Source organism: Mastigoproctus giganteus, chromosome 12 (assembly GCF_048544385.1).
Source record: "Mastigoproctus giganteus isolate SK-2022 chromosome 12, ASM4854438v1, whole genome shotgun sequence".
NCBI lineage: Eukaryota > Metazoa > Arthropoda > Arachnida > Uropygi > Thelyphonidae > Mastigoproctus > Mastigoproctus giganteus.
Genome location: NC_143586.1, coordinates 8,087,129 through 8,330,921, shown reverse-complemented (window position 1 = coordinate 8,330,921; position 243,793 = coordinate 8,087,129). Strand labels below are relative to the sequence as shown.

The following is a 243,793-nucleotide window of genomic DNA, read 5'->3' as shown; positions in this document are numbered from 1 at the left end:
TCCAGCGTAAGATCGCTGCTGCTGGAATTTTTCCTTCGCCACATGTACTCTGCGAGGTAGGAATCGAACTGATCATTGACTTTGCTAAAAGACAGTTGCCGTTTAATGGCACTCCATGTTCCCTCGATTTTGTTTGTGTTTGCACCTGTTTCCGGGTCGGTGAAATGAATTGAGTGGTTAACAGTCAGATGTTTAAACCCTTCGTCTCCCAGACAATCATACGACTTCCAACAGTCCGATACTATGGTGGTACCGGGCCGAATGGAAGTCTTAATGATGGAAGTCTCCAAGAAAAAAACCAACAAAAAAAACAAACCTGTGACAAAGGAGATTACACAGCAGCAACTGACACCCGCACAAATGAAATACAGACTAAAAATGACCACCAGAGCCTGGAAATGGCGCAATAGTAATCAGCCATTCACATTGTGATTGGCTGATTAGTATTGATTGATTGGCTGATTACAGTTCTTCCTGTAATTTTTTTTTTTTTTTTTAAATTGCCATTCTTTTTCTTTATTAATTTTTATTATTTTTTTACTTTTTTTTTCTGGGGGCTACCGCCCCCAGACCCCCGTCTATGTGGGGGCTCCAGCCCCCACACCCCCGGAATTATTCAGCTGACATACCTCGCAACCACGTGACATCAAAACACCACAAAGTAACGGCCACCACGGCCATTATGTGACGAACAATAAAAATACACGAACAATAATAATATGTGACGAATAATAAAAATACACGAGGACGGTTTCATATCGTCGCGTGTTTCCAGTGCCGTTAGTTACGTGTCACGGAGAACAATACCAATAAACAAAAGACATACCTCGCAACCACGTGATATCAAAACACCACAAGTAACAAGTGCGGCTATTGATTGCGGCCATTCTTTTTCTTTATTAATTTTTAATAATTTTTTTTCTGGGGGCTACCGCCCCCAGACCCCCGTCTATGTGAGGGGTGGGAACAATAAACAATACCAATAATCAAAAGAAGTACCTCGCAACACGTGTAATCAAAACACGTATTTCCTCGTGTTACGTGGCACGGGTGGCACGCAGTGCGTGTTCTACCGTGCCGGCTGCATCCGTCTCTTAAGGAGATCACGTGACGATAGGCGGAGTCAACACCCGTCAATCACGGCTGTATCGCTAGCAGTCTGGAAGGGGCACCCGTTTCTGAATCTCTGCCAAAATTTGTACTGCACTACAGATCTAGTACAGTCCAAATTACAGATGAATAGCGTTTTGAAAATATCGATAAATTATATCGAGTATTTTCGAAACAAGGGAGTGATATTATTGAAACAACCGGCTGATTTACATGGTGGGGGTGAAAGTTCTTCTGGAATAGCCTCTATTCCTACTTAGCCGGTAGTGGGGGTGCTGAGATCGTTTTCGTGCTTCTGTGGGAGTCGATTATTTGTTCATATGTAATCTGTGTTCCTGACATCCCATCTCTCCTATTAGTCGATAAGAACTGTTTACATATACGTCTATCTCATAAAGAGGGGCATGCCACGATATTATTTGGCTTTGTGTTTTTCTGTTACACCATATACTTGTTCATTTTGATTAGTTATGGATGCTGAAAAATTTCTCTCTGTGGAGGAGTTGAAAGTTATTGCTATAAATTCTTTTCAGAAATACTTTTCCACAAATCCAGAGTGTTGTGGCATCGCTCCTGGGAGAGTCAATTTGATTGGGGAACATACCGATTATAACGATGGATTTGTACTTCCAATGGTAACTTTTTAATAAGATATGATTGTATTGCTCATTAGCTAATAAAACTGATTCAACACCAAGGCATTGATTTTTAGTCCTGTTGTAATTTTTTTCAGCATATTTATTTTCCCTTTAGTTTGTCATTTATTACAGCATAGTCCTGTGTATTATATTTTCTTACAACACTCATTTTTCGTTCAGTTTGCTATATACTGAACATAGCCTGCAACTACGGTAAGTTGTCAGAATCTTTCATGCATTGCCAGCACAGAATATTCAACACTTGTGAAAATACGATATATTAATCTTATTTCACAATTTGTACTTTTATAGTTCTTTAAACTTCCATTTTCAGGGCCCTTGGGACAAGGGGCTTTGCATGGAATTTCAGGAAATACACACACAAATGGACAGTCGACAACAGGAAAGAATAAGACACGTCACGTCACGTCAGCTCGATTATAATTATCTCGATTGAGATAAATGTGCTGCATGTTCATTAGCCTAGTGTGAAACTAGTCAAAGAGCATGCCACAGGCATTTTGATTGTTGGGTCACAATATTGGCAGATGAAAGTACTGCATAGCACGAGCAGACGTTTTTGAAGGAGAGAGTGAGTGAGAGAGAGAACTTTTCGAAAATATAAATCCATATTGCAATTTTTTTAAAATTATAATCAGATGTGTAATGTACTTTTATAAAAAAAAAAAAAAAAAAAAAATGGTGTACTGAATAACTTTAAAACGTCTCGAATAATATAATTGCATGGCTAGTGGCGCTTGAACTACGCCAGAATGCAATGAAATGAGGTTCTGGTTGATAGATTTACTTTTGAAAGTGTTTTGGTTATTACATACATTCAGAATGTCAGAAGCAGTGGAAACTGGTATATAGTGTTTGCCTAAGTTGGATAAACTTTTCACAAAAAAAAAAAAAAAAAGTGTATATACACAATATGTTGATTGAAAGACACTAGGATGTATTTTGCTTATTTTAGATTTAGGTATTTATCATCCGGACGTTTTTTGTTTTTATTTGGCTGAAATTTTTTAATTTGATGTTAAAATTGGACCAAGTGTTCACGGTTTGTTGTCTGCCAGGGGAAAAAGTTGATTGTAATTCATAAAGGGGGATGAAAGGGTGACATGGGTAATCCCCAGGGCCTGATATCTGTTGAGTATGGGCTTGGCACACCCAGGGTCCTGAGCTGGATATAATCATTCTTCTCTTTCTTGGTGATTCCCTTCTAGTTTTGACTCTCTCACTCTCTCTCAGGGCAACTCAAGGAATTTTTTTTAGGCTGGTGCAGCATAAGCCTTCGGCTTCCTTGCACCATATAGCTAATAATAATAATAAAAAATATATTTTAAGGGTGATATTGTTGTACACGTCACTAATGACATTAAGAGTAGGAGATCTGCAAACCTACTTAACAAGTACAGGTTGATGTTGAAAAAAAGTTGCGAGGTAGGGTTAAATTTGAAAGTGTGTAATTCTTCCCAGACACGATAGGAGGGAGTATATGATAAGAGCCATGTCAATCAATTCGGCCCTGGAGAGATTGTGCAAGGCTCATTGGGTAGAATTTTTCTCAGCATGGTCTGTGCTTGTTAACAGGAGAGATTGTTTCTACAGGGATAGAATAGAAAGGGTGCAAGAATATTTGCTTCTGCTATCGAGGCAGTGTTAGGTGGGTTAGAAAACTGCTGGCTTGGGAGGATTCACAGATTAACAGTGGGCCATAGGCAGAGGTGAAAGTGATTCTTGCACTGCTTCTATTGGAAGTAAGTTAAATTTTGAGCCCCCCCCCCCCCATATCTCCTAGTGTATGTAAGATCTGAAAAAAAACTTATGTACCAAATTATAATATTGTATCTTTAAAGAAGTATTTTAAATAAAACATCTGCCCATGTTGGTAAAACTTTGTCTTATTGAACCATACTAGTAAGTAAAGTGCTGTGATCCAGTACTCTTAATTTACTAAAACTTTGTAGGCTACAAAGTGCTCTGTAGAATTTCAAGTCCTCAATGGAACTCTTCTTCATGTCAAATGGGGGTGAGGGGAAGCCTAAAATTAAGAAAAAATATAATTGTTGATATACAAAGTTATTTAACTGTTTAAAGCTTGAAGGCCTATATCTTAATTAAATTACTTTATAAAAATAAAGGTACATTTTGATTTCTATCTAATTAACGTATTGAACAGAGCTGACTTGATGAATCATAATCACATAGAGCAGCATACTATGGAGAATGTCATTTTTTTAATATAATTTTCAGTTTTTGCAATACTGAATAATAAAGTACTAAGACTGAGCCATTAAAATAATAAGGCTGTTTATCTTTTTAAATACATACGAAACCAAAGAATTGTTTGAAATATGGTAATACTTCACGGCTACAACCCCTGGCTTGTAGCCGTGAAGGGTATTGTGTACGACATGTGCCTTTTGTATGCAATAAAGAGATCTTCTAATCTATTTGGCTTACCTAATGGTTCTTAGTAAAACAGCATAGTGCAAATGCCTCCATCCACACCAAAAGGACATAAGAAGTGAGTGAACATCCTTGGGAATCCAAAGGGGTTGAGCTAGCCAGAGATTAAGGCAGTAGGTTATTGCTTTAAGCTGAATTGAACTGTGGTTCCCAAGTATACATCTTGGCCCGAGAAAGCACCTTTTGATATCTTGACCAGGTCATCATCACAGCATCGACACTTAAGAGCCATCTCTAATACTTTGCTGTATACTGCTGGAATTACAATATGCAATCTAACCGAAATCTTGGCCAGATCATCCAACATGGGCCGAATTTTGAATCCTGTTGGGAAAATCATTATAATGTTTGCCCTAGGACTAACAAACCTTTCAGCATTCCAGTCTTAAAACTCCTTCATTACCTTAGCTTGATGGCAGACCTTGATGCACTTTCAGGAAAATACTCCACCAGCAGTCTGTCAGAAACTGCATGCTGCACATTGAACATATCTGACTACCTGCTGATCTTTACTGATGGTTCAAAATCTGCAGTTCTCTAAAGGATGAGCAGCAGCTTTTTCAAGCAGTACTATATCCCCTCAGATCTCTCTGCAGTGAAGAATTTATACTGCAGAGATTTGTGCGATAGAACTGATGAATCATGTTAAAATCATCAGTATTCTGGGTGGGTGTATCTTATATTGTAGCTCTGTGAGTGCCTTACAGGTTGTGATAGGTACATATTATAATACTAATCCAGGTTTGAAAAATGGTGTGCTGTCTTCTGAAATCATAGTTGAAAATTGGTTTTTGTTGAATTTGTACTCATATTGGAATCAAAGGAAATGAGTTGGCAAATGAGGCAGGCTAAATCAGTGAAGTATTTGAGTGAGTACAGTTCTTAAATCCTGTATGCCAAATAAAGACCTATCATCCATCATATTTGTCTTGGACGTTGGTATATCTATATATGATATGAAATCATTCTTGCCAGACTATTGGCACAGTCACCTGACTTGCTGCCTTTTACTGAAGGCCATTGAGCCCCCTTTATTTTTATTTTTTTCAAAAGTCTTTAACTGTTTAGAAAATGAGTTCATCATCTATGTTTGTCAATAACTGCTGTCTTTTATTACTTTTCAACACCTGACTTAGTCACTTATGCCCAGGTTTTAACTAATGATGATTGTACTTGATCATTTTACTTTTTATAGAGAATCAACTTATACTACTTTGTTTAATCTGTTTTTTTTTTTTTTTTTTAATGTACTTGATTCTATATACCTTTTTTAGGATTTCAGTCCTTAATACATCAACATTTTCTTTAATTTGGCACACACAAATTCCTTGTCTTATATGTGCACTGGCCTTCAGAGTTATGCCATTAACATCAAAATAAATTAAGACAAACCAAATTTCACCTTTAAAACCAATCATTAAATTTGAAATTTGATGGTTTTAATGGTGATTTTTGATTATTGCAGATTTTTCATTACCATCAAAATGAAATTTAAGAGATATAAGAGTATTTGAAAGGAGAGGAGGAGGAGGTAAACAGAAGAGGAGAAAAAGCAGTATGTACTGGAACTTAAGAACAGGTTTGAGCTTCTACAGACTGCTCAGGACTAAGATATCGACGAGAAATATTACAACTTTCTGAAAGTGATAAAAGCCCAAGAAACCTATAGGGAAAAAGAAATCTAAAGAAGAAAAAATTAGTCAAGAAACACTTGTTATGATGAACCGAAGGTGACAAATGAAGAGCAAGATAAACACTGACAAGGAGAAATTGGGTATACTGAGTTATGGAAAGCCATTAGAAAGAGACTCAGAGAGGATATAAGAAGATTTAACACAAGAAAAGTAGAGCAAGCATTAAGGGAAAACAAGGACTTAAATCAGCAGCCATGAACAGTAAGCTGGCGTCTCCGTAGCCAGGTGGGAAGGAGCAGCAGTGCGTAGCACACGCTTCTTGATTAGACCGGGGTTCGAGCCCGTCACCACCAAATACGGAGGATGCGGAAAGGTTAGGGAATGACCACCGCATATTCCGGAGCAATATGGCCTTTAGTTGCTAATGCTCCTAAAAACCAAATAACAAACAAAAAAACATGAACAGTAAATACAGAAAGACAAATGATACTGAAACAGAATAGCAATGGTGTACTTATAAATAGCAGAGAAGGCATAATTCAAATAGCAGAAGACTACTATAGAGAATTATACAAGGAGCAAGGGAATGATGCCAGCAGTGGGGAAGATGGATCACAAATTAGCAACACATAACGACATACCGAATATTCTTCCTGATGAGGAAGAACATGCGTTGAAGAAAATGAAGAGAATCAGAAAGCCCAGGAGGAAGATGAAGTTACTGTAGAGTTGTTAAAATTGGGAGGAAGAGACATAACACAAAAACTGACAAGGCTCTTCACAAAATGTGTATTAGAAAAGGTGTGACACCTAAGCACTGGAATAATGCAATCATAGTTTTGCTGCATAAGAAAGGAGATAAATCAGAAATTGGAAATTATAGACCAATTAGCTTGTTATCCCGCATCTAGAGGGAGGGAGTATATAATGAGAGCCCTGTCGATCAATTCGGCCCTGGAAAGATTGTGCAAGGCTCAAGGGGTAGAATTTTTGCCAGCCTGGTCTGTACTTGTTAACAGGAGAGACTGTTTCTACAGGGATGGGATACACTTAAATAGAAAGGGTACAAGAATGTTTGCTGATGCTATCGAGGCAGTGTTAGGTGGGTCGGAAAACTGCTAGATTGGGGGATACAAGGACTAATAGATTAACAGTAGCCGCTGGCAGAGGTTAAAGTGATTCTTGCACTGCTTCTATTGGAATGAGCAGCAGCCTGGAAAATGAGATGCAGGATATTTCAGAGACTGCTGGGAATCATTGGGGTACAAGTAAACACATGGGTTGTGTTAGGGTAGCTAAGAAAAAGAACAGGTGCATGTATACTTGCGTGTACACCAATGCTAGGAGTTTAGTAAATAAATTTGATGAATTTGAGGTATTGCTCAAAACATCAAAGGCAGATATTGTGGGGATTTCAGAGACGTGGTGTCACACAAATATAAGGAATGCAGAACTGGAATTTGGGGAGTACAATGTCTATAGGAAGGGAGGAGGGGTTATGCTATTAGTTAAGAAATACATAAAATCCAAGGAAGTGAAGCCAGTCGACATTGCTGGATAGTGCAGTGTCGAGTCACTTTGGTGTGACGTTAGCATTGGGAGATCAAAATTGAGAGTAGGAGTGTGCTATAGGCCTAATGACTCTGATGAGTATAATAAGATACTGTACAGGGAAATAGAGTGGGCCAGTAAATCAGAGAGTCTTATAATAGGGGATTTTAATTTCCCAGATATTGACTGGAATTTGGGGGCTGGTCACTCACACACTAGCAAGGCTTTTGTGGATTTATTGGATGATTGTTTTCTACATCAGCATGTTCGGGAGGCAACTAGAGGGAGTAATACTCTTGATTTGATTATCAGTAGTGATTCTTCATGCATTAAGAATCTGCAGGTAAATGAACCACTAGGTGGCAGTGATCAGAGTGTGCTGAAGAGGGATCTACTCAAAGAGGTAACTACCATTAGGGGTAAAGGGAAGGGTTATTGCTTTCGAAAAGGTGATTACGATGGACTGAGACAGTATTTAAATTCTATACAGTGGGACCAACTGATGATGTTACCAACAGCAAATTCAAAATGGGAAGCATTCAAAGAACTTATCTTGGAAGCTACTAGGCTTTACATACCAACTAAGAAATATTGTTCAAGGTTTAGGCCTAAGTGGATATCAGATGAACTAATGAGACATATGGCAGAGAAGAAAAATGCATGGGATACATACAAATTAACACGTGACACAGAAGCCTATGATAGATACAAGTTGATCTGTAACCAAGTTACAAAGGAGGTTAGGCAGGCGAAAGCAGATTACGAGAAATCTTTGGCAAGGGATGCAAAGAAAAACAGCAAAGAGTTCTTTACTTATGTAAACTCTAGAAGGAAGGGGATGAATCAGATTGGTCCACGTGATATCATTGGGTCAACTGTTGATGATCCTGCTCAGGTAGCTAACAAACTAAATGAATATTTTGCATCGACATTCACACATGAGGAGTTATTCAGCGAGGAGAATGCCAGAGGTGTATTCAACTCTGGCAGTAAGCTAGAGAATCTTGTAATAACTGAGAGTAAAGTGGAGGAGAAATTGTTGAAGATAAATACAAGAAAGGCACCTGGGGTGGATGGGATCTATCCAGTTATATATTAAAGGAGGCAGCAAAGGAAGTAAGCAAACCCTTAGCCATAATTATGTGAGCTTCCCTGGACTCAGGGGAAGTACCCATGGACTGGAGATGTGCAAATGTGACCCCAATTCACAAAGGAGGATCAAAGGGCGACACAAGTAATTATAGACCTGTTAGTTTAACTTCTGTTCACGGAAAATTAATGGAGGCACTGGTTAAAGAAGCACAGCAGGATCATCTAGACAAGACTTCAGTTATAGCTCGGACACAGCATGGTTTTGTTAAGGGGAAGTCTTGCCTGACCAATTTGATTGGATACTATGATGCAGTCGCAAAAGAACTGGATCCAGGGAATAACTTTGATATTATATACTTGGATCTTAGAAAGGCTTTTGATACTGTTGCACATGGAAGACTGCTGCACAAATTGGAGCAGTGTGGCATTGGAGGCAAATTGCTGCTATGGATAAACGTGTGGTTGAGCGGGAAAAGACAGAGAGTGGTAATCAATGGACACTGCTCATCGTGGACTAATGTTATTAGTGGAGTCCCTCAGGGTTCAGTATTGGGTCCATTATTGTTTTCTGTATTTATAAATGATATTGATGATGGTATATCAAGCTTAATGTCCAAGTTTGTAGACGATACGAAGGTTGGCAGGGTTGTCAAGGACACTACTGACACTATGCTACTGCAACAGGATCTGGAAAGGTTGAGCAGATTCGCTGAGAGGTGGCAAATGAAGATTAACATTGACAAATGTAAAGTACTACATATGGGAAACAGCAACCCCAGAGCAACGTATCAACTCTGTGGTACTACACTGACAGTGGTAGAGAATGAAAGGGACCTGGGGGTGGTTGTGCAGGCAGATATGAAGTTTTCTGAGCAGTGCAGACGGGCTGCAAGAGTAGCTCATGGTGTATTGTCGATGATATATAGGAATTTTTCTAGCAGGGATAAGGAGGTGATTATTCCCTTGTATAAGGCAATGGTCAGGCCACACCTAGAGTACTGTATACAGGTCTGGAGGCCTCATTTCAAGAAGGATAGAGATGCTGGAACGAGTACAGAGAAGGGCAACAAGATTAGTGAATGGAACAAAGGGGTGCTCTTACGAAGAAAGGCTTAAGTTTTGCAAATTACAGTGTCTGGAGGCTAGGCACCAGCGAGGTTATCTGATAGAGTTGTATAAAGCCTTGAATGGTTTGAGCATGCTCAATGCTGATGGGATTCTTCCTCTTGCTCAGAATAATCACCTGAGTGGGCATAAATTCAAATTGAGAAAAGACAGATGTAGGATAGACGTGAGGAAATTTGCCTTTAGCCAGCGAGTGGTTGGTTGGTGGAACAGACTTCCATCCCTTGTCTTGGAAGTTGATAGCCTAAATAAGTTTAAGGCTCAGCTGGATAGGTATTTCGAACGAACAGAGGGGTGAAGTGGAAGTGGTTATTTTTTATTTATTTATTTATTTTCTTTTTTTTTGGCTGATGCTGCATAAGCTTGCTTTCTTGCATCAAATGCCTCTATTAATGCTAATGCTAATCTGAACAAGTGGAAGAATCTCTTCAGAATTCAGTGTGCTCAACCCATTTAAGGCCTTATACACCTCAATCAGATCACCGTGCAGGTGCCTAATCTCCAGCCATTGCAATTTGCAGAACTTAAGCCTCTCTTGGTAAGAGGATCCCTTCATTCCCCTCACCAATCTTGTTGCCCTTCTCTGTACACACTCAAGCAAATCTACATCCTTCTTAAAATGAGGCCTCCAGACCTGTACGCAGTACTCTAGGCGTGGCCTGACCATTGCCTTATACAGAGAGACAATCACCTCCTTTTCCCTACTAGCAAAATTCCTGTATATCATTGACAACACCCCAAATACAGACTTGCCCTGGCAGCCTGTCTGTATTGCTCAGAAAACTTCATATTTGAATGCACAATTACTCCCAGGTCTTTTTCATTTTCTACCACCTTAAGTGTAGTACCACACAGTTGGTACGTTTCTCTGGGGTTACTTCTACCCATATGCAGTACTTTGCATTTGTCAAGGTAAAACTTCAGTTGCCACTTCTCAGCCCATCTGCCCAAATTTTCTCGATCCTGTTGCAGTAGCACACTGCCATTACTGTCATTAACAACCCTGCCAATCTTTGTATCATCTGCAAACTTCGACACTCGGCCTGATATACCTTTATCAATATCATTGATAAATATACAAAACAACAGTGGACCCAACATCGAACCTGGTGGGACTCCACTAATAATATTAATCCACGAAGAGCAGCACCCATCGATTACCACCCTCTGTCTTCTCCCACTCAACCATCCTTTTATCCATTGTAGCAACTTTCCCTTAATACCATTCTGCTCCAATTTGTACAATCGTCTTCCATGCGCAACAGTGTCAAAAGCTTTCCTGAAATCCAAGTATATGATATCAAAATTAATTTTTGCATCCAGTTCCTTTGTAACCACATCATAATATCCTTTCAAATTTGTCAGACAAGACTTTCCCTTAACAAACCCATGCTGTGTCTGAATTATTGCTGCAGTCTTAATCTGCAATGCATCTTTAACCAGTGACTCCAATATTTTACCCAGAGCAAAAGTTAAACTAACTGGTCTGTAATTACTCCTGTCACCCTTCAATCCCCCTTTGTGAATTGGGGATACATTTGGACATCTCCAGTCCATGGGAACCTCCCCTGAGTCCAAGGATGCTCTCATAATTATGGCTAAGGGTTTGCTTACTTCCTTTGCCGCCTCCTTTAATATAACTGGATAGATCCCATCCACCCCAGGTGCCTTTCTTATGTTTAACTTCAACAATTTCAACTCCACTTTGCTCTCAGTCATAATGGAACAAGTAAATACCCGGGTTGTGTTAGGTTAACTAAGAGTAAGTATACTTGCATGTACACTAATGCTAGGAGTATAGTAAATATATTTATTTACTATACTCCTAGCATTAATAAATATGAAGTAAATAAATATAATGAATTTGAGTAGCTGGTGAAGACATCAAAGTTGATTATTGTTGGGATATCAGAGATGTGTCACAGAGATAAAGAAATATAGAATTGGAATTTGAGGAGTACAATGTGTACAGACAGGATAGAAAAGGAGGAGAGGTCATGCTGTGTTAGTTAAGAAACAGAAAATCCAAGGGAGCACATCCAATTGATACGATTGGACAGTGAATCCATTTGGTGTGACGTAAGCACTGTTGTGAAATCAAAGTTGAAAGTAGGGTGCATTATAGACCTAATGACTCTGATGAGTGCAACGAACAACTCTGCAGAGATATAGAGTGGGCCAGTAAATCAGATTGTCTTATAATTGGGGATTTTACCTTCCCAGATATAGACTGGAATTTGTGGGTTGGTCACTTGGACATTTTCTACAGCAACATGTTCGAAAGGCAATCAGATGTAGTAATACTGATCTGATTATCAGCAGTGATTATTCAGCATTAAGAATCTGCAGATAAAGGAACCACTAGTGGCAGTGATCACAGTGGACTGATGTGGGATTTACTCAAAGATGTATTTACCATCAGGGAAGGGTTTTTGCTTTCGTAAAGATGACTACAGTGGTCTCAGACAGTTTTTAATTTTATGTAGAGGGACCAACTGATGATGTTACCAATAGCATATTCTAAATGGGAAGCATTGAAGGAATTTATCTTGAAGCTCCTAGACTTTTCATATTAACTAAGAAATACTCTTCAAGGTTTAGGCCTAAATGGATGTCAGATGAATGAACGAAACTTATGGCACAGAAGAAAAATGCATAGGATGGATATAAATTATCAGTAGCAACGTTCTCCCCAGAAAATTTTGCCAACCTGGTGGCATCATGAAGTAGCCGGTTGGGGAAGTGTAATACTTCCCCACCTGGTAAGTATTTGATATCATATACTTGGATTTTAGGAAAGCTTTTCATACTGTTGCACATGGAAGACAACTGTACAAGTTGGAGCAGTATGGCATTAAGGGCAAGTTGCTACAATCTATAAAAGGATGGTTGAGCAGAGAAGACAAAGAGTGGTAATCAATGTACACTGCTCTTCGTGGACAAATGTTATTAGTGGAGTCCCCCAGCGGTCTGTGTTGGGCCCATTGTTATTTTCTGTATTTATCATTAATATATATGAAAGTATATCAGGCTTAAAATCCAAGTATGCAGATGATACAGTGGTTGGCAGGGTTGTTAATGACAGTACGGATGCTACTGCAACAGGATCTAGAAACATTGAGCAAATGTTCGCGGGTGGTTGTTTGGTGGAACAGACTTCCATCCCTTGTCGTGGAAGTTGATAGCCTAAATAAGTTTAAGGCTCAGCTGGACAGGTATTTTGAACGAACAGAGGGGTGAAGTGGAAGTGGTTTTTTTTTTTTTTTTTGGCTGATGCTGCATAAGCTTGCTTTCTTGCATCAAATGCCTCTACTAATGCTAATGCTAAATGGGCTGAGAGGTGGCAACTGAAGTTTAACATTGACAAATGCAAAGTATTGCATATGGGTAGCAGTAACATACCAAGTGTGCAGTACTACGCTTGGGGGTATTGGAGAATAAAAAGACCTGGGAGTAATTGTGCAGTCAGATATGAAGTTTTCTCACAGTGCAGACAGGCTGCAAGGGTAGCTCATGTGGTCTTGTCAGTGCTATATAGGATTTTGCAGCAGGAATAAGGAGGTGATGATCCCCTTACATAAGTCAATGGTCAGGCCACACCTTGAGTCTGCATACAGGTCTGGAGGCCTCATTTTAGAAAAGATGTAGAGCTGCTGGAACGAGCACAGAGAAGGGCAATGAGATTAGTGAGTGGAACAAAGGGTTGCTGTTACAAAGATAGGCTTAACTTCTGAAACTTGCAGTGTCTGGAGACTAGGCACCTGTCAGGTGAGCAGCTGATTGAGTTGTATAAGGCTTTGAATGGTTTGAGCAAGCTCACTGCTGATGGGATTCTTTCTCTTGCTCAGATTCTGTACCTGAGGGAGAATAAAAATTCAAATTGAGGAAAAACAGTTGTAGAATATTTGTGTGGAAATTTGCCTTTAGCCATTGAGTGGTTATTGCTGGAATGAACTTCCATCAGTCATTGTGGAAGTTGACAGCTTAAATAAATTCAAGGTTGAACTAGACAAACGTTTGGAGTGAATGGATGGGTGAAAAGGGAAAGTGTTTTTTTTTTTTTTTTGGCTGATACTAAATAAGCTTGCTTTCTTGCATCATATGCCTCTACTAATGCTAATGTTGTTTAGATTTTATGATTTTAAATTTTGCTTAATCAGTTGCTTTTTATTCAGTGTTTCCTGCCCTCCTGTGTGTATGTACACACACACAGAAACACATATATTGATTTGCCTAAAAGATCTTCTGTGTACTTCAGAAACGAATGTAAACCAGCTTTATTTGAGTAAAATAAAAACAAAACATATAATGATTGTAGCAACTTACCCATATAAATGCATACTAAAGTGCAAGCATCATACGTAGCTGTCATCAGTTTATTCTTCAAATAAAATAGGTTCACATTTGTTTCAGAACTAGACTCATAATATTTTACACTAATCAGAGGATTGGAAACAACTTTCTCATTGAGAAAAGGGTGGTTGATTAGACAATTTTAATTTTGAAATCTTGAAATCTAAATGGTATCACTTAAAATTCCAGTTTTAACATTAAATAAAAAAATTTCAGCTCAAATATGATAAAAAAAAAATAAAGGTCAAGATGATAACCTGTATTTTTATTCAAATATGAGATGGGATAAAAAAGTTTGGGAACTAACTTTGTGTCCTGAAATTGCAGCATCACTGTGGCTTATTGCAACATGTTTGGCAGTTCAGCTAGGCATACTGCGTGAATTACCTATTCATCTTGCAGTGAGTGTGCCTCATGAATAGGTGTTTTATCACATTTTAAAATGAGTGATTTTATCAAGCAGAAAGTTTTACATCAAATGTTGTTTCAAATTAGGGGAAAATGCATCAATAACCCACAAAATATTAAAAAGATTCTGTGTTTGAAATCTTTTCAATGTATCACGGAGTTTAAAGAGGGAAATACTTCCTCGAAGGTGGTTTTGATCTGAGATACGGGAACAATATTCCATAGTAGGGTGATTTGTAGTTTGCACAGAGTGAACAGCCATTTGGAAGAAATATAACACCAAGAGCGAAACAAAAAAACTCAATTTTTCAGATGCAGAGGAAGCAATATTTGTAATATTCTTATGTCAAGAGAGATTAGAAGTCAGTGTAATCCCCATTAGAGATATATGATCTTGCAAAGAAATTGGAGTGTCATTGAAGATAAGAATAGGAGCAGCAGAATCTTTTTTGCAAGTTATAAGACAGGACTGAGTTTTAGGATTGAAATCAATTAAGTTATCTTTTCCCCAACTGAAAATCAGCATTTAAGGAATTGGTAGTGGATATTCATGAAGTCGAAGCTGTTTGGCCAGAGCAAGGTTTCTCAAACTGGATGGATGGAAATACAATATGCTATCATCAGCAGAACTATGGATAGGAATTCTGGTCATTAATATACAAGAGGAAAAGACTGGGAGAAAGAACTGTACCTTGGAGAACAAAAGCATTAGTGGAGAAATTAGAAGACAGAGAGCCATTACCAGCAGAGAGCGGTCAGAGAAAACTAGGCTTTGAAATGTCAAGAGCAACTTCTTGAGTTTCACCAAATTTTTCCATTGAAATTGTCAATAGATGGGTAACATAAGGCAGAATACCACCGGTGGATCGACGCTGACGGAATGCATACTGGCGAACATTGATCAGATGGAAGATTTCTAGACAGTTTTACAGTTTTGGATTTCTCTATTATTTAGAAAGAGTAGAAGTAATTGCAATGGGAATAATTGGATGGGAAGGATTTGCCATCCTTTTTTAGGAGAAAGAACTGACTGGATATGAGCATATTTCCAAGCAGAAGGAAAAACACCTTTGGAATAAGAAAGTGAAAAAAGGCAACACAGAACGGAAGTAAGTTCAGGAGCACAGGTTTTAAAAACTATGGAGAAATACCATGAAAACCTGGAACTTTCTCAGCATCAATATTGATCAAAATCGAATAGAGTTTACTGGGAATGGTGAGAGATGGTTTACCAAGATGACCAACTTGACAGAATCAACTTGATTCTGTCAAGTTGGAATCAAAATAGGATTCTAGCAGGTCAGCTATATTTTTGTTTGAAATGCAATAGAACCATCTGGTTTTGACAGAGGTGGGAACAGAAATGGGCAAAAGTTGTGGCCAATAGCTTTGGCAAGAGACCAGAATGTTTGGCTAAGATTTGGACAAGAAGCAAGTCTGTTCTGTACTCTTAGCCTGTTCGAAACCTAGTTTGGACTGATTAATAACTGCTTTAAAATTGTTGTGAGCTTTGGTGTAGGTAGAAAATGAACCTGTAGATTTGGATACAAGCTGATTTCAATATGCAACATTCTTGTCTTGAATAGCCTTAGTACATTTATTGGAAAACCAAGGTTTAGATAAAGGATGAGAATTTAAGGTGAAATAAAGGATTCCATCCTTACAAGAATAATTTCACTGACACAATCTGAGCAAACATTGACATCAGAAGATTTGAAACAGTAGCCCAACCAAGGAAAAGAAGAAAAGAAATCTCACAGATCATCCCATTTTGCATTCTTGTAATGCCAAACAACACCAGGTTGAGAATGAACACAAGAGAAAGGCTCCATTGGAGAGGAGACCATCAGCAAGTTGTAATCTTAGTTGCCTAGAGGACCACTCACCTCGACTGCATACTTAGAAGGGTTGTTTGTGAGGAAAAGATCAAGAGTGTTGGCTGTGCGGTTAGGATTGTCTGGTATTCTGGTAGGTAACTGAACAATCTGTGTGGGGTCATTAGTAATTGCAAAAGTCTCAGCGTCTCAACCAGCTGCGTCCGTGTGACTGGAAAACAGAAGCCATCTGAAGTTGTGAACATTAAAATCAACAAGGAAAATTACCTGTCAAAAATTACTGTTAGAAAAGTTGTTCCATGTCAAAGAGTTCCATGTGATTAGTGGAGTTGGGAGAACGATAGTGGCAACAGATGAATTTGACAATGTAGTAGAGAGATTTTAAGCCAGAGAAGACCAAAATGAGGAGATTCCAAATTACTAAGGTTTCTGACAGGGAATAACAGAGTGGACTTATGCACAAGTACCACCTTTGAAGGAATCATACAGCGAACGATTCAGACAACTTAGATGAGCAGTGGTTGAATCAACCAATAACTGGGATTCTGTCAGAAAATGTGCATGGGGTTTGGCCGACTGTAAGCAGAAATGGACATGATTGATATTAGAATTGAGACCACCTTTATTTTTGAAATGAATGTGAAAGTGTTTGGGATGTTTAGATCTTTTTGCACTAAAGTCTGTTATATTATTTTGACAATTCATGGTGTATTCAGAAGTAAGAAAAGGTGGCAAGTACATGCTGTATGAAGTATTGAAATTTTTGGATATGGCATACACATGGTAAGAATATACCCAGCTCCTTGACATAACATGGCCTTGACAATGCCCCTGTATACACGCTACTCGGACTCCCTCCAGGCACTATCTGGCAGAGTAGAGGAAGCGAGATTATACACTAGCTGAACCGGAAGCCTTCTAGAAAGTTACCAATAGGTGTGGTCCGTTGGACTGTAGTGGCCAGCCTGTGAACACCGTTTTAGAGTTTTGTACCCTCGAAATGTGAGTAAGATTGTATCTCGCCATCGTGTCCATCATAACTTCAAAAGACATCAATCATACTGCATGATGGAAGAGATGGGAGAGGTTGCCGAAGCTTTGCTTTAGGGACTGAACATGGGTTTCATCACTTCGAGCCTCCGATATGCAAAGTTGTGGTATTGCACCTTTTGATGAGAGTCATCTACCACCTAGTATTGCCTGGCAACACAGAGGGGTGACATTCCTCCATATGATATGGGTTCCCACCTGGTTAGTCACCTAATGTGCTAGGTGCCATATTTCAGGACTTACACATTGGGGGTATACCCAGGGTTACTAAAGTGCCACCATCGTGAAGGTGCAAGCAGAGAATTTGGCTGTCACAGATCAACCAGACTTTCTCTGATATTAGTTCACTTGACTTGAGTGTTGCCCAAATATCAGTTCCATCAGCATTTTAGACTCCCAGGTAGCAAGCACAACTTGGCATATCTTATAGAATGTCTGCGACAGCCTCAAGGACCAATTTGAAGAACTGAAATTGAAGAAGCCAAAAGTAAATGTGGCAATTGGTGACTGATGGAATCTATCCAATTATATTAGAGGAAGCAAGAGAAGAGGTAAGCAAACTTTAGCTAAAATTATGAGAGCATTGTTGGATTCAGGAGAGTTCCTTGCAGATTGGAGATTTGCAATTTCTTCTATTTACAAAGGGAAATTAAGGAGTTAAGTGAATAATTACAGACCTGTAAGTTTTACTTCAGTTCCAGGAGAATAATGGAGTCAGTGATCAAAGAAATATTGCAGGATAATCTTGATGGGAATACATCTATACTGCAATCAGTGCATGAATTTGTTAAGGGGAGATTTTGTTTGACTAATGTGATTAATTACTCTGATCCAGTAACAGACTAACTTAAAAAACAAATTTACGGGTATGTCAAAAAATTATTTTGACATCAGTTATTTAGATTTCAATAAATCTCTTGACACCATTGCACATGAAAGACTACTGTACAAATTGGTGCATTATGGTTTTAGGGGGAAAGTGACGGCTGTGGATAAAGGGATGATTGATTTTCAGCCTATTCTTATGATATAATTTAATAAATCTCTGTGGAAATAGGAAGTATCCCACAAGTACTTTGATCAATACCCTTCATCTGAACCTTTACTAAAGACTTCCCTATCATTCCCTCACCACTCCCCAGTTAGCAATTTTCCTTATACACTAAAGATTTTTTGGCTAAGGCCTCAAACTACGGAAAGATTCACTGAATGGACATATTCAGTTGTTGTTATTTGTTTTTTAGGAGCATTAGCAACTGAGGCCATATTGCTCTGGGGATATGCGGTGGTCATTCCCTGACCTTTCCGCATCCTCCGTATTTGTGGCTACGGGCTCTAACCCCGGTCTAATCAAGAAGCGTGTGCTACGCACTGCTGCTCCTGCCCACTTGGCTACGGAGGCACCAGTGGACACGTTCAGTGAATCTTTGTAATTAGTACATAGTGAACCACTGAAGTAGGTGAAATGGCATTGTTATTGTTATATATCATATTGTGAATACCTTCACAATGAGTTGCCCCGATATTGCACTACTGAAATGTGCAACACGTCACAAGGGGACAAGACTAACATTACTTATTCTTGGCAGATACCACCACCCAGATGGTTTCAAGGCTTTATGGCCTCTCTGCGGTTGGTGAGTGTTGCAATAAGTGACAACCCAGTTTTGAAGTATAACTCCACAATATGAGAGATGCCAGGTGGTGTGCAATATTATAGACTAAGAAGATTTTTGGGCTAAATCCTCAAACTACGCGTAAGCCATAAACTACGATATTTTTGAGAATAAGCAACATTAGTCTTTTCCACTGGTGAAGCGTTGCTTATTCGATGTAGTGCAATATCAGGGCATCTCATTGTGAAGGTATTCACAATGTCAGATATAACAAAAATGATGCCATTTCATCTACTTCTGTGGTTCAATACGCACTAACATGATGCAATTGCACTAACTTGTCCATTCAGTGACTCTTTCCGTAATTTCCAGGGGCTCACATCTGGTGAGTATGGGCTTGGCACATCCAGGGTCCTGACCTGGATATCATCATTCTTCCCTTTCTTGGTGATTCCTTTCTACTCTCTCTCTCTCTCTCTCTCTCACACAGGGTAATAAGGAATTTTTTTTTTTTTTTTTGGCCGGTGCAGCATAATCCTCAGGCTTCCTTGCACCATATGGCTAATGCTAATAATAATAATAATAATTTCAATTTATGTGATGTCAATAAAATTTGAAATCACAAAACTATCAAATATTATAAATAAAATGCTCTTTGTAAAACTTATATACTCTGGAGGCATTTGAATGAACCAGCAACCTAGACCCCCCCCCCCTTCCTTCCTATCTAGGTTGCTGGTGTGGGCCCATAAGCATCTATTTAACATCCATATCTAACACCAGAACATCTAGTTGGTTAACAATATCAATATATAGGGACTCCAGTCAGGTTTCCCAAATAAAACAAAATCTCAAGGAAAAGAGATTATCTTGGACCATTTAGCCTTATGGTGGGGATGGGCAATCACACCTCCACGTGGAGTTATCATCACACCTCGTGGTGGGGATGAACTCCACGAATTATCATCCCCACCACGAGGTGGTAGGTCACTACTGTCTTAATGCTAAACAACATTATATTACATCAAACAAGCTCACTCATCTAGTTATAAGACTTAATGTTAGAATGTTATCAGATGTGTAAGTTACTGCAAGTGCATTATTTCTACACACAGTCATCTTGTTCTTGTTTATATTCCGGCACGACCACCAAGTCAGTGGAGTTTACAATAAATCATCGATACAAATGTTCATCGTATTTAGCAGTCACAGGCTTGAACCCCGGTCCACTCAAAGGGCGCATGCTATTGCACTCATGCTTCTGACAAATCAGCTATGTCAGGCTTAAAGCTATTAAGTAACTAGGAATTGGCATCATTAAGTACATCTCATATTGTGAATACTTTCACAACGAGTTACCATGATATTGCACTATCTTGAATAAGTAACGCTTCACCAATGGAGATTACCATTACTTATTAATGGCAGATACTACCACACAGACGGCACTATTTCGTGGCGTGTTGGCTCCTCATCAGTGGGTGGGCAGGTACCCTGGTGATGTAATGATGGCAACCAAGTTGCAAAGTATAACTCCACAATATGAGAGATGCCTAGTAGCGTGCAAGCGAAGATCATAGAGCACATAATGATGCCAATTCCTCGTTACTTAGTAGCTGGCTGTGTGTAGAAACAATGCACTTTCACTAACTTACATGTCAGTTAACTTCGCAACCTGAGGCTTATAGCCCTAACGTGCTCTATGATCTTAGTCACTTGCACCCTGCTAGTCATCTCTCAAATTGTGGAGTTATACTTTGCAACTAGGTTGTCATCATTGCATTACCAGGGTACCTGTGAACCCACCAATGAGGAGCCAACAAGCTCCTAAACGGTGCCGTCTGGGTGGTGGTATCCACCAAGAATAAGTTTTTTTTTTTTTTTTTTTTATGTAAACTCCAAACACGAGAGGTATTAGAATCTATAGTACTTAGTACCGTGCTTGGGTCGAAGGTTGAGAACACGAGAGAAGATATTTGTTGACATTAGACTTGAACTTCGGTACACTGTAATTTTCAGGAAAGACATACGAAGGAAGGTTGTTCCAGAAAATGGCAGTTGAATGAATAAACGAGGAGGATGAAAAGTTGGTTCTGTGAGTTTGAAGTTGTACAGTAAATGGATGTTGGCTGGTGGCGGCACGTGTTTGGACGGTTTTGAAAGAGAGAGCAGGAATTGTAGAAGCCAATTCAGAAGAACAGTGCCATGGAAGTATCTGTAGAAAAGGCATGCACCAGAAACAATACATCTATGAGACAGAGAGTGTAAAGACTCTGTTAGAGATGAGTCATTAATTAACCTAACTGCCCTCTTCTGAATGGAATCTAGAAGCCTGAGAGAGGTTTTGGAGGCTGTTATTTGTTGTTATTTGGTTTTTAGGAGCATTAGCAACTAAGGCCATATTGCTCCGGGATATGCGGTGGTCATTCCCTGATCTTTCCGCATCCTCCGTATTTGGTGGTGACGGGCTCGAACCCCGGTCTAATCAAGAAGCGTGTGCTACGCACTGCTGCTCCTTCCCACCTGGCTACGGAGGCGCCTGTTTTGGAGGCACTGCCCCAGATGGGGGAACAATATTCCATGGTAGGGTGGGTTTGTGATTTGTGCAAAGTGATCAACTGTTTGGAAGAAAAGTAACGGCGAGAGCGAAAGAGAAACCCAAATTTTTTTAGATGCAGAGGAAGCAATATTTGTAATGTGCTTGTGCCAAGAGAGATTAGAAGTCAGGGTAATCCCCAAAAGAGATATATCATTTTGCCTAGAAATTGGAGTGTCAACAAAGATAAGCATAGGAGCAGAAGAGTCGTTTTTTGCGAGATAAAGACAAGACTGAGTTTTAGAAGGATTGAAATCAACTAAGTTGTCTTTGCCCTACTGGAGAATTACCTGGAGATTGGCATATAAGGAATTGGTAGCCACAAAGGTCTCTTTACTGGAAAGCAGCTGTCGTGCATCTTCCAAGTTGTTAATATTTGTTTTTCTGCACTTGGTAACAATACCCGTCCCATGATGAGGAAAAAAAATCCCCATCATGGGAAATAATTAAATAATAATACATACAGTAACCTTTGCAAAATCCATCAATTTAAAATCCAGAATTCTTTAATATCTAGCACATTTTACAAAAAAATAGTCAACATTCTAAAATATGGAAATAGAAAGCGGTCTGATACTTTTATCAGTGTTCATGTTTGTCTTTAAGAATTATGTATGAAAAATGATAACATTTCTCTCTTTATAAAGCACTTGCAGGACTAGATTGTATTTAAAATGGTTTTGCAGCTAGCAAGTTTAAACAAAGATTGGTCTTAATTCTCACAAACAACAAACTCCTTTACAACAGGTTGTCCTGGTATTGCAATAATCAGGGCGGGCACCCCCAAACATAAACTTCATACTAACACTTCGAAACGGCACCACCTTGTAGTGGCGCCGCCTGCAATGCAGGCCCTACAGGCCCGCTTCTGCTGGCCCTGGCAATAATATCAAACAGATTTCCTTACCAAAAGATTAATTGCCCATATGTTTAAAAGACGAGAAAATATACATGCATTTTGCTATCAGGGATAAGGAGGCTATTATCCCCTTGTATAAGGCAATGGTCAGGCCATACCTTGAGTACTGCATACAGGTCTGGAGGCTTAATTTTAGGAAGGATGATATCTAAGGGACTGACTAAACCTGAAATTGGCTGCCATAGCATTCTCATCATTTAAACAAATTGCCAAGTAACCTGGTGAGGTCATCTGTTTGAAAGTAGTAAGTAGTGCCAGAGCTACTTGTTCTATGGTCAAGTTTGTTCTGTTGTGAGAATTAAGACTATTGGATTATTATCGAAGTTTAAATCCTACTGCCAGAAGCTTTATAGTTTTAGCTATAGTTTTATAACTTTAAATTTCTTTGACAAATATTATTAGTGGAGTTCCTCAGGGTTCGGTGTTGGGCCCATTGTTTCTTTTGTATATTTATCAATGATATTGATGAAGGTATATCAGGTTTAATGTCCAAGTTTACAGGTGATACAAAGGTTGGCAGGGTTGATAAAGACAGTATGCTACTCCAACTGGATCTAGATAAGTTGGGCAAATTAGCATTAGCATTAGTAGAGGCATTTGATGCAAGAAAGCAAGCTTATGCAGCATCAGCCCAAAAAAAAAAAAAAAAAAAAACCCACTTCCACTTCACCCCTCTGTTTGTTCAAAATACCTGTCCAGCTGAGCCTTAAACTTATTTAGGCTATCAACCTCCACCACAAGGGATGGCAGTCTGTTCCACCAACCAACCACCCGCTGGCTAAAGGCAAATTTCCGCACGTCTATCCTACATCTGTCTTTCCTCAATTTGAATTTATGCCCTCTCAGGTGATTTTTCTGAGCTAGAGGAAGAATCCCATCAGCATTGAGCATGCTTAAACCATTCAAGGCTTTATACACCTCTATCAGATCACCTCGCTGGTGCCTAGTCTCCAGACACTGTAATTTGCAAAACTTAAGCCTTTCTTCGTAAGAGCACCCCTTTGTTCCATTCACTAATCTTGTTGCCCTTCTCTGTACTCGTTCCAGCAGCTCTACATCCTTCTTGAAATGAGGCCTCCAGACCTGTATACAGTACTCTAGGTGTGGCCTGACCATTGCCTTATACAATGGAATAATCACCTCCTTATCCCTGCTGGAAAAATTCCTGTATATCATTGACAATACTCCATGAGCTACTCTTGCAGCCCGTCTGCACTGCTCAGAGAACTTCATATCTGCCTGCACAATCACCCCCAAGTCCCTTTCATTCTCTACCACTGTCAGTGTAGTACCACAGAGTTGATACGTTGCTCTGGGGTTGCTGTTTCCCATGTGTAGTACTTTACATTTGTCAATGTTAAACTTCATTTGCCACCTCTCAGCCCATCTGCTCAACCTTTCCAGATCCTGTTGCAGCAGCATAGTGTCAGTAGTGTCCTTGACAACCCTGCCAACCTTTGTATCATCTGCAAACTTGGACATTAAGCTTGATATACCATCATCAATATCATTTATAAATACAGAAAACAATAATGGACCCAACACTGAGCCCTGAGGGACTCCACTAATAACATTAGTCCACGATGAGCAGTGTCCATTGATTACCACTCTCTGTCTTCTCCCCCTCAACCACCCCTTTATCCATAGCAACAATTTGCCTCCAATGTCACACTGCTCCAATTTGTGTAGCAGTCTTCCATGTGCAACAGTATCAAAAGCCTTTCTAAGATCCAAGTATATAATATCAAAGTTATTCCCTGCATCCAGTTCTTTTGTGACTGCATCATAGTATCCAATCAAGTTGGTCAGGCAAGACTTCCCCTTAACAAAACCATGCTGTGTCTGAGCTATAACTGAAGTCTTGTCTAAATGATCCTGCAGTGCTTCTTTAACCAGTGCCTCCATTAATTTTCCTGGAACAGAAGTTAAGCTCACAGGTCTATAATTACTTGTGTCAGCCTTTGATCCTCCTTTGTGAATTGGGGTCACATTTGCACATTTCCAGTCTATGGGTACCTCCCCTGAGTCCAAGGAAGCTCTCATAATTATGGCTAAGGGTTTGCTTACTTCCTTTGCTGCCTCCTTTAATATAACTGGATAGATCCCATCCACTCCGGGTGCCTTTCTTGTGTTTATCTTCAACAGTTTCTCCTCCACTTTACTCCCAGTTATTTCAAGATTCTGTAGCTTACTGCTAGAGTTGAATACACCTCTGGCATTCCCCTTGCTGAATAACTCCTCATGTGTGAATGTCGATGCAAAATATTCATTTAGTTTGTTAGCTACCTGAGCGGGATCATCAACAGTTGACCCATCAATATCAAGTGGACCAATCTGATTCATCCCCTTCCTTCTAGAGTTTACATAAGTAAAGAACTCTTTGCTGTTTTTCTTCGCATCCCTTGCCAAGGATTTCTCGTAATCTGCCTTCGCCTGCCTAACCTCCTTTGTAACTTGGTTGCATATCAACTTGTATCTATCATAGGCTTCTGTGTCATGTGTTAATTTGTAAGTATCCCATGCATTTTTCTTCTCTGCCATATGCCTCATTAGTTCATCTGACATCCATTTAGGCCTAAACCTTGAACAATATTTCTTAGTTGGTATGTAAAGCCTAGTAGCTTCCAAGATAAGTTCTTTGAATGCTTCCCATTTTGAATTTGCTGTTGGTAACATCATCAGTTGGTCCCACTGTATAGAATTTAAATACTGTCTCAGTCCATCGTAGTCGCCTTTACGGAAGCAATAACCCTTCCCTTTACCCCTAATGGTAGTTACCTCTTTCAGTAAATCCCACTTCAGCACACTGTGACCACTGCCACCTAGTGGTTCATTTATCTGCAGATTCTTAATGCATGAAGAATCACTGCTGATAATCAAATCAAGAGTATTACTCCCTCTAGTTGCCTCCCGAACATGCTGATGTAGAAAACAATCATCCAATAAATCCACAAAAGCCCTGCTAGTGTGTGAGTAACCAGCCCCCAAATTCCAGTCAATATCTGGGAAATTAAAATCTCCCATTATAAGACTCTCTGATTTACTGGCCCACTCTATTTCCCTGTACAGTTCCTTATTATACTCATCAGAGTCATTAGGCCTATAGCACACTCCTACTCTCAATTTTGATCTCCCAATGCTTATGTCACACCAAACTGACTCAACACTGCACTGTCCGGCGATGTCGACTGGCTTCACTTCCTTGGTTTTTATGTGTTTCTTAACTAATAGCATAACCCCTCCCCCCTTCCTATCCTGTCTATCCTTTCTGTAGACGTTGTACTCCCCAAATTGCAGTTCTTCATCCCTTATATCTGTGTGACACCACGTCTCTGATATCCCAACAATATCTGCCTTTGATGTTTTGAGCAATACCTCAAATTCATCAAATTTATTTACTAAACTCCTAGCATTGGTGTACACGCAAGTATACCTGCACCTGTTTCTATTCTTAGCTACCCTAACACAACCCATGTGTTTACTTGTACCGCAATGGCTCCCAGCAGTCTCTGAAATACCATGCATCTTGTTTTTCAGGCTTCTGCTCATTCTAATAGAAGCAGTGCAAGAATCTCTTTCACCTCTGCCAGTGGCTACTGTCAATCTATTGGTCTTTGTCTCCCCCCAAGCTAGCAGTTTTCCGACCCACCTAACACTGCTTCGATAGCATCAGCAAATATTCTTGCACCCTTTCTATTTAAGTGTATCCCATCCCTGTAGAAGCAATCTCTCCTGTTAAATGGGCTGAGAAGTGGCAACTGAAGTTTAACATTGACAAATGCAAAGTGCTGTTTATGGGTAGCAATAACCGAAGAGAAACGTACCAACTGTGTGGTACTAGACTCAGGGACATGTAAAGTGAAAAAGACCTTGGGGTAATTGTGCAGGCAAATATGAAGTTCACTGAGCAGTGCAGACGGGCTACCAGGGCAGATCATGGAGTCTTGTCAATGATATATAGGAATTTTGCTAGCAGGGACAGGGAGGTGATTATCCTGTTATACAAGGCAATGGTCAGGCCACACCTAGAGTAGTGTGTACAGGTCTGGAGGCCTCATTTTAGGAAGGATGTAGAGTTGCTAGGACGAGTACAAAGAAGGGCAACACGATTGATGAAGGGAACAAAGGGATGCTCTTACCAAGAAAGGCTTAAGTTCTGCAAATTGCAGTGCCTAAAGAGTAGGCACCTACGAGGTGATCAGATTGAGGTGTATAAGGCCTTGAATGGCTTGAGCAAGCTGAATGCTAATGGGATTCTTCCTCTTGCTCAGATTAAGAACCTATGGGGGCACAGATTCAAACTGAGGAAAGACAGTTGTAGAATAGATGTGCGAAAATTTGCCTTTAGCCATCGGGTAGTTGATTGGTAGATGAGACTTCCATCTTTTGTTGTGGAATTAATAGCCTTAATAAATTTAAGGCTGAGCTGGACAGGCATTTGGAACGAATGGAGGGATGAAATGGGAGGGTTTTTTTTTTTTTTTAATGCTGCATAAGCTTGCTTTCTTGCATCGTATGCCTCTACTAATGCTAATGCTAATTTCTTTCTTTCAGTGCTGTCTCTCATTCAGTAAACTTTGTAACATAAAACAAACTGTACTAGAAAATTAAAGCTATGAGGCTGGTCATAAAGCACTTACACTGTGCTGCCACTTTATTGGGTACCCTACCTAGTAGTGTGTTGAGCCTCCTTTAGCCTTCAAAGCAGCCTGAATTTGTCTAGGCATGGATTGCACAAGATGCTGAAATGTTGTGCAGGAATGGAGTACCATGCAGACATGAGTGTGTCACGCAGATCCTTGAGATTCCACGGAGGTGTAGGCCTGCAGCGAACAGCCCTTTCCAGCTCATCTCAAAGATGTTCAATAGGATTGCGATCTGGGGAATGACTGAGCGGGCCACTGCATCAAAGAAAAGTCATTGTCGTGTTCCTGGAACCATTCCATAGTGATTCAGGCTTTGTTCACCTGCTCAAAGTAACCATCTGACTGAGGATAAACTGTCAACATGAACGGATGCACTTAGTCAGCAACGATGTTTATTTTTCTATGTGGCATTCAGACGTGAATCTATGGGTATCAATGGACCCAACTTGTGCCAAGAAAACATTCTCCACACCATAACACTGCCCCCACCACAGTAGTCGTCAGACATGATGGGTCCATGGATTCATGTTGTTTTCGCCAAATTCTAAGCCTTCTATCAACCAGGAACTTTGTCTTGTCAGATCAAGCAACTGTTTTTCAATCCTCGATAGTCCAGTGCTGATGTTGCTGTGCCCACAGGAGGCGCACTCACTTGTTCTTCATTGATAACAAAGGTTCGCGATGTGGCTGTCAGATGTTGTAGCCCATTCGCGACAAAGTGCATCGCGAATGGGCTACAACTTGCACAATTCTAGCCATCCTCCTCTGATCTCTCTCATGAACAACGATTTTCTTCCACAGGAGTGCCGTTGAGAGGATGTTAACTGATACTAGAAAGGTTGTTCTGCTGTATTTATATCCACAACTGTGGCCATGTGACTTTCAACGTTTTCGGACAAACCATTTATATGCACAGCAGGGGTGTACTTAATAAAGTGGCAGCACAGTGTATATGAGCTGGTGACCAGGGGTTTTTAACTTTATGGATAATGACAGGAGCTTATGGGTTGGTTATTCACACACTACCAATACTTTTGTGGATTTATTGGATGAATGTTTTCTACAACAGCATTAAAGAGCCAATAAGACACAATCTGATTATCAAGACTGATTATTCATACGTTTAGAATCTGAAGGCAAAAGAACCACTAGGTGGCAGTGATTGCAGTGTATTGATTTGGGATTTACTTAAAGATGTAAATACAATAAAGAGTAAAGGATATTATGATGTGGTCACAAAGGAACTGGATGCAAAAAATAATTTTGATATCATATACTTCGATTTTAGGAAAGCTTTTGATACTGTTGCACATGGAAGACTACTGTACAAATTGGTGCAGTATAGCAATAAGGGCAAATTGCTGCTATGGATAAAGGGATGGTTGAGTGGGAGAAGACAGAGAGTGGTAATCGACTGCTCTTCGTGGACTAATGTTATTAGTGGAGTCTCCCAGGGTTTGATGTTAGCTCCATTGTTTTCTGTATTTATCAATGATATTGATGAAGGTATATTAGGCTTAACATCCAAGTTTGCTGATGATATGAAGGTTAGCAAAGTTGTTAATGACAGTATGCTATTGCAACAGGATCTAAAAAAGTTGAGCAGATGGGCTGAGAGGTGGCAACTGAAGTTTAACATTGACATCTGTAAAGTACTGCATATGGGTAGCAGTAACTCCAGAACAATATATCAACTGGGTGGTATTACACTCAGGGTCGTAGCGAATGAAAAAGACCTGGGGGTAATTGTACAGTCAAATATGAAGTTTTCTGAGCAGTGCAGACAGTCCGCAAGAGTAGCTCATGGTGTCTTGTAAATGATATACAGGAATTTTTCTAGCAGGGATAAGGAGGTAATTATCCCCTTGTATAAGGCAATGGTGAGGCCATAACTTGAGTATTGTATACAGGTCTGGCGATCTCATTTCCGGAAGGATGTAGACCTGCTGGAACGAGTACAGAGAAGGGCAACAAGACTGATGACTGGAACAAAGGGTTGCTTTAACAAAGAAAGGCTTAAATTCTGCAAATTGCAGTGTCTGCAAACTAGGCACCTGCGATGTAATCTGATTGAGGTGTATAAGGCCTTGAATGGTTTGAGCAAGCTCAGTACTGAAGGGATTCTTAATCTTGTCCAGATTAGTTGCTTGAGGGGACATAAATTCAAATTTGGGAAAGGCAGTTGTAGAATAGATGTGTGGAAATTTGCCTTTAGCCTGCGTGTGGTTGATTGCCGGAACAAACTGCTATCTGTCATTGTAGAAGTTGACAGCTTAAATAAATTCAAGGCAGAACCAGACAAATATTTGGAGTTAATGGATGGGTGAAATGGGAAGGTTTTTTTTATTTCTTTGGTTGATGCTATATAAGCTTGCTTTCTTGCATCAAATGCTAAAGGGAAGGGCTTTTGCTTTCATAAAGGTGACTACAGAGGTCTCAGACAGTTTTTAAATTCTTTACTCTGGGACCAACTGATATGTTACCATCACCAAATTCTAAATGGGAAACATTCAAGAAATTAATCATAGAAACTACTAGGCACTTCATTCATACCGACTAAGAAATACTCTTCAATGGCCTTAATCGGGGCTGTCAAACTGGCGTCCCGTGACGTTTTTTTTTTTTTTTGCGGCCCGTGCTACTTCTTTTTAAAAATAATGACGTTTATAAAATGCATTTCTACCACTTTCCACTGCTCTCTAGTGCTTTCCATGATCGCGCAATTTCCAGAATTTTCCATTGCCTATTTAAGCGATCGTTTTGTGTGCTGACAGTTAGTTTTACTGTGACTTTGATACTGTTCGAGTTGCTTACATCATAATGCGAGTGATCTAATAATGTTTTTGCTGTTTCTATTTAATAAAGTCAGTAAGGAAACAGTTTTGTGTTGTGACTCTTATACACTTGTGACTCGAACGTGATGTCGCTTTCCAAGCCAACCAGAAAAAGAAATGTTGATGAGGGGAGACAATTCCAAGAAAGATGGGAATTGAGTTACTTTTGCACAGAGGTAAATGGTAAAATTGTGTGCATTATTTGAAATGAATCGATTAGTGTCATCAAAGAGTACAACATTAAACAACACTATGATACAATTTACAAAGAAAAATTTTCCCGCTTCGAGGGTAAATTAATAGATGAAAAACTAAAGGATATGAAGAACTCACTTCAAAGGCAACAAAATGTAATTACAAAAACTAACAAAGTCAGTGAATCGGTTGTGAAAGCCAATTATGATATCAGCTATTTATTGGCAAAACATTCCAGACCTTTCAGTGAAGGCTCTATGGTTAATGAATGCATGATAAAAGCAGCTGAAATGTGAAAGTGTTTCAAGAAATTTTGTTGTCAAGAAACAGTGGCTGAAAGGATAACTGAGATAGCAGACAACTTGCTTGAACAAAAGCAGGAAGCATTTGCAGCATTTCAGTGTTTTTCAGTTGCACTTGTTGAAAGTAATGATATTCAAGATGTGGTGTAAGTTGCACTATTTCTTCGAGCCTTCGATGACAATTTGAAAGTAACTGAAGAGTTTTTGGAAATGATTCTCATACATGGAACTACTACTGGGGAAGACATTTGTGATGCCATATGGAGCATTCTGGAGAAATACAAGCTTCCTCTCAAGAGACTTGTGGCTGTGACTACCGATGGTGCTCCAGCAATGACAGGCAAAATCAAAGGATTTGTATCAACACTAGAAGCAAAACTGAAGGACAAGTATCAGGACAAACAAAAATTGCAATCTTTCCACTGCATGGAATCAGCATTATTCATCAGCAGGTTCTGTGTTCGAAAATACTGAAAATGGACTATGTGCTCAAAACTGTGAACTTCATCCAGTCCAGAGGACTGAATCACCACCAGTTTGCACTCCTTCATAAGGACTTGGAAAGTGAATTCGAAGGGCTGCCGTACTACACAGAGGTTTGTTGGTTGTCTTGCGACAACGTACTAAAGAGGTTTTTTTACTTTTGGAAGAAATAATACTGTTCCTAGAAATGAACGGTCAGAATGTATCGCTTCTGAAGGATCAGTCCTGGGTACAAGATCTGGCCTTCTTATTAGGTATTACGGGTCATCTAAACGATCTAAACATCAAACTACAAGGGAAAAATCACTTGATAATGGACATGCACGATGCACTGGCTATTTTTCAAAAAAAGTTGATTGTGTGGCAAAATCAATTAAAAGAGGGTACTCTGACTTACTTTTCTACGTGTGAACAGTTGAAAAATCAGAGTCAAAGTTATACCTTTTCAAAATATTGTGACAGAATAGAAAGATTAAAGACAACTTTGATAGGCACTTTAAAGATTTCAAGGAGCACCAAGAAGATTTTTCTCTTTTCATGTGTCCTTTTTCTTTTAATGTTGAGAGAGCATCCATTTCCATACAAACTAATTGATTTGCAGAATGACTCAATTTTAAAAGAGAAATACCGAAAAGTTGGGATCCCAAAAATCTACTCGTATTTAGGGCAAAAATACCCAGAGATAAGAAAGTTTGCCACACAAATTCTCTGTTACTTTGGGAACACATTTATTTGAACAACTTTTTTGCATATGAAAGCTAACAAAACAGCTCACAGATCAAGGTTAACCGATGCCAATCTTTCTTCCATAATGAAGGCTGTGTCTTCTCAATCTTTGACTCCAAATCTCATGAAGCTGGTTGCAAGCAACAAATGTCTGGTAAAAAGGCCTAGATTACCTAATTTCATGTATATTCCCTCGTTGAAATAAACTTTCTTTTCATTATTTCTTATGTTGTTTATTCAGACTTTTATTTCCTTTCAATTAGTTATTAGTGTTCTCTCAGCTGCGAGTATCATCAGCAACAAGCAATAACTGAGCAATTAAATAGCATCTTTAGGCTTACCAATGGCAAGGTCTGTAGGTCATGTGCGGCCCGGCGTGAAGCACACTTTTTACAGGAAATGGCCCACTGCTCATATGAGTTTGATACCACTGGCCTAAGTCAGATGAACTGATTAGACTCATTGCAGAGAAGAAAAATGCATGGAATGCATGTAAATTATTAGGTAAGACAGATTATGAGAAATCTTTGGCAAAGGATGTAAAAAAAAAAAAAAGCAAAGACTTCTTTCTTTATATAAACACCACAAGGAAAGGGATCAATGACATTGGTCCACTTAATGTTGACGGTTCAACTATTAATGATCCTGTTCGTTTTGTTGAGAAGCTGAATAAATATTTGGCATCTACATTCACACATGAGGAACTCTTTAGGGCAGTGAATACCATATGCTTATGAAGCCCTAGCAGGTAGCCAAGTATTTTTTTTATAACTGAGAGGAAAAGTGGAAGAGAAATTTCTGAAGTTAAATGTAAGAAAGGTACTTGAGGTGGATGGGATCTATCCAGTTATATTAAGAGGCAACAAAGGAGGTAAGGAAACCTTAATTGAAGTTTAACACTGATAAATGCAAAGTACTGCATATGGGTAGAATTAACCCCAGAGTAACATACCAACTGTGTGGTGCTACACTGAGGATAATGGAAAATGAAAAAAATCTGGGGGTAATTATTATTATTATTAGCCATATGGTGCAAAGAAGCCTGAGGCTTATGCTGCAAAAAAAAAAAAAAAAAAAAAAATTTGAGTTACCCTGAGAGAGAGAGAGAGAAGCAGAAGGGAATCACCAAGAAAGAGAAGAATGATGATATTCAGCTCAGGACCCTGGGTGTGCCAAGCCCATACTCACCAGATGTGAACTCTTGGGGTTGTGCAGTCAGATATGTAGTTCTCTGAGGAAAGGAACAGGAAAAGCCTGGAGAAGCTGCCAGGACAGCTCATGGGATTTTTTCAGTGATATCAGGAATTTTTCTAGCCGGAAAAGGAGGTGATTATCCTATTGTTTATGGCAATGGTCAGGCCATATCCCAAGATATGGCCTGACCATTGCATTTTCATATTTAATTTAATTGCATTTTCATATTTAATTGCATGCATTTCTGGAGGCCTCATTTTGGTAAGGATGTGGAGCTGATGGAATGAGTATAGAGAAGGGAAAGAGATTGGTGAGCAGAAAAAAAAGAGGTGCTCTTACTAAGAGAGGCTTCGGTTCTGCAGATTGCAGCGTCTAGAGAGTAGGCACCTGTGAGATGATCTGATTGAGGTGTGGATTGAGCTGATGTGATTCTTTCTCTTGCTCAGACCACACCCATGAGGAGCACAAATTCAAATTGAGGAAGGACTTATTTAGTAAATAAATTTGATGAATTTGAGGTATTGCTCAAAACATCAAAGGCAGATATTGTTGGGATATCAGAGACGTGGTGTCACACAGATATAAGGGATGCAGAACTGGAATTTGGGGAGTACAACGTCTACAGAAAGGATAGACAGGATAGGAAGGGGGGAGGGGTTATGCTATTAGTTAAGAAACACATAAAAACCAAAGAAGTGAAGCCAGTCGACATCGCTGGACAGTGCAGTGTTGAGTCAGTTTGGTGTGACATAAGCATTGGGAGATCAAAATTGAGAGTAGGAGTGTGCTATAGGCCTAATGACTCTGATGAGTATAATAAGAAACTGTACAGGGAAATAGTGGGCCAGTAAATCAGAGAGTCTTATAATGGGAGATTTTAATTTCCCAGATATTGACTGGAATTTGGGGGCTGGTCACTCACACACTAGCAGGGCTTTTGTGGATTTATTGGATGATTGTTTTCTACATCAGCCAGCATGTTCGGGAGGCAACTAGAGGGAGTAATACTCTTGATTTGATTATCAGCAGTGATTCTTCATGCATTAAGAATCTGCAGATAAATGAACCACTAGGTGGCAGTGATCACAGTGTGCTGAAGTGGGATTTACTCAAAGAGGTAACTACCATTAGGGGTAAAGGGAATGGTTATTGCTTCCGTAAAAGCGACTACGATGGACTGAGACAGTATTTAAATTCTATTCAGTGGGACCAACTGATGATGTTACCAACAGCAAATTCAAAATGGGAAGCATTCAAAGAACTTATCTTGGAAGCTACTAGGCTTTACATACCAACTAAGAAATATTGTTCAAGGTTTAGTAGTAGTAGTAGTAGTAGTGGCATGTGATGCAAGAAAGCAAGTGTATGAGCTTATGCAGCATCAGCCAAAAAAAAAAAAAAAAAATCACACCTTTCCCTCCAAATGCCTGTCCAGTTCCTCCTTAAATTTATTTAACCTATCAACTTCCACAACGACAGATGGAAGTTTGTTCCAGCAATTAACCACCCGCTGGCTAAAAGCAAATTTCCGCACATCTAATGTACATCTGTCTTTTATTAATTTGAATTTATGCCCCCTTAGGTTCGTAATCTGAATAAGTTGAAGGATCCCATCAGAATTCAGCGTGCTCAACCCATTCAAGGCCGTATACACCTCAATCAGATCACCGCGCAGGTGCCTAGTCTCCAGCCACTGCAATTTGTAGAACATAAGCTTCTCTTGGTAAGACGATCCCTTCATTCCGCGCACCAATCTTGTTGCCCTTCTCTGTACACGCTTAGGCAAATATTCATCCTTCCTAAAATGGGGCCTCCAGACCTGTACGCAGTACTCAAAGTGTGGCCTGACCATTGCCTTATACAGTGGGACAATCACCTCCTTTTCCCTGCTAGCAAAATTCCTATATATTATTGACAAAACCCCATGACCTGACCTAGCAGCCTGTCTGCATTGCTCAGAAAACTTCATATCTGACTGCACAATTACTCCCAGGTCTTTTCCATTTTCTACCACCAAGTGTAGTACCACACAGTTGGTACGTTTCTCTGGGGTTATTTCTACCCATATGCAGTACTTTTCATTTGTCAAGGTTAAACTTCAGTTGCCACTTCTTAGCCCATCTGCCCAAATTTTCTAGATCCTGTTGCAGTAGCACATTGTCATTATTGTCATTAACAACCCTGCCAACCTTTGTATCATCTGCAAACTTCGACACTAAGCCTGATATACCTTCATCAATATCATTGATAAATATACAAAACAACAGTGGACCGAACACCGAACCCTGTGGGACTCCACTAATAACATTAGTCCACGAAGAGTAACACCCATTGATTACCACCCTCTGTCTTCTCCCACTTAACCATTCTTTTATCCATTGTAGCAACTTACCCTTAATACCATTCTGCTCCAATTTGTACAATAGTCTTTCATGCGCAACAATGTCAAAAACTTTCCTGAAATCAAAATTATTTTTTGCATCCAGTTTCTTTGTAACCACATCATTAGCATTAGCATTAGCATTAGTAGAGGCATATGATGCAAGAAAGCAAGCTTATTCAGCATCAGCCAAAAAAAAAAAAAAAAAAAAAACCCACTCCCATTTCACCCCTCCGTTCGTTCGAAATACCTGTCCAGTTGAGCTTTAAATTTGTTTAGGCTATCAACTTCAACAACAAGTGATGGAAGTCGGTTCCACCAACCAACCACCCGCTGGCCAAAGGCAAATTTCCGCACATCTATCCGACATCCGTCCTTCCGCAATTTGAATTTATGCCCTCTGAGGTGATTATTCTGAGCAAGATGAAGAATCCCATTGGCATTGAGCATGCTCAAACCATTCAAAGCCTTATACACCTCTATCAGATCACCTCGCCGGTGCCTAGTCTCCAGACTCTGTAATTTGCAAAACTTAAGCCTTTCTTCGTAAGAGCAACCCTTTGTTCCATTCACTAATCTTGTTGCCCTTCTCTGTACCCGTTCCAGCAGCTCTACATCCTTCCTGAAATGAGGCCTCCAGACCTGTATACAGTACTCAAGGTGTGGCCTGACCATTGCCTTATACAAGGGAATAATCACATCCTTATCCCTGCTAGAAAAATTCCTGTATATCATTGACAAGACACCATGAGCTACTCTTGCAGCCCGTCTGCACTGCTCAGAGAACTTCATATCTGCCTGCACAATTACCCCCAGGTCCTTTTCATTCTCCACCACTGTCAGTGTAGTACCACAGAGTTGATACGTTGCTCGGGGGTTACTGGTTCCCATATGTAGTACTTTACATTTGTCAATGTTAAACTTCATTTGCCACCTCTCAGCCCATCTGTTCAACCTTTCCAGATCCTGTTGCAGCAGCATAGCATCAGTAGTGTCCTTAACGACCCTGCCAACCTTTGTATCATCTGCAAACTTGGACATTAAACTTGATATACCATCATCAATATCATTCATAAACACCGAAAACAACAACGGACCCAACACTGAACCTTGAGGAACTCCACTAATAACATTAGTCCACGTTGAGCAGTGTCCATTGATTACCACTCTCTGTCTTCTGCCACTCAACCATCCCCTTATCCATAGCAGCAATTTGCCTCCAATACCACTCTGCTCCAATTTGTGCAGCAGTCTTCCATGTGCAACAGTATCAAAAGCCTTTCTAAGATCCAAATATATAATATCAAAGTTATTCCTTGCATCCAGTTCTTTTGTGACTACATCATAGTATCCAATCAAATTGGTCAGGCAAGACCTACCCTTAACAAAACCATGCTGCGTCTGAGCTATAACTGAATTCTTGTCTAGATGATCCTGCAGTGCTTCTTTAACCAGTGCCTCCATTAATTTACCTGGAACAGAAGTTAAACTAACAGGTCTATAATTACTTGTGTCAGCCTTTGATCCTCCTTTGTGAATTGGGGTTACATTTGCACATCTCCAGTCTATGGGTACCTCCCCTGAGTCCAAAGAAGCTCTCATAATTATGGCTAGGGGTTTGCATACTTCCTTTGCTGCCTCCTTTAATATAACTGGATAGATCCCATCCACCCCAGGTGCCTTTTTTATGTTTATCCTCAACAATCTCTCCTCCACTTTCCTCTCAGTTATTACAAAATCATCCAGCTCACTGCCCATGTTTACTTTACCTACATCATTCTCCTTCCTGAATAACTCCTCATGCGTGAATGTAGATGCAAAATACTCGTTTAGATTGTTAGCCATCTGGGCAGGATCCTCAACTGTTGAACCATCAATATCCAGTGGACCAATCTGATTCATTCCTGTCCTTCTCGAGTTCAAATATGTAAAGAACTCTTTTCTGTTTTTCTTTGCATCCTTTGCCAAGGATTTTTCGTAGTCTGCCTTTGCCTGCCTAATCTCCTTTGTGACTTGGTTACAGACCAACTTATATCTATCATAGGCTTCCATGTCACCCATTAATTTGTATGTATCCCATGCATTTTTCTTCTCTGCCACATGTCTCATTAGATCATCTGACAACCATTTAGGCCTAAACCTTGAACAATATTTCTTAGTTGGTATGTAAAGCCTGGTAGCCTCCAAGATTAGTTCCTTGAATGCTTCCCATTTTGAGTTTGCTGTTGGTAACATCATCAGTTGGTCCCACTGTATAGAATTTAAATACTGTCTCAGACCATCATAATCGCCTTTACGAAAACAAAAACCCTTCCCTTTACCTCTGATGGTAGTTACCTCCTTGAGTAAATCCCACTTCAACACACTGTGATCACTGCCACCTAGTGGTTCATTTATCTGCAGATTCTTAATGCATGAAGAATCACTACTGATAATCAGATCAAGAGTATTGCTCCCTCTTGTTGCCTCACGAACATGCTGATGTAGAAAACAATCATCCAATAAATCCACAAAAGCCTTGCTAGTGTGCGAGTGACCAACCCACAAATTCCAGTCAATATCTGGGAAATTAAAATCCCCCATTATAAGACTCTCTGATTTACTGGCACACTCTATTTCCCTGTACAATATCTTATTATACTCATCAGAATCATTAGGCCTATAGCACACTCCTACTCTCAATTTTGATTTCCCTATGCTTATGTCACACCAAACTGACTCGACACTGCCCTGTCCATCGATGTCGACTGGCTTCACTTCCTTGGACTTTATGCGTTTCTTAATTAATAGCATAACCCCTCCTCCCCTCCTGTCCTGTCTATCTTTTCTATACACATTGTATTCCCCAAATTCCAGTTCCGCATTACTTATATCTGTGTGACACCACGTCTCTGATATCCCAACAATATCTGCCTTTGATGTTTTGAGCAATACCTCAAATTCATCAAATTTATTTACCAAACTCCTAGCATTGGTGTACACACAGGTATACATGCACCTGTTTCTATTCTTAGCTACCCTAACACAACCCATGTGTTTACTTGTACCGCAATGACTACCAGCAGTCTCTGAAATATCCGGCATCTTGTTTTTCAGGCTTCTGCTCATTTCAATAGAAGCAGTGCAAGAATCACTTCCACCTCTGCCAGTGGCTACTGTTAATCTATTAGTCCTTGTATCCCCCCCAACTAGCAGTTTTCCGACCCACCTAACACTGCCTCGACAGCATCAGCAAAAATTCTTGCACCCTTTCTATTTAAGTGTATCCCATCCCTGTAGAAGCAATCTCTCCTGTTAACAAGTACAGTCCAGGCTGAAAAAAATTTTACCCCTTGAGCCTTGCACAATCCCTCCAGGGCCGAATTGATCGACAAGGCTCTCATCATATACTCCCTCCTATCGTGTCTGGGCAGAATTGCAGACACTCTCAAGTTCAACCCTAATTCACGGCTTTTTTTCAACAGTGACCTGTACTTGCTAAGTAGTTCCGCCGGTCTCCTACTCTTAATATCATTAGTGCCAACGTGTACAACTATATCACCTTTTGTGCCCTTAAAAGATGATATCCGCTCTACAACGTCATCAACCTTTGCCCCTGGCAGACATACCCTGGTCCTATTCCACCTATCCTTTTTACAAAGCAAATTCCCCGTTTAGGCCAAAATGGATGTCAGATGAACTAATGAGGCATATGGCAGAGAAGAAAAATGCATGGGATACTTACAAATTAACACATGACACAGAAGCCTATGATAGATACAAGTTGATATGCAACCAAGTTACAAAGGAGGTTAGGCAGGCGAAGGCAGATTACAAGAAATCCTTGGCAAGGGATGCAAAGAAAAACAGGAAAGAGTTCTTTACTTATGTAAACTCTAGAAGGAAGGGGATGAATCAGATTGGTCCACTTGATATCGATGGGTCAACTGTTGATGATCCCGCTCAGGTAGCTAACAAACTAAATGAATATTTTGCATCGACATTCACACATGAGGAGTTATTCAGCAAGGGGAATGCCAGAGGTGTATTCAACTCTAGCAGTAAGCTACAGAATCTTGAAATAACTGGGAGTAAAGTGGAGGAGAAACTGTTGAAGATAAACACAAGAAAGGCACCCGGGGTGGATGGGATCTATCCAGTTATATTAAAGGAGGCAGCAAAGGAAGTAAGCAAACCCTTAGCCATAATTATGAGAGCTTCCTTGGACTCAGGGGAGGTACCCATAGACTGGAAATGTGCAAATGTGACCCCAATTCACAAAGGAGGATCAAAGGCTGACACAAGTAATTATAGACCTGTGAGCTTAACTTCTGTTCCAGGAAAATTAATGGAGGCACTGGTTAAAGAAGCACTGCAGGATCATTTAGACAAGACTTCAGTTATAGCTCAGACATAGCATGGTTTTGTTAAGGGGAAGTCTTGCCTGACCAATTTGATTGGATACTATGATGCAGTCACAAAAGAACTGGATGCAGGGAATAACTTTGATATTATATACTTGGATCTTAGAAAGGCTTTTGATACTGTTGCACATGGAAGACTGCTATACAAATTGGAGCAGTGTGACATTGGAGGCAAATTGCTGCTATGGATAAAGGGGTGGTTGAGGGGGAGAAGACAGAGAGTGGTAATCAATGGACACTGCTCATCGTGGACTAATGTTATTAGTGGAGTCCCTCAGGGCTCAGTGTTGGGTCCATTATTGTTTTCTGTATTTATAAATGATATTGATGATGGTATATCAAGCTTAATGTCCAAGTTTGCAGACGATACAAAGGTTGGCAGGGTTTTCAAGGACACTTCTGACAGTATGCTGCTGCAACAGGATCTGGAAAGGTTGAGCAGATGGGCTGAGAGGTGGCAAATGAAGTTTAACATTGACAAATGTAAAGTACTACACATGGGAAACAGCAACCCCAGAGCAACGTATCAACTCTGTGGTACTACACTGACAGTGGTAGAGAATGAAAGGGACTTGGGGGTGGTTGTGCAGGCAGATATGAAGTTCTCTGAGCAGTGCAGACGGGCTGCAAGAGTAGCTCATGGAGTATTGTCAATGATATACAGGAATTTTTCCAGCAGGGATAAGGAGGTGATTATTCCCTTGTATAAGGCAATGGTCAGGCCACACCTAGAGTACTGTATACAGGTCTGGAGGCCTCATTTCAAGAAGGATTTAGAGCTGCTGGAACGAGTACAGAGAAGGGCAACAAGATTAGTGAATGGAACAAAGGGGTGCTCTTACGAAGAAAGGCTTAAGTTTTGCAAATTACAGTGTCTGGAGACTAGGCACCAGCGAGGTGATCTGATAGAGGTGTATAAAGCCTTGAATGGTTTGAGCATGCTCAATGCTGATGGGATTCTTCCTCTAGCTCAGAATAATCACCTGAGAGGGCATAAATTCAAATTGAGGAAAGACAGATGTAGGATAGACGTGCGGAAATTTGCCTTTAGCCAGCGAGTGGTTGGTTGGTGGAACAGACTTCCATCCCTTGTCGTGGAAGTTGATAGCCTAAATAAGTTTAAGGCTCAGCTGGACAGGTATTTTGAACGAACAGAGGGGTGAAGTGGAAGTGGGTTTCTTTTTTTTTTTTTTTGGCTGATGCTGCATAAGCTTGCTTTCTTGCATCAAATGCCTCTACTAATGCTAATGCTAATGCTAGGACAGTTGCAGAATAGATGTGTAGAAGTTTGCCTTTAGGCAATGGGTGGTTGGTTGTTGGAACAAAGTTCCATCTGTTGTTGTTGTTGTGGAAGTTGATAGTTTAAATCATAGGTTCCCAAACTTTTTCGGGCCACCGCCCACTTTGCAAGGCATAAATTTTGTAATGCCCCCCCATTATAACAGTTTTCCGCGTTCAAGCCGTTTGATATTTTCGACGTAAATAGCAACTAATGATACATTACTGCTTATGCCGTTAAATTATTGAAAAAGTAGTGGCCAATATGTGCTTCATCTTGAACACAGTTATTGCTATTCTGATTTTGATGAAACATAGCCCATATGTAAAGATTGTAAAGTGTATGCTCGAATAGCATTATGCACAGTTTCAAACATTGGTTTAAATATGAAAATTCGGAATACATATTAAGAGATTGCAAATGCATTAGTAAGAATTTTATTGTAATAATTAAAACACCATCAAATATATTACAAAATCGTTTATTTCAAACTTATAAAGTAAAAATACAAAGCAAAAATAACAAATTAATGTGAAGTTTCATACAATGGTTTAAATATGAAAATTCGGAATACATATTAGGAGATTGTATTACATCATTAAGAATCTTATTGTAATAATTAAAACACCATCAAATGTATTATAAAATTGTTTATTTCGAACTTACAAAGTAAAAATACAAAGAAAAAATAACAAATTAATGTGAAGGATGAGCCTGATGCATTTTTAAAAGTTTGTTAATATCGGGTTCAACTTTCGTTAAAAACAGTTGTAAATCGCCACGCTCAGTTATATGCAATCAGTTCCTTTTCTTAGATAGTAAATTCGCTACAGCACTAAACCCATGCTCAGCCAAATAAGAAGATGGAAATGCAATTAAAAATTTCTGCACTATTTCCCATAATCCAGGGTACAGTGTCGGTATTGATTTCTGAAGCCAGAACTCTTGGTATCCACTTTTGAATTTTATTTTTAGTTCTTCATTTGTTGTGAGTTCTATGAGTTCCTCTTCTAAATTTGATGATCCTGCTGTGTTTACATGTGAGAAAAGATCTAGAACCCAATTTGGTATATTCATGTTTAGAATATCCTTGAATCGCTCATTGAAATCAGCATGGAGAACCTCCAAGTGTTGGCAGTATGTAAGTAAATCTTCCTTTTTGAGAGACACTGCTGATAAATTCCCCTCGGCCTAGATTTTGCTTGAACAGAAGAAGTTTCCCCACAAAAGCAGCAATAACGTTTTTTGTTTTAATTAGATTCCATTCATCACCTTGTAATTGTAGATTGACTTCATTAAATATTTTATAGAGGTCTGTCAAATAAGCAATGTCATTTTTGGATGTAATCAGGTTGGCCTGCAATCCGTCTCTGTTTTCTAGGAATTCTAGTACTGAATCAAACAAATTGTAAAATCGATTCAGACAAATACCTTTTTAAAGCCAATGAACTTCTGTGTGAAGCAGCAAACGATTGAAATCTTCATCATTTTCACTACAAAGTTGGCTAAACAATCTGTCACTCAATGAATTGCTTGTAATCTTGTTGACTGCTCTAATAACGTAATGGAGCGACGTATGCAGGCGTTCACTTAAATTCTTCTCAACCAAATGTTGACGATGAAGAACACAATGTATAGCGAGTACATTTGGTACTGCTTGTTTCAAATGCGCAATGAAACCCTTGTGGCACCCTGTCATTGCTGGAGCACCATCAGTAGCAGCAGACAAAATATTACAAAAAGGAATGTCTTTCTCTTGAAAAAACTTATTCATGGTATTAAATATAGATTCTCCTTTTGTATCCACTTCCAAATTTTTAGCAAATAATAATTCTTGACAAACTTTTTCTTCTTTTATGAATCGTACATATGATAAGAGTAGTGCTCATTATTTGGGAGAGTTGATTCATTGAGTTGAATGGAAAATTGGCATGTCTTCAAATAATCGCACAATGATTTTTCAAAGTCTTCAGCCATTTCATTGATTCTTCTTTGCACTGAATTATTGCTCAAAGGAATTTTCCTGATGATATGACACTGGTTTATGAAGCACAGTGTTTATTACTTCTTTTACTACTGGCAAGATTAATTCCTCACCAATTGTGTGTGGTTTTCCCGCTTTTGCGATTAATAATTAAATATTATAAGAAGCTTGTAATCTGTCATTATCTTGTTTAGTGGACGACGCAAAAAGTTTTGATATAGTTGGACATTTAAAATATTTTTCTTTTAGTACTTGAAAATAGGACAAATCTTTATCCTTTTCGTCAGCATGCATTTTAGTCAAATGCTCTTGTAGCCTAGAAGGCTTCATTGCTTCATTTTAAAATACTTTTTTGGCAAATCAAGCACATAGGTAATAATTGGTTCGTAGGAGACTGAATAAAGCCGTATTTCAAATACTCAATACTGTACTGTACTGTACTGTCGACATTTCTTCTTAAATTCAGACATAATGAACTAATAAAATTTGCAACAACATTCACAAGATTTAATTTACGCTTTGTATGACTGACTCCACTTATCTATCACACTTTCGACTGATGATTGTAATGAAACTTATTCCTAAACAGAAAAAATGTACGCCTTTCAAAAACAGTTGTTGCTACTGTTTCGCTTTATTGCTTCTTATGTCAACTCACAGTAGCTCGGGTTTCAAAGGCCCTAGGCTAATTAGGATGGGTTTAGAAAAATAACAGAAAAAGGCCTAAAAAATACACACTTGATGCCACATTTTTGTCATTTGCATGAAATTCAGTAGAAGGTTTTGAAAATTGAAGTGGGAAAATCGAAGAAAACAGTTCTGGCTTCACCTATAGCGAATTTCAGCTGTGTCCATAGAGTAAAAATTATAGAATTTATTAGTTGACCTTTGAACTGGGTCCACTGGACCCCAAGGAGATAAAAATATGGTTATGGAGCCACCGACCCCTAGGCCGCCTGAACACTCCCCAATTGCTTCTGAACCCACTATTGCCCTCCCTAGAAGGCTTCAGCGCCCACTGGGGGGGCGGTACCGCCCACTTCGGGAACCTATGGTTTAAATAATAAATTGAAGGAAGAACTAAGGAAAATATTAGAGGGAATGAATAGGAGAAATGGGTAGTGTTGGGTTTTTTTTGGCTGATGCTGTATAAGCTTGCTTTCTCGCTTCATTTGCCACTGCTAAATGCTAATTCAAATCCATGCTGTGATTTTCTGTATAACTGCATTCCTTTCAAGATGATCCTTCTTTAATCAATGACATCATTATTTTACCTGGAACAGAAGTCCCGCTTATAATTCTATAATTACTCATTTTGCTCTTAGATTCCGTATGTGAATAGGAGAGACAATTGCAAATCTTCAATCCATAGGGACCTCCTCTGAATTTAAGGAGATTCCCAAAATTATTTGAGCCTTCTTGGTTTGCCAAAGGTTTCCTTACTTTTTTAAATATAATAGGATAGAATCCATCAGCCTCAGCTGACTAATTTAATCCTTACTTCAACAATTTCCTTTCCACTTTCCTCTCTATATCAGTGTATCTAACATCCATTTAGGGCAGATCTTGAACAATATTTCTTAGCTGGAGCAGTAAAGGTATGAAAGGGGTACCACAGGATTGAAAAATAATTTTTATATAATATATAAAAAAAAAACTTATAATGAATTTTAGCTAATCACAATAATTTTCTATGAAATTTTTTTTTGGCTTTGTGGGTCCAATTTCACTGGACACTGATAGTGATGGATTTTTAATGATTATTGCAAGCTGATTTTTAACTTTTGTAACTTTAAGGGTTAAAATATATATTATATAATAATTATTAAATAAATACATTTGTTTTTTTGCCTTGTTTCAAATAAAATTAGAGATTATAGTTCATCATGCTTCAAGCTATGAAAATTGAGTGATGCTATATAGGTTTGTTTACTCCATTATTTAGCTAAGTTTACTCCATTATTTAGCATAATTCTTATTCATTTATATGAATAAGAATTATGATTTAAAAAAAGTAAAAGAGATATGTGTATGTCAGATGGGGAGGAGCTTGGACGATCCCCAAAAATTTAGAGGAACTTACATGAGATGCCCTAAGCCCCCTCCAGCACACCTCTTGGATGCGTTCCAGTGCTGTGAAACAGACCTAGACTTCAGGTTTATCATGAAACGGAACATCTGACACACCCCAATCCAAAGCCAGCATAATCAAATCGGAATTATAGTTTTGAGTTGGCTTGATAAATGCTACTTGAAACAATCTTGGTTGCTAACTATTAATGTTTTTCTTAAATATACAATTTCGTGTGTGTGTGTGTGTATTCATTCTCTGTAACCTTAATATACATTTGTGTGTATGAATGCATGCAGGTATTTGGATTTGTGTCTAGGTATCCAACTAATACTTTCCAATAATAATAATAACAGTAACTGTCTAACTCCAGGCTCTACCTTTGGCAACTGTGGTGGTAGGCAAGAAAACTAATTCTGGGAAGTGTTGTGTTCTGACTCTGAGTTCTCACATAGATGATAGCAAAATTGTTGAATTCCAGCTTCCTTCGTCTGACAGACCACTGACCCCAGGGAAACCTAAATGGGCAAATTATGTGAAAGGGGTGGTAGCAAATTTCAAAGGTTTGTTATTTTTTAAGATTATTTTGTTCTTTATTATGTTTTTTGCTAATCTTTTATAATTTTTTTTTATTATTTCTTTTTATTGTGCAACGAAGATATTTTTCAGCAAAAAATGAAACAGTTATTGGCAAATACTGGGAAACTCTACTTGTCTACAAAACACTTGCTAAGAAGAGCAGTGTTTTGCATGAAGATTTTACAATAAAAATTATATGCGTTGGAGAGGGAGATGATAAATGGTTTTCATGGTGTTATATACTCTACCAAACCTGCCAAAACAGATCAACATTCTATAAAATTTAAGGATTAATATTCTCTAAGGTAAATTGCAGCAAAATTTATATGTACACTATAATTTCAAAAGTTGTTTGGTACCAGTTTTTATAAAATAAATTTATCTAGTTAATTAATCAATTAATGCCAAAATTATGGTTTTGTTATCTTAAAATATTTAGAATACAGATTTGAAAAATATGGTTATGGTAGTGTGAGAGCTGTCATTTATCTTATAATAATTTTAATTTATAGTAGAAGGTAGTGGTTAATTTTGCTATAACCTATAGGACACAGAAAACATGCTAGACATGTTTGCTGTGCCATATTTCTTCATTCCATTTCCTCCAAAGATAAATTATTATTATTATTATATTATTTCTCCCTGATTGGGGGGGTTCCACCTTGCAATATGTACTGCTACCAAGTACACAGGGTGGTTGTAATGTCTGATATTACTGTTGTTCGAGGAAATCTCTGACTATCCTACAGGTGTTCAGGATTTCAACTTTCTGGAGTTCCTTGTAAGTGTTCTCTGGGAGACCTATTGCTGCTAGGCTGCTATGTAGAGTCTTTGGTACCATACCGGTAATTGACAGGATAATCGGGATGGCGGATACTTCTTGCATATACCACATGCTAGCTCCTGATGTATTATCCTGGCTACCTGGTCGTGTCTATGAGTGTACTCAGTCTGGGCGATCACCTTGCACCCAGCGGTGATGTGTTAGATCATTTCTGAGGCCAGGTGGCATCGTCGACATGTGTCATCTGACATTCTGGGGTACTTTGCGATGTATTTTCTATAGTTTCTGGTGTTGATTACCTGGTCTTGGATGGCCAGCAGGAATCGTTCAGTCTTTGGGGAAGAGCATCCCGCTTGTGAGCCATGCATTGGAAGCAATGTTATTGATGTGATCTTGATGGAGGTCATTGTAGTGTATGCCATGGAGTGTCTTCTTTGCCCATCTTTCTAACTTTGTTTCTTGTACCGTCTGGGTGGGAGGGGGTTCCTCGCTTAGGTTGAGTGGAGTATACAACTTATCTATCTTCCTTATTTCCTGGTGGAGTGGTGCTGTGTTGTTCTCGAAGTAATCCTTCAGGTTAACTATCGCTGTTTTCTGTTGTTCTATCAGGTCTATTGGGCCTCTTCCTCCCCCTTTCCGAGCTATTGTTAGTCTCTCCACTACTGACTTCAGGTGGTGTTGGCGGCTCTTGGTCATCATTGTCCTTGTCTTTCGCATGATATCTTCTACTCGGTGTTAGTCCAATCTATGACCCCCAAGGTGTATGTTAGTACTGGAGCTGCATAGGTGTTTATGGCATTAACTGTGTTCCCTCTGTTCAATTTTGCTTTCAGCATGCTTCCGAGTCTCTGATGATATTTTTTGGTCAGGCACTTCTTTAATTCCTTGTGCTCTAACTGCTGAGCCTGCATCATCCCTAGGTATTTGTAGGTCTCTCCTTCTGTCATAGCTCCGATCTCTTTACCAGTCAGCAGCTGGTAGTTTCGGCCAACTAATTTTCCCTGGTGCAGTGTGTGGATCTTGTATTTGTCTAGACCAAATTCCATTCTGATGTCCTTGCTGAATTCTTCGGTGATGCAAAGTAGTTGCAGGAGTTGCTTCTCGGTTACCGCATAGAGCTTGATGTCATCCATATACATTAGGTGGGTGAGGGTGTACAGGTTCTTTCTTCCTTCTTTGAGGTTGTATCCATACTTGCTGCCGTTAAGCATGGTGGATAGCGGTTTGAATGCTAGACAGAACGACGGTGGGCTCAGAGCATCTTCCTGAAAGATTCCTCTTCTAATGGGGATTGGCCTGGTTGTGATGTTCTTGACCTTAAGGGCGGTACTCCATTTTGCCATTGTTGCTCCTAGGAAGTTTGTCGCTATCGGATTGACCTTGTAGATCTTCAGAGTCTCTATTAGGCAGCTATGAGGTACAGAGTCGAAGGCCTTGCGGTAATCGATGTAGGCCGTGTATAGGTTGCGGTGCTTCTTGAAGGCTTGCTCCATAACTGTGGCATCTATGGTTAATTGCTCCTTGCATTCGTTGCTCCTCTGCTCCTTTCTGCTCTTCAGCCATTATGTTCTGACTCTCTAAGTGGTCTGATATCTTCTTGGTTATGCAGCTGGTGAGGATCTTGTACATCAATGGGAGGCAGGTGATTGGCCTGTATTTCACCGGGTTTCTTGTATCTTTGTCTTTAGGTTTCAGAGATGTGACTCCTTCTGTGAGAAACTTTGGGATTGTCTCCGGGTGCCTTATCATTCGAGTGAACTGCTCTGCTAGGTGCTTGTGTGCGCAAGTGAGTTTCTTGAACCAGTGGTTGTGGATTTTATCAATTCCTGGGGTTCGCCAGTTGTGGGTGTTCCTGATTGACTGTTTTACTTCTACTCGAATCTCCCACTCTCTCATCTCTTGTATGTCATTAGTTTTCTTCCATTCTACTTCCATCCAGGGTGCTCTGCTGTCATGTCGTACTTCACTGCTCCAGATATTTCTCCAGAGCTCCTCGATCGTCTTCTTCTCGGGTGGTCCGTTTCCTGCTTTCTCATCTTCACCCAGTTTCCTGTAGAAAGCTCTTTGGTCCTCATTGAAGATTCAGTTGTTTATTTTCCTCTGAGAGCTCTCTTTGTATCGGTGTAGTCTCTTGCTGAGTGCGAGGAGGTTTTGCTTCAGTGTGTCCAACTATTCTCCTATTCTCTGATTTCTGGTCTACTGTTTGCTGTGGACCTTGTCTCTCTTGAGGATGCTGTTCACCTTTCCATTCAATTTCTTACTTCTATTACCCTGTTGGTACTGGATCAACTGACCTACCTTGTCTCTTAATTCTTCTATCTTCTGCTGAAGTCTTCTTTCCCAAGCTGGCGGTTCCTTTTCTTTTCGGTTCTTCTGCTGCTGGTCTCTCGTTTCTTTTCCATTAATCCTAGTAGCTGCTATGGCAGCACAGTATATGGCTGTGTGGATAGCCTCCAGCATTGCACCATTAGTAGTAGTAGTAGTAGTGGCATGTGATGCAAGAAAGCAAATGAATGAGCTTATGCAGCATCAGCCAAAAAAAAAAAAAAAATCACACCATTCCCTCCAAATGCCTGTCCAGTTCCTCCTTAAATTTATTCAACCTATCAACTTCCACAACGACAGATGGAAGTTTGTTCCAGCAATTAACCACCCGCTGGCTAAAGGCAAATTTCCGCACATCTATTCTGCATCTGTCTTTTCTTAATTTGAATTTATGCCCCCTTAGGTTCGTAATCTGAACAAGTGGAAGGATCCCATCAGAATTCAGCGTGCTCAACCCATTCAAGGCCTTATATACCTCAATCAGATCACCGCGCAGGTGCCTAGTCTCCAGCCACTGCAATTTGCAGAACTTAAGCCTCTCTTGGTAAGAGGATCCCTTCATTCCCCTCACCAATCTTGTTGCCCTTCTCTGTACACGCTCAAGTAAATCTACATCCTTCCTAAAATGAGGCCTCCAGACCTGTACGCAGTACTCAAGGCGTGGCCTGACCATTGCCTTATACAGAGGGATAATCACCTCCTTTTCCCTGCTAGCAAAATTCCTATATATCATTGACAAAACCCCATGACCTGCCCTGGCAGCCTGTCTACATTGCTCAGAGAACTTCATATCTGACTGCACAATTACTCCCAGGTCTTTTTCATTTTCTACCACCTTAAGTGTAGTACCACACAGTTGGTACGTTTCTCTGGGGTTACTTCTACCCATATGCAGTACTTTGCATTTGTCAAGGTTAAACTTCAGTTGCCACTTCTTAGCCCATCTGCCCAAATTATCTAGATCCTGTTGCAGTAGCACACTGCCATTACTGTCATTAACAACCCTGCCAACCTTTGTATCATCTGCAAACTTCGACATTAAGCCTAATATACCTTCATCAATATCATTGATAAATATACAAAACAACAGTGGACCTAACACCGAACCCTGTGGGACTCCACTAATAACATTAGTCCAAGAAGAGCAGCACCCATTGATTACCACCCTCTGTCTTCTCGCACTTAACCATCCTTTTATCCATTGTAGCAACTTACCCTTAATACCATTCTGCTCCAATTTGTACAATAGTCTTCCATGCGCAACAGTGTCAAAAGCTTTCCTGAAATCCAAATATATGATATCAAAATTATTTTTTGCATCCAGTTCCTTTGTAACCACATCATAATATCCTATCAAATTTGTCAGACAAGACTTTCCCTTAACAAACCCATGCTGTGTCTGAATTATTGCTGCAGTCTTGTCTAGATGATCCTGCAATGCATCTTTAACCAGCGACTCCATTATTTTACCCGGAACAGAAGTTAAACTAACTGGTCTGTAATTACTCGTGTCACCCTTCGATCCCCCTTTGTGAATTGGGGATACATTTGCACATCTCCAGTCTGTGGGAACCTCCCCTGAGTCCAAGGATGCTCTCATAATTATGGCTAAGGGTTTGCTTAGTTGCTTTGCCGCCTCCTTGTTGTCAAGGTAATGTGGCATTATTTGCCGATTGAGGTGGTCTGTTACTCTCCACAGGATTTTATTTGGCCTCTGCTTAGGTATCACGTGGGGTCCATTCCTTCGAATTCTGTTAGGGCCTTCTTTCACTCGTCTTCTATTCTGGATATCACGACTTTGTCTCTCTCTGCTTCAGCTCCTCTGGGTTGCCGTTCCACCTGTTGTTCCATGGTATGCTGTTCCTCCTCTGGTTCCATATTGACCATATTCTTTGTAGTTGATTGGTCACATCCTGCTTGATTTTTTTCAAGATGGCAGGAGCTATTAATTTCTTCGTGACAATGGTCCTCCTTTGGTCTGCTAATTGCTTTTCGGTGACCTGAATATCCAGGTATCGTTCCAGCCACTTGGTATGTAGTTGCGATCTGTACATTGTCATATCAGTCTCTAGCCTGGTTTCATATCAGTCTCTAGCCTGGTTATTTCATAGTATGCTCACATGATGTATGTATTCAATGCTCAATTTCAATTTTCAATTCATGAAGCGGAGCAATTTCAATGCTCTACTTCATGCGTTGGCGTTTTCTTCCTTCCTGGGTGGTCAGTTGTGCAGGAAACACTTCCAATTGGTGAGGCTGGATGGTCTTGCCCTTCTCTTGTTGTAGCCTTACGGGGGACAGCGCCACTTGCTCCACTGTCTTGCTAGGGAAACTATCTCCAACTTTTCAAGCCGATCCCTCTGCCTAAGCGAATGCGAGTGACTTTATCCTGCGCCACACTCAATGCAGTATGAATAATATTTCTCTACGAATCATCCATCTACGGAAGTGGACTTCTTTAGCTTCGGCTTATGTCCAGTGCTTTATTTTATTTATTGTTTTTCTTCTCGTGGAGGACACCAAATGGCGCCACTATATGCCTTAGCCATCACTCCGACCTTGGGGAAGGTAAGTCCAATGGGGTAACTTTCGCGATGGGTTTTTTTTTTTATCATCATTTTTATATTATAATTAATATCTGTCTCCCAGCGTAATAGAGCCGCGTTCACTTCCACCAAGGCAGGATTCGAACCCGGGTCCATCAAGTTGGTAGTTCAGTGTCTTAACCACTGAGCCATTGTGCCCCTTTATTATTATTATTATTATTGTTGTTGCTCTTATATTATTTCTCCCTGATTGGGGGATTCCACTCCGTGACAGGTACTGCTACCAAGTACACAGGGTGGTTGTAATGTCTGGTGTTACTGTTGGTCCAGGAAATCTCTGACTATCCTACAGGTGTTCAGGATTTCAACTTTCTGGAGTTCCTTGCTGGGAGACCTATTACTGCTAGGCTGCTATGTAGAGTCTTTAGTACCCTACCGTTGGTTGACACGATGATCGGGATGGTTGATACTTCTTGCATATGCCACATCTCCTTGATCTCATGTCGCAGGTTCGTGTACTTCCTAATTTTTTCCTCATGGGTTTTCTGGACATTGCTAGTTATTATTATTATTATTGCTCTTATATTATTTCTCCCTGATTGGGGAATTCCACTTCGTGATGGCTACTGCTACCAAGTACACAGGGTGGTTGTAATGTCTGGTGTTACTGTTGGTCCAGGAAATGTCTGACTATCCTACAGGTGTTCAGGATTGCGACTTTCTGCAGTTCCTTGTAGGTGTTCTCTGGAAGACCTATTGTTGCTAGGCTGCTATGTAGAGTCTTTGGTACCATACCGGTAGTTGACAGGATGATCGGGATGGCCGATACTTCTTGCATATGCCACATCTCCTTGACCTCGTGTACTTCCTAATTTTTTCCTCATGGGTTTTCTGAACATTGCTAGCATTGGGCACCGCTATGTCAATCAGGTTGGTAGACTTTTCCATCTTGTCCACAAGAGTTATGGCCGGTCTGTTGTGCGGGATGGTCTTATTCATTATTATGGTGCGGTCCCAGTACAGCTTGTGGGTTCAAGTCTCTAGTACTGCCTGGAGTTCGTACTTGTAGTATGGTACACTTTCTTTGGTCAGCTGGTATTTCCTTGCTAGCTTCTGATGTATTATCCTGGCTACCTGGTCTTGTCTATGAATGTACTCTGTCTAGGTGATCACCTTGCACTCCGCGGTGATGTGTTGGATCGTTTCTGAGGCCAGGTGGCATTGTCGACATGTGTCATCTGACATTCCAGGCTCCTTTGTGATGTATTTTCTGTAGTTTCTGGTGTTGATTACCTGGTCTTGGATGGCCAGCATGAATCCTTCAGTCTCGGGGAAGAGTGTCCCACTTGTGAGCCATGCATTGGAAGCAGTGTTATCGATGTGATCTTGATGGAGGTCATTGTAGTGTCTGCCATGGAGTTTCTTCTTTGCCCATCTTTCTAACTTTGTTTCTTGTACCATCTGGGTGGGAGGGGGTTTCTCGCTTAGGTTGAGTGGGGTATACCACATCTATCATCCTTATGGCCTGGTGGAGTGGAGCTATTATCATTATTATTAAATAATATCTAGTGGATTAATGTATTTATTCTCTTCTATTGTTCACATAAATAAAGAAGTCTTTGCTTCTTTACTTATGTAAAGAAGCAAAATATGGTATGAAGCAAAAGGGAAACTACTTTTCTCTCTCTCTCTCTCTCTCTCTCTCTCTCTCCACACAGTTAACAATTGCTCCTTTATTAATTCCTTAGGTTTGAGACTTTTCAGACCTGCAACCCCCAGATTCACCAACAGCAGACTACAAGTTCCAAACACTAGTAACCACATGGGGCCCACTACTTATCAAATAATGCAAATAATACAAAGGTGAAGCACTGATTTTATAAATGTTATGTTTTTTAATGCAAAATCCTATTTTCTAGTAGATATTGTTTTTATAAACAAGCAGTATACACCTTCTTATACCACTTGTTGATAAATATATATTTTTTCACAATACTTTTGCTACATCTCCAAACGAACCCTGGCACAGATCAGTGTGTGGCTTTAGGGTGTTTTGTGCAATGCTTTTGAGTAATTTGTGCCAATTGCTATTTTAGTTCAATGGGTTTCACAGTAGAACTTCTCACAAGACAATGCTTGAGGTAGCAAATTATCATACTTATGTCTTCATTTTGTTCCAGGTAATATGGCATATATAGAAAATAATAGAAGAGAACTATTGTGCCATAATCAGTGCCACCATAAGGCACCTTGACATCAGAATACAGTCAAAATTACCATTAGAAAAAAAATTAAAATTCCTTTTGTCAAGCAACAGCAACACCTATTAAATTTTGCTATTCTTATATACTGTATTTGCTTACTTCATACCTTATTTACATACACCTGCCAGCTACAAATTTGATGTTCAACATCCTTCTCTATCTGTAGAATGTACTCTTTGATTGCATCCCACACAATTTGTATGATTTGTGAATCTCCTGACGTTTGCTCTTTGTCTCCACAAGCATTGGAGACAATGAGCAAAGGCCTTTCTAATATAATGCAGTGGAATTGGTTGTTATAGTCAAGTGGGCAAGTACAAGGGTACAAAAGTGCATGTGCATATTTCAGTGACCATGGTTCATGCCCACATGACTACTAAATATTGTGACAATTTTTTCTCTCTCTGTTTTGTGAATTCCTCTGACCTTAAATGGTCATCCTGGAGCATAAAAGGAAAATTTGTTTATATTATTCAACCATTTCTACTGTTGATAAACACTATTGACAGTACAGTAATAGCATTAGCAGTGGGAAATGATGCAAGAAAGCAAGCTTATATAGCCTCATAGTATAGGGCAAGTCATCTGTTTTACAATCCTATGGATTGTCTTCATTGTTATATCAGTTTGTATTTCTGACATGCTTTAAGATTAAAATTGTTTTTGCCATGCATGACTGCACAGATTACATTTATTCCTTACATTTTGTGAGTAAACAAGTTTGGTAGCGTGTAAATCACTGTAGTTGTAAACTCCACTTTCCTATGTGGCCATCATGTTACAGAAAATTTATGTATCTATTTTATTTTATTTAGGAGCACTGCATTCATTTGATGCTGTGATTGCTACAAGTGTGCCTGTAGGAGGTGGTTTATCAAGCTCTGCTGCTCTAGAAGTAGCATTTTACACATTCTTGGAAATCCTCAATGATAATTTGTTCAATGTAAGGTAAATATTTGAATAACCAAATATAAGCACTCTATAAATAAATAAATAAATAAATACATTATTAATAATTTAATAGAAAATTTATATTTTATATTTAAATCTATATATTTATATATCTTTTTAAATTTATAAATTATAAATTTATATATCTTTTAGTTTACAAAAACTCTACATAATGTTTGTAAACTAATACCTGTTTTTTTAGCTCAATTTTTAACACTGATTTCAGAAATGGTATTTGTTTTGTTTTTTTCTATAACATACCATTTTTTCATAAATCACTTAAGTTGATTTCGTGAATTGTATTGTTAAATGTATTAAGTTAGGAGTAAATTCTACGAATTTGTAAATAAATCTTCACATATTGGCAATGCTGCTTTCAGTCATTTGTTTCTTGATCTTGAGAGCTCCATACAGCAATGTTTATTAGTGTGAGCTCACTTTATTTTTCAGGTTATTATGTCAAAATTATGCTGAAAAGTGAGTAAAATATCTTCACGCAAGTGTTTGAACAATCCAAACTTATTTTGGTATGTTTGTGGAAGTTATGTAATTCTCAAGCAAAGACAAGATATTAGATAAATTGTAAAAATGTGTATTGTGCTTATTTTGGAGTGAAACTTGGTGATCAAGATAATCAATGGGCTCCATATAAAGTTTACTGAACCTGTGTTGAAGCATTGAGATTGTGGGAAAATGGTAAAAATAAGGCTATACCATTTGCAATTCCCATGATTTAGCAGGAGCCTACAAACCATTGTGATGACTGTTACTTTGCTTATTATTATTATCATTAGGCATATGGTGCAAGGAAGCCTGAGGCTTTTGCTGCACCAGCCAAAAAAAAAAAAAAAAAAATTATAAGTTACCCTAAGAGAGAGAGAGAGAGAGAGAGAGAAGTAGAAGGGAATCACCAAGGAAGAGAATGATGATATCCAGCTCAGGACCCTGGGTGTGCCAAGCCCATACTCACCAGATGTGAGCCCCTGGGGTTAGTTAATGTAGAGGGGATACAATGCAAAGAGTAATGACATTACTCTTTGCATTGTATCCAAAGCAAAGAGTAATATCAAGCAATGAGATTCAGTTCTGCAAATTGTAGCTTCTGGAGACTAGGCACCTGCGAGTTGCCTAGGGATTTGTTTAAGGATTTGAATGGATTGAGCAGGCTCAATGCTGATCGGATTTTTCCTCCTGCTCAGACTACATACATGAAGGGGCACAAATTCAAATTGAGGAAGGATGGTTGCAGAATAGATGTGTGGAAGTTTGCCTTTAGTCAGTGGGGGGGGGGGGGGCAGTTGATTGCTGGAATAAACTTCCATCTGTTGTTGTAGAAGTTGATAGCTTAAATAAATTCAAGTAAGAACTAAGCAAACTATTGGAGGGAATGAATAGGTGAGATGGTAAGTGTCTTTTTTTTTTTTTTTTTTTAACTGATGCTGTATAAACTTGCTTTCATGCATCACTTTCTACACTAATTCTGTTATTTATGATATATTCAGTAGTAAGAAAATGGGAGAGGACATGTTGTATGAGGTAATGAAATTTTTGAATATGGTGTACATGGCAAGAATATATCAGGCTCCTTGACATAACGTGGTGTTGACGATGTTCCTGCCATACACACTACTTGAACTCCTTCCAGTCACTATCTGGCAGAGTAGAGGCAGCAAGATTATACACTAGTTGATCTGGATGCTTCCTAGAGAGTTACCAAAAGGTCCGGTCTGGTGGTATAGATGTACCTAAATATAGATGCACCTGTTTTAACTCCTAGTAACTCTAAGGTAACCCATGTATTTGTTCCATGAGGATCCCCAGCAGGGTATTGAAATCCTGATACCTTGCTTTTTTGGCTGCTGTGCGATGTAATAGAAACAGTACAAGCATATAACTTATACTTCTGCCTGTGGTTGCTCTTAAACTATTAGTTTGTTTATTCCCCAGGCTAGCAGTTTTCCAACCCGTCTAACACTGCATTGATAGTATTATTAAATATTCTTGCAGTCCTTTTATTTAAGTATATCTCATCCCTGTAAAAACAGTCTTTCCTGTTAATGAGCACAGACTACGCTGAGAAAAATTCTTTCCCATGAGCTTTGTATAATCTCTCCAGGACTAAATTGATTGACAAGGTTCTAATTATGTACTCCCTCCTATCTTATCTGGGAAGAATTGTAGACACTTCCAATTTCAGTCCTAAATTTCCAAGTCATCTAGGAAGAGATTTATTCTTTACTTGGTAGGATCCTTAGCTTGGTTTGAATATTTTTATGTTAGGACAGAGAGGGCAGGAGTGGGGAGGCATTATGCTCATGGTTAAGAATTACACAGAATCTAAGGCAGTGCACCCAGTTGATGTGAGTGGTCATTGTAACATTAAATCAGCTTGGTGTGTTATAAGCTGTGGGAAAACCTAAAGGTGAATAGGAGTATGTTATGGGTTAAATGGCTGTGATGGGTACTGTATAATTGAAATATACAAACAAATAGAGTAGGCAAACAAATCAGAATCATATAATGGGGATTTTAAGTGGGTAGGTGGCTCACCCAGTAACAGAGCTTTTCTGTATTTATTGGATGATTTCTTTCTACACCAGTATGTTAGAGTGGTAAGAAAAAAAAAATACCCTTGATGTGATTATCAGCAGTTACCCATTGTACATTAAGGATCTCCAGATAAAGGAACCACTAGGCAGCAGTAATCATAACATATTGATATGAGATTTACTTAAAGATATAGCTAACCCCCAGGGGCTCACATCTGGTGAGTATGGGCTTGGCACACCCAGGGTCTTGAGCTGGATATCATCATTCTTCTCTTTCTTGGTGAGTGATTCCTTTCTACTTCTCTCTCTCTCTCACACTCTCAGAGTAATAGGGAATTTTTTTTTTTGGCCGGTGCAGCATAAGCCTCAGGCTTCCTTGCACCATATGGCTAAGGGTAAAGCAGTAACCCTTAGCCATATGGTGCAAGGGTAAACGGAAGGGATATTACTTTTATAAAGGTGATTACAAAGACTTAGTTTTTAAATTATTTTCAGTTGGACCAGTGGATATTACCAATTGCAAACTCTGAATGGGAAGCATTCACATCAATAGTTATTCAGCTTTTCATACCAACTAAGAGGTATTGCTCAAGGCTTAGGCCTAAATGGATGTCAGATGAATTGATATGACTAGTGCAGAAAAGAAAAATGCATAGGATGATTATAAATTATCAGGGATATGGAATTCTATAGTCAGTACAAACTCATCTGCAAGCAAGTTAATAAGGGGGATAAGGGAGTTAGGCATACTAAGGCAGAGTTTGAGAAATCTTTGAATGCAAAAAAAAAAGGTAGTGAAGAATTCTTTGCTTATGTTAACATTAGAAGGAAATGGGCAAATCACATTGGTCCACAGGATATTAATCTGACAGATTTCTGACAAATGAATAAATATTTTGTATCTACATTCATGTATGAAGAAATTTTTAGTAATAAAATACCAGAATTATAATAAGTTAAAAAGGAGTTAAATGGTTTTGTGATAACTGACTAGAAAGTGGAAGAAAACTGTTGACTAAAAAAATAATTTTTATATCATATATCAGATTTCTGCAAACATTTTGATACTGTTCACATTGATATGAGCATGTGGTATTATGGGCAAGTTACTGCTGTAGTTTAAGGGATGGTTTGGCAAAGACAGTGGTTATTATTTGGCAGTGCACTTCTTGGACTAATGTTATTAGTAGGGTCCCTTGGGATTCAGGCAAAGACCCTTATTGTTTTCAATATTTATTAATAATATTTATGAAAGCATATAGAATTTTTTACATGTACAAAAAACTTTTGCTTCAGTTTAGACTATTTTTCATGTGGGATATAAAAAGTGTTACTGAAATTTGGGTAAATGACATCAGAATTATTCTTTAATGACACCATTTTCTTGTGATTCTACACAATTCCCATTGTGTCGAGCAATTCCCAATTCTCACATAATCGGGAATTGCTAGCAATATTTCCAGAGAAGCGAGAATCACTAGCAATATTCCCAAGGTGACTAATTTTAAAGCAATTTACAGTGTTCTGGCAGAGATGAATCAAAATGCCCAAGGTAAAAGCTGCCCTTGAGTATGGTTATTTATAATTAATTTTGAATTATCGAATTCATTTTTGATGTTTGACATATTGTTTTTTTTTTTCTCCCACAGTTTGGAAGAGAAAGCACTGCTTTGCCAAAAAGCCGAACACGAATTTCCAGGAATGCCATGTGGAATTATGGACCAGTTTATTGCATGTTTAGGAAAAAAGGCTCATGCACTGTTAATAGACTGCAGGTTTGCTGAATTAATATTTTCACTTAACTGTATTTCTTGCTTTATTTATGTTGTTTCCTTTGATGCTTACTTGACTATTCTAATTGTTGAAGTTGGAAAAGAGAAAAGATGAAGTGTTGTTTTTATTTTTATGTAACCCGTTATTTCTTTTACACAAAGCTATAAATTCAACATTTCACTTTTTACAGTAGTAGGCATAAGTGATGTGTAGAGGTTCTGCTGTGGGATCACTTTGTGGGACTGCTAAGTTGACCTTTTTTATTTTTTTGTTTAAAATCAACAGTATACTTGCTACTTATGTTTATGATAAAGTTGGTAATTTGCTGTTTACTTGGTTTTAAAATGCTTAAAAAACGAAACTTGTAGTTTACCTTATATCAAAAATAATTTTGATATCATATACTTGGATTTCAGGAAAGCTTTTGATACTGTTGCACATGGAAAATTGCTGTACTAATTTGAGCATTAGCATTAGTAGAGGCATTTGATGCAAGAAAGCAAGCTTATGCAGCATCAGCCAAAAAAAAAAAAAAATAAATAAATAAAAAATAACCACTTCCACTTCACCCCTCTGTTCGTTCGAAATCCTGTCCAGCTGAGCCTTGAACTTATATAGGCTATCAACTTCCACGACAAGGGATGGAAGTCTATTCCAGCAACCAACCACACGCTGGCTAAAGGCAAATTTCCTCACGTCTATCCTACATCTGTCTTTCCTCAATTTGAATTTATGCCCTCTCAGGTGATTATTCTGAGCAAGAGGAAGAATCCCATCAGCATTGAGCATGCTCAAACCATTCAAGGCTTTATACACCTCTATCAGATCACCCCGCCGGTGCCTAGTCTCCAGACACTGTAATTTGCAAAACGTAAGCCTTTCTTCGTAAGTGCACCCCTTTGTTCCATTCACTAATCTTGTTGCCCTTCTCTGTACTCGTTCCAGCATCTCTACATCCTTCTTGAAATGAGGCCTCCAGACCTGTATACAGTACTCTAGGTGCAGTCTGACCATTGCCTTATACAAGGGAATAATCACCTCCTTATCCCTGCTAGAAAAATTCCTATATATCATCGACAATACACCATGAGCTACTCTTGCAGCCCGTCTGCACTGCTCAGAAAACTTCATATCTGCCTGCACAACCACCCCCAGGTCCCTTTCATTCTCTACCACTGTCAGTGTAGTACCACAGAGTTGATACGTTGCTCTGGGGTTGCTGTTTCCCATATGTAGTACTTTACATTTGTCAATGTTAAATTCCATTTGCCACCTCTCAGCCCATCTGCTCAACCTTTCCAGATCCTGTTGCAGTAGCATAGTGTCAGTAGTGTCCTTGACAACCCTGCCAACCTTCGTATCGTCTGCAAACTTGGACATTAAGCTTGATATACCATCATCAAAATCATTTATAAATACAGAAAACAATAATGGACCCAATACTGAACCCTGAGGGACTCCACTAATAACATTAGTCCACGATGAGCAGTGTCCATTGATTACCACTCTCTGTCTTCTCCCCCTCAACCACCCCTTTATCCATAGCAGCAATTTGCCTCCAATGCCACACTGCTCCAATTTGTGCAGCAGTCTTCCATGTGCAACAGTATCAAAAGCCTTTCTAAGATCCAAGTATATAATATCAAAGTTATTCCCTGCATCCAGTTCTTTTGTGACTGCATCATAGTATCCAATCAAATTGGTCAGGCAAGACTTCCCCTTAACAAAACCATGCTGTGTCTGAGCTATAACTGAAGTCTTGTCTAGATGATCCTGCAGTGCTTCTTTAACCAGTGCCTCCATTAATTTTCCAGGAACAGAAGTTAAACTAACAGGTCTATAATTACTTGTGTCGCCCTTTGATCCTCCTTTGTGAATTGGGGTCACATTTGCACATCTCCAGTCCATGGGTACTTCCCCTGAGTCCAAGGAAGCTCTCATAATTATGGCTAAGGGTTTGCTTACTTCCTTTGCTGCCTCCTTTAATATATAACTGGATAGATCCCATCCACCCCAGGTGCCTTTCTTGTATTTATCTTCAACAATTTCTCCTCCACTTTACTCTCAGTTATTACAAGATTCAAGAGCAGTATGGCATTAGGGGCAAGTTGGTATACAAAGCTTTGCAATGTTGATTTGTGAAGCCGCTGATCCTTTAAAGATTTCTACGAACGTTCAGAGAGGGAAATGATAGTGATCTTCAACTAGAAACTTTAAATCAGCTTGGTGCAGCAGCAAAGAAATGAGAAAATTTAATGCCAAACAATCAGTTTTGGGATTTAATGTGCAAAGCTAATTTAAAACAGGAAGGAATTTTATTATGTCATTTAAGTTTTACTTCGACCTAATCATCAACATTTCCAAATATTCCTTACTGGTTGTGCTGAGTGTGATTTGTGACATTTGTGATTTGATTATTGATGGAAGTCTATAATTGTTTTACTAGCACCGATAATTTCTGTAATGCTTATATAACTTGTGCTTCTACTGGAAAAGCTGCTGTAGCTATTAATGGTACTACCGTGCACGCCACATTGAAAATTTCGATATTGAAGAATTTACCTCTGTTTTATGAAGTTGCTCAACAATATCATACTCTTTTCAAATATGTACGTGTTTTAATTATCGATGAAGTTAGTATGATTGGAGATGAACTTTTATCTCATATAGACGTTCACCTGTGATAAATTACAGGCGATGTAGATCATAATTTCGGTGAATACCTGAAATGTTTTTTTTTGGAGATTTGCGACAGTTACCCCCCATATGAGCAATGCCTATTTATCAACAAATTAAGCAATGCATCGCAGGTCCCAATCTTTGGCATGGGTTACAATATTACGAACTCAATAAATTGATGAGACAGTTGAATTCAGACTTCTCAAGATTGTTGACTAAAATCGGAAAAGGTGTTCAGTTAACTAACGACGAACAGGAACTAATCGAGTCTAGATTTGTGAGCAGACAAGAAGTGAACAATTTGTGTATTGATAGTGTTCCGTTTTTTTTGAAAAATAAATCTGTGAATGATTATAACAATTCTGTGTTAAATTCGTCTTCAGATATCGCTATGTCGATTGCTCAAGACATACACCGATGAGCCAAACCATTATTACCATCAAGTCGTTATGCAAATTTAAGCAACTGCAGGTGAACTACGGCACGTGTGTGGGTCAGGACACGGTATAAAAAATACCTGATACTGAGCTCCATTAATCAGTGTTACTCTTGTTCCATAGATGGGAAAGGCAGTGGACTTAAGCGAATTTGACAAAGACCAAATTATAATTACCAGATGACTGGGTCAGGTCAGAGCATATCCAAAATGGCATGGCTGGTGGTGTGCTCATGGTTAGCCATGTTCAGTACCTACTGAAAGTGGTCCAAGGAGGGAAAACCCACAAACTGCTGGCGAGGTGTTGGATGACCACGGCTCATCGATGTCCGAGGTGAATGAAGGCTTTCCCAGATGATACAGAAGGGCGACTGTGGTGCAACTCACCGGTAATTGGAATGCTGTTTGTTTTTGTTATTTGGTTTTTAGGAGCATTAGCAACTAAGGCCATATTGCTCCGGGGATATGCGTGGTCATTCCCTGACCTTTCCGCATCCTCCGTATTTAATGGTCACGGGCTCGAACCCCGGTCTAATCAAGAAGTGTGTGCTATGCACTGCTGCTCCTGCCCACCTGGCTACGGGGGCGCCAATTGGAGTGCTGCTGACGGGAATAATGTGTCACAACACACACACAGTACATCGAACCCTGCTGAAAATAGGGCTGCGTAGCCGCAGGCTGCTCCAAGTGCCCATACTAACTACGATTCACCAGCGACAGCGTCTACAACGGGCACGAAGTGATTGAGAAGGTCGTCAGGTCCGATGAGTAGTGTTTCCTGTTGTAGCATGTGGATGGCCGGGTACATGTGTGTTACTTACCTGGGGAAGTGATGGTGCCTGGATGCTCCGTGGGACGAAAACAAGCTGGTGGCAGCAGCTTCATGCTTTGGACGATGTTCTGCTGGGATACCCTGGGTCCAGTCATCCATTTGCCGGGCACTCTGATGTCAACCACCAATCTAAACATCATTGCTGAACAGGTACACCCTGTCATGGCAATGGTCTTCCTCTCTGGCGGTGCCATCTTTCAGCAGGATAATGTGCCATGCTACATCGCCTGGATTGTTCAAGACTGGTTCACGGAACATGAGGAAGACTTCCAGGTATTGCCCTGGCCACCAAATTCCCCAAACATCATTCCCATCGAGCATCTGTGGTTTGTGTTGGAACATAAAATCTGATCTGTGGCGTCTCAACCATGGACCTTACAGGAATTAAAAGGATCTGCTAGTTGCATGTTGGCACCAGATACCATAAGACACATTTAGAAATCTGGTAGCATCCATGCCTCACTGAGTACGAGCTGTTTTGGCTGCACATGGAGGACCAACATCATATTAGGTAGGTGATCATAATGTTTTGGCTCATCGGTGTATTTGTTGGGTGCAGAGAGGCAGAATGTAAGGCTCATGTGTGACAAAAACTTCATAAAATGGCAGTATTAGACACCAGTGGATTACCGTATGAACTTCCTTTACTTATTGGCAAACCATACCTGATAACCACTAATATTGACATGTCCGATGGTGTGGCTAACAGAGCTTTAGGTAAATTGGCATATATTGAATATGACGAATGGACTAATTGTATTAAACATCTTTGGTTGAAATTTCCAGGATCATCTGCTGTGGGTCAACTTGCTAGAATGAAGGCTCGTCGCTTTGCTATGGCTAGAGAAATCGATTTAGAAGCCATACCGATCGCAAGAAGAAGTACGAGTGTTTTGTTGAATAACAACAGAACGATCTAGGTTAAATAAAATTATTTTTCTCTAATACCGGCTATAATATTACCATCCACAAATCTCAGGGAGGTACTTTCGATTCCGTAGTTTATGAATACGAGAAATATCACTAACAACTAGTTGCATTATTTCGAGTTACTGATATCAATGATCTTTACATTATTGGTGCAAATGGAAAAAAGGAATTTTATTATGAACTGAGAAACACTACATCCACTCTTGCACTTCAAGCTGAAATGACCAGGTTGTCAAGTAATCCTCTATATACCATGAAAGATACTTCATCAATTTATATGAGTTCATACGAGTTCATCATTAGAATGGAAAGACAAGGTATTTCCAATCTAATGTTAAATTGTCAAAGTTTTCGTGCTCATAGTGACGATCTCACTGATGCAGTCACAATCTAAATTACTTCTACTTTCTGAACGTGGCTAAATAACAAATAATTAAGAAGTTAGTGGGGCCAACTGATGATGTTACCAACAGCAAACAAATGTGAATTCAAAGGAATTAATCGTGAAAGCTACTAGACTTTTCATATCTATTAAGAAATATTGTTCAAGGTTTAGGCCTAAATGGTTGTTAAATGAACTAATGAGATTTGTGGCAGAAAAGAAAAATGCATGGGATGCATATAAATTATCAGGCGACACAGAAGCCTATAGCAGATATAAGCTAGACTGTAATCAAGTCACAAAGGAGATTAGGCATGCGAAGACAGATTACGAGAAATCATTGGCAAAGGATGCTAAGAAAAACAGCAAGGATTTCTTTACTTATATAAATTCTAAAAGGAAGTGGGATGAATCAGATTGGTTCACTTGATATCAATGGTTCGACTGTTGATGATCCTGCTCAGATAGCAAACAAACTGAATGAGTATTTTGCATCTACATTCACACATGAGGAGTTATTAAGGAAGGAAAATGCCAGATGTTTATCAAATTGTAACAGGGTGCTTAAAGATTTTGTAATAACTGAGAGCAAAGTGGGGGAGAAATTGTTGAAGTTAAACATAAGAAATGCACCGGTGCATGGGATCTATCCAGTTATATTAAAGGAGACAGCAAACCCTTAACTATAATTATGAGAGCATCCTTGAACTCAGAGGAGGTCCTGATGGACTGAAGTTTTACAAATGTATCTCCAATTCACAAAGGGGGATCAAAGGGTGACACAAGTAATTACAGACCAGTTAGTTTAACTTCTGTTCCGGGTAAAATAATGGAGTCATTGGTTAAAGATGCATTGCAGGATCAGTTAGACAAGACTGCAGCAATAATTCGGACACAGCATGGATTTTTTAAGGGAAAGTCTTGTCTGGCAAATTTGATTGGGTATTATGGGGTTACAAAAGAACTGGATGCAAAAAATAATGTTGATATCATATACTTGGATTTCAGGAAAGCTTTTGACACTGTTGCGCATGGAAGACTACTATACAAATTGGAGCAGAATGGTATTACGGGTAAGTTGCTACAATGGATAAAAGGATGGTTGAGTGGGAGAAGACAGAGGGTGGTAATCAATGGGTGCTGCTCTTCGTGGATTAATGTTATTAGTGAAGTCCCACAGGATTCATTGTTGGGTCCACTGTTGTTTTGTATATTTATCAATGATATTGATGAAGGTATATCAGGCTTAGTGTCGAAGTTTGCAGATGATACAAAGGTTGGCAGGGTTGTTAATGACAGTAATGGCAGTGTGCTACTGCAACACGATCAAGAAAATTTGGGCGGATGGGCTGAGAAGTGGCAACTGAAGTTTAACATTGACAAATGCAAAGTACTGCATATGGGTAGAAATAACTCCAGAGGAATGTACCAATTGTGTTGTACTACACTTAGAGTGGTAGAAAATGAAAAAGACCTGGGAGTAATTGTGCAGTCAGATATGAAGTTTTCTGAGAAGTGGTGAAACCCATGTTTAGTCTCTAGAGCAAAGTTTCTGGCATATCCCCCTCTCCCCATACTTCTCCTTCAACCCATGCACGGTACTAACTACTATAGGTTTTGATACCTTTCGTGTTTGGGGTTTTCATAAAAAAAAAAAAAAAAAAAAAAAAAGACAGGCTGCCAGGGCAGGTCATGGGATGTTGTCAATGATATACAGGAATTTTTCTAGCAGGGAAAAGGAGATGATTATCCCTTTATATAAGGCAATGGTCAGGCCACGGCTTGAGTACTGCATACAGGTCTGGAGGCCACATTTTAGGAAGGATGTAGATTTGCTTGAGTGTGTACAGAGAAGGGCAACAAGATTGGTGAGGGGAATGAAGAGATCCTCTTACCAAGAGAGCTTAAGTTCTGCAAATTTCAGCGGCTGGAGTCTAGGCACCTGCATGGTGATCTGATTGACGTGTATAAGGTCTTGAATGGGTTGAGCATGCTGAATTCTAATTGGATTCTTCCACTTGATCAGATTATGCACCTAAGAAGGCATAAATTCAAATTGAGGAAAGACAGTTGTAGAATAAATGTGTGGAAATTTGCCTTTAGCCAGCAGGTGGTTAATTGCTGGAACAAACTTCCATCTGTCATTTTGGAAGTTGATAGCTGAAATAAATTCAAGGAAGAATTAGAGGGAATGGTTGTGTGAATTTTTTATTTTTATTTTTTGGCTGATGCTACATAATGGTATCAGCCAAGAAAGCAAGCTCATATGCTTGCTTTCTTGCATCACATGCCTCTATTACTAACTTTGATTGTGAAGATCAACCTCAGAACGAAAACAAGAAGGCTCTCGGCCCTGATAACCAAAATCACCAGGAGGGACTGGGGACTAAAGAAGAGGGCCCTCTCTCTTCTATACAAAGCCCTCTTCATCCCTATCCTTTCCTATGGTGCAGGTGCCTGGTATCAGAAAGCAAACACAGCAGTCAACAAGAAAAAGCTGGAGTCGATCCACCGATCCATACTTTTGACAACAACTAGAGCCTGCTGCACGGTGAGCACCCATGCGCTCGAGGTCCTGGCGGGTTTCCTTCCCTTGGACCTGGAGATTGTGCGCTGTGGGCTGCTACACCAACATTCGAAAGGAAGAACCACAACTTATCTAGGTTACACAACAGATCCACAAAAAAGCAAATCCTCAGAAAATAAGAGGTTAACGGAACACCTGCAATCTATCTGGCAAAATAGATGGAATCTTACCACAAAAGGGCAAGTCACCAAAAAATTTATACCCGATGTCAGCAGGGTATATCCTATTTCCCCTGGCTTGCACACCACCTTCCTTCTTACGGGACATGGCTCCTTCAGAGGAAAACTCCACGAGCTGGGAATCTCTGACAACCCGAGCTGTAACTGCGGTCAGGAGGAAACATGGGAACATCTTATCCATGACTGTGATAACTACGAGGACCTCAGATGTCAGCTATATACACGCATCAACTCCTTGCTAAAAAACCGAGAAGAAACAATATTGCAAGAAGAAGATAATTACCGGGCTTTCACCGTCTTTGCCCGCGAACTCTTTGAAAGACAAAGATCCCTGCCACATATCACTAACCTATGAAAGACTGCGAAACTCTGAACTAGTGACCACCTGAGGCAGATACAACACATGAGCGTGACGAACTGGACCTGACTTCTGGACTTGGACCACCACTGAACCAATGCAAAGACGAAGATTGCAACTTGGACTCGGACCTTGAAGATTACATCTTATGATGCCATACAGCCAAATAGTGCCCTGGCTCTGTCTAGCCTGCTTTTTACTCCTCATTCCCTAGCAAGGGGGGAGGGGACGGCCTGCTGTCTCCTCCCCCTCCTGCCACCCCTCTTTCTCCTCTGGTGGGGCATGGGCATGCCCCACTATTTCAACAGGGGTCATCTTCCCTATAGACCCCTTACTTCCAATTTCCAACCCCCCAGTCTTCCACCTCCCCTCCCATCTCTTTCTCTTTACAACAGCGCTTGCCCCACACGTACAAATTTAAAACAAAATTCATGCCCGACCCATTAGGAAATATTATTACCTCCAGCGCTTATCCCGTATAGCCCCTCTAAGTTGCGTATAATGTACCATCTGTGCCCAAAAGAAAAGAAGAATTATTATTTTAATGATTTTTTTTTTTATTATTATTTTATTTTCTATTTTTTTTTTTTTTTTTATTATTATTATTATTTTTTTTATTTTATTTTATTTTATTTATTTATTTTTTATTTATTTATTTTATTTTATTTTTTTTTTTAGGTCCTAGCCACTGAAATCTCAGGAAAATAGGTGGTAGGACCTGCCAGAGAAAACTATAAGGGAACACCTGGCTGGCCTCCACGTGGCAGAGTACGTAAACGACAGGTCCCATCTGGGGCCTGGCGGCTAACAAGCCAGAGGAACAAGGGGCACAACATATTACACAATACATGATCCACACACTTTTAAACCTCTGGCCTTGACAGCGTACTGTCCTCGATACAAAGAACATACGCGGAGATGGGGTAAATCCCTGGTGCCGTTAGACCCAAAAAATACTCTGTACTCTGTACTCTGTGAAGATCAACAAGCTGGTGGTGTAGCAGTTTATCATAAGAGAGAAAATCATACTCATGTTTGTACTTCTCATATGGAAGTGATTTATTTACAAACTGTTGGCAAATGTCTATGAGTGTTAGACCTGTCGAAGACATTTGTGCAGCTGAATACCTTCTTCCTGATGATCAAACAATATTGTCGGTAGTCATTTACATTTCACTTAGCCAAAAGATTGAACACATCGTTGAATTCATCCATTTCATTTTACTTCCTTACAAGATTGAAGGAGCTGCACTGCTATAACAATCTTCTCACAAAAAATTGCGACTGAATGCCAATGATACTTAGTGGAGATTTCAATGTTAATTTCCAGATACTCAATCGAAACCTTTTTTGACTGATTCTGAAAAAATAAATTTGGACTAATGTTAAATACTTCTAGATCTGTATCGACTACTAATCATGGCACTATAATTTATGCTGTGTTTCAAAGACATTTACACTCTTTACAATCTTAAGTGTATGTATCATATTTTAGCTATCACAAACCCATTGTAAGTAAATTACCTATTGAACATGTATAGCAACCTCAAATTCATGAAACTGTTAAAAAAAAATAATTGCTTTAAAATGTTAAACTTGTTCAGATTCTTTTCATACTAAACTCCTTTAACTTCATCCAAACCAAGGGTGTTTTCACAGAAAATAAAACATCTTTCATGCATACAGGGTACACACACACACTGGTTTTTTTTTTATGCTGCTATATAAGCTGGTGTCCTTGTATTATTTCCTACTACTAGTACTAAATACAATCAATGTGAATGTTGTGAGATTAATGATGTACAGATAACACAATCTTATCTATTTCATAGGTCACTACAGTCAAGATTAATTCCTCTGAAAGATTCAAATATTGTTATCTTAATTACGAATTCTAATGTTCATCATGAGCTGACGGGAAGTGAATATGTGACCAGAAGAAACCACTGTAAAGCAGCAGCTGACATCCTAGGAAAATGTAGTCTGAGAGATGCTACCTTAGAAGATTTACAAGGTTTGTCAATATAAGAGGCTATCAAGGTTTGTAACATAAGAGACTATACTTAAAGAGTTAGATAAGCTCCTTTTAGTAACTTATTGAAGAGGTAAGTTATTAAAAACAAGATAAATTAAAGTTTATCTTTAAGCATATCCACAAAATTTGCCACTAGAAACTCCACTGTAATTCTCTTGTCTTACTACTAAGAGATATGTTGAAATGTATTTTAATAGTTAGCTTGAAATTCCTTTAACTCTAAAGTGATAACATGGCTTCTAATGGACTGAACTGGTTTACCTCTTCTATTTCCTTTGAATTTTGAAGTGGGATTATATTCTTCCATTATTCCTAAATAATGATATAATATTTTCTGTTTTTATTTAGATTTGCTACTTCGTTGAAAGGGGTTAATGATTTATTTAGTCTAGGTTACTTAGGCAATCTTATCCATATTTTTTGTAATTGCTTAAGTGTAGTAATGGTAGTAGAAATAGCAAACAATGCAAGAAAGCAAGCGCGTATAGCATCATCCAAGAAAAAAAAAAAAAAAAACAACATACACAATTCACCCATCCATAAAAAAGAAAATAAAATATCAAATCAAACTGACCACATATTATGTGTTCAGTTTGATTTGATATCTTACTGTGAAGAGTATGATGATTGTCTACATGCAGATGGTTTGGCATGCAAGTATGAGTGTCTTATTGGTGACTTCAATCTGCCCCAGATTGATTGAAATAAGTGGAGGGAAGACTCACCACAGGGAAAATAATTTTTTAAATAAACTAAATTAGTTGATTTATAAAGCTTCTTAATGTACCGTCCGTAGCCGAGTGGTCAGGGGCGGGAGTGCAGTAGCACACGCTCTTTGAGTAGACCGGGGTTCAAGCCCCTGACTGCTAAATACGGTCGATCTGCCAACCCGCACTGGACCAGCATGGCAGATTATGGTCCATTTCCCTCAGCATGAATTGTTGAGGCTTCCATCCTGCAGTGGGTTGATAATGGCTGCGGTTAACTTTTTTTTTATGTAATCGACTTAATAATAATAATAATAGCAATAAGAGCTTAATTGACAGTACTCACCTCAATTGATCTGCTTAGTTACATGGTATTGAAGTGGAAATGAAGTTTAAAATAAGTTAAAATAAATAAACATGGAATTGTTAAAAACCTGTAATTAAAATATGCTCAAGGAAGAAGTGCACTTCCTCATCTCTGGTTGTCATATATAAAATATTAATACGAGAACAAGGTGAAGCCAATAGTCACAATGAGCGACTTTCATGAAAAACATTTTCGGTTGGCAATGATAGGAGAAAAGGAATTATGTATTTAAAGAATTCCTATGTTCCCATAATGCATTTTGAGATGTGGGAACTTTACGTGCATAAGGTTCCAGACCAGTGAAGGGTTGGTTGGAAGTTTTGTGTTTAGAACATTAAATTTAGTGTTATGGCGATACCATTCTATGACAAGTGCCTCGTGTTGGAAGATTTTGTAACTAGATCCTAATTTAATAATTGCAAGGGCTGAATTGATTAGGGGATTGTGGTTATAAGAGTGCATGTGTTCTGTAAGTTTTGTGCCAGCTTGATTAGTTCTGAAGCTATTATGGTGGTAATAAGCACGTGTATTGGAAGTTTTTGTGGTGCCATATTTTGGGGTAGTGCTCCCGATGTAGCATGTGCCAAGCTGGCACCGAACTTACACAACACGTGCACTCTCATAACCACAGAGTTGATATGATAATATGGGATTACTGCTACCTATATGTAGTGCTTTGCATTTGTCAATTTTAACCTTCAGTTTCCATTTCTCAGTCCATCTACCTAATTTTTCTAGATCTTGTTGCAGTAGCATAGTCATTAACAACCTCGCCAACCTCTTATCATCTGCAAACATGGACATTATGCCTGATATATATATATAGAAAACAATGGGCCAACATGGAACCCTGGGGCGCTCCACAAAGAGAAGTGTGTGTTAATTACCACTCTATCCTCTTCCACTCAACCATTCCTTTATCCACACTGCTTAAATTTGTACAGCAATCCCCTTTATGTGCAACTGTATCAAAAACTTTCCCGAAACCAAGTATATATCAAAATAATTTTTTGCATTCAGTTTATTTGTGACCACATTGTAGTATCCGATCAAATTGGTCAGACACTTCCCCTTAACAAACCCATGCTGTGTCTGAACTATAACTGCAGTCTTGTCTAGATGATCCTGCATTACTTCTTTAACCATTGACTCCATTATATTCCCTGGAACAGAAGTTAAACTAACAGGTCTGTAATTACTAGTGTCACCCTTTGAGAACTGGGAATACAATCACATTTCTCCAGTCTGTGGGGACTTCCCCTGAATCCAAGGGTGCACTCATAATTATAGCTAAGTGTCTGCTTACTTTAATACAACTGGATAGATACCATCCACCCCCAGCTGCCTTGCTTATGTTTAACTTCAATTTTTCTTCCACTTTCCTTTCGGTTGTTACAAAATTATTTAGCTCTCTGTTAGAGTTGTGTGTTCCATTAGGGCCACATGTGGTCTTAAAATCCCCAACTGTAGCATGCTCCAGTAAAAGCAATGCAAGAATCATTTACACTTCTGCCTGTGGCTACTGTTAATCTATTTGTTTATCTTCCCAGGCAGTTTGTTAATTAAATCCTGTTTTAACCGAAAATATAAAAAATGATAAAAAATATATAAAAAAAGTGGATAAGAAAATGGACTATTAGTTGCTTCCATCCTGTAGGTATCCGGTTTACCTCTAAACTTCTGCAAACTGTCAGTCTAAAATATCTGTGGAGGGAACTTGTTTCAGACAGCAACAACTCACTGGCTAAAAGAAATCTTCCTACAATAAACCTCTTACCCCAGCATTTTCAATTTATGACCCCTAGCTTGCACTGGAACTCCTAGTTCTGAAATCCTTTATAACAATGAAAATTTTGCCTTCAGTACCTTGCATTAAACTTCATTTGCTACTTCTCAGCCCATCTACCTATTCTTCTAGATCTGGTTGCAGTAACATTTCCAGATTACCAACTTTTAGCAAACTTAGACATTAAACCTGATATGCCCTCATGAATAATAAATATTGAAAACAACTATAGCACTGAACCTGTTGGACTCTGCTAATACCAGTAATCCAAAAAGAGCAGTGCCCATTGATGATCACTCTGTGTTTTTCCACTCAACCACTGCTTTATTCATAATAGTAACTTGCCATGGATAAAGTAATTTGTATACAGCAGTCTTTTATGTGGTACAGTATCAAAGCTTTTTTTGCATCCAGGTGATTTATTGTACCCACTCAAATTGGTCAGACAAGATCACCCCTTAACAAATCCATGCTGTGACTGCAGTATAACAAGCATTGCTCTCTAGATGGTCCCATTACTTTTTTAACTAGTGTTACCATTATAATCCCTGGAAGTGAAGCCAAGCAAGTTTGAAATTACTTACTTCACCCTTTTGTAAATAAGAGAGAGCAATTGCACATCTCAAACCTATAAGGGATCCCTCCCCTTTGAATCTAAGAATGCTATCAGGCCAAAGGCCTGCTTGCCTCAATTGCTGTTTTTCTTATAATTGGAGAGGTCCCGTCAGCAACTGAGGTAAGCAGGCCTGTGTTAGGCTCCCTGTTAGAATTTGATACATTCTTGGCATCCCATCCCTTAAAAAATCTGGAAATCCTTTCTGTAATTCTCCATGCTAGAAATTCTTTTTCTCTGTACTGTTCTCTACTCTAGAAATCCTTTCTGCTGTTTGTTTGTTTGTTATTTGGTTTTTAGGAGCATTAGCAACTAAGGCCATATTGCTCCGGGAATATGCGGTGGTCATTCCCTGACATTTCCGCATCCTCCGTATTTGGTGGTGACGGGCTCGAACCCCGGTCTAATCAAGAAGCATGTGCTACGCACTGCTGCTCCTTCCCACCTGGCTACGGAGGTGCTCCCCTCTCTGTTGTAGTGATATTGTAGTCAGAATGTTTTTTTTCACATGCTTCCACTGATTGAAGTTATTTGTTGTGATAACTAGCAAAGCATAGTTCAGTGAATATTAATCAAATAAATGCTGTCTTTGGCAAAAAAATGAACTACTTAAAAATTTTTCATTTTGGGAATCAGTTCTACATATTCCACAATTCGCACATCTTGATTAGGTTTATTTTTATTTGAGTTTAGGGTTGAATTTTAGAGACGGTTATTAAAATTAGGAAAGTAATCAGTTTAAAGAATATCACTTTATATTCCTCCATTCATACTTTGTGCCTTTTTTTTAATATATGCATTCTTTTTGTTTTATTATTTGAGCATGCTTATTTTTTCAGGAGGTAAGGAACAGATGAATGCGGAAATGTATAATCGTGCTCACCATGTCATAACAGAGATTTGGAGGACTGAGAGTGCAAGTAAAGCCCTTGAAAATGGAGATTATAAAACATTTGGTCAACTTATGGTGGAAAGTCATATATCTCTTAGGTGTGTACAGAGTATGTTGGCTCCTAAACTACTAATGTGGATATAATATATTAATTAATATTAAAAAATATATCTTATTTCCATATGCTATTAAATAGCCATTCTTTTCAAATTGCAAAGATGCCTATTTTAATTGCAATCTTATTTTGGATTAAGGTGATTTTAATGTATATGGAAACATTTTGTGTTGCATTCCTATTTCTTTTTTCTTTCTGAAGGGATGATTTTGAGGTATCCTGTCCTGAACTTGACCAACTTGTAGAGATAACTATGCAAGTTGAAGGAGTTCATGGATCTCGTATGACTGGAGGAGGATTTGGAGGATGTACTGTTACTTTAGTTGACAGCAATGCTGTGGAAAAGGTTATAAATCATATTAAGGTAAGTCAAGTATGAAATTTTCATTCAGTGTTCTTACACAAAAATATACAGGGTATCCATAAATTATTTACCATATTCCAAATGATTATCAAGTGCAAATTAGAGCTGATATATGAATAATGTTTGTCATCTGAAAGGGCTGCACAGAGCTTTACATAGTATTATGCAGATGTCACTAGCGTTGATAACAGTTGCATCTTACAACAAAATGACATTGTACATAGCATTAAAATACAACAGAACATATGTGCATTGTGGTTTTCTGAGTTTAAATCTGTAGTTACAGTGCAAAGGCACTGGAAATATGGAGGTAAGGTACCTTCAGGCAAGTCTATTAAGCAATGGGTAGAACAGTTTAAGGGAACTGGCAGCATCTAGCAGAAGGGTGCGGATTGGGCTGCAGTAAGTGTTGAGAATGTTCGTGAAAGTTTTACGCGCAACCCAAGGAAAAATCTATCCGTTGTACTAGTAGAGAACTAGAAATTCCCTGATCAACCATTCATAAGGCTCTCTGCCACCGCCTGAAACTTTATGCATACAAAATCCAGCTTGGGCAGGCATTGAAACCGGACGATCTGCTAAGTTGGAGAACTTTTGTTGTAGATATGCTTAATAGGATTGAAAATGATGACTTCTTGAACAAAGTTGTTTATAGTGAAAAGTCCACCTTCCACCTGTCTGGTAAGGTAAACCACCACAACTACAGGATCTGGGGCAGAAAAACACCTCACGTCTTTAGTGAGCATGAACAGGATTCCCAATTGAATGTATGGTGTGCTCTTTTCCATAACTGACTTGGACATGCTAGAACATTTTTTTGATTCTGCAGATGGCTGAACATTGGGCTTTGAGTTTGCAACAATTTTTCAGTGAGCATTTTCAAGGCTGATGGATTGGATGGGGAGGACCAATTCTCTGGCCCTCTCACTCACCAGATATAATTACACTGGACTTTTTTCTGGAGATTTGGTTAAAGGATCAGGTGTATTGTATTCCTGATGCAAATCTGGATTAACTTCACTGCTGCATTTGTTTCTGTGATGCCTCGCCTCAAACGCTAGAAAACAGTCCAAAATTGTAAACTGTTTGGGCATCCTATGTGCTACAAATGGTACCCACATGGAAACACGAGTTATAATAATTTGTTATGTGATCAATAACTTATGGACATCCGTATTGAATACTCAAGTCACTGAAAACATATCCGTTAAGAAAAATTTGTATCTGATCAAACATATTCATGCCTACATATCCAGATTCACAAACTGGCTTTCTACATTTTAAAGTCTCAATGCTACACCATGCAAGGGAATGATGTATATTAACTGTATTAATGTGCAGAGACTAATGGGTTGAAAGTAATTTTAAACTTAGAATAAAACTGTGGGTGTCTCGACCCATGATAAAAATTATTGATAATTATTTCCATAAAAGTATCTTAAATTTAAATGTTTACATATATATTGTTAATATTTATTAACGATATATATATATATACACTGATGAATCAAAACATTATGACCAGCAAGTTGTTATGCAAATCAAAGCAATTTGCAGGTGAACTGCGGTGCAGGCACGTGTCGGGACAGTATAAAAAATACCTGATATGAGTCAATTATACTTCTACTATTCATGTCAATTATTCTTTTACTATTCAGGAATGTAAATGAATCCTATTAATTGGAAAAAAAAAAAAAAAAAAAAAAAAAAAAGGGAAAAAAATGCAGCTTATTAGTAAGAAGTAGAGAGATTGTTATTTGTAAGAAAAAAATAAGCATGCTGATGATAGAGGCATTCATACCAGCATTCCTTGCTGCAAAAAAAAAAAAAAAAAAAAAAACACACTCAGGCAAAATTATACAATACTCAATCTTTAGTGAAGGAAAAAGTTTCAGTAAAAAGGCCTTTTCACAGCCTATGAATATTCCACTTTTCATATATTACAGCATCAGTTCTTTGGTTAACAAAGAATGAGAGAGAGAGCCCTACAAAGGTGCATGCTCAAATGTATGGACATGCAAAAACTTAAGAAAAAAATATATAATAAAGGCATGTGTGGGGGAGAGATAATTAACACCTGATATAACTATTAAAAAGCAAAAATTGAGCACTTAATACATTGAGTGAAATGCACAGAACTGCATTATTATTTATTTTTATTAGAATTTAAAATGGGTTAAAGCAATGCAAAATTCTTTCCAGTACAGAATATATTTCAAGATAAGTTCCTCTTTGGTTTCATATGCATTTAATTAGATAAGTGATCATTGTTTTAATGGCTCATTCTTATTATCCAATCATTTAGTATATAGACAACTGTAAATTATACTGTACAATAAAATGATATTCTCTTTAGCATGAGTCATCAAACCAGTTCTGTTCAGTATCTTAAATTAATCAGCACATTTATATAGACATTTAATGAGGATAAAAGTTTTTAATCTATAAATGTTTACATATATATTGTTAATATTTATTAACAATATATATATATATATATACATATATACAATATATATATATATATATATATACATATATACAATATATATATATATATATATATACATATATACAATATATATATATATATATATATATAACACTGATGAATCAAAACATTATGACCAGCAAGTCGTTATACAAATCAAAGCAATTTGCAGGTGAACTACGGTGCAGGCACGTGTCGGGACACAGTATAAAAAATACCTGATACCGAGCTCCATCAATCAGCTTTACTCTTGTTCTTCAGCGGACTTAAGTGAGTTTGACAAAGGCCAAATTGTAATGGCCAGACGACTGGGTCAAAGCATATCCAAAATGGCACAGCTGTTAGGATGCTCACGGTCACCCATGGTTAGTACCTACCGAAAGTGGTCCAAGGAGGGGGAATCCATGAACCGCCAACGAGGCATTGGACAACCTTGGCTCATCAATGCTCGAGGTGAGCAAAGGCTCTCTCGGATGGTATGGAAGAGCAACTGTGGCACAACTCTCCAGTAATTGGAATGCTGGTAATGGGAGTAATGTCACAGTACACCAAACCCTGCTGAAAATGGGGCTGTGTAGCCGCAGGCCACTGCGTGTACCCATGCTAACCAGGGTTCACCGGAGACAGTGCCTACAATGGGCACGTGAGCATTGAAACCAGACCTTGAATGATTGAAAGGTTGTCTGGTCCAATGAATCACGTTTCCTGTTGCACCATGTGGAAGGCCAGGTACGTGTGTTGCTTACCTGGGGAAAGTGATGGGTTGGATGCACCATAGGATGAAAACAAGCTGGTGGCAATGGTGTCATGCTTTAGGCAATGTTCTTCTGGGATACCCAGGGTCCAGTCATCCATGTGCCAGGCACTCTGATGTTAACCACCTACCTAAACATCATTGCTGACCAGGTACAACCTTTCATGGCAATGGTCTTCCCCCTCTTTCAGCAGGATAATGTGCCATGCCACATCGCCCGGATTGTTTGAGACTGGTTCGCAGAACATGGACTTCCAAGTACAGTAAACCCCCGCTATTCACGGGGGTTACGTTCCTGAGAAATTCCGCGAATACTGAGTTATGGCGCCCATGGTTATAAAAGGGTTCCGTTCCAAAGTATGAAATATATAACAAAAATTAGTCTAAAATTTTGTCTGTACGTATTATGTGTATTTACCTACATAATGACTATGTACATAGACAAACGTAGAGAGTAAGTACATAAAAAAAAAAAAAAGCATAAGGCATCGAAATGAAAATAAGAAACAATTTATTAAATGTAATACTGTACATATTTATTAGACATTTTAAAGAAACCTTTCAAAAACATATCAAGAACATGGGTTGCTGGGCGAAAAATAACCATATCGATTTTTAAATCTTTCAAACCAGCCTTTGCTAACTAAAAAACTTATCACGTCAGTGTTATCACCAGTTTCACTAAAGTGTTGATAAAGGTGTTTTGCCTTTTCACAAATGATAAGTGAACTTAACGGAATTTTATTTTGAGTTCGGTCTTCTATCCACAGATTTAAAGCTTTTTCCATTTTTTCTAATTTAACATCACGAGTTATAGAGCAAATTTTTGATGCAATTAGCGCGTTTTCACGGACACTACGGCGGATTTTTTCTTCCGATTTCTTGATTGATCGTACCGTTGACTCATTGATTTTATAATGTTTTGCCACTGAGGAGACACTTTCACCATTAGAAATTTTGTCTAATTGTAACTCAATTTTATTCGCTAATGCCATCACCTTCTTTGATATTTTCACAATTCCCTTTTTATTCGCGGCCATATTTTTGTAGGATTAGAAAAGAACTTGTCCACAATAAAGTCACTTTCTTTTAACTTTAACACGCTCGAAAAAGTCTGTTTACATCAACACACTGCAAAATGGTAGATTTTTCACTTTTGTAAACGTATCAATTAAAAGCAAGAGATGAAACCTTCTATGACAAGCGCATTACACATACTGAACAAGGATTAGCTTGAAACATCCGCGCTCGCGATTTTGTCACCCCCCACCCATTGAGCGCAGGACACTTCCTTTTTACACCTTTTAAGTTATTTTTATTCATTTTTAGAGAATAAAGCACAATTACAAAATGAGGAGGCACACTTGATACACATAAAGCTGTGAGCGTGTAGCAACTGGATAAACAACACCATAAAGGCAGAGACAACTCTATTAACACCTCACTAGCTCACATTTTACATTTCTGGGGGTTACTACCATAAAACAATAAAAACAATTTCCAGTTGCGTTCCTGCTAGTGGAATCTGTTATAAACTGGTAGTGAACTCTATCTAATTGCATTTGCGATAATACCGATAGCTGGAATTGTGTTGGTTTTTAAGTTATTATGGTGAAATGTGTAGAAACTGCCATTTCTTGTAAACACAAAGGCGAATCGTGCATATGCGAATTCAGTTCGTGTTATATAAGATATCGTTCCCCTAAATCGTGTAAGATTGAATTAGTGTAGTGTAAACACGTGTTATACGACGACTGACTGTACTACTCTGTGGACTGGGCAAAATGATTTTAGACACACCCATGTTTTTTTCATGGCGGAAAATGTTCACGGCGCTTTAAAATTCACATTTTTTTAGGTTTAAATCAGCGACCGCGAATACGCGAATAGCGGGGGTTTACTGTATTGTCGTGGCCTCCAAATTCCCCAGACATCAATCATCTGTGGTTTGTGTTGGAACAGCAACTCTGATCTGTGTCCCAACCACGGACCTTACAGGAGTTTAAAGGATCTGCTGGTACCAGATACCACAAAGACACATTTAGAAATCTTGTGTCCATGCCTCGCCAGGTACAAGCTGTTTTGGCAATATGTGGAGGCCCACCATCATATTAGGTACGTGGTCATGTTTTGGCTCATCAGTGTATATACACACACCAATATATTGGTTATTTCTTAATTACAAGGGCCCCATTTGGTCCTAAGAAGGGTTCCTGCAGAGGACCCAAAATGTACCCTATAAATTTTAGTAAATTTAAGAGCTTGAGGGCTTTGCACCTAATTTGTTTCAATAAAACAAAAAATCTGTTTCCTCATTTAAGGGTGGAGTGGGGGTAAATTACATTAATATATATAATAATGTGTATGTGTGTGTATATATATATATATAGAAGCAATCTGGGGGGGGGGGGAAGCAGATGAGTGAAGAAACAAATGAGAACATAAGTAGAAATGGAAGGAAAATGTATCTAAAAATTTTGAAAAAATTTATTGGCAAATGCAGCCAATAAATTTATATTCCACTGCTATGTGGAGGCCAAAAAAGTGAGAGGCATCACTAAAATGATACAATAAACCAATCACAAAAGAAAAACAGATATAGGACAAACAAAGCAAGGAACAAAAACAGACGTGATTTTGTTTCAGCAGGCTGGCATTTCAGATGACTCTATTCATTGCAGTGATTTGTTCATGACTGTTGTATCCAGAGGCCTTCTGACAAGATTGGATACAACAGCTGTCTATTTTTTGCTCCTTGCTGCATTTGTTCTGTATCTATTTTTCTTTTGTGGGTGGTTTATTGTATTATTTTAGTAATATTTCACATTTTTCTTGGCCTCAGCTTCAATTTATTACTAATTGGCCTATAACTTTGGTTGTATTTGCCCCTTACATATTTTTCAAAATTTTTAGACATTCCTCGTCTCTTCGTTCATTTTCAGCTTTCTTTTTCTTTCACATTACTCCTATATGTTATGCAACATGTTGGATATTGCTCATGCAGCCACTTATGTTAGCAGTTGTCTCACTTTATTTTTTATAATTATTAAACATTTTTAGTTTTATCTATATAAAATGTATGCTTGCTTTAATTTATATTTAGCTGTTTATCTTACTTGCAAGTGTATATAAACTGTTGGGCTCTTAATGATTTTAGTCAAGCTGTCTCCGAGCTTTTTGCTAAGGTTTATCTAATTTTATTTAACTTCTCTCAAGTGAATACTTGATATAGGTTGTAGGAAAGTGATTGCAGATTTGTGGGGAACCACCAGTGCTGCTTGACCATAAGTACTGTGTACTTGGTTATAGGTTAGCAACCAATTATTGTATATTGCATGTTAAAGAAACGTAGGTTCTTTTGTAAATACAGATTTTCAGAATAATGGCACCTTCAGGGATTCAAGATGCTGTTATTACGATTTTTCCATTATCTATAAAGTTTTATATTTAATGCACAAATAATGCTAAATAAGAAATAGAGATTAAGAATGCAATTTTATTAACTGCACATAAAAAACAAACATGCTGACGATCCGATGTTATATTCTGCAATTAATACACTCCTACATTATATCAAGTTTGTCACTAAGCTTTAATGTTCTTAATTATTCTCTTTTCTTCTCTGTATGAGGTTTATTAACTTTAGGAGCCATAGTGAATGGGTTTTAATTTAAAATAAATGCAAAACAGCACTATAATCCATGATATCACAGAATTCGCTTTCAAAATGGTAAATTTAAACAAAAACTTAATCACAAACTTGTCAGTTTCTTTTTTTCAGCACTGACAGATATCTACGCTGTATGTAAACATCTGACCTCAATGTGCCGTTATTTCAGCCGTCTAGGTTTGTAGCAACAGAATGAATGGCTAGCCAAGTCTTTTTTTTTTTTTTTAATGGTAACTCCAAGTATGAAGGGTTATTATAACTTACAACCTTCTGAATTACTGAAAGGTGCTGTAGCATCTTTTACTAATTGAGAGGGTTGAAGCAACCTTGTTCATACAAAGTGGTGGCTTAAATTAATAGAATCATTTGCCTTTCCACACTAATATTAACCTTTACAGAACAAAAGACAGTTCCATGTATTTAAGTAATTTATTTTTCATTGCAGAAGCAGTATGTTGGAAGCCCAACATTTTATATTTGCCGAGCAGAAGATGGAGCACAGTCTTGCAAATTAAATTTATAATTTTAAGGTTTTATATGCTTACATATACCTGGTTGTTTAACAGTGTTCATTTACTAAAATTTTACACTTCCAAAGGTAAAGCAATCTTCATTTGTTAAGTGTTTTCTTATGATCCAATTAATGATGCTTTCAATAAAAATTCATATGTATGTTTGTGGCTTTAAAATTGGACTGTTTTTCATATTTGTTGAATTCCTCTAAAAATTTAAACACTATTGCATTTTTTACTGTTAATGGCTCATGTAGGAAAATAGGTGGGCTTTGTTTCTTATGTCTGGGTGCCTTGTGTGGATCCAGTTTTTATCACTTTTGTTTTTAGGTAATGCTCTTTTTTTACTCTATTAGTAAAAAAAAGGATAGCATTACCTAAATTCACATGTCACAAAGGCAGTAACCTGCAAAGTATTCTTTAATTTAAAAAGAATAAGACAGAGCTTTCTATATGAAGTTCATTCAGACTAATGGTTTTAAATGAAAAACTACCCATCTGTGCGTGCATCTGCATACATATAACTAAGTGAAAATAACATCAGCCATTTCATAGGATTGAGATTTTCAGGGATCAAAAGCTGGATCAAACATGTTCCAGAAATTTTATAGTTCTGAGTAACTTATTTTCCTGGCCTTTGCAGGATGCCTAATTATTAGCAATGCTAATAATACTTCATTAAACATGAATATGTGCTAATCTGTGGCACAAAGCAGGCAGAGCTGTAATTAATTTTTATAACTTTGCTTCTATAAAAATTATCCTAATCTATGTACAATTGTCAAGTTTTACATTAAAAAAAACATTTAATTATAGGAACAAAAATCGGATTAGGTTTTACACAAAAAAAAAAAAAAATCCTATTCTATTGGCCACATTTTTCTCTAGACCTTGTTTAGATTTTTTTTTTTTGTTTTTTGTTTTCTGCCAAGTGTATTTTCTGTATTTAAAATTGTCTGAACAGGAGGAACCTTTTATCACCCCTCTTCTCTTTGGCAACAGTTACAAGCTGAATACACACAACCATAGAAATTATATACTAGTGCCTAGAAGCCACAGTTGCCTTGGTAGCTAACACGCTGACAAAAGTGTCCCCCCCCCCCCAACAACATTATCCTACTTATGGCTCAAAATTAAGCTCAAAGGCAGTAACCTGCCTTTGAGCTTAACATAAAAATTAACTCATCTTTTAATTTTCATAAATGACATCGATGAAGGGATAGAGGGCGTGATGTCTAAATTTGCAGATGTTAAAATTGGTAGAGTAGTTAATGATCACTGTCAAGCTGAGCTTCTTCAAAGAGACCTAGATAGACTTCAGGAATGGTCAGAAAAATGGCAGCTATGCTTTAATCCAACAAAGTGTAAGGTATTACACCTGGGAAACAGTAATTCCAAAATAACTTATTCACTTGGTGGAGTTCAACTCAGTGTTTCTCAATCTTTTTACTTTCGTGGCACATTTTCCAAAGAAGAAAAATTTCGCGGCACACCTACGTAGTCATAGAAGAAGAAATTTCTAAATTAAATAAATAGAACGAAAAATAATATTAACAATTTTTTTATTTATACTTATATTATATTTGTGTTATGCAAACAATTCTTACAACCAAAATAAAATATTCAGACAATGATGTTAAAATAAAAACGACGCTAGTTTTTTTTTAAGATTTTGCGGCACACCCTTTGAGAAACACTGAACTAAACCCAGTACTGGAGGAAAGGGACTTGGGTGTTACGATACGGTCAGACATGAAATTCTCTGAGCATTGTAAACAGGTTGCAAAGAAGGCCCATGGTGTCCTATCGATGATCTATCGAACTTTTGCAAGTAGAGATAGGGATGTGATAATCCCATTATATAAGGCTTATGTTAGACCACACTTGGAATACTGTGTTCAAGTATGGAGGCTGCACCTAAAGAAAGACATCAAGCTTCTTGAAAGGGTGCAAAGACGGGTAACTCACTTGGTGAGATCGGCAAAAGGGCGTCCTTACGAAGAAAGACTTCGAATATATGGGTTGCAGAGTTTGGAAACTAGACACCTTAGAGGAGATTTGATTGAGGTGTTTAAGGCTCTGAGAGGCATCAGTAAAATGAATGAGGACGAAATCTTCAAGATTATAAATGATGCTAGAACTAGGGGACATAAATTAAAGTTACAGGGAGGGGGAGGAGATGTTTAGATTGGACTGCAGGAAGTTTTATTTTAGCCAGCGAGTTATAAATTACTGGAATAAGTTGCCTTCATGGGTGGTAGAGGCCGACATTTTGGGGAAATTCAAAGGTCATCTGGATAGTACTTTCGGGTAAGGGAAGCGCATAGGATGATAGGTTTCATTTCCTTTTTTTTTTTTTTTTTTTATTAATTGTTATTATTTATTTATTTTTTTTGTTGTTTTTATCATTTTTTTTTTGGCTGGTGCAGCATAAGCCATAGGCTTTCTTGCACCATGGAGCCATTACTAATACTAACTAAAATCCTTTCTTCTGCAGAAATCAATGAAAGCCGATATGCTTTTGAACGTGAGTAAAATTCAGGTGCCCAGTCTTCATGCTTGAGACTGGGCACTTGCAAGGTGATCTGATTGACTGTTGACTTTAAATGGATCGAGCAAGCTTAATGCTGGTGGCATTCTTCCTCTGACTGACTACACACACATGAAGGGACATAAATCCAAACTGAGGAAGAATGGTTGTAGGGTAGATCTGCAAAAGTTTTCCTTCAGCCAGCAGGTAGTTAATGATTGTTGGAAGAAACTATCTATTATGGGAGTGGGTAAATTCAGGAAGAACTACGCAAATTATTGGAGATGACAGGTTATGTGGGGGATTTTTTTTTGGCTGATGCTTTATAAGCTTGCTTCCTTGCATCATATACCACTAATAAAAATAATAAGAGAAATACACAAAAAACAGAAATGTCCTTTATTTTGCAGCAACCTATCTTGCTCATGGAGTTTTAGCTATTTGAAAGAAATTATGTATTATGTGCACCAAACACCACCATAAAATCCAGACAATTTTTCTAAGGGGGGAGGGAATGAAAGATAAGAATGAATAATAAATGTGATTAATTAAGGATACATTATATTAAACACAAATATTGAAAACTTCATATAATACATATAGAGAAAACTTGATAAAGTAGTATGTATTACTGCTGCAAAATTGGTGAAGAGAGTAGTGTTATTCTCGATTATACTGAATTTAAACAAGTGATGCCTCAGACTAGCGCAACAAAGGCAAAGGGTTGAAAGTAGGAAGAGTACCATGGTTCAGGAGAACTGGCGGACAGCTGTTCTACAAGTCACAGCCTCAAAAAATATGCTACTTGTTTGATGATCGACCTGGAACATGACATGATACAGCCAATGGGATGTTCAATGTAGGGTGAGGATATTACATGGGAACTCTGCGATCTGCTGAGCATTAATATTTATGAGCTTGAAGAACAGAGTGAATGCCATCGAAGGAATTAAACTGGGAGTCAATCAAGCTGTCAGCTGCCCACCTCAATGCCAGAACTTTTAATTGTGCAACACAGAGGCAGAATATGCTGGTCTCACAGGAGGTAGTTATAGTTAGTGACTGAAATATGTTGTGTATGAGGAACAGGGCATGTCTTCCAGAGAAGTAGATGATTTAGCAGAGTGGTCTCCTTGATACCAATGGAGGAACATTATAGGCACATCCTTTCATGGCTGCAAAGTATCCACCTGTGAATTTGGCCTGATGTGATGGCTTCCTCATTCACCATTTCAACCCAATTAAGCACTGGTGGGACAGCAAAGAATGAGCTTTAGGGACTAGAGACCAGATTTTTAAACTGCTACAGCAGATCAACAACTGAATCAGCACAGACCAACACTTCTGCGGCAATCTTTCAACACCTCGCTGAGTTCATGCTGTGAAGAATCTAGGCAGTTCTGAGGGCTAAGTGGGAGCTATTCACTTAGGTAGGAGGTAGGTGTAATTAATCAAGTGGCCACTGAGAATACAGAAAGCTCAAAGCCATATAATTTGAATTTCCTTGATATCTTCATTGATTTGGACTTAACTGCTGATTTATAAATAAATTCAAGGGGTGTGTCAGGGTAGTAAACTATATATTACTTGGTCTCATCTGTGAATACAGTAATGTCAATAAAATGGGTGAATTTTAACTAGTTGGGACAACTAATGCTGATATAATAGGGCTAACAGAAATGCGGTGCCACCTGGAAATTAGTGATGTCTAGTTTCACTGTGGTATGTATAATGTATTTAGGAATGATAGAAGGGGTGATGCTTCTTATCAAAAGCAGCCCGAGTGCAAAATGAGCTTTTGCCGAGTCTGAAGTTACGTCTGCCAGCATAGAATCTGTGGTGAGTTAGCCAGAAGCAAAGGAATGAGTGAGGTGGGAATAATCTACAGACCAGAAGAATATGATGAGTCTTAAATGCAGATAGAATGGGCAAGCAAGTATGAATGCCTTATTATGGGTGACTTTAATCTGCCCCAGATTGATGGGAATATATGGGAGAGAAACTCACGATGGGGAAAAAAGTTTTTCAAATAAACTAGATTATTATTCGTACCAGCATGCTAGAGAAAGTACTAGGGGTGATAATATTCTTCACTTCATGATTACAAACGATTCAGATGACATTACAGGGTTTAAAGTACAGGAACCATTGTCAGGAAGTGATCATGCAATTCTCAGCTGGGAGATTAAGAAAAATGCTGCAATATTTAAAGGCACAGGTTTTAATTTCAGAAGAGGGGACTTCAACAGTTTAAAGCACTATATGGCAAATACATTTGAATTATGGAATACTTTTTAAAGCAAAAATCACAGAAGCCATGAATGCATACATACCTTTAGGAAAATTTTGCAGCAGTAGGAGGCCAAAATGGATGACTGCAGAGCCTGAATGGTCATCAAATAGAGCAGAAAAAGATAGCATAGGACAGTTACAGAGCAACAAAAAGTATTGAAGCCTACAACATGTATAGGTTGATCTGTAATAGTACCACAATTAAAGTTGGCAAGGACAAGGCAGCATATGAGAAAGCACTGGCTAAGGGACAAGGAATTTTTGAAAAACTATTTTCATGTATGTGAATAGGAGGAAGAAAAAAGCAAATCAACACAACTTAGTTGATTTCAATCCTTCTAAAACTCAGTCTTGTCTTATATCTCGCAAAAAGGATTCTTCTGCTCCTATGCTTATCTTTACTACCTTGACTTCTAATCTCTTGGCACAAGCACATTACACATATTGTTTCCTCTGCATCTAAAAAACTTGATTTTCTCTCGCTTTCGGCGTTACTTTTCTTCCAAACAGAAGTTCACTCTGTACAAATCGCAAATCCACCCTACCATGGAATATTGTTCCCACATCTGGAGCATTGCCCCCAAAACCTATTTCAGGCTTCTAGATTCCATTCAGAAGAAGGCAGTTAGGTTAATTAATGACTCCTCTCTAACAGTCTTTACACTCGCTGTCTCAGGTTCCAATAACCTTTCGTGTTTGGGGTTTTCATAAAAAAAAAAAAAAAAATCAGATTGGACCCTCGTGCATTGGGCATGGAAGAGTCTTAGCCAACCAAACTAATGTTGTGGATGAAATGAACCAGTACTTCACATTTGTCTTTACTTAAGAAAGATTTTTTATGCTGAGAAGAGGATGTGCTAGTGAGGCTGAGCCCTATGATATTAATGTTGTTGTAATTACAGATGATTGTTTACCAGAAAACCTTTTGAGCACAAAGGCAAGTAAGGCACCCAGAGGTGATGGCATACACCCTGTAGTTTTGTGGGAAAGCACGATTGAGTGTATTGCACCATTAAGGTTAATTATGAGGGAATCCAAACTCAGGAGAGATTCTTTTGGATTGGAGAATTGCTAATGTATTGCCAATACATAAGTGGTTCTAAGAGTGAAGTTAGTATACAGACCAGTTAGTCTGGCTTCGGTGGTAGGAAAAATCTTAGAGGCAGTGATTAAGAGTGCAATCCAGAGACATTTTGATAGATATAGCATTCTGAAGGACTCACAACATGAGGGTAATTCATGTTGTGAGTTCATGAGGGTTAAGGGTAAATCATGCTTAAGTTAGTAGGCTATTTTGACAATTACTCATGAGTTGGACTTAGGAAATAATTTTGACAGTTCATTTGGATTTTAAACAGTTTGAACATGTTGGGATTACTGGTAAGATTCTAAGATGGATTGCTGGGAGGCAGGGGGTTGTGATTAATGGATGTTCTTTAGATTGGTGTAACATCAGGAGTGGGGCCCCTCTAGGATCGGTTCTTGGACCACTGTTTCTCATTTGCATAAATGAGATCGATGAAGGGATGGAAGGCATGTCAAAATTTGCATATGATATGAAGTTGTTAATGATCAGTGACAAGCAGCACTCCTTCAGGATGACTTGAACAGACTTCAAAGATGGTCAGAAGTGGCAGCCATGTTTTGATGCTGCTAAATGCAAAGGTCTTACACTTGGGGAAAGCAATCCACAAATAAATTATATACTTGGTGGGGTTGAATTAAAAACAGTGGAGTTACAATATGGGCAGATATGAAGTTTTCTGAACAGTGTAAACAGGTAGTCAGGAAAGCCCATGGTGTCCTATCAGATTGCTATGCTGTAGAAATAGGGAGGTCATAACTCCACTGTATAAGGCAATTGGAAGACTACATTTGGAATACTGTGTTCAAGTATGGAGATCTCATCTGAAAAAAGTTAGAGCTTCTTAAAAGGGTCCAAAGATGGGCAACTTGAATGCGAGATAGGCAGAAGGATGGCTGTATAGGAAAGATTCCAATTATGTGGGCTACACAGTCTGGCAACCAGGCACCTCGGAGGTTACCTGATCAAGGTTTAAAAGGCGAGGGAGTAGTAAAATGAATGAATGTGGAATTCTCATTGTTCTAAACAACTTCAGAATTAGGGCTCAAAAATTCAAATTACAAGGCTTGAATTAAAAACAGTGGAGTTACAATATGGGCAGATATGAAGTTTGTTTGAATGAGGTTTATATTAGATTGCAGGAAGTTTTCTTTTAGCCAGTGAGTCATTAATAGCTGAACCAGTTTCCCTCACAGGTAGCTGAGACTGGATACTTACCTGTGTGAGGAGGAAAGCATGTGTTTATCTACTTGGTTAAGTTTTTTTTTTTTTTTTTTTGCCAGTGCAACAAAAGCCTGTGGTTTCCTGCACTATATGGCATGGTAAGAAAGCTGATGTTTTGTTTACAATTAACTACCTTTCAAATGGTATCTGTTTCCTAATACAAATGATGGGTAATGTGTGCGTGTTTAATTTCCAGCATTAAAATTATATTTTTAATGCTGGAAGTTAAACATGCACTAGATAGTCAATGAAGAAACATTTCAGGTGTTAATTCATTTATTAAATATTTTGGTTACAGACAGAAAAATAACCGAATAGTGCATAAACTGGAAAACGCAGCAACATCTACATAGTAGACATTTAGAAATGGAATATAACACTTCTGGTCTACAATCATGCAAGGTGATGCTGGAAAACTCAGCTGGAACAAATTATTGACCATTGATGTAAAGAATTTCTATCTCGAACAGCAGCTCAGCATTGGGTGGAATTGTAATATATAATTAAGGAAAAATTATTTATAAGTAGCTTAGAGCAGTGGTTCCCAATCCTTTAACTCATGGAATGGAAAAATTCCAGTGAAAGTTGACTGGTAAGCATGCAATTTATCACTTTTATTTAAATATAACCCAATATTTTCTCAATTTATGCATACTGTTAGGATTTAGGTCATGAATTAGTGACTGGTAACCACTGTTTAGAGCACATTAATTTCAGGCTTATTCAAATTATAAGCTAATAAGAATCATACTACTTTACACATTTCTTTATAAGTGAATCAAGGAAACAGAAATTTGAAATTAAACTCCCGTGCAGCCATGCCATGGTTTTGAAAGTGCCACAGTTATTTTTTAGTTCACACTACTCTGAAGTGCAGCTGAACATTGCTGCACCTGTGTCCCAGCCTACTAGAGGTACTTATCATGAAGCTTTCTCATATTTCTATTACTGGAATGCAAACTATGCTTTATATCTGCTAGGAACCACATGTAAAACCATGGCACAAACAATTCAAAGAAATTATTTTTCAAGAAAATATACTGATATCAGGAGTAACCCTGATAAGAGATTACATTGTCATTAAAGGATGTATGGAATTATTTTTATCCGTACAAGGATTATTTTTTGATTTTTCACTCTATAGTTTATAAAATTTATTTAATGGTTATAGTTATCAAATTTTATTTTCCAATCCACATGTAAAAACCATAATTATTATTAATGATTATAATCATTAATTACTTTTGAATGGCACCCAGCTGTGCAACAGCCTGAGGCAAGCATGTAAAATAAATATGATCATTATTGTAAATAATACTCACTCCACACATTGAAGGAAAAAAAAAAAAAAGGGGGGGGGGGGGGGGGGGGAAACAGGCTATGGCTGGGAGAACAGCAATAAATAACACTTTCTCAAATGAGAAGCTCGACACTTATTTCTAATCAACAGTAGGTAGAAAGTACACATACTGGAGTATTTGGAAACTAGTGACAAATCTGCAATATGGGAGCTGTGAGCTGCATAATATGCATGTAGTTAAGATCAAAGCTCGATAAACCCAGTCACCACCATATTAAGAAATCCAGGTTGGTGACTCATTTTACAGACAGTCTAGTAAACGTTAGGAGGGACTGCCAGTTATTTGTTTTATGATCACCAGTCTATCTTGCAAGGAATGGAATGACTTTCAACTATTGACAGCATTATTTTACGGAATGAATACTTGTTTAAGGATGTGGAAGGATAATAGCCCATTTAATAATATACAGCTCTAGTTAGGATAGCACAAAATGTTTCATTTATTTTTTTTCCTGATCAACAAGAAAGGATAAAGGCAATTTTTAAAGTTACCTGAAGGGCACTTCATAATCAGTTTTATTCAACACTGACTAAGCAGTCATTATTCCCCCCCCCCCTTTTTTTAATTGATCAGAGTAAAAAATAAAAAAATAAAGCCAAATTCATGATTTATAAGTCAGGTGTTTGCAAAATGAGATGTTAAATTATTGGGAGGGACTCAGTAAATTTAATGCCTCTCCCCCCCCCCCAAACTGTTACAACAGTTTTGAAAAAAATTTACCAAAAATTTAATAAGTTTTTAATTTTCAGTTTAATTTTAAATGAACTATTATAAAAATAATAATAATATAAATGGACAGCATAAAGTCAATCAATATCAGCTGCTTTTGGAAACTGGCACTGGCAACGTATGAATTCAATGCTAATAAGCAATGTAAACACCATTATTTTCACCTTATAACATGATTAAAGTAGTTGTATAGCTTGTGCAAAATTCCTAACAACTCTGTAGATATAATTGTCATTTCCTGGCCTTAAATCTTTGTTTAATGCTCTTTCTAACATATTCAAGAATTATTTCATATATTTGTTTGAGTACTGAGAAATTTCAAATCCCATTTTTAATTTTGCTTCTCATATTTGCTAAAATTTCTTCCCAACCAATTCTAAAATTGGCTATACCTTGCTTACAAAGTATCTTACTTCCATAAATTAACTTGTAATTACTGTTTAGCTGCAACTCATTTGTTATTCATACTGTTGGTTTCTGTGATATCTGCTATTCTGATATAATGACTAACTCTTCTACTAATTTTACTTGTTCAAGCTTCAAATGTTGATGATTGTTTCAGTAGCATAATTAGCACGTGGGCCTTGATTTCCTTGAAAGCACAGCATTCGAGTTGATCCGAGTAACATCCCAGCTAGTATCTTTCAGTTGCCTGAAAAAACAAATATATAAACAAAAAAAGTTGGATACAAGAGTAGACACCATATGGATGAAGTATCTAATTTGGTCAGCAACTTTAGTTCCATTAGAAGGGCCTTATTGTCAGTAACTGCAGATTCATCAATCTGAATAGAACATTCTCATTTTTAGTTTGTCAATTAGCTGCTCTTCAATGTTAACTGACATCTCATCGATTTGTCTTCGAATTAAATTGTTGCTCAATGGCAATGCTTTTAAAATACTCAATGGGTTTTGATGCATCAAAAAACAGTCTCAGTAACTGTATGAGCACTACCACTTTTTGCAATGATTTCTGCAATTTTATTAGACTCAATCATTCCACTGTCATTTATTTGTGTGTTCTTCTTAAACAAGGAAATGGTGTTAGTTTTAAATTTTTAGAATGTTCAATGTTTACCAACTCTATCAGGATGTTTCCTTTTTAAGTGATCTAAAAGTCTTGGTTTCATAGCCTCATTTGAGGCTATTTACTCTCATAGCCTATACACTCACAAAAGCACTGTGGATCAAAAATAAACTTCCACAATAAAACAAATCAACATTAATTGTTGCTTAGAAAGTAGAAACAATAGACTGAAACATTGCCTCATCCCATCCATGCCTCATATATTAACCAATGAACCAAAAGAATAAATAAATAAATAAACCATGCCTGCCACCAAAGTCGCAGCTGTCGGAAAGGCACAAAGACAGACCAAGGATTGAGGAGACACTGCCTCTGAAAGCACTTAGGCATTTAATGCCTATGAAAGGCAAAGGTGGTTGAATTAAATCACACCCACTATCTTCCTTTTATCAAAATTTCTCACTCCTAATATAATATACCTATAAGTTAAAAATCTCAGGGGAAAAGAAAATTCAATGGGAGAAATTAAATATTAAGGAATAAGATGTTGTTGAGTAAGGTTGAACTTTGGAGAGCCAAAAACCATTGTAATACCCATGATTTTTTTGCCCCCATTGAGAATCCCTGCTTTAGAGGGCAACTGAAAAGCTCCCATGTCACCTGGCATTTGTTCCTTTCCATACAAATTAAAAGAAACTTCTTTTGTCATGAAAGCTCTACAGTTTTTCATTACAACAAAAAGTCTGAACCAGGGATAGTTGTGCTAATCTTAGAACTGAGAGAAAAAAAAAAAAAGCACATTCCAGTATGCCTGGAAGGAACAGAGAGATTTGGCATAAAATTTAATAGTGCAGCTCTGAATAGTGAATGTTTAGAGCTGCACTATTAAGCTTAAATCAAACCTCATGTGGCTGCTATGCAGGTTTGTAATGATTAATAAGTAGTGATCACTTTCCTAATGTATTTAGTACAATTAAAATTATCCTCTAATTATTTCTACAAAGGGTACTAGGAAAGTTTTGCAATATGATGCAACAATGAATCACAGGAAGCTGCTTGTTGCTGCATGTTGAGACATGTTCATCGTGCATAGTAGCCGCCGCGCCAAGTCGATGGGCATTCGCATTGCTGCTCCTTCCCACCTGGCTACGGAGGCGCCAGTCGATGGGCTCAGTTATTCATTAGTAGTGAGAGTGTAAAGTGCTTGCGATGGCATCGTGGTCACGAAATGAGATAAGGACAGTTTTGCGGTATAATTTCGTGCGTGGTTTAACCATAGACCAGTGCTTAGAAGAAATGACTCTTGCACTAGATGATGATTGTCCACATCGTACAACGATATTCAGGTGGTATAGAGAATTCCAAAGGGGAAATTTCACTCTAGAGGATTCTGAGAGGCCGGGAAGGCCACGAACGTCAGTTACGGAGGAAAACGTTACTGCTGTGAGGAAAATGCTTGACGAAAACAGGCGAGTGACCTACCAACAGATAGAGGATACTTTGGGCCTAAATGCACCAGCAATTCGTTCGATTCTGCAAGATCATTTGCACATGAAGAAACTTTGTTCTCTCTGGGTGCTGCATCAACTGACTGAAGAGCAGATGACACGACGTGTGACTTGGTGCCGGGAGATGTTAAAAAAGTTTGATAAGGGACAATCTCGGTATGTGAACAACATCGTGACAGGTGACGAGACTTGGCTGTACTATTACGATCTGCCGACCAAGGCTCAAAACAAAGTTTGGGTCTTTGATGATGACGACACACCCGTAATTGTCAGAAAATCCCGATCTGTAAAGAAGAAAATGATAGCTGTATTTTTCAAATCGAGTGGAATTGTGGAACGTGTCGTTTTGGACACGCAGAAGACAGTCACATTTAAGTGGTATACTGAACAATGCCTGCCTAAAGTCATTGGATCTATGAAGAACCTGCGGCCAAAGTCAAGAATGGACACCTGGTACCTCCATCACGATAATGCTCCAGCTCACCGCGCCAAAGCCTGCACCGAATATTTGACCACGACAGGACTGAAACTTCTCGAGCACCCTCCCTACAGTCCAGACCTTGCTCCCTGCGACTTTGCACTGTTCCCGCATGTGAAAATGAAGCTAAAAGGGAGGCGATTTTCCAGTGATGAGGACCTTCTACGGGCTTGGGACAACGAGTGTGCTTTACTCCCTAGTGAAACTTGGCAGAACTGGTTTAAAGATTGGTTTCGGAGGATGGAGAGGTGTGTTGAATGTAGAGGAAATTACTTTGAAAAAATTAAATAAACAAAGCTGTATTGCAAAACTTTCCTAGTACCCTTTGTAGATTGTACTTATTTCTTACATTTATTTTTACATAAAGGTTCTGTAGTTTCTCATTAACAACAGAACAAATAGGTGGGGACCTGTCTGAATTCTTGGTTTAATTAAGAATACAAGTGAATTGCTTAGAAAAAGCAATGCTATCTTGCTCAGTTAAATACTAAGCTGATCCAACTCTGGATTTATGATGGAAAATCAGGTCAGTCCTTTGCAAAAAGTCTCTTTCCCAAAAAATAATAAAATTCCATTAAAATTGGATTTTTTAATTTTTATTTTTGCAATCTGTTTATTTTCATTAGTGATTTGATTGTCAGGTTGCTGTAATGTTGCAAACAAAAACACACAATAACAGCACTGTTCTGTTATGTGCAATAATTTCATAGTACATGTGTAGTACAAAATTAATTTTAAAAAAAAAGTATGTACATGGTGGCTGTTTTTGATTATATGTCTAACTAGAACAGCGGCAACCTTTGACAATGCAGTTTAAAGAAATGGTGAGAAAAATAATCAGCACTTTTCAGAGTTAACAAATTGCGAAGTACAAATGATCACTAGTGAGTGGCAGAGACTCATGTTCAAACAGTTCATAATCCAAAAGAAGTTTTAAAAGAAGACAAACTGTTGAATCCTCCAAGTAAAAACTGTTATCAAAAACTTCTGGTGAAACCAATCCTGAACAGTCTAAGCTGATCATTTTCAGCATACAGTATGTGGATGTGATATCCTCACATCCACAACTGAGGACACATTTCCACCTTCTTTTATAATTTTTTTTTTTTTTTTTTTAACCTGGGAATGTAAAAAATCCTTACTATTAATAAATTGGCTGTTCAGATAATGTGTTAATAAGTAAATTACTGTAATCAGAAATAAAATCAATTTCTAAGGTTAATAATAAAATCCACACAAAACAATTTTAAAGGATATCCCCAAGCTGGAAAACCTTGTCTTCCATAGCCCTTTTCAGGATGGATTGTCAGTCGAGCAATTTCACCTTTCTGCATGGTCATACAACCTTCATCCCAACCTGTTTAAAGAAATAAATTTTATTCTTCTTTCAAAATATTTAAAAAGAATAAATATAGATTTATTTAATACTGCAAAAATGCAAATGTCGGCAGCGTTCACGAATAACTCTGCTCTCAGTTCAAGACATTAAATGAACATATGGCCAAGTATGAGAAAATTCCTGATAGTTGAAGCAAAAATTTCTGTGCATAAATCTATTTTGATGGAATAGTGCAGCTTCAGGTATGTGATGCTTTTATTGTTTTAGTTTGTTTTAGTAATCAAGCAATTTTAGACCAACTACAATCTTGACTTGCAGAAAATGTTTACATCTGATGGTGTATCAAAGATGTTGGGCAAAGTTAATGGTGTAGCAAAACAACCAAAGCAAAATACACCGATGAGCCAAAACATAACCACCTACCTGATGTTGGTCCTCCATGTGCAGCCAAAACAATACAACACATTTAGAAATTTTAGCATAGACGCTAAAATTTCTAAATGTGTTGTATCTGGTACCAACATGTAACCAGCAGATCCTTTAACTCCTAGAAGGTTTGTGGTTGAGACGCCACAGATCGGAGTTGCTGTTCCAACACAAACCAGAGATGCTTGATGGGATTGATGTCTGCAGAATTTGGAGGCCAGGGCAATACCTGGAAGTCTTCCTCATGTTTTGCTAACCAGTCTCAAACAATCCGGACGATGTCGCATGGCCCATTGTCCTGCTGAAAGACTGCACCGCCAGAGGGGAAGGCCGTTGTCACGAAAGGGTGTACCTGGTCAGCAATGATGTTTAGGTTGGTGATTGACGTCAGAGTGCATGGCACATGGATGACGACCCAGGAAATCCCAGCAGAACGTCACCCAAAGCATGACACTGATGCCACTAGCTTGTTTTTGTCCCACGGTGCATCCAGGCACCATCACTTCCCCAGGTAAAAGGCACACACGTACCCGGCCATCCACATGGTGCAACAGGAAACATGATTCATCAGACCAGACGACCTTCTTCCAATCACTCAAGATCCACTTTCAATGCTTGCTTGCCCATTGTAGGCTGTCGCCGGTGAATGGTGGTTAACGGGCACTCAGAGTGGCCTATGGCTATGCAGCCCCACTTTCAGCAGAGTTCAATGTACTGTGTGTTGTGACACATTACCCCCATCACCAGCATTCCAATTACTGCCTAGTTGTGCCAGAGTTGCCATTCTGTTGCTACGTACCATCTGGGAGAGCCTTCACTCAACTCGAGCTTAATGAGCCGTGGTTGTCCAACAGCTCTCTGGGAGTTCATGGGTTTCCCCCTCCTAGGACCACTTTCGGTAGGTACTAACCATGGCTGACCGTGAGCATCCCACAAGCCGCGCTGTTTCGGATATGCTCTGACTCAGTCGCCTGACCATTACAATTTGCCAAACTCGCTTAAGTCCACTGCCTTTCCCATCTGAAGAACAAGAGTAACACTGATTAATGGAGCTCAGTATCAGGTGTTTTTATACTGTGTCCCGACCCGCACTGTAGTTCACCTGCAGTTGCTTCAATTTGCATAACGACTCGCTGCTCGTTTTGGCTCATCGGTACACTTAGTTTAATAACAGCGTATTGCACACTGAGGACTTGGCCATTTGTGACGGTCAAATTAATACAAGAACTCCCTGACTTATGTAATACTCGACTTTATGTAAGTTTTGCCAGCCGGTGCAAACTTAAAAAAATTGTGGAAATGTGTTTTGCATCCCGTAGGAATAAATGGAGGTGTTGTGAAAATATCGTAATGTGAACCCAATAACACTTTTTTTTTTTTTTTTTTTTTGTTGTAATTCGTTCCAAGTCCTTGGAAGTTGAAAATTTCACTATACTGTATTACTAAGCTATTTATCTCTCTAAAAGGTCATATTTATAATGGAAATTACACCACCCTTTCATCGTTATCATATGTTCCTGTTATAAAAATCAATTTTGAATGCCTTTGATTTTTTTCTAAAGCATGTTTCTGGAGGTCATGACCAAAAAACAAACAATTTGCACTTTCCAGTTTATCGGGCTTTTCTGTTAGTACATCTAATTATAAACGGGTAGTAAACTATCTTATTGCATTTGCGATAATCCTGATAAATGGAATTCTGTGGGCTTTTACGTTATTATGGAGAAATGTGTTCCCCTTCACTGAAATCTTCAATCATATAAAATGCCAATTTTCAGAAACTTCTCTTCATTCCTATTTTATAATGATAAAGTTAAAGCAACCAACGAAAAAATTGCAAATGGAGTGCCAGGAAACAAAACAAAATAGATTCAGAGATGAAGATGATTAATTAAGAAGTACGAAGCAGGGCAAACTTTGTCATCTATTGCAAGAGAATTAGGTCTTGTTGCTTCAAAATACTATTTTAAAGGACAGTGTGCGTATAAAGGAATATGTCAAAGGATCAACACACTTAAAATCAACGGTGATCACAAAACAACGTACAGGTGCTATATTGAAGATGGAACAGCTGTTATAATATTGATGGAAAATGAGATTCAGAAGAGAGTGCCCCTGAGTCAAATGACCATTCAAGCAAAAGCAACAAGTATTTATAAAGATATTAAGGATAAGTAAGGTTAATGCCAAACCCAAGTTCGTGGCAAGCAACAGGTGGTTTAATAGGTTCAACCATTGTGCTGTTTCCTAAAACATTAAAAGTATGTGAAGTTTCCAGTGCCGATTCTGCTGCAGAAAAATTGTGATGTGTTGGAAAAAAATTATTGAAGGCTGCTATTCAACGCAGCAAATTTTTAACATTAAGACTGCTCTGTATTGGAAAGAAATGTTGGATGAAACATACATTGCCAGGTTTCAAGGCTTCAAAAAATAGGGCAATGCTCTTGCAGTGGAAGATTACAGATTAATACCACTGCTTCTGTACGATTTAAGGGCATCAATACAGCCACCCTACCCATGCATCTCCGATCGAACCAGAGAGCACGGGTAACAACAGCTCTTTGAGGATTGGTTTAAATGCTGCTTCATTCCCGAGGTTGAAAAATATTGTAAAGTCAACGACGTTCCTTTTAAGATTTTGCTTCTATTAGATAATGCTGCTGGACACCCTACGCATCTAGACGATTTCAATTTGAACGTGAGAGTCATATCTCTACTGCCAAACATGACTTCACTCATCCAACCTATGGATCAGGGTGTTATTTCATAATTAAAAGTATACTAATTACGGCATTTGCACGGGCATCATCTGTGGTAGATGGTGAGAAAAATTTTACGTTAAGAGACTTTTGGAAATCTTAAAATATTTACCACGCCATCTTAAACACCTGGGCAGAAATGACTAAAAGTTGTTTAAATAGCGCATGGAAGAAAATATACCCACGGCACGTAAAAGGCTTTGAAGGGTTCAGCCTCCAACTGAAGGGTTACTTCAGTTGGAGGTTGTTGCCATAGACAAGGAGTTAATAGTGGAAGAAGAGAAGGAATTATCTAATGAAGAACTTATTGACTTGCAGGCAGCAATAGTGAAAGAAGAAAATGCTGAAGCCCAAGATGAGCCAAGACGCTTCATTACCACAGAGATGGCAACAGCATTTTGTGAAATTGCATCGGCAATGGCAAGGTTTGAGAAAACAGATCCTGACAGCGAACAATTCTTAAAAGTTAACAGAAGGGTGAGTGATATGCTTGCTTGCTACAAATAAATCTACAATGAAAAGAAAAAAGCCACTGTCCAGTCATCCATTAATATGTTCTTTCATAAAATTTTGAGCAGCTGACCCCTTCTAAATCTCCACAGCGGCATACATATCAGTTGAAGATGTTGATTCTGGCAACAATGCTCAAGAGATAAAACTTACTGATATGCCTGCCTGCCTCTTTTTTTGTAATTTTCCTGTGCATGAGATAAAAAATTGAATAAATACAACTAATTCTATTCACATGTTCGAACATTTATTTTTTTATTCAAATCAATTCAGCAAGCACAGTTGAGTGCTGCACAAACGCGAGGAAAATTCCGACTTATGTAGAATTCCACGGAATGCAACCCTTACGTTAATTGGGGAGTGGTGGTATCATGTTTTTTCAATCAACAACAAAATGATGGAAATTATCAATGCTTCTGAAAATGACTCAGATGCATTCAGACCTCTCAATGAAGTCAGGTAGTTATTCAGGCACTTTGGTCTCCAAGCAATAATCAGAAACTGAGGTGATTGAATACTTTGAGGAAGATAAATCGAATGATCCCATTTCAAAATACTGCCATAAGAAGTTGACAAACATTGAATACCAAATAGTCCTAGAAGTTTTGAATGATATTTAGAACTAGTTGCACTGCGTAAGCGTTTGCAACAGCATGCCCTGACACCACTTGGTGCACTTCATTTTGCACCTGGCAAACTGAACAAGTTAAGAAAGCAGTATCTTAGTAACAATTTTGTGGAGTGAGAAAGTTAAGGGTTTGCTTAGCAAAAGCTGGAAGAAAACATTGCAGTGGATATGAGTTCTCTGTTAACTTTTATATATAAACCCACTTTGTTTATTTAGAAGAGAGGTTTTTTTACAGATGAAGTACAAGAATGGTCAGCCTTTGATTGTTCAGCAATAGGTGAATGTGACTTCATCTACTGCCTAGAGAAAGTTAATGTTTTATGTTTAAAATACTCAGTTAAACAGTGCAATGACTAAATTTGCTATCAAGTAAAAATTAAATGCAAACGACTTAAACTTTTCTAGTATCCTGTGTGACTTGAACAAGATTTCAAGTTAATGAATTCACTCAAAAACAAATAAGAAACTACTTAGGAGAGTGTAATTTGTGTGCTGATGAGAATTAAAAGCTTTCAACTGGATGGAGGGCTCATTAGTCTCGATAAAGTTTACACGGAATGGGAAATGCCAAAGACAGGAGAGAGAAAAATAAACAAATAAAATTATTTATACACTGTACAGGCTGTAGTTATCTTTATTCACATTATAAATTGCATAACATAAGAATAAAACAATATTCATATTAATTTCCTGTTTAACTGCATAAAAAAAAGTATCTCAAATTTTCTGTGAAAACATAAAAATAAAATAATAGCTATGAGAATGACTATATTAACAAAAATTTCAGGTTTATAATTTTATATATACTCAATTTAATGCATACAAGTTTATGTTACTGGAAAAAAAAAAAAAAAAAAAAATGCACAACTTGAAATTTTTGCGCACACAGGCCATTAAAAATTAGAGGGAACATTGCTACAGTTCCATGTTTCTTTTTAAGTAACCGTGACAGAGTATGCTGGTTTCAGCCAACGTTTGCAGCTATATGTTGCCTATCAAGGGCAACAATTATACTGTTCTTCCTTGGAGGATTGAAGAAAAAATAGCACCATTGTGGATGTTTTTATAAGCAAGATGATGTGTCTTGGTTGGCAATTTTGCCTAATCTGACATTTTGGAAAATGTCAGATTAACCAAATTATTTTTAGCAATGTTAAATCCACTGTGCATGTATGAAGAGGTGGGTGTGTGGAGGCCCACACCCCAGGGAAGCCTGTGTCAGTTTCAAATGTTTGAATATAACCAAAGAAAGGAAAGTCAGATTGACACTTTTTTAGTGCAGGTTAACAATGATCCCACTAATTACAATTTTAGAGCTTTCCCCAAAAGAAATTATACAAATGAAAGTGTTTCATGCATTGCTCTAGAAATAAAAGTCAGGTGATCATGTAACGAAAAATTTTATCATTATGTATGATATTCCAATGCTCCTATCTTACCTTGCCCCAGAGAACCACCTGCAAAAAAAAAAATCTAGAATAGCAGTTCTGATCCTTATCACACTTTCAGCACTTATTTAGAATATTCCTCTGCACCTTTGTGTATCAGACTAATCCATATCCCTTATGCACCATCTATTTCTCCTTACCCCCCCTTAAAGGAGAGAAAAAAAAAAAAAAAAACTTTGCCACAAAAATGATGTTTATGTGATGACAGCTAGTCATCACATAAACATCAAATGTCGACACTTTCCATCCTAGGTACATTTGATAAACAAAAAGCTCCTGAAATGTAATGCAGTGCATAAAGCATCAGAACCAGGTTGCTAATTTCTGCAAAATGCATATGAAAGTGGCAATAAACAAAATCTGTATAGCATCTATTATTAATACACACCTCACAAATGGCTGAACTGAAGTTTGTCTTGTTGTGTACAGGTGGATGGTGTCCACCCATTTATACATGGTAATTCAACTTCCAGTGAACAGATTTTGATGAAATTTTATATTTGGGTCTTCTAGAAAGATTTGAATTTGTAGCAGTTGCTCTGATCCCTTTGAAGACTTTACAACTTATTTAGAATATTCTTGTAGATTGCTGTACCCAATTCCATGTTAATAGGTTAACTAATATCACCAGCACCTGCCAAGTGCAGATGCAATGGATGGGTTAACTTTCAACATGAAAGCAAAAACCAACCAAATAGTTGCAAAGCTGAAAAAAAAAATAATAATTAAAAAAAAAAAAAAAATATATATATATATATATATATATATATACACCACTTCAAATCACTGTAGTAAAAGCAAAGATGTCTTTGGTTTCCACTTTATCCTCTGGCAGTTCATAGTGCTGTCAGTTCTATCCTAGGCAACTGGTTGTAGTACAAGCTTTTCTTAGAGAAGTAACTGGTTCCTATTGACTCAAGGTTCCTTGAAGAATTCTTCGATGTGGTGAGGACTTCATTATTCAGTGTCTGTGCAAGGCAGTTCCTTGTGCTGCTGAGATGAAGTATAGATTGAGCCACATGCCAGCATTAGATTGTTTTCTTACTACAGTGTTTGCTTTTGGTATGGTTTGCCAAAATACTGATAACACCATACTTTGAAATGGTCTGACAATTATTTATAATTGTCAGCCTGTTGGGGACTGTTTTCCATATGTATCTGTTTTTGTGTAGTCTTAGAGGGCCTACCCAACCTGTAATTGGACAAAATAACAGGGAAAGTAGTATATTACAGTTATATAAATTCTGTACACTGACAGGAGTATTGCCAAGCTTTGGCAGGGACTCACCTAATACAATAAATAAATATATTTAGGATTGTAGAAAATATAAAGTTTTTAATCATTGATTAACACGGGAACATTTTCAAGGGTCACCACAACCACTTAATTCCTAGTATTTGATAATAATACATGCCTGAAATGTAAAGTAATGCGTAATTTTGGAAGATCAATTTCTTTGCTTATTATTTTCAAAAATTAGACTTGGAGGAAATTCATTTGGAACTAATGTTGCGGAAAAGAGATCTGTACATATTTTGAATTTTATTCTCTTATAACTAACTTATTTATCCCTTTTCAAGAGGATTCCTTGTACAATCAGATATAAAGTTTCCTGAGCAGTGCAGACAAGCTGCTAAAGTAGCTCATGGGGTTTTGTCACTGATATATAGGAATTTTGTTATCAGGGGGTAAGGAGGTGAGTATCCCCTTGTATAAGGCAATGGTCAGGCCACACCTTGAGTACTGCATACAGGTCTGGAAGCATCATTTTAGGAAAGATATTGAGCTACTACTACCGAGTGCAGAGAAGGGCAACGAGATTAGTGAGTGAAACAAAGGGTTGCTGTTACTAAGATCGGCTTAAGTTCTGCAAATTGCAGCATCTAGTGGCTATGCACCTGCGAGGTGATCTGATTGAGGTGTATAAGGCCTTGAATGGTTTGAGCAAGCTCAATGCTGGTGGGATTGTTCCTCTTGCTCAGATTCCACACCTGAGAGGGCATAAATTCAAATTGAGGAAAGACAGTTAAAGAATAGACGTATGGAATTTGCCTTTAGTCAGTGGGTGGTTGATTGCTGGAACAAACTTTCATTTGTTGTTGTGGAAGCTGACAGCTTAAATTAATTCAAGGCTAAAAGGGGCAAACATTTGGAGTGATACTTTTTTCCTTCAAAATGTGCCGCAATCTACCATCTCAAAAATTTCATTGCACAAATCGAGGTATGACTGTATATTTAAAATTCATCATGATCGACCGAAATTAAATCTGTGATCGACTGGTAGATCGCGATCGACTCGTTGGCCATCCCTGCAATATAAACTTGCTTTCTTGTATCACATGCCTCTACTAATGCTAACACATGGGAACTTGTTCCAACAATTAACCACCTGTTTGGCAGAAGGAAAAGTTATACATATCTATCCTGCAACCATCCTTCCTCAATTTGAATTTATGCTTCCCATGTATATAGTCTGAGCAAGAAGAAGAATGCCATTAGCACTGAGCTTTAAAATCTCAAAGCTTTAAATGCCTCAATCATAACTGAGCTGTTGCCTAGCCTCCAGACACTGCAATTTGCAGATCTGAAGCATATCTTAAGTGCACACTTTTTGGCCTCAAAAATCCCATTGCCCTTCTCTGCACCCATTCCAGCAGATCTACATTCTTTGTAAAACTAGGCATTCACGCCTGTATGCAGTGCTAAAGATGTAACCACTGCCTTGTACAATGGGATAATCACCTCTTTATCCCTGCTAGCAAAATTTCTTAACAAAACACCGTAAGCTGTCCTGACCGCACAGGTTTAGTACCACAGTACCCAGAGAATAGTACCACACAGCTGATACATTAATCTGGGATTACTGCTACACAAATGCAGAACCTTGCATTTATCAATGTTAAATTTTAATTGCCATTTCTCAGCCTGCCTGCCTAATTTTTCTAGCTCTTGTTACAGTAGCATAGTTTGATTACTTGTTTTTATTAGGCTTGAATTTCTGTAGACTAACTGTTGGAAAATGCATGTTAAGGAATATTGTTCCACAGAGCAGAAGTAGAAGGGATAAATGAAATAAAGTTGGTTTTCAAATCTGACAGTGAATGGACGGTGACTGAATTACAAGTATGAATTCAGAAGTGCCCATGGAAGGAAAGCAGCAGAAATTAGGGCATTAATTAATGTGGCCTAGCTGCCCTCTTTTAGATAGTCTAGAAGCTTGAGAGAGAGAGAGAGAGAGAGAGAGAGAGAGAGAGAGAGAGAGAGAGAGAGAGAGAGAGAGAGAGAGAGAGAGAGAGAGAGAGAAATGGTGAGACTTCGGTGGTACCACACAGGGAAACAATATTCCATAGTGGGATTGATTTAAGATTGTACAGAGTGGCTGTTTAGAGGCATAACTTAGTTAATTATTATTACAGTAAACCCTCAACTAATCCAGACAGAAATATAAAAAACTCTGTTCACAGTTGAGTACTTTGAAAGACACACAGGAAGGGACGGAACATACATTACATTGTCTTGCGTGTTGTTCAGTATCGTTGTTGACTCTGAGGCAGACAGATATTACTTATATCGCTTCATTTGTGTACTTCTTTTTACAAATGTACATAAGTTAACATTTTATTTTATATTATAAATTATTGGTTCTAAAGAATTAAAAAATGAAATAAAAAGAAAACATTTTACTTTAACTACCATTAATAAGATCAAAGTGATAGAACTTGAAAATGGTGTTACTGGAAAAAAAAAAAAAGCTGAAAAATTTGGTATTGGCCAAGAGGCTGTGTCAGATATTAAAAAACAAAAAGAATCTACAAAGACATTTCCTTTAAAATTCGATGTAGGGAGTGATAAAATCAGTGTATCAAATAGACAGACATTAAAAAAGCCAAAAGATTGTTTGTTATTTGGTTTTTAGGAGCGTTAGCAACAAAGGCCATATTGCTCCGGGATATGTGGTGCCCATTCCCTGACGTTTCCGCATCCTCTGTATTTGGTGGTGACGGGCTCGAACCCCGGTCTAATCAAGAAGCATGTACTACGCACTGCTGCTCCTTCCCACCTGGCTACAGAGGCACCCTTCCAGCATTGTCTATACTTGCTAACAGGAGAGATTGCTTCTACAGGGATGGGATACACTTAGCATTAGCAGAGGCATTTGATGCAAGAAAGCAAGTTTACGCAGCATCAGCCAAAAAAAATAAATAAATAAAAAATAACCACTTCCACTTCACCCCTCTGTTCGTTCGAAATACCTGTCCAGCTGAGCCTTAAACTTATTTAGGCTATCAACTTCCACGACAAGGGATGGAAGTCTATTCCACCAACCAACCACCCGCTGGCTAAAGGCAAATTTCCTCACATCTATCCTACATCTGTCTTTTCTCAATTTGAATTTATGCCCTCTCAGGTGATTATTCTGGGCAAGAGGAAGAATCCCATCAGCATTGAGCATGCTCAAACCATTCAAGGCTTTATACACCTCTATCAGATCACCTCGCCGGTGCCTATTCCCAGACACTGTAATTTGCAAAACTTAAGCCTTTCTTCGTAAGAGCACCCCTTTGTTCCATTCACTAATCTTGTTGCCCTTCTCTGTACTCGTTCCAGCATCTCTACATCCTTCTTGAAATGAGGCCTCCAGACCTGTATACAGTACTCTAGGTGTGGTCTGACCATTGCCTTATACAGTCTGTCCTCGTATAGCACGATAGTTGCGTTCCTAGAAATCCTCGTACAATGCAAAATCGTGCAATATAAACAACAGGCCCTATGGGAAAAGTAGGGTTAGGTGCCGACCACCAAAGATTGAACACACATTTGGAACCAAAACTTTACCAAACACAATAAATAATCGGGTAATTTTAATCGTTATAAAAAACGTAAGTATTTTATAACGATTAAAATACGTAAAAAAAATAATATTATATTATAACAAAGTATTTTTAGTATTTTTTAATACTAAAAAAGTATTTTTTACGGATAAAATACGTATTTTATTCGTAAAAAATTTATTATATTAAATAAAATAGTCGTAATAAAATACGTATTTTATAATACGTAAGTATAAATTATAATACGTAAGTCGTAATAAAATATTGCTAATGCTTCTATCGTAAGCAAACTTGCTTTTTGTTTGATTTTCTATCCAAAGAGATGACAGCCGTTCCATCTCTTCCAATTCTTTGTGTCTTAATCTAATGGATTTTAATTACACTTTGAGTTGTTCCCGCTATAAAAGTTGTTTTTATTTTCTCCGCATTCTTTGTAATTCTCCGCGTTGCCTCATTTAGGTCTGTAACACGTGCAATATCACATGGTCTTTCATTTCGCTCAAAGCGTTTCACAATTTCATATTTTTTCTCTATCGACAGAAGCGGACTGGCCATAAGCCTTACGGGGGAAACCACAGTGGGCCGGAGGCCGGTATGATTTTGGCCATAACCCGTAGTATGAGGCCACTATAAATTTTCCCGGGTAAGAATTTTTGACCCAGTCCGCCTCTGTTTATCGATATTGCTTCTTTTTTTTTCTCTCTGAATCTGCAGTGTCTTAGCCAGGACGCTTCCTTTTCACACCTTTTAAGTATTTTACTAATTTTTAGGGAATAAAGCGCAATTACAAAACGAGGAGGCACGTACACATAAACAAAGCTGCGCGTGTGTAGCAACTGAATAAACAACACCGTAAAGGCCGAGATACACTATTAACACCTCACATTTTACTAAAGCACATTTCTGGGGGTTACTACCATAAAACAATAAAAACAATTTCCAGTTGCGTTTCTGCTAGTGGAATCTGTTATAAACTGGTGGTAAACTCCATCTAATTGCATTTGCGATTATATCGATAGCTGGAATAGTGTTGGTTTTTAGGTTATTAAGGTGAAATGTTTCCCCTTCACTGATATAAAACACATAAATACATTTTCAGAATCTTCTTCGTTCCTATCGTGTTGCGTTCAGTTGGGGTGATTCCGCATTCGACTGCCATTTCTTGTAAACACAAAGGCGAATCGTGTATAAGCGAATTCGGTTCGTGTTATATAAGATAACGTTCCCCTATTTATAAATCATGTATGATCGAATTCGTGTAATGCAAACACGTGTTATACGAGGACGGACTGTACAAGGGAATAATCACCTCCTTATCCCTGCTAGAAAAATTCCTATATATCATTGACAATACACCATGAGCTACTCTTGCCACCCGTCTGCACTGCTCAGAAAACTTCATATCTGCCTGCACAACCACCCCCAGGTTCCTTTCATTCTCTACCACTGTCAGTGTAGTACCACAGAGTTGATACGTTGCTCTGGGGCTGCTGTTTCCCATATGTAGTACTTTACATTTGTCAATGTTAAACTTCATTTGCCACCTCTCAGCCCATCTGCTCAACCTTTCCAGATCCTGTTGCAGTAGCATAGTGTCAGTAGTGTCCTTGACAACCCTGCCAACCTTCGTATCGTCTGCAAACTTGGACATTAAGCTTGATATACCATCATCAATATCATTTATAAATACAGAAAACAATAATGGACCCAATACTGAACCCTGAGGGACTCCACTAATAACATTAGTCCACGATGAGCAGTGTCCATTGATTACCACTCTGTCTTCTCCCCCTCAACCACCCCTTTATCCATAGCAGCAATTTGCCTCCAATGCCACACTGCTCCAATTTGTGCAGCAGTCTTCCATGTGCAACAGTATCAAAAGCCTTTCTAAGATCCAAGTATTTATCTTCAAGGGGGGGGGGGGACAAGGTATTCTTGTATTGATTGCGGCCTCCAGGGTTACCCCTATATACCGCTGTAGCATCTGTAGGTTATTTATAGCCGGCAAGTGTGTGTAAGTGTGTGTGTGTGTGTGTGTGTGTGTGTAAGTATATATGTGTGTTGTGATGGTTGTTGTTTGCCGGCCCTGGAGTCTTAGCAGCCGGGAGGCAGGGAGCAAGCTACCTGCGTCCCGACTCCCGTCCCTAGCCACGTGGAGGCGCTCCAGGAACTATCTAAATTACACTTAGTGGGATTCCAACAAGTGGAATCCCGGTAGTATTTATCTTCAACAATTTTTTCTCCTCCACTTTACTCTCAGTTATTACAAGATTCTCTAGCTTACTGCCAGAGTTGGATACACCTCTGGCATTCCCCTCGCAAAATAACTCCTGATGTATGAATGTCGATGCAAAATATTCATTCAGTTTGTTAGCTACCTGAGCAGGATCATCAACAGTTGACCCATCGATATCAAGATCGATATCACTTAAATAGAAACGGAGCAAGAATATTTGCTGATGCTATTGAAGCAGTGTTAGGTGGGTCAGAAAACTGCTAGCTTGGTAGGGGGGATTCACAGACTAAACGTTCAACAGTAGTCACAGGCAGAGGTGAAAAGTGATTCTCATACTGCTTCTATTGGAATGAGCAGCAGCTTAGAGAGCAAGATACTGGAGATTTCAAGAACTACTGGGAGTCAGCATGGAACAAGTAAATACATGGGCTGTGTTGGGGTTATGAAGAGTAAGAACAGATGCATGTATACTTGAATGTACACCAATGCTAGAAGCATAATAAATAAATTTGATGTGCTGGCCTAGACATGAAAGGCAGATATCGTTGGGATATCAGAGACATGGTGGCACATATATATAAGCAGTGTAGAATTGGAATTTGGGGAGTACAATGGGTACAGAAAGGATAAACAGCGTCGGAAGGGTTATGCTGTTAGTTAAGAAACATATGATCTAAGGAAGTGCATCCAGTTGACATTAGTAGGCAGTGCAATGTTGAGTCAGTTGGGTGTGACATAAGCACTGGGAAAGGGAAAATGAGTAGAAGTGTGTTATATGCCTAATGACTGAAGAGTACAACGAACAATGGTTGCATGGCAATAAATGTACACTGCTCTACGTGGACTAATGTTATTAGTGGAGTCCCCCAGGGTTCGGTGCTGGCGCCATTGTTGTTTTGTGTATTTATCAATATCGATGAAGGTATATCAGGCTATGTATATCTTAGTGCACTTGCATCATTTATACACAGCCAATTATAGATTAGCAAATTTTCAATAGCGGCATCGTTTAAGTCTCATATTGTGAATACTTTCATGACGAGTTGCCATGACATTGCACTACTTCAAATAAGTAACGCTTCACCCGAAGGAGAAGACTGTTGTTACTTATTCTCAGTGGATACCACCACCCAGACGGCACCATTTCAGGGCTATTTAGCCCTTCTTCGGTGGGTGGGTAGGTAGGTATACCCAAGTGATGTAATGATGACAAAACAGTGCAATGTCATGGCAACTCATCGTGAAGGTATTCACAATATGAGATGTAACTTAAACGATGCCGCTATTGCAAATTTGCTAATCTATAATTGGCTGTGTATAAATGATGCAAGTGTACTAAGATATACATAGTCTAACTCTTTCGCAGCTTGAGGAATAAGCCCTTAATCCATTAGAGGTATATCAGGCTTAACATCCAAATTTCCAGATGATACAAAGGTTGGCAGAGTTGTTAATGACAGTATGCTACAGCAACAGGATCTAGAAAGGTTAGGTGGATGGGCTGAGAAGTGGCAACTGAAGTTTAACATTGACAAATGCAAAGTACTGCGTATGGGTAGCAGTAACCCAAGAGAAACATACCAACTGTGTGGTACTGCCCTCAGGGAAGTGGAGAATGAAAAAGACCTGGGGGGGGGGGGGGGTATTTCAAAAGCTACAAATGATAAAGGCTTAGTGAGAAAGGCCGTGAGCTAGGTTTGGCATGCCAAACAGTTAGCACAGTAGTAAACTCAAAGGAGAAGTTCTTGAAAGAAATCAAAAGTGCTACTCCAGTGAACATGAAAGCAAGACAGCCTTATTGCCGATATGGAGAAAGTTTTAGTGGCCTAGATGGAAGATCAAACTAGCCACAACGTTCCTTTAAGCCAAGGCTTAATTTCAATTCTATGAAGGCTGAGAGAGGTGAGGCAGTTGCAGAAGAGGCTTGAAGGTAGCAGAGGTTGGTTCATGAGGTTTAAGGAAAGACACCATCTCCACAACATAAAAGTGCACGTGAAGCAGCTAGTGTTGATGTAGAAGCTGCAGAAAACTATCCAGATGAATTGACGCCCGCTTTAAATGATATGTGAAAATTGGAAGAATATTTTCCAGTTAGCAAAATAAAAATAAATTTACGGTTGGGTACATAGCTTAATTAACATGTACTGTAATATGTACATACTAACTACATACTAATTGATATTTCTGTTAACTGCCTTTTAGTTGTAAAATTTAAAACAGTAAAAATGATAAGCAATTAATAACAAAGAGCACGAGACACACAAGTTGCAATAAACATGATACAGAGTAATGAGTTTCTGAAAACTTATTTATGTTTTTTTATATGACTGACTGAATATTTCATGGAAGGGGAAACATTTCACCACAATAACATAAAAACCCACAGAATTCCAGCTGTCGGTTCTATAGCAAATGCAAGATGATCGAGTTTACTACCCGTTTATAATTGATTACACTAATAGAAAATACCAATAAACCGGAAATGTGCTTTAGAAAAATATCACGAAGGCGATAACAACTAGTGAGTCAACAGCAGAGATTCACAAAAACAAATGGGAACGCCAAAAATTACATCTAACATAATAGCAGGGTTTTCCCAGTACAAAAGCTCAAAAATAGTAATAACTGAACAAATGTATTACAAGCTGTGATACTTATGTGAGATAATGAATTGTCATGTAATTTTCTTCCTCTTCTTCACTGCTAAACACAATCTCTTCTGCAGCATCTAGATTTTGTGCACTTTCTACTCTCTTTAAAAGTCACGAACTGCACTCTTCGAATTCACAATTATTTTTTAGTCTCAAACAAGCAGAAGTTCAATAGCACAGAACCTAGCCCAGGGATCTTCCAACAAAATACAGTGGAACAGGCTTTAAATAATACTTAAAAATTGCAAGAATATTTTCCAGTTAGGAAAATAAATTTACACATACATACACAGCTTAATTAATACATTGTAATATTTACACACTAATTGATATTTCTGTTCACTAAATTTTTTTTTTTTTTTGTTGTAAAATTAAGACAGTAAAAATCAAGTAATTGCAATAAAACAGTAAAAATCAAGTAATTGCAATAAAACAGTAAAAATCAAGTAATTGCAATGGGATGATAATTCAATTGGAGGGATTTGTCACTTTTTAGGAACTGGCTGGATATGAGCAAATTTCCAAGCAGAAGGAAAAACACCTGTAGAATAAGAAAGTGAAAAAAAGACAGCAAAGAACAGGAGTAAGTTCAGGAACTCAGGTTTTGAGAACAAGTGGAGAAATACACCAGGACCAGGAGCTTTCTTAGCATCGATTCGTCAAAATCCTTTGATGGAAGACCACAGGAGGCATTGATTGCAGTGTGTTGGGAATGGTGGGAGGTGTTTTACCAAGACCATTAATATGAGTTGGAAGAAAAATGGGATGCTAGCAGGTCAGCTTTATCCTTGGCTGAAGTGACAACAGAACTATCTGGTTTTGACAGATGCGGGAGCAGAGTTGGGCAAACGTTGCGGCCAACAGCCAAGTATTATACCCTTGGCCTGCTCGAAATCTAGTTTGAACTGCTTAATAACTGCTTTACAACTGTTGGGAACTCTGGTGTAGGCAGAAAATGAAACCGAAGAATTGGAAACAAGCCAATCATGATATACAACATTCTTCTCTTGAACAGCCTTAGCACATTTATTGGAAAAACCAAGGTTTAGATAAAGAACGATATTTTAGGTTGGAATAAAGATTCATTTTATAATCTGTGAACAGTACTAGGGAATTCGTTGGGACTGCTCTCGATGGATGTTTCATCCGCAATTTCATTTCACTGACACAATCTGAACAAACGCTGACATCAAAAGTTATGAAACGGTAATCCGACCAAAGAAAGAAGAAAACTCACAGGTCTTCCCATTTTGCATTCTTGTAATGCCAAACAACACTAGGTTGGGAATAGCCATGAGATAAAGGCTCCATTAGAGAAGAGACCATCACTATCACTAAGTTGTGACCTGAGGTGCCTTGGTTTTATCCAATATAATTCAATGAGCTTAATCTGCAACCCATTCATGCAGGCAACTTTAACTGTTATTTTCCCCCCTACCAAAGTTTAAAACTAGCACATGACAAAATACATTGCTACAATGGCTTTTTAAAATATCCATTTTTTGTAGTTTTTGATTTTTCTGTATTGATTTATTATGACATTCACAGTCAACTTCTGACACTTTCAAAACATGGAGGATAACTGTAAGCAGAAGAAATTTTCTTGGCCACAATAGAACCCCCCCCCCCCTACATTTTTAAAAATAAAAAAAAATTAAGAAAGCAAGAGACTTTTCACGGCCGGCCTATACTGCCCAGCAAACGAACTTCCACAGACAACACATGTATTTTATATTGAAATACAATCATTATAGTTATTGATGATCTTGAAAAACACCACTTACTACTATTCCCAGTAAACTCCATTCAACGCCTCCTGTGGTTTACCGTCAAAAGATTTTTGAACAGTGTTGATGCTAAGAAAGTTCCAAGGTGCTGATAGTATTTCTCCACTTGTTCTCAAAACCTGTGCTCACTCCTGTTTTGTGTTGCCTTTTTATGCTTTCTTATTCCACTGTTGTTTCTCTTCAGCTTGGAAATTTGCTTATATCCAGCGAGTTTCTAAAAAATGTGACAAATCCCTCCCATACTATTATTGTCCCAATGCACTTATTTCTACTCTTTCTAAAGTAATGGAAAAATCCATTAACCACAAAATCCTAAACTACCTAGAAACCTTCTATCTGATCAATGATTGCCAGTATGGATTTTGTCAGTTTTGATCCACTGGTGATAAACTGGCTTATGTTACCCACCTATGGACAAATTCAATGGAAAGAACAATTGTTGCTGTAATTCAATCAGTTGTCCTTTCCATTGACATTTCAAAGGCTTTTAATCGTGTTTAGCATAAAGGTTTTCTAAACAAGCTTTCATCTTATGATTTGGTAATCACCGACTGTTTCTGGTAACAGATAACTGTTTTCTAGCTTCTCCTCTGATGCTATATAACAGGGGTTGCCAACTTAATTTGTGATGTGATCTACTTTTTTCCTTCAAAATGCATTGCAACAATCTACCATCTCAAGAATTTCATTGCACATGGTTAAAAAAGTTAATCAACACACATTGAAAAATATTGTTTATAAATTTTAAAATTAAATACAATTCAGAATTCTTATTTTAAATTCATACGTATTTAAATTTTTAATTTATTTGAAGTTTGTGTCTTCATGTCATCTGCCAAGCTTTCAAAATCGGGGATATACTGTGATAAGGCCAAAGTAAAGAATCTTCTGTATGCAAGTCCGTAAGAGTAGAGTAGAGGGATTCTTCGTCTTTGTTTCAACACTTTTAGTATTATATCTTTTGCTGGTTAACACTCGTTGGTGGATGATATAGCGGTTATTCAAAAAATCTGGGAATTCATCATTCTTTTGGCACAATGCAATGAATCCGTTAAGATTCCCCATCATTGCTTTAGCTCCATCTGTTGTTATTGATACGAGAAGCTTAAATAGTGGTACTTTAATTTTTTCAATAAAATTTTTGAATGTGTTAAATATATCAAGATCTATTTCTTTCTTTTAACGAAACCACACCCAGCAGTTCTTCTCTAGTGGCAGAATCATCGAAACCCATACAAATAAAAATGAGCAATTGAGCTGTATCATTGACGTCTGTTGAGTCACCCAGTAAAGAAAAGTACACACAATTAGCAATACAAGCACGCAATTGCTCTCGCTTGCATTTTTCGATGCGTTGCATCACAGTATTTCGAGATAATTGCAGATCTTGAAGAGCATTTTTAATTTCATTTTTGTTCTTAAAATTTTCAAAAAGAAAATCTGCTATTTCTAAATATGCATCTTTGATGAACTGACCATCAGAAAATGGTTTGCATTTTTTCCCAAGATGACTCACTTTAAATGATGCTACAGTTACTGCTTTAGGTTGTAATTTAGGTGTCACGAAGAAATTCTGTTGGCAAATAATCTGGATTTAAGTTCTTTTAATTTATTTTTTCTAAGGTCATCATTAGGCAGAAAATCTCATTGGTATTTACCATGGAGTACATGCCTTTCTAAATTGCATTTTTGCGTCTAGCCACAGAACCATTGCAAAGCAAACATTTTTCTTTTATCATTGCAAAAAAGTATTCTAGTTCCCACTATTGATGAAAATGATACGTTTTACTATTTTTCGTAGCATTCATTTTAAATCAAAGGGTATTAAATTAATGTATAAGTACTGTCCAGTTATTAATATCAAGTAAGCTAAATAAGAACTCGACACATACACTATGCTCTCCACAACATAACCGCGGGAATTTTCACAATACAAGCCTAGCGACTGCGCAGTGACAGAATAGTCATGCAGTTCACCGGATTTGTAATAAGAATATGCAGGGGGGCACATGTTTAGATTTTTACTATTCTGTTTTTATATATATTTAAAATTTGTTGTGACCGACCGAAATTAAAGCCACGATCGACTGGTAGATTGCAATCGCAATGTTGGCTACCCCTGCTATATAAGATTGCTTTCTTACGTCATTTGCCATTTCTACTACTAATGTTGCCCAAAGTTTAGTTCTTTCTCCCACTCTTTTACTCTTGTATATTAATGACTTTTCTCCATTTACTACAAAATCCTGTCCATAGTTTTGCTGATGATAGCATATTGCATTCCATCTTCCTGTTTGAGAAATCCTTTTGTGCACAAACAACTTCAACTTCTCAAATATTCACTACAAATTCCTTAAACTCTGATATCCAAGTAATTCTCCAGTGCAGCAAAGATGACTTAGTTAATTTCAATCCATCTAAAATTTAGTCCTGTCATATATCTCGTAAAAAGAATTCTTCTGCTCCTATGCTTATCTTCAGCAAAATACAGATTTCTAGACAAGATCGTATACAGGGTGTCTCAAAAATATTAGTACAAACGTTTAGGAGAGGTAGGTAACATCTAAAGGAATGTGAATCGCATAGGAACCCATAACCAGAAAGTAGTAGAGGCACAAGAAGCAGAAATGACACAAGACAGTAATTAGTGGCAAAACATTATTTGACATAATATTAACAATGGAGTATGACATGGATGCATTTCATGATGTTACAACAGATGCTCGAAGGTTCCACCATGAGATGTGATGCATGCGTGACACCGATGCAGCATGGATTGGCAGACGCGGTCGAACACACCTGGAGTTTCTTTGACAGTAGCAGCAGCGCAGACAAGTCTCGCCACGAGATCCATTTCCGTCTCCACAGGCGATTCATACACGACAGATTTGAGGGCCCACCCCCAACAGAAAGAAATCAAGACTCGATAAATCAAGTGAGCGTGGGGGCCAGGCAACGGGTCTACCACGGCCAATCCATCGACGCCCAAAACGCCTGTTCAAATGGTCACAAACACACCTTCCATAACAGGTAGGCGCCCCGTCATGCTGAAACCAAATGTTGCGTCTCACATTTGCTGGAACATCGTAAAGTAACCAAGGTAGAACTTGTTCAAGAAAGATACGATATTTAGCGGAGTTTATGTGGGATGGTAATAGGTATGGGCCGACTAAGCAGTCACAGACCATACCTGCCATTTATTGCAAAGCGATGTTGTGCCACATGGGGGCGCACACCGTGTGGGTTGTCGTGAGCCCACACATGAGCATTGTGCTGATTGAATAAGCCTTCTCGAGTGAAATTAGCCTCATCCATGACCTAAACACAGGCTGGAAAATTCAAGTCTTGAACACTTTCTTGGAGAAACCACTATGCAAAAGCCACATGTGCAGAATGATCTTGGGGGAGCAGTAACTGAACCCTTTGGAGATGAAAGGAATCGTCATGTCAGACATGCTGTACACTGCAACGAGACACTCCTAAGGCAGAGGCAACGGCATGTGTGCTGGTAGTAGGATTATTCTGGACGCAGTCAACACACTTTCTTCCATGGTGGGAGTTCGCATTGAACATGGTCTGCCCGCACTACTCCTGTTACCTCTAAATGACCCATAATTGCACAAATTTTGATGCACACGTGCAAACAAACGGTGGTCCGGTACATGTCTGTCTGGGAAGTGTTCTCCGTAAATTCGTTGAGCGGCTCGTCCATTGCCCTCTGCTAATCCATACACTAGGTGCATGTCTGCCAGCTCGCAGTTCGTATATCGATGCATGCTCTTTGTGCGGCGACTACTGCTTGAATGAGTAAACCAGAAATTTTCCCTCTTGCGAATTGATGAACAGTGCCGTGTACTGACTTACAGTGACGTTTCCAGTTATGGGTTCCTATGTGATTCACATTCCTTTAGATGTTACCTACCTCTCCTAAACGTTTGTACCAATATTTTTGAGACACCCTGTATATCTATTAATGGATTATTCTAATTTCTAATCACCCTCATCACAAGCACATCACAAATACTTGTTTGTTATTTGGTTTTTAGGAGCATAAGCAACTAAGGCCATATTGCTCCAGGGATATGCGGTGGTCATCCCCTGACCTTTCCGCATCCTCCATATTTGGTGTTCGTGGGCTCGAACCCCGGTCTAATCAAGAAGCGTGTGCTACGCACTGCTGCTCCTGCCCATCACAAATACTTCTTTTTCCTTATCTAAAAAGTAGATTTTTCTTTTGCTCTCAGCATTACTCTTCTACTAAGCTCTACTTCTACTAACTGTACAAATCTGAAATCTGCCCTACCACAGAATATTGTTCCTAGATCTAGGCAGGGCATCCATAACCTCTTCCAGGACTCTTTAGCCTTCAGGTAAATTAATGATCCACCTCTTACAAAGTCTCTCCACTGTCTCACAGAAGTTCTGTTTTATGCCTTTTCAAATATAGAAAATTCCATGGGCACTATTCTTCTGAATTGGCTTATATAATCCCCCCTCTTCCAAACTGGTCTGAACACATGCTGCAATCAATCAATTTGCTTTTACTTTCCAATTTTTCTTCTTTCTCATTTACTCCTTCAACTTCTGTTTTCTGGAACAATCCCCCTTTAACATATTTCCTGAAAATGATAATCTAAAGAAATTCAAGGCTAATGTCAACAGATATCCCCTTAATCTTCTCAACCCTCAAACCATGCACAATACTACTGGTTCTAATATCTTTCCTGTTTGAGATTTTCATTAAACAAAAAATACAGTATGTTTACAAACATTGATTTATCTGTGATTTTTAGGTCTCTGGATTCATATCATCTGATTATAACTGCAAGAAAGATACTGTTACAGATTTTAGCCTCTTCAGAAATATCAATTTAAAGTTTTGTTCATAACAATGGTGCTGCTGTTGGTACTTGACTGTCAGCAGCATTTCTGAAACACTACCCAAAAGATCTGAACTAAGCCCTCCCCGCTTTCCTAAATGTCCTCTCACACTCATCACTGTGATGAAGAACTACTGAGATGTTATATACTTCAAGTTTCCGGTTGCACGTAGAACAGACAATTTGTGTACTCAAGACCTGCTAGCTGGTCTCAACTACACAAGTTCTGTCCAACATGTCTCATATCAAGTTGAGACTATAGGGTTCCCCATAATGCTTTTTTATACTTCCTTGTACATTGTCAGTTCACCAACTAAAGACCACTGCACATCAATCTTTATAGCTACTGGTAGGTCACTTTATAGTACTGATAGTGCAAAAACAACTACTGCTTCATGTATTTCTTTGTCTACAGTGATACTGAAAACATGGCCACAAATTTGTTTTATCTTAGTATTCATAAGGACATCGGTTTACAATGGATACAACGCATCATGTAGTATTCTGCAGAAATAAAAAGTACTTCCTCAATGAACCAAAGAAACATCTCATGACCTTGCAGTAGAAATGATTAGTAGTAGTACTGGCAAATAATGCAAAAAACAAAGCTTATATTAAAAGGAGGAAAAGATACCATAATTATTATAAGCCAGTTTAATGCACTCGGTGTTGGTAGATTCCTCTCATCAACTGGTGCAATACCACCACTTTGCTTACTGGAGGCTTGAAGTGGTGGAACCCATGTTTAGTCTCCAGAGCTAAGTTCAGGTCAACCCTTCCCCATCTCTTCCATCATGCAGTATGACTGATGACTTTTGAGGTTATGATGAACATCATGGCAAGATCTAATCTTCCTTACATTTCAAGGGTACAGCTCTAAAACGGTGTTTGCAGGCTGGCCGCTAGTTAGTACACCTGACCAAACCTATTGATAACTCTTTAGGAGGCTTCCGGATCAGCTAGCATATAATCTTGCTACCACTACCCTGCCAGATAGTGACTGGGGGGAGTCCAAGTAGCATGTATGAGGGGGGGCATTGTCGAGGAAACATTATGTCAAGAATCTGGGTATATTCTTACCATGTGTATGCCATATCCAAAAATTTCATTATTTCATACAGTATGTCCCAATCCCCACCTTTTCTTACTATTGAATACATCATGAATTGTCCAACTAATAGGGTAAGCTTATCTGCAAAAAGATCTAAACCTCTCAAACATTTCCTAGTTCATTTCACAAATATATGTGGTTTCAATTCTTATCTCAACGATGTCCATTTCCACTTGCAGTCTGCCAAATGTACTTTTTCTGACAGAATCTCAGTTATCGGTTGAGTCAACTATTGCTCATCTCAATTGCCCAAGTTATTTGCTGTATGATTCCTTTCGCCTCAAAAGGTGGTACTTGTGCATATGTCCATTCCGATATTCCCTGTTAGAGATTTGGTAATATGGAATCTCCTCTTTTCAATCTTCTCTGGCTTAAAATCTCTCTACCTCATTCTGTAAAATTCATCTGTTGTCTCTACTATTCTCCCAACTCCACTAATCACTTGGACCTCTTTGACTCCTCTCTTTGCAACTTGACTTTCTCCAGTCCAACTTTCCTAACAGTGAGATAATTTTCCTTGGTGATTTTAATGTTCACAACTCCAGCTGGCTCCCGTTTTCTAGTCACACTGACCAACTGCTCGAGAAGCCGAGGCGGCTGCAATTACTAATGACCTTGCACAGATTGTTCATTTACCTACAAGAATACCAGACAATCCTAACCATATAACCAACACGCTTGATCTTTTTCTCACAAACAACCCTTCTAAGTACATGGTCGAAGTGAGAGGTCCTTTAGGCAACTCAGATCACAACTTGCTAATTGTCTCTTTTTCAGCGGAGCCTTTATCTCATGACTATTCCCAACCTTGTGTTGTTTGGCATTACAAGAATGCAAAATGGGATGACCTGCGAGATTTCTTTTCCCTGGTCAGATTACTATTTCAAAACTTCTGATGTCAACATTTGCTCAGATCTTGTCAGTGAAATTATTCTTGCAGGAATGAAATCCTTTATCACACACTCCACTTTAAAATCTCATCCTTTTTCTAAACCTTGGTTTTCCAATAAATGTGCTAAGGCCGTTGAGGAGAAGAATGTTGCATATCGTAATTGGCTTGTTTCCAATTCTTCAGTTTCAATTTCTGCCTACACCAAAGCTCGCAACAATTGTAAAGCAGTTATTAATTAGTCCAAACTAGATTTTGAACAGGCTAAGGGTAGAAAACTTGCTACCTGCCCTAATGGTAGCCAAGCATTCTGGTCTCTTGCCAAAGCTATTGGCCGCAACTTTTACCCATCTCGTCTCCCATCTATGTCAAAACCAGATGGTTCTGTTTTCACTCAGCCAAGGATAAAGCCGACCTGCTAGTATCCCATTTTTCTTCCATCTCATGTATTAATGATATTAGTAAAACACCTCCCACCATTTTCAACACGCTCCATTCAATGCCACCTGTGGTCTTTCGTCAAAATAAAGTCAGGATTTTGACGAATCTTGATGCTAAGAAAGCTCCAGGTCCTGATGGTATTTCTCCACTTGTTCTCCAAATCTGTGGAGAACAAGTGTATTTCTCCACTTGTTCTCCTGAACTTACACCTGTTCTCTACCGCCTTTTTTCACCTTATTCCAAATGTGTTTTTCCTTCTGCTTGGAAATTTGCTCATATACAGCCAATTCCTAAAAAGAGTGACAAATCCCTCCCATCCAATTATAGTCTCATTGCAATTACTTCTACTCTTTCTAAAGTAATGGAGAAATCAATTAACTGCAAACTCTTTCTTAAACTACCTAGAAAACTTCCGTCTGATCAACGATCGCCAGTATGGATTCCATCAGTGTCCATCCACTGGTGATATTCTGGCTTATGTTATGGACTAATTCAATGGAAACGTTCGGTGAAACACAAACAGTTGCTCTTGACATCTCAAAGGCTTTCAATCGTGTTTTTTTTAAAAATTGTATGATGTGAGCAATACATGAAGGAACCAGTTCTTCCCCCGCTTGCTTCGTGTATTGTGGGCGTGAGGTCCAACCAGAGTACGGCACCATCGTAATATCCAAGAGAAAACTGGATAACCAATTTTCTTATTGGTTATCCAGCTTTCTCTCTGATCACTCACTGAGGGTAGATGGCTCTGTCTTCTAACTTGTCCATTAATGGTGGTGTCCCCCAAGGTTCAGTTCTTTCTCCCGCTCTTTTCCCCTTGTATATTAATGATCTTCTTCCATTGACTGGAAATCCTATCCATAGATTTGCCGATGATAGCACATTGCATTCCACTTTCCATTTTCAAAATCCTTGCCCTGCTCAGTCAGCTTCAACCACTACCAATTCCTTAAATGCTGATCTCCAGGTAATTCCCCAGTGGGGCAAAGACAACTTAGTTGATTTCAATCCTTCTAAAACTCAGTCTTGTCTTATATCTCGCAAAAAGGATTCTACTGCTCCTATGCTTATCTTTGGTGACACTCCAATTTCTAAACAAAATGATATCTCTTTTGGGGATTACCCTGACTTCTAATCTCTCCTGGCACAAGCATATTACAAATATTTCTTACTCTGCATCTAAAAAATTTGGTTTTCTCTTTCGCTCTCGGCATTACTTTTCTTCCAAACAGCTGTTAACATTCTGTACAAATCACAAATCCGCCCTACCATGGAATATTGTTCCCACATCTGGGGCAGTGACCCCAAAACCTCTCTCAGGCTTCTAGATTCCATTCAGAAGAGGGCAGTTAGGTTAATTAATGACTCCTCTCTAACAGTCTCTCCACTCGCTGTCTCACAGACGTACTGTTTCTGCTGCATGCCTTTTCTACAGATACTTTCATGGGCACTGTTCTTCTGAATTGGCTTCTATAAGTCCCACTCTCTCTTTCAAAACAGTTTGAACATGTGCTGTCACTAGCCAACATCCATTTACTGTCCATTTTCAAACTCACGGAACCAACTTTTCATCTTCCTCGTTTATTCATTCAACTGCCATTTTCTGGAACAACCTTCCTTCGTATGTATTTCTTGAAAATTACAGTCTACAGAAGTTCAAGTCTAATATCAACAAATACCTTCTTTTGTGTTCTCAACCTCCAACCCAAGCACAGTACTATAGGTTCTAATACCTCTTGTGTTTGGGATTTTAATTTAAAAAATATATATATATATATATATTATGCAATAGTTATCCTACTAGAGCATCCCTCTGAGCAGATGTAAAATATTACAGTTATATTCATATATAGCATCAGCCAAAAAAAAAAAAAAAAAAAAAAAATTCAGATCACCCTGCAGGTGCCTAGTCCCCAGAAGAATCTGCAGAGCTGAAGCCTTTTTAGGTATCAGCATCCTTTTGCTCCCTTCACCAATCTGATTCCCCTCCTCTGCACCTGATACAGCAGATCTATATCCTTCTTAAAGCGAGGCCTCCAGACCTGTATACAATACGAGATGTGGCCTAACCATGGCTTTGTACAAATGGATAATCCACCTCTTTATCCTTGCTAGGAATGTTTCTGTATATCACTAACAAATCCCTATGAGCTGTTCTGGCAGTATGTCTACACTCCTCAGAGAACTGCATATCTGACTACACAATTACCAGTCTTTTTCATTTTCCACTAACCTGAGTTACCAGACAGTTTGTTACTCTGGGTTACTGTTATCCTTATGAAGTACTTTGCATTTGTCAACATTAAAATTCAACTGCCATTTTTCTCAGCCCATTGACCTAATTTTCCCAGATCTTGTTGCATTAGCTCACCATGATGACTGTTGTCAACCACTGGATCATCTGCAAACATTGACAAAAGTCAGTATCACTAATAAATATTGGAAAGAACAATGGGCCTAGCACTGAATCCAGAAGACTGCACTGATTGATAACATTAGTCCACAAAGAGCAGTGCCCACTCATAACCACTCTGCCTTCTTCCAATTAACCAACCGCTTACCCTAGCAGTAATTTGCCCTTAATGTCAAATGCTCCAGTTTATACAGCAGTCTTTCATGTGCAACAGTATCAAAAGCCTTGTTGAAATCCAATTATATATCAAAATTATTTCCTGCATCCAGTTCCTTGGTCACTGAATCACAGTAACCTATTAGACTGGATTAAGCAATACCACTCCTTAACAAATTCCATGCATTGAATCTGGAATGCAATTATACTGTGACAGCAGTATAATTGCATTCCTGTCCAGATGGTCCTGAACATTACTTCTTTAACCAGTGACTTGATTATTTTTCCTGCAGATGTTAAGCTAACAGGTTGTAATTACTCATGTTGCCTTTTGACTCTTTATGAATCGGGGATACATTCGCACATCTCCAGTCCATTGGAACTTCCCCTGAATCTAAGGATGCTCTAATAATTATGGCTAAGGGTTTGCTTACTTCCTTTAGTATAATTGGATAGATTCAATCTCCCCATGTGCCTTTTTTTATGTCCATCCTCAATTTCTCCTCCACTTTCCTTTCAGTTATCAGTCATTTGGTTCCTCGTTAGAATTTGACAAATTTCTGGCATCCCTTCCCCTAAAGAACTCCTCATGTGTGAACATAGATGCAAAATACCTATTCAATTTGTCTGCAACCTGAGCAGGGTCATCAAGAGTTAACTCACAGACATCAAGTGGCCAATATACTTCAACACATTTCTTCTACTGTTAATATAAGCATAGAAATCTTTGCTATTTTTCTTTGCCAGACTTCTCATAATGTACCTTAGCTTGCCTAACCTCTTTTGTGACTTGATTACAGACTAATTTATACCTACCACAAGCTTCTGAAGCACTTGATAATTTGTATGCATCCCATGCACTTTTCTTCTCTGCCACTTCTCAATAGTTCATCTAACATCCATTTACGTTTAAGCCCTGAACAGCATTTTTACGTTAGCATGAAAAGCCTAGTAGCTTCTATGATTACGTCCCTGAATGCTTCCCATTTAGAATTTGCTCTTTGTAACATCTTCAGTTGGTTCCCACTACATAGAATTTAAAAATTGTCTGAGACACCTGTAATCACTCTTACAAAAGCAAAAACTTTTCCCTTTATCCTTGACAGTAGTCACATCTTGAATTAAATTCCACATTAGTACTGTGATCAGTGCTACCCAGTGGGTCTTTTACCTGTAGGTTCTTAATGCATATAGAATGACTGCTGATAACCAGATAAAGGGTATTGCTTCCTCTCACTGCCTCTCTAACATGCTGCTGTAGAAAACAGTCATCCAATAAATCCACAAAATGTCTTGCTAATGTGTTCATGACCAATACATAAGTTTCAATCAATATCTGGAAGTTAAAATCCCCCATTATGAGTCCAACACACCAAGCTCATCAAGATTCTTGAGGAGTCCTGCCTTAATAAAAAAAGGACATCTGAATAATCAAACACGTCTACAGGAACCAAACAGTTGTAGTTGATGGCAGAAAGACAGAAAACATCAACATTGAAGGCAAGGATGTGTACTCCCCCCCCCCACCAATACCACTTCCTCATATATTCTGTTGGAAGCTGGAGGGCTTCAGATCTGGCTTTAACTTTGTTGTTGGCATTACTGTTTCAGCTCTGGAAAGAGACAAAACAGAGGCAAAAATGGTTGCCTGTCTGCACCAAGTATATTTTATGGTAGGTTTAATTAATGTGTATGATGATGTACAAAAGGACTTATCATTGGGTTATTAATGTTGTTCTGGAATAACAAGCAATTACATGACCTAACATACTGACATTACTTCAATGTGTGGTAACAACTTTTGTGGCTCTGAGATAGCTGCAGCAGAATGCATTCAAGGAAAACTGCAATATATAATGCATTTTATACTGGATTTCTACTATTCTTCTATGCTAATTAATAATTTAGCCAGAGCCCATTTGTGGGAGGGACTATAGCAACCTCCTAACTGTTATGGTGGGGGCAAAATTGTGCCCAATCACAGCCCGAAGGTGTACCTGATTTTAGGATTGAATACACTTCTGCAGGCTACCTTGTTTCTATAGGAAAATGCATTCAGTACACTGACTTAAAGAATGAACTTATAAGAATATAATATCCAAACAGCTACAATAAAATCTCAAAAATTTAGGAATTTTTACAAAATTTAGAGAACAAGCAAAATGTTTCATTGCCTCAAGAAATTGATATTCACATGGTTATAAGATTTCTTCAGCACTATAGGAAGTGACAAGTGTCAGTGCTGTAAGTGATTGCCTGCATAAAAAGGCCACTTCAGTGAAAAAGATAGTGGGGGAGGAGGTCATAGTGTCCATATGAGTTACTTAGCAGGTGCACCATATATAAAGCAGAGCAAAACTGAATGTATGCCCCCCCCCTTTTTTATGGTCATAAAACTTTAGTTTTAACACAATGTAGATAGAAGTAAAACAATACATGAAATATAATAAAATGATATTGTCACTTTCACAGATTAATTTTAAATTAACGTACTTTGGTACTTTTTTTGGCAAGAGCACATCTGCTGAAGGATTAAAGCATTTGACAACACTTTTTAGGATCTGTAGTCTAACGAAGGACCCTTATAATGTCACTCGGTTGTCTGTTCGTCCATCCGTCTCTCACAGCATTGTATCTCTGGAACCACTCAACCTATCGGCTTGACATTTTGCATGTGTTGGCATGTTTTTACATCATGTGGGCCAACAAACAGCATATTGATCGCTGTTGACAAAAATCTGTCTGAGAAATGGGGGTAAAATGTGGGGGGAACAATTTTGGTGACAACCTATAACTTATTATACACCGCTGGAAAGAGCTCAACGAGTAGGTTTAAAATATATTTTTAAAATTAAAAATGCTGGCACCAGACAGGAAAATGTGAGTAATTTGTGTCCCCCACCCCTCTTTTTCCGCTAGTGGAGCTAAAAATTTAAAAATCACATTTATGCTTATCAAGGGAAAACTATTCCGATTGAGATCTATCATTTACTTTTTGTGTTAAAATTAAAAAAACAATTTTTTATTGCACTTCGATAGAGCGCTTCTTTGTACTAAGTAACTCTCCTTTTGGTGACAAAAAGGTTGCTAAATAGTTAATAATTCTATAAAGGTCATTTATAAATTTTGCAAAAAGTATTTTTTAACAATTTTCAAAGCTGGAGTTGTCCTGGCAAGGAGGTACTCAGAGAGCCAGTGTTGAGGTGGCGGTGGTGGGGAGGTGCCTGCACGGCCCTCACCTGCCAGTCGCTTCTCCCCCAAGACTTTAATCACTTCTCCCACACTTGTCACTCACAACAACTGGAAAGAATCAAATAGACAACGTTTCTGTTAGTTCCTAAGTTTCAGGCCAAGACGGGGTACTAGAAACTTTTTTCAACTACATAAAACTCTCTATTTCAGATACTACACTAACGACCGTTTGTGACTACGGACACTTCAACATGAGTGCTTGGCACTCAGAAGTTAAACGATTGATATCTCAAGCTAGCAAAAACAATCACTATATTTTTCTTCCACATAATGTACGAGTAATATTTTTGTAGGATACATCACACACGTGATGCTGCTCAACAGCCAACTCAATTTAACAATTCATAATTCAATGCATTTTATCTTTCTGGCAGTAGATTACAGACTACTTTCTGTGGTCTACCAGTAATGAAAAGAAGCAAAGGCAGGTTAGAGCATTTCCAGAATTTTCTTGCTGGTATTAGAAAAAGCTTCTTTTCTACAAAGCTTTTTCTGATACTAATAACAAATACTGGAAATGCCCTAACCTGTCTTGCATGCATTACTATTACTCACTCACATACTATGCTTTGTGTGTGTGGGGGGGGGGGGAGAAGAAAACCTTAAGGATTTTGGAAGAAACCATTATGACCTAAATCTGAAACCAACTAATTCATGTTGATTAATGGCAGCATGAAGATGCTGATAAGTTACCAGCTATGCCACACATAGCTCAATATGAGAGTAGCAATCAATCTATTGAAGAAGATAGCTCTTCTAGCATTTATATTGTCATTAAAAATTCTCTATTTGTGACTATAAATCTATAAATAGTTTGTGGTGGAGATCGGGAAAGCTGTTTTAGCAATAATTGTGAGAAGCTCAGACTAAAGCTTTTTTTATTAAAAAATTTCCACTATACTTCAAATCTCTGGCCTCTACAGAGTACTGTGTTTCACAAACAATGTGGAGATGGGGGGGAAATCCCTGGTGCCGTTAAATCCTAAATACTCTACACTTTATACAGGGGAAAAAAATACACATACAAAAACCTAGAGTACCCACCTGAAACTCAAGTGAAGAGCTCTAGCCTTTTAATACATATACACCACAAAATATAAACTTCTTAATTTTGAAAAAATAACACCACATAGAATTTATGCACAGATATAATATAAGAGTTGTTACCTGAGATCACTTTTCCCAAACCCACTTGAAATGTAAAAGGCTGCTGACCAGGATCTTTGGTGCTATAAGTAGTTAAATGACATTCTTTTAAGCCCATGTGTTGTATGACATTAATACCAGAATGAAATACAAAATTTAAGTTATTTCTTTTATAACTATATATATACACTTGTATAACACAATAAAAAAGGTGCAGGAAAAATGGAAGAATAAATTTTAAAGTTTTCTTCTATGCACACAAAAAAAAAAAAAAAAAAAAAAAAACTTTCTTTGATGGGCTCCAAAACTCATGTGGCATTATTCTTTATCAATAAAAATAGATTTATGAAACCCCCCTTGTAACAAAGTATATTAATTTCAGTTTATAATCTGGAAGGCTAGGACCACAGGAGATAACATGTATGTTTTATAGCCAATAAATCAACAAAACAGCCAGACCAATTCCAGCTATTCAGCTAATAGCACTTTTAGTAGTAGTGTACCTTAGGAAAGCTTTGTCAAAGTATAACTTTTAATCTATTGGCAGGTGTACAAAACCACATATGCCTGCATACAATACACTTTTGAGAATAATTTTGATCCTTTTCAATAATGACTCCTCATGTGTGAATGTAGATGCAAAATATTCATTTAGTTTGTTAGTTACCTGAGCAGATCATCAACAGTTGAACCATCCATATCAAATGGACTAATCAGATTCGTCCCCGTCCTAAACTTCTCTAATTTGCAATACACTATGAGAAAAAAAAAAAAAAAAAAAAAAACCCTAGAAAGTAATTTCCAAGTAAAAAGAGTGGCTTCAGAGTTAAAATGGGCAGTGGTCAAAATTACCACCCATCTCAACTCCTTACATGACATAGCCAAGTGGCCAGTGTAAGTAGGGCAGTTCACACTTTGAGTTGACTGTAGTTCAAGTCCATGACTGCTAAAAACAAAGTTCTTAAATTCTCTTATCGTCTAAACTCTTCTGGCCTTTATATGGCCCCCTGGAGTATAAATAGAAGATACATAACTGAATTATGACTATGCCGATTATAAAAATGTTCTGTTAATTTGGCACAACCATCAGGTCAGAAGATCTCGCGATTAATCATTTTAACAATGAATACAATTGTTAATTGTTATGCAAGGTGGAGCCACAGTCCACTAAAACATGCTCCTGCAATCTTATCCTAAGCTACTTGGCTATTCCTGCTCACCCAAATATAGCCCCCCCCCCCCAGAAAACAATAGAGATCTTATCTTCCAAAAAATTATGGGGATATGTTCAGAAAAAAAAAAATGCCATTATCACACAACATATAGCTTGTAACGTACTCCCTCCTGTTAAGCCTGGCCAAAATGCAGAGCTTCCATCTTAAGTCCCAGTTTGCAATATTTTCTTAATATTACATTACAATTTGTAAACTCATCTGCAAGTTATTTTTAACCATTAGTTCTCAAGTTCTCACATGGGTTACAACACATCTCTGTTGCATTATTAACCTAGCAATGCTCCCACTACACCTGACACTGTCTGGAAAAAAAAAATTTTTTTTTTTTTTTTTGTCCCTTCTCTTTCCAGTTCTACTTGGACTATACCAATGCTTGACCATTTACTAATGGACTGCATCATATATGAAGTGCAAGTCAAACGTTTCTGGACTGGCCATGTGGAACACTGCCTACATGTAGTATAGGACTGCACCATTAGATAACTGCTGAACCAATTCACTGTGAGTTAGCATAGTGAATTTCATGCCAATAGGATGAAACTTGCCACCTGATGAACAAACAGCATGTGCATAACTTTTCAGTACAATACATGTTTTCAAGGCAGCCAAACTTCAGTTAAGGACATGCGCACTTAGGCCATCCATCAAGTGGCAGTGACGAAAATGTTTTAAAAAAGTGCATAATCAAATCATCCATGAGGGCAGGTGGTGTTTGATTAGCAATATTTGTGCTATTCTAGGCCTATCGTACGCTATGTGCCAAAGCATTTCAATAGAAAATTTAAACATGAGGTGTACTGCTGCAAACTGTGTCCCTTGTTGCTAAGTGGCAAACAGGCCAGAAAGGATAGACGCTTCATTTTCAAGTTCATAACAGGATATGAAAGCTGGGTTTATGATTATGACCAAAAAACAAAGCAGCAGTCATCACAGTGGAAGCCCATCTCCACATAAAAAAAAAAAAAAAAAAAAAGAGCAGCTCAGATTGAATCTCAAGGGCATGATGTTTTCTTTAAACAATAAGGGAATCATTCACCAGGAGTTCCTTCTGCCAAGCCAAATTGTAAATCACCAGTTCTACATTGGGGCACTAAGGTGCTCAAGTAGAAAAAGTCCAGGATTAGATTCACTGTCAGTTCAGCAGTTTTCAGCCAATAAAATGGTGATGGTTCCCCCCCCCCATTCACCAGATCAGACCTGGTCCTCTGTGAATTCTTCCTGTTTCCAACCCAAAAATCCAATTAAAGGGACAAAGATTCAAACACACTGCAAAGGTTCAAGATGGATCACAGAAAGTGCATCATGAAACAAGAGTTAGAGAGAAGCTACAAACAATAGGAAAAGCACCCAGATTGATGTAGAAATTCTGAAATGTAGGATGAAATAAATTCTGGGACTACTGTGAAGGGAACATTGCCAAGTAAATAACATAAGTCTAAATAATGTAATCCCACCTTGTTTGCAATTTATTTTTTAATTAAATTTTGAAAAAAACAAAAAAAAAAATTAATAATAATAAATATATATATATACACACACAGTGAAACTTCTAACGGACATCTCTCTACAACGGAGATTTTCAAATTCCCAAACTCTCCTCTATTGGTTTTAACATGTTTTCAGCTTCTGTATAACGGACATTCTCTGTAACGGACGCAGACAGGCAATCTGCACTGTTTCGTTTAGATTAGCACTTAATTTGATCCCCCATAACGGACAGCAGGCGAGCTCACTGCCCTTTTTCTAGGAACATTTCTTCCACTTATTGCTTCAATCGTGTGTTTATTTTCTATTTCCGATTCTCTGAATTTTATCAAGGTTTACGTCGCGGTTCTAAACCCTTTTTCAAGAATTTTAAGGCACGTGTAAAACTTCTGATGAATTCGGTGTGTGCAGGGGGAGGGGGAGAATTTTGTCGGCCTTTCGTCTTTTGAGTTTTAGTTTTCAGTTTTGTTCAGTGTCATGTGAAGTGCACAATGTCTTCTCGTAAACATTAAAAGATAAAGTCAAACTCATTAATGCATATGATCGGCAAAAAAAATAGTGTTTGCAATCTCGCTGCAAAATTCAAAATCGGGAAGACGCAGGTAAGCGACATCCTAAAGAAAAAAAATGAACTGCTCAAACAATTTTGGCAACATGTAAATTATCAGGTTCAAAAATCATTCCCTAAAACTGTTGGACTTCAGATTGACGATGTTACGTATGAGTGGTTTTGTCGCACACGTGCTAAAAAAATTCCCATTAATGGGCCTATTATTAGGGAAAAGGCTTTGGAGGTTGCGAAATCTATGGGAGTAAATGAGTTCAAAGCTTCTGTGGGATGGCTAGACAAGTTCAAAACTCGGCATAAAATTTCTTGGAAAACCGTAAGTGGTGAAGGTGGATCTGTTGATACTGGGGTTGTAACAGAGTGGACCGTCAAATTGGAAGATTTATGTCGTGATTTTGAAGCAAAGGATATTTACAACTGTGACTAAACAGGGTTGTTTTTTAAAGCTCTTCCTGAAAAACTGAGTCTAAAAAACGAAAAGTGCCAGGGCGGAAAAATTTCTAAGGGACTCTTGACTGTACTATTGTGTACAAATATGCTGGGAGACTTTGAACAACCTCTCGTTATAGGAAAACCACAAAATCCTCGTTGTTTCAAGGGCATAAAGTTGAATCTTTTGAATGTTGACTGGAAGTCTAATAAAAAAGCGTGGATGACACTAGATATCATGAGCGAATGGATAAGTCACTTTAACCAAAACATGATTCGTCAAAACAGAAAAATTATTCTTTTCATGGATAATGCTGCATCTCACCCGCACATTGAATTGTATCATTCAAATTGTTTTTCTGCCACCAAACACATCTGCAGAGTGTCAGCCCTTGGATCAAGGGATAATAAAAAATTTTAAACTTCACTACAGAAAACGTGTTTTAAGACATCTCATTGCAAACATGAATGATGTAACATGTGTGAGTGACCTTGCAAAGAAACTCAGCATCCTAGATGCTGATTCAATGGATTTCCTCTTCAGTAAACGCAATTAGAAAACAAACTGTCGTGAACTGTTTTGTAAAGTCTGGCTTCTCAAACGCAAAAATTGAAGTTGTGAACAGCAATGTGGAGCACCAAGAAGAACAAGAACTTCAACATCTATTGATAATGTACGATACTTCCGCTACAAGTGACCCTGGCTACAAAGATATAGACTCGAACCTCACTACTGAAGATGGTGCTCTAGATATCAACAACATTATCATCGATATTTTTCAAGAAGTTCCTCATGAGGATGAAGAAATGGAAGGTCATTCTGTCGAAGAACATTAACGACGAACCACCGATGAAAATAGAAGCGCTCGTACAAATCAATCGTTTAAAAATGTTTTTCGCCGCTGAAGAAGATACTGAAGGACTTTCGATGGTTTCTTCACTCCAAACAAATGTTGAAAACAAAATTATCAGCCGGAAGAAGGTGCAGAAGAAAATAAGTGATTACTATGTATTTTTCTTAAGATAAAGTCATAATATGCATAGCACAATTGTATGTATATTATTTACAAAAATATTGTGCAAAATCTGTATATAATTTAATTTAATTTTACATTAAACATTTATTCTTTATCTCTTGTGTATGTAATTGTATATTTTTTACAAAAATATTGTCCAAAATCTATATATATTTTAATTTAATTTTACATTAAACATTTAACGATTTTTCTTTCTTTCTTTTTTTTTTCCTCCCTCAGACTTCTTGTTAGCGGACACCTCTCTAACGGACACATTCTCGTTCCCCATGGTTGTCCGTTAAAGGGAAGTTTCACTGTATATAATAATAAATACAATTTTTTTAAAACTTATTTTCAATGAAATAAAACTTATCTATTCATTTAGGCAACAGAAGGGCTGCAAATAAAGAAACAGGCAAATTTTATCTGAAAATTTAGGCATGAGAAAAGTTGTGCCAAGATGGTGCCAAAAATTTCAAATGAATATCAAAGAATGAGGAGACTGCAAGTTTGTGAAGATGTTTTGAAAAACAAAAAGTGAAGATCAAGACTCTGAGTACTGTAATTACTTACGATGAAAGATGGCTGTTCCAGTATAACCCAGGGGAAAAAAAAAAAAAAAAAAAAAAAAACCCTTCCCATTTCACCCATCCAGTCACTGCAAATGTTTGTCAGTTCAGCCTTAAATTTATTTAAGCTATCAACTTCCACAACAGATGGAAGTCTGTTTCAGCAATTAACTAACTACTGACTAGAGGAAAACTTCCCCACATCTATTCTACAACTCTTTTGTCAATTTGAATCTATGTCACCTCAGGTTCTTAATCTGAGCAAATGATGTCCATTTCCACTTGCAGTCTACCAAACCTCATGTACTTTTTCTGACAGAATCTCAGTTATCGGTTGATTCAACTACTGCTCATCTCAATTGCCCAAATTATTCGCTATATGACTCCTTTTGCCTCAAAGGTCATACTTGTGCATATGTCTGTTCCAATATTCCCTGTCAGAACTTGGTAATTTGGAATCTCCTCTTTTCGATCGTCTCTGGCTTAATTTCTCTACCTCATTCTGTCAAATTCATCTGTTGTCTCTACCATTCTCCCAACTCCACTAATCACTTGGAGCTCTTTGACTTCCTCTCTTTGCATCTTGACTTTCTACAGTCCAACTTTCCTAACAGTGAGGTAATTTTCCTTGGTGATTTTATTGTTCACAATTCCAACTGGCTTACATTTTCTAGTTACACTGACCCAGCTGGTCAAGATGCTGAGGCTTTTGCAATTACTAATGACCTTGCACAGATTGTTTATTTACCTAGCAGAATACTGGACAATCCTAACCACAGCCAACACGCTTGATCTTTTTCTTACAAACAATCCCTCTACGTACACGGTCGAAGCAAGTGGTCCTTTAGGCACCTCAGATCACAGCTTGGTGATTGTCTCTTCTCCAATGGAGCCTTTATCCCTTGGCTATTCCCAACCTTGTTTTGTTTGGCATTACAAGAATGGAAAATGGGATGACCTGCAAGATTTCCTTTCTTCTTTTCCTTGGTCGGATTACTGTTTCAAAACTTCTGATGTCAACGTTTCCTCAGATCGTGTCGGTAAAATTATTCTTGTACGAACGGAATCCCTTATTCCACACTACACTTTAAACTGTCTTCCTTATCTAACCCTTTGGTTTTCCAATAAATGTGCTAAAGCAGTTCAAGAGAAGAATGTTGCATATCGTAATTGGCTTGTTATCCAATTCTTTAGTTTTGTTTTTTGTCTACACCAAAGCTCACAACAATTATAAAGCAGTTATTAATCAGTCCAAACTAGGTTTTGAACAGGCTAAGAGAAGAAAACTTGCTGAGCATTCTGGTCTCTTGCAAAAGCTATTGGTGGCAACTTTTACCCATCTCTGCCCCCACCTCCATCAAAACCAGATGATTCTGTTGTCATTTCAGCCAAGGATAAAGCTGACATTCTAGAATCCCATTTTTCTTCCAACTCATGTATTAATGATCTTGGTAAAATACCTCCCACCATTCCCAAAACACTCCATTTGATGCCTCCTGTGGTCTTCCGTCAAAAGGATGTCAGAAGGATTTTGACGAAACTTGATGCTCAGAAAGCTCCAAGTCCAGATTATTTCTCCACTTGTTTTCAAAATCTGTGCTCCTGAACTTAATCCTGTTCTTTGCCACTTTTTTTTTCACTTTCATATTCCAAAGGTGTTTTTCCTTTTGCTTGGAAATTTGCTCATATCCAGCCAGTTCTTAAAAAGGGTGACAAATCCCACCCATCTAATTATCGTCCCATTGCAATTACTTCTACTCTTTCTAAAGTAATGGAGAAATCAATTAACCACCAACTCTTAAACTATCTAGAAACCTTCCATCTGATCAAGGATCGCCAATATGGATGCCAGTGTTGACCCACTGGTGATATTTTGGCTTATGTTACCCATTTATGGACAAATTATTCCATTATTGTTTTCTGTATTTATAAATAATATTGATGATGGTATATCAAGCTTAATGTCCAAGTTTGCAGACAATACAAAGGTTGGCAAGGTTGTTAAGGACACTACTGATGCTATGTTGCTGCAACAGGATCTGGAAAGGTTGAGCAGATGGGCTGAGAGGTGGCAAATAAAGTTTAACATTGACAAATGTACAGTACTACATATGGGAAACAGCAAACCCAGAGCAATGTATCAACTCTGTGGTACTACACTGACAGTGGTAGAGAATGAAAAGGACCTGGGGTTAATTGTATGGCAGATATGAAGTTCTCTGAGCAGTGCTGCAAGAGTAACTCATGGTGTCTTGTCAATGATATACAGGAATTTTTCTAGCAGGGATAAGGAGGTGATTATTCCATTGTATAAGGCAATGGTCGGGCCACACCTAGAGTACTGTATACAGGTCTGGAGGCCTCATTTCAAGAAGGATGTAGAGCTGCTGGAATGAGTACAGAGAAGGGCAACAAGATTAGTGAATGGAACAAAGGCTTAAGTTTTGCAAATTACAGTGTCTGGAGACTAGGCACCAGCGAGGTGATCTGATAGAGGTGTATAAAGCCTTGAATGGTTTGAGCATGCTCAATGCTGATGGGATTCTTCCTCTTGCTCAGAATAATCACCTGATAGGGCATAAATTCAAATTGGGGAAAGACAGATGTAGGACAGATGTGCGGAAATTTGCCTTTAGCCAGCGGGTAGTTGGTTGGTGGAAGACTCCAATCCCTTGTTGTGGAAGTTGATAGCCTAAATAAATTAAAGGCTCAGCTGGACAGGTATTTCGAAAGTATATCGATACTTTCGATACTTATGCTGCACAAGCTTGCTTTCTTGCATCATATGCCTCTACTAATGCTAATTACAATGGAAAAGTTTGGTGAAACATAAGCAGTTGCTCTATTGACACCGCAAAGGCTTTTGATCGTGTTTGGCATAAAGGTCTTCTAAACATTAACGTTATGGTTTGCCAACTGTTTTGCAATTGGTTATCCAGTTTTCTCTCTAATTGCCCACTGAGGGTGATGGTATATGGCTCTCTGTCTTCTAACTTCTACACTAATGCTGGTGTCTCTCCCAAGCTTCAGATCTTTCCCCCACTTCTTTCTTCTTGTATATTAATGACCTTCTTCCATTGACTGGAAATCCTATCCATGGTTTTGCCGATGATAGCACATTGCTTTCCACTTTAAGAAACCTTGCCCTGCTCAATCAAGCTTCTACTTCTTGAATATACCCTACCAATTCCATAAATGACGAACTCCAGGTAATTCTTCAGTGGGGCAAAGACAACTCAGTTGATTTCAATCATTCTAAAATTCGGTCTTGCCTTATATCTCACAAAAAGGATTCTTCTGCTCCTGTGCTTATCTTTGGTGACACTTTGATTTCTAGTTAAGATGATATTTCTTTTGGGGATTAACCTGACTTCTAATCTCATTTGGCACAAGAACATTACAAATATTGCTTCCTCTGCATCTAAAAAAACTGTTTTCTCCTTTGCTCTCAGTATTACTTTTCTTCCAATCTACTCTACCATGGAATATTGTTCCCACATCTGGGGCGGTGGCCCCAAAACTTCTCTAAGGCTTCTATATTCCATTCGGAAGAGGGCGGTTAGGTTAATTAATGACAATGACTCATCTCTAACAGAGTCTCTCCACTCTCTGGCTCATAGACGTACTGTTTCTGGTGCATGCCTTTCATACAGATACTTCTATGGGCACTGTTCTTCTGAATTGGCTTCTATAATTCCTGCTCTCTCTTTCAAAACAGTCTGAAGAGGAGCCGCCACCAGCCAACATCCATGTACTGACCATTTTCAAACTCACGGAACCAACTTTTCATCATCCTAGTTGATTCATTCAACTGCCATTTTCTGGAAGAGCCTTCATACGTATTTCCTGAAAATTAGTGTCTACAGAAATTCCAGTCTAATGTCAAAAAATATCTTCTTTCGTCTTCTCAACCTCCAACCCAAGCACAGTACTAAGTACTATAGGTTCCAATACCTCTCATGTTTGGGGTTTCCATACAAAAAAAATAAAAATAAAAAAAAAAAGTATCCTGTCAGTATTGAGCCTGCTCAAACCATTCAAGGCCTTATACTCCTTGTTCAGATCATCACGCAGGTGCCTAGTTTCCAGTAAGCACACCCCTTTGTCCCTCTCACCAATCTTGTTGCCCTTCTCTGTACTCATTCTATAAACTAGATCCTTCCTAAAATGAGCCCTCCAGACTGGTATACAGTACTCAAGGTGTGGCCTGACCATTGCCTTATACAAAGGGATAATCTCCACCTCCCTTAGTGTGTACGTAGAGAAATGTACCACACAGTTGGTACGTTTCTCTTGGGTTACTGCTACCCATATGGAGTACTTGGCATTTGTCAATGTTAAACTTCAGTTGCCATTTCTCGGCCCATCTGCCTAACTTTTCTACATCCTGTTGCAGTAGCATACTGTCTTTACTGTCATTAACAACCCTGCCAACCTTTGTATCATCTGCAAACTTGAACATTAAGCCTGATATACCTTCATTGATATCACTGATAAATACACAAGAACAATGGGCCCAGCACCAAACCCTACAGGACTCCGCTAATAACATTAGTCCACGTAGAACAGTGTCCATTTATTACCACTCTCTGTCATCTCCCACTCAACCACCCCTTTATCCATTGCAGTAACTTGCCTTTAATGCCATACCTCTCCAATCTGTACAGCAGTCTTCCATGTGCAACAGTATCAAAAGCTTTCCTGAAATCCAAGTTTATGATATCAAAATTATTTTTTTCATCCCATTCCTTTGTGACCACATGGTAATATCCAAACAAATTGGTCAGACAAGACTTTCCCTTAACAAACCCATGCTGTGTCTGAGCTATTACTGCTGTCTAGTTTAGGTGATCCTGTATCACCTCTTTAACCAGTGACTGCATTATTTTTGCCGGAACAGAAGTTAAATAACAGGTCTATAATTATTTGTCATCCTTTGAACCCGCTTTGTGAATTGGGAATACATTTGCACATCTCCAGTCCATGTGGACCTCCCCTGACTACAAGGATGCTCTCATAATTATGGCTAAGGGTTTGCTTACTTCCCTTGCTGCCTCCATTATAACTTGATAGATTCCATCTGCCCCAGGTGCCTTTTTTATGTTTAACTTCAATTTTTTCTCCTCCACTTTGCTCTCAGTTATTACAAACTCACTTAGCTCCCTGTTAGTTTCATAAAATTCTGGCAATCCCCTCCTTGAATAACTCCTCATGTGTGAATGTAGATGCAAAATACTCATTCAGTTTATCAGCTACTTGAGCAGGATCACCAATAGTCGAACCATCTATGTTAAGTGGACCAATCTGATTCATCCCCTTCCTTCCAGAGTTTACATATGTAAAGAACTCTTTGCTGTTTTTCATTGTATCATTCACCAAAGATTTCTCGTAATCTGCCTAGTTCCCCAGACAAAAAAAAAAAAAAAAAGAAAGCAAGATGTCAAAATAAAAAATTTGCTTCTTGTTTTCTTCCATATTAAAGGAACCAATTCACACTGTCAATCAAACAAATTACATTGAAGCTCTGACAAAGCCGTGTAAAAAAATTTGAATGAAGAGACCGGAACTGTGAAAAGATGGTTGGATGCTCTATCAAGACAATGCTCCAGCACAGTGTGCTCTCTGTTCGCCAGTTTGTGGCCAAAAAACAAATCCAGATGTGTGAACAAGCACCCTACTCACCAGACATAGCCCCTTGTGACTTTTTCCTCTCTTCCCTAAACTGAGAAGTGTACTTAAGAAAACCCATATTCAGTCCACTGAAGACAAAAAAAAAAAAAAAAACCACCCCAATATTAAAAGGGCTTACAGAATATGAGTTTCAGAAATGTTTCTGAGAATGGAAGAATTCCCTTACAAGTTATTTCATTATATTTATCTTATTGCAACAGTCTCATTATTTAATAGCCACACCTTGTACTAATATGTTTTTTTTTTTTTTTATGTAAACCCCAAATACGAGAGGTATTAGAACCTATAGTACTTAGTACCGTGCTTGGGTTGGAGGTTGAGAGGATTAAAGAAGATATTTGTTGACATTGGACTTAACTTCTGTAGACTAATTTTCAGGAAATTCGTATGAAGGAAGGTTGTTCCAGCAAACAGCAGTTGAATGAATAAACGAGGAAGATGAACAGTTGGTTCTGTGAGTTTGAAGTTGGACAGTAAATGGATGTTGGCTGGTGGCAGCACGTGTTCGTACTGTTTTGAAAGAGAGAGCGGGGATTATAGAAGCCAATTCAGAATAACAGTATCTGTAGAAGAGGCATGCAGCAGAAACAGTACGTCTATGAGAGAACGAGTGGAGAGACTCTGTTAGAGATGAATCATTAATTAACCTAACTGCCCTCTTCTGAATGGAATCAAGAAGCCTGAGAGAGGTTTTGGAGGCACCACCCCAGATGTGGGAACAATATTCCATGGAAGGGCGGATTTGCGATTTATACAGAGTGAGCAGCTGTTTAGAAGAAAAGTAACACCAAGAGCGAAAGAGAAAACCAAGTTTTTTAGATGCAGAGGAAACAATATTTGTAATGTGCTTGTGCCAAGAGAGATTAGAAGTCAGGGTAATCCCCAAATGAGATATATCATTTTGCCTAGAAATCGGAGTGTCACTAAAGATAAGCATAGGAGCAGAAGAATCCTTTTTCCGAGATATAAGACAAGACTGAGTTTTAGAAGGGTTGAAATGAACTAAGTTGTCTTTGCCCCACTGGAGAATTACCTGAAGATCGGCATTTAAGGAATTGGTAGCAGATTTTCGAGAAATTGAAGCTGACTGAGCAGGACAAGGTTTCTCAAAATGGAAAGTGGAATGCAATGTGCTGCGATCAGCAAAACTATGGATAGGATTTCCAGTCAATGGAAGAAGGTCATTAATATACAAGAAGAAAAGAGTGGGGGAAAGAACTGAACCTTGAGGGACACCGGCATTAGTGGAGAAGTTAGAAGACAGACCCATCTACCATCACCCTCAGTGAGCGATCAGAGAGAAAACTGGATAACCAATTACAAAAAACAGTTGGCAAACCATAAGATGGAAACTTGTTTAGAAGACCTTTATGCCAAACATGATCGAAAGCCTTTGTGATGTCAAGAGCAAATACTTGTGTTTCACCAAACCTTTCCATTGAATTAGTCCATAAATGGGTAACATAAGCCAGAATATCACCAGTGGATCGACACTGGCAGAATCCATACTGGCGATCGTTGATCAGATGGAAGATTTCTAGGCGATTTAAGAGTTGGCGGTTAATTGATTTCTCCATTACTTTAGAAAGAGTAGAAGTAATTGCAATGGGACGATAATTGGATGGGAGGGATTTGTCACCCTTTTTAGGAACTAGCTGGATATGAACAAATTTCCAAGCAGAAGGAAAAACACCTTTGGAATAAGAAAGTGAAAAAAGGTGGCAAAGAATAGGAGTAAGTTCAGGAGCACAGGTTTTGAGAACAAGTGGAGAAATACCATCGGGACCTGGAGCTTTCTTAGCATCAAGATTCGTCAAAATCCTTCTGACGGAAGACCACAGGAGGCATTGAATGGAGTGTGTTGGGAATGGTAGGAGTTGTTTTCCAAGATCATTAATACATGAGTTGGAAGAAAAATGGGATGCTAGCAGGTCAGCTTTATCCTTGGCTTAAGTGACAACAGAACCATCTGGTGTGGACAGAGGTGGGAGTAGAGATGGACAAAAGTTGCGGCCAATAGCTTTGGCAAGAGACCAGAATGCTCGGCTACGATTAGGGCAAGAATCAAGTTTTCTCTCTTAGCCTGTTCAAACTCTAGTTTGGACTGATTTTAGCATTACGTGCTTCTTAAAGAAGCATGTATGAGCCAGCAATGGGTCACAATGTCACATACTGCAATGTGCAGTATGTGACATTAGTTGATCCAATGAGTTTCCCTTACACCTCTCAACTTGTCCTAATGAAGAGTATTTTGAAAGCATTCAATAAAATGAATTGAGAGAATTTTGTTAAGTGAGAAATTTCCAAAGATCAGTGCCACAAAAGTAAAAAAGGTGTGTAAACGATTTCCTTTATTACACTTTGTCCAGAATGTCACAATTCAGTATGCTACAGTAGTGTATTAACATATATTCATTCCAGAAACCTCAGTAAAGATTTTCTGTTGGCAATGTTTTGATGAAAGATATGTCAACAGAACTGGAAGAGTAAGACAGAACATTGTCTTTCTCTTCCAACCCCCCTTACCCTGGTCGTCAATGATATGCAATTTATGGGTCCTCATACCAGTGAGCTTCAACATGAAGGCTTTGAAAAATGCTTCAATGTCTTAGAATAAATTGCATGACAAATGGATATGTGGAAATTACTGGGTAACCAACTGAACTGATTACAAAATACTTTTGAGTCAAGTGGAAGAATTTCGGTGAATTACAGTTGTCTTGTAACAACCAAATCCTCTGCTTGTGCCGTCACAATGGTTGCACTGGGTATTACCCCCATGTGCAAGTGCTAAAATACTGCACCTAATATAATGGAGATGCTCACCCAGGTGTGAACCAAAGTAACCAGGGACTGTGGTATCCATACCACAGAATGGCCCCCTGCATTACCAGAAAATACTAGGTGGTAGGCGACTCATCAACCAGTGCAACATCACCATTTTGCTTGGAGGCTCAAATTGGAAAAAACCACATTTAGCCTCCACAGCAAAGCTCTATCAACCCAGATCTATTCCATCATGCAGTATGATTGAGTCTTTAAGTTATGATGAGCAGTATAGAGAAGTCCAATCTTCCTTACACTTCAGCTCTAAAACGGAGTGGGCAGGCTGGTTGCTAGATAGTCAACTGGACTGAACTTATTTGTAAATAAGAGGCATTCAGATCAGCTAGTATATGGTATGTATGTGGCTGAAGGGGGGGAGGTCATTTTAAATGCTATTTCAAGCAACTGGATGTATTCTTACTGTCTGTACACCATATCCAAAAATTTCACCACTTCAAACTTAACTGCAAAAATGTCAAACCTGCCGAAAAGGTCCTCATTCATTTCAAAAATAAGTCATCTCAATTAAAAATCTCAATGATGTCCATTTCTACCTGCAGTCTGCCAAGCCTCACATTTTCTGAAAGAATCCCAATTATCAGTTACTTCAACCACTGCTCATCTCAGTTTCCTAATTATTTGTTGTATGATTCCTTTCACTTCAAAGGTGATACTCCTTTGAAACTCCAGCCGACTTCCATTTTCTAGTGACATGAATCCAGCTGGTCAAGATGCAGAGGCTTTTGCAAATACTAACTAATGACCTTGACCAGACTGTTCATTTATCTATCAGAATACCACACATCCAACATTTATCATGAAGAACCCTTCACATGAAACAAAGTTCAGTGGTCTTCTAGACACCTCATAACTGGGTGGACTTTTCTCCAATGCCGTTCTCGGCCTCTTGTTATTCAGCATTACAAGAATGCAAAATGCAATGTTCTGCAAGACTTCTTTTCCTCGGTTGAATTATCGTTCAAAATTCGATTTGAAATCATCAATGTTTGCTAGGATCATGTCAGTGAAATTATTCTTCTAGGGATGAAATAATTTTTTCCACACGCACCCTTAATCTTGTCCTTTATCTAAATCTTGGTTTTTGAATGAGTGTGCTAAGTCTGTTCAAGACAAGAATGTTGCATATCGCAATCAACATCAAAAATCTGGAGGTCCATTTTCAGCCTACACTAAAGCATGCAACAATTGAAAGCAGAAATTTCAGTCCAAAGCAGAAAATCTTCTTATCCAAACAGTAGTTGAGCTTTCTAGTCTCCTGTGTAAACCATTGGCTACAACTTATGCCCATCTATACTTCCACCTCTTAAACTCTGATGGTTCTACTGCCTCCTCAGCTAAAAATAAACCAACTTACTAGCATCCTACTTTTCTTCTAACACTTGTATGATGATCTTGGTAAACTACTGCTTTCCATTTGCAGTGCACTCTACTCAATGTCTCCTGTGGTCCTCTGTCAAAAGGATGTCAGAACCCTGAACGATCTTGATGTCAAAAAAAAGCTTCACATCTTGATGGTATTTCTCCTCCTCTAGAAACCTGTGCTTCTTCGCTTCCTCCTGTCTTGTGTTGCCTTTTGAAACTTTCTTATTCCACTGAAATTTTTCCTTTTGGTAAGAAATTTGCCCAGATCTAGGCTGGTTGCTAATACTAGCACTGCAGTTATCGCAACACACTTATCTCCATGCTTTCCAAAGCAATTTCCTAAACAATCTTGAAACCTTCCATCTGATCGATGACTGCCAATATGGATTCCATCAGTGTAAAGCAACTGAAGATAGTCTACTTGACTTGATTGTCATCGATTCAAGTGGACCTAATTTCGGCGAAGTCCGGTCAGGCGGTGAAAGCCAAATCCTCTGCTTGCACTTGGGTGCAAACTCTCGTGTGCAATTTCTGAAATACAGCAACTAGCATATTGGAGGTGACCACAAAGGTGCCAACCAAAGTACACAGCGTGGTGAGGCTTACCCAAACCACACTTTACTATGTGGTAAATTAGCAGAGTCATACGATGCAAGAAAGCAAGCTTATGCAGCATCAGCCAAAAAAAAAAAAAAAAAACTCCCATTTCACCCCTCCATTCGTTCCAAAAGCCTGTCCAGCTCAGCTGGACAAGCATTTGGAACTATCTGCTAGATAGTGACTGTACTCTCTCCAGTCACTATCTAGTAGAGTAGAGGTAGCAAGATTATACACTAGCTGACATGGAAGCCTCCTAAAGAGTTACCAACAGGTTCAGTCTGGTGTACTAACTAGCGGCCGGCCTGTGAACACCATTTTAGAGCTGTACCCTCAAAATGTAAGGAAGATTGGATCTCGCTACGATGTTCGTCGTAACCTCAAAAGTCATGTCATACTGCATGATGGGGAAGGGTCGACCGGAACTTAGCTCTGGAGACTAAACATGGGTTCCACCACTTCAAGCCTCCAATAAACAAGGTGGTGATATTGCACACCGGTTGATGAGTCATCTACCACCTAGTATTGCCTGGTAACACAGAGGGGTGGCATTCCTCCATGTGGTGTGGGCGTTACACCTCGACCCCTGCTTACATTCGTTCACACCTGGGGGTCACCCACAGTGTGCTTGTGCATGGAGGTTATACCCAGGATTACTAACAGTCCAACCATTGTGAAGGTGCAAGCAGAGGATTTGGCTGTCATAGACCGACCGGACTTCGCTGAAACTGGGTCCACTTGACTTGAATGTCACCCGAATATGTTCCATCAGCGTTTTAGACTCCCAGGTAGCAAGTACAGCTTGTATGGTATATCTGAGAGAATGTCTGTGACAACCTCAAGGACCAGACATGGTGGAATCCATGTTCTGTCTCCAGAGCAAAGCTCTGGTAACCCACCACATCTCTTCCATCATAAGGTATGATTAATGCCTTTTTAGGTTATGAAGCACATCATGCTGAGACCCAATCTTTCTTACATTTCGAAGGTACAGCTCTAAAACAGTATTCGCAGGCTGGCTGCTAGATAGAACAACAGACCAGACCTACTTGTAACCCTCTAGGAGGTTTCCAGATCAGCTAGTGTATAATCTTGCAACCTCTCCTCTGCCAAATAGTGAATCGAGGAAGTCCGAGTATTGCGCATGCGGAGGGGAAACTGTCAAGACCACGTTATGCCAAGGAGCTGGGTATATTCTTACCTTGTGTATGCAATATCCAAAACTTTCATCACTTTGTACTGCATATCCTTGCCACCTTTTCTTACTTATGAATACACCACGAATTGTCAAAATAATAAAACAAACTTAGCTGCAAAAAGATCTAAAACTCCCAAACACTTCACTCATTTCAAAAATATATGTGGTTTCAGTTCTAATTTAGATTTCCATTTACAGTCTGCCAAAGCCTCGTGTACTTTTTTTTGATAGAATCCCAGTTATTGGTTAATTCAACCACTGCTCATCTCAAATATCTGAATTACTCACTGTATGATTCCTTTGCTTCAAAGGTGGTACTTGTGCATATGACCATTCTGATATTCCCTGTTACAGACAGTAATTTGCAATCAACTTCAGCTGGCTTCATTTTCAAGTCATACAGACCCGACTGGTTGAGATACTGAGGCTTTTGCAATTACTAATAACCTTGCACAAGTTGTTCATTTACCTACCAATACACAAGATTATTATAACCACGCAGCCAACCATTTGATCTTTTTCCCACAAACGACCTTTACAAGTACAAGAGTGAGGTAAGTGGTCCTCTAGGCACCTCATTCACAAATTGGTGATGATCACTACTCCATTGGAGCCTTCCTCTGCAGCCATTCCCAACCTCATGTTGTTTGGCATTGCAAGAATCTGCAAAATTTCTTTTCTTTTTTTTTACTTGGTTGGAATACTGTTTCAAATCTTCCGATGTTAATGTTTACTCAGATCATGTCAGCGAAATTATTCTTGTTTGTTTGTTATTTGGTTTTTAGGAGCATTAGCAACTAAGGCCATATTGGTCCGGGGATATGCGGTGGTCATTCTCTGACCTTTCCGCATCCTCCGTATTTGGAGGGCACGGGCTTGAACCCCGGCCTAATCAAGAAGTGTGTGCTACGCACTGCTGCTCCTGCCCACCTGGCTACGGAGGCGCAATTATTCTTGTAGGAATCCTTTATTCCACACTACACCTTAAAATATCATCTTTTATAAAAACCATAGTTTTCCCAATATGTGCTAAGGTTATTCAGGAGGAGAATGTTGCATATCATAATTGGCTTGTTTCGAAATCTCCAGGTTCATTTTCTACCAAAGCCCACAATTCTAAAGCAGCTTAGAATTAATCAGTCCAAACTAGATTTAGAACAGGCTGCAAGGTAAAAAAATTTGCTTCTTGTCCAAATGGTAGCTAAGCATTTTGGTCTCTTGCCAAAGCTATTGGTCAACTTTTGTCCGCCACTGTTCCTATCTCCGTCAAAACCAGATAGTTCTATTGCCACTTCAGTCAAAGGAAAAGCTGACCTGCTAGCATCCAATATTTCTTCCCACTCATGTACTGATGACCTTTAAAAACAATCTCCCACCATTATCAGTACAATCCATTCAATGCCTCCTGTGGTATTCCATCAGAAACATTTTCATCGAGCTTGATACTAAGACTCCAGGTCTTGATGGTATTTCTCCACTAAGTCTCAAAACCTGTGCTCCTGAACTTAATCCTGTTCCGTGGTGCCTTTTTTCACTCTTATTCCAAATATACTTTTCCCTCTGCTTGGAAATTTGCTCACATCCAGCCAGTTCCTAAAAATGGTGAAAAATCCCTCCAATTATTGTCCCATTGTAGTTGTTTCTACTTTGTCCATAGACAGGCAAAATAGCCATAAAGTAATGGAGAAATCAATTAACTGTAACTCTTAAACTATATAGAAAAATTCATCTGATTAATGATTGCCAGTACATATATTGTCAGTGTTGATCCACTGCTGATATGGCTATTTTACCTATCTATGGGCAAATTCAATGGAAAAGATTGGTGAAACTCAAGCAGTTGCTCTTGATATTTCAAAAGCTTTTGATGGTGTTTGCCTAAAGGTCTTCTAATTAAGCTTCCATCTTATGTTTGCCAACTGTTTTTTGTAATTGGGTATCCAATTTTCTCTGACTGCTCACTGCAGGTAATGCAGTGAGCAGTCAGAGAAAAGGTTCAGTTCTTTCTCCCACTCTTTTCCTCTTGTATATGAATAACCTTCCACTGACTGGAATTCCTATCCATAGTTTTGCCGATGACAGCACATTTGCATTCCACCTTCCAGATTGAAAAACTGGTGGAATGCGATGTGCAAGGATTGCCAGTAGGACTCCATTATATCATCAGCAAACTTGGACATTATGTCCAATATATCTTCATAAATACCACTGATAAATATAGAAAACAACAATGGCCCAACATTGAACCCAGGGAGACTCCACTAATAACATTAGCCCACAAAGAGTAGTGTCCATTGATTACCACTTTCTGCCATCACCCACTCAACCATTTCTTTATCCATAGCAGCAACTTGCCCTCAATGCCGTACTGCTCCAATTTGTATATCAGTCCTCCATGTGCAACAGTATCAAAAGCTTTTCTGAAATCCAAGTATATGATACCAAAATTAGTTTTTTTCATCCTGTTCCTTTGTAACCACATCATAGTATCCAATCAAATTTGTCAGACATGAATTCCCTTAATATACCAATGCTGTGTCTGAACTATAACTGCAGTTTTGTTTAGATGATTCTACAATGCTTCTTTAACTAGTGACTCCATTATTTTCCCTGGAATTTAAGTTAAATTACTCATGTCATTGATCTCCTTTGTGAATAGGACATACATTTGCACATCTCTAGTCTGTGGGAACCTCCCGTGATTCTGGGAATGCTCTTATAATTATGGCTAAGAGTTTGCTTACTTCGTTAGCTGCCTCCTTTAATATAACTGGATAGGTCCCATCCACCACAAGGTGCCTTTCTTATGTTTAACTTCAACAATTTCTCCTGCACTTTGCTCTCAGTTATTATAAAATCATTTAGCTTCCTGTTAAAGTTTTATAAACTTCTGGCCTCCACTTTCAGGCAGAATCACTCATGTGAATCTAAATGCAAAATACTCATTCAGTTTGTCAGTTACCTGAAAAGGATCATCAAAAGTCAAACTATCGATATCAAGTGATTCATCCTTCCTTATAGAGTTTAAATTAACTATATAATATCGATGTAGATACACCATAGTTAACTAATAAAATTAAACTACGTATTTAGTGAAGGCATTCTTTTAATTATATCTCATTGTGGCTACCATACACAAGATACCAGATATTGCAATACTTTGAATAAGTAACGCTTCTCTAACAGAGAAGACTACTGTTACTTATTCTCAGTGGGCACCACCCACCCAGACAGCACCGTTTCACAGCTTGTTGGCCTTTCATTGGTGGGTGGGTGGGCAGGTACCCTGGTAATGCAAACATGCCATCACCGTTGCAAAGTTAATTCCCAATTTTATGAGAGATACCAAATGGTGAACAGAATGATTCTGTATCTAAAGACTAATGCACAAGGCATAATTCCATATGGTTTAAATGAACTATATATTATTGGTGAAGATACACCATAGTTATCCCATAAAATTGGCATCTCTCATATTGTGGAATTAACTTCGCAACTGTGATAGCATGTTTGCATTACCAGGGTACCTGCCCAACCACTGATGAAAGGCCAACAAGCTTTCAAACAGTGCTGTCTGAGTGGTGCCCACTGAGAATAGTGCAATGCCTGGTATCTCATGTGGGTAGCCACAATATGAGATATAATTAAAACGATGCCTTTACACTACATACGTAGTTTAATTTTATGGGTTAACTATGGTGTACTGACACCGATATTATATAGTTAATTTAAACACACATGGAATTATGCCTTGTGCATTTAGTCTTTAAATACAGCATCATTCTGTTCATTTGGCATCTCTCACAGTGGAATTAATTTTGCAACTGTAATGGCAGGTTTCATTTTTGAGAATAAGTAACAGTAGTCTTCTCAACTAGAGAAGCATTACTTATTAGAAGTAATGCAATACCTGGTATCTTGTTGTGAAGGTAGCCACAATGAGATATAATTAAAACGATGCCTTTACACTATATACGTAGTTCAATTTTATGGATTAAGTATGGTGTATCTACACTGATATTATATAGTTAAGAGTTCACATAAAGAAATCTGCTTTTTTTCTTTGCATCCTTTGCCAAATACTTCTCGTAATCTGCCTTCGATTGCCTGACCTCCTTTGTGACTTGAGTACAGATTAGCTTATGTCTACCATAGGCTTCTGTGTCACCTGATTTTTAATTTATTGATAATTGTAAGACCACATCCTGAATACTACAAACAAGTCAGGAAGCCTCATTTGCAGGACCTAGAGTCGAAGCTGGATTAGCTGGAGAGAAAAGCAACAAGATTAGTGATGGAAACAAAATGGTACTCTTACTAGGAAAGGCTTCAGTTCTGCACTTTGCAGCACTTGAAGATTAGTCTCCTGTGAAAAGATCTGACTGAGGTGTTTAAAGCTTTCAATGGACTGAGTAAGCTCGAAAGTTGAGGAAGGACAAATGCAGAATGGATGTGCAGAAATCTGTTTTCTGCCAGCATGTAGTAGTGGCATGGGATGCAAGAAAGCAAGTGTATGAGCTTATGCAGCATCAGCCAAAAAAAAAAAAAAAAAACACGCCATTCCCTCCAAATGCCTGTCCAGTTCCTCCTTAAATTTATTTAACCTGTCAATTCCACGACAGATGGAAGTTTGTTCCAGCATTTAACCACCCGCTGGCTAAAGGCAAATTTCCGCACATCTATTCTACATCTGTCTTTTCTTAATTTGAAAATATGCCCCCTTAGGTTCTTAATCTGAACAAGTGGAAGGATCCCATCAGAATTCAGCGTGCTCAACCCATTCAAGGCCTTATACACCTCAATCAAATCACCGCGCAGGTGCCTAGTCTCCAGCCACTGCAATTTACAGAACTTAAGCCTCTCTTGGTAATAACATCCCTTCATTCCCCTCACCAATCTTGTTGCCCTTCTCTGTACACACTCAAGCAAATCTACATCCTTCCTAAAATGAGGCCTCCAGACCTGTACGCGGTACTCAAGGCGTGGCCTGACCATTGCCTTATACAGGGGGACAATCGCCTCCTCCCTGCTAGCAAAATTTCTATATATCATTGACAAAACCCCATGACCTGCCCTGGCAGCCTGTCTGCATTGCTCAGAAAACTTCATATCTGACTGCACAATTACTCCCAGGTCTTTTTCATTTTCTACCACCTTAAGTGTAGTACCACACAGTTGGTACGTTTCTCTGGGGTTACTTCTACCCATATGCAGTACTTCGCATTTGTCAAGGTTAAACTTCAGTTGCCACTTCTTAGCTCATCTGCCCAAATTATCTAGATCCTGTTGCAGTTGCATTTGGTTGATTGTTGGAACAAACGTCTATCTGGTATAGAAGGAGTGGGTAGTTTGAATAAATTCAAGTACCAGGGCAAACTGTTAAGAGGGCTGGTAGTTTTTTTTTTTTTTTTCCTTTTCGGCTGATGCTGCATAAGCTTGCTTTCTTTCATTCTTTCTTTCATTTGAAAGTGTGCAAAGAGGGGAAATGAACCTGTTGGGATTGGCAAAGGCATCCATACAGGGAAAGACTTCAACATGCGGGCTTCTAACCTTTGTAACAAGGCAACTTACTTGGAAATCTGGGGTCTATAAGGCTGGGGAATAATAATATACTGCAAGGAGAAAGTAAAATAAAAGAGGGCAAAATTTTAGTATAAATTATTCTAAATTCAAGGCCACAATTCAAATTATGGGGGATGATTTTAAACTAAATTGCTAGAATACATAGCCTCCATGGGCATTTGCGGCTGACAGTTTTATTCATATTTTTTTTTTTTTTTTTTTTTTTTTTTCCTGTAACAGCAAATGCCCAGAGCTTCCTTGCACCATATAACACTTAAAACATGAAATAAATCAATTTTATTAGTACATGTAACACAAAGATTGTCTTTACTTTTTTCAACTGTAAAATTTACACTTAAACGACTAATTTGTTGACTGAGTTCTGTAAAATGATTTAACAGATTTGATCCACAATGGCCCAGGGCAATTTTCCAACAATGCGTTAATTATTCTTGGAAAATTAATTACTCTCAGAAAATAAAATTAAGATAAAATTTGATTTTTGTGTATACGTAATGGGGAATGAAGTATACACGCATTTAAATATAAATAAAACTGAAAAGACTGATATCATGGAAGCCAAAAGGATTCAAAAATTTCAGTAGAGCCAAAGCGTTCGCCATAAAACTTTTACAAATGGAACTCAAAACGAAAATGACTCTTCCTTATTAATATATACTGCGAATCAATTTTCAAACTTAACCAAATCAGGATTTTTCACAATGCAATTTGTGAACGGCCCCCCAACATCGAAAAATCAATTAATAAATGGGTGTGAACTTGAATGCCAACACAACAGCCATTTTGTACAAGTAAAGAATCGCAACACCACAACCACCATTAATGCCACTATACACGCTTCACTTCAGCTATAAACGGCGAAATACCAAGATAAATTGTTATTACTAGAATCACTAAACAATCTATGGGCCCCCACGCCCCACCAAAAAAAAGGGTTGACATTCTAAATGGATCAATGTAATTCGCGGGCAATTGTCTTAAAAAAAAAAAAAAAACAAAACACAGTTTTATTAACCAAAATTACTTACCTCCAAAATTTTCTAGGCGGATTGGTAGTACATCCAGTACAATTTACCGTGATCGCATCGCCTGGGTTTGGTCTGTTTCCCCAACCTGGTTTCAACAATTCTTTTATAACGCCAGCACTAACTTGCATTACACAGGCCATTTTTCCCTCCTTGTGAAGAAGATGTGCACTAGCGCCACCAACAAAGTAAGAGTAAACAAAAGACCTTGTGAACAGACTGATAAGAGAAATAATATTTGTGGTGGTGTTAGTGTTCTTGGCTCTTGGAAATTTACGACTCAAAGAAAATAAAGATATATTGCGCCCATTTGTATTAAAATGGAAATAATATGATATGTTGCCCGTCTTCTAATAATTATCACATAAGTATACTTTATAAGATTGATATGTCATTTATTGAAATTAAATTTATTTCAGATATAATTCATACGATGGTCTATTCTGATCTTGAGTAAGTTCATCAATTTTCAAGAAAATATCTACAATTTGATTTCTTAACTAATGCTATTGTTTCCAACCATCTTTGATGTTCTCATTTCTAATTTTTCGTAGAGTTCATTAATGTCTGGGTATACTAATCCTGAACCTTTATATTCTAATGCTGTTGTTATTAAGCTTAGCCTTCTTATATTTTTTTTAAATGCTTACTTTCTTGATTCATTCAATCCTTATCATCAGGAGACTTGGTCTGTCTTTTCTTCCGACTTAAGAGTTTTAGTTTAGCAATTAAACTTTTATTTAGTTCTTCTAATTCAGATGTTGCTACGGTTGTGATAACTGAGAGGTAAGTGGAGGAGAAATTATTGAGGATAGACAAGAAAAGCGCATCTGCAGAAGGAAGAATCTATCCAAATTTATGAAGACAGGCAGCAAGGGAGGTAAACAAACCCTTAGCAATAATTTAGAAATCATCCGTGGACTCGTGAGGTCCCTATGAACTGGAGAAGGGTGAATATATCCACAATTCATAAAGTGGGATGAAAAGGCGACATGAGTAATTTTACAGAGTGTTAGTTTAACGTCTGTTCCAGGGCGAAAAGTGAAATCATTGTTTAAAGACTTAATGCAGAACCATTTGGATGGGCATACAATTACATGGATTTGTTAAGGAGCCACCTTGTCCAACCAATCTGATGGGTTATTATGATGGAGTGACCAAGGAACTGGAGGCAAAAAAATAATACTCACATGGTATCGTTGGATTTCCGAAGGTGTTTTGATACCGTGGAACAAAAAACACTGCAGCAAATTGGGGCAATGTGGCATTAAGGGCAAGATACTGCTACGGATTAAGGGATGAATAAGAGGAAGAACACTGAGAGTTGTTATCAATGTGTACTGCTCATCTGGGATTAATATTATAAAGTAGTAGAGATCCGCAGAATTCAGTGCCGGGCTAATTGTTGTTTTTAATATTTATCAGAGAGATATTCATAGAGGTATATCAGGTTTAATGTCAAACTTTGCAGATCATACAAAGGTTGGAAAGGTGGTTATCGACAGACATAAAGGCGGGTCACTGCAACGAGATCTATGAAAATTGGGTTAAGGTGCTAAGAAATAGCAGTTTAATATTAACAAATGTAAGGTACTGTATGTGGTAGAAGTAACCCCAGGGTAACTAATGAACAGTGTGGTTCAGCCATGACTACTGAACTACTCTGATTTTTCACTTTTAATATGGTACAGCAACCTATCCGTTTTTGCAAAAAAATCTATAATTCTGCCATGGAATGCCCAGAAATTTGAGAAGTCATAGCTTGGAGAATTCCTAGAAAAGTTGCAGGATCAAGCCCACACTAGCCCCGCTACTAACCAGACTCCGTTTGACCGAAAACCGCTTTCCCTTTAACACGCTTTTCTTTATAAACGTACTGAATTTAGACAATGTCTTATTAGCTCAAACAAATCTCTTCTGCTACAGGTGGGTAAACATATTCTAAGCAACCTCGACCAAACAAAAATAACCATCATGTTGTATCTTTCCTCTCATTTCATACAGACTTTACAATTTAAAACTCTGTCCAGTCACAAACTTTCCACTTATCCTATTACTCCATTTTATGTACCCATTAATCATACGTTCTGCACTTGCAATGGAATCATCGCCAGAATTTTCGTGATTGTGTGTTAATTATGTGTTAACTACACTGGTGTGCAACACATAAGGACCAACACTATTTACAAAGGTTACAACCACAAAATCGAACGAAACAGCCTGTGACGATTTGCATAACTGTGGCCGTTCAGTAAAAAGATGGTACACATGCAAAAATTTGAATCGTGATGAGAGGGCTCAAATAAATAGATAAAAGCAGTTATGTGCAAATTACCGAATGGTGAGCACGATCGTTACAGACGTTCGATGGGTTTATACAGTGCTATAGACATCGAAATGTCTGGTATACAACATTTGGATGACTTTACCTGGGGTCGAATAATTGGGAAGGTCGAATAATTGGGAAGGTGCGAAGAGTATGGCTGCAGAGTTCGGTATCGCCCATAGCTTCATCTCACATGTGTGGTCAGCCTTCAGAACGACAGGTACAACTGCTCGAAGGACCGGTGGTGGTCGTCCACGAAAAACAATGCCCAAGAGGGACCGACACTAGGCAGTGGGATCCATTGCAAACCAGCTGCACAGGACGCAGGATATTGCGGTTTACTGTGGCCAAGCGACTCCACAAAGGTGTACTGTTTGCCCGACGGTCAGTACGCTGTGTCACTTTAAAACCTGCCCATCTGAAATACCGTTTAGAGTGGTGCTCGAACACATGCACTGGAGAGCAGTACAATGGGGTAAGGTACTCTTTACTGATGAGAGTAGAGTCAGTCTCAGCAGCAATTCTGGACGTTAGCTAATCTGGTGAGAGGTTGGCACATAGTATCACCCCGCAAACATCGCTGAAAGGGATCGATATGGCGCCGAGGTGTTCTCATCTGGGGAGGCGTTAACTTGGATGGATGTACACAACTCCAGATACTGGAAGGCGGTACTGTAATCGGTGCACTCTACTGTACTGAGGTAATCCTTCCCCATGTGCCTCTGTTCCGAGGTGCCATTGACCCCGAGTTCGTGTTTATGGATGATAAAGCCACGCCCCATCGCCCTGCAGCTGTTGATATGCTTTTGGAAAGTGAGGACATTGGCCTGCCCGTTCCATCGATCTAAATCCCATCGAACACATATGGGACGCTCTAGGGAGACGCCTAGCGGCACATCCACACCCTCCAGAAAATGTTCACCAGCTGAAGATGGCGCTGACAGAGGAATGGGCGATGTTACCGCAAGTACTTTTGAACAACACTATTCTAAGTATGGACAGGCGGTCAAAGCCTGCATCGACATTAGGGGTGGACATATCTCCTATTGAGGACCACCTCTTCCCTTTGTTCCATCTTTGACAGTGATGCATCTGTATCATGGTAGCCAGTGCTATATGCCATTTTTGAATAAAATCCCTTTGTACCGTTTTGTTCCTGTTGTTGTGTCGGTGGTGCTTCCTTCGTCATTTTTGTACCTCACGAGGTTCCGTTGGTATGCTTTTCCCATATCCAGAACACTCCTAAGAGAAACTATAGGTGAAAACCTGACTGGTCCTTAATTTTTGCACACCAATGTATTATGAGTCAGAATTTGTATGTGTGTTTGTCGTTTAATGTCATTGTATGTGCTTGAATCTCATTATGCATTCGATTAATTTACTTGTCCTCATTTTTGTTGTATTATATTCTTATGCATGTTCTTTTTACTGTAAGCCCTATAGCCTAGATCGTATTTACACTTCTTCGGGCCCGATGTGCTAAACTCTTGCGGGGCCCCTTTAAAGATACTAGTGTCCAAAAAAAAAGAAAAACTTGCATATATAAATATAATCAGAAAAACAGAATATTTTACCATTATTTAAAACTATTTAAATACAAACGTGGTAATACTGCAAAATATAAAGATTCGTGTTTTTTTTTTTTTTTTTTACTTTTTGTCAAAATTGACTTTATTGGGAGCTTTTAATATCTGCGGGTTCCCAGGCTTAAACCTCATGTGCCTGTGCCTAAAATCGGGCCTGCCTAGAGCGGTTTTTTAGTTCTCCCGGGTAAAGCTTATCAGTGTCAGGGTAATTCTGATAAGCTAATAAACGGAATTTATCACACACAGAGTAGTGGAGAATTAAAAACATCTGGGGTAATTGTGAGTCAGAGATGAAATTCTCTGGGCAGTGCTGATTCGCTGCCAAGACGGGGTTTGTCAATGACATGCAGAAACTTTGATAGCAGAAATAAGAAATTGGTTATCACTTTCTATAAGGTTATGGTTACACCTCAAATTAAGTACTGTATAGAGGTCTGGAGGCCTCAATTTAAGAATGATGTAGATTTGTTTCAATGGGTGCAGAGAAGGACAACTAGACTGGTGAGGAGAACAAACGGATGCTCTTACCTAGAAAGGCTTCAGTTCTGCAGTTTGCAGAACTGAAGCGTCTCGGGACAAAGCACCTGCGAGGACAGCTGATTGAGATGTACAAAGCCTTGAATTGAATGATCAAACTGAATGTTAATGACATAATTACACTTGCTGAGACTACACAGAGGGCCTAAATTCAAGTAGAGGAAGGATAGTTGCAGGAAAAATGTGCAGATTTCCTTCAGCCAGCGAAGAGTTGATCGTTGGAACAGGTTTCCATCTGTTGTGGAAGTGGATGGGTTTAATAAATTAAAGGAAAAACTAGACAAATTCTTGGAGGATATGCTGGGGTGAACTGTGCAGATTTCTTTTCCCCCTTTTTTTTTTTGGATAATAATATATAAGCTTGCTTTCTTGCATGATTCTCCATAACTACTATTGCTGCCACTTGGGTTGAAGTGAACAATAAATTTGCGTTTTTGCCTTGTTGATATTTTGGAAATTCAATGAGCACATGCATGAATCTGACAGCGGTATCGCAGTGAATATATTGAGGCGGTTCAGTTCCAGTCAGCAGGTAGTGGTGTGAGTGTATCAGTATGTGCTATCGAAAGAACTGGCGAAATATTGTGGATTTGGGCGGGAACTGAATATTCAAATTTTTTGCATCACGATTAATTTGAAAAAAGCATTTGTTAATACGGTTTTGCCAGATTTTCTTCCATTGTACAGGGTAATTTCCTCAGGATCTCACCAAACAAGACTTCAACAATACTGCTCAGAGGAACTTTGACCCCTGTAGGCCACCGAAAGTTAAAATTGAAGGTAAAACTTTTAAATTATCCACGCAAAGTGAATACTTGGGGTTTATCTTGAATTCCCATCTCTCTTTGCGACCACATCTAATGTACATCAGAGATAAGATTCGGAAATACTCGGCGATGGTCGCGAGAGTCTTCAGAAGGGACTAGGGCCTAAACAGATGAATCCTGTAAGTTTACAACAAGGCCGCCCTTATCACAATTATAACTAAAGCCTCTCCCCTGATTCTGCCGTTCCATCTTCACACACTTTCTTACTGCCAGAAATAATAAGATTTTTCATCGGAAATATTGACTGGAATGCTTTTGACTCTTCCGTTCTTCTAGACCTTGATGGACAGAAACTTGCTTCTTTTGAAACCTCACCTATTTCTCATCAAGTGAACTACATTCAGAATGCTATAAAAAAAGCGTCATATAAGTCTTCTAGGAAAAAGAGGGTTAATCAGAAGACGTGTAAATGGTGGACGCAGGAGTTATCCCAGTTAAAAAGGGAAGTTCATCGAGCCGGTAGGTACTACCAAAAGCATAGAGACTGGCCCCAAGCCAACCTTAATCGTTTTTACCAGCAGTATTCTTCATTGAGGAAAAGCTACGTGAAGGCCATTGCCTCTCGAAAGCGTGAAACGTGGATGAATTTCGTTCACACCTCTGGAAATGCTAACCCTTGGGGTCTTCTTTACAAGATTGTAAGAGGAAAAACCTCTGGTTCTAACATATTTGGCTCAATTTGGCGGACTCCGTGGAAATACTGAACTGAAATGATCCTACAAATGCAATCTTAGATGCTCTTTTCCATTGTATAATCCTACCACAGACGTAGATGTTCATTCTAAAATCCGATCAGACAATGAATTTTATGTGTCCTCAACAACCACGAAACCTTTTACGTTGGATGAACTGCAGGCTGTCTTGCATAAAGTTAATGTCCAGAAGTGCCCTGGACTACATCTTGTAGAAAACATTTTTATTATCAGAGTCTTGAAATTAAAACCTTATGTTCTTCTAAACTTATTCAACAGATGCCTTCAGGAAGAAACATTTCCGGAAATTTGGAAGATCGTTCTAGTTAAGTTGATCAAAAAGCCGGATAAGCCTTCTGGAGCGGCTAGATCGTACAGGCCGATCGTTCTGCTGGCCAATTTGGGTAAATTGCTGGTGCGACTAATGGCCATTAAATTGAATACCCTACTGGTAGAACAGGATCTGCTTTCAAGGAGTCAATATGGGTTCTGTCCCGGAAGTTCCTGCGAGGATGCTCTTCTGAACTTTGTTTCTTCAGTTCAAAACTCGGTACAGAAATGTACCCTGGCCGTTTCCATCGACTTCGAGGGCGCCTTCGACTCCCTTTGGTGGGAGAGCGTCCTGAAGCGTCTGCGATCGCTAGGTGCTCCAACCACCTTTACCTTTTATTCCGTAATTACTTTGCCAATAGAAACATAATAGTCAAGGCTAAACGTACCCAAGTATCAAGATCAGTATCTAGAAGGTGCCCACAGGGCTCTATATTGGGTCCTTTTACATGGAACATGGTGCTGCAACAGTGGCTCTCCCGGTCTTTTGATAACGTCAAAATAATAGCGTATGCAGACGTTCTCACCATCTTGGTAAATGGTAACTCTAAGGCCGATCTTGAAACTACCGGAAATTTTGTTCTCCGGGATCTCTACAATTGGACTGTGGCCAATAAGCTTAAAATCAGCTTGCTGAAAACAAAGATGATGATTCTTGGATCAAAGTTGGATATCTCTCGTCCTCCGTCGGTCAAGATCAACAACATTCGTCTCCCCATAGTTAAAGAGTACAAGGTTCTAGGAGTGTAATTGATTCCAGTCTCGAGTTTATTCCTCACTTGACAAACTTATCATCTAAAATACGTAGATTTACTGGTGCAATTGTTAGGGTGTCCCGTGTTGAATGGAGGCTCTCCAGAAAAACTTTAAGGATTTATTACAATGCAGTTTTCCTCCCTCTAATCACGTATGTTGCCGGTGCATGGTTTCACAGGGCACGGCTCAAACACTTCAAAGCAAAACTCGCCTCATTGCAGAGAACCATCTTGCAGTGTTTAGTTAAGGCATGCAGGACAGTCTTGAGGCAAGATCTGCAAGTACTAGCAGGAACATTACCTTTAGACTTGCAAGTTACTTATAGAGGATTTTTATACAGACTGAAAAAGCAGATTGAGACCGAATTTCTTGGAATAACTATCAACCTTCAAGATGATGCTAAAAGAGATAGAAGGAGACTGTGGAACGAGTTAGTTAACATCTGGCAGTCTCGATGAGATACAGCTCCCGTTGGTGCAACAACGAGAAAATTTATACCACAAGTTTCATTTCTCCTTGATAAACGTGTTCGATTGTGGTTCTGCATGGACATATTCACGTCCTACCTGTTGACAGGACATGGATCGATGAACCAGAGAGTTTTTAGGTTCAATTTATCACAAACAGACCTCTGTTCTTGTGGATCACCAGAGAGTTAGGATCACATCTTGTTTCATTGCTCCCTGTATGACAATCTCAGACTTCCTCTTCATGCACTTACTAATTTTCAACCAGGACAGAAGTCGTCTCTGCTTCAAAGCTCGGAGTCATATCAGATTCTTCAGGCTTTCGCTCAAGGCGTATTTCTTCGAAGGGGTTCAGTGTCGACAGATCTCAACAGAATGCAGCACAATGGTCCTGCTGATGCATAGCTGGTTAGATTTACTTTAATAATATATAAACTCAAATCCTCAAGAAGTGAAAATTTTCCTCGGCCTGCAGACAAAATTAAGTGCTTTCTTTCCCTTTTTAGAAGCGTCACTTTCCTTCTTTTATGTATTTATTTATTATTATAATTTCTTTTTTTTAGTAGCATCACTTTCTTTCTTTTATGCATTTATTTATTATCATAATTTTTTTTTGTTTACTAATTTATTTGGCTTTTTTTTTTCTTTTTTTTCTGCACCACAACCTTCTTACATTTTACTTATTTTTTAATTATTTTTTTATTTTATTTTATTATTATTTTTTTATTGATTTATTTTATTTTATTTCTTTTTATTTTTTATTTTTTTTATTATTTATTTATTTTTATAAATGTTTTATTTCTTTTTATTTTTTATTTTTTTATTATTTATTTATTTTTATAAATGTTTTATTTCATTAATTTCGGTTCCATATCCAGCACCATGGGTGATCGGTTTTTTATTCCCTCTGGAATGGGCCCCCAGGGGATACTGGCCTACCTTCTGACATCACCTGGGTCAGAGTCTCTCTTGAGATAGTACATGCTTTACATGGACTGGCCCACTTTCCCGTGGTGTGGACAAGTAACCAGAATCATCTGTCCAGGTGACTAATGCTTCTGGGTAGCCAAGAGGTCAGAACATAACAACAGAACACAAACAGAATACACACAAACCGATGTCACACACATATCTGGCCCATTTATAGTGATACTGTTCTTCACAGAGATACGAGGCGGAGTTGAACAAACGTTCTAGGAGCCACCCTTTACATATATACACATGTCCACATGTCCACCATAACTAAACCCTCTGTAGCCAGGTGGGCAGGAGCAACAGCGTGTAGTACACGCTTCTTGATTAGACCGGGTTCGAGCCCGTGATCACCAAATACGGAGGATGCGGAAAGGTCGGGGAATGACCACCGCATATCCCCGGAGCAATATGGCCTTAGTTGCTAATGCTCCTAAAAATCAAATAACAAAAACAAAAAATAACTAAAGCCAGAGGCAAGAAAGACTCGACCCCCACAAAGCTCACCTAGTGGTTCTTAAACCCGCTACTCCCGACGGACACCAAACCAGCGAGGAAGTAAAAAAGACAGTGATGGACTCACTGACGGAGGACTTTAGGACGGCCCAAATAAAATCGATCTGGGGTGATTATTGAAAGTGAATCCAGCAATGATGCCACCCTTATCTTCAGTAATACTAAGATCCGAACACTTGGTCTCACGGCAGAACCACACAGGAAGAAAAGACCGTCCATAGCCATGTATGACGTAGAAAAAGACCTTAGTCCGGCCACAATCTGCGATGAAATATACAGGCGCAACCTACAACAGGACCTACCTAACCAAGATACGGCGAGTGTTATTATCCTCCCTAAATATCAGACACGAATCAGGTATGGCAACTCCATAAACTAGGTTGTAGAGCTTACTCCAGACGCATGGAAGATTCTCACATGGCAGACAAGAATATTCATAAATTGGGGGTCGCACCGGTACAGAGAGCATGTAACAGTACCCAAGTGCCTCCGCTGCTGTCGCTTCGGACACACAACCCACGCGTGTGCCCAAATCTTGACCTGCGGTCATTGTGCAGAGAAGGGGCACAACTTTTCAAACTGCCCCAAAAAGGAGCAAGAACCAACGTGCGCAAACTGAAAAAGCCTGAAAATCCCACACACCCATTCCATTCGTGATAGTAAATGCCGAGTATACCATAAAGCCAAGAGTACCCATCAGCAGAGAATTGAATGTGGCGACTCTGCCTAAACAATACAATCACAAGTGCATAAAGTTCATGCAGATCAATGCGCAGCGGGGTAAAGCTGTGGCAGGCCAGATACGAAAAAAGGCAGATAAAGAAAACTGCGATATCGTTTTCTTAGAAGAACCCTATGTGGTAGATAACGAAGTACGCGGATATCCGACATTCTATAAAACCGTCCAGATGGACGGCAAAACACCCTGGACAGCCATTCTGGTTAGGAACCCGAAGCTAATGGTCACAAACATCTCACAATTATGCTCGGCGTGGGTCTACTGCGCGCACATCATCTCTGCCCTTGGAGATTTTATATATCCTATCTCTCTATTGTCGACCGGGGGAGGACATTCTCCCGGCAACACAGTAACAGAATCAAGTTCTGGAAGAGCTCCCAGACTCCAGAATCCTAATCTCTGCTGATGTAAACTGTCGCTCCCCCCCCCCCTCTGGCACAATGCCATACAGAGCACAAAGGATCCAGGAACGGACAAAAAAATAGAGGAATTCTTGGCAAACAGTGGCATTGTCGTACTAAACTCTCCAAACAACCTTTCAACTTTTGTCTCTACACTATGGGAAGCAACTCTGGATGGTACCCTATCAAGATCTGTCACCTGCTATATAACGGGCTGAAAGTTCCAGGAGGGTTGGACCACATCCAGCCACCGTTCCATCACTCTCAACATGCTAAGAACAATACATCAAGAGCACTTCGCCAGCTATATGCTCCAGAGATAGGCTGTGGAAGAGGCAGAGTGGAATGTGTTTGAGGAAGCGATCATTTCAAAGGCACAGACTGTCGACTGAGCACTACCAGACCCAAACCCCTGACCTCCACAAGCTTGCAGTCACCAACGCAATTGTAGACTCAGCAAACCAAGCCATTAAGAGAAAATCACAACGACCAGGGGCCGTTTCCTGGTGGTCTAGGGAACTAGATTCCCTGTGCTCAGAACTCAACCATAAGAGATGAGCATTCCAAAGAGCCAGGCGTTCCTGGCACCCCCAGAGGTGGAGGCCCTCAGGCAACAATACCGAGAAACCAGGAATGCCTCCACTGCAATGATCAGGCAGCGGAAAAAACTGTCCTGGGAGCACCTGGTCTCCACGGTGGGAAACTCAGACACCTGGGGCATAGTCTATACAATCACAACGATCAAACTGCCCAGAGGTGAGGTGACACTCTCTACCAGGACACCCCAAGGAAGTATTACGAAAAATTGGAATGAATCAGTTAACAACATCCTAAATACCATATTCAAAACCATGGACAGCCAAAACTCCCCTGAGCAAGAGCAAATCTGCCGGGAGAATGACACATATTGCACCGTCCTCACAGAGGCACTCTTCACGCAACTGGCCTAATATCCACAGTCGCAAACCAAGAACCAAGAAATCTCCAGGAATGGATATGACAGAACCTGAAATAGTCAAAAAGGTGGCAGAGCTTGCGGCAAATCTTCTGCTGGACCTATACAACCACTCTCCAAAGTTTCCAAAGTGGACACTTCGGAGAGTGGTTGTATGGGAGAGCGGCCACTTTGTCTCCAAAGTGGCCGCTTTCCCACAGACTGGAAAACTGCCAACATTAAACTGATTCTGAAAATCCCAACCAGCCACAACACATGCCTAATTCATACCGCCCAACCGCACTTTTCTCTTTACTATGAAAAGTTCTTGAGTAGCTCCTATGTCAAAGGAGAGAAGCCTACTACAACTCAGCACAGGTTCCTACACAGAACCAATTTGGATTTAGGAGAGACCGCTCCACCACTGACGCACTTGAAAGAATCATCACCGCAGCTGAAAACTGACAAAGAAAATACCACCACCTTATCTCAGTCGATTTTACAGGGGCGTTCGACACCCTCTGGTGGCACAGCGTCCTTGCGCAACTCAGGTGCTCAAACCTTCCCATGTACCTGTACAACTGCGTGCAGAGTTATCTCACCGAGAGGAGAGTGGTGATCGAATCACCTTATTCTAGATTTGAAAGACAGATCTACAGAGGATACCCGCAGGGCTCTGTGCTTGGACTGCTCCTTTGGAACTATATTGGGTGAATTCCTCTCCATGGACCTTGGGGGCGTCCGGGCGTTGGCTTTTACGGACTACCTAACCCTGATCTTGGAAGCTGACTCAAAGGCACAGATGGAAACAACGAAATGGAGCCCTATCAGTCCTTCAGGAATGGACCAGAAAGCACCACTTGCAAATATTTCAAACCAAGTCTCAATCCATTCTCCTCAAAGGATACCTAACACCCACAAGGCCTGCACAATATAAAATTAACAACAAAACCATAAAACTGGTCATGGAAATAAAGCACCTGGGAATCATTCTCGACAGTAAATTATCTTTCCTACCACATCTGAACTACATCCAAACAAAGATGAAGAAATACGCAGCAATGGTGGCAAGGATCATCCGCCGGGACTGTAGTCTAAAAGGTTTGAGCTCTCCTCTCAAAACAATCTTCATTCCAGCAGCTACTTACGCTTCAGATGTGTGGTTTAACAAGGCTACAAAAGCGGCAAATAGCAGGAAACTCAATATTATTCACCGACCAGTTCTTCTTACCATGACGTGTTCTTGTAACACCGCCTACACCCACGCCCTGCAGGTGATCACGGTGGCCTTGCCGCTTGACCTGGAAGTGATACGCACAGGCATGCTGTACCAGCTTGGACGACGAAAGAGCACGGCATACAGGGACCACATCACTGACCCCGCTGGGAATCGATCTCCAGAAAAGAACCGACTACAATACTACCTCCAATCCGTATGGCAACGACATTGGATGGAGTCCACAAAAGGGGAAATAACTCGCAAGTTCATTCCAGACGTACAAACAACGTATCCAAAATCGCCTTCGTGGTTCTCCCCGGCACTCTATTGCACTTACTTATTACAGGACACGGTGCTATACGCAGCAGGCTAACGACACTGGGAATAGCGAACAATTCATTTTGCGCATGTGGATCACAGGAGACCTGGAACAACTGATGTACGACTGCCAACTCTATGACGACCTCCGGGGTATATTCATCACTGAGCTACAGTTTATCCCTAAAGACAGTGAGCACCACATCCTAGAGACTGATATAACCTACACAGCATTCTCAAAATATGCCTAAAATCTCTTCACAAGATTGCCTACCCTACCGCAGCCACCAAACTCACTTGACTAGACAGCAACCCGCTACCATGAAAACTACAGTGCAACAGACCCGAGCAGCAATGACTTGTTGCCTGGACAGAGGAACCTGACTACAACAGGTTAGGATGATACCCTCACCTAAATCAGAGCAAAAAGATTAAGACGTACCCATCCCCGGTTGTCATTCAAATTTGGAGGAGACTGACCACAGAATGTAACGGAGCCTGGAGAGATCTCCACTACCCTGACAAGTCATCATGAAATTTGACTAACTGAAACACGACAACCGAATGACAAACAGATCCGGCCAGTAAACTCCACTTCCCGGACAAGAGTGATGAAAACGCGAGAAACACTGAACTTGACTACCAATTGCAAAGACTACAATCAAGACAGCATGGAAGGAACCTATATCTCATGAACGACAACTACCTGATCAGATCTCTTTGGAGGCTAGATGGATACCACTGGACTTTACAGTGCAGCTCTGCTGCAAAGAGCATTGGCGATCTAAATCGAGCTCCCTGTCTCGATTTACTTTATACCCTCCTCCCCTTCCTACCACCCCTCCTTTCCTCCGGTGGGGCCTGGGCAGGCCCCACTGACCACTTGGGTCGTCTTCTCTATCGTTCTCATTCTTCTGTCTTTTCCTCCCTGTCTTCCGTCACCCTCCTTCACACTACCTATACACCAGAGTACGCCCTAAACATCAAAATTGAATCATGCAAAATTGAACCTTACACGACTTTTGGCTACCAATTCTAGCGTTTTTCTCCTTTTTATTTTATTTTATATTATATTTTATTTGTTTTTATTTTATTTTATTTAATCATTTTTTATTATTATTATTTTATATATTTTTTAAGGTCCTACCCACTGAAATCTCCGGAAACTAGGTGAGAGGACCTGCCAGAGTAAATAATATCTAAACTACTGGTTACCTGGTGTGCCTCCAAGGGTCAGGGTGTGGACAATGTTGAGTCCCGTTAGGGGCCCAGCGGCTAAATGACCAGAGGAACAAAGGTACACGACACTACACATATACATAATCCATACACTTTTAAACCTCTGGCATTGACAGTGTTCTGTTTCACACCCACAATGTATACTACGAGGAGACGGGGCGAAACCCCCGGTGCCGTTTGACACTAAACACACACACATATCGATTGGCCTCCGAATTCCGCCGATATCAATTCCATAGAGCACTTGTAGAAAGGCATTCTAGATACACCAAAAGGCATTCTAGATACACCAGGTGTCTAGATACACCAAAAGGCATTCTAGATACACCAGGCGTCTAGATACACCAAACGTGGTTGGCCATACCTCCCGAAAGCTTCTGACATCTTGTTGAATCAATACCACATCGGATAGCTGCTATACTGCGGCCAAAAGGAGGACCTACGAAGTATTGGATAAGTAGTCATAATTGATTGATCACTCAGCGTATATAAACTCTAAATGGGATGAATCAGATTGAATCACTTGATATCAATGGTTTGACGGTAAACAATCATTCTCAGATAGCTGCCAAACCAAATGAGTATTTTGCATCTGCATTCACACATGAGGAGTCATTTAATGAGGAGAGGGCCAGATGTTTGTAAAACTCTAACAAGGAGCTAAGATTTTTTTAAATAACTAAGAGTAAAGTGAACGAGAAATTGTTGAAGTTAAACATAAGAAAGGCATCTGGAGTTGGTGGGATCTATCCAGTTATATTAAAGGAAGCAGCTAAGGAAGTAAGCAAGCCCTTTGCCACAATTATCGATGCTTCCTTGGACTCAGTAGAGGTCCTCATGGACTGGCGATGTAGAAATGTGTCCGAAATTCTCAAAGTGGGATTAAAGGGCGATTGGATAATTACAGACCTTTTAGTCCAACTTCTGTTCCAGGGAAATTTATGGAGTCATTGCTTAAGGAAGCAATGCAGGATTATCTAGACAAGACTGCAGTCAGAATCAAATTCTGAAAAATTTGATTTGATACTATGATGTGGTCACAAAGAAATTGGATGCAAAGGATAATTTTGATATCATATACTGGAATTTTAGGAAAGCTTTTGATACTCTGGCGTTTGGAAGACTATTGTACAAATTGGAGCAGTATGGGATTAAGGGAAGGACTTCTTTACTTCTATAGACTCAAGAAGGAAGGGCATCAGTCATATTTTTCACTTGATATCGATGGTTGGCTGTTGATGATCCTGCTCCATTAGCCCACAAACTGAATGAGTATTTTGCATCTACATTCACACATGAGGAATGAATCATTTAGGAAAGTGGAGGACAGAAGCTTATTAAACTCTAACAGAGGGCTGAATGATTTTTTAATAAGTGAGATCAAAGTCGATGAGAATTTGTTGAAATAAACATAAGAAACACATTTGGGGTGAATGGGATCTAACAAACCTTTTGCCGTAATTATGAGAGCATCCTGGGACCCAGGGATAAAACCCACGGACTGAGATGTACAAATGTACATGTATCCCCAATTCACAAAGGAGGTACAATTACTGATAATTACAGACCTATTAATTTAACTTCTGTTCTCCGGAAAATACTGCAATCACCGAAGCATTGCAGGATCATTAAGACAATATTCAGCGATAATTAAGTATTGCTTTGTTAAGGGAAACTTCTGTCTGACAAATTTAATTGGATACTATGATGTGCTTTCAAAGGAATTAGATAGAAAAAATTATACCGATATCTTATTCTTGGATTTCCGGAATATGCAGCAGTGTCCTTTTGATGATGCTGCACATGGAAGACTACTGTCCAGATTGGAGCAATATGGTATTAAGCGCAAGTTGCTACAATGGATAAAATGGCGGTTGAGTGGGAAAAGATAGAGAGTGGTAATATGTGGACGCTGCTCTCCATAAACTAATGTTATTAGTGCAGTCCCACAGGGTTCCGGTGTTGGGCCCATTGTTGTTTTGTTCATTTATCAATGATATTGATGAAAGCATATCACGGTTAATATCGAAGTATGCAGATGATACAAAGTTTGGCAGGGTTCTTAATGACAGTAATGGCAGTGTGCTACTGCAACAGTATCTAGAAATGTTGGGGAGATGGGCTGAGAAGTGGCACCTGAAGTTTAACACTGACAAATACAAATTGCTGCATATTACTAAAATTAACCCCAGAGAAAAATACCCGCTGTGTACTAGGATTAGGTTGGTAGAGAATGAGAACGACTTGGGAGTAATATTGTAGTCAGATATGAAGTTGTCTGAACAGTGCAGACATGCTGGTAGAGCAGGTCATGGGGTATATTCAGTGATATACAGGAATTTTGCTAGTAGGGAAAAGGTGATTCTCCTTTTCTATAGGGCAATGGTCAGGCCACGCCTTGAATACGGCGTACAGGTCTTGAGGCCTCATTTTACGGAGGATGTAGAGGGACTAGCGCAAGTACAGAGAAGGGCAAAAATTGGTGAGGGGAACGAAAGGCTCCTCTTACCAAGAAAGGCTTAAGGTCTGCAAAATGTGGCGTCTGGAGACTAGGCATCTGCTAAGTGATCTGATCTGATTAATTGACGCATAAGGCCTTGAAATGGTTTGAGCGCGCTCAATTCTGATGCGATTCTTCTGCGAACCTCTGCGGTCAAAAATTCAAATTGGGGAAAAACAGTTTTTGGAATAAATATGCTGGAATTTGTCTGCGGCTAGGTTGATTGCTGGAACAACTTCAATCTGTCGTCGTGGAAGTTGATAGCTTAAACCAATTCAAGGAGGAACTGGACAAAGTTTTAGAGGGAATGAATATGTGAAATTTATTTTTTCTGTTTTGACTGATTCTACATAAGCTCATACGCTTGCTTTCTTGCATCACATGCCGCTACTACTGCTACTAATACACTCTTCGATATCTGTTAATGAATTGAAGTTTGGAATGAGTAGTGAATTTGGAGATGTAGTATTTTTCCTGATGCTAGAAATTTCATTTTTTGTATCAATTGCCTCTTCTATTGTTAATTCAGTGGGAAATTCTGATATTAACTCTGATTTCACATTTCTGAAATTAGGATGTTACTTTAGCTGCGTTTTGTTCACTTCATTTCCAAGAAACATTAGCTAGCTTAATACCAACGTTTAGGTGTGATATGGCGAAATTTGTCCTTTCGCAGAAAACATACCTTTCATGAAAAAAATGAATAGCAACATTACGTTTGTAGTGAATGAAAGAAATATTTGTGTTCATTTTGCAATCAGACAAGAAAATCTCTGAGCAGTGTAGACGGGGCGTAAACAACTAATGAAGTGGTTTTCCAATAATATAGAGGAAATTTTCGAATGCCATAAGGTTATAAGGAGGTGACTATCTCTTTGTGTAAGAAATTGGTTAGGCCACAACTTCAGTAAGCACTTCAGGTCTACAGACTTTATTTTAGAAAGGAGGACGTATGTTGTGGAACTGTTACGGGTGCAGAGAATGACAACGAGTTTAATGAAGGTAACAAAACTACTCTTTCCAGGAAAAACTTCAGTTCTTCAGATTGCAGCGCATGAATCAGTCACCTGGAATGTATTCTGATAGCGGTGGTAACCTCGCAGTGATAACTCTATACCTCTGTAATCTAACTCAAAAATGATTAACCCGGATTAAATATTTGTTTACAATTAAAAATGTGTGGTGTTTGATACCTACTTAAATATAGTCTTGTTTTTACTTAGTGTTATTTCTATATATATATATTTATATTTATTTATATTTTACATAGCTGTATAGTTGAGACCTGTGTGAGCTTGCGTTACCACGTCTGTAACAAGGTGATTTTGCAACAATGTTGGAGTACACAATTTTTGCTGTGAAATATTTTTTATTGTATTTCTTTGTTTTTTGTGTGACTTTGTTAGCTACTTCTGTTACTTTACGCCTACTGCTCATGAAAATTTAATATTGACATGATATTTTACATTTTTGCCCAATAATATGAAAATAAATACGATTTATTCTGCAGTTGGTTCTTTCTGCAAAAGTTTTTCTTGTTTCAGAGTGTGCTGAGTTTATTTAATCTCTTTGTTAAAAGGTTTCAGTGATTTATATTCAGATGGTTTGATGTTTCTCTGCGCTTAAATAATCCTTTGTTTGCTTCTGTCCTATATTCTATCCTCTATCCTATCTGTATGCGTACATGTTGTAAAGAAACATGTACATGAATTGTATATGTTTATTCATGTACATGTAATAAAGAATTAAGGAAATACGAGAATGCAATACGTTCGATGTAAAATGTGAATTTATAAGTAAGTCACACACAAGTAAAGTTTGTGGCTTACTTATAACCATGCATTACGAAATCACGAAACGCGATCTTTACCAACAAATTCATATATTTATCTGTCTGTTTTTCTGTCTATACTAGTCGTTCTATGGTATTTATATAGTTCTATAAATGGTTCGACTGTTGATATCCTGCTCAGATAGCAAATAAACTGAATGAGTATTTTGGACTCTACATTCACACATGAGGAGTTATTAAGGTTTGAAAATGGCAGAAGGTTATCAAATTTTAGCAGGGTGCTTAATGATTTTGTAATAACTGAGAGCAAAGTGGAGGAGAAATTGTTGAAGTTAAATATAAGAAAAGCACCTGGAGTGGATGGGATCTATCAAGTTATCTTAAAGGAGGCGGCAAAGCAACTAAGCAAACCATTAGCCAAAATTATAAGAGCATCCGTGGACTCAGGGAAAGTCCCCACGGGATGTGCAAATGTATCCCCAATTCACAAAGGGGAATCGAAGGGTGACACGAGTAATTACAGACCAGTAAGTTTAACTTCTGTTCTGGGTAAAATAATGGAGTCACTGGTTAAAGATGCATTGCAGGATCAACTAGACAAGACTGCAGCAATATTTCAGACACAGCATGGGTTTGTTAAGGGAAAGTCTTGTCTGAAAAATTTGATAGGATATTATGTTGTGGTTACAAAGGAACTGAATGCAAAAAATAATTTTGATATCATATATTTGGATTTCAGAAAGCTTGTCACACTGTTGCGCAAGGAAGACTATTGTACAAATAAGAGCAGAATGGTATTAAGGGTACGTTGCTACTATGGATAAAAGGATGGTTGAGTGGGAGAAGATAGAGGATGGTAATCAATGGGTGCTGCTCTTCTTGGACTAATGTTATTAGTGGAATCCCATAGAGTTCGGTGTTTGGTCCAATGTTGTTTTGTATATTTATCAATGATATTGATGAAGGTATATCAGGCTTGGTGTAGAAGTTTGCATATGATACAAAGGTTGGCACGGTTGTTAATGACAGTAATGGCAGTGTGCTACTGCAACAGGATCTAGATAATTTGGGCAGATGGGCTAAGTAGTGGCAACTGAAATTTAACCTTGACAAATTCAAAGTTCTGCATATGGATAGAAGTAACCCCAACTGTGTGGTACTACATTTAAGATGGTAGAAAATGAAAAACACCTGGTAGTAATTGTGCAGTGAGATATGAAGTTTTATGAGCAATGCAGACAGGCTGCCAGGGCAGGTCATGGGGTTTTGTCAACGATATATAGGAATTTTGCTAGCAGGGAAAAGGTGGTGATTGTCACTCTGTATACTGCAATGGTCAGGCCACGCCTTGAGTACTGCGTACAGGTCTGGAGGCCTCATTTTAGGAAGGATGTAGATTTGCTTGAGCGTGTACAGAGAAGGGCAACAAGATTCGTGAGGGGAATGAAGGGATGTTATTACCAAGAGAGGCTTAAGTTCTGCAAATTGCAGTGGCTCGAGACTAGGCACATGCGTGGTAATCTGATTGAGGTGTATAAGGCCTTGAATGGGTTGAGCACGCTGAATTCTTATTGGATCCTTCTACTTCTTCAGATTAATTCTGAAGAAGTAGAAGGATCCAATTCAAATTGTATTTGAATTGCATTCTTCTACTTAAGTAGAAGCATAAATTCAAATTAAGATAAGACAGATATAGAATAGATGTGCGGAAATTTGCCTTTACCAAGCGGGTCGTTAATTACTGGAACAAACTTCCATCAGTTGTTGTGGAAGTTGATACCTTAAATAAATTTAAGGAGGAACTGGACAGGCATTTGGAGGGAATGGTGTGATTTTTTTTTTTTTTTTTTTTTGGCTGATGCTGTATAAGCTCCTACACTTGGTTTGTTGCATCACATGCCACTACTACTATTTCAAATTCACTCACATAGCGCTATAGTATTTCAAATTCACTCACATAGCGCTATAGTATTTCAAATTCACTCACATTGCTCTTTAGTATTTCAAATTCACTCACAGATTAGTTGCTCCGTCTAATGTGCTATATTAGCTGGGGTGTTCGTAATATTCAAATTTTATGCGTTTTTTACGATGTGTCAAATTTGAATAAATTTTTGAAAAAAATTGGGAATGAAAAATAATAGTATCTATTATTACAGGAAAAAATCATAATGGTTGGCTACAAACCAATATACAATGAAAACATAAACTATGTGAAATTATAATTTATGTATAATTGAAAAATATGCCAGTAGTACGTAAGCCTAAATACATGACGAATAGAAATTAAATCAGTACGTACCACAGCAACAAATCAATAAAAAAGGAAGGAGAATAAATTAAGATAAAGGATGTTGCAGAATAAAAACGTTCCGCTTCTAATTTAATTTCTAAGTAATGACAATTAATTATATCAAATAATAAAAATTTAAAAAAATGCAATTAACTTGGTTTGAACCGCGCTCTCACGCAGGCACCTTGTCCAAATTGAGTGAACTATCAAAGCGAACCGAGTGGAAAACTAGATCGATAGATCGACCATTCTGTCCGAACTTGCCAGAAGGCCACAAGGCCAACGATCGCCGGGGAATCACTGCAATTCGAATATTAAACGCAGAATTGACCAAAACACTAATCATCACGCCAATGCAATAGAGTTGAATAATGGTGTCGGTTTTGCAGTGAAAAATTAAAAAATATCAAAAACAAAAACAAGGCAAATTACATTATTAGAGTAATTGTAATAGAGGCATGTGATGCAAGAAAGCAAGCGTATGAGGTTATGTAGCATGAGCCAAAAAAAAAAAAAAAAAAAAAAATCACACAACCGTCTAAAAGTGTGTCCAGTTCCTCGTGAATTTATTTGAGCTATCAGCCTGCACAACAGATGCAAGTCTGTGTCAGCAATTAACCACTCGCTGGCTAATGGCAAATTTCCGCGCATCTATTCTATAAATGTCTTTCTTAAATTTGAGTCTATGCCGCCTAAGGTTCGTAATTTGAGCAATCGGAAGAATACCATCAGAATTCAGAGCGCTCAACCCATTCAAGTCCTTATACACCTCGATCAGATTACCTCGCAGGTGCCTAGTCTCCAGCCGCTGCAATTTGCAGAACTTAAGCCTCTCTTGGTAAGAGGTCCCCTTCGTTCCGCTCACTAATCTTATTGCCTTCCCTGTACACGCTCAAGCAAATCTAGATCCTTTCTAAAATGAGGCTAAGCCTGTGGGACTCCACTAATAACATTATTCCACTAGGCGCAGCGTCCATTGATTAGCAAACATCTTGGATGTAACGCGATACACACCGCGTGTTGCGATATATTTGTTTGTATTTTCCCTTAAATAAACTATTTATGAACATAAGCAGAAAGATAGGGGTGTGCCCTTGAAAATTCGGATGTATTCTACGGTTTTTAAAGTAGAAAATAATAGAGACTAACAGTTGGATTCTGCTGTGTTAAGTCTTGATACTCACCTGCCTTTTTTTTTGTTGTTTTAATTTTCAGCAAAATTAACATTTTTGGCTCTTTTTTAACATAAATGTAAATACCACAGAATTTTTAAATATTTAATTTTCTTTGTTAAAAATGACATATATATTACAATCTGTTAAGAAAAGAGAAATTTGGTTTGCTAAAAGCAAAATTTCAAAAAATCTGCGAACCTTTTCCAGTAATTAAAAAAGTTTAGACTTGACAGGTCTAAACATGTACTACCATTTTTGTTACTGATAGGGGCACTATTACTACTAGAGGTAGAAAAATTAGACAAATTATTAAAGGGAAGGAAAAGTAATGTGTGAGGTGTTTTTATTGTATTGTTTGTTTTTATATTATTTTTTTTTAAATTATATTTATTTTATTGTTTTCGGCTGCTTGCTTGCATTATTTGCCAACTGTAATATCATTCTGTACTTCCGGGAAGAGAATTAAATATTAATTAATCCTTAACTGCGGCATGATGATTTAGAATATGCGAAAACCATTTTCTGTAAGTTTTAATAACCGAAAAATCTATATAGAAATTTTGTCTAGTGATTGCATCTTTGTTAAATGGCCTTTTATCCCAATTTTGGTTGAGTTCTAACCAACATCTTTTAGATTCTGTTTTGATATTGAAATCATTGGAGAAGGCAATTCCTAGGTTGGAGAGTGGAAGGCTGCGGTGGAGGTAGATAAGCAACGCTTTTAATAATTTGGGTGTTATTGTTGTTTGTATGAAGATTTAACGGCACAAGGGCGTCTCTGATCAAAAGGTGCCTTTCTCTGAGATTTTCATGTTATAATTATATGGAGAGAACTATATCATTGTATTAAAATGAGTTCTATAGATGGATTCTTTTTAAAAATTGAATAAGTTAAGATTTATTTGCTTCTTTCTTTAGTAAATGGTGGAAGTCTACAGATTCATTTGAGACTGTTAGGGATTTTAAAGCTGCATTTCTGTTAATATGATAACGAATGCATTCTAATTAAATATGTTTTTCTGTTATGATGACTGGCAAAAGTACAGACAAATGGACCTTCTCCAGTATGTATAAAGAGGTGTGTTGAAGGGGCATTTTCTTTGTATTCAGGGGTGACCTCTTCAACTGGTTCGTTTAATACATTCTAGCTGTGTTTATTTTGGATTTAAAGTCAAGCGAAATAGACCTAAATTGGTGTTGCATTAGTGTTAGCTTTTCTACTTGGTTTGAATTTTTTTTTTTTTTAACCAAGAAATTCTGGTGTGTCTTGAAACACAGCAAAAATGAACTATCTAACTGTTTTCTTGAAAGTGAGCTAACCCTGATTTTCTTTTTGTTTGTTTCAAGAACGGTGAGATTTCATTGTAGTCCAGATTTTTATAGTTGGGGATTTATTTTGTATACCAGTAATAGTACTTAAAAGAATCAATAAATATTATGGCTTGTTGCTTGTAGGTTAGGTAAACTGCTAATATTTTCAAATGCAATCCTGACAACATAGAGTTCGGCAGTGTGAAACACTACATTGAGAGGGAGAGAGAATGAGACTAGTTTTTTTTTTTTTTTTTTTTTTTAGTTGTTGGCGCATCGGCTTCTGTGGCCATAATGCACCTCCCAAGGTTTTTGCATTCTACTCTGATCCAAGCCCGAGGCGGGATTCGAACCCGCGACCTTTGGGTTGCCAAGGGACTAGTTGTGAAAAGGATCAAGCAGCAGCAGAAGCAGCAGCACGCACAGATGTTTCCAACTTTGAGTCTGAAGTCTGAATTTGAAAAACGACTGAGTATGCTGATTAATGCTGTGCACAGCGAGAGAGTGTTTTTCGTTTTTAAGGAAGCAATTATCACGAAAAAGGTAAGTATATCTTCCATGGAGGTTCGACATATTCTGTTTTTATAAATATGTTATCGAGGCAGATGTTCCAACTTGCCAATTTGATACCCGCAGGTCTGATTTCCTGTAGGCTTGATTCTGTAGTTTATGGTCGATTGAGGATCATAAAGATATTGCCAGATGGGACGAGAGTGAAGGCTTTAGCTATGAGCCGAAATACTTGAACAATAACATTGTACTTCTGAAGTTTATTTGCCTCAATAAAACTCTCTAAACTCGGGACGTTCTCTAACCCCCTAGGGCTGTTCTAAGGGAGCCATGCTGGACTACATTGATCCAGCACAATGCAATTGTTTTAGTGGAGTGATAGACAGGAGCTCCATCATCTAATTGAGATGTGATGAGGGTTCGATGTAGAGGGAGCACAATATGGTAGATGAATTTCAGTAGGTGGTAGATGACTTTCATCAACCGGTGAAATACCACCACTTTGCTTATTGGAGGCTTGAAGTGGTGAAACCCATGTTTAGTCTCTAGAGCAAAGTTTCCGGCACCCCCCTCCCCCCATACTTCTCCTTCAACCCATGCACGGTACTAAGTACTATAGTTGCCGACCGGGCTAGCCGAGTGGGTAAAATACCTGCCTGGCAACCCAAAGGTCGCGGGTTCGATTCCCGCCTTGGGCTGGATCAAAGTACTGCAAAAACCTTGGGAGGTACAATATGGCCACAGAAGCCGATGCGCCAACAACTACCAAATCAAAAAAAAAAAAAAAAAGTACTATAGGTTTTTATACCTTTCGTGTTTGGGGTTTTCATAAAAAAAAAAAAAAAAAAAAAAATATCAATCAGCTCTCCGAATAAAAGTAGAGATGACTCTGTCTTTGAAATTAATTTACTGTTTTGTTTGGCAACCGGCTATGATTAGTAGTGTGTATTAATTTAACTTGGTGGGGCCATAGCTGTGTTTATTAGTTTCCTCCCCGCAAACAATGCATATTGGAACGGCTAGTTTTTCACTACATTCCATGTAAGACCCATAGTAACTGTAAAAGTAACTTTTTAAGTTCAGCCACTTCTCTTCCTGCTTTCCTCTGATAATTTTTATCCATTTTCTCTTTACTTTCCTTCCTTCTCCTTTATATGAATTTTCTGCTTTCTAAAGAAGATAAGGATGTTCACTCACCTTTAAAAACTTACAAACTTGAAACTATTATATTAATAATTAGAAAGGCAGAATATGACCGCAATAGCCCTTGTGCCAAAAACTTCAACATCAACAATTGATATACCCTCTTTTCATATACTGGAACATTTTTCAATCTTTACCAGACATACGAAATTACTGTTGTGGCTGTGATTTTATACGCACAAAAACAAGCACGGTTTCGATGAAACGCTAACTGCAAAATTGTGCAAAATTCATAAAACTATAGAATAGATTGGCATATATTTGGCAGTAATTTCAGCACTTGTGAAATCAATGCCAAAAAATAAACCACTCTCGCGTGATTATCTAGTGTCACTATTGCTGAGATCAGTGGAACCGCACTCTCTACTAAAGACTAACTCATTGCATTGCATTGCACGATCACCTAGACAAGACTGCAGTAATAGTTAGAACTCAACATGGATTTGTTAAAAGGAGGTCTTGTCAGATCAATTTTATTGGATACTATGATGTGGTCACTAAAGAACTGGAGGCAAAAATTAATTTTGATATCATATACTTCGATTTCACGAAATCTTTTGATACTGTTGCACAGGGAAATCTGCTGTACAAATTGGAGCGGTATAACATTAATGGAAAGTTGCTACAATGGATAAATAGGAGACGACAGAGAGTGGTAATCAATGGACACTACTCTTCGTGGACTAATGTTCTTATTGAAATACCCCAGGTTTGGGTGCTGGGCCCATTGTTATTTTGTGCATTCATCAGTGATACTGATGAAGATATATCAGGCTTAATATCCAAGTTTGCAGATGATACAAAGGTTGGCACGGTTGCTAATGACAGTAAGGATGTTATGCTATTGAAATAGGATCTAGATAAGTTGGGCAAATGGGCTCAGCAGTGGCAATTAAAGTTTAACATTGACAAATGCAGAGTACTGCATACGGGTAGCAGTAACCCAAGAGAAACGTACGAACTGTTTGGGACTACACCAAGGGAAGTGTAGAGTGAAAAAGACCTGGGGATAATTGCGCAATCTGAAATCGCTCAACAGAGCAGATGGACTGAAAGAGCAGGGCATGAAGTCTTTTCAATGATATATAAAAGTTTTGCCACCCGGAACAAGGTGATTATCCCGTTGTACAAGACAATTGTCAGTCCCCACCTTCAGTACTGTGTACAGGTCTGGAGGCGTCATTTTAGGTAGGACGTAGAGTTGCTTGAGTACAGAGAAGGGCAACAAGATTGGTGAATGGAACAAAGATGTTTGCTGTTATGAAGAAAGGCTTCAGTTCGGCAAATTAGCATTAGCATTGTTTGAAGCATATGATGCAAGAAAGGAAGTTTATACAGCACCAGCCAAAAAAAAAAAAAAAAAACCTTCCCATTTCACTCATCCGGCACTGCAAATGTTTGTCTAGTTTAGTCTTTAATTTATATAAGCTTCAACTTCTACAACAACAGATAGAAGTCTGTTCCAGCAATCAACTACCCGCTGGCTAAAGGCAAACGTCCGCACGTGTATTCTACAGCTGTCTTTCCTCAATTTGAAACTATGTCCCCTCAGGTTCTTAATCTGAGCAAGCGGAAGTATTCTCTCAGCATTGAGCCTGCTCAAACGATTAAAAGCCTTATACACCTTGAGCAGGTCACCTGTCAGTTGCCTAGTCTCCAGATGCTGCAACTTTCAGAACTTAAGCCTTTCTTAGTAAGCGCACCCCATTGTTCCTCTCACCAATCTTGTTGCCCTGCTCTGTGCTCGTTCTAGCAACTCTACATCCTTCCTAAAATGAGGTCTCCAGTCCTGTATACGGTAGTCAACGTGTCATCTAACCATTGCCTTATAGAAAGGGATAATCACCTCCTTGTCTCTGCTAGAAAATTTCCTATATATCATTGACAAAACTCCATGACGTTTTCTAGCCTCACTTCTGCACTGATCAGAGAAAATCTTACACTTCTGATTATCTGACTGTACAATTATTAAATTGCTGCATATGTAGAATAGGCACCTGCGAGGTGATCTGATTGAGGTGTATAAGGCCTTGAATGGTTTGAGCAAATTTCATGCTGATGGGATTCTTCCTGTTGCTCAGTTTACGAACCTGAGGGGGTATAGATTGAAATTGAGGAAAGACAATTGTAGAATAGATGTAGAGAATTTTACCTTTAGCCAACGCGTTGTTGATTGCAGGAACAGACTTCCATCTCTTGTTATGGAAGTTCAAAGCTTAAATTTAAGGCTGAGCTAGTTATGCATTTGGAGTTAATGGGTGGGTGAAATGAAATTTTTTTTGCTGATGCTGCATAGGCCTGTTTTCTTGCATCGTATGCCTTAATGAATGCTAATGCTAACTCGGTTGATCGATCGTCACTGTTTAAAGGATTTAAATGTAGAAAACCATCTGGAATAACCTTGTAGCCTCGAGATGAGAAAAAGACCAGAAAAGCAGAAATGCTTGGGAGCAGTCAGCAGGCGAAAATTATTCATGGTACTTTGCCTGCAGATATGGTTATTGCTTGTAGGGAGAGTGTTCACAATATCCCTCTTTCTCTCGCTCTCGACAGCAGAGGGCTTGTTGTTCTGTCGCCACTAGTGAGCTGGTTTTGTAACATTTTGAAACGAGTGTAGACACGGTGTAACCAAATGATATCTTAAATACGAATTAGCGAAAACAAAATAAAGAATCATTTAGAAGCGCACAGAAATTACTCTAGGATTGCAATTGTTGGGAAAAATTTCCCGTTTTGCGTAATTTTTTGATTTATTAACTAAAGCGGTCCCAGCCATTGTATCTTAGCACCGCTGTCCTTTACCCGTAATTTAACGGTACTGTGATATGCCCGCTCTCCTGTTTGCCCAAGTAGTAGTAGTACTAGTATCAGAGGAATGTGATGCAAGAAACAAGCTTATGTAGCATCAGCCAAAAAGGGGGAAAAAAAACAAAAAGAATAAAGGAAAAAAAAAAAGTTTCCAACATCCATTCCCTCGAAAGGTTTGTCCAATTCCACCTTGAATTTATTTAAGCTTTCATCTTCCACAACAACAGATGGAAGTTTGTGCCAGCAATCAACCACCTGCTGGCTAAAGGGAAATTTTCTCATATCTATTTTGCAACTGTCTTTCTCCATTTGAATTTATGTCCACTCAGGTTTGTAATCTGAACAAGAGGAATAATCCCAACAGAATTGAGCCTGTTCAACCCATTCAAGGATTTACACACCTCAATCAGTTCACCTAGAAGTTGCCTATTCTCCAGAACTGCCAGAGAATAGAACTGCCGCCAGCACAAGGAGCTGCAATTTGCAGAACTTTAGCCTTTCTTGGTAAGAAGACCCCTTTATTCCCCTCACCAAACTTGTTGCCCTTCTCTATACACGTCAAAGCAATTCTACAGTTCTACATTTTAGGAAATCCTTCCTAAAATGAGGCCTCCAGCCCTGTATGCGGTACTCAATGAGTGGACTGACGATTGCCTTATAGAAAAGGATAATCACCGCCTTTTTCCTACTAGCAAAATTTCTGTATATCATTGACAACACCCCATGACCTGCTCTGGCTGCCTGTCTGCACTGCACAGAAAACCTCATTTCCGACTGCACAATTACTCCCAGATGTCTTTCATTTTCTACCAACCTAAGTGTGATACCACCAGTTGGTATGTTTCTCTTGGATTGCTTCTACCCATATGCAGTTTTTTGCGTTTGTCAATGTTAAATTTTGGCTTAATTAAATATCAGACAAAGTCCAAACTTTATCGCAAAGAGATGCATCTGCTGAGAGTCTGTTGGTACCAGTAACTCTGTTTAGGAAAGACAGGAGCACAAAGAGTTTCCGAGAATAGAACTGCCAGCACAATGAGCTGTAATTGCACTGGATATTGTGGACTTATGCCTCCACCAAAGCAACGCCATTGAGACCGATTGCTGAAGTTTTCGAGTGATACTCGGACTTTTTAGCGGTACAGTATTTCAACATTTCATCCTACGATTCTCGCGGGACTCACCTTGAGACACACTACCTGATCGGTTTACGATATACAAAGGGTACTAGGAAAGTTTTGCAATATGACGCAACAATGAATCACAGGAAGCTGCTTGTTGCTGCATGTTGAGACATGTTCATACGTGCATAGTAGCCGCCGCGCCAAGTCGATGGGCTCAGTTATTCATTAGTAGTGAGAGTGTAAAGTGCTTGCGATGGCATCGTGGTCACGAAATGAGATAAAAACAGTTTTGCGGTATAATTTCGTGCGTGGTTTAACCATAGACCAGTGCTTAAAAGAAATGACTCTTGCACTAGATGATGATTGTCCACATCGTACAACGATATTCAGGTGGTATCGAGAATTCCAAAGGGGAAATTTCACTCTGGAGGATTCGGAGAGGCCGGGAAAGCCACGAACGTCAGTTACGGAGGAAAACGTTACTGCTGTGAGGAAAATGCTTGACGAAAACAGGCGAGTGACCTACCAACAGATAGAGGATACTTTGGGCCTAAATGCACCAGCAATTCGTTCGATTCTGCAAGATCATTTGCACGTGAAGAAACTTTGTTCTCTCTGGGTGCCGCATCAACTGACTGAAGAGCAGATGACACGACGTGTGACTTGGTGCCGGGAGATGTTAAAAAAGTTTGATAAGGGACAATCTCGGTATGTGAACAACATCGTGACAGGTGACGAGACTTGGCTGTACTATTACGATCTGCCGACCAAGGCTCAAAACAAAGTTTGGGTCTTTGATGATGACGACACACCCGTAATTGTCAGAAAATCCCGATCTGTAAAGAAGAAAATGATAGCTGTATTTTTCAAATCGAGTGGAATTGTGGAACGTGTCGTTTTGGACACGCAGAAGACAGTCACAGCTAAGTGGTATACTGAACAATGCCTGCCTAAAGTCATTGGATCTATGAAGAACCTGCGGCCAAAGTCAAGAATGGACACCTGGTACCTCCATCACGAAAATGCTCCAGCTCACCGCGCCAAAGCCTGCACCGAATATTTGACCACGACAGGACTGAAACTTCTCGAGCACCCTCCCTACAGTCCAGACCTTGCTCCCTGCGACTTTGCACTGTTCCCGCATGTGAAAATGAAGCTAAAAGGGAGGCGGTTTTCCAGTGATGAGGACCTTCTACGGGCTTGGGACAACGAGTGTGCTTTACTCCCTAGTGAAACTTGGCAGAACTGGTTTAAAGATTGGTTTCGGAGGATGGAGAGGTGTATTGAATGTAGAGGAAATTACTTTGAAAAAATTAAATAAACAAAGCTGTATTGCAAAACTTTCCTAGTACCCTTTGTACTTAACACTCCACCTTTTTTTTTTTTTTTACAATGCATTCTGAACTTTGGATTCTTATATTAAAGATATAATACTGATTGGGCTGCTGGAGTATATATTTTCAACTTTTTTGATGAAACTGCGAATTTTTACTCAAACTTTGATTTAGCGTAGTAAAGAGGTCTTTATTTTAATGATTTTTAAGTTGTATTATACTTCTGTATTGATTTAGCTCTTATAAAATATTTGACGAGTTATTCTGGATGAGTAATTTCTAAAATGTGAACTTATTTAACTCTTCTTTCATATCAACAGTAGCGTACGCGTCGTGCAGGAAACCGGTATGTGATTTGAAATTTTAGTCACTAATATATAAATGGGATTTCTGTTATTCTTAAATGATAGTCACTGTTATTCTTAATTTTTATTACAACCCTGAAAAATTTAAGAATTTTTTATGGGCCATTATAACCCTACGGTATCTGGAATAAGTTTTGGACAATGGGCTTGCTTGCTTGAAAACAAACAAGGCACCTAAGTTGTTCTTTTAATTAAATAAAAAAGAAGAAATAAAGGACCTACATGTAATCGGTGTAAACATGGTGTCCAGTTTATAATCAATTGAATTAGGTAACCAAAAAAGTCTAGACAATTGAATTAGGTAACCAAAAAATCTAGACAATTGAATTAGGTAACCAGAAATCGAGACAAATGCCCAAAATCCCGAAGATCGAAATACTTCTGAATCGAGTGACCTTCCGCCATTCGTCTCATGCATCATTCATTTTCTGCCTATTCGTTTTCACGCTTGCGTATTTCTGTTGACTTTTGCTTTTATAATAATTTCTATAAGCTTTATTTTTTATAATCTTTATATAATAATTTCTACTTTTCTGTATAATCTCATCAATTTTGGTAATGCATTTAATACCTGATATAACAGCCATCTTTCAATTCCTAAATAATTTTCTAAATAATTGAGCCATCTTTCAATTCCCAAATTATTTCTTAAATAATTGAGCCATCTTTCAATTCCCAAATTATTTCTTAAATAATTGAGCCACCTTAGCAGAAATGTTAGTATTTTACTTACGTTGAAAATATGTTTTCTTCAAAAATAGAAGCCGTTGTTTTGGCGTAGTGTTTAATCGAAATACAAAATAGCACTTCAAACTTGAGTAGACTGAAACGTATTCTTTAATTTCTTGAAGAAATGTAGACGATTCTTAGACATTCTTCTTATTTTACTTCAGTTTTCACAAAGAATTCTTGACTCTAAACATAAGGGAAGCCTTCAAGGAATTAATCTTGGAAGCTACTAGATTTTTCAAGCCAACTAAGAAATACCGTTCAAGGTTTAAGCCTAAATGGATATTAAATGAATTAATGCAGCCCCTGGCAGAAAAGATAAATGTATGGAATGCATATAAATTATCAGGTGACACAGAAGCCTATGGCAATATAAGCTGGTCTGTATTCAAGTCACAAAGGAGGTAAGGCAGGCAAAGGCTGATTACTAGAAATCTTTGGCAAAGGATGCAAAGAAAAATAGCATAGACTTCTTTACTTATGTAAACTCTAGAAAGAAGAAGATGAATCAGATTGATCCACTTAACACAAATGGTTCAGCTAGTCATGATCCTGCTCAAATAGCTGATAAATGAATGAGTATTTTGCATCTACATTCACACATGAGGAGTTATTCAAGGAGAGGGCCAGATGTTTATCACTCTAACATGGAGCTAAGTAATTTTGTAATAACTGAGAGCAAATTGGAGGAGAAATTGTTGAAGTTAAATATAAGGAAGGCATCTGGGGTGGATGGGATCTATCTACTTATATTAAAGGCAGCAGCAAGTGAAGTAAGCAAACTCTTAGCCATAATTGCAGAATCTTCCTTGGACTCAGGGGAGGTCCCCATGGACTGGAGATGTGCAAATGTATCCCCAATTCACAAAGGGGAACAAAGGGTGAAATGGGTAATTACAGACCTGTTACTCTTAACTTCTGTTCCAGAGAAAATAATGGAGTCACTGGTTAAGGAAGTGATGCAGGATCATTTAGACAAGACTGCAGGTATAGTTCAGACACAGCAGTGGTTTGTTAAGGGGAAGTCTTGTCTGACCAATTTGATTGGATACTATGATGTGGTCACAAAGGAATTGGATACAAAGAATAATTTTGATATCATATACTTGGATTTTAGGAAAGCTTTTGATACTGTGGCACATGGAAGTCTACTGTACAAATTGGAGCAGTATAGCATTAAGGGCAAGTTGTTACAATGGATAAAAGGATGGTTGAGTGGGAGAAGCCAGAGTGGTTATTAATGGACACTGCTTTGATGGACTAATGTTATTATTGGAGGCTCCCGGGGTTCAGTGTTGGGCCTATTGTTGTTTTCAGTATTTATCAATGATATTGACAAAGGTATCTCAGAGTTGATGTTTATGTTTGCACACGATACGAAGGTTGGCAGGGTTGTTAAGGATAGGAAAGACACTGTGCTACTGCAACAGGATCTAGAAAAGTTAGGCAGATAGGTTGAGAAGTGGTAACTGAAGGTTAACATTGACAAATGTAAAGTACTGCATATGGGTAGCAGTAATCCCAGAATAACATATCAAATGGGTGGTACCACACTCAGGGTTGGTTGGTTGGTTGTGTTAGGGTTTATTGGCACATCGACTACATGGGTCATAATGTGCCATACACTCAAAATAGTGGAGAATGAAAAGGACCTGGGGGTAATTGTGCAGTGAGATTTGAAGTTTTCTGAGCAGTGCAAAAAGACTGCAAGGGTAGCTCACAATGTCTTGTCAATGATATATTGACAAGACATTGTGAGCTACCCTTGTATAAAGTAATGGTCAGGCTTCACCTTTAGTACTGTATACAGGTCTGGAGGCCTCATTTTAGGAAAGTTGTAGGAATGAGTACAGAGAAAGGCAACGAGATTGGCGAGCTGAACAAAGGGTTCATGTTACCAAAAAAGGCTTAAGTTCTGCAAATTGCTGCTTCTGGAGACGGCTCCTGTGAGGTGATCTAATTGATGGGTGTATAAGGCCTTGAATGGATTGAGCAAGCTCAATACTAATGGGATTCTTCTTCTTGCTCAGATTGCTCACCTGAGAGGGGCATAAACTGAAATTGAGGAATGAGAATTGTAGAATAGATGTGCGGAAATTCGCCTTTAGACAGCAGGCGGTTGATAGTTGGAACAAACTTCCATCTGTTGTAGTGTGGAGGTCAGCAACTTAAATAAGTTCTAGGCAGAACTAGACAAACATTTGGAGTGAATGGATGGGTGAAATGGGAAGGGTGGTTTTTTTTCCTTTTGGCTGATGCTATGTAAGCTTACCATCTAGCATCATATGCTCTGCTAATGCTAACATGATGTCCACAAAGTTAAAATTTACTAGAATTTTTAGTCAACTCAATAATTTGTGTTTTTGAAAGCTCTACCCTATTTCCCTCTAAGAGATTTTAAGAGTTTGACAGGCCATCCATGTAAGTTTTCTGCCATTAACAATTGTAATGCATTAGCATTAGTTGAGGCACACAATGCAAGAAAGCAAGCTTATGGAGCATCAGCCAAAAAAAAAAAAACTTCCACTTCACGCCTCCGTTTGTTCCAAATACCTGTCCAGCTCAGTTTTAAATTTATTTAGACTATCAACTTCCACAACAAAAGATAGAAGTCTGTACCACCAATCAACTATCCGCTGGCTAAAGGCAAACTTCCACACATCTATCCTACAACTGTCTTTCCTCAATTTGAATTTATGCCCTCTCAGGTGATTATTCTGAGCAAGAGAAAGAATCCCATCAGCATTGAGCATGCTCAAACCATTCAAGGCTTTATACACCTCAGTCAGATAACCTTGCAGGTGCCTAGTCTCCAAACACTGTAATCTGCAAAACTTAAGCCTTTCTTCGTAAGAGCAACCCTTTGTTCCATTCACTAATCTTGTTGCCCTTCTCTGTACTTGTTTCAACAGCTCTACATCCTTCTTAAAATGAGGCCTCCAGACCTGTATACAGTACTCAAGGTGTGGCCTGACCATCGCCTTATACAAGGGGATAATCACCTCATTTCTGCTAGATAAATTCATGTATATCATTGACAAGACACCATGACATCATCTTGCAGATCTTCTGCACTGCTCAGAAAACTTCATATCTGCCTGTACAATTAGCTCCGGGTCATTTTCATTCTCTGCCGCTGTCAGTGTAGCACCACAGAGTTGATATGTTACTCTGGGTTACTGCTTCCCATATGTAGTACTTTACATTTGTCAATGTTAAACTTCATTTGCCACATCTCAGCCCATCTGCTCAACTTTTCTAGATCCTGTTGCAGTAGCATACTGTCATTAGTGTCATTAACAACTCTGCCAACCTTGGTATCGTCTGCAAACTTGGACATGAAGCCGGATATACCATCATCAATATCCTTTATAAATACAGAAAACAACAACGGACCCAACACTGAACCCTGAGGGACTCCACTAATAACATTAGTCCACAATGAGCAGTGTCCATTGATTACCACTCTCTGTCTTCTCACCCTCAACCACCCCTTTATCCATAGCAGCAATTTGCCTCCAATGCCACACTGCTCCAATTTGTGCAGCAGTCTTCCATGTGCAACAGTATCAAAAGCCTTTCTAAGATCCAGATATGTGATATCAAAGTTATTCCTTGCATCCAGTTGCTTTGTGACCGCATCATAGTATCCAATCAAATTGGTCAGACAAGACTTTTCCCCTTAACAAACCCGTGTGTGTCTGTGTGTGTTATGGGGGTTTTATGGTGAACGAGCTGCTGAGGCTATAATGCGCCTATTCATAGGAATTTATTACAGAGATCTTTTAAAATTTATGATAGATTCCAATTTTTTTCAAAAAAGAGAAAAATTCACTGATGTGTGCATCGTCAACAATAATTTGTTTTAATGCCATCGGTTCTCGAAGATTTGTTCGTGAAAGGAGGATGGATGTTCTGTCCTGATGATATTGAAGGCAGTCAATGAGAATGTGTTTGACTGTTAAATGTGAGGAACAGCGCCGACATTGAGGAGGTTCCTCTCCAGTAAGTAGATGGAGGTGTGTCAGGTATGTTTGAAACAGGATCCACAGCCAAAGCTGTGGATCCTGTTTCAACTGATAAAGTTTGTTATTGGTTTGGGTGTGCCATAGCTCTTTGCACTGTGCAACACATGTTGTTTCTATGATATGATTATAATCATAGATTGGAATAGGAGTGAAGGTTAAATCATAAGTTGACAGATTTTTCAGTTTTGTCAGCAAGTTCATTCCCCTTTATCCCCGAATGGGCTGGGATCCAGCAAAAGGTGATTGATGACGTTCCTCAATTTTTGATAAAAGGCTTCTGATTTGGTTTAACATAGGATGAACCTTGTAAAAAAAGTTTTGTATTGCTGTAATTGAGTTCAGAGAGTCCGTGTATACTATGTATTTTAAAGAAGGGTACAGATTCGGATTTTCTAGCACTAATTTTATTGCATGAAGTTCTGCAGAGAAGCTGCTATACTCAGATGGAAGGACAGCAGAAATGATTGTAGTGGGAAACACTGCGGCTGCCTGAACATCTGAATCTGATTTCGAGCAATTGATATATATTGGCAATAAATTAGCATATTTCTGAATATGGCTTTCATAAAGTTGTTTCATATTGAGTGCCGGTAGACAATTCTTCCCCCACTTGTGAAGATAAGTATCGAAAGATAACTGAGGAGGAGGTGTCCAAGGTGGATGAGAGCATTTCATCACTTGTAGCCTGTTGATATTAGTGTTATTCTGTGTTAATTCGATTAGGCGTAAGCCGGCCAGTCTTATTTTACTGGGTTTATTTCTATAGAGGTTTTGCAGGTGTTGGTTGGTTTCGCAGAGGTATGGCTCAATAGGATGCTGACAGCAACTCTGTTTTCGGGGCTCATTAGTAGGACATCTACGAGTAGGAGATGTCCTGAAAGCACCAAGTGCAATCCGCAATGTGCCATACTGTATAGCAGAGGTGGCCAACGAGTTGTCGTGATCTACCAGTCGATTGTGGATTTAATTTCGGTCGATCACAACGAATTTTAAATATACAGTCATCCCTCAATCTGTGCACCTTGTGCAACGAAATTTTTGAGATGGTAGATTGCAGCACATTTTGAAGGAAAAAAGTAGATCGCATCACAAATTAAGTTGGCCACTCCTGCTGTATAGGATCCATTCATCGTAGTGTACTCTTATGGGCAGAATCATAAAGTGGAGCACCATAATCCAATCGGGATCTGATCAATGCTCTATATAAGAGTAACAAAGATGTACGGTCTGCTCCCCAAGACAAGGCAGATAAAGCTCTTAGTATGTTTAATTTCCTGTCAAGGATTAATCTGAAGAATCTGATGTTGTTAGTCACTGGAATGGTAAACTTTGACATCTAAAGTTCAGGATCTCTATACATTTTCCGTTGATTACAAAAGTGGATTGCAACAGTTTTCTGCTGTGATAGACGATAGCCATTTAACTCTGCCACCTTTATACTTTATTCAAAGATATCTGCAGTTAGTATTAATATTAGTAATGACCGCATGGTACAAGAAAGCCTATGCTGCACCAGCTAAAAAAAAAAAAAACCCTGAATAAAACAATGATAAAAAAAAAATAATAATTAATAAAAGAAAAGGAAATTAAACTTATCATCCTATGCGCTTCCCTCGCCCGAAGGTACTATCCAGATGACCTCCTTTGAATTTCCACAAAATGTCAGCCTCTACCACCCATGCAGGCAACCTATTCCAGTAATTTACAACTCGCTGGCTAAAATAAAACTTCCTGCAGTCCAATCTAAACGCTTCCCTCCGTAACTTGAATTTATGTCCCCTAGTTCTAGCATCATTTATAATCTTGAAAATTTGTCTTCATTCATTTTACTGATGCCTCTCAGAGCCTTAAACACCTCAATCAAATCTCCTCTAAGGTGTCTAGTTTTCAAACTCTCCAACCCACATATTCGAAGACTTTCTTCATAAGGACGCCCTTTTGCTGATCTCACCAGGCGAGTTACCCGTCTTTGCACCCTTTCAAGAAGCTAGATGTCTTTCTTTAGGTGCAGCCTCCATACTTGAACACAGTATTCCAAGGGTGGTCTAACAAAAGTCTTATATAATGGGATTATCACGTCCCTATCTCTACTTGAAAAAGTTCAATAGATCATCGATACGACACCATGGGCCTTCCTTGCAACCTGTTTACAATGCTCAGAGAATTTCATGTCTGACCGTATCGTAACACCCAAGTCCCTTTGCTCCAGTACTGGGTTTAGTTGAACTCCACCAAGTGAATAAGTTATTTTGGGATTACTGTTTCCCAGGTGTAATACCTTACACTTTGTTGGATTAAAGCATAGCTGCCATTTTTCTGACCATTCCTGAAGTCTATCTAGGTCTCTCTGAAGAAGCTCAGCTTGACAGTGATCATTAACTACTCTACCAATTTTAACATCTGCAAATTTAGACATCACGCCCTCTATCCCTTCATCGATGTCGTTTATGAAAATTAAAAACAACAGTGGTTCTAATACTGATCCTTGGGGAACTCCACTTCTTACATCAACCCAATCTGAGGAATAGCCATTTATCACAACCCTCTGCCTTCTGTCCTGAAGCCATCCATCTAAGGATTTTCCCAATGATTCCAACCCGTTCCAGCTTATAAAGCAACCGCTCATGTGGGACTGAGTCAAAAGCTTTGCTTAAATCTAAATAAACAATGTCGAAATTATTCCCTAAATCCAGCTCGTGAGTGACCCTTTCAAAACAGCGGACCAGATGTGTTAAACATGATTTTCCCTTTACGAAACCATGCTGAGTATCCTTGAGAATTTCAATTCGATCCAAATGGACCTGAATTCCACCCTTGATCATTGCCTCCATGATTTTCCCTACCACTGAAGTCAGACTGACAGGTCGATAATTTCCCACTTCACGTTTAGAGCCACCCTTATGTATGGGAGATACATTGGCACTTTTCTAATCCAAGGGAATCTCCCCAGAGTCTAGTGATGCTCGCATAATTAGCTTCAATGGTTCAATACACTCACTTGCCGCCTCCCTTAAGATTATAGGGTATATTCCATCAACTCCAGGAGCCTTACTGGCCCGTAGGCTCGAAAGTTTTTTCATTAAATAATCTTGCGAAATTTCAATATCATTAATTACATATTTTTCAACTTCGCTCCCACAATTTCCCATTGCCACAAACGGTTTTTCATTTGTAAATATCGATGCAAAATAACTGTTGAGTTCATCTGCAACGGCAGCTGGTGCATTTAATACTATTCCCTTTCCCTTACGTAAAGGTCCGATCTGATTTGTCCTTCTCTTCTTGGCATTTATATATGTGAAGAATTCCTTTTCCCCCCTCTTTGCTAGTGATTTCTCATAATCTGCCTTTGCCTGTCGAACCTTTTCTGTGGCTCTATTACAGATCATCTTGTAGCTGTTATAGGCTTCAGTACTTTTTATTGCTCTGTAACCTTTCCATGCCACCTTTTTTCTGCTCAAGTAATGTGGCAACTTCACTATTCATCCAACTTGGAACCATCCTCGTGGAGTATTTTTTTAATGGTAAATACGCATTCAAGGCATCTGTGATTAATGTTTTAAAAGCATACCACAGTTCAGTTGTATTCATTCTGTGTGTGATATCTACCCAGTTAATAGAAGCCACATAGTAACTTAAGGCATCGTAATTTCCTTTTCTGAAATTAAAACTAATTCCTTTGCCTTTTACTACTGCTCTCATCATCATCCACCGTAGAACTGCGTGATCACTTCCTGCTACTGGTTCCTCTACTGTCAGCCCTGTTATGTCATCTGATTCATGGGTGATTATGAGGTCTAGGATATTCTTTTCTCTAGTACTTTCCCTGACATGTTGATACAAATAACAGTCATCTATTTGATTTAAAAATTTTGTGCCCCATGTCGAGTTTCCTTCCCATTTACTCCAATCAATTAGAGGCAAATTGAAATCACCCATAATAAGACATTGATGCTTACTTGCTCATTCCATTTGCATGTGGAGGCTTTCGTCATAATCTTCACAATTGCCTGGTCTGTAGATTACTCCTACTCGCATTATACCTTTGTTTCCAATTATCTCACACCATACAGATTCTATACTAGCATGGGACACATCTGAATCCGGGAAAGCTATCGTTGCACTTAGGCTGTTTCTGATAAGAAGCATTACCCCACCACCCCTTCTATCTACCCTATCCTTCCTAAATACATTATACAAGCCGTACTGAAACTCATCATTCCCAATTTCCGGGTATTACCACATCTCCGTAAGCCCTATTATATCCGCTTTACTTGTTTTAACCAGCAGTTCGAATTCGCTCATTTTATTGACGACACTTCTAACATTACTATATAACAATTAAGACTTACTGTTCTTGTATATTTAACTACCCTAACACAACCCTAGAAGTTTTTCAGGCTCGCTTCCCTGGCATTAGCTACCCGCTCACTTGAAACGTTTCTGCCCCCAGAACACCAAGATAATATGTCCAGTTGGGGTAAAAGATAGGAACTCTTGAGGTATGTGCAACAGTTACTTCGACCAATATATTATCAGATAAACACGTGTCAGTATTCCCTACATTTCCCCCTAACTAGCAGTTTCCCTGAACCTTTAAGGTATCCTCAATAATACTGGCAAAAACTTTTGCATCACCTTTGTTTAAGTGTATCCCGTCTCTACAAAACAAATTCCTTCTACCTACAAGTGTGGGCCATACTGATAGAAATTTCCCCCCTAAATCCTTGCAGATTCCTTCAAGTCTTGAGTTAATCCACAAGGCTTTTAACATATAATCCCTCCTATTGTGTCTGGGCAGAATTGCAGACACATAGACACATTTGTGGCCTAGCTCGCGGCATTTCCTTAGCATGGTCAGTTGCCGTTCAATGGATCTCATGTTCTGAGAATGGCAAGAAATAGAGAGATCGTCAGTGTAAAGGTAGGACTGAACACTATTTGGAAGTAGTGATGGAATCGATTCTAAGGGCACAAAGGGTTGCACTCACTACAGACCCTTGTGGCACTCCTTCTTCCTGTAAAAATGTCATAGAAAGCAAGTTGTGGTATCGAACGAGTCTGGAGAAAGTTCCTGATGAATATAGGAAGGTTGCCTCGTAGACCTAGAGCATGGAGGTCACTGAAAATGCCATGATGCCAGGTAGTATCAAATGCCTTCTCTATGTCTGTGGAAACCAAAACAGGAAAACTGAGGTTCAAAAGTTGATGGCTTGTTCAGTCTTCGTCTTTATTTTCTGAAAATATGGAGAATAAGTTGATGCCGCTGAAACTGGGGCAAAGGTTTTGCCCAAAGCATTTGCTATGTCCTCGGCAGCAGAGAGTTCCTGCCCATTCCATGAAATGATTGGTGACGGGGTGGTTGGAAATTTCCTGGAAATCTGCCTGATTTTCTTCCATATTAACCTGGAGTTAGTGTTTCGGTTTATTGTAGATGCAAACCGAATCCAAGAATTTTTCTTGGCTTCTCTTTGAATGCAATTTTCTTTTGCTCTCAGTTGTTTGTAATTGATAAGATTAGCTGTGGTTGGGGATCTACGAAATAAATTCTATGCTTTATTTTTTAACTTCTTAGCTATTGTGTAGTCTTCATTCCACCAATAGTTAATGTGCTGTCGGGATTGGCGATTCAACATTTAGCTGCAGAAGTGATAGTAGGCGTGAAGTGATATAATCTGTGGCTTCATCCATCGACTGTGTTCTTATGTATTGCTCCTCCAGGGTGACAACTGATTGAAATTTGACCCGGTTGGCTTGAGAGAACTTCCATTTCCTGTAGGGTATGGCTAATGGTGGATGTCCAGTGAGCAGATCACAAATAATCAGAAAATGGTCACTGCCCATGTAATCGTCCATAACAGACCATTCTATGATTGGAAACATAATCGGGGAACATATTGATAGATTGATTGCAGAGGTTTGTCCAGTTGGTAGTTGTATGTGAGTGGGTGCACCAGTATTAAGAACAGTAAGGTTTTGCTTATCTAGAAAGGTTTCAGCTAAGCAGCCATGTATATCTAATTTTGTCGATCCCCATAAGGGGTTGTGGCCATTGAAATCACCCAAGAGACAAACAGGGGGTGGTAATTGCATTAGCAGGTTTTCAAGATCTTGGTAAGAGAAGGTATGACTTGGTGGGAGGTAGACTGATACTAGGGTTAGTGCAATCTGGGTTATCAAATGCACGGCGACAACTTCAATTTCTGTTTGCAAAACAATTTGCTTGGTCGGGATCTTTGAGCTGACCAAGATGGCCACGCCCCCACAGACAGCATTTGAAGTATTATGATCCTGTCGATAGATGGCATAGTTCTTTACGTTGGTGGAAATTTGATGAGTTAGATAGATTTCCTGTAGACAGAAACCAACTGGAGAGTAGGGATTAATTAAGGCTTGAATATCATTAAGGTTTTTATGAAATCCTCTACAATTCCATTGTAGAGTATAAGGCATTACTGGTGTTTAGTAGAAGAAGAAGCTGTTTCTGACTGTTTTTTTTTTAATGTGACTGTATTGTGATGTTCAGGCTTTGGTTTGTCTTTTTTTGAAAATAATGGTCGACTGGTCCATTTCTTCTTCTGCATATATTTTTAAGATTGGTTCTTCTTGCCTGGATGAGTCGATTGTATCCATAGACGTTTCTTGGATATTCTTTTTTAAATTTGAGTTACGATTATTCGATATAGAAGCAATCACTTGGGGAGGAGAAGGAGATGTAGCTGGTGTAAGTGCAGTATTACTTGCCTGGTTCAACTGTTTCGGGACATTGGACTGTTGCTGAGAGAGAACAATCCGAACCCAGACTGAGATTGAGGTGTTTGAATTGACTGTAACATCAGTTTGGGTGGCCACTTGTTGATATTCTTGTGCAATATTGCCGTATGTACTTTTATTCATATTGGGAGCAGTTAATTTCTGTGCTTCTTGAAAGCTTACTTTATTTTCTATCTTATATTTAACGATTTGCTTTTCAGTTTTCCCTCTGTCACATGTCCTTGATTAGGCAGGATGGTTTCCTTTACAGTTGGGGCAAGTAATTTCTTTTGCCAAGCATTCACTTTCGGTGTGGTCAGAGGACCTACAATTAGGACAAACTTGGTTTCCTCTGCACGCCGTTTGAGAGTGGCCATACTTCTGGCACTTAAAACATCTGAATGGGTTAGGAATGTATGGTCTAATGCGGCAAAGTAGGTAGCCTGCTTTTATCGATGGTGGTAGATTTGGCATGTTAAAGTTTAGAATAATATTCCTTGTAGGTGTGATTGTATTTTCTCTTTTCATCATAATTCTTTTCACAGCAGTGACATTTTGATCTTGAAGCTCTTGTGTTATCTCCTCCTCCGTGACATTCAATAGATCCCAGCTGGATATAACATCCTTGGGTGTATTTAGGGTTGCATTGTGAGAAACTACAAGACTAATACCCAAGATTTCTAAGAGGTACAAGCTAAAGATTATAATGATTTATGCGCCAACATCGAGCCATGATGATGAAGAGGTTGAAGAAATGTACACCGAAATTGAGAGTCTTCTAGATGAGCAGAAAACCCACTACACTATTATTATAGGGGACTTCAATGCTAAGGTTGGAAAAAGGCAAAACAGCGCAGAAAGAGGAACTATAGGAAATTTTGGAATTGGTGAAAGAAATAAAAGAGGTGAAAGACTTGTGGAATTTGCAGAATCTCAAGGACTGTCAGTAATGAACACTTTTTTCAAGAAAAGGGTGAACAGAAAGTGGACATGGAAGAGTCCAAATGGATTAACAACTAATGAAATCGACTTCATCCTCACTAACAGAAGATATATTGTGAATGATGTTACCGTCCTGAATAAGGTAAATGTTGGAAGTGATCACAGAATGGGAAACGGGGAACGGGGAAACGGGGAACATGCTTTGTAAAAAGGATAGGTGGAACAGGACCAGGGTATGTCTGCCAGGGGCAAAGGTTGATGACGTTGTAGAGCGGATATCATCTTTTAAGGGCACAAAAGGTGATATAGTTGTACACGTTGGCACTAATGATATTAAGAGTAGGAGACCGGCGGAACTACTTAGCAAGTACAGGTCACTGTTGAAAAAAAGCCGTGAATTAGGGTTGAACTTGAGAGTGTCTGCAATTCTGCCCAGACACGATAGGAGGGAGTATATGATGAGAGCCTTGTCGATCAATTCGGCCCTGGAGGGATTGTGCAAGGCTCAAGGGGTAGAATTTTTTTCAGCCTGGACTGTACTTGTTAACAGGAGAGATTGCTTCTACAGGGATGGGATACACTTAAATAGAAAGGGTGCAAGAATTTTTGCTGATGCTGTCGAGGCAGTGTTAGGTGGGTCGGAAAACTGCTAGTTGGGGGGGATACAAGGACTAATAGATTAACAGTAGCCACTGGCAGAGGTGGAAGTGATTCTTGCACTGCTTCTATTGAAATGAGCAGAAGCCTGAAAAACAAGATACCGGATATTTCAGAGACTGCTGGTAGTCATTGCGGTACAAGTAAACACATGGGTTGTGTTAGGGTAGCTAAGAATAGAAACAGGTGCATGTATACCTGTGTGTACACCAATGCTAGGAGTTTGGTAAATAAATTTGATGAATTTGAGGTATTGCTCAAAACATCAAAGGCAGATATTGTTGGGATATCAGAGACGTGGTGTCACACAGATATAAGTAATGCGGAACTGGAATTTGGGGAATACAATGTGTATAGAAAAGATAGACAGGACAGGAGGGGAGGAGGGGTTATGCTATTAATTAAGAAACACATAAAGTCCAAGGAAGTGAAGCCAGTCGACATCGATGGACAGGGCAGTGTCGAGTCAGTTTGGTGTGACATAAGCATAGGGAAATCAAAATTGAGAGTAGGAGTGTGCTATAGGCCTAATGACTCTGATGAGTATAATAAGATATTGTACAGGGAAATAGAGTGGGCCAGTAAATCAGAGAGTCTTATAATGGGGGATTTTAATTTCCCAGATATTGACTGGAATTTGTGGGTTGGTCACTCGCACACTAGCAAGGCTTTTGTGGATTTATTGGATGATTGTTTTCTACATCAGCATGTTCGTGAGGCAACAAGAGGGAGCAATACTCTTGATCTGATTATCAGTAGTGATTCTTCATGCATTAAGAATCTGCAGATAAATGAACCACTAGGTGGCAGTGATCACAGTGTGTTGAAGTGGGATTTACTCAAGGAGGTAACTACCATCAGAGGTAAAGGGAAGGGTTTTTGTTTTCGTAAAGGCGACTATGATGGTCTGAGACAGTATTTAAATTCTATACAGTGGGACCAACTGATGATGTTACCAACAGCAAACTCAAAATGGGAAGCATTCAAGGAACTAATCTTGGAGGCTACCAGGCTTTACATACCAACTAAGAAATATTGTTCAAGGTTTAGGCCTAAATGGTTGTCAGATGAACTAATGAGACATGTGGCAGAGAAGAAAAATGCATGGGATACATACAAATTAATGGGTGACATGGAAGCCTATGATAGATATAAGTTGGTCTGTAACCAAGTCACAAAGGAGATTAGGCAGGCAAAGGCAGACTACGAAAAATCCTTGGCAAAGGATGCAAAGAAAAACAGAAAAGAGTTCTTTACATATTTGAACTCGAGAAGGAAAGGAATGAATCAGATTGGTCCACTGGATATTGATGGTTCAACAGTTGAGGATCCTGCTCAGATGGCTAACAATCTAAACGAGTATTTTGCATCTACATTCACGCATGAGGAGTTATTCAGGAAGGAGAATGATGTAGGTAAAGTAAACATGGGCAGTGAGCTGGATGATTTTGTAATAACTGAGAGGAAAGTGGAGGAGAGATTGTTGAGGATAAACATAAAAAAGGCACCTGGGGTGGATGGGATCTATCCAGTTATATTAAAAGAGGCAGCAAAGGAAGTATGCAAACCCCTAGCCATAATTATGAGAGCTTCTTTGGACTCAGGGGAGGTACCCATAGACTGGAGATGTGCAAATGTAACCCCAATTCACAAAGGAGGATCAAAGGCTGACACAAGTAATTATAGACCTGTTAGTTTAACTTCTGTTCCAGGTAAATTAATGGAGGCACTGGTTAAAGAAGCACTGCAGGATCATCTAGACAAAAATTCAGTTATAGCTCAGACGCAGCATGGTTTTGTTAAGGGCAGGTCTTGCCTGACCAATTTGATTGGATACTATGATGTAGTCACAAAAGAACTGGATGCAAGGAATAACTTTGATATTATATATTTGGATCTTAGGAAGGCTTTTGATACTGTTGCACATGGAAGACTGCTGCACAAATTGGAGCAGAGTGGTATTGGAGGCAAATTGCTGCTATGGATAAGGGGATGGTTGAGTGGCAGAAGACAGAGAGTGGTAATCAATGGACACTGCTCAACGTGGACTAATGTTATTAGTGGAGTTCCTCAAGGTTCAGTGTTGGGTCCGTTGTTGTTTTCGGTGTTTATGAATGATATTGATGATGGTATATCAAGTTTAATGTCCAAGTTTGCAGATGATACAAAGGTTGGCAGGGTCGTTAAGGACACTACTGATGCTATGCTGCTGCAACAGGATCTGGAAAGGTTGAACAGATGGGCTGAGAGGTGGCAAATGAAGTTTAACATTGACAAATGTAAAGTACTACATATGGGAAACAGTAACCCCAGAGCAACGTATCAACTCTGTGGTACTACACTGACAGTGGTGGAGAATGAAAAGGACCTGGGGGTAATTGTGCAGGCAGATATGAAGTTCTCTGAGCAGTGCAGACGGGCTGCAAGAGTAGCTCATGGTGTCTTGTCAATGATATACAGGAATTTTTCTAGCAGGGATAAGGATGTGATTATTCCCTTGTATAAGGCAATGGTCAGGCCACACCTTGAGTACTGTATACAGGTCTGGAGGCCTCATTTCAGGAAGGATGTAGAGCTGCTGGAACGGGTACAGAGAAGGGCAACAAGATTAGTGAATGGAACAAAGGGTTGCTCTTACGAAGAAAGGCTTAAGTTTTGCAAATTACAGAGTCTGGAGACTAGGCACCGGCGAGGTGATCTGATAGAGGTGTATAAGGCTTTGAATGGTTTGAGCATGCTCAATGCCAATGGGATTCTTCATCTTGCTCAGAATAATCACCTCAGAGGGCATAAATTCAAATTGCGGAAGGATGGATGTCGGATAGATGTGCGGAAATTTGCCTTTGGCCAGCGGGTGGTTGGTTGGTGGAACCGACTTCCATCACTTGTTGTTGAAGTTGATAGCCTAAACAAATTTAAAGCTCAACTGGACAGGTATTTCGAACGAACGGAGGGGTGAAATGGGAGTGGGGTTTTTTTTTTTTTTTTTTGGCTGATGCTGAATAAGCTTGCTTTCTTGCATCATATGCCTCTACTAATGCTAATGCTAATGCTAATGGTAAGATGTACACTTGATATAGATGTAGGAAAGGAAAAAACTGACTCGAGTAAATAATACAAAGGTCTTTGAGATAACAGAAGAGGAGAAAAAGCAGTATGTACTGGAAACTTAAGAAAAAGTTTGAGCTTCTGCAGACTGCTCAGGACCAAGATATCGACGAGGAATATTACAACTTTCTGAAAGTGATAAAGCCCAAGAAACCTATAGGGAAAAAGAAATCCAAAGAAGAAAAAATTAGTCAAGAAACACTTGTCATGATGAACCGAAGACAACAAATGAAGAGCAAGATAAACACTGACAAGGAGAAAATTTGAGTATACTGAGTTATGCAAAGCCATTAGAAAGAGACTCAGAGAGGACATAAGAAGATTTAACACAAGAAAAGCAGAACAAGCATTAAAGGAAAACAAAGGATTTAAATCAGCAGCCATGAGCAGTAATACAGAAAGACAAAACAGAAAGATACTGAAACTGAAGAATAGTGATGGTGTACTTATAAACAGCAGAGAAGGCATAATTCAAATAGCAGAAGACTACTATAGAGAATTATACAAGGAGCAGGGGAATGATGCCAGCAGTGGGGAAGATGGATTGCAAAGTAGCAACACATACGACAAACCTGATGAGGTAGATCATGCATTGAAGAAAACGAAGAATCAGAAATCCCCGGGGGAAGATGAAGTTACTGTAGAGTTGTTAAAATTGGGAGGAAGAGACATAACACAAAAACTGGCAAGGCTCTTCACAAAGTGCATTAGAAAAGGTGTGACGCCTAAGCAGTGGAATAATGTAATCATAGTTTTGCTGCATAAGAAAGGGGATAAATCAGAAATTGGAAATCATAGACAATTAGCTTGTTATCCCACATCTACAAGTTGTTCACAAGGGTCATTACTAACGGATTAGAAAGAATACTTGATGAGAATCAACCGGAAGAGCAAGCTGGCTTTAGGACAGGATTCTCAACTATGGATCACCTTCACGTAATATCACAGCTAATGGAGAAAGCAAATGAATACAAAACACCATTATGCCTGGCATTTGTGGATTATGAAAAGGCATTTGACTCCATACAGCATAAGGCAATGTTTCGGGCACTGGAAAGACAAGGCATAGATACAGCATATATTATGATTTTGAAGAAAATATATGAGAGTGCTACCTCCTTTATTAGACTAGACAAAGACAGTAGGAAATTTAAAATCGGGAAAGGAGTTCGACAAGTAGACACTATCTCCGAAGCTGTTTACTGCTGCCCTTGAGGAAGCTTTCAGAAGATTAGACTGGTCGCAGAAAGGAGTCAGTGTGAATGGAGAGTACCTAAACCATTTACGATTTGCAGATGACATTGTGGTCATAAGCCACGATCCCAAAGAATTAGAGGAAAATCTTAATCAGTTATGCAAGGTTAGTAAGGATTTTGGACTAAAGATGAATATGGCTAAAACAAAAGTAATGATGAACAAGTATGCCACAGAAAGGGAAATAATGATTGAAAGAGCAGTAATTGAAAAGGTGGAGTCATATGTTGTTGTTGAAGTGGGATTTAATGGTGCAAGGGCTGCTATGGCCAAAATGCGCCTATAACTTAAGATTGTTGGTCAATATATGAAAGGAATTGTTCTAGAAGTGACTGTATACGTTTATCATTTTTAAGTATTTAAACAGTTTTGATAGATTGGTGTCATCTCCAAGTATATGAGCTAGTTGCAAGGGTTTTTGTGAGTTGATTAAAGATCTGAAACATTCAATTCTAGCTGAACCATAGTGTGCACATTCAATAATAATATGTTTCACTGTAAGAATGGAACTACAATGCGAGCAGAGAGGAGGCTTTTCTCCTAGCAGTAAAAAAAGGTGCGTTAGGTGCGTATGACCAATTCGTGCTCTTGCAAGCACGACCTCTTCGTGCCTGGTTAATCGGGAACTAGATCTCCATAGCTGTGGGTTTTGCTTTATTTCAAGAAGTTTGTTTGATATCTGATTACGCCACTTTTCAGACCACATCTCTGTACATATCCTCTGTATGATTGGCTTGTAATCAGAAAAAGGAACTGGGATGGGATCAGAGCAAGCAGGGTGTTTTGCTGCTTCGTCTGCATGCTCGTTTCCTGGAATTCCGACGTGGCTGGGTATCCAACAGAACGTGACAGTCAGCTTATTTTTATTGAGGTGATATAACTGTGATCTGATTTGTGTGAGAAGTGGATGGGAATTTTGTGGTTTTTCCTGTAGGGCATTCATTGCACTTAAAGAGTCTGTGTATATTATGACCTGGATATTTAAAAGATCATTAAGGAGATTTAGAGCCATTTTGATTGCATATAATTCGGCAGTAAATACACTGTATTCACATGGTAATTGTACAGAAACAGTGGATGTAGGACTGATTACTGCAGCTCCCATGGATATATCAGTCTTGGATCCGTCTGTATATATATGAAGACTGTGAGCATTGGTCAATGCATGGTCCGCATGTAACTGTCTAAGATTGTGATTTGATAGGGAGTGTTTTCCCCACTGTAGAAAATAGTTATCGCAAAGAGGTATATACATTGCCCATGGTGCTTGTACTACATCTGCAGCTTGAGAGATGTTTCCTAGACAGATGTTCCAATTTTTGGTCAGCTCTTGTAGCCGGATACCAGCAGGTTTGTTTTCATTGGGTTTATTTTTATACAAATTTTCCCACTGAGGTTCAAACAGATATGTCCAGATGGGGTGAGAAGGGAGGCTATGTAGTTTGGCTGCATAGTTAAGGAGCAATACTTTTCTCCTAAGATGTAGTGGTGGTTCATTGGCGTCTATATACAAACTTTTCACTGGGGAGGTCTTAAAGGCTCCTAAAGCAATCCTCAGAGCACTATGCTGGACTGGATTGAGCCGGGCTAGTACTGTCTTACGCGCAGAGTCATAAACTGGGGCTCCATAATCTAGTCGAGATCTTATTAAAGTACGATATAAGTGTAAGAGTGTGAAGCGATCGGCTCCCCATGTCATAGAAGAGATAACTTTGAGAATATTCATCTTTCTCATGCACTGAGTTCTCATTTGCATTATATGTGCCTGAAAGGTAAGTTTAGTGTCCAGTACTAAACCCAAGAACCGGATATTGCTAAGTGGTATTAGTTGGGCTCCTAACCTTAGCTCAGGATCTGGATGAAGCTGTCGCTTTTTACAAAAGTGAATAGCAGTTGTTTTTGTTCTGGATAGGCGATAGCCATTGTGGGATGCTCATGACTCTATTTTGTTTATTGAGAGTTGCAGTTGGCGTTCAATAAAGCGCATATTTAGTGAATGGCAGGTTATTGTAAGGTCGTCTGCGTATAGATAAGTGTCGACATTAAGCAGAATATTATCTGTTGCATTGCTCAGCCTAAATGCAAAGAGTGTTGCGCTAAGAACTGATCCTTGTGGGACCTCTTCTTCCTGAACGACCTTTTGGGACAGTGTATTGCGATAACGCACCTGAAATGTTCTATTTTGGAGAAAGCTCTGTATGATTAGTGGTAGCTGGCCCCCGAAGTCCTGTGGCATAGAGATTTTGAAGTATGCCGTAATGCCAGGTTGTATCAAAGGCTTTTTCAATGTCCAGGTAGACCATGACGAGATGTTCTCTACGGATAAAAGCATTCCGTATGTTGGATTCTGCCTTGATTATAAGATCTAGAGTTGATCGATTTTTCCTAAAACCATATTGATTCTTGTCCATTACCGAATAAGATTCTATAAACCAGACTAATCGAGCATGAATCATTTTTTCCATTATCTTACCAAGGCAACTGCTGAGACATATTGGCCGATAGTTTTGTGGTTCTGATTGATCCTTTCCAGGTTTAGGAAAGGCTAGGACAACTGAGTGGTGCCAAGAAAGAGGGAAGTAACCTTCTGAGAATAGCCGGTTGAAATATGCCAGTAGTGAATTCACAGCTTGATTGTTTAGATGTTTAAGCATCATGTAGTATATTCCATCAGGCCCTGGTGCAGTATTCGCTGACCGGTTTAGGGAGCTCTCTAGTTCCAGTAATGTAAGTGGAGTCATATACTTATCTGGGACAAGTTATTAGCTGTAATAATGATAAATGGCTAGAAGTCAAGAGAAGAATAAATTTTGGATGGATAGCATTCAGGAAATATAGTCACATACTGAAGAGCAATATCATCTCACCAAAAGAATGGAAGAGAAGCTGAGAACTACACAGCGAACGAATTATATTGGGAATCAGACTGTTAGATAAGAAGAGAAACACATGGATTAGGCAGCAAACTCAAGTAAAGGACATTCTTATCAAAACTAAAGAACTAAAATGGTCTTGGGCAGGACACATAGCTCGAAGACATGATGACAGATGGACTAAGAAAATAACAGAATGGTACCCAAGAGGAGCTAGAAGAAAACCTGGAAGACAAAGGCGGAGATGGATAGATGAAATTCATGAGTGTTTGGGTAGTAAATGGATGGCCAGTGCTCAAAACAGAAGGAACTGGCAAGTTGCTGGAGAGGCCTTCATCCTGCAGTGGATTGAAAATGGCTGATGATGATGATGGTGTGAGAAACGTTTACTGGAATTCCAGCAAAGCTTGTAAGTTTTAGCAGTTTCTCTGAATGTCTACAGTTCATATTTTCCAATAGAAAGTCGCCTGATTGAAGTCTCTTGACTGTCTTAGGAGATCCTGCCAGACTTTCCAGTTGTTACCGAATAAGGAATGGAGAAAGTGGTTTTCAAACGTGTTATGGTCAGTGTCTAACTCTGGCCGAGAGCTTGTTGGCTCTAGAGGTGGAAATGTATTTTGATCCATGTTTGCTCCTTTTGGCCCTTGGCAAGATTTCCGGCCCCGCTACGGGGAGGCAGGAGCATTGCCTGGTGTGACCAAGCGCAAAGTAGTAAGTGTTAGTAAAAGAAATATGAAAAATAAAGAAATGTAGCTTTTTTTTCTTTCTGTGTACTAGTACTTTTGTAACAGTAGCTGATATTAAATAAATAAATTTCTTGAGGGCAGGAACTTAAAATAATTCTAAATTGCTTTTGGATAATTATACCTTAAGCACAGAGAAAACGCTTGATCACAATCGCTTGGCACCCGGGACCACAAACCCATGCTGTGTCTGAGCCAAAACTGAAGTCTTGTCTAGATGATGATCCTGCAGTGCTTCTTTAAACAGTGCCTCCATTAATTTCCCTGGAAGAGAAGTTAAACTGGTCTATAATTACTTGTGTCGCCCATTGATCCTCCTTCGTGAAATAGGGTCACATTTGCACATCTCCAGTCCATGGGTACCTCCCTTGAGTCCAAGGAAGCTCTCATAATTATGGCTAAGGGTTTTCTTACTTCCTTTGCTGCCTCCTTTAATATAACTGGATATATCCCATCCACCCTGGGTGCCTTTTTTATGTTTATCTTCAACAATTTCTCCTTCACTTTCCTCTCAGTTAATTCACCTTTGGCATTCCCCTCCCTGAATAACTCCTTATGTATGAATGTAGATGCAAAATACTCATTTAGTTTGTTAGCCACCTGAGCAGGATCATCAAAAGTTGAACCATCAATATCCAGTGGACCAATCTGATTCATCCCTTACCTTCTAGAGTTTACATAGGTAAAGAACTCTTTGCTGTTTTTCTTTGCATCCTTTGTCAAATATTTCTCATAATCTGCCTTTGCTTGCCTAACCTCCTTTGTGACTTGGTTACAGACCAGCTTATATCTATCGTAGGCTTCCATGTCACCCATTAATTTATATGTATCCGATGCATTTTTCTTCTCTGCCACATGTCTCATTAGTTCATCTGACATCATTTTAGGCCTATACCTTGAACAATATTTCTTATTTGGTACATAAATCCTAGTAGCTTCCAAGATTAATTCTTTGAATGCTTCCCATTTTGAATTTGCTGTTGGTAACATCATCAGTTGGTTCCACCGTATAGAATTTTAAATACTGTCTCAGACCTTTGTAGTCACCTTTACGAAAGCAAAAACCCTTCCCTTTATCCCTAATGGTAGTTACCTCTTTGAGTAAATCCCACTTCAGCACACTGTGATCACTGCCACTTAGTGGTTCCTTTATCTGCAGATTCTTAATGCATGAAGAATCACTACTGATAATCAGATCAAGAGTATTACCCCCTCTAGTTGCCTCCTGAACATACTGATGAAGAAAACAATCATCCAATAAATCTACAAAAGCCTTGCTAGTGTGCGAGTGACCAACCCACAAATTCCAGTCAAAATCTGGGAAATTAAAATCCCCCCTTATAAGACTCCGATTTACTGGCCCACTCTATTCCCCTGTACAGTTTTTTATTATACTCATCAGAGTCATTAGGCCTATAACACACTCCTACTCTCAATTTTGATTTCCCAGTGGTTATGTCATCAAACTGACTTGACACTGCACTGACCAGTGATGTCGACTGGCTATACCTCCTTGGATTTTATGTGTTTCTTAACTAATAGCATAACCCTACCTTCTTTCCTGTCCTGTCTATCGTTCCTGTACACATTGTACTCCCCAAGTTCCAGTTCTGCCCAAATTCCAGTTCAAGGAAGGATGACCAAGTATCAAAGCACTTCGTTTCCATACTTGTCCAAAGCTGTGTAAGAGTAGAAATTTGAAAATAAAATAAAAATAATCGAAAAAGAAAAGCTAAATAACTCTGACAGAGTATGGACAAGGACAAGGTGACAGAGTATGCAGTGTTTATAATAAAAGTTACGGTAAATGTAATACAAAAGAATTGCAGTAATCAAATGCCGATAAGTCAAAAACTTAAAAGCGTAAAGCATTTTAGAAAATCTATACCTGAAATGGGCAAGAAATGACAAGTGAAAAAACACAAATAGTCAGTCCAATAGCTGCAACTAAAGCATTAACAAACAGGGACCGTTCATAATACCATTATTTTAATTTATTTTACTTCTCATGTCAATTTAATTTATTTATTTTACAGGTCACTTCCTTCAAAATATTTCTTTTATGTTTCAGCTATTATTCTTTTTTTGGCGTTTGGCTTTCCGTGTAACTCATACTTACACCTTTATATTTATTATGTGCATATGTGTGTGTGTGTGTGTAGGGGTTCAAAGATCTTAGTAGTATGGAAGCCACTGGCTTATGATCACACTGTCATCTGCATATCGTAAATGGTTTAGGTATTCTCCATTCACATTGACTCCTTTCTGCGACCAGCCCAATCTTCTGAAAGCTTCTTCAAGAGCAGCAGTATCAACTTCGGAGATATTGTGTCTCCTTCTCGAACTCCTTTCTCAGTTTTAAATTTGCTACTGTCTTTGACTAGTCTAATAAAGGAGGTAGCGTTCTGATATATTTTCTCAAAATCATAATGAATGGGATGTCTATCCTTGTGTTTCCAGTGTGCCCGAAACATTGCCTTATTCTGTATGGCATCAAATGCCAGGCATAATGGTGTTTTATATTCATTTGCTTTCTCCATTAGCTATGATATTACGTGAAGGTGATCCATAGTTGAGAAACCTATCCTAAAGCCAGCTTGCTCTTTCAGTTGATTCTCATCAAGTATCTTTCTAATCTGTTAGTAATGACCCTTGTGAACATCTTGTAGATGTAGGACAACAAGCTGATTGGTCTATAATTTCCAATTTTTGATTTCTCTCCTTTCTTATGCAGCAAAATTATAATTGCATTATTCCACTCCTTAGGTGTCATGCCTTTCCTAATGTATTTTGTGAAGAGTCTTGCCAGTTATTTTAAAAACTGTACAGTAACCATCTTCACCTAGGGGCTTTGTTGATTTTTCATGTTTTTTTTGATTCTTTAAGATGCCTGGTCAGTGTGAAAAGTAAAAGACCAAACCTTCTGGCACTTTATAAATATGATAACACACGTGGCCAGTATCCTCCTCTAAACTGGAGGGTACTACCACACTGCTAATTCTGATAGCTCTGCTGTTGCCAAATGCTACTGGAATAAAGAACACAACCTTAATCCCTGTCATCATCTAAGTTATTGACTGCTCATGGAGCTGCCAGCACTGAGGGCAAAAAGCACTCGGTATTTCTATTGCAGGCCATGCTATGAATCACAATAGCAGAGCTGTATCCACCCTAATACGAGAACTACAATTCTGCTGTGTGATGATGAGTACTGGTGTGTACATTATAGACAATTTTAAATTACTGATGTCAGGTTGCTAGTTCTTTGCAATCCAACCCAGTCATTCAGATATGATTACCATTCTAATCATGTGTCATATGAATTTATTTAGATACCTCACTTTGAAAGTTATTGTATTTTAATGCCTTTTCGGTTGGATTTTCCGCCGAATAGTGACCTTAGAAAAAATAAATTAGAAGAGCTTAAATTCAGATTATTCATGCAACAAAATTTCTTCATGACACCTAATTTACAATCTAAAGCAGTAACTGTAGCATCATTTAAAGTGAGTCATCTTCTTGCAAAAAAACGCAGGTCATTTTCTGAAGGTCAATTCATCAAAGACATTTATAGAAATGTCTTTTAGAAATTTATAGAAATAACAGATTCTCTTTTTGAAAATTTTAAGAACAAAAATGAAACTAAAAGTGCCCTTCAAGATGTGCAATTATCTCGAAATACTGTGATGCGACGCATCAAAAAAAATGAGTACAATGTGAGCGAACAATTGCGGGCTGATATTGCTAATTGTGTGTCCTTTGCTTTACAACTGGATGAATCTACAGATATCAGTGATACAGCTCAGTTGCTCGTTTTTATTTGTATGGTTTTCGATGATTCTGCTACTAGAGAAGAACTGCTGGGTATGGTTTCGTTAAAAGAAAGAACTAGAGGTCTTGATATCTTTAACTCATTCAAACATTTTATTGAAAAAATTAAATTACCACTATTTAAGCTCGTATCAGTAACAACAATAAGATTCTTATTACTGGTGGAGCTAAAGCAATGATGGGGCATTTTAATGGATTCATCGCATTGTGCCAAAAGGATGATGAATTCCCAGATTTTTTGAGTTACCACTGTATCATCCACCAACAAGTGTTAGCCAACAAAACATTAAATACTAAAAGTGTTACGGACATAACTTTAAAAATCGTGAATTCCATCGGAGGACAATCTTTTCAAAGGAGACTTTTCAAAATGCAACTTGATGAAAAAGAACCAGATCTGAAAGTACACGCAGATGTGAGATGGCTGAGTTGGAGTAAGTTTCTACAGAGATTTCAAAATTTGCTGAATGAAATTAAAAAATTTGTTGATCAAAGGGGAGATGATTATCATCATCTACAAGATATGGAGTGGTTGTATGATCTGGCTTATTTGGCAGATTTTACCTGTAAATTAAGTGATCTGAATTTGGAATTACAAGGAAAAAATAAAAATGTGGGTGACATGATTAGTAGTATTTCTGAATATAAATATAAATTTTTGGCAATGGCTAAGGATCTCAAAGAAAAAAAAATTGACCATTTTGCAAATATGCAAGATCATTTGCAAAAATATCCTGTTTTTGAATTTAATAGTGAGAAATATGTTTCTGAAATTGAGAATGTTGTGGATGATTCTGAAACCAGATTCAGTGATTTTAAAACAATTGAAGATATTGTTCAATATATTTCTTATCTGTTTAATGTCGACTAGATATGAAACAAATTGCAGAAAAAATCACTGCGATTTTTCCCATGGAGAAAATATTACTTGAAAATGAAATTATTACACTGCGAAACGATATCTTCCTAAAAGCCAGATCATCAGAAAAAGACTTGGAAATATGTTTGCCGAGAAAAGTACCCAAATTTAAAAAAATGCAGTGAACTTTTAAATTGCTGTTTTGGTTCCACATATCTATGTGAACTGGCCTTTCGTATTTGAAACAAACAAAGGCGAAGAATCGCTGTGCTTTTAAGGACTTGCATACAGAAGTTTCTTTACGGTTGGCTTTATCAGATGTTGTTGTTGTTTGTTTGTTTGGTTTTTAGGAGCATTAGCAACTAAGGCCATATTGCTCCGGGATGTGCGGTGGTCATTCCCTGACCTTTCCACATCCTCCGTATTTGGTGGTGACGGGCTCGAACCCCGGTCTAATCAAGAAGCGTGTGCTACGCACTGCTGCTCCTTCCCACCTGGCTACGAAGGCGCCTGGCTTTATCAGAGTATATCCTCGATTTTGAAAGCTTGGCAGATGACATGAAGATACAAACTTCACATAAATTAAAAATTTAAATATGTATGAATTTAAAATAAGAATTCTGAATTGTATGGAATTTTAAAATTTATAAACAACATTTTTGAATGTGTTAACTTTTTTAACTTTGTGCAATGAAATTTTTGAGATGGTAGATCGTGGCTCATTTTGAAGGAAAAAAGTAGATCGTATCACAAATTAAGTTGGCCCCCCCTGGTATATACAGTGTGTAGTGAATGACGTGTATCTGAGGGATTGCTGCTGTATTGGCTTCCTCATAGAAACAGTATGATATTGTAGTGCTGCCACCCGAATTATTTTCAGTTAAAATTAGACTTATAAAAATAATAACCCTTAGCTCGGATGGATAGGCCATAATAAAGTTCTAGTGACCCCTTGTGTTAAATTTTGTGTGTTCATTATTACACAGGGACATATCAGTTCATAAAAACAGTGATTCAGGTACATCAGAAAATACTGTAATGCATATGAGAAGGAACTGGAACTATTTATCTGGGTTTCGATTTCAGTATTGGAGAGCTGTGACATGTAACATTCCGTTAAATGACATTAAGTAGATACTGAGAAATGTCGGGTAAAATCAGGACAGTTGTGGATGGAACTGGAGTAAATGTGCAGACTAATCAGACTGGTCTATGAAGAAAGATTTCACAAATAGCAAAAAGAATAGGAGAAGGCAATGAGGGTGTGTGCAGAATAATCGATTGTTGCCAATGACCAAGTATGTATTTTGGAGCTGAATAATCATAAATGTCAAATTTTACCGCTCATACTGAAGCAGTTATCGAAAACAAAATCAAGAGGATAGATTTTGTTGCCCTCTGTGGCATAGTAGGAAAATGTGTATGCTGCTATCTTTGGCAGCATGCACATTTTCCTACTGGTGTATAAAAACTTGAAGATATCTTCTACTTCTTGGAAGTGGTTTAGATTTACATTGCGTACTCTATTTATCTAATAAAATTTTAGTTTTGTACGAAAACTATGAAACTATATACCACTTGGTGTGTAGTTTTGTCCTGTACATTGTCATGTCTGTCTCCAGCTTTGTTATTTTGTAGTATGCCCACATGATGAATGTATTCATTTCGATTCTCCACTTCATCTGTTGGCTCCTTCTTTCCTGGGTGGTCACTAGTGCAGTTGCACAGGAATCATTTCCAGACGGTTGGGCTGGGTGGTCTTGCTCTTCAGTTGTAGCCATATGGGAGACAGTGCTACTCATTCCATTGTCATCCGTTGTTATTCTTGACACAGCATCTCTAAGTTTGTCCATTTTATTTCCTTGCTAAGTGGAACTGCATCAAATAGCTCAAATAAGTTTGGAAACGTCCCTTGGTAACAGTGGTGAGCATATTAACAACTTATTGTGCCATCTGCTCTTGAGTAATCCATGGCCATTGCAAGTCTAATTAGTATTACTGTAATGACCTTGATCATCACTTGCCTTCATTGTTAATTACACCTGAAAGTGTCCTGTCAAGGATGTTAAAAATACCAAAAGGACACCTATTAAAGTGTCCATGTCCAGAGCAGAGTGTTTATTTTTGAGAGATTGTCTAATGTAATTTCTAATACTTCTGGCTATGACCCAAGTGTGGATATACAAGCCTAAGTGTCCACAATAAGAGGTGTCCCTGTTTAGAGAGGCATCCATTAAGGAAGGTTTCACCATGTGTTGGTATCAATGTCTTTCCAACCCAGGGATTTTCAACCTATTTTCCCAGATTCCTTTTAATAATTTTTTATGTCCTTCCAAGGTCAGTCTTTTTGACTTTAGAAGAATCTGAAACTGTTCGAGTTGAACATCAGGTGAAAGGTGATACGGAGAGCTGTTTTGACTGTTGTTGATGATTTTAATCTTTCTCATTTCTTCAAGTGACTGTATCAGAGGTTTTTGAAATGATCCAACTGTGGCAGAAATTTTAGGATAAGACAGGCAAAAAAAAAATCAGTTTTGAAAGAAGTAAGGGATTAACAGAGGTGCATCATCCGTTGTATTTGTCAATGTTAAACATCAGTTGTATCGATTCACATGTTGCTTAATTGCAGTGTGGAACAAATGATCATCACTACCACAAGGGTCTTAATACAGTCCAGTCAGTATCGTGACGTAATGGTGGAGAACATAGAGACAATTCAATGGCTATCTGCTTCCTGTACTTAGATTTATGTGGTTATAAAACTTGTTATTTAACAAGTTAATTTTTCTGTCATCTAATAAGACTTCAGTTTGACTTCCTCTGGGGCTAGCATATATAGAACTGCGCAGAGGATGATTTGCATTCATGTCCCCTAGTACACGAATGTACATGTACTAGATGATGGTGATTGCAATTCCTAAGGATGTAGTTTCGGTTACTGCTTCAAAGTTTGCCTAAAGTGTTTATTTAACATTGTTTTAGGAATGTTTATTTGTGTCAAAATTTTCATCCTCCTTTAAAGGAGGTATTGTCTTGTCTTGTTCTTGCAGTAGTATTATCGTTCAGCATTTCAAACGTACTCGTGGAATTAAATGAGTTTCTTCCAGAATAACTGAAATTGATTTGAAATGATGGATCAGGTCTATTATTTAAAACCATTGGAAACTAATGGGAATTGCAGAAGCATAGGAGAAAATGAGAATTTCCATAATAAGGAAATTTCTCATTATATCATTATATACATTTTCTTGCTGAGACTTAATTGGTGAAAGAGATCTGATGACACGCTGATGATAGTTAACTCTGGTTGAACTCTCTTCTTCAACAGCAGTCAGAAAATTCCATTTCATATTCACACCCTTAGATTAGAGTTACAGGGTTACCAATACAGACAAGCCGGCAAATTTCATAACTGCAAATAACTTTTCTGATTGCTTCTGGGTTTGTTTTAACTAATAGATCACCAGACTTTATCATCAGTTTGAATCAGAAGTGGGGAGGGTTCCTGCAGTTGTCTGCATGTTTTTTTGTTGAAGAAAGAAATGGGGATAATTTCCAAGTTTGAACATACAGTGAATGTATCACAAGAAAGTTTGGTGCATTAGCATTAGCATTAGTAGAGTCATATGATCCAAGGAAGCAAGCTTATTTAGCATCAGCTGGGAAAAAAAAAAAAAAAAAAAAAGTTTGTCTAGTTAAGCCTTGAATTTATTTAAGCTGTCAACTTTCACAACAACAGATAGAAGTTTGTTCCAGCAATCAATCACCTCCTGGCTAAAGGCAAATTTCCTCACATCTATTCTACAACTATTTCAATTTATCAGGTGAGGAATCTGAGCAGGAGGAAGAATTCCATCAGCATTGAGCTTGCTTAAACCATTCAAGGCCTTATACACCTCAATCAGATCACTTCACAGGTGCCTAGACGCCAGACGCTCCAATAAATAGAAGTGAAGCCTATCTTGGTAACGGCAACCCTTTGTTCCACTCATTAATCTAGTTACCCTTCTCTGTACTCATTCTAGTAGCTCAATATCTTTCCTAAAATGAGGCCTCCTGTATGCAGTACAAATTTGTACTTAAGGTATGGCCTTATACAAGGGGATAATCACCTCCTTATATTGCTGCTAACAAGATTCCTATATATCATTGACAAGACACCATTAGCTACTCTTGTACCTGTCTGCACTGCTCAGACAACTATGTATATCAGACTGCACAATTACCCCCAGGTCCTTTTCATTCTCTACTACCCTGAGTGTAGTACTACACAGTTATTATGTTACTCTGGGGGTTACTGCAACCCATATGCAGAACTTTACATTTGTTAACATTAAACTTCAGTTGCCACCTCTAAGCCCATCTGCTCAACTTTTCTAGGTCCTGTTGCATTACTCTCATTAACAACTCTGCCAGCTTTCATATTGTCTGTAAATTTGGACAGTAACTCTGATATACCTTCATCAATATCATTGATAAATACAGAAACAACATGGGGTCCCAAACCTGAACCATGGGGGACTCTACTAATAACATTAGTCCACAAAGAGCAGCTTCCATTGATTACCACTCATTGTGTTCTCCCACTCACCATCCCCTTATCTATAGCAGCAACTTGCCATTAATGCATACTGCTTCAATTTGTATAGTAGTCTTCCATGTTGAATAGTATCAAAATCTTTTTATGTCAAGGAGCTGGGTATATTCTTACCATGTGTATGCCATATATTCAAAAATTTCATTACTTCACATAGCATATCCCCCCCTCACCTTTTCTTACTACTGAATATATAATGAATTGTCGAACTAATAGAAAAAAACATCTGCAAAAAGTTCTAAACCTCCCAAACACTCGTTCCCGCTCATTTCACAAATATATGTGGTCTCAATGATGTCCATTTCTACTTAGTCTGCCAAACCCCATGTACTTTTTTTGACTGAATCTCAGTTTTCGGTTGATTCAACTACTGCTCATCTCAGTTGCCCAAATTATTCATTGTATGATTCCTTTCACTTCAAAGGTAGTACTTGTGCATATGTTTGTTTCTGATATTCCCTGTCAGAGACTTGGTAATTTGGAATCCCCTCTTTTTGATCTATTGTTGCTTAAAAACTGTCTACTGCATTCTATCACATTCATCTGTTGCCTCCATCATTCTCCCAACTCCACTAGTTACTTGGAACTCTTTGACTTCCTCTTTTTGAAACTTGACTTGAAATCTCCAGTCATACTTCTTTCCTATATATGTAACAACAGTGAGGTAATTTTCCTTGGTAATTTTAATGCTCACAATTCCAGCTGGCTTTCATTTTCTAGTGACACAGACCCAGCTGGTTGAGATGCTGAGGCTTTTGAAATTTATAATGACCTCACACAGATTGTTTATTTACTGCCAGAATACCAGACAATCCTAACCACACAGCCAACATTCTTGATCTTTTTCTCACAAACACCCCCTTCTAATACATAGTCGAGGTGAGTGGCCCTCTTATGCACCTCAGATCACAACTTGGTGATGATCTCTTCTTCAATGGAGCCTTTCTCTCGTGGCCATTCCAAACCTCATGTTGTGTGGGATTACAAGAATGCAAAATTGGATGATCTGCAAGATTTCTTTTCTTCTTTTCCTTGGTTGAATTACTGTTTCAAAACTTATGAAGTAAACATTTGCTCAGATCATCAAGGAAATTATTCTAGTAGGGATGGAATCCTTTATTCCACACTGCACCTTAAAATCGCATCCTTTAACTAAACTGGTTTTCCAATAAATGTGCCAAGGTTGGTCATGAGAAGAATGTTGCATATTGTAATTTGCTTGTTTATAAATCTTCAGTTTCAATTTCTGCCTATACCAAAGCTCAACAAAGCAGTCATTAATCAGCCCAAACTAGATTTCGAACAGGCTACAGAGTAGGTAGAAAACTTACTTCTCGTCCAAATGGTAGCCGAGCATTTTTGTCTCTTGCCAAAGCTACTGGCCACAACTTTTGCCCATCACTGTTCTGTTCCCACTTCTGTCAAAACCAGATAGTTCTGTTGCCACTTCAGTCAAAGAAAAAAACCGATCTTCTAGCATCCTATATTCCTTCTGACTCATATACTGATGATCTTTGTAAACAATCTCCCACCATTACCAATCCATTGAATGCCTCCTGTGGTCTTCCATCAGAAGTATATCAGCAGGATTTTCATCAATCTTGATGTTAAGAAAGTTCCAGTTCCTGATGGTATTTCTCCACTAAGTCTTAAAACCTGTGTTCATGAATTTACTCCTGTTCTGTGTTTTCTTGTTTTACTTTCTTATTCCAAAGGTGTTTTTCCTTCTTCTTGGAAATTTGCTCATATACAGCCAATTCCAAAAATCGGTGACAAATCCCTCCCATCCAAATATTGTCCCATTGCAATTACTTATACTCTTTCTAAAGTAGTGGAGAAATCAATTAAATGCCAACTCAAACTATTTAGAAACCTTCCATTTGATCAACGATCGCCAGTATGTATTCCATCAGTGTCGAAGATTGGTGATATTCTCTTCCTTATGTTATCTATCTATGGACAAATTCAATGGAAAAGTTTGGTGAAACTCAAACTTTTGCTCTTGACATTTCAAAGGCTTTTGATCGTTTTTGGCATAAAGCTTTTCTAAATAAGCTTAAAGCTTATGGTTTGCCAACTGTTTTTTGTAATTGGGTACCAATTTTTTTCTCTGACCAGTTCTTTCTCCCACTCTTTTCCTCTTGTATATTAATGACCTTCTATTGACTGGAAATTCTATCCATAGTTTTGCTTCTGCTAACACATAAGTGTTTGCCATTCTATTTACATAATTGTTATTTTATATTGTACTTTATATATACGTAGTCTTACAGTTCTAGTTATGCTAGTTATTTTTATTTTTTAATTTCGATAAGAGTTTTTGTAGATTACTACTTAATATACGTAAAACTGTTGTTTCGTTCGAATCTTGCAGCCATTGTTTTTGTATAGAGTGGTAGGGAATTCAAATTTTTAATTGTGGTAACTAGGTAGCTCTAATGTAAAATTATATAGTGTAATACGCATCACTGCATTTAGGATTCTATTAGATAGTGTAGTATTGACAAATAATTAATTAAATTTATTGATCATATTAATTTAAAAGATCATGCCCCAGATTAGAGTAGCAAAGCAATGGGCACAAAGTGGCAGGAGTGCTGTGACTTGGGGGGGGGGGGGATCAGGGGGGCGATTCTCCAACGCATCACAGCCTACAAAATTGTGCAACTTGTGAAATGTTTGCCGAACTCTGGAGCAGAACATGATCTAGCCAAGAAGGATGCCTTTATGTGTGCCAGGTGCATAGTGTCTAGAAATTAGGTGTCAACTCACCGTTCTAATGGGCTTCTATGAGAGCTTGAGGTGTAGGGCAGATGCCCTAGAAGAAATTAATATGAGGGGCCCGTCAAGCTCAGCTGCCCAACTCAACGGCAGAGCTCACTACTGGGCATCAGGCAACATGGCGGCAATCTCCAAGGCAGAATGCGCTGGTCACACAGGATTTAGTTATTGTTGGTGACTCTATTGTCAGGGAGACAGGGAATATATTGTGTAAAAAGGATAGATGGAATAGGACCAGGATAGGACAGTATGTCTGCCAGGGGCAAAAGTTGAAGTTGTAAAGCATATATCATCTTTTAAGGGCACAAAACGTGATATTGTTGTACATGTTCGCACCAATGACATTAAGAGTAGGAGATCTGCAGATTTATTTAACAAGTATAGGTCAATGTTGCAAAAAAGTCGTGAGTTAGGGTTAAATTTGAAAGTGTCTGCAATTCTGCCCAGACATGATAGGAGGGAGTACATGATGAGAGCCTTGTCAATCGATTCAGCCCTGGAGGGAATATGCAAGGCTCAAGGGGTAGAATTTTTTTCAGTGTGGTCTGTGCTTGTTAACAGGAGAGACTGCTTCTACAGGGATGGGATACACTTAAATAGAAAGGGTGCAAGAATATTTGCTGATGCTATCAAGGCAGTGTTAGGTGGGTCGGAAAACTGCTAGCTTGGGGGATTCACAGAATAAAAGGTTAAAAGTAACTGCAGGCAGAGGTGAAGGTGATTCTTGCACTACTTCTATTAGAATGAGCAGCGGACTGGAATGAGGGGTGCTGGGGGTTTCAGGGAGTGATGTCAGTCATCGTGAAACAGGTGGGTATATGGGATGTGTTAGGGTGAATAGGAATAGGTGCATGTATGCTTGCATGTATACCAATGCTAGAAGTATAGTAAATAAATTTGATGAATTTGAAGTGTTGGTCAAGACATAAAAGGCGGATATTGTTGGGATAGCAGAGACGTGGTGTCACCCAGATATAAGGAATGCAGAACTGGAATTTGGGGAGTACAATGTATACAGAAAGGATAGACAGGATAGGAAGGGAGGAGGTGTTATGCTGTTAATTAAGAAGAACATAAAATCAAAAGAAGTGCATCCAGTTGATATAGATGAACAGTGCACTGTTGAGTCAGATTTGTGTGACATAAGCACTGTGAAAGCAAAAATAAGAGTAGGAGTGTGTTATAGGGCCTAATGACTCGAATGAGTACAAGGAACATTGCTACAGCAGCATTTGTACAAAGAAATAGAGTGGGCCAGTAAATCAGGATGTCTTATAATGGGGGATTTTAACTTCCCAGACATTGACTGGAACTTGTGGTTTGGTCACTTGCACAATAGTCAGATTTGTGGATTTATTGGATGATTGTTTTCTACAGCAGCATGTTCGAGAGGCAACCAGAGAGAGTAATACTCTTAATCTGGTTACCTCTGTCGTCTAACTTCTCCACTAATGCTGGTGTCCCCCAAGGTTCAGTTCTTTCCCCCACCCTTGTATATTAATGACCTTCTTCCATTGACTGGAAATCCTATCCATAGTTTTGATGATGATAGCACATTGCATTCCACTTTCCATTTTGAGAAACCTTGCCCTGCTCAATCAGCTTCAACTTCTCGAAAATCTGCTACCAATTCCTTAAATGACGATTTTCAGGCAATTCTCCAGTGAGGCAAAGAGAACTTAGTTGATTTCAACCCTTCTAAAACTCAGTCTTGTCTTATATCTCACAAAAAGGATTCTTCTGCTCCTATGCTTATCTTTAGTGACACTCCGATTTCTAGGCAAAATTATATATATCTTTTGGGGATTACCCTGACTTCTAATCTCTCTTGGCACAAGCACATTACTAATATTGCTTCCTCTGCATCTAAAAAACTTGGTTTTCACTTTCGCTCTCCTTTACTTTTCTTCCAAACAGCTGCTCACTCTGTATAAATCCACCCTGCCATGGAACATTGTTCCCACATCTGGGGTGGTGCCCCCAAAACCTCTCTCAGGCTTCTTGATTCCATTCAGAAGAGGGCAGTTAGGTTAATTAATGATTCATCTCTAACAGAGTCTCTCCGCTCGCTGTCTCATAGACCTACTGTTTCTGCTTCATCCTCTTCTACAGATACTTCCATGGGCACTGTTCTTCTGAATTGGCTTGTATAATTCCCACTCTCTCTCAAAACAGTCCGAACACGTGCCGCCATCATCCAGTTACTGTCCAACTTCAAGCTCACAGAACCAACTTTTCATCTTCCTTGTTTATTCATTCAGCTGCCGTTTTCTGGAACAACCTTCCTTCATACGTATTTTCTGAAAATTACAGTCTACAGAAGTTCAAGTCCAATGCCAACAAATATCTTCTTTCGTCTTCTCAACCTCCAAACCAAGCATGGTACTAAGTACTATAGGTTCTAATACCTCTCGTGTATGGGTTTACATAAAAAAAAAAAAAAAAAAAAAAGCAGTGATCATTCGTGTATTAAGAATTTGCAGTTGCAGATAAAGGAACCACTAGGCGGCAGTGATCACAGTGTACTGATGTGGGATTTACTTAAAGATATAATTGCCATCAGGGCTAAAAGAAAGGGTTTTTGCTTCCGTAAAGGCGAGTATAGTGGTATTAATTGCTACAATTGATAAAAGAATGGTTGAGTAGGAGAAGACAGAGGGTGGTAATCAATGGGTGCTGCTCTTCGTGGACTAATGTTATTAGCAGAGTCCCACAGGGTTTGGTGTTGGGTCCACTGTTGTTTTGTATATTTATCAATGATATTGATGAAGGTATACCAGGCTTAGTGTCGATGTTTGCCGATGGTACAAAGGTTGGCAAGGTTGTTAATGACAGTAATGGCAGTGTGCTACTGCAACAGGATCTTGAAAATTTGGGCAGATGGACTGAGAAGTGGCAACTGAAGTTTAACTTTGACACTGCATATGTGTAGAAGTAACCCCAGAGAAATGTACCAACTGTTATTTGTTTGTTTGTTATTTGGTTTTTAGGAGCATTAGCAACTAAGGCCATATTGCTCTGGGATATGCGGTCGTCATTCCCTGAATGATCTTTCTGCATCCTTCGTATTTGGTGGTGACGGGCTCGAACCCCGGTCTAAGTACCAACTGTGTGTTACTACACTTAAGGTGTTAGAAAGTGAAAAAGATCTGGGAGTAATTGTGCAGTCAGATATGAAGTTTTCTGAGCAATGCAGACAGGCTGCCAGGGCAGGTCATGGGGTTTTGTCAATGATATTTAGGAATTTTGCTAGCAGGGAAAAAGGAGGTGATTGTCCCTCTGTATAAGGCAATGGTCAGGCCATGGCTTGAGTACTGCGTACAGGTCTGGAGGCTTCATTTTAGGAAGGATGTAGAGTTGTTTGAGCATGTACAGAGAAGGGCAACAAGGTTGGTGAGGGGAATGAAGGGATCCTCTTATGAAGAGAGGCTTAAGTTTTGCAAATTGCAGTGGCTGGAGACTAGGCACCTGCGAGGTGATCTCATTGAGATGTATAAGGCCTTTTGTGTGCTCAACCCTTTTGAATGGGTTGAGCACAAATTAAGTGTGCTCAACCCTTTTGAATGGGTTGAGCACACTTAATTCTGGTGGAATTTTTCCACTTGTTCAGATTACAAACCTAAGAGGGCATAAATTCAAATTAAGGAAAGACAGATGTAGAATAGATGTGCGGAAATTTGCCTTTAGCCAGCGGGTGGTTAATTGCTGGAACAAACTTCCGTCTGTCGTTGTGGAAGTTGATAGGTTAAATAAATTTAAGGAGGAACTGGACAAACATTTAGAGAGAATTGTTTTGTAAATTTTTTTTTTTTTTGGCTGATGCTGCATGAGCTCATACACTTGCTTTCTTGCATCACATGCCACTACTACTACATTGTGTTCCAACTTCAAAAAGTTGAAGCTCAAACAGCTTCAACTTTTTGAATATCCACTACCAATTCACTCTGTACAAATCACAAATCTGCCCTACCATGGAATATTGTTCCCACATCTGGGGTTGTGCAGTGGTGATCTGTGAATATTTTAACAATGGGCTCACAGTTTTGCTGACTTTTTGATGTGAAACATCCTTTGGGGGTGGGGGTACCTTGAGCAAATCTGATCAGTCCCAGAAGTGAAGTCATCCGTGGCATCTGCCGGAAGCGCTTCCCAAGCTCAGATCACTAGTCTGTGTGGAACACTTACTAGTAGTATGGGCTCCGGGTGCCAAGCGATTGTGACTGAGCGAATTCTCTGTGCTTAAAGAGTGATTTTCCAAAAAGTGATATATAGTTCTTTTATGTTCCAGTCCTTAAAACAATTTATTTATTCAGTAACAGCTCTTGTTAAAAAAAGTACTTTACAGAGCAGGAAAGGAAAGTCACCTTTCTTTATTTTTTATATATTTATTACTAACACCTACTATTTCTCGCTTGGTCACACCAGGCACTGCTCCTGCCTCCCCGTGTCGGGCCGGAAATCTTGGCAGAACAGTTAATCTGCCAAGGGCCAAAAGGAGCAATTATGGAACACAATAAGTTTCCTCCACTAGAGCCGACAAGCTCTCGGGCCAGACATAGAAAATGAACATGGCATGTCTCAACCCAAGAGGTTTAAGACCAACTCCTCAAACATAGATTTACCTGCATATCTCATAATTCACTCACTTACAGATCAGCCTCTCACCAAATTGTCTCCGTTTCTTATTCAGAAACAACTCGAAAGTCTTGCAGGATCTCCTAAAAGTCAAGCAACTTCAATCAGGAGACGTACTAATAGAAACAGTCAGCAGGAAACATTCGGAGCATCTACTAAAAGTTACAAATTTTGCTGGAATTTCAGTAAAAGTTTCTCCCCATGGTACCCTAAACACATCTAAGGGTGTTTTATCCAACTGGGACCTATTGAATGTCTTGGAGGAGGAGATATGTCAAGAACTTCAGGAACAAAATGTAATTGCAGTAAAAAGAATCATGATTAAAAAGGACAACACACTGGTACCTACAAAGAATATTATACTCACTTTTAATACCCCACACCTACCTTCTTCCATAAAAGCAGGTTATCTTCTTTGTCGCATTAGACCCTACATCCCTAATCCATTGAGATGCTATAAGTGCCAAAAGTATGGCCACTCTCAAACGGCATGTAGAGGAAACCACAGTCTGTCCCAACTGTGGGTCCACCGATCATACTCAAAATGATTGTTCAGCAACAGAAATGAGCTGTCCTAACTGTAAAGGCAACCATCCCGCCTATTCTAGGACATGCAACAGGTGGAAAATTGAAAAGAAAATTGTGAAGTATAAAATTGAAAATAAAGTAAGCTTTCAAGAAGCAAGAAAATTAATTGCTCCCAGTATTAATAAACGTACATATGCCAGCGTCGCACAAAAATATCAATCAGTGGCCACCCAGACTGATGTTACAGTCCCTTCAAACAACTCAATCTCTGACTGGGCACGAATTGTTCTTTCCCAGCAACAGTCCAATATCCCGAAACAGTTGAACCAGGCAAGCAATACTACTCTTACAGTACCAGTGAAATCTTCTCCCCCTCCTCCAATGAATGCTGCTGCGTCAAATAATCGAGGTTCAAACATAAAAATGAATATTCAAGACACATCCATGGATACAATTGACTCATCCAGACAGGAAGACTCAGTCTTAGAAATACAGGTGGAAGAAGATATGGACACCGGTTGGCCATTCTTCAAAAAAGACAAACCGAAATCTGAATGCCATAAACCAGTCACATCAAAAAAAACAGTCAGATACAGCTTCTTTTACTAAACACTAATAATGCCTTATATTCTTCAATGGTTTTTTTTTTTTTTTTTTGATTTGGTAGTTGTTGGCGCATCGGCTTCTGTGGCCATATTGCACCTCCCAAGGTTTTTGCAGTACTTTGATCCAAGCCCGAGGCGGGAATCGAACCCGCGACCTTTGGGTTGCCGGGCAGGTACTTTACCCACTCGGCTAGCCCGGTCGGCCACATTCTTCAATGGAATTGTAGAGGATTTCGTAGCAACTTTAACGATATTCAAGACTTAATTAACCGCTACTCTCCAGTTGGTTTCTGTATACAAGAAATCTATTTAACTTCCCAAATTTATGCCAGCATAAAGAACTATTCTATCTATCGACAAGATCATAATACTTCCGCTTGTGGGGGTGTGGCCATCTTGGTCAGTTCAAAGACCCCAACCAAGCAAATTGTTTTGAAAACTGAACTTGAAGTCATTGCTGTACGTTTGATGACCCAAATTGAGTTAACATTAGTATCAATTTATCTCCCACCAAGTCATACCTTCTGTTACCAAGATCTTGAAAACCTGCTAATACAGCTACCTTCCCCTGTCTGTCTCCTGGGGATTTCAATGGCCACCACCCCTTATGGGGATTTACTAAATTGGACAGGCATGGCCGACTCATTGAAACCTTCGTAGATAAGCAAAACCTTACCATTCTTAATACCGGTGCACCTACTCACACACAATTACCAACTGGACAAAGTTCTGCAATCAATCTCTCGATATGATCCCCGATTCTGTATCCAATCATGGAATGGTCTGTTATGGACTATTCCATGGGCAGTGATCATTTTCCAATTATTTGTGATTTGCTCACTGCACAACCACCAGTAGCCAAACCCTGCAAGAAATGGAAGTTCTCTCGAGCCAACTGGGTCAAATTTCAGGCAGCTGTCAATCTGGATGAGAAATTTATAAGAACACAATCAATAGATGGAGCCACGGATTATATTACTTCACAACTACTATCTGCAGCTAACTGTTCAATTCCATTGTTGAATACCCAGTTCTGACGGCACATTAACTACTGGTGGAATGAAGAATGCACAAAAGCAAAGTAGTTAAAAAATAAAGCATGGTATTTATTTCGTAAATCCCAAACCACAGCTAATCTTATCAACTACAAGAAATTAAGGGCAAAAGCACGTCTCATTCAGAGGCAATCCAAGAAGAATTCTTGGATCCGGTTTGCATCTACCATAAATAGAAACACTATAACTCCAGATTAATATGGAAGAAAATTAGGCAGATTTCTGGCAAATTTCCAACCACCCCTTCTCTAATTCTTTCGTGGAATGGGCAAGAACTCTCTGCTCCTGAAGACATAGCAAATGCCTTGGCCAAAACCTTTGCTGAAGTTTCTGTGGCATCAAATTATTCTCCGGAGTTCCAGAAAATAAAGACCACGACTGAACAACGTGCCATCAACTTTCGAACCTCGGTTTCCCTTCCATATAAACGGCCTCTTCAATATTCTGAACTTCTACACGCCATTAAAACAACACGGAACAGTGCCGCTGGGCCAGATGGAATATCTTATATCATGTTACAAAAGCTCAGTGACAAAAATTTGCAAATACTGCTGATCTACTATAACCAAATATTTCTGGAAAACATTTATCCCAGCTCATGGCATCATGCAGCAGTTCTTGCCTTTTTGAAACCTGGAAAAGATCCTACTAGTTCGTACAGTTACAGACCAATTTCCCTCTCCAGTTGCCTCGGTAAATTTCTTGAAAAAAATTATCCATAATCGACTTGTTTGGATCATCGAAACAAAACACCTAATGAGTAATCATCAACATGGGTTTCATAAGAACAGGTCCTCCTTAGATCTCATGATCAAAGCTGAGTCTGCAATTCTTAATGCCTTTGTAAAAAATGAACATCTTGTTATGGTTTCCACAGACAGAGAAGGCATTTGATACTACCTGGCGTTGTGGCATTCTCAGTGACCTTTATGCCCTTGGTTTATGAGGCAACCTGCCTATATTCATTAGGAACTTTCTTCAGAATCGTTCATTCCAAGTTCGATATCACAACTCACTTTCTGTGACATTTTCACAGGAAGGAGGAGTGCCACAAGGGTCTGTACTGAGTGCAACCCTTTTCGCCCTTAGAATCGATTCCATCACAAAAGAACTTCCAAATACTGTTCAGATCTACCTTTACGCTGATGATCTCTATTTCTTGCCATTCTCAGAACACGAGATCCATTGAATGGCAACTGCAGATATCCCTGAGTAAAGTCCAAAGGTGGGCAAGGTTAAATGGTTGTCGTCTATCACAGCAGAAGACTGTTGCAATCCACTTTTGTAATCAACGGAAAATGCATACAGATCCTGAACTTCATATATCAAACTTTACCATTCCGGTGACTAACAACATCAGATTCTTAGGATTAATCCTTGACAGGAAACTAAATTTCCTTGAGAACATTAAATTTGTACGTATTTCCTGCCTCAAAAAACTAAACATACTAAGAGTTTATCTGCCTTGTCTTGGGGAGCAGACCGTACATCTTTGCTGCTCTTATATAGAGCACTGATCAGATCCCGATTCGATTATGGTGCTCCACTCTTGATTCTGCCCGTAAGATTACACTATGATGGCTAGATCCTATACAGCATAGTGCATTGCGGATTGCACTTGGTGCTTTCAGGACCTCTCCTATTCATAGTTTATATATTGAAGCTAATGAGCCACCGCTTTACCTCCGCAGAAAAACGCTGCTTCTTAAGTATGCAGCCTGAATACAAAGTTGCTGGCAGCATCCTGTTGAGCCATACCTCTTTAATCCACCACTTCAAAATCTCTATAGAAACAAACCCACTAAAATAAGACCAGCAGGCTTACACCTAATTGAAATAACACAGAGTTGGAATGTTTCTATTTTCAACAAGTAATGAATTACTCTCAACCACCTTGCACTCCCCCTCTGCAATTAACCTGCGATAATTATCTTCACAAGTGGGGAAAGAATCGCCTACCAATAATCACTGTGAAACAACTCCATGCAAGCCATATTCAAAAATATGCTGATTTTTTACCGATCTATACTGATGGCTCCAAATCACATTCAGTGGTAGGAGCAGCTGCAGTATTTCCTTCTTCAATCATTTCGGCTGCTCTTCCAGCTCAGTATAGCAGCAGAACTCCATACAATAAAATTAGCCTTAGAAAATCTGAATCACTACCCATCTGTAAAATACATAGTATACACGGACTCGCTCAGCTCAATTACAGCAATGCAAAATTCCTCTTACAAGGTTCACCCTGTGTTAGATCAAATCAGAAGTCTCCTATTGCAAATTGAAGAACGTCATTCAATCAGAGACCTTTTGCTGGATCCCAGCACATTCGGGGATAAAGGGGAACGAACTCGCTGACAACACTGCTAAAAATTCATCAACTTTTGATTTAACCTACGTCCATGTTCTAGCCTCTGACTACAATCGCATCATACAAACAGCTTGTCTCATGCAGTGGAAAGATCTGTGGCACTCCCAAACCAATAATTAACTCTATCAGTTGAAAGAGCACCCAAAGCTTTGGCACTCTAGCACCAAAACAGTGCGAAGAGAAGAAGTGGTACTTCCACAGGCATGAATAGAACATACGTATCTCACTCACCTCCATCTACTCACAGGAGAGGATCCTCCTCCTCAGTGTCCACACTGTTTAGCACATTTATCAGTGAAACATATTCTAATTGACTGCCCACAGTATCAACAAGACAGAACGTCCGTCCTGTATTTCCTGACAAATCTGCGAGAACCGATGACATTAAAGCATATTATTGGCAAGGAAGCAAATATCAATGAATTTTGCTCTTTCCTGAAAAAAATTGGACTATCATAAGTTCAGGGAAACTGCTAGTTAGGGGGTTTTGTGGGTAATACTGACACGTGTTTATCTGATAACATTGGACAAAGTAACTCTTGCACATACCTCAAGAGTTCTTATCTGTTACCCCAACTGGATATATTATCTAGATGTTCTAGGGGCAGAAACATTTCAAGTGAGCGGGTAACTAATGCCAGGGAAGCGAGACTGAAAAACTTCAAGGGTTGTGTTAGGGTTGTTAAATTTACAAGAACAGTAAGTCTTAATTGTTTATATAGTAATGTTAGAAGTGTCATCAACAAAATGAGCGAATTCGAACTGCTGGTTAAAACAAGTAACGCGGACATAATAGGGCTTACGGAGATGTGGTGATGAGTTTCAGTACGGCTTGTATAATGTATTTAGGAAGGATAGGGTAGATAGCAGGGGTGGTGGGGTAATGCTTCTTATCAGAAGCAACCTGAGTGCGACGATAGCTTTCCCGGATTCAGATGTTTCACATGCTAGTACAGAATCTGTATGGTGTGAGATAGTTGGAAACAAAGGTATAATGCGAGTAGGAGTAATCTACAGACCAGGCGATTGTGAAGATTATGACGAAAGCCTCTACATGCAAATGGAATGGGCAAGTAAGCGTCAATGTCTTATTATGGGTGATTTCAATTTGCCTCTAATTGATTGAAGTAAATGGGAAGGAAACTCGACATGGGGAACAAAATTTTTAAATCAACTAAATGACTGTTATTTGTATCAACATGTCAGGGAAAGTACTAGAGAAAAGAATATCCTAGACCTGATCATCACCCATGAATCAGATGACATAACAGGGCTGACAGTAGAGGAACCAGTAGCAGGAAGTGATCACGGAGTTCTATGGTGGATGATGATGATGATGAGAGAGGTAGCAGCAGTAAAAGGCAAAGGAATGGGTTTTAATTTCAGAAAAGGAAATTACGATGCCTTAAGGTAGTACATGGCCTCTCTTAACTGGGTAGGTATTGCACAGAGAATGAATACATTTGAACTGTGGTATGCTTTTAAAACATTAATCACAGATACCTTGAATGCATATTTACCATTAAAAAAATGCTCCACGAGGAGGGTTCCAAGTTGTATGAATAGTGAAGTTGCCACATTACTTGAGCAGAAAAAGGTGGCATGGAAAGGTTACAGAGCAATAAAAAGTACTGAAGCCTATAACAGCTACAAGATGATCTGTAATAGAGCCACAGAAAAGGTTCAACAGGCAAAGGCAGATTATGAGAAATCACTAGCAAAGAGGGGGGAAAAGGAATTCTTCACATATATAAATGCCAAGAAGAGAAGGACAAATCAGATTGGACCTTTACGTAAGAGAAAAGGAATAGTATTAAATACACCAGCTGCCGTTGCAGATGAACTCAACAGTTATTTTGCATCGATATTTACAAATTGAAAACCTTTTGTGGCAATGGGAAATTGTGGCAGCGAAGTTGAAAAATATGTAATTAATGATATTGAAATTTCACAAGATTATTTAATGAAAAAACTTTCGAGCCTACAGGCCAGTAAGTCTCCTGGAATTGATAGAATATACCCTATAATCTTAAGGGAGGCGGCAAGTGAGTGCACTGAACAATTGAGGCTAATTATGCGAGCATCACTAGACTCTGGGGAGATTCCCTTGGATTGGAAAAGTGCCAATGTATCTCCCATACATAAGGTTGGCTCTAAGAGTGAAGTGGGAAATTATTGACCTGTCAGTCTGACTGCAGTGATAGGGGAAATCATGGAGGCAATGATCAAGGGTGGAATTCAGGATCATTTGGATCGAATTGAAATTCTCAAGGATACTCAGCATGGTTTTGTAAAAGGAAAATCATGTTTAACGAATCTGGTTTGCTATTTTGAAAGGGTCACTCACGAGCTGGATTTAGGGAATAATTTCGACATTGTTTATTTTAGATTTCAGCAAAGCTTTTGACTTAGTCCCACATGAGCGGTTGTTTTATAGTAGTAGTAGTAGTGGCATTTGATGCAAGAAAGCAAGTTTATGAGCTTATGCAGAATCAGCCAAAAAAAAAAAAATCACACCATTCCCTCCAAATGCCTGTCCAGTTGCTCCTTAAATTTATTCAACCTATCAACGTCCACGACAGATGGAAGTTTGTTCCAGCAATTAACCACCCGTTGGCTAAAGGCAAATTTCTGCACATCTAATCTACATCTGTCTTTTCTTAATTTGAATTTATGCCCCCTTAGGTTCGTAATCTGAACAAGTGGAAGGATCCCATCAGAATTCAGCGTGCTCAACCCATTCAAGGCCTTATACACCTCAATCAGATCACCACGCAGGTGCCTAGTCTCCAGCCACTGCAATTTGCAGAACTTAAGCCTCTCTTGGTAAGAGGATCCCTTCATTCCCCTCACCAATCTTGTTGTCCTTCTCTGTACACACTCAAGTAAATCTACATCCTTCCTAAAATGAGGCCTCCAGACCTGTACGCAGTACTCAAGGCGTGGCCTGACCATTGCCTTATACAGAGGGATAATCACCTCCTCTTCCCTGCTAGCAAAATTCCTATATATCATTGATAAAACCCCATGACCTGCCCTGGCAGCCTGTCTGCATTGCTCAGAAAACTTCATATCTGACTGTACAATTACTCTCAGGTCTTTTTCATTTTCTACCACCTTAAGTGTAGTACCACACAGTTGGTACGTTTCTCTGGGGTTACTTCTACCCATATGCAGTACTTTGCATTTGTCAAGGTTAAACTTCAGTTGCCACTTCTTAGCCCATCTGCCCAAATTATCTAGATCCTGTTGCAGTAGCACACTGCCATTACTGTCATTAACAACCCTGCCAACCTTTGTATCATCTGCAAACTTCGACATTAAGCCTGATATACCTTCATCAATATCATTGATAAATATACAAAACAACAGTGGACTAACACCGAACCCTGTGGGACTCCACTAATAACATTAGTCTAAGAAGAGCAGCACCCATTGATTACCACCCTCTGTCTTCTCCCACTTAGCCATCCTTTTATCCATTGTAGCAACTTACCCTTAATATCATTCTGCTCCAATTTGTACAATAGTCTTCCATGCGCAACAGTATCAAAAGCTTTCCTGAAATCCAAATATATGATATCAAAATTATTTTTTGCATCCAGTTCCTTTGTAACCACATCATAATATCCTATCAAATTTGTCAGACAAGACTTTCCCTTAACAAACCCATGCTGTGTCTGAATTATTGCTGCAGTCTTGTCTAGATGATCTTGCAATGCATCTTTAACCAGTGACTGCATTATTTTACCAGGAACAGAAGTTAAACTAACTGGTCTGTAATTACTCGTGTCACCCTTCAATCCCCCTTTGTGAATTGGGGATACATTTGCACACTCCAATCTGTGGGAACCTCTCCTGAGTCCAAGGATGCTCTCATAATTATGGCTAAGGGTTTGCTTAGTTGCTTTGCCGCCTCCTTTAATATAACTGGGTAGATCCCATCCACCCCAGGTGCTTTTCTTATGTTTAACTTCAACAATTTCTCCTCCACTTTGCTTTCAGTTATTACAAAATCATTAAGTATCCTGCTACAATTTGATAACCTTCTGCCATTTTCAAACCTTAATAATTCCTCATGTGTGAATGTAGATGCAAAATACTCATTCAGTTTGTTTGCTATCTGAGCAGGATCATCAACAGTCGAACCATCGATGTCAAGTGGACCAATCAGATTCATCCCCTTCCTTTTAGAGTTTATATAAGTAAAGAAATCCTTGCTATTTTTCTTAGCATCTTTTGCCAAGGATTTCTCGTAATCTGCCTTCGCCTGTCTAACCTCCTTTGTCACCTGATTACAGACTAGCTTATATCTGCCATAGGCTTCTGAGTCGCTTGATAATTTATATGCATCCCATGCATTTTTCTTCTCTATTACGAGTCTCATCAGTTCATTAGATAACCATTTAGGCCTAAACCTTGAACAATATTTCTTAATAGGTATGAAACTTTTAGTGGCTTCCACGATTAATTCCTTGAATGCTTCCCACTTAGAATTTACTGTTGGTAACATCGTCAGTTTATCCCACTGTACAGAATTTAAAAACTGTCGGAGACCACTGTACTCAACTTTACAGAAGCAAAAACCCTTTCCTTTACTCCTGATGATAATTAAATCTTTAAGTAAATCCCACATCAGTACACTGTGATCACTGCCACCTAGTGGTTCCTTTATCTGCAAATTCTTAATACACAAATGATCACTGCTGATAACCAGATCAAGAGTATTACTCAGATCAAGAGTATTACTCTTGATCTGGTTATCTTGATTATAAGCTGGAACAGGTTGGAATCACTGGGAAAATCCTTAGATGGATAGCAGGATGGCTTCAGGGCAGGAGGCAGAGGGTTATGATAAATGGCTATTCCTCAGATTGGGTTGATATAAGAAGTGGGGTTCCCCAAGGATCAGTATTAGGGCCACATTTTTAATTTTCATAAACGACATCGATGAAGGGATAGAGGGCGTGATGTCTAAATTTGTAGATGATGTTAAAATTGGTAGAGTAGTTAATGATCACTGTCAAGCTGAGCTTCTTCAGAGAGACCTAGATAGACTTCAGGAATGGTCAGAAAATTGGCAGCTATGCTTTAATTCAACAAAGTGTAAAGTATTACACCTGGGAAACAGTAATCCTAAAATAACTTATTCACTTGGTGTTCAACTAAACCCAGTACTGGAGGAAAGGGACTTGGGTGTTTTGATACGGTCAGACATGAAATTCTCTGAGCATTGTAAACAGGTTGCAAGGAAGGCCCATGGTGTTCTATCGACGATCTATCGAACTTTTGCAAATAGAGATAGGGATGTGATAATCCCATTATATAAGGCTTTTGTTAGACCACACTTGGAATACTGTGTTCAAGTATGGAGTCCGCACCTAAAGAAAGACATCGAGCTTCTTGAAAGGGTGCAAAGACGGGTAACTCGCCTGGTGAGATCGGCAAAAGGGCGTCCTTATGAAGAAAGACTTCGAATATGTTGGTTGCAGAGTTTGAAAACTAGACACCTTAGAGGAGATTTGATTGAGGCATTTAAGGCTGTGAGAGGCATCAGTAAAATGAATGAGGACGAAATTTTCAAGATTATAAATGATGCTAGAACTAGGGGACATAAATTCAAGTTACGGAGGGAAATGTTTAGATTGGACTGCAGGAAGTTATATTTTAACCAGTGAGTTCTAAATTACTGGAATCAGTTGCCTGCATGTCAGCCTCTACCACCCATGTAGGCAACTGGAATCAGTTGCCTACATGGGTGGTAGAGGCTGACAGTTTGGGGAAATTCAAAGGTCATCTGGATAGTACCTTCGGGTGAGGGTAGCGCAAAGGATGATAGGTTTAATATCCTTTTCTTTTATTAATTATTATTATTTTTTTTTTATCATTGTTTTATTTAGTTTTTTTTTTTGGCTGGTGCAGCGTTAGCCATAGGCTTTCTTGCACAATGCAGCCATTACTAATACTAATAAATTCTGAATGATCACTGTAACAAAAATCAAGTCATTACAACTGTTTTGTTTTTAGCAGTTCACTATGAATAGGTGGACTATAGCTCCAGAAGCTTATGCGCCATTAAACCTCCATGACACACACACACTAGTAGTACGGTTAGATTAGAACATGTGACGCATTTTCGTGACCAGTACGGATATCTCGAGTTCTATCTTTTTGGAATTTTTGAATAGTATGACGTCACAATGCGAAGGATGTTTCACATAAAACCATCTATCGCACGTGCTCGGCAGATTTCTTTTTTTTTTTTTTTTTTCTTTTAACTAGGGAAATATAATCGATAAATTTTTTTTTCGTGATGAAATTTTAATATTGCAAATAAAAAATAACAAAAATATTTCCCATATTACAAATAACGAATTATCACAAAACATTCTAGAATATAGAAACAAATATTATATAAAAAACAAACGGTTCGAGAAAAAGTACACAAAAATCACAGATTACATGAAAGAAATATTGCACAAATATTCAAGAAAACTTTATTCTAAAAATTGCCATATGTAACTTACTTCTTTATTAATATTTGTTTTCAATCTTCTTCTTTGCCCAGTAGCTGAGCTATTATTACGGAGGAATGATTTGACATGATCCGGATCAAATTGAAGCAATGGTTTGCCATTTAGATATATGGTCATCATAATCTGCAATGTGTTTAATTGTCAACATTGTTCATTCATTCATACGATATTATTCATTTCGCTGAAAGCTCGCTGAGCTTCAGCACTGCTAATCGCAATGGTTTCAAAGATATTTCTGGCTTTCTTAATTGTAAAGGGAATTTCACTTGATTTTAAAGATAAACTGTTTTCGACAAAATCTCTAAAATCAATAATTTTTATTTCATATTTTATCAGAAAACAAATTTCTTATTCGGTTTTCACAGTCTTGCCACAGAGACGAAAGTTCTTTCAAATTCCACAATTTCCAGTAGAATATGTTTAAAATTTATTTCAATGGTATCGTTATTTTCTTTATTTAATTTAAAATCACCCTGTTACATTATTAACTTATCCTTTAAGGATAAAACAATGCATTTAATAACTTGTCACGAGGTAATTTTACTGTTCTTACTTTCGATTTTGATTCCTTCAAATTCTTTCCACTTCAACATGCTCTCAATTTTAGCTTCATAATTTCCTTTAGAATTTTTCAAATTAGCGATAGCATTGATAGTTCGAATAATTAATTTATCTGCTTTTACCATAGTGAATCTGTAAAGCTTTTGAAATGTAAAAGAGCTCCTGCAGGATGTCGATCATTATGATGTGGTTACAAAGGAATTGGATGCAAAAAATAATTTTGATATCATATATTTGGATTGCAGGAAAGCTTTTGACACTGTTGCACATGGAAGACTATTGTACAAATTGGAGCAGAATGGTATTAAGGGTAAGTTGCTACAATGGATAAAAGGATGGTTAAGTGGGAGAAGACAGAGGGTGGTAATCAATGTGTGCTGCTCTTCGTGGACTAATGTTATTAGTGGAGTCCCACAGGGTTCAGTGTTGGGTCCACTGTTGTTTTGTATATTTATCAATGATATTGATGAAGGTATATCAGGCTTAATGTCGAAGTTTGCAGATGATACAAAGGTTGGCAGGGTTATTAATGACAGCAATGGCAGTGTGCTACTGCAACAGGATCTAGATAATTTGGGCAGATGGGCTAAGAAGTGGCAACTGAAGTTTAACCTTGACAAATGCAAAGTACTGCATATGGGTAGAAGTAACCCCAGAGAAACGTACCAACTGTATTGTACTACACTTAAGGTGGTAGAAAATGAAAAAGACCTGGGAGTAATTGTGCAGTCAGATATGAAGTTTTCTGAGCAATGCAGACAGGCTGCCAGGGCAGGTCATGGGGTTTTGTCAATGATATATAGGAATTTTGCTAGCAGGGAAAAGGAGGTGATTGTCCCTCTGTATAAGGCAATGGTCAGTCCACGCCTTGAGTACTGGGTACAGGTCTGGAGGCCTCATTTTAGGAAGGATGTAAATTTGCTTGAGCGTGTACAGAGAAGGGCAACAAGATTGGTGAGGGGAATGAAGGGATCCTCTTACCAAGAGAGGCTTAAGTTCTGCAAATTGCAGTGGCTGGAGACTAGGCACCTGCGCGGTGATCTGATTGAGGTGTATAAGGCCTTGAATGGGTTGAGCACGCTGAATTCTGATGGGATCCTTCCACTTGTTCAGATTACGGACCTAAGAGGGCATAAATTCAAATTAAGAAAGGACAGAGGTAGAATAGATGTGCGGAAATTTGCCTTTAGCCAGCGGGTGGTTAATTGCTGGAACAAATTTCCATCTGTCGTTGTGGAAGTTGATAGGTTGAATAAATTAACGGAGGAACTGGACAGGCATTTGGAGGGAATGGTGTGATTTTTTTTTTTTTTTTTTGGCTGATGCTGCATAAGCTCATACACTTGCTTTCTTGCATCACATGCCACTACTACTACTATTAGTGCTAAATGGTTAAGAAATTCCAGATTTAAAAGTCGATTTAACAATGCCAAACATTTAACTTCTGATTCAAAATGTTTGCACAATGCAGGATAATTCCCTTAACCCGCAATTACCATCTGTAAGCTACAAGCTGGTAGATGACTTTTATCAACCTGTGAAATACCACCACTTTGCTTATTGTAGGCTTGAAGTGGTGAAACCCATGTTTAGTCTCTAGAGCAAAGTTTCCGGCATCCCCCTCCCCCCATACTTCTCCTTCAACCCATGCATGGTACTAAGTACTATAGGTTTTGATACCTTTCGTGTTTGGGGTTTTCATAAAAAAAAAAAAAAAAAAAGCTGCTTTTCGTAGCCCGAACACACGACCAGTCTTTGTAGTTTCCACATCAAGTTCTTTAGCAATCATCTTTCATTCGTGCTGGTTTTTTGGAGATTGGCAATATAATGGATACATTTTTTTTTTTTTTTTTTTTTTTTTTTTTAATTATTGCCTACATAGTTGTCTCTCCTAATCCGTTTATTACATGGAAATTTTCTTTGTTCAACGGAAACTCTTTAAATTTAGTTACCAAGGGGAATCAAAAAAATTCTGTATAAAGAAGTTTGTTAAACAGAGGTCCGACTGTAATTAAATAAAAAATGAAGCAATTTTCAAATACATAACCCATCGATTGCACCATTAAAATGCTGGGAATGGGGTCCTGCTCACCCCACTGTACTTTCGGCTCTGGATACTCAATAATTGCATCCAGGATTTCATTTGTAAAATAAATGATCGTCTCAACAATGGGCTCGCAAATTTTCAAAAAAAAAAAATAACAACGGGCTCTCACGAACCCACTATAGCTCACCAGTGGGGTTGTTCCCCTAAAACCTCTCTCAGGCTTCTATATTCCATTGAAAAGAGAGTTTCTCTCTCTCTCTCTCTGTCTCATAGACGTTCTGTTTCTGCAGCATGCCTTTTCTATAGGTACTTCCCTGGGCACTGTTCTTCTGAATTGGCACGTATAAATTCCTGCTCTCTCTTTCAAAGCAATTCGAACATTTGTCACGACCAGTCAACATCCTTTTACTGTCAAACAGACAGCACCAACTCTTCTTCTTCCTCATTTATTCATTCAACTTCCATTTTCTGGAACATCCTACATTCATGTGTATTGCCTGAAAATTACAGTCTACAGAAGTTCAAGTCTAATGTCAATAAATATCTTCTTTCATCTTCTCTACTTCCAACCTATGAATGCTACTTATTATTTGTGGTTCTAATACCTGTGTTTGAGGTTTTCATTTAAAAAAAATGCAGTATCTTGCATTTACCACATTTAACATTGGTAAATGTTACACCCAAATGTTGCTACTTTTCAGCTCATCTGCCTAATTTTTATACATCTTAATGCAGTAGTATGTCTTGATGACCACTGTTAACCACCCTACCAACCTTTGAATCGTATGGGGGAGGGTGGCATCCCCCCATACTTCTCCTCCAACCCATGCACGGTACTTAGTACTATAGGTTTTGATACCTTTCGTGTTTGGGGTTTTCATAATAAGCAATGCTTCACTAAAAGAGAAGTCTATTGTTACTTAATCTCAGTGGTGTCTATTAGTCTTCTCTATCTTCTCTGTTAGTGAAGTGTTGCTTAATCGAGGTAATGCAATACATAGTAACTCGTGAAGGATGGTTACAATATGAGATACAGAAATGATGCCTTTTACACTACTTTCCCAAGTTTTCCTTTTAAGAACTATCTATGGTGTATCTACACCAATATTAAATAGATAATTTCAAGCTCTCAAGAAATTAATCCCACAATATGAGAAATGCCTAGTTGCATTTAGTTTTATTATAGAATTATCATGTACACCTTTTGGCATCTCTCATATTGTGGGATTGACTTCACAACTGAGTTGTCGTGTTGGCAATACCAGGGTACCTGCCCACATACCTACGAAAGGCCAAGAAGTCTCTGATATCCCAACAATATCCACCTTGGATGCCTTAACCAGCACTTCAAATTCATCAAATTTATTTACTATACTCCTAGCATTGGTGTACATACACGTATACATGTACCTGTTCTTACTCTTAACACAGCCCACGTATTTATTTGTTTCATTGCCCCCAGCAGTTCCTGTAATCCTCAGCAACTGGCTTTCCAGGCTGCTGCTGCTCATTCCAATAGAAGCAGTGCAAGAATCATTTCCGCCTCTGCCTGCTCTTACTGTTAATCTATTAGTCTGTGAATTGCCCTAAGCTAGCAGTTTTCCAACCCACCTAACATTGTCTTGATAGCATTAGCAAACATTTTTGCACCCCTTCTATTTAAGTGTATCCCCTCCCTGTAGAATCAATCTCTCCTGTTAATAAGCACAGATCACGCTGAGAAAAATTCTACCCCATGAGCCCTGCACAGTCTCTCCAGGGCCGAACTGATTGACAAGGCACTCATCATATACTCCCTCCTATCATGTATAGGCAGGATTGCAGACACTTTGAAATTTAACCCGAACTTGCAACTTTTTTTCAGCATTGACCTGTACTTGCTTAGTAAATCTGCAGATCTCCGACATTTAAGGTCATTAGTGCCAATGTGTACAATAATATCACCTTTTGTGCCCTTAAATACAGAAAAGAACAAGGGGGGCCAATACCGAATCATAGGGGACTCCACTAATAGCATTAGTCCACAAAGAGCAGTGTCCATTGATTACCAGTCAATGTCTTCTTCCACTCAACCATCCCTTTATCCCTAGCAGCAACTTGCCCTTAATGCCATACTGCTCCAATTTGTACAGTAATCTTCATTGTGCAACAGTAGTGAAACAGTATCTTGGAAGCTACTAGGCTTTTTTTTTTTTTTTTTTTTTTGCCAAGTAAGAAATACTGTTTAAGGTTTAGGCCTAGACACAGCATGGGTTAGTTAAGGGGAAGTCTTGTCAGACAAATTTGAATGGATACTATCATGTGGTTACAAAGGAACCGGATGCAAAAAATGATTCAGATATAATCTATTTGGATTTTAGGAAAGCTTTTGAACCCCAGGGGCTCACATCTGGTGAGAATGGGCTTGGCACGCCTAGGGTCCTAAGCTGGATATCATCATTCGTCTATTCTTGGTGATTCCCTTCTACTTCTGATGCTTGTTCTCTCTCTCTCTCTCTCTCTCTCTCTCTCTCTCTCAGGGTAATTCAGAATTTTTTTTTTTTTTTTTGGGTGGTGCAGCATATACGCCTCAGGCTTCCTTGGACCATATGGCTAATAATAATACTGTTGCACATTGAAGACTACTGTACAAATTGGAGTAGTATGACATTAAGGGTAAGTTGATGCTATGGATAAAGGGATGGTTGAGTGGAAGAAGACATTGAGTGGTAATCAATGGACACTGCTCTTTGAGGACTAATGTTATTAGTGGAGTCCCCCATGGTTCGATATTGCCCCCCTTGTTCTTTTCTGTATTTATCAATGATATTAATGAAGGTATATTGGGGTTAATGTCCAAGTTTGCAGACGATAGAAAGGTTGGCATGGTTGTTAATGACAGTAATGACAGCGCACTACTGTAACAGGATCTAGAAAAGTTGAGCAGATGGGCTGAGAGGTGGCTACTGAAGTTTAACATTGACAATGTAAAGTACTGCATATGGGTAGCTACATGTATGAAAAGGACCTGGGGATAATTGTGCATTCAGATATGAAGTTTTCTGAGTAGTGCAGATAGGCTGCAAGAGTAGCTCATGGTATCTTGTCAATGATAGAGAGGAATTTTGCTAGCAGGGATAAGGAGGTGATTTTCCTCCTTGTATAAGGCAGTGGTCAGGCCACACCTTGAGTACAGCATAGTGGTCTTGAGGCCTCATTTTAGGAAGGATGTAGAGCTGCTGGAACAAGTACAGAGAATGGCAATGAGACTGGCAAATGGAACAAAGGGTGTGTTACTAAGAAAGGCTTAAGTTCTGCAAATTTCAGCACCTGGAGACTAGGCACCTGTGAAGTGATCTGATTGAGGTGTATAAGGCCTTGAATGGTTTGAGGAAACTTATTGCTAATGCTAATTATGGCCAAGGGTTTGCTTATCTCTTTTGCTGCTACGTTTATTACAATTGGATAGATTCCATCAGCCCCAGCTGTGTTATTTCCCTTTAGTTTAAGCAATTTCTCTTCATTTTTATCTGAGTTAAAACAAGCTCATTTAGCTTCAAGTTATAACTCAGTGTATGAGGACCAGTACAAAAGTAATGCTTCCTAATTTTTTGCTTTGAAATGTGTTTCCATATAGGGTTTTCATGTTTTCCTAAAAAAAATAAAATAAAATTAGATTTAAAAAATACAAGAAAATTCAAATTGTTTGATATTTTAATTGTATTTATTTTGACATTTTGTCGTTTTTAACAATTGTTTATCCTGTTTTACTTACTGAAGGAACTCTTTACATGTAAAAGAGAAATTCATTGCAATCTGCAACTCTGCCTCTGTTAATTCTCGATGACTTTATTTCTGACATCTGTCCACTTCAATTTCATTAACGAAAACACCCTTTCTACTACAGCATTTTTTCAGTACTGTACAATATTTTTATTATTATTATTATTAAAATCAATTTATTTCCCAAGAAATCTTGGGTCACCCTGGGACGGCTCTGTGCCAGAAGGGTGTGAATATTTACAGACTAAGGTGCGAGGAACGCACCTTAGTCTATATCTACTTCAAAACTGTCACCAGCATATTTCATGGAATTATGCAATGTGTGGTTAGCACAATTAGCTTTAACAATATTGGCATTACTTGCCCTTAACAACTGAAAAACAGAGTGATATTTTCCAAAATTTATATTTACATTATCAGCACTGTATGCAGAAATATATTTTGGGTTAAGGTGAAAAACCTCAAGCTTTTCTAACAACATTTCAGATATAGAAATAGCTGTTTCATAAGATCTTTCAACAACACCTAACAATTTATTTTCTGTACCTTTAGTAGGATCAAAATATCTAATGTATATGGGAAAAAGCTTTCTGTTGCCCTTCTTTGAAGCATCTGTAGCAACACAAAATAACTGGCTGCATTTAGTTGGATCATTAAGAATGCCCACAAAGTCTTCTACACTTTTAGGAGCTAGAACATTTTTAACTAACGGGTTTGATTTTATTCTTCCACAACATAATTTTGTTGCAATATCAGAATCACGGAATTAGGATGATGCCAGTTTGTTGCCACAGTCTAAACTATTATAACTGTGATTATGTTTCACATTGTGGTATATAACCCTAGTTCACATTCTGTCACACTATCATATTTTGGTTTTTTAAAACTAACAAAATAGCGTGATAATTTGTTTACACCCACATTTCCTTTTTCTTTTTGCTGATGCCCTTTGTATTGTGCATGCTGCTTAACGTTGAATTGACCACTATGTCTGTTAAAAAAAAAATTCTTCTTGCACAACTTGCAGTAGGCACGATCCTCTGAAGAAGCTGGAGCCACCCATGCAAAAGTTTCTTCCCACTTCTTTGAGTAGACTTACTTATACTACAATTTCTTCTTTTTCTTGGGAGGAATATTGGGAGGACTACTAGACTGATTATTTACTCATTCTATCAAAAATTATTCAATGGCAATCTAAAAAAAAAAAAAAAAAATTAATAGTAAAAGTTGCACAAATATCAAATATTGTCTGTCAGCTTAACAATGTATTTCAAATGTGGAGAGAACTAAATTAACAGTATACAATAATTTGTTAATCTTACCTCAACAACAAATAATCCAAAGCCCACATCTCTCCTATGATCTTGCTCTCAATTTGAGAAAGAAAGAACTATTAAGAAGAAATAATGCGCACAAGTGCTTTTATATTTAAAAATACCAATGCATAATGTACATTAAATTTCTATAAAGTTCAATATTCCTTACTATAACACATTAACTTCATATTTCATTTCAACACGTGATAAACTACATTGCATCCTTCTCCCACACGATGGACAATGAAATTGAAAGAACAATATGTTCTGCGACTTCTTCCTTCCGCCTTTCTCATGGTAGGCAACTGTTGAAAAAGCATTGTTACCAACAGTTTTTGAATATTTGCAGCATCATCTGATGGTTGTGTTAACAACCAACTTTTAGTTATATCTACCGGGATGTTTAAAACATGATTTTCATCGTAAAAAGAAAAAAAGGAAGAAACCTACTTACAGGCAAATTAAAAACATAAAACAAAATAGAACACATTCTTCAGTTGGTAGAACGTAGTCTTACTATTAGCATGCAGAATTTTTATGCATATTGGTGTTCCACAGACAAGAATATGACGAACATTATGTGAGGATGGCTTGTGTCCATTTCACATACAGCAGGTGCAACTCCTTCAACCAGGAGATTACGCCCGGCGATTGGAATTTTGACGGTGGGTAAATGCTAATTGCCAATTAATTCCATTAATACTGTTCAGTGATGAAGCTACTTTCACCCATGATGGTATCAACGACACCCATAACTCTCATAGGTGGTCATACAAAAATCCACATGCCACTGTAGAAACAAATTTTCAACATTGCTTCTCTGTGGTGCAGTATCATCGACAATCAGTTGGTTGGGCCTGTTGTGTTATAAAATCGTCTTACAGGTTGTGTTATAAATCATTTACCTAGAATATCTGCAAAACTACTATTGGAGGATGTTCCTTTGGTTACAAGGATTGGTATGTACTTTCAGAATGATGGAGTTCCTGCACTGGTGATACAATATCTAAATCGAACTTTCCCCGAACGATGGATGGCTGTGGTGGTCCTGTTCATTGGTGACCAAGGTCTCCAAGACCTCACTCAGATTTTTGTTGTAGGTAGGGCTCACAATACCGGTCAAAATCTTAATACCGGTATTTTGATATTTTTAATTTATGAAACTGGGATACCGGTATTCCAAAAAAAAAATCATTTTTTGCAATAAATTTTTATGACGATTATGTGCAATAAAGTAAGGAAAAAACAAGTAATTACTTGAATTCACATTTTAAATCAGACTTTTATTACAATAATAAATATTCTAGCAAAAATTATTAAACATACAGTTATTTTAAAAACAAAAAAATAAGCATCCACACTACCTGTCCAAATAAAGTGAGCTCTTAAGAAACTCAATAGTGTTATGGTTTAAACTGGATCTAATTTTGTTACATATTTAATTAGCAACAGAAAACATCTTTTTGGATTCTGTGCTGGTTGGTGCTTTGTACTGAGATAGTCGTAGAAGAGTTGCAGTTTAACCCCCCCCCCCCCTTATTCCCTCATTATCAAAAATATTTCCTTTTTGACTATTTATGGCACTATATCCGTATTAACAAAAAAGAGGGACTGACATTTAAGCTTGGTGTGGAAACCAAATCTAAATTGTAGGGGGGTTATTTATTTTTATTTCCCTCTACTGCAGTATTACCGTCAGTGACCATCATTATGATTTTCGTACAGCAGCTCCCCTCAAGCACTTATTCCCACAAGCTACCTGACTACATTAAAGGAAGTAGCATACAAAAGTGATCTTTCTTGGGAGAGTATTTTGGGATATACAATTCAAAATTGTTGGAGAAAAGGTGACTTTGTGAGAACAGCTGATGGAAAGAATCAAACTGTGACTGATAAAGAGCAAAACAGTAGGCAAATTTCAGGCAGTTAGAGATACCCCTTTGAGGAACAGATACTCATGGAGAATATGATCGATCGGTGGGTTGATATTGACAAAGAAGAATTAGTGTGTCACTTATTAACTGACGAAAACATTGTTGAAAGCTTCACCAACGAGAAAAGGATGGATGGAAGTGATGGGGAAATGGAAGAACTAGAGGAGCAGCCTGTCAAAGTTCCCACAGATCAGGAATCAGTGCAGGGCTTAGAGACTGTGATTGGGTGGTTGTTAGAGGCACAGCAGGAGGTTGAGCAAGTAAAGATTTTGCAATTAGTGTCTTTAAAAAATGATCTTGCAAAAACGATTCTCCCATAAAAATCAACAAAAAATTAGATTTTTTAAAGAAATGATTAAATAAATTCCTTGAATTTTTTCATAATTATCTATGATTTTTGTGAAAATAATTTTTGAAAAATTTGTTTGTTCACACATTAGTATTAATCCTTCCCAAGTGGATTTTTTTGGTCTGCAGGTTGGATTAAAAAAAATTAATGCAAGAATAGAACGCGGTAAATATTGCAAATATGGTCTAATTTCACTTGCGTATATATTCGGAGTGAGAATCAATGGCATTGGTTATAGTGCGGTTGTTTTATAACACCAGGGAGCAGTGTATTATGAAAGGGGAGAGCTTGCTAACGGGTTGTGCTAACAGAGAGAATGGATTATCAGGAAAGCTGGAGATTTGCTTCTTTGCATCCATTTTTAGTCTTTTAACAGCAAGAAGTCATAATCAGTTTCATGATTGTCATGTTGAGAGCTCTTCAGTTCTAATCGTGGGAAATCATTAATGTCCTTTTTTACTCCTTTTTACCCTGAGGGTTCAATATTCCCCCAGGTTACCAGCCCTGTCATGTGGAGGCATGAGTGGGCCAACCAGTGACCAAGTGATCAGAAGAGGAGAGCAGTATGTGCAAGTGGAAGTAGCAGTAACATTGCTAGCATGGGGGGCAGTCATGTGAGCGAACAGCAGTAATGTTGCAAGCTGAGGAAAGTTTATGAAAATACACTAGTACTCGCCCTAGAAAACACACTAGAAATCGCATTAGAGAGAGATCACTTGGCACTCTGGGTCATGAAAGAGTAGCTAGTGAGAAATTGCAGTTAGTTTGCACAATCTCAATGTGATGTTCAATCTGGGAAAAAGTCTTTTTAATAAATGAAATATAATCTGAAAAGCTGAATTCCATACCATAGAAGTATTTTCATCAGTAAATTGCAATCAGAATATGAATACAGATCTGCTGCAAGTGCATCTTCATAATTGTTGAAATATGTTTAGTTAGATGTTGATGTTTCCAGTGGCCTCATCAATTACACTGGCTTAAAAGACCAATCTGTGATGAAATGTACACTCTGAAGCACCGATCCTCGTCTAGTACTCTGACTTGAAGGACCACTGAGTGATAAAATGTGGGCTAACTAGGGATGAATTACTCTATTTGTACTAGCCCTCTTGAAGCATTAGTGATTGTCTAACAGCTGCCAAAGCTTGTGCACTACAAGGAACTGCATCGCACAGCTGTCTGTGACCCAAGGAACCACTTTGTAGTAATCTAAAGATTGCCAAGTGAAGCAGCTCACTGAGGATAATGCTTTGTAGGAGCTGTCCAACTCTTTTGAATTTTAATATGATGTAACTGGAGGATCAACTTATGCAGCAAAGGTCATTCAAGAAAATGTTTTAGGAGTTTTTCACTGCATGGTGGAAATAGTTTCCAATTTGATGTTGCATGGATCACGTTTTAGGATGAAATAGTTACCTCTTATTGAAGAGGTTGTTAGTTCCACCTCACAAGGATACAGTGAAGTAGTTGCCTCCTACTGAATGTGTGAGTTTTACATGAGTGTCACCTGTGTTCAGTTGTGGTCACCTGTGGTTAAATCATTTCTTCCATTTTGCTTGCTGCAGCTGAAAGAGGCATTCTACATGTATCCCTTTCAGTCACAAAAAACTGGAATGTATTATGAAAATATCTAGTGCAGCACATGGAAATGCATGAGGTCATCTTATTTCATGCTGCTCTCATATAAGAATGCCGTTTCACTGTGTGTGAAAGCTACATTTGTGTATTTTCACAGAGTAAGCTACCCACCACACATTTGAATGGTACCACACATCCTATGTTTACCTTGACTGCAAACTTCTCCATTCCAGTGTCCAGTGGACTATTTAAGCCTGTCCACCTGACAACATATTTTATGCAGGTCATTTTATTAGCATTGTTCTTGCTCTGTTTGTTCACAGAACTAGTCTTCTCTTGAAAATCTGTACTGCAAAATTTTGGAAAGCCTAAAAGGTCCATTCTTATCTTCAGTAGATAAATATAAAAAATTCTTGACCATTCTTGCAGCCAGTCCAAATCATTTTTTTCATGTTGTGTGGCTTGGCATTGATTGTTAGCCACTGTCCCATGTTTCATATTATATGCAAATTTTGATATCACGCTACCTATCCGATCATTAATGTCAATTATGATAACCAAAAACAGTGGTCCCAGAGCCCTAGGAGACTGTTCTAAGATTAGACCAATCTGAACCATATCCATTTATCACAACCTTCTGCCTCCCATAATCTATCTTAGAAAGCAATCACGATTGGAACATGTTCTCACTTATACAGAACCTCCATGATGAACTGATTAAAATACTTCGAGAAAATCCAAATATTGTCAAGATTAATTTCTACATCTAGCTTATAGGCATCTTTGTCAAAATAGCTAACCAGATTTTCCTGTTAAGCAGACTGTGTTGTGTGTCCTGAATTCAATTTCTACCTAAATTTTTTATGATTTTTTTTTTACCTAAATTCCATGATGTTCCCTACCACTAAACTTAGACTGACCTCACTGCCACTTTTCGTTCTCAGGACCATCTTTATGTATTGGTGATCTGCTAACATTTCTAATCCAAAGAAATCTCTCTCTCTTGAGTACAATGGTGCCTTCAAAATTAGTCTTAATGGTTTACTGCACTCTCTTGTTGGTTTCATCAAAATTACTGGACAAATGCAGTCGACTCCAGGGTCCTTACTTGCCTTTAGGTTTATAAGTTTTCTTCATTAAACAAGTTTGCTCTAAGTTCAATATCACTAATTTCATACTGCTGAGCTTCACTTGCACAACCTCTCCCCATATACTTTATGTTGTATGGTATGAAAGTGTGATGCTGTTACTGAAGGAGCATTGGTTTCACAAAAAGGAAAGTGTACCTAATAAAGTGGCCTTAGCGTATGTATTTATGTTTTTTTTTTTTTTTTTTTTTTAATGCATTTTGACAAATGTCTAGCCTTACTGGAAGTTTCTATGTAACTTGTAGCAGTGTAATCAGTATCAGCAGAGGATAATAAATTATAAATTATAGCACTACTTACCTGTTTTAATAATTTAACTTGTCACATAGATCGTAACACACAATAGTAATATTCGTAGAGCATTTAGAATCGGTGATTTGGCATAGATAGCTAGCGTTAGACGTCGACCCACATGGGTGGTAATAGTTAAGTTTATTATCTATTATAACTACTTAGATTTTACAAACGTAACTTAAACTTGATAGGAGATACAAAATTCTTATAATGTAACTTGGTAGGAGATAAAACTCAATACTGAAATATATATATAGTGTTATTACTGCATTGGGATACTAGTTTAGTGTTATATTTTTATTGTATTGAAATTGAATCGAAATTGTGCCTCAGAGCAAAAGGCTCAAGGTAGTGGGAGTGCTGTGGCTCAGGAGGAGAACTGAGTTGAGGTAGTTTTAGTCTGAATCAAAGCTTTTGAAATGTAATGCTTGTTTGATGTTTGTGGATCTATCAGGAATGAGACATGATATTGCCAAGGAGAGTGTCTTTGTGTGTGCTCGATCTAAGGAATGGGAGGAGATTAGGCACCAACTGAGCGTTGTAATGAGCCTTTATGAGAGCTTGAAGAACAGGGTAGATGCCTTCGAAGGATTTAAAAATAGGGGCCCATCAAGCTCTCAGCTGCCCACATCAATGCCAGAGCTTGCACCTAAACATCAGGCAACACAGCAGCAATTCCCAAGGCAGAATGTGCAAGTCCCACAGAAACTAGTTGTTATTGGTGATTCTATTGTCAGGGAAATAGGGAATATATTGTGTAAAAAGGATAGGTGGAACAGGACCAGGATGTTTGCCCTGGCAAAAGTGATGATGTTGTAGAGCAGATGTCATCTTTTATGGGCACAAAACCCGATATTGTCGTACATGTTGGCACCAATGATATTAAGAGTAGGAGAACAGCTGATTACTTAACAAGTACAGGTTAATGTTGAAAAAAATCCACGAGTTAGGGTTGAATTTGAAAGTGTGTGCAATTCTGCCCAAACACAATAGGAGGAATTATAATATGATGAGAGGTCTTGTTAATCAATTCAGCCATGGAGAGATTGTGCAAGGCTCATGGGGTAGAATTTTTCTCAGCCTGGTCTGTGCTTGTTAACAGGAGAGACTGCTTCTACAGGGATGGGATACACTTAAATAGAAAGGGTGCAAGAATATTTACTGATGCTATTGAGGCAGTGTTAGGTGGGTCAGAAAACTGCTAGCTTGGGGGTATACACAGACTAATAGATTAACAGTAGCCACTGGCAGAGGTGAAAGCAATTCTTGCACTGCTTCTACTGGAATGAACAGCAGACTGAAAAACAAGGTGTGGGGGATTTCAGAGACTGCTGGGAGTCATGTGGAACAAGTAAATACCTGGGCTGTTTTAGGGTAGCTAAGAATAAGAACAGGTGCATGTATACTTGCGTGTACACCAATGCTAAGAGTTCAGTAAATAAATTTGATGAACTTGAGGTGTTGGTCAAAACATCAAAGGCAGATATTGTTGGGATATCAGAGACGTGGTGTCACAAAGATATAAGGAATGCAGAAT

General features: G+C 38.7%; 2 protein-coding genes across 2 annotated transcripts; one reads left to right on the top strand and one right to left on the bottom strand.

The window, feature by feature from the left end:
* Positions 1 to 1,389: 1,389 nt before the first annotated feature.
* Positions 1,390 to 81,403, top strand: LOC150076659 (galactokinase-like). The gene is made up of 8 exons (XM_090385990.1): positions 1,390 to 1,745; positions 45,273 to 45,462; positions 54,213 to 54,345; positions 58,547 to 58,672; positions 68,886 to 69,067; positions 73,401 to 73,551; positions 73,770 to 73,932; positions 81,293 to 81,403. The coding sequence occupies exons 1-8, from the start codon at positions 1,581 to 1,583 to the stop codon at positions 81,368 to 81,370; spliced, it is 1,188 nt and encodes a 395-aa protein (XP_090242116.1). The 5' UTR covers positions 1,390 to 1,580; the 3' UTR covers positions 81,371 to 81,403.
* A 7,344-nt stretch (positions 81,404 to 88,747) lies between these two features.
* LOC150076658 (uncharacterized) lies at positions 88,748 to 150,318 on the bottom strand. Its single transcript, XM_090386024.1, has 4 exons — positions 150,109 to 150,318; positions 126,522 to 126,583; positions 94,850 to 94,949; positions 88,748 to 88,981 (listed from the first exon to the last, which is right to left on the bottom strand). Exons 1-4 carry the CDS (start codon positions 150,246 to 150,248, stop codon positions 88,921 to 88,923), a joined length of 363 nt encoding a protein of 120 aa, XP_090242150.1. The 5' UTR covers positions 150,249 to 150,318; the 3' UTR covers positions 88,748 to 88,920.
* Positions 150,319 to 243,793: the final 93,475 nt, after the last annotated feature.

What these genes read in the sequence shown, in the direction of transcription:
- LOC150076658 (XM_090386024.1), bottom strand. Translation starts at nt 150,248, where the DNA reads ATGGCCTGTGTAATGCAAGTTAGTGCTGGCGTTATAAAAGAATTGTTG. An exon ending in CCGCCTAGAAAATTTTGGAG is followed by an intron (nt 126,584 to 150,108) that starts GTAAGTAATTTT and finishes AACTACTTATAG; the next exon opens with CACCAAAGATCCTGGTCAGC. An exon ending in TTTGGGAAAAGTGATCTCAG is followed by an intron (nt 94,950 to 126,521) that starts GTAACAACTCTT and finishes TTCTTTAAACAG; the next exon opens with GTTGGGATGAAGGTTGTATG.
- LOC150076659 (XM_090385990.1), top strand. Translation starts at nt 1,581, where the DNA reads ATGGATGCTGAAAAATTTCTCTCTGTGGAGGAGTTGAAAGTTATTGCT. An exon ending in GGTGGTAGCAAATTTCAAAG is followed by an intron (nt 45,463 to 54,212) that starts GTTTGTTATTTT and finishes TATTTTATTTAG; the next exon opens with GAGCACTGCATTCATTTGAT. An exon ending in GCACTGTTAATAGACTGCAG is followed by an intron (nt 58,673 to 68,885) that starts GTTTGCTGAATT and finishes TCTATTTCATAG; the next exon opens with GTCACTACAGTCAAGATTAA.